General features: G+C 41.9%; 4 protein-coding genes and 1 pseudogene across 7 annotated transcripts; 2 read left to right on the top strand and 3 right to left on the bottom strand.

Moving 5' to 3' along the window:
• Positions 1 to 9,302: 9,302 nt before the first annotated feature.
• On the top strand, positions 9,303 to 73,281 carry LOC117511322 (phosphatidylinositol 3-kinase regulatory subunit alpha-like). Of its 2 annotated transcripts, XM_034171351.1 has the most exons (17): positions 9,303 to 9,458; positions 21,158 to 21,612; positions 22,533 to 22,662; positions 38,594 to 38,686; positions 39,338 to 39,409; positions 39,808 to 39,924; positions 40,904 to 41,102; positions 41,228 to 41,310; positions 52,451 to 52,556; positions 52,742 to 52,840; positions 54,794 to 54,974; positions 55,064 to 55,189; positions 67,310 to 67,452; positions 67,956 to 68,132; positions 68,207 to 68,281; positions 68,363 to 68,533; positions 71,141 to 73,281. In XM_034171351.1, exons 2-17 carry the CDS (start codon positions 21,421 to 21,423, stop codon positions 71,328 to 71,330), a joined length of 2,154 nt encoding a protein of 717 aa, XP_034027242.1. In that variant the 5' UTR covers positions 9,303 to 9,458; positions 21,158 to 21,420; the 3' UTR covers positions 71,331 to 73,281. The 2 variants fall into 2 exon arrangements, with proteins under 2 accessions (XP_034027242.1, XP_034027243.1); XM_034171352.1 differs by lacking the exons at positions 9,303 to 9,458; positions 21,158 to 21,612; positions 22,533 to 22,662; ... (3 more) ...; positions 40,904 to 41,102; positions 41,228 to 41,310 and adding an exon at positions 49,051 to 49,153.
• Positions 73,282 to 80,945: 7,664 nt separating this feature from the next.
• LOC117511321 (protein mono-ADP-ribosyltransferase PARP14-like) lies at positions 80,946 to 176,813 on the bottom strand. The gene is given in 26 exon segments (XM_034171350.1): positions 80,946 to 81,651; positions 81,837 to 82,011; positions 91,177 to 91,316; positions 99,661 to 99,932; positions 103,560 to 103,795; positions 114,569 to 114,687; positions 115,373 to 115,576; positions 126,047 to 126,232; positions 128,789 to 128,851; positions 129,161 to 129,310; positions 132,872 to 132,983; positions 138,188 to 138,270; positions 138,273 to 138,408; positions 138,768 to 138,776; positions 138,778 to 138,807; positions 138,809 to 139,009; positions 140,464 to 140,539; positions 147,349 to 147,531; positions 149,607 to 151,779; positions 152,418 to 152,519; positions 167,528 to 167,653; positions 169,758 to 169,958; positions 170,899 to 170,955; positions 174,967 to 174,994; positions 175,719 to 175,801; positions 176,550 to 176,813. Coding segments are annotated over 26 exon segments (5,616 nt in total). The 5' UTR covers positions 176,737 to 176,813; the 3' UTR covers positions 80,946 to 81,367.
• Positions 176,814 to 203,989: 27,176 nt separating this feature from the next.
• Positions 203,990 to 213,860, bottom strand: LOC117511319 (annotated as a pseudogene).
• A 9,202-nt stretch (positions 213,861 to 223,062) lies between these two features.
• On the bottom strand, positions 223,063 to 226,243 carry LOC117511320 (actin, non-muscle 6.2). The gene is made up of 8 exons (XM_034171349.1): positions 226,105 to 226,243; positions 225,895 to 226,023; positions 225,543 to 225,653; positions 225,345 to 225,429; positions 224,335 to 224,496; positions 224,067 to 224,258; positions 223,632 to 223,813; positions 223,063 to 223,238 (listed from the first exon to the last, which is right to left on the bottom strand). The coding sequence occupies exons 1-8, from the start codon at positions 226,225 to 226,227 to the stop codon at positions 223,095 to 223,097; spliced, it is 1,128 nt and encodes a 375-aa protein (XP_034027240.1). The 5' UTR covers positions 226,228 to 226,243; the 3' UTR covers positions 223,063 to 223,094.
• Positions 226,166 to 250,729, top strand: LOC117511318 (actin, non-muscle 6.2-like). 3 transcript variants are annotated; one of them, XM_034171345.1, is made up of 12 exons: positions 226,166 to 226,243; positions 234,731 to 234,736; positions 236,130 to 236,138; positions 244,532 to 244,589; positions 246,311 to 246,435; positions 246,513 to 246,641; positions 248,334 to 248,444; positions 248,558 to 248,642; positions 249,280 to 249,441; positions 249,516 to 249,707; positions 249,865 to 250,046; positions 250,500 to 250,729. In XM_034171345.1, exons 1-12 carry the CDS (start codon positions 226,181 to 226,183, stop codon positions 250,641 to 250,643), a joined length of 1,266 nt encoding a protein of 421 aa, XP_034027236.1. In that variant the 5' UTR covers positions 226,166 to 226,180; the 3' UTR covers positions 250,644 to 250,729. The 3 variants fall into 3 exon arrangements, with proteins under 3 accessions (XP_034027236.1, XP_034027238.1, XP_034027239.1); XM_034171347.1 differs by lacking the exons at positions 226,166 to 226,243; positions 234,731 to 234,736; positions 236,130 to 236,138 and adding an exon at positions 233,942 to 233,949; XM_034171348.1 differs by lacking the exons at positions 226,166 to 226,243; positions 234,731 to 234,736; positions 236,130 to 236,138 and having other exon boundaries at positions 244,530 to 244,577; positions 246,310 to 246,435.
• The last annotated feature ends 561 nt before the right edge of the window (positions 250,730 to 251,290 follow it).

Here is a 251,290-nt window from a genome sequence, read left to right as displayed (position 1 = left end):
TGTTTCAAACACTAATTTAAAAAAATAAAATTAAGTTTTATTTTGAAAGCTCTGTGGAGTGCTGAGGTTCGGTAATATTTTATCAAAACTAAACCAAGTAGGGGGACGTAAAAACATCATAAAATATAATACAGAGGTCTAATTAAATGAAAATAATACATGGATAGACTAGTGTTTTAATCTGCATCATATTACTTTACTTGTTACCTCCGCCAAGGAGGTTGTTTGTTTGTCTGTCTGTCAGCAGGATAACGCAAAAAGTTTTGAACGGCTTTGGATGAAATTTTGTGGAGTGGTTGGAAATGACAAGAGGAACAAGTGATTAAATTTTAGTGGTGATCCGGATCACGATGCTAATGCGTTAGCATGTCTATGTCATTTTCAATGTTAAAAGTTAGCATTAAGCAGTTGCAGCTGTCATCACGTTCGGGTGCATTTGTTTTCAAATTGTAATATTTCTTAAATGTATTTTTGTTTATATATTAATAATCTAATGATTATTATATACAATTTTAAAGAAAGAGACAAAAAGAAATAGATCACTGTGCCAAGGAGGGAATCTCTTTAGGGTCAGTGACCCTATGGCCTTGTTTAGAGAAGTGTTTCATAAATGTTAAAAAAAATTCATATATTTGCAGTTTAGTTGAATAATAAATTGAATTTTGTCTCATTTGTTTTTGTCTATAAGCACATGCAATATCAGTATCAGTGCTCAGATGACAGTAGCTTCTGGGAAAGGTGCAAGTTGCAATAAACTGTGATGCCAAGCGCTAAGGATACATGCTATCCAGTCACAGCAGATGAAACTTTTTTTACTACTGAGCAAACATCATTGTTAGACTTTTTTAGGTTCAATGATTCCACGGCGTGTAGATGTTATGGCGTCAGTGACCCCATGGCCTTGGCAGAGGTTTACACTCTGAGTGTTTCTAGTTTTTAATATATTATGTATATGTTTTAAAATAAGTGCATATATTGTTAATGTATATCAGTATTTAAACAAACATGTTGAGAACTTAAATCAGTAAAGGAACACGCACACATATATACCTAAATTCTAAAATGTAACCACCCTTTGACCCACATTTCAAAATAAGTCCTTTATTTTGCTTTTGCTTATACAACCCCTGGCAAAAATTATGGACTCACCGGCCTCGGAGGATGTTCATTCAGTTGTTTAATTTTATAGAAAAAAAGCAGATCACAGACATGACACAAAACTAAAGTCATTTCAAATGGCAACTTCCTGGCTTTAAGAAACACTATAAGAAATCAGGAAAAATAATTGTGGCAGTCAGTAACGGTTACTTTTTTAGACCAAGCAGAGGGAGAAAAATGTGGACTCACTCAATTCTGAGGAATAAATTATGGAATCGCCCTGTAAATTTTCATCGCCAAAACTAACACCTGCATCAAATCAGATCTGCTCGTTAGTCTGCATCTAAAAAGGAGTGAACACACCTTGGAGAACTGTAGCACCAAGTGGACTGACATGAATCATGGCTCCAACACGAGAGATGTCAATTGAAACAAAGGAGAGGATTATCAAACTCTTAAAAGAGGGTAAATCATCAGGCAATGTTGCAAAAGATGTTGGTTGTTCACAGTCAGCTGTGTCTAAACTCTGGACCAAATACAAACAACATGGGAAGGTTGTTAAAGGCAAACATACTGGTAGACCAAGGAAGACATCAAAGCGTCAAGACAGAAAACTTAAAGCAATATGTCTCAAAAATCGAAAATGCACAACAAAACGAACAAATGGGAGGAAACTGGAGTCAACGTCTGTGACTTAACTGTAAGAAACCGCCTAAAGGAAATGGGATTTACATACAGAAAAGTTAAACGAAAGGTATCATTAACACCTAAACAGAAAAAAACAAGGTTACAATGGGCTAAGGAAAAGCAATCATGGACTGTGGATGACTGGATGAAAGTCATATTCAGTGATGAATCTCAAATCTGCATTGGGCAAGGTGATGATGCTGGAACTTTGGTGCCGTTCCAATGAGATTTATAAAGATGACTGAAGAGAACATGTAAATTTCCACAATCATTGATGATATGGGGCTGCATGTCAGGTAAAGGCACTGGGGAGATGGCTGTCATTACATCATCAATAAATGCACAAGTTTACGTTGATATTTTGGACACTTTTCTTATCCCATCAATTGAAAGGATGTTTGGGGATGATGAAATCATTTTTCAAGATGATAATGCATCTTGCCATAGAGCAAAAACTGTGAAAACATTCCTTGCAAAAAGACACATAGGGTCAATGTCATGGCCTGCAAATAGTCCGGATCTTAATCCAATTGAAAACCTTTGGTGGAAGTTGAAGAAAATGGTCCATGACAAGGCTCCAACCTGCAAAGCTGATCTGGCAACAGCAATCAGAGAAAGTTGGAGCCAGATTGATGAAGAGTACTGTTTGTCACTCATTAAGTCCATGCCTCAGAGACTGCAAGCTGTTATAAAAGCCAGAGGTGGTGCAACAAAATACTAGTGATGTGTTCGAGCGTTCTTTTGTTTTTCATGATTCCATCACTTTTTCCTCAGAATTGAGTGAGTCCATATTTTTTCCCTCTGCTTGGTCTAAAAAAGTAACCGTTACTGACTGCCACAATCTTTTTTTTCCTGATTTCTTATAGTGTTTCTTAAAGCCAGAAAGTTGCCATTTGAAATGACTTTAGTTTTATGTCATGTCTGTGATCTGCTTTTATATATATATATATATCCCCTCATTACCCCATCCCCGTAGAGACGGTGCCTGCTCCCAGACCACCATTAACCAGTAAAAATCTATTTAAGCATAAAAATTCAAAAAGAAAAAAATATAGCACCTTCAACTGCACCACAGACTAAAACAGTTAAATGTGGTCTATTAAACATTAGGTCTCTCTTTTCTAAGTCCCTGTTAGTAAATGATATAATAATTGATCAACATATTGATTTATTCTGCCTAACAGAAACCTGGTTACAGCAGGATGAATATGTTAGTTTAAATGAGTCAACACCCCCGAGTCACACTAACTGTCAGAATGCTCGAAGCACGGGCCGAGGCGGAGGATTAGCAGCAATCTTCCATTCCAGCTTATTAATTAATCAAAAACCCAGACAGAGCTTTAATTCATTTGAAAGCTTGACTCTTAGTCTTGTCCATCCAAATTGGAAGTCCCAAAAACCAGTTTTATTTGTTATTATCTATCGTCCACCTGGTCGTTACTGTGAGTTTCTCTGTGATTTTCAGACCTTTTGTCTGACTTAGTGCTTAGCTCAGATAAGATAATTATAGTGGGCGATTTTAACATCCACACAGATGCTGAGAATGACAGCCTCAACACTGCATTTAATCTATTATTAGACTCTATTGGCTTTGCTCAAAAAGTAAATGAGTCCACCCACCACTTTAATCATATCTTAGATCTTGTTCTGACTTATGGTATGGAAATAGAAGACTTAACAGTATTCCCTGAAAACTCCCTTCTGTCTGATCATTTCTTAATAACATTTACTCTGATGGACTACCCAGCAGTGGGGAATAAGTTTCATTACACTAGAAGTCTTTCAGAAAGCACTGTAACTAGGTTTAAGGATATGATTCCTTCTTTATGTTCTCTAATGCCATATACCAACACAGTGCAGAGTAGCTACCTAAACTCTGTAAGTGAGATAGAGTATCTCGTCAATAGTTTTACATCCTCATTGAAGACAACTTTGGATGCTGTAGCTCCTCTGAAAAAGAGAGCTTTAAATCAGAAGTGCCTGACTCCATGGTATAACTCACAAACTCGCAGCTTAAAGCAGATAACCCGTAAGTTGGAGAGGAAATGGCGTCTCACTAATTTAGAAGATCTTCACTTAGCCTGGAAAAAGAGTCTGTTGCTCTATAAAAAAGCCCTCTGTAAAGCTAGGACATCTTACTACTCATCACTAATAGAAGAAAATAAGAACAACCCCAGGTTTCTTTTCAGCACTGTAGCCAGGCTGACAAAGAGTCAGAGCTCTATTGAGCCGAGTATTCCTTTAACTTTAACTAGTAATGACTTCATGACTTTCTTTGCTAATAAAATTTTAACCATTAGAGAAAAAATTACTCATAGCCATCCCAAAGACGTATCGTTATCTTTGGCTGCTTTCAGTGATGCCGGTATTTGGTTAGACTCTTTCTCTCTGACTGTTCTGAGTTATTTTCATTAGTTACTTCCTCCTTCCTTTTCTCTCAAAAATTCTTGAAAGGGTAGTTGTAAAACAGCTAACTGATCATCTGCAGAGGAATGGTCTATTTGAAGAGTTTCAGTCAGGTTTTAGAATTCATCATAGTACAGAAACAGCATTAGTGAAGGTTACAAATGATCTTCTTATGGCCTCAGACAGTGGACTCATCTCTGTGCTTGTCCTGTTAGACCTCAGTGCTGCTTTTGATACTGTTGACCATAAAATTTTATTACAGAGATTAGAGCACGCCATAGGTATTAAAGGCACTGCACTGCAGTGATTTGAATCATATTTATCTAATAGATTACAATTTGTTCATGTAAATGGGGAATCTTCTTCACAGACTAAGGTTAATTATGGAGTTCCACAAGGTTCTGTGCTAGGACCAATTTTATTCACTTTATATATGCTTCCCTTAGGCAGTATTATTAGACAGCATTGCTTAAATTTTCATTGTTACGCAGATGATACCCAGCTTTATCTATCCATGAAGCCAGAGGACACACACCAATTAGCTAAACTGCAGGATTGTCTTACAGACATAAAGACATGGATGACCTCTAATTTCTTGCTTTTAAACTCAGATAAAACTGAAGTTATTGTACTTGGCCCCACAAATCTTAGAAACATGGTGTCTAACCAGATCCTTACTCTGGATGGCATTACCCTGACCTCTAGTAATACTGTGAGAAATCTTGGAGTCATTTTTGATCAGGATATGTCATTCAATGCGCATATTAAGCAAATATGTAGGATTATTATCAGGTTGTCCTAAAAGTTCCCTGAAAAGCCTTCAGTTAATTCAAAATGCTGCAGCTAGAGTGCTAACAGGGACTAGAAGGAGAGAGCATATCTCACCCATATTGGCCTCTCTTCATTGGCTTCCTGTTAATTCTAGAACAGAATTTAAAATTTTTCTTCTTACTTATAAGGTTTTGAATAATCAGGTCCCATCTTATCTTAGGGACCTCATAGTACCATATCACCCCAATAGAGCGCTTCGCTCTCAGACTGCAGGCTTACTTGTAGTTCCTAGGGTTTGTAAGAGTAGAATGGGAGGCAGAGCCTTCAGCTTTCAGGCTCCTCTCCTGTGGAACCAGCTCCCAATTCAGATCAGGGAGACAGACACCCTCTCTAATTTTAAGATTAGGCTTAAAACTTTCCTTTTTGCTAAAGCTTATAGTTAGGGCTGGATCAGGTGACCCTGAACCATCCCTTAGTTATGCTGCTATAGACGTAGACTGCTGGGGGGTTCCCATGATGCACTGTTTCTTTCTCTTTTTGCTCTGTATGCACCACTCTGCATTTAATCATTAGTGATTGATCTCTGCTCCCCTCCACAGCATGTCTTTTTCCTGGTTCTCTCCCTCAGCCCCAACCAGTCCCAGCAGAAGACTGCCCCTCCCTGAGCCTGGTTCTGTTGGAGGTTTCTTCCTGTTAAAAGGGAGTTTTTCCTTCCCACTGTTGCCAAGTGCTTGCTCACAGGGGGTCGTTTTGACCGTTGGGGTTTTTCTGTAATTATTGTATGGCTTTTGCTTTACAATATAAAGCACCTTGGGGCAACTGTTTGTTGTGATTTGGCGCTATATAAATAAAATTGATTTGATATATATATATATATATATATATATTCCTTCACCAGACAACATTTGATACCCCAGAATGGGATTAATTTTTTGCAAATTCAATAAAAATATAAATAGAAGTGTCATAAATTACAACTAATTACGTAGTTCACTTTGACACTCAGAAATGAGTTTGTGTGCTTATTCCAAATTAATATTTGTGCATTGTATAGAACTGGAATTGTGTGAAGTTTAATGTGTGTTTTACTATAAGAAACATGTTTTATTAAGGATGAATGTAGCTGAATATAAACACATAAAGAAACTGTCAAACTGAAATACAAGTCAACTAGTTTTTATTCAGATCCAGTGGGTGTGGGGACGCACGCACCCCACCTTCATGGACCAAAGAACCTGCTGAATGCTGGTTCTGAACACGCAAGTCAGCAACAAGTGACCCAGGTAGATAAATTAGTACCAAATGAGTCAGGTATAGCAAGGTTGTTCAACATCATCTTCCAGACATTCTCCACAAAGAACTCTCCAGTCTCTCTGTGCCACCTCCCACCTGTAAGTGCATCTCCAACTTCCTGACGGACAGGACACAGCAGGTGAGCAGCACATCCAGCACACAGACAATTGGTACTGGCGCCCCTCAGGCGTGTGTGCTCTCCCCACTGCTCTTTTCCCTATACAATAACAATGCGCCTCAGGGAACCCTTCTGCTAAACTCCTGAAGTCTGCGGACGACACCACCATCACTGGACTCGTCCAGGATGGTGATAATGCTGCATATAGACAGGACGTGGAACAGTTGATACTCTGGTGTGGTCAGAACAACCTGGAACTGAACACGCTCAAGACTGTGGAGATGATAGTGGACTTCAGGAGAAACCCACCATCACTCCTCCCTCCATCCTCAACAACCCTGTGCCTATTGTGGACACTTTCCAGTTCCTGGGATTCACCAACTCCTGGGATCTGAAGTGGACCTCCCACATAGACTACACCAGGAAAAAGGCACAGCACAGGATGTGCTTCCTCAGACAACTCAGGAAGTTCAACCTGCCCCAGGAACTGCTCATCATCTTCTACACATCATCATCCAGTCTGTCCTGTGCATCTCCATCTCTGTTTGGTTTCCCTCTGCCTCCAAACATGACAGACACAGACTTCAACCAACTGTCAGGTCTGCAGAAAAAAATCATGGGAGCCAGCCTGCCCTCCATCCACCACTTATACCGGTCCAGGACCAGGAAGTGAGCTGGTAATAACTCTCTACACCCCTCCCACCCTGGACACACCCTGTTTAAACTCCTCCCCTCTGATCTACATTACAGACTTCTGTACAACAGAACAACCAGACACAGGAACAGTTTCTTTCCACCGATGAATAATTTAACCTGCAAAAAAAAAACCCAAAAACAATAAAAAACCTCACTTATTCATATACCTCATGTATATGAATAAGTGAGTCAAACTGTGTTTCTCTTTCTCCTTTGCACACATTTTATTTGCACATTTTCTGCTAATTATTCAGTGTTTAGTGTATATTTATACGTGCTCACTGAATTCAAATTCCTGGCATTTTTGTAGATATTTGGTGACAAAAGACTATTCTGGTTCTGATTCTTGTTCACCTTTTAAGCCAAAGACAGTTCAGATGTTCTCTGTAATTTGTCATCATAATGTCATATAATCACATTCAAGATTGTTCAATACAAATTCAAATGAATAAAAACAGGTTATAAAATATATTTTCTTTATGATTGCATTTTGTGATGAAATATGCACCAAAATGCAGGAAATGACACCTAAAAATGACAAATTTTCTTGGCAGGGTGGGTGGGGGGAGCATGCCCCTAGACTCCCCTAGGGAAGTGCCACCCCCCTTTTACAAAATCCTGGATCTGTCCCTGTTATTCTTAAAAATCAGAGCCGGCCCAAGGCATACGCCAACTACGCGGTTGCTTAGGGCCTCCACGCCACCAGGGGGCCCCGAGAGCACCGAGACGTTGTGATAAAAAAATGCCTCCTGTTGGCTGCTGCCACCGTTGGACAAATTTAGATGCACCGCTTGGATCAGGTGGTCGATGACTAATCGTGAGGAAAGAAGTGAGTGTAAGTCATGTCTCAGAAAAGAAATGATCCCTCTGGAGCGGAGAAAAGAAAAAAAAGAAGTTGGAAGACGAGAAAAAACAGCAAGACAAAAGTAGGTTTGCATGTCCAATATTACAATTTTTGTTGTCATTATTTGCGAAATGATCCGTTCGTAAGTCAGAAGCGACTTCAAGTGAAGCTCAGCTTCCCCTAAAATGTCACTCAAACCCGCAGCTTCAACAGTGTGGACGCTGATTTCAATAGCAACACGAAGCATGCAGCGAAACGAGACGAGTCATTGGATAAATGCTGGGCTTTGTCCCGCCCATCGGACGCTCAGTGTGTCTGGGGGTCTATGGGGCAGTGGGCGGGCCTCGGCTGGCCCGGACGCTCAGGTTCTGCATGATGATTGGATGATCTGTCTGAGGCTGAATCCCTTTTTGATTCACAGCGAAATGAGCGAATCAGCGATCTTTTGGTGTAAACATCCGTGGGAGACTTTCCTAATCCTCTTAGCGGCATTTTTTCTTTGTTAAAAACGACTATCGACAAATCGAGCTTCTATTTCTACTGTTTTTTTTGTAGCTGCTGTTCATTTTGGAGATTAAGTGTTGTATTTATTATTTAAGTATTTAATTTTGATTACAACTTTATTTTTCTGTAAGATAATGTGAATGTCATTTGATTCTATTTTGTATTTGGATATTGAACATTTTGCACACCATTGCACATCTGAAAGAAATTAAACTATTTAACATGTTTACTATAAATGCAGTCTCCTGCCTGCTGATGTTACTCTCAAATAGTTAAATTAATGAGCCATACTTATACATCACTCTGTATGTAGAAGTTCATTCAAACATATTTATGAGTTTGCTACCCCTTTAAGGTTAAAAACAAGAATGACACCAGTATGATTTAAGATAATTACAAATAATGCTAATGATTGTGGGTACATTACACACATAACAGCATAACAGTGTAGCCTATGGAATAATGAGGCATCTGGTGCTGAGGTGATGGTAGGGGGGCCCCCAAATGAAATTCTGCTTAAGGACCCATAAAGGCTTGGGCCGGCCCTGTTAAAAAATGGCATGAAGATATACTACCTTTGATGGCGCCCTCTGCTGGCAGTGTTTGGATTATTTTTATATGTCAGTGACTGTTTTCTGTTGCACTGTGCTGTGACTTCTGCGAGGAACAGAATGAGTAGAAATGAGGTAAAAGTTACACAAACGTTTTTTTAAAGAGCAGTAAGATCTATTGTTACATCTTTCCTCTCACCTCGTCGAAATTTCCACGACACACCACGGATACTTTTAATTTGACAGTCCACACCGGACATGGCATTGAAGCGTAATCTCTGCGTGACAGCGGCTGCTGCTAGCTTGACTGTCTCTGGTTGAAAAGAAGCTGCAGACGGGTGCTCCCTCTAGTCAGTTATCGACGGCGTCATCGACAAAATAATGAGAATTTTCTTTTTATAAGAGAGCCTTGGATGTGTTTGCTACTTCGCCATGATGTTCGTTGGCTGTTGCGGTGAACCGATTTACTGGACAGAAAAATAGAAACTAGGTAAGACGATGGAGCGACTGTCAGAAGCTAGCGTTAGCTTAGCACTGACGGGCTTTGTCGTGTCTTGTTCCATGAACACGTTCGGGCTGACTGTTTTACATTTCACGTTGAAAACTGGACTTTTCTGACTTATGTTAATAGCATTCCTCTTATTATTACCTTTGTTTCCTGTTTATTGCTGTTGTTCATTTGCGCCTTCGTGGTTTGGAGGCCCTTCTGTGCCAGTAAATAATTAAAGCCAAACCAAAATAACCTTTCGCCTTTATAAAGTCTTTCTCTTTCAAAATGTGATATTTGACTGAGCAAATTACGCCCTAAATTGAAATTGTTGCTGTATTAGGCTTTTCAACTAATAAGACAGAATTTTAATGTATGAAAACAATGGTTAAATCAGAAATCTAAAACGCCAATATAAAAGTAACACATTCATAATATTTGCCAAACAAGTCAATAAATCATAGTCATAAAGGCAGCAAGTCAGAAATTGTCAGGCAACAGGTCAACATTATTAAAAAAAATCAGATTCATAACTTTACAGATTCTTTATTTTTATTGTAACAGGTACAATGAAGTGTAAGGTGCAGCCTTTCAGTGCAAATGTAAATCACACAGACTTAAAAAGTCTGGAAAAGAAAATAAACATAAATTTAACAGAATGAAAAATGTATATCCAGAGCGCAAATTAAAAAGTAAAAGTTATAACATAGTAGCAACAAATCAAATCAATTTTATTTATATAGCGCCAAATCACAACAAACAGTTGCCCCAAGGCGCTTTATATTGTAAGGCAAAAGCCATACAATAATTACAGAAAAACCCCAACGGTCAAAACGACCCCCTGTGAGCAAGCACTTGGCGACAGTGGGAAGGGGGAAAAAAAGAGATTACATATAAAAAAAAAAGTATGGACGAAACTTGATATTTCAGTGGATATTGCACATAAAATATTGCACTCATTTCCAGTGTGTCATGTGACCTGGCTGTTTAGTTCCAGTGGCATTCAGAGCTCTAACAGCAGTTGGGTAGAAACTGTTTTTCAGTCTGTTTGTTCTTGCTTTAATGGCCCTGTACTGTCTGCTTGATGGCAGCAACTCAAACAGAGTGTCCAGGGTGGGATGAGAGCTTTAGGCTGGTGTTGGCTCTCCTGACACAGTAAGAACCGTGAAGGTCCCCCAGTGTGGGTAGAGGGCACCCAGTGATCTTCTCTGCCATTTTGGTAACCCTCTGGAGCTCTTTATTGTTTGCCCCCATGTAGCTGGTAAACCACTTACATAGGCCGTATGTGAGGATGCTTTCCATGGTAGAGTGGGAAAAAGACACCAGCAATCTCTGGTTTATGTTATTTTTCCTGAGGATTCTCAGAAAGTGAAATCTTTGCTGTGCCTTCTTTACCAATGGTGTAGTGTTCCTGTCCCAGGTCAGTTTCTCCTCTATATTCTCCTCAGTATCTTTCTTGCTTGCCTCTACTGGTGGTTGGCTCTCACTGCGGTATTGTATCACTTCCTGTTCCGGAGCACAGCAGTGTTTTTCTGTATCTGTTAGCTGTTTAATCTGCGCAGTTAGATTGATCTAGTTAACTAGATAACGCTTTGTTTCACAGTGTAATCTTCACGTGCCTTGACTAAAGCACTCCCTCTGCTGAATCACCTCTAAATTATTTACACATTATTCACTTTGTGTGTTTTTAGGAATCCGCTAGCTTAGCGCAGCTACTAGCTCTTAGCCGATTTAGCATGGCAGCTTCTCCTGTCTGTCCTGCACTTTTCTGCTCTGGGTGTGAAATGTTTAGTTATTCCTCGGCCTCCTTTAGCAGTAATGGTACTTGTAATAAGTGTAGCTTATTCGTAGCTTTGGAGGCCAGGCTGGGCGAATTGGAGACTCGGCTCCGCACCGTGGAAAATTCTACAGCTAGCCAGGCCCTTGTAGTCGGTGCGGACCAAGGTAGCTTAGCCGCCGTTAGTTCCCTTCCAGCAGATCCTGAGCAGCCGGGAAAGCAGGCTGACTGGGTGACTGTGAGGAGGAAGCGTAGCCCTAAACAGAAGCCCCGTGTACACCGCCAACCCGTTCACATTTCTAACCGTTTTTCCCCACTCGGCGACACACCCACCGAGGATCAAACTCTGGTTATTGGCGACTCTGTTTTGAAAAATGTGAAGTTAGCGACACCAGCAACCATAGTCAATTGTCTTCCGGGGGCCAGAGCAGGCGACATTGAAGGAAATTTGAAACTGCTGGCTAAGGCTAAGTGTAAATTTGGTAAGATTGTAATTCACGTCGGCAGTAATGACACCCGGTTACGCCAATCGGAGGTCACTAAAATTAACATTAAATCGGTGTGTAACTTTGCAAAAACAATGTCGGACTCTGTAGTTTTCTCTGGGCCCCTCCTCAATCGGACTGGGAGTGACATGTTTAGCCGCATGTTCTCCTTGAATTGCTGGCTGTCTGAGTGGTGTCCAAAAAATGAGGTGGGCTTCATAGATAATTGGCAAAGCTTCTGGGGAAAACCTGGTCTTGTTAGGAGAGACGGCATCCATCCCACTTTGGATGGAGCAGCTCTCATTTCTAGAAATCTGGCCAATTTTCTTAAATCCTCCAAACCGTGACTATCCAGGGTTGGGACCAGGAAGCAGAGTTGTAGTCTTACACACCTCTCTGCAGCTTTTCTCCCCCTGCCATCCCCCCAATACCCCATCCCCGTAGAGACGGTGCCTGCTCCCAGACCACCATTAACCAGTAAAAATCTATTTAAGCATAAAAATTCAAAAAGAAAAAATATAGCACCTTCAACTGCACCACAGACTAACAGTTAAATGTGGTCTATTAAACATTAGGTCTCTCTTTTCTAAGTCCCTGTTAGTAAATGATATAATAATTGATAAACATATTGATTTATTCTGCCTTACAGAAACCTGGTTACAGCAGGATGAATATGTTAGTTTAAATGAGTCAACACCCCCGAGTCACACTGTCAGAATGCTCGTAGCACGGGTCGAGGAGGAGCATTAGCAGCAATCTTCCACTCCAGCTTATTAATTAATCAAAAACCCAGACAGAGCTTTATATCTTAAATCTTGTTCTGACTTATGGTATGGAAATTGAAGACTTAACAGTATTCCCTGAAAACTCCCTTCTGTCTGATCATTTCTTAATAACATTTACATTTACTCTGATGGACTACCCAGCAGTGGGGAATAAGTTTCATTACACTAGAAGTCTTTCAGAAAGCGCTGTAACTAGGTTTAAGGATATGATTCCTTCTTTATGTTCTCTAATGCCATATACCAACACAGTGCAGAGTAGCTACCTAAACTCTGTGAGATAGAGTATCTCGTCAATAGTTTTACATCCTCATTGAAGACAACTTTGGATGCTGTAGCTCCTCTGAAGAAGAGAGCTTTAAATCAGAAGTACCTGACTCCGTGGTATAACTCACAAACTCGCAGCTTAAAGCAGATAACCCGTAAGTTGGAGAGGAAATGGCGTTAGAAGATCTTCACTTAGCCTGGAAAAAGAGTCTGTTGCTCTATAAAAAAGCCCTCCGTAAAGCTAGGACATCTTACTACTCATCACTAATTGAAGAAAATAAGAACAACCCCAGGTTTCTTTTTCAGCACTGTAGCCAGGCTGACAAAGAGTCAGAGTTCTATTGAGCCGAGTATTCCTTTAACTTTAACTAGTAATGACTTCATGACTTTCTTTGCTAATAAAATTTTAACTATTAGAGAAAAAATTACTCATAACCATCCCAAAGACGTATCGTTATCTTTGGCTGCTTTCAGTGATGCCGGTATTTGGTTAGACTCTTTCTCTCCGATTGTTCTGTCTGAGTTATTTTCATTAGTTACTTCATCCAAACCATCAACATGTCTATTCCTACCAGGCTGTTCAAGGAAGCCCTACCATTAATTAATGCTTCGATCTTAAATATGATCAATCTGTCTTTATTAGTTGGCTATGTTGGCTTTTAAGGTGGCAGTAATTAAACCATTACTTAAAACCATCACTTGACCCAGCTATCTTAGCTAATTATAGGCCAATCTCCAACCTTCCTTTTCTCTCAAGAATTCTTGAAAGGGTAGTTGTAAAACAGCTAACTGATCATCTGCAGAGGAATGGTCTATTTGAAGCGTTTCAGTCAGGTTTTAGAATTCATCATAGTACAGAAGCAGCATTAGTGAAGGTTACAAATGATCTTCTTATGGCCTCAGAGTGGACTCATCTCTGTGCTTGTTCTGTTAGACCTCAGTGCTGCTTTTGATACTGTTGACCATAAAATTTTATTACAGAGATTAGAGCATGCCATAGGTATTAAAGGCACTGCGCTGCAGTGGTTTGAATCATATTTATCTAATAGATTACAATTTGTTCATGTAAATGGGGAATCTTCTTCACAGACTAAGGTTAATTATGGAGTTCCACAAGGTTCTGTGCTAGGACCAATTTTATTCACTTTATACATGTTTTCCTTAGGCAGTATTATTAGACGGCATTGCTTAAATTTTCATTGTTACGCAGATGATACCCAGCTTTATCTATCCATGAAGCCAGAGGGGACACACCAAATAGCTAAACTGCAGGATTGTCTTACAGACATAAAGACATGGATGACCTCTAATTTCCTGCTTTTAAACTCAGATAAAACTGAAATTATTGTACTTGGCCCCACAAATCTTAGAAACATGGTGTCTAACCAGATCCTTACTCTGGATGGCATTACCCTGACCTCCAGTAATACTGTGAGAAATCTTGGAGTCATTTTTGATCAGGATATGTCCTTCAATGCGCATATTAAACAAATATGTAGGACTGCTTTTTTGCATTTGCACAATATCTCTAAAATTAGAAAGGTCTTGTCTCAGAGTGATGCTGAAAAACTAATTCATGCATTTATTTCCTCTAGGCTGGACTATTGTAATTCATTATTATCAGGTTGTCCTAAAAGTTCCCTGAAAAGCCTTCAGTTAATTCAAAATGCTGCAGCTAGAGTGCTAACAGGGACTAGAAGGAGAGAGCATATCTCACCCCTATTGGGCTCTCTTCATTGGCTTCCTGTTAATTCTAGAATAGAATTTAAAATTCTTCTTCTTACTTATAAGGTTTTGAATAATCAGGTCCCATCTTATCTTAAGGACCTCATAGTACCATATCACCCCAATAGAGCGCGTTGCTCTCAGACTGCAGGCTTACTTGTAGTTCCTAGGGTTTGTAAGAGTAGAATGGGAGGCAGAGCCTTCAGCTTTCAGGCTCCTCTCCTGTGGAACCAGCTCCCAATTCGGATCAAGGAGACAGACACCCTCTCTACTTTTAAGATTAGGCTTAAAACTTTCCTTTTTGCTAAAGCTTATCGTTAGGGCTGGATCAGGTGACCCTGAACCATCCCTTAGTTATGCTGCTATAGACTTAGACTGCTGGGGGGTTCCCATGATGCACTGAGTGTTTCTTTCTGTTTTTGCTCTTGTATGCACCACTCTGCATTTAATCATTAGTGATCGATCTCTGCTTCCCTCCACAGCATGTCTTTTTCCTGGTTCTCTCCCTCAGCCCCAACCAGTCCCAGCAGAAGACTGCCCCTCCCTGAGCCTGGTTCTGCTGGAGGTTTCTTCCTGTTAAAAGGAAGATTTTCCTTCCCACTGTCGCCAAGTGCTTGCTCACAGGGGGTCGTTTTGACCATTGGGGTTTTTCCGTAATTATTGTATGGCCTTGCCTTACAATATAAGGCGCCTTGGGGCAACTGTTTGTTGTGATTTTGCGCTATATAAATAAAATTGATTTGATATCGTCAGACTCTTAGTGAGCATTGAAATGTGCCATTTGTGCTCCAAATTAAGTTGTTTCCTATCATTAATAATTGTCAGATACAGGACTGTATCCTGTTAAACACCTTAATCATTGAACTAGGGCTTGGCGATATGAAAAAAAATCTTTTCACAATAATTTAATTATATATCCGTATTTGCCTGGTCTGCTTGAGATTTCTTCCTCAAATCATCAGAGGGGGTTTTTTCTTACCACTGTCACCTGTGTTCTTGCTCTGGGGGTTAGTAAGGTTAGACCGTACTTGTGTGAAGCACCTTGAGGCAACTTTGTTGTGATTTGGCGCTATATAAGAAAAAAGTTGATTGATTGATTGATATAAATGAAATAAATTCAACTGATATGATCTAATCACTGTTTGAGAGGCGAAGATATAAGATTAATTTTGTCTAAATCATTTTTTATTTTCTGTCAGAGAAGTCAAACAAGACAACTGTTTAAACATATATATATATATATATATATATATATATATATATATTAGGGGTGGGCAAACATAAAAAATCTTAATTGCATTAACTCAGTGACTTTCTGTGATTAATCATGATTAATCGCATGGTATATGTGAAACCCAAAAATGAATTCAAAAGCCGCTTAAAAGCACAGTTTTATTTGAAAATGTAAATCAACATTGCATAAATTTGAAAATGTAAATTTCAACTGAAACACACTATTGAAATCAAATACAAAACCACTGACAGGTCATTTGTTATCCTGTTTCATATCAAAATAACAATATTCATGTCCATGACTAAATGTACTAAAACAAATACGTCACAATTGTTCACATACCACAATTTGATGTGTACAATTGTGATGTATTTGTTTTAGTATATTTAGATTTTGTTGTGATTTGGCACTTTATAAGCTGATTAAATTGAAATGAAATTGAACATTTTATTGAGTCTTAAAATAAATATGAATTTAGTCACTGGATCCTTAAACTTTGTACATAATGAAGTCTACATGGTGAATCCTTGATCTCTGGACATAAATAGGTATAAACAAAATCTGTAGTTTTTGTCAAAAGCATTTCCTTTCAGACATTATTGGCATGAATGTGTTTCCATATATCTGAGCTGAGCTTACAGCTGCTGTGCTTCACTTCAGGATGTAATTTGAAAAGAAAATACAGCACGTTTCATTTTGGGAGGAAAAAAAAACGTTTTAGTCGATTGTAGTTTCTTGTCTGTATTACATTTGGAAAGAGGTGTCATTTTATTCATTTTGAAGTTATTAATTCTGACCGGACTCTGTCTCAGCCGCGCAGCGTTTCGAGCTGTGTGAACGGAACGAAGGACGATTCTCGTTTCTTGACAGCAACAAGACAAGAGTCCCAGTTAGTGACTTTAATCCACACAAAAGTGACTGACGATATTTTAATGGCTTTGCGAGGGGTTAAGAATCGGCTTGCCGTTTCTGAAGAGCAGTGAATCAAAGAACCAACGAGCTAGTGGATCGAAGCATTGCTTCAATGGTTCATGGCTTCAAAGTGGAGCCGCGCTGCAGAAATAGTTTATTACAGACCAAACCCTGAATATCCGACTTTATTTGTACGTCCGTATGACTCTGAAACTAGGAAAAATCCGTATAATTTACGGACTATAGGTTGACATGAAAACCACCGAAAAGCTGTGTTCACCGCGGGGACACATTCGGCTTTTCGAGATTATTCAAGATTTTTTTTTTTTTTTTTTACCGATGATGAACGATGCGTAAAAAAAAATGCATCGGTCCAAACCGGTCTGGATCCGGGCCTGATCCTGTAGAACTTTGTACCGAAAATGTCCATTCAAAAGTTCGGCGTCTTTCTGCATTTTGTTTTGTTGTGCATTGCATAGCCTGCACTTTTCTCGATCCTCGTGTCGTTTTCTGTGTGAAGTCAGCTATCAGCAGGAAGCAGCAGCATAAGCTCGCCCCCGACTGACGCTTTCAAAATAAAAGGCAACGAGCAACAGTCATAAAAGGCTAAAAAAAAAATAAACCGCAGCGTTAAGGGGAGGAACAAAATTGTCGGCGATAATGACCTCAATAATTAACGCAACGTTAGCGCGTTAACGTTGCCCAGCCCTAATATATATATATATATATATATATGTATATGTGTGTATATATATGTATATGTGTGTGTGTGTGTGTGTGTGTGTGTGTATGTATGTACCTCTGTTATACAATAAACTAAACTCTTAATTCAAAAGTTTCAAATGTTACATTTGAACATAAAATGGAAAACTAAGTTATTCGGTCAGATCAATTAAATAACAGCTTGTACAAAATGAAAGAATAAAGTCTAAATTATGTTTAATCACAACCTTTCAGATTTTACAGCAAAACACATTGAATTTGTTGGTCAACTCCAAATAAATAATGCAAAATTGAAAACTTTTCTTTGTCATTTTTAAAGTGACACACAAATCCTTTAAAAGGCTGTATGTGGAGCTGTAATGCTCTCTAATGCCCCAGTCACATGACATGCGACGATTCCTGAACGAAGGGGGAAAAAAATCACAAATCATTGAGAAAAGGTGGCCGAAAGAGCTTTATCACAGAATAGCCTGAGAAGCAAGAGCGCAAAAGGGACAAAAGAGGAACTAAATGAAATCGAAGCTATTGTTGATCTCGACGGTTTAAATGAAATACGCCTGGAGCCACAGCTGTAGCAGTGTGTGTCTGCATCTCTGATTTCCAGGACTCGGCATTGGGACGGAGCTCATAGCGCCTGAGTCCTGGAGAAACTGCGAACAGAAGCTGTGGAGATCTGTGCGCACGTTGGTGGGACCACCTGCTCTGGTTTCTCATCCAGAACAAAAGAGGGATCATCTCCTTCATCATCAGAATCCTCACTGTCTGATGACACGCTGTGCGCGCTGTCTTGCTCCAGTTAAAAAAAAAAAAAAACCCAACAAAAACTAAAAATTCTGGTGTTCCATGGTCACTGCTGTATCACTGTATTACGTTCTAAGCCATATATATGTAACAGAAAACTGTCAAAAGGGGGAATAATTAGTGTAAAGATGATTGAATATATCAGAGCAGTACATTGATCAGTGCGTGTGAGCGCCGTGCATTGACTCCCCATGTACGGTTATTTCCATGAGCTGCCACTGATCCACAATGTGAATTCTGCCTTCCAGAACAGCTCTTTATATAATCATTTGAATTATCTACCTGTAGCCACATGTACATAAGGGCTGGATTGTTATTCCTACACTCATATTGTTATATTTAATGAAAAATAATAAGCGCACGCAGGAGCTGCTGCTGCGTTCAAGTACCTTTGGAAATGACACAACTTTTTTGTTGTTTCAAATTTAGTAGGTGCTTGTGACAAAATAAGTAATTGTATCCACACACTCTGGCCTATAGAAGGTGCTTGAGCCCATTGAAGCTGACCCCCCCCCCCACCCAGATAAAAAAAAAAAAAAATCCAAGCAAACAGATTGAGTTTGCCCTGTAATTTCTGAAAGTACATGAACGCAGCGGCTGCCTCAGCGCTTACAAGCCGGCTTCTGCACTGTGTGAAAACATTCAGCTGGTTGAACGAAGTCAAACTAAATGCTAACGTTACAAAAACTAAACAAACGATTTAAAAAAAAAAATGTCAAGAACGACAGCAAAACAAAATACGGACGAATTGAGGTTTTCGTTGCCCTTCGTTCAAATTTTTTGACAGTTTAAAAATCCTGACGAAGTGCCAGCTACAGGAATAAAGCTGAGCGAAGGTTAAACAGTGCCAACGAAAGTCCAGATTTCTTGTTTCATTAGGGCTTCTTTGCCCTTCGTTAGGTGCCGTGTGACTGGGCTATAACCCTAACCCAGCACTGCAGCAGGTGAGTTGAGACGACGCCTCTCTGAATGTGTACGAGGTGTATTAGAAAACTAACCGGCAGTTTTATAAAAAAAAAAAACTATATGGATTTGAATCACATGCGATTACACTAGACATGCTTGAACCCTCGTGCGCATGCGTGAGTTTTTTCACGCGTGTCGGTGACGTCATTCGCCTGTGGGCAGGCTTTGAGTGAGCACTGGTCCAGCCCTCTCGGCTGAAATCCTTTGTCTGAGACGCTGCTGGAGACGACGAGCGTTGCTTTATCAAATTTTTTCGGGACCTGTGAGGGATATCCGAGTGGACACTATTCGAGAAATTCTGCTGGTTTTCGCTGAAAAGTTTAACGGCTGATGAGAGGTTGTGGAGTTTCTTTCGCTTTAAGGACAGCTCACAAAGCGGATTGGCGCGGCGCGGTCGGAGGTGGCGTCCGTCTGGCTGTTTCGAGCTGAAAACGTCCTAATTTAAGGCTCTGTTCACCCAGGACGTCGTCAGAGAACAGAGAAGTTTCAGAAGAAGTCGGCATGAGGAGTTTATGCGGACATTCCACTGTTAAAGGAGATTTTGTAATGAAAGAATGTGCGGGTAAATTCGCAGAGTCGGTTCCGTGACGACACCGCAAATCCGTCTGCGCCGCGACAGGAAAAACACCTCCATGTTGAAAACCATTTGTAAAATTCAGGCGGCTTTTGATGGCTTTCAACAAGTGAGTATCTGAGAAATTGTTTAACAGCTGGGCATGTTCCAACTTGTCCGTTAAGGTTTCCAATGGAGGTGTTGTTTTTCCTGTCGCGACCCCCCCCCGTGGTCGGGTCCGGCCGACATGCGAATCTGCCCGCACATTCTTTCATTACAAAATCTCCTTTAACAGTGGAATGTCCGCATAAACTCCTCATGCCGACCTCTTCTGAAACTTCTCTCTTCTCTGACGACGACCTGGGTGAACAGAGCCTGAAATGTGGAAGTTTACAGCTAGAAACAGCAAGACGCCGCCGCCTCGGAGCGCAGATCGCCGTCAGGCGCCATGGGCCGTCCTTAAAGCAATACTTACAGACCAAAATCTCTCATCAGCCGTTAAAATTTTTACCGAAAACCAGCTGAATTTATCGAATGGTGTCCACTCAGTTGTGCCTTACAGTTTTTGAAAAAAGTTTGATCAAACAAAGCAGCAGTCTCTGAGCCATTCCTAAACAATGAAAAAAACGAGGAGAGGGTGGACGACTCCTCACTCAAAGACTGCCCACAGGCGAATGATGTAACCGACAGGCGTGAAAAAACTCTCGCATGCCCACGAGGGTTCAAGCATGTCTGATGTAATCACACGTGATTCAAATCCATATGGTTTTTCAAAAAAATAATAAGGTCAGATACTTTTCTAAGAGACCTCGTATTTCAGTGTGGCTGATCCTGATCTGGATCTAAACAGTGTCACATGTCATGAAAGGTTTCTGTGGAGATCAGTGCTTTAATTTTTATTTTAAGTGAGCCACATCCCGGCTTGTTGATTGTTCCATTACGTTTCATGGTGATCAGCTAAAAACATTCTGAGAAATTGATTCAAAGATCAAAATGCCACATTTTTCTGCACAAAAAACAAACAAACAAAAAAAGTTTTAAATATAACTTTGGTTATTGCTTGTCGGAGTTCCGTTCATACATTTTGTTTGAAGCTCAGCTGGTTGTGTGTGTGATTGGCTGAGCTGTACGACAGGTCTGCTGAAACAGAGCGAGTGTCCACGGAGCTTAAGACGTGTGAGCACGGCCCACTGCTTCATGAATACTCACCCACTCATCCACATTCTGAGAAACAGCTCACACTCTAAATGTATGTAAGACTTTTGCCTACAGTTAACCTGAAAAAAAATTGAAAAAGGAGGAATAAAAACAGGGTGTGATATGTCAACATTGCCAATTAATTATATGACTGTTGGTGAACTACTGCTGTCCTGAAATGTCTGGAACAACTCCTGGAAAATGCTGTGGAAAAAGATGACTGAACCCTGCCTGTGTTCCCTGTTTGGTCATTAGGTCTTCCCTTCCTGTCGCCCTTCAGGTTGATTCGCCGCCTCCCCAGATGTGGCCGTTTCCTCTGCTGAGACTCCTGTTCATGAATGGCGAAGATGCTTTGATTGACAGGCTGTGGCTTGGCCAGAAGGGATGACAGGACATTAGCAGATATGGAGATGGGGGAGATGGAAAGGCAGTGGAGAACAACGCATTAGAGTAGATTCACCACATCAGAGTCTCAGGCAAAGACAAAATCTTATTTTTCTATTTCTGAACTGTGTTGAACGTAAAGCCATACTCGGTGTCAGGATGAGCTCTGAGGGCTTTCAGTATCGCGCGCTCTACGACTACAAGAAGGAGCGGGAGGAGGACATCGACCTGCACGTAGGTGATATGCTGCTTGTCACTAAGGGAGCGCTGCTGGCGCTCGGCTGCAGCGGCGGTGCCGAAGAACGGCCATCTGAGATCGGCTGGCTGCCAGGCTTCAACGAGACCACGCAGGTAGGACACTGCGCCGCTAACGTCTCCATGACTCTAACCCTTTTTTGAATTTTGGGTTCTTTTTTTTAGGTCCCCGTGAGTCTAACCCTTTTTTGAGTTTTATATATTGTAATAATTGTAATAATTGTGACAGCCCTAGTCTCAGTGACTCTAATCCTGTTTTGGGCTCTTCTTTTTTTTATGTTTCTGTGAATCAAACCCTTTTTTTTTTACTGTTGGGCTCTTTTTTTTTTTTTTTTTACATCTGTGAGTCAAACCCTTTTTTAACTTTTGGGCTCTTTTTTTTTTTAACGTCTGTGAGTCAAACCCTTTTTTGACTTTTGGGCTCTTTTTTTTACGTCTCTGAGTCAAACCCTTTTTTTGCGTTTTGGGCTCTTTTTTATGTTTCTGTGAATCTAACCCTTTTTTGACTTTTGGGCTCTTTTTTTTTACGTCTCTGAGTCAAACTCTTTTTTGACTTTTGGGCTCTTTTGTTTACATCTCGGAGTCAAACCCTTTTTTTGCGTTTTGGGCTCTTTTTTATGTTTCTGTGAATCTAACCCTTTTTTGACTTTTGGGCTCTTTTTTTTTTACGTCTCTGAGTCAAACCCTTTTTTGACTTTTGGGCTCTTTTTTTTTACGTCTCTGAGTCAAACTCTTTTTTTACTTTTGGGCTCTTTTGTTTACATCTCGGAGTCAAACCCTTTTTTGCGTTTTGGGCTCTTTTTTTATGTTTCTGTGAATCAAACCCTCTTTTGACTTTTGGGCTCTTTTTTTTACGTCTCTGAGAGTCAAACCCTTTTTTGAGTTTTGAGATCTGGATGTGGTCGGATTGTAACTCTATTTTGGCTGTTCACTCACAATTTTCAAATTGGGCAAACTATAACCCTTGTAGTCCAATTTATGCACCTCGAGTCCTCTCAATCCTCCAACTCTGACAGGAAAAAGGTGATTTCCCGGGAACCTATGTGGAGTTTGTTGGCAGGAAGAGGATGTCCCCACCAACACCAAAGCCCCGCCCACCCAGACCGCCTTCTGCTGCTTCGACAAGGGCTGACTCTGAATCAGAAGGTGAGTCAGAAAAGACAAAACGCAAATGTGACAGAATATTAGACCTGTCCACACCAGGAAGTCATGTGTAGGGATGGGTATTGATAAGATTTTATCAATATCGATGCCATTATTGATTCTGCTTATTGATCCTATTCCTTATCGATTCCCTTATCGATACCTCTTGTGAATTTTCTGTGTACTAAAAGTAGGTTTTAGAGGTTTTCTATGTTAACATTTTATTGAGTCTTAAAGTAAATAAATATGAAATTGATCACTGGATCCTTAAACTCCGGACATAAATAAAAATAAACAAAATCTGTAGTTTTTGTCAAAAGTATTTCCTTTCAGACATTTTGGCAGGAATTACTTCTGAGCTGAGCTCAGCCGGCTGCTGCACGTCAGCGCAGGATGTCTCGTTTTGGGAGGAGTAAAAAACATTTTGATCAATTGCAGTTTATTTGTATTACATTTGGAAAGAGGTGTCAATTGATTTAAACAGCATTTTGCTTTGAATTTATTAATTCCAACTGGACTCTATCATTACAACTTAACTCGGCAGAGAGCCACATAACGTTTGGAGCTGTGTGAATGGAATGGAGGACTGTTCTCATTTCTTTCTTGCAACAAGACAGGAGTCCCAGTTAGTGACTTTAATCCGCACAAAAGTGACTCACGATTGACATATTCAGGGATGAAAGCGGTGAAAAACAAAAAAAAGCTGTAACCCAAAATTACCCCCCAACACCACCCACACGAAAATGTTTGAATTCTAGAAGCTCTGAAATGCAATCTGGGACTATTCCAGACAATAAACTGCAGTGAGTGCAGCATCCATTTAGGTGATGAAAAAACCCAACTTTCCTTATTCAGATTCATTCCAGTAGTATTCTACTCTTACGAGGATGCAGCAGTTTTCTAGCTTGGCAGATAGTTCTGGAGGAAATCGCTGAAAAAATTAACACATTGAAAATATAGTTTAACCAAAACAAATTGTCATTAAACTTAAATAAAACAGGGATGAAGTGGAGGTGTAAGAGTCACTAGGTGTTCACAGGAAACACTTATTTATTTCTATATTCATTTATTTATGTTCATTGTTAGTTGGCTTTATATTTTCTGTGTTTTTAAACAGGCTCTTTTTGTCTCTTTCTATAAATTGTATTGTAGCATTATTAGTTATTATTACTATTGTTGTTGCTATTATTATTATTAATATATAAACAAAAATAAATAACAAAATTACAATCTGTAATACATTTGACTCTTTTACAACAACAAATGCTGAGCCATTAATTATTATACAGAAAACAAATGCACACAAACTTGCTGAGATGCGAACAGCTTAATGCTAACTATAACATTGAAAATGCCAGACATGCTAACGCGTTAGCATCGGTCCTGTTAAGATAAAGCGAAATATAACAAAGAACCAGGAAGCAGTGAGTCGGATCAGTGCTTCATTGCTTCAAGCTTCAAAGAAGAGCCACGCTGCAGAAAAGGTTGATTACAGACCCTGCAGGGGTTCTTTAATCAATGTAGAGAAATGATCATTTTCCCGACAAACACCCCCAAAAACAACGGCCACTCTGAAGGACTGATAAGGGAACCGTTACGCAAAAAGGCTGCTGATGTTGGTGGATCAAATCCTTTCTTAACGATACCCGAAAAGAACCGGTTCTCGATACCTAACCCTAGTCATGTGTTATATTTCCAAAGAGTTCTTGTTTAAAACCTTTGGTGCCTGAAATTTGTCAAGTTTAAGTAAAAGTCACACCAGCCAGTAGAATCTGTCCGTATTTCAACCATCACTCAGGGTAATCTCTGCACAAAGTGCGGCCATGTTTTCCTGAAGACAAATGCGTGTTTTTGTGAAACTCACAAAGCGTTTGTTTGAGACTGAAGTCAGCACACTGAACAGAGATTCATTTACGCCGCGTTCACACCGGACACCATGCGATGCCACAAATTCGCTTCCCTCGCCTGGCGATGGACGCGCCACCATGTGTCGCTCTGCTTTCGCTGCAAAAATTCGCCCCAGTGCGTCATCAAATAGGAGGAGCTTCCATTCTGCTCTCCGGCTCCTGTTGTCAGTCAAGTCAACATGGTGGACCTTGATCAAACGGAGCGAGTTGCTGTGCTCTATGTTGTGGAAAACTGACAAACATCGGCAGCGGCGCCGTCCCTGGGTTCACAACGTCTTCATGAGACGTTCCCAGTTCGGGGAGTTTCATTATTTGCTGCAGGAGCTGCGTCTGGATGACGGCCGCTTTCAGCGGTACTTCCACCTCTCCAGGACCCAGTTTGAGGGCCTCCTGTCCTGTTTGCGTGCGCACATGTGAACAATTAATCATGCAGATCATTGTATTCTGTTTTTATTTACATTTTACACAACGTCCCAACTTCACTGGAATTGGGGTTGTATAAGTTTCAGGGCTTCCCAAACTAAACAGGATAGACATCAAATAAATCAATATGTTGTTTATCCCCTCAAGGAAATTCAGGTATCCAGAAGCTCAAACACATCTGTAAAAATGAACAAATAAATAAACCATTAACTTGAATCAGCTACTAAAAAAGTGCTACTTGTATATAGAATTTTCTGCTACAACAGGCTTTTTTCAAATGACTTATGCCACGTTCACACCGGGCGCGAACAGACACCACAAATTCCATCCAGCCACCATCGCCCGATGTGTCGCTCTGCTTCCACTGCGAAAATTCGCCCCAGTGCGTCATCAAATAGGAGGAGCTTCCATTCTGCTCGCCGGCTCCGGTTGTCCGTCAAGTTAACATGATGGACCTTGATCACACGGAGCGAATTGTTGTGGAAAGCTGACAAACATCATGAGACGTTCCCAATTCGGGGAGTATCATTATTTGCTGCAGGAGCTGCGTCTGGATGACGGCCACTTTCAGCGGTCCTTCCGCCTCTGTAGGACCCAGTTTGAGGACCTCCTGTCCCGTTCACGCGCGCACGTGAACAATAAAAAAAAAAAGGCTGCCACTGCAGTTCCTCGCTCTCCTTTCCAAATCTGTCATAATTGTGTTATAAACTAGTTGCCATTTGTTTTATTATACATCTGTGTAGTTAATAATTATCTTCACGGACGATTCGTTTGCATGTGGGGGAAAAAAAAACCTGGCTGCTGCTGCGGTGCTGCTGCTGCGGTGCTGCTGCTGCGGTGCTGCTGCTGCGGTGCTGCTGCTGCGGTGCTGCTGCTCGCTCTCTCCTCAAACTCTGTCATAATTGTGAAATAAAGGACAAAAGGAACATAAGTCCTGCTCACAGGCTGGCTGCCAGAGACAGGACATGTCCACATCAAGTATAAACTCCAGACATCTCCACGTCACTACATATCCAGTCCCTGATTGGTCATCGCAACGCAACATGAAGAAAAAGTTCAGATTTTTCTACTTGAGGAGGGCAACGCGACGCGATATCGCGCCACAAATGCGCCAATCGCTCAAAATCACTTCACTCGCGTCCGTCGCATTACGTGGCTTGAACTTTTGTGGCGCCACAACGCGTCCTTCCATAGGGATTACATGGCAACCTGTCGCCGCCGTCGCTCTCTTCGTGTGCGGTGTGTACGCGGCTTTAGACCACGGCCCTCCTCCTCCTCATTCAGTTGTCACACTTGTAGCTACTGCCACTTTGTGGCTGTAGAAGATTTTGCAGTATATTTTTGATATACTGAAAACTAAGATAGTGTAGATGTGTGAAAAAAATGTTCTCTTCTGGCAGAAAGTGTGAAATTTTGCATACAGGTGTATTTTCAAATTCTGAATTCAAAAATTGCCAGATTCAAGAGGTTTAACCACTGGGTTGGCTGTCATCTTAACTTCCAATATGGCTGCTATGTTAAAACATTGATAGTCACCATCTTTGGACACAGGTTATTGAATTTTGGTACACAAGGGTATTTTGATATGCTGAATTAATAATACAATTATTAATGTCTAATTACTAAACATTAGTTCTTAATGCATAAAGCAGTTAATTTAATTCTACTCTATATTTCACCCTCCACTAGATACCATTACCACAAGTCCTGGGGAAAAAAAGAACATAAGTTAAGAAATTGTTGAAATGATAAGTTTCAGGCCTGTTGTTATCCAAAGCTTCTATTGTCTTCACAAATATTGTTGTATTATCAACAACCTGAAATAGACTCTTTAACTGGCCTTTCACATAGGAACAGCCACCTGAAAATTGATAAAAAATGACAGGTTAAGGTATGTCGGCCAGTCTTAAGTGTAAAATATCTGCCAGATTTACCTGTAAATGACTCAATAATATTCCACGCCACCAAAATACAGCTGCATATAATTTGAATTTCATCAAAACCAACAGAATAAAACCTATTTCACATTGTAGCATGTTTACCTAGGACTTCTGCTTCAGTTCATTTGAACTGGTCTCCCAGGAGAGTCTGCAACTTACCGAGATTAATGGACTAACAGTCTAACTACTCATAGTAGAGAAGCTTGAATCTTCGACCGGACTGGGTTGCTTGACGTGAGGACGTTTCGCTTCAAATCACAGAAGCTTCCTCAGCTAAAATTCTTGCTCTGGTAGTCTGACTTCTGTCTTGACTCTTGTAGAGAAGAATAAACCAGAAGCCAACAAAAGCTGGAGTTTTTTAACCTAACCAGACCCCACCTACCGAGAGGCTGACTGCTATAGGCTAGTGACTAAACAATAGCTCTAATTAGCACCTATTGTGCTCTAGTTAGCACTCTCCTAATGACAGGACAGAAGCCTCCCCTGATGGCTCCCTTGAAGACTCTCTCCTGATGACGTGACTGACTCAATACCATGAACAAAAAACTGAAACTGCTTTGAGTACCACATTGTAAACAGGGGACAAAGCGTGTCTGAGACCCGCTCCGCGGTTAAGGCTGGGTTTCAACTATTTTACAAAGAATGCTTCCTTGACACCTCTCTCAAACCATTTCTTCTCTCTGGCTAAGATTTTAACTTCCTTGTCCTCAAACGTGTGGTTAGTGTCTTTCAGGTGGAGACGAACTGCAGACTGAGGTCCACTGGCGACCTCTCTGCGGTGCTGGTGTAGCCTCTTGTTTAAAGGTTGCTTCATCTCACCTATGTAGTGTTCATTACAGTTTTCCTGACATCTGATATGATACACTACATTGCTCTGTTTGTAACTAGAGATCCTGTCCTTAGGGTGAACTAATTTCTGTCTCAAGGTGTTGACTGGTTTAAAGTAAACTGGGATTTTGTGCTGTCTGAAGATCCTCTGTAGTTTTTCCCCTACTCCTGCTAAATAAGGGAGAGACACTCCTCTTCTTCTTGTCTCCGTTTCCTGTCTATCTGGTCTCTTTGTTTTCTGGGACTTCTGCACTTTGTCCAGGGACCATCGTGGGTACCCACATACTGTGAGGGCTTTCCGTACAAGTTGTTGTTCTTTAGGCCTTCCCTCTGCAGTTGTGGGCACCTGTAGGGCTCTGTGTTGACTCCTGATCACCCCGAGCTTGTGTTCAAGGGGGTGGTTTGAGCCAAAGAGGAGATATTGGTCAGTGTGAGTGGGTTTTCTGTAAACCCCTCTCTGGAGCTGCCTGTTCTCTCCAATCGTAACATCACAGTCCAAGAAGGCTAAATGGTTGTTTCTGGCATCCTCACATGTGAACTTGATATTGGAGTCCACCGAATTGATGTGTTCTGTAAAGTCCTCGACCTCCTGTTGCTTGATTTTAACCCATGTGTCATCGACATATCTGAACCAGTGACTGGGAGAGATGCCCGTGAACGACGTCAAGGCTGTCTTCTCCACTCGCTCCATGTACAGATTGGCCACAATGGGGGATACCGGAGACCCCATCGCACAACCATGGATCTGCCTGTAGTAATTCCCCCTAAACAGGAAATATGTGGTGTTAAGACAGATCTCCAAGAGTTGGCAGATGTGGTCTGGTGTGAGTTTGGTCCTTTCAGGTAGAGACACATCTTCCAGCAGTCTCTGCCTCACAGCTGAGACGGCCTCAGCGGTGGGGATGCAGGTGAACAACGAAGTCACATCAAATGACACCATAGTTTCATCTGCCTCCAGCTGCAGGTCCTTGATTTTGTTCACAAAATCTTGTGTTCTCCACATGGTGGTCTGAGTTACCCACTAGAGGAGCCAAAATCCACTTGAGGTGCTTGGCCAAATTGTATGTGATGGAATCTGTGCTACATACAATAGGCCTAAGTGGCACGTCCTGTTTGTGGATTTTGGGCAGTCCATAGATGCATGGAGTGGCGTCCCCCGGGTACAGTCTGTAGTATGTCTACCTGTCGATGAGTCCCTCTTTCTCCAGGTTTTGGAGGCAGCTAATGATTTTCTTCGTATAGAATAGAATAATTCTTTATTGTCCACCGATGTGGAAAATTGTCTTTGGCTCACCAGCACAAAAAAGACAAAAAACCAGTCATAAAACATTCATACAAACACACGAATAAAACAAAAATAAGATACATAAAATACATGGAAGTAAAAGAAGAAATAGAATAAGACCTAGTAAGATAAATAAAACATACAGTAAGATCTAATAAAATCAAATAAAACAGAAGTAAAGCAGTTCAGGTTTAATTTGTGGAGTGGTCACTTTTTTGAGTTCATTATGGTGACGGCATTTGGTATAAAAGATTTTTTGAAAGAACCTTTGGCCAGAGGAGCTCTGTAGCGCCTCCCAGACTTCAAGAGCTCAAACTGACAGGACAGAGGATGAGAGCTGTCTGCCAGGACTCTCTCAGCTTTCCTCCTCATCCTGTCAGTGTAAATGTGGTTCAGAGTCTTTTGGGGTTTTCCCACAATTTTCCCCGCCATTTTTACAATTCTCTTTAATTTGTCCTTACATTTACAACTCAAGTGACCAAACCAAACACAAAGATGAAATGTTAAAATACTCTCAATATGTGCAGAATACACAAGCTCTAAAATCTGCGGATTGACACCAAGACAACTCAATCTTCTGAGAAGACTGAGTCGCTGTGAACATTTCTTAAAGATAAAATCAGTGTTTTCAAAGAAGCTCAAGTGACTATCAAGAACTGTACCAAGATATTTAAAAGTTTCAACCGTTTCAACAAGCTGGCCATTGAGTGAAACTGGCTGCACGGTCAGTTCTTGCTTTGTGTGAAAAAACAAGCTCCTTTGTCTTAGACACATTGATTTCCAGCTGGCTGTTGAGACACCAAGCTTCAAGAGCCTTAATGTGAGCGAGATAGGAGGCTTCACCAGAGGAGTCACACTTCTGTAGCAGGCCGACTAGGGCCATGTCATCCGCATATTTAATCAGTTTAAAGTTTGTGTCATTAACTGCAAATTCGTTTGTAAAAAGAGAGAAGAGCAGAGGTGAAAGAACGCTACCCTGTGGGCAGCCAGTGCTTATGATGAGCTCTCCTGACAGAATGTTGTTAGCACAAACTCTTTGAGGGCGACAAGACAGAAAGTCTCTGATCCAGAGCATCAGGCCCTTTTCAACATTTAAATCAGCCAGCCTTTTTAGAAGAATATGTAATTTCATAGAATTAAAAGCTGCACTGAAGTCTACAAACAAAACCCGAGCATATGCTTTAGCAAGTGAAAGCTGCTTTGAGATCATGTCCAGCAAGATCAATCCGGCATCATCAGTACCTCTGTCCCTCTTATAGGCAAACTGCAGAGGGTCTAGTTCACTGACCACTGTGGTGGTCAGGATGTCAACTAAAACTCTCTCCATAGTTTTACATAATATGGAGGTTATGGCAATGGGCCGAAAATCTTCAAGTTTGCTTGCCCCTGGCTTTTTTGGTATAGGCCTTATTATGGAGAATTTCCAAGATCTGGGCACTCCTGTGACAAGAAGGGAATTAAACAATCTGGAAAAGACTCCTTTTAATTGAGGAGCACAGTCTTTGAGTAGACGGGCTTTCAGGCCATCTGGGCCAGTGGCCTTGTTATAGCCACTCGTGGGGTCTCTCTTCAGACGTTCGTATGTACTGGAGTCATTGAGCAAGTTGTTGATCTTGGCCTTGTAGTCCGATGTGTTCAGGACCACCGTGCATCTGCCTTTATCTGCTGGCAGGATAAGGATGCTTTGGTCCTTCTGCAGTGCTGCCAAAGCTTTCTGTTCTTCTCCTGTGATGTTGGACGGAGGAGGCTTAGCACTGTTAAGCACTGCTGTGACTCTTAGTCGGAGGTCCCCAGCTTCTGACTCTGACAAACTGTTATGTTTAATGGCTGACTCTACTGCTTTTTGCAGTTTTCTGCAGTTTTTCCACGCCTGTCGGTTGTGTCATTCGCCTGTGAGCAGGCTTTGAGTGAGGAGTGGTCCACCCCTTCGGCGGATTTTCATTGTCAGGAAATGGTGGAATGATTTGGGCTTTTTTTCCATCAGAATTTTTTCAGAAACTGTTAGAGACAGGCAGCTGGAAACCATTAGAAAGATTTATCTGGCTTTCAGTGAAAATGTTACGGGCTTGGTAGAGAATAAGGAGTGTTACCGTCACTTTAAGGACGGTCCCCAGCGGCTGTGGGGCGCACCGCGCTCCAAAGCCTCCAGCGACAGGATGAACGACCATTTCATTTCTAAACGGATGTGAGGCTTCATCACGGCGTTGCTGTGCGCCATGTGGCACCGCCGCGACGTGCGAAGCCTCCGCTCCTCTTTCCATGACAAAAACTCCTGTAACAGTGGAATGTGCCGTTTATTTCCAAACTGGACGCTGTGTTTTATCCAGGACGTCGTCTGACTAGCACAGGAATTGTGAAAAGATGTGGACATCAGCACTTTTTCGGCATATTGAGACAGACTTGCGGAGGAATTCCGAGCGTCGCGGCGGTGCCGCATGGCGCACAGCAACGCCGTGATGAAGCCTCATGGGACATGTTCTGGCATGTCCAGGCACATCCACAATTTCTCGGATAATCACTCGATGGAAAAACCACCGACAGCTGTCTGAACGCCATCTCAAAGCCGTCCTGTGAGACCAAAACGGAGGTGGTTTTGTCTCGCTCCAGTAGCGAATCCATCGTGACGCGCGAAGCCTCCGCTCGGCTTTCCATGACAAAATCTCTTGTTAAAAGTGAAATCTGACGGAAAATGGTTGATGTCCAGCTCTTGTGATAACCAGAGAAATGGCACACGATGGTCACGGATCCAGACAGCCATCCGTGAACAAATTGTAATCTATTAGACAAATATGATTCAAACCACTGCAGCGCAGTGCCTTTAATACCTATGGCATGCTCTAATCTCTGTAATAAAATTTTATGGTCAACAGTATCAAAAGCAGCACTGAGGTCTAACAGAACAAGCACAGAGATGAGTCCACTGTCCGAGGCCATAAGAAGATCATTTGTAACCTTCACTAATGCTGTTTCTGTACTATGATGAATTCTAAAACCTGACTGAAACTCTTCAAATAGACCATTCCTCTGCAGATGATCAGTTAGCTGTTTTACAACTACCCTTTCAAGAATTTTTGAGAGAAAAGGAAGGTTGGAGATTGGCCTATAATTAGCTAAGATAGCTGGGTCAAGTGATGGCTTTTTAAGTAATGGTTTAATTACTGCCACCTTAAAAGCCTGTGGTACATAGCCAACTAACAAAGATACATTGATCATATTTAAGATCGAAGCATTAAATAATGGCAGGGCTTCCTTGAGCAGCCTGGTAGGAATGGGGTCTAATAAACATGTTGATGGTTTGGATGAAGTAACTAATGAAAATAACTCAGACAGAACAATCGGAGAGAAAGAGTCTAACCAAATACAGGCATCACTGAAAGCAGCCAAAGATAACGATACGTCTTTGGGATGGTTGAGTAATTTTTTCTCTAATAGTTAAAATTTTGTTGGCAAAGAAAGTCATGAAGTCATTACTAGTTAAAGTTAATGGAATACTCAGCTCAATAGAGCTCTGACTCTTTGTCAGCCTGGCTACAGTGCTGAAAAGAAACCTGGGGTTGTTCTTATTTTCTTCAATTAGTGATGAGTAGTAAGATGTCCTAGCTTTACGGAGGGCTTTTTTATAGAGCAACAGACTCTTTTTCCAGGCTAAGTGAAGATCTTCTAAATTAGTGAGACACCATTTCCTCTCCAACTTACGGGTTATCTGCTTTAAGCTACGAGTTTGTGAGTTATACCACGGAGTCAGGCACTTCTGATTTAAAGCTCTCTTTTTTAGAGGAGCTACAGCATCCAAAGTTGTCTTCAATGAGGATGTAAAACTATTGACGAGATACTCTGTCTCACTTACAGAGTTTAGGTAGCTACTCTGCACTGTGTTGGTATATGGCATTAGAGAACATAAAGAAGGAATCATATCCTTAAACCTAGTTACAGCGCTTTCTGAAAGACTTCTAGTGTAATGAAACTTATTCCCCACTGCTGGGTAGTCCATCAGAGTAAATGTAAATGTTATTAAGAAATGATCAGACAGAAGGGAGTTTTCAGGGAATACTGTTAAGTCTTCTATTTCCATACCATAAGTCAGAACAAGATCTAAGATATGATTAAAGTGGTGGGTGGACTCATTTACTTTTTGAGCAAAGCCAATAGAGTCTAATAATAGATTAAATGCAGTGTTGAGGCTGTCATTCTCAGCATCTGTGTGGATGTTAAAATCGCCCACTATAATTATGTTATCTGAGCTAAGTCAGGCAAAAGGTCTGAAAATTCACAGAAAAAAAAAAAAATGGATTTGATTCATATGTTTTTACATCAGACAAGCTTGAACCCTCATGCGCATGCGTAAGTTTTTTCACGCGTGTCGGTGACGTCATTCGCCTGTGGGCAGGCCTTGAGTGAGGAGTGCTCCACCCCGCCCGTCGGAATCTTTGTCTGAATAGCCGCTGCGGACGGCGCGCGTTGCTTTATCAACATTTTTTCTGGACCTGTGAGGGATATCCAAGTGGACACTATTCGAGAAATTAAGCTGGTTTTCTGTGAAAAGTTTAACGGCTGATGAGAGATTATGGGGTGTTTCTGTCGCTGTAAGGACTTCCCATGGAGCGGGACGTCACGCAACGCTTCCAGGCGCTGTCATCGGCCTGTTTCGACCTGAAAACATCCTAATTTAAGGCTTAATTCACCCAGGACGTCGTGAGAGAACAGAGAACATTCAGAACAGGCCGGCATGAGGACTTTACGCGGACATTCCACTGTTTAAGGACATTTTGTAATGAAAGACGTGCGCAAATTCGTCGAGTCGTTTCAGTGACGACTCTGCGAATCTGTGTGCGCCGCGACAAGAAAAACACCTCCATGTTGAAAACCATTTGTAAAATTCAGGCTGCTTTTGATGGCTTTCAACAAGTGAGTAACTGAGAAATTGTTTAACAGCTTGGGCATGTTCCAACTTTCCCGTTAAGGTTTCCAACGGAGATGTTTTTCCTGTCGCGACCCCCCGCGGTCGGGTCCGGCCCGACATGCGACTCTGCCCGCACGTTCTTTCATTACAAAATGTCCGTTAACAATGGAATGTCCGAATAAACTCCTCATGCCGACTTCTGAAAGTTCTCTGTTCTCTGATGACTTACTGGGTCAACAGAGCCTGAAATGTGGAAGTTTTCAATTTGAAACGGCGAGACGCTGCCGCCTCGAAGCGCAGATCTTTGTCAGGCACCGTGGGCCGTCCTTACGGCGACACTACCAGACCAAAATCTCTCATCAGCCGTTAAAATTTTTACCGAAAACCAGCTGAATTTATCGAATGGTGTCCACTCAGTTGTGCCTTACAGTTTTTGAAAAAATTTTTATCAAACAAAGCAGCAGTCTCTGAGCCATTCCTAAACAATGAAAAAACGACGAGAGGGTGGGCCACTCCTCACTCAAAGACTGCCCACAGGCGAATGACGTAACCGACAGGCGTGAAAAAACTCTCGCATGCCCACGAGGGTTCAAGCATGTCTGATATAATCACACGTGATTCAAATCCATATGATTTTTGAAAAAAATAGTAAGGTCGGATACTTTTCTAACAGACCTCGTATCACAGGTACAAACAGAAACAATCATTAGATGATTGCATTTTGCTGTTGTTCTGCCTTCAAAATCACTTTTTTAATCAAATTGTCCAACATGTGGCTGCGAGGCTTCTTACAAGGTTCTCCAAAACCTCCCATGTGCCACTCTTGATTTCCAGCGCTGGGTACAAAAACAAACAAACCAAAAAAAAAAACCCATTCAAAACAAAAGTTTGAAGACTTTTGTAATTTAGAGTTGTGATGGGCATCAAATAAGTCAATGTTGTTCAGGTATCCAGAAGCTCAAACACATCTGTAAAAATGAACAAATAAATGAACCTTCAATCACCTACTAAAAAGGTGCAACTTGTATATAGAATTTTTGCTACAAGAGGCTTTTTTCAAACAGGTGCAACTTCTAATCCAGAAAAGATGATATGCTTGGTGAAACAGAAAAGCGCAAAGTTTTCTTCTCAGTGCTCAGATTCTTAATTTTTTTTTTCCACACTTTTGACACTGAACCTGATTATAAAGACTCCTGGACAAGGCAACTTTTCGTTTGGATTTCTTTGGGACATTCCAAAGGAATTAAACTCATACAGTCACACATTTAGGAAAGCGCAGAGAGTTTGCACTTTTAATGGTGGCTGCACAGTGGCTTAGTGGTTAGCACTGGTGCCTCACAGCAAGAAGGCTGTGGGATTGCTTCCTGTCCTTTCTGTATGGAGTTTGCATGTTCTCCCCGTATCTGTGCGTGTTTCCTCCCACAATCATAAAACATGCTTATTTAGGGTCTGCTCCTTTCTCTGCCCCTGACCAAGGCAGCGTCTCTCCATCTGGAGTTGGTCCCTGGGTGCTGGATTGTGGCTGCACACTGCTCCTATTGGTTGGACTGTGTCTGACTGCAGTTAGGATAGTTAAATGCAGAGGACAAATTTCATTGTATGTGTATATGTACAATGACAGTAAAGCCTACGCTACTATTAGTAATGTATCTCAGTAGATAGAAGTTGATACAAATACCATGTTTTCTGAAGTATAATGCCACGTTCACACTGGGCGCGATGCGAGCAACAGCAGCGACAGGTTGCCATGTAATCCCTATGGAAGGACACATTGTGGCGCCAATCCACGCAGTGCAATGTGATCGACGCAAATGAAACGACGTGAGTGAAGCGATTTTGAGTGATTGGCATGTTTGTGGCGCGATATCGCGTCACGACGCGTTGTCCTCCTCCCCAAGTTGAAAAATCTGAACTTTTTTGTCTTGTCGCACCGCGATGACCAATCAGGGACTGGATATGTAGTGACATGGAGATGTCTGGAGTTTGACTGAGTTGGATGTGAACATGTCCTGTCTCTGGTAGCCAGCCTGTGAGCAGGACTTGTCCTTTTTGTCCTTTATTTCACAATTATGACAGAGTTTTTGGGGGGAAGAGCGAGGAGCAGCCCCACAGCAGGGGCAGCAGAGTGTTTTTTATTGTTTACATGTGCGCACGTAAACGGGACAAGAGGTCCTCAAACTGGGTCCTGCAGAGGTGGAAGGACCGCTGAAAGTGGCCGTCATCCAGATGCAGCTCTTGCAGCAAATAATGATACTCCCCAAATTGGGAATGTCTCATGACGTTTGTCAGCTTTCCACAACGACTCGCTCTGTGTGATCAAGGTCCGTCATGTTAACTTGACTGACAACCGGAGCCGGCGAGCAGAATGGAAGCTCCTCCTATTTGATGACGCACTGGGGCGAATTTTCGCAGTGAAAGCAGAGCGACACATCGGGCGATGGTGGCTGGATGGAATTTGTGACGTCTGTTCGCGCCCGGTGTGAACGCGGCCTAAGTCATTTGAAAAAAGCCTGTTGCAGCAGAAAATTCTATATACAAGTCGCTCCTTTTTTAGTAGCTGATTCAAGTTAATGGTTTATTTATTTGTTCATTTGTGTTTGAGCTTCTGGATACCTGAATTTCCTTGAGGGGATAAACAACATATTGATTTATTTGATGTCTGTCTTTTTTAGTTTGGGAAGCCCTGAAACTTATACAATTCCCATGAAGTTGGGACGTTGTGTAAAATGTAAATAAAAACAGAATACAATGATTTGCAAATCCTCTTCAACCTATATTCAATTGAATACACCACAGAGACAAGATATTTAATGTTCAAACTGATGAACTTTATTGTTTTTGTGCAAATATTTGCTCATTTTGAAATGGATGCCTGCAACACGTTTCAAAAAAGCTGGGACAGTGGTATGTTTACCACTGTGTTACATCACCTTTCCTTCTAACAACACTGTGTTTGGGAACTGAGGACACTAATTGTGAGTGTCATGATTGGATATAAAAGGAGCATCCCCAAAAGTCTCAGCCGTTCACAAGCAAAGATGGGGCGAGGATCGCCACTTTGTGAACAACTGCATGAAAAAATAGTCCAACAGTTTAAAAACAATGTAGGGATTCCATCATCTACAGTCCATAATATAATCAGAAAATTCAAAGAATCTGGGGAACTTTCTACACGTAAGCAGCAAGGCCGAAAACCATCACTGAATGCCTGTGACCTTCGATCCCTCAGGCGGAACTGCATTAAAAACCAACATCATTGTGTAAAGGATCTTACTGCGTAGGCTCAAGAACACTTTAGAAAACCATTGTCAGTTAACACAGTTCGTCACTACATCTACAAGTGCAAGTTAACAACATCCAGAAACACCGCCACCTTCTCTGGACCCGAGTTCATTTGAAATGGACAGATGCAAAGTGGAAAAGTGTGCTGTGGTCTGAGTCCACATTTCAAATTGTTTCTAGAAATCATGGATGTCGTGTCCTCTGGACAAAAGAGGAAAAAGAACATCCAGATTGTTACCAGCACAAAGTTCAAAAGCCAGTATGGGGGTGTGTTAGTGCCCATGGCATAGGCAGCTTATACATCTGTGATGGCACCATCAATGCTGAAAGGTACATCCAGGTTTTGGAGCAACACATGCTGCCATCCAAGCAACGTCTTTTTCAGGGACGTCCCTGTTTATTACAGCAAGGCAATGCCAAGACACATTCTGCACGTGTTACAACACCGTGGCTTCGTAGTAAAAGAGTGCGAATACTAGACTGGCCTGCCTGCAGTCCAGACCTGTCACCCATTGAAAATGTGTTGCACATTATGAAGCGCAAAATACGACAACGGAGACCCCGGACTGTTGAACAACTGAAATTGTACATCAAGTAAGAATGGGAAAGAATTCCACCTACAAAGCTTCAACAATTAGTGTCCTCAGTTCCCAAACGCTTATTGAGTGTTGTTAGAAGGAAAGGTGATGTAACACAGTGGGAAACATACCACTGTCCAACTTTTTTGAAATGTGTTGCAGGTATCCATTTCAAAATGAGCAAATATTTGCACAAAAACAATAAACTTTATTAGTTTGAACTTTAAATATCTTGTCTTTGTGGTGTATTCAATTGAATATAGGTTGAAGAGGATTTGCAAATCATTGTATTCTGTTTTTTACATTTTACACATCCCAACTTCACTGGAATTAGGGTTGTATATTGAACAATATAATCACACTTTTGTTTTTGCGTCCATTTTTTATGAGTTGAGATCTAAAATCAATCAGTTTATTTATATAGCCCTTTCCACAGCCCAAAGGGTGACCGAAGTGCTTCACAGTCAGATAAAAACACAGAGAATAACTTAAGACAATGAGACGGTAAACAAATTTGAACATTTTCAAACATTTTCTAAATACACAAAAGACCTATTTCTCTCAAATATTGTTCACAAATCTAAATCTGTGTTAGTGAGCACTTCTGCTTTGCCGAGATAATCCATCCCACCTCACAGGTGCTGATTAGACAGCATGATTATTGCACAGGTGTGCCTTAGGCTGGCCACAATAAATTGGCACAGGAAAAAAACGTGTGATTTTATTTTGATGCCATGGTTTGTGACTTTCTGACTTTCTGTTTTTAGTCATTTCAATTGGCTTGTCTGCAGGCTTCACGTTGCCAGATCTTCCAGAGCAGTTTGGACCGCCGGACACGGCCCCGCCCCTCCTGAGCCGAATGATGGAGGCCATAGAGACCAAAGGTCGGTCACACCAGCTGACTATTGTGTGTGTGTGTGTGTTTGTGTGTGTGTGTGTTTGGACTAGGATGTACATTTTAGACTTGAGGCTTCGAGGGGAGTGACTTCATGTGCTGGCAAAGCAAAAAGTTTTTTTTTTTTTTTTTTTTTTTTTTTTTTGGGTAGAAGCTCTGTTAATGAATGTGAACGTTACACCCCTGAAAAAGGGGAGAAATAATCACAAGAATGATTCGGCCATGTTTCCTCATCAACAGTGTTTAGTGGAATGAGGCAAACGCTGTCTTTTTCCCTGGTACATGGGCAGAGAGTAAAGCAGTCAATCCCAGATCATCAAGCTCAGGATACTCAGTAAATCACAGATAAACCCCCCTAAGTCTTGATCCCAATAGAGAATGAAATAAAATCCTGCATTTTTAACACTCAGACATTTAACCATCTCTTTTAAAATAGAACTAATTTTTAAGTGACTGCATTGGGAATTATAAACCCCATTTTATTCTAAATTACAAGGGTATAACCTTTCAGCCTGTCACAAACACACGTCATGTAAGCAACTGAAATGGGTCCGTCCTTAATGACCAGTCACAAAGGAGCTACTTGTTTATTTTTGATGTGTCTTCCTCCAGTGAATGTGGCTCCATTTTTAATCTGCAGGTCTGGACAGTCCTGGTGTCTATCGCAGTCTGGGTGGAGGAGGTCTGGACACTCGGCAGTTAGCAGACGCGGGTGAGGAACCGTAGGACAATTGGCAGCTAAAGTACCAGCAACTCCTGCGTGTCACGACATCGTGGCGTTCGTGCTCCTTTTCTCCCCGTTTTCATGCTCTGTCAGATCTGATGTTGTTCTGGTTTTTCTTCTGCACTTGTAAACTGTTGAAATACTTGTTCCCTAAAAACATGAAGCGCTCCTACAGAAGGGCTCAGCGAAGTCCCTGACTGAGTCAGCCTGAGGACGTGTTTCAGATCAGAACGTGCACCGGTCACGTGGTCCAGGACGTGCTGCTTAACAGCACTGACGGGGTTCCTTTGTGGTGTTGTCATGACGATCTGCTCTCCCGTGGGATGAGTTTGGATATTTCACAGACTTTGAGGTCATTGAGGTTATATATTTATTTCTTTTTTCAGACCTGGACCAGTTGGAGGTGTCGTCCCTCTGTGATGGAGTTGTTCGGTTCCTTCAGGATCTTCCTGGTCCTATTCTGCCCACCTCACTACAAGCTGACATGGTTCATGCCGTGCAAGGTAAGAGGAATCAAACCAGGTTACTTGGACAGGATGTTGTCAGTAATGTCGCCACCAGTATGTGTTGTGTGAATGAACACTGATAATAAAGTTCCCTTTACTCAGTGTTACCTCACTTTGACATGTTTTCAAATACACACATACTACACACCGGGATCTTACTCAGCAGCACAGTGATGGGCTATCTAGGGTCATCAGGGACACCCTCCCCAACCTACTGTGATTTTCCAAAGCATGGACAGCATTTTACACTGGGACCTCTCAGGATGCGTATCCCTGAGAGGGAGAACGGGCTCGGATACGCACCACGTCCTCCTGATCTGGAACCTGAAGTCATCAGCAGACCTTTGTTTTCTCTCTCTCGTGATTTTTCTGCTTCTGCTGAAACAGTCATCAGTTCCTCTTTCTTCTCTGGTCATTTTGTTGTCAGCATGATTTCTTGACTTCGGGTCAGGTGATTCGACTGTTGCTGAACATTCCAGATGTTTGAAAAAAATCTGGTGGTGATGTTGAAATTTTCTTTGGTCCGCCATCTCAGCTATGAGTGATTGTGGTGTGTGTGCTTTAGTTGTTTTTTTTTTTTAAATGTGAAGAAAGTAAAAAATGTGATAACCTCAGCGCCGCCCTGCTGGTTGGGATATGTGACAGAATAGCAAGAAGTCATATCGTACCAACATGAATTTTCCCAACAATAAGAATTTGTTGCCCCGTAATATCAATGATAGTTGGTAGCTGGCGGTTTTCCATATTTGCTTCATGTAGTAGCTCGTTCAGAACAGCAGGAAGTTTGGCAAAAGATGCAGTTTAGTATGAAGGTGATGAAGAAATGTTAAGCTAACCACACGACGTGCACTGCGATGACAGACAAGCAGCAGGAACTGAATCAGTAACTTGATTAATATTTGAATGCCCAGCAGACCCTGATCTCATTATGTCTCTATGTTGAATCTGTCACGTTTTGTCCTGTGTCACTTTGTAGAGGTCAGAGACCCAGAGGACTGTGCCCAGGTGCTGCGTGGTGTGGCCAGCTCCCCTGCCTACCCGGGTCAGTACGGCCTCACCCTGCTCAGCGTGGTGCGACACCTGGCCCGAGTCTGTCTTCACGCAACCCGAAACCAGCTGAGCCCCCGAACCCTGGCTGAAACCTTCAGTCCGCTGCTGTTCAGGCAGTCTGCGGGGTCAGTAACCGGGTCAGCAGATGCTCACAGACACAGAAGAAACAACTGACTTTGTGTGTTTGTGATGTACTTTAATCTGGTTTAAATTTTTTACTTTAATCACGTGTCTCCATGTGGGTTCACAGCTCTGAGTCCAGTCTGGATCCGCTGGTTCAGGTCCTGGAGGTTCTGATAACTAGTGAACTCAACATGAACCAGGCTGCACCAGGTAACTAACACACACACACACACACAAACTCTGAGCATTTGCATGAAGGGGAGTTTTGACTGTTAATGGAAAAAACCCACTGATAAAATACAGCTGGGAAGACACTCACTCTTACAACTGAAATGTCCGCTTCCAAAAATTGGCATTTAAGCAGAATTCGACGATTTCATAAATGCCGCCATTGACGCAATTTTAACCAATCAGAAAAACCCCTCGGATCACTTGTGGCACTGCTATGACGTAACATGAGCACAGAAAGCTACAAATGGTGAACACGCGCTGATGTACAAGTCCTCTCTGTCCCTCTTTCACTCACTCGCCATTTTCCTGCTGAGCAAACAAGAAGCCCTTCAATTGTAAAATAAACTAAATTTCTAAATGTACAACCCCTGGCAAAAATTATGGAATCACCGGCCTCAGAGGATGTTCATTCAGTTGTTTAATTTTATAGAAAAAAAGCAGATCACAGACATGACACAAAACTAAAGTCATTTCAAGTGGCAACTTTCTGGCTTTAAGAAACACTATAAGAAATCAAGAAAAAAAAGATTGTGGTAGTCAGTAACGGTTACTTTTTTAGACCAAGCAGAGGAAAAAAATATGGAATCACTCAATTCTGAGGAAAAAATTATGGAATCACCCTGTAAATTTTCATCCCCAAAACTAACACCTGCATCATATCAGATCTGCTCGTTAGTCTGTATCTAAAAAGGAGTGAACACACCTTGGAAAGCTGTTGCACCAAGTGGACTGACATGAATCATGGCTCCAACACGAGAGATGTCAATTGAAACAAAGGAGAGGATTATCAAACTCTTAAAAGAGAGTAAATCATCACGCAATGTTGCAGAAGATGTTGGTTGTTCACAGTCAGCTGTGTCTAGACTCTGGACCAAATACAAACAACATGGGAAGGTTGTTAAAGGCGAACATACTGGTAGACCAAGGAAGACATCAAAGCGTCAAGACAGAAAACTTAAAGCAATATGTCTCAAAAATCCAAAAATGTACAACAAAACAAATGAACGAATGGGAGGAAACTGGAGTCAACGTCTGTGACCGAACTGTAAGAAACTGCCTAAAGGAAATGGGATTTACATACAGAAAAGCTAAACGAAAGGCATCATTAACACCTAAACAGAAAAAAACAAGGTTACAAGGTTACAAAGGAAAAGCAATTGTGGACTGTGGATGACTGGATGAAAGTCATATTCAGTGATGAATCTCGAATCTGCATTGGGCAAGGTGATGATGCTGGAACTTTTGTTTGGTGCCTTTCCAATGAGATTTATAAAGATGACTGCCTGAAGAGAACATGTAAATTTCCAGAGTCATTGATGATATGGGGCTGCATGTCAGGTAAAGGCACTGGGGAGATGGCTGTCATTACATCATCAATAAATGCACAAGTTTATGTTGATATTTTGGACAATTGAAAGGATGTTTGGGGATGATGAAATCATTTTTCATGATGATAATGCATCTTACCATAGAGCACAAACATTCCTTGCAAAAAGACACATAGGGTCAATGTCATGGCATAGGGTCAATGTCAACGAGTAGATCTGATTTGATGCAGGTGTTAATTTGGGGGATGAAAATTTACAGGGTGATTCCATAATTTTTTCCTCAGAATTGAGTGATTCCATAATTTTTTCCTCTGCTTGGTCTAAAAAAGTAACCGTTACTGACTGCCACAATCTTTTTTTCTTGATTTCTTATAGTGTTTCTTAAAGCCAGAAAGTTGCCATTTGAAATGACTTTAGTTTTGTGCCATGTCTGTGATCTGCTTTTTTTTCTATAAAATTAAACAACTGAATGAATATTCTCTGAGGCCAGTGATTCCATAATTTTTGCCAGGGGTTGTATTATCAGCGGCACTCACGGGAGTAACTCTAGATAAACACTGAAGGATTTTGGTGGTTTTCCTGTTCAGAGGAGAGAAAGTGTATCTCTGTTCGGCTGTCCTGCTCAGCTGCACTCAGAGCTGCGGCTTCACAGCCTCGGGACATTGAAGCGGCTGATTTTTATTCACAATTCAGTTCATTTTTTGGAAAGTCCATGCTCTGCGGCACAGACCATTTGACCCAGAGAGCCGGGCGGACATTTGCTGTTACTGGTGGATTAAAACTCTTTTCTGGTGTAGTGTACAAAAGAAACAGCTCGCCTTCAGCGCAGAAACTTCCCGCTCCCCGTCCTCTCCTGCCACTTGGCAGTAAATGGCAGCGAGCAGGCAGCACGAGAGAGGTCACACAGACGTGGTTTCTCTCCAGTATCGGAAAATCACGTAGGTTGGATTGGGAAATTCCGATCCGCGAATTACATTGGTATTGGAACCCAATCTGCGATCCAGGATATTGATTACTGCTTACATGCTTTGGCCCTTCCATACTGAAGGGCGCCATTGGCAGAGTTGTTAACCTCTGTGCCCATGTGATGTCACACATCACTGTGTTATAGCAACCTGGCATGGCTGCCTGCTGGTGGCTTTAGACCAACCACACAGAAATGCTCTTAACTTTAACATAAATGATCACACATGCCTACAACTTTTCATATGGGCTCTCAATAGCATAATCTACCAATCCAATCGTAAATTATCAGTGGGTTTTCCTTTCCTTTAAAGTGCAGAATCGGACCTTGGAAGTGCTGCAGCTTTGAGATTCTAGCACAGTAGCAGACAGTCAAAAAGGGCTCTATTTTTCGAGATACCCCTCCCGGAGTTATAACAAAATGTATTTGGTATCAAAATTTCCGGTAGAACCTCTACTTTTCAGATCTGAGGTTGTACTTTGAGAAAGTTTATTACAACAGGGTCAATTAACCCCTTTTTTGCCGAATCACGCAAAGAATTGAGACCATCATAGGCCCACAAAATATTTTGCCCTATTGATATAAAAATGTGTTAAATGCCCACATCAGCAAGGGTCTGTAGACATCATTTTGACACATTCAGGGGTATCCAAGGTTCAGGGGGTGGTCTTCAGGCCCCCCAAAATAACATTTTAACCCCTTTTCTTCATTTTGGGGAGTTTGAGACCTAATTTAGCATGAATAAAGGGTATTCCATAATCATATGAAGGCAGAGGGGTCCCTTGCAAGCAAAAATTGATTTGTGTGCCACAGATAACAAATTCAGTCAGTTTAACCCTTTCACATTGGAACTAAAGCACCAGAATTTGTTTCTGGATGATGTTTTTTTTATATGAAGATCTTTCCTCGATCCTTTCCTTTGTCCAAAAGGCTTGTAATGAATAACCTACTGATTGGTTGATTGATTGTAAAGATATCCTCTGGGTGTAGGAGTGGGTGCCATTTTGGTGTCCAGGACTTTGATTAGGGTCATCCAGTAATCATTAAGTGGTCATGCCTCAGCCTCTAGGCCATTAGGCTTTTCAAGAATCTCTTAGGTTTGGAATCTTATCAAAAAGAAAAGTTGTTTTTCCAGACCATTTGTATTTATTTAAGTGCAAAATTTCAACAAGGAATGTAATATTTTTACATATATATGTATGCCCTTATTTGTAGTTTACTGGCCATAAGATAGTGGCTTACAAGATCATTGCCAAAAGAAGTTCAGCATGGCTGCTCAGTCGTCCGGCATAATGCTACTTCAATTTGACTGTATTTTGCACCTGATAATTTTACATTGTGTCAGTCTTGACAATACATGTATTTAGTGGTCATCGCCATCACCATCTGCACTATCCTGCTCAATGTGGAGATTATTCGGGCAGTCACTGCATTTGCATGCATCAATGCATGGAAGGCCAGCCTGGAGGCAGGGGCATTTAACCCCATCAATGCAGCTTGTGTCTTGGTAGTACAAGTGAGTTAGGTTTGGAGCATAAACACAGACCATTTTGTATATATTGTTCAAAATGTGCATTTGTTTATTGTTCGAACTTTTTTGCTGTACAGTCTTTCACACAAGACCTCAAATTACCTTTCTAAAGTGTCAAAACAGTTTTTATTATAGTTTGCTGTGTGTTTCGAATAAATGTGTGTGGAAAATTATTTTCCACTTTACTTTTTTCTTTATTTGTGATTGTAAACATTTATTACACTTATAAAACACAACAAAAGCATATATATTATGAAAAAACAGGTTGTCCTGAAAAAAGAGACATAAAACTTGTGGGATGCAGGGAGAGCTGTTAACAGCAATAATAAAACATTTATGCCAGGCGAGTGAACTGTCCAAAAAATGCCCCCGAACCCCAGAGGGTTAAGGTGGTGGTCATCTTTAAGAGTGAAAGGGTTAAAGTGACATGTTTTATTATCTACAGCTCTCAAATGACTTTTTTTTCCCCAGACTGGTCACCTCCGCCTTTACTAAATTGATGGCTGCCCCCTTTTCCAACAAAATTTGGGGCGGTAAGGGGTCCTTACCTGAAAGATACGTAGACGAAAAGGGTTAAAAAATTTTATTTTGGGGGGCTTTAAGACCACCCTCTGAACCTTGGATACCCCTGAATTTGTCAAAATGATGTCTACAGACCCTTGCTGATGTGGGCATTTAACACATTTTTATATCAATTGGGCGAAATATTTTGTGGGCCAATGACGGTCAATTCTTTGTGTGATTCGGCAAAAAAAGGCTTAATTCAGCATGTTGTAATGAACTTGCTCAAAGTACAACCTCAGATCTGAAAAGTAGAGGTTCTACCAGAAATTTTGATACCAAATACATCTTGTTATAACTCCGGGAGGGGTTTGGTGAATTTTCATCCCTCTCTCCTCTAGTCATTCAGTCTTTAATCGCTGGTTATTATTAATAATAATAATAGTAATAAGATCCCGGTTCTGTGGGTGTGTTTACGTCTGGGTTGCACAGACAGCTGGATGATGTGAAGAATACATTAACTGATGTATTTATATTTTCAGCTGCTGTTGCTGCATCATGTGGTGTGTTGCTGTACTTCATTTTAAAATTTTAACCACAAACAACATTGATATTTAAGAATTCTAAAGATTCCAAGTTGCTTTTGACAGTCACTTAGGTGATTAAAAAAAAAAAAAAAAGTCCAGTTATTTTTGTGGATCTTTTTATCAATTCTGCTTCAGATTACATCAGATACTTTGGATTAATCTTTTTAGTATTATTATTATTATTATTGTGGTTCCTGGTATGACGTGAAAGCTGCAGGTGTTACAGACAGGTTTGATAGCGACTTTATGTATGATGCATGATCAGTGTTACCAGTATTCCTTTACATGCACATTAATCAGCATTTTTATTGACACAGTGCTCAAAATAAACAGCAGATTATAACACGTCAGTGCACCAAAACAACAACAAAAAGAAAACGCTGAAAGATATTTTTGTGTTCTTGTGTGCCCTGCCTGTCTGAGTTTCACCACAGCTCAGTCACACAAACCAGGTACAGTCAAAATAACACGTTAGAAAGCTGGGGCGATATAGAAAATGCAACTTTTAAAAACCCGCAGTGATTCTTACTTTGACTTGTGTTTGATTGCAGACAGTATGAACTAGAGATATGTCATGTTTTCTGTGGTCATCTTAATTTCATTTGTTCACATGCATCAATTCCTGCATTAAGACATCCACTCATCTTCAACTGTTTGTCCGGGGTCGGGTTGTGGGGACAACAGCTCCGGCAGGGGACCCCGGACTTCCCTTTCCCGGGCCACATTGGCCACCTCTGACTGTGGGATCCTGAGGTGTTCCCAGGCCAGTGTGGAGATATATTCTCTCCACCTAGTCCTGGGTCTTCCCCAGGGTCTCATCCCAGATGCACGTGCCTGGAACACCTCCCTAGGGAGGCGCCCAGGAGGCATCCTTACCAGATGCTCGAACCATCAAACTGGCTCCTTTCACCATGAAGGAGCAGCGGCTCTACTCCGAGCTCCCCACAGGTGACTGAACTTCTCATCCTATCTCTAAGGGAGACACCAGCCACCGGAGCCCCATACAGGACTCCAGTCAGGGACTCCCAGAAGGCCAGAAATAATTTTGCTTGTTGACAGTGTAATTTCTGGGACATAATATGAACAAACCAATCAAAATGCTCTTTGTCACACTGATGGAAGGTTACTGATGACTTCAAACACATTTCTAATGGATTTGAGACCTCTGTGTGTGCGTGCACGTGTATGCGCTGGAGCTGAGTGAAGTAAAAATAAGAGAAGTATGGATTTAATGTGTGAAGGGCCTCCATGCCAACTCAGTAAGCTCATAGCATGTTGTGGCTGCAACTTGCTGTCTTCTTACAGGAAGTTGCCTCTTAATGTTATTAGTTCTGACTGGTCTCAGACTGAAATAACAGAGAGCAGCAAAACACCACACAAAAATTCAGATTACAACAAAAGCACCGAGTCGGCAGCCGTGGCCATCAAAGACAGACTGTGGTGGCGTGGTGATACTTCATGTGGAATGATTCCTCACCCGCTCATACAGCCTGGCTGTGCACACTGACACTCAGCTGTTCTGTGGGGTTTTTATTATTTTCATAACTCCTGTGAAGTCTTTCTTCAGCACCACTTTGAGTCCAAACATCTTCACTTCCTATTTCCAGTCTCACAGTCACAAGTCAAAGCTGTTGCTCAACTGGACGCTTTCTGTCAAGCTTCCATCATGTCCTGCTCACCATCTGAACATAAACAAAATAGAAGGATTAATAAATCTTAAAATCACTGTAGTTAAAACTCTAATCTTCTACGTAATGTTTTATTTTTCAGCCGCGAGTCTGGACTTTACAGAAGAGTTATAACCGTGTTCTTCATCAGCATTATAATCATTCACAGCTACGATGATTGATCGGACTGTTTGTGTATTAATTGATCAGCGGCTCCTTTGTTTCAATCTATCTGTATTGGTTGATCCTTGAGTTTAAATTGGTGTCTGTCATTACATCAGTAGGTCTTTAATTTTGACAATTGTTGATTACTGTCTGTTGCTGACATGTTCCTTCACTGTTGACAAGCAGGTCATGTGGTCCCCTTCTGTGTCAGCGGCACATTATAGCTGTTTGTGCATTGCCGTGTCACCCCGCCTGTGGTTTGTGCGTCGCCCCTTTGTCTGTCGCTGTCGTAGTTTGTGCGCCGCCCCTCCGTCTGTCGCTGCGGTAGTTTGTGCGCCCCCCCCCCCCCGTCTGTCGCTGCGGTAGTTTGTGCGCCCCCCCCCCCCCCCGTCTGTCGCTGCGGTAGTTTGTGCGCCCCCCCCCCCCCCCCGTCTGTCGCTGCGGTAGTTTGTGCGCGGCCCCTCCGTCTGTCAGCATGCTGGATTGGAATGAAGCAGCTGAAAACAATGACATCATCGGCTCAGCAAGTGAAGGATGCAGCAGTGAGGAAAAGAGGGAGGGAGGGAGGTGTTGCCCTGGTGATATCACTGCCATCATGGGATTGGCTGGGGGCAGCGGTGATGTCACACATCTCCAAGCTGTTCTCCTGAGCTTTGAACCGAGGCTGATTTTTCAGAGCGACACAGACTAGGAGGATGAAACTCTGCAATCACAGACTGAAGGGGTGAATGAGAGAAACTTCCTCGGCTCGTTTCTGTGGAAAAGTGAAAATGTACTGTTTTTTTCCTCTCACTGCAGGCGAACGTTTTTGGTGAATTCTGAGCTTAAGAGCGAGTGGGTTTGGAAAATGTAGCCCGAGCTGTTTTCTTGGAGATGACGTCAGGTTTTTTTTGTGATCTTTGTGGTCAGCAGTAGGCAGTAAAGCACAAAGACAATGACGGGTCCAGAAATAAAGACCCGACGGGGAAGCGTATGAACATTTAGAGCGAGGATGCAGCAAGAGGAGGTCGGGAAGTCCGAGGCGGATCTGGTGAGGAGACGAGAAAAGATCCTCTGCTACATTAACATGCAGAGTCCAGGTAGGTCTACTGAGTTCCTGGTGTGAACCAGGTCGGTCTGCCTTCAGACCACTAAGATGGCGGCTGCAGGTTTAATCTTCAGTTTCAGTTTATTTCATTTATATAGCACCAAATCACAACAAAGTTGCTTCAAGGTACTTCACACAAGTAAGGTCTAACCTTACTAACCCCCAGAGCTAAAACACAGACGACAGTGGTAAGAAAAAACTCCCTCTGATGACTTAAGAAACCTCAAGCAGACCAGTTTCAAAAGGGTGACCCTCTGCTTGGGCCATGCTACAAACATAATAGACAATACAGGAGATTTTTGAAGTCCATGCCAGTGCACAGGACAGGAGGCCTGCAGAAGAAAACACTACACCCATCTCTGGATGGAGCTGCACCTCAGAGAGAAAAAAACTGAATCAGGCATCAGAAAGACAAGAAATACAGTATAATTTATCAGCATTTAGCAAAAAGAAAAACAGAAGAAATACTAAGGTTTAAAGCTCAGGTTTTTCATTTATGCCATTCTTACTTATTTCATTGTGCCTACATTTAACATTCAACTTCTAGATCTGCTGGTAGTCATGGAAACCATTGTTTCACAGCTGTTTGATGGTTCTGTTGCTGTGCAGTCAAACCTGGACCCTCGCTGCCCTTTCATAGAGGCGATGCTGTCAAATCCCGTTTGGTTTGTACAAACATTTTCATGGAAAGCCAACCCAAGTCCCATGTTTATCTACCACCCAAAAACAAAAAAAACAATTAAAAGGTGATCAACACAAAAGGCTCCAGAGGTTATTGGATCTAAATCCCTGGGAAGGAAACTGAAATCAAACATGGTCTGAGCCGAAGACCTCCCTACAGATCTCCACGTCTCGGAGTTACCGATGTCTTGCTGCAGTTGTGGTCCTTGATACAGGGTTTATTATGAACAGGATTGACTTTGGTTAGTTGGTGCTCAATGACGAGTTACACACTCATTAAACTCCAGCGCTGATGTCATTACCACGCGTCTTTGTAGCTGATGTTGATTTTTGACTGTTTGAGTCTGTTGACTGGACTGGTCTCTGGGGAATCCTGAGAACTTGCTCTGAGTGCTGGCGTTCATCGACACTGTGATCTCTGAGGAATCGGTGGAAACCCTGATTGCAGCTGAGTGAGGAGCCTGAAAGTCTGGATTTGTGATGGTCCTGGATCCAGACTAAAATCCAGGTTTTTAGTGACTTCCTGGATTTGTCCATCAGAAGTGTCTCTATATGTGGTGGAAGTGTTGAATTTGGAGAGATGTTCACTGATCTCTGCACTGATGTTCATGTCTCTTGGTCCTGGGTCTTTAAGATCCAGAAACACCTCCTGGGAAAATCTTATGGAGTCATGAGGTCAAAGGTCAGTCAGAGGCATTTGATGATCCTGATATCTTTGCAGCAGAATGAAGATCCACATCTTCAGGGTCCTTCTGCTGCCTGTCTGGTTGTCAGACTTGGACTCTAACCAGTGACCGAAGGTGATGACTGGATGTCTTTGGCACCAGGTTTCTGTGGAAGATCTTTTGGGTCAGACATGTGGCTACTTATAATAATAATAATAATAATAATAAGTTTTATTTATAAAGCTCTTTACATTTGACAAGCAAATCTCAAAGCACGACCATAAAAGTACAAGGAACAGAACACAGTGCAAGAATAACACACATTAAAGAAAAAGCTTTTAAAAACAGATCAGTCTTTAATTGTTTTTTAAAAGTTCCAGCTGACTCTGGCGTTCTTAGGTGGTTGGGAAAAGCATTCCACAGTCGGGGTGCAGTTGTCTGGAAGGCCCTGTCTCCCATAGTGCGGAGTTTGGCCTTCGGGAGTTGGTTGCTGTCAGCAGAGCGGAGGTGGCGTGATGGGTTATAGGAACTGATCAGATCTTTGAGGTACATGGGTGCGCTGCCGTGGACACACTGATAGGTCAGGAGACAGATCTTATTATATTCAACCCTGAACCTAACAGGGAGCCAGTGGAGGTTTTTGAGGGTGGGCGTGATGTGCTGGGACTTCCGCACCCTCATCAGGATCCTGGCAGCACAGTTCTGAATATACTGCAGGCTCCTGTCAGGTGTCCCCATGAGGAGTGCATTTACAGTCCTCCAGCCTGGAGGAGACAAAAACATGGACTAGTTTCTCAGCATCAGGTAGGGAAAGGGAGGGACAGAATTTGGTGATGTTCCGGAGATGAAAGAATGCAGTTTTACAGAGGTGTTGGATGTGGGTGTCAGATGACAGGTGGGGATCAAACGGTACCCCGAGATTAGTGACAGAGGAATTGAAGGGAATGTTATGGCCGACAAATGAAAATATAGTCAGAGGAAAGGACTGGAGTTGGTGAGGAGTCCCAATGAGCAGACCTTTGGTTTGGTTACTGTTAAGCTGAAGAAAATTGTCATTCATCCACGCCACCGTCTCTTCCAGGCAGGCTGTAAGCGAGGTTATTGAAAGTGAGGGTGATGTGGGGTCCAATCAGTGGGACTGGGATGAAGAGGATCGCTGACACTATGAGGGAACATCAGCTACCACATTTAGTCCATGTGGTGTTTGTGTGCTCAAGATCCAGCACGTAGGTGAAGACACCAACAGCCAGAGAAGACCAGAAATACGCCCGTGTTTCACCGTGCTGCAGCAGGTAGAAGGTGACTTTGAAGAGGTGAGGATGGACCAGTTGTCTGTTTGGGTGTTTGCCATCCAGGACCCAAGGTGGTTCTGTGGTGTGGTGGGTACTTTGACACACGTTGACGGTAGGGACCTGAGAGATGGGAGCCGTGTGGTGTTCTTGGTAAGATGGGCGGTTTTGTTGATGGACATTGTTGGATTTTGGTCAGTCGGCAGTAAAAGCAATGATCCTCTGTGACGTCATCTCAAGTGGCCGCGCTGAGATGATGTCATGGTATAAACAGAACCTCTCCCAATGGTCTTCACGTCAAATTTTGGTCAGGTTGCCTTTGATGTTGCTGTGACCTTTGATCTCAGCTGTGGTGTTGCTGAGTTTCACTCAGTGTTGATTTTTAATTCATCAGTGTGACATAGTAAATGCTGATTGAGTCATTTTGAGTTTTTTTTTTTTTTTTTTTTTTTTTTTTGAGGTTCTGTACTTCAGTTTTGAGATCAGGTTGAAATGGTTCAGCCCAGATGAACAGAAACCGTTTAAGTTCATCACATTTGGTGAAGGTCTGGTGTCTTCTTCCTGTGATGTAAATATGTCCGTCTGAAGCTTTAGTTATTTATTTTTCCCGGTGAAACCGTCCTGTTGTGACACTTTGATGCATCTGTCTCTCAGCTTTGCCTCCCAAACCGGTGAAGTCTTCGGCTCCGGCGGCATCCGGCAGCTTCAATAACAGCATGGCTCTGCAGGACGCTGAGTGGTACTGGGGCGACATATCCAGGTAACGCAAAACTCCAGCCCCAAGTGTTTGGTCAGAAAGAGAATTTTAAAACTGTTTATGAACTGGTTTACTCAGACCTTTGTAACGTTTTTGATGTACATATGTTGTGTTGGGAAACACTCCGTGATGATGATGGTGACCACATCCTGTACCTTTTTTTTTTTTTTTCTTTTCTGTTTATGCAGAGAGGAGGTGAACGAAAAGCTGAGGGACACTGCTGATGGTACGTTTCTGGTTCGAGACGCCTCCACAAAGATGCATGGAGATTACACACTGACCCTGAGGTGAACAACAACAACAACACACCCTTAAGAGTACTTTGACATAAAAAGCACTATTCAGATTGCAAAAATTAAAGAGCTGTTGCCATATAAATGTTTGGTAAAAGATGGTGTTTTAAAAGGACAAATTCTAAGATTTTATAACTTTAGGCATGTTAAGAAAATTGTCGGGAAACATCTGAACACTCGGCTGTCCTCTGAGAGAAATCACGTTTTCCACAAATTCTTGAAGAATTAACCTGGGAGTAAAATTCTAAAGAATATAAACTGAAAACCGTCTTTTTCCAAACATTCATTTTGTGTGATTATCCATGTGTTCCTGTGTTCGGTCATGACTTGACACCTGTTAAATTGCTGGTGATATTGTTAAAATAGTTTTGGGATTATTTTGAGCCATGAGGAAGCTGATCAGGTCTGTGCTCTAAGGCAGTGTTTCTCAACCTTTTTTGAGTCGCGGCACCCTTTTTATATTTACAAAATCCTGCGGCACACCACCAACTAAAATAATATTATAATGCTATTACCTCTGGTTTTGCGCAAAACCCAATTATCGCAATAGAAAATCGATACAGAAAACATCGCATTTCGAAAATCCTCAAGCATTTTGCGTGCGCTCTGATCTCAAGTAGGGCTGTCACGATTAGAAATTTCTGGAGACGATTAATTGTCAGACAAATAATTGCGATTGACGAATATATTGTCTATTTTTTTTTTCTTTTTTTCCCCTTCTTTATATTCTACTATTGTAGTATAATTACACAACTCTGGAAGAACGTTTGGCTTCTGTGAGTGGAGAAACTGGGAATGGTGCAACATTTTTATTTTTATCTTCATTTTACATACAGTCCCAACTTTTTCTGATTTGTGGTTGTTTCTGTTGCATTTCTGAAATTGTTTCTCCTCATCAGTCACGTTTTGTGCTTAAACACTACATTAAGCTCAAGACTGAACAAATAAATACCTTTGGAAAATAACAGCTGTTAAAGTTCAGAGTTCTCACCTGCTTTTTGTGATCTGTGTGTCTGAACATTTTTTTTTGTGTATCTCAGTTCATTCATATATTCTCATTTTTTAAATATGTTTTTAAAGATATTTGACCATTTATTTCATCTCATGATCTCATAAATTCAGCATACGACGCGCACATGGTGTGAACAGGACGGTAACGGCAGAATCACACCTTTAGAGAAAGTTCAGAGAGAAGTAAAAGCTTCACGTTTTCGTTTTGTTAACATGTTCACTCCATTTAAAATCCTCTCTCTGCTCCGCGCTCGCTGCGCACTGAACGTGTCGCGCCTGCATTCAGGAATCTCCCTCACCCACCCCCTCCCCTCCCTGACCCACCCCCTCCCTCGCAGTCTGCAGCCTGTTAACTCCACACGCGTGCACACAGGCACAGACACACACACCGACAGCTCCGCATTTTAGACGGCTTTTGAAGGAGACGGCACTGTTTTAATCGGCCGTCAGCCTCCTTGTTATTGTCCCGCCTTAAGACGAGAGTGAGGCTGCAGCACAATGACGTCAGATTCTGAGTCGTTTTATGCTTTGTGGATAAAATAAATAATTCACGGTAATCGCGAATATGAAAAATAATCGCGAATATGAATACCCACGGCACCCCTGACGATCGATCACGGCACCCTAGGGTGCCGCGGCACCCCGGTTGAGAATCACTGCTCTAAGGGTCCGTCCCACCCCGCAGATTTCTTGTAAACAAAGTATCTGTAGTTCTGATGGTGAGTGGAGCCTTTTGGATAAGTTCTAGCTTTTTGTTTTGAGGTCAGTATGGCCGCTAAATATGCTGCAGTTTGAAATGGAGGTTTGTTGTTTTAGGTTTGACTGATCACTGAGGTCGAGTTGACTTTAGAACTGTTAAAAAGTAAAGTGCTAATGCATGAGAATTTACTATCGTGAAGCATCCTTGTTTAATGTGTTCTCTGACACCCCCTGCAGGAAAGGAGGCAACAACAAACTGATAAAGATTTTTCACCGGGAGGGGAAGTACGGCTTCTCAGACCCCTTAACGTTTAGTTCTGTGGTGGAGCTGATCAACCATTACCGCCATGAGTCCCTAGCCCAGTACAACCCCAAACTGGACGTCAAGCTGCTCTACCCAGTGTCCAAGCACCAGCAGGTCTGCAGCTGGCTCGTTTCCCGTGGCACTAGTGCACGTGTTGAGCTGTGGTCAGTGTGTGATTGTGGCGGTCTGGTTGTTGTGTTCAGGACCAGGTGGTGAAGGAGGACAGCATTGAGGCTGTGGGGAAGAAGCTCCACGAGTACCACCTGCAGTACCAGGAGAAGAACCGCGAATACGACCGGCTGTACGAGGAGTACACCAGAACCTCACAGGTACACTGAAGTACTCACAATGAACAATAAACCAAAGCGTTGGGTTTACTGAAAGTGTGCAATAATTCTTTAAACAAAATTAGGCAGGTGCATAAATGTGGGCACCACAACAGAAAAAAATACATCAGTATTTAGTAGATAGTCCTTTTGTAGAAATAACAGCCTCTAAACACTTCCCTATAGCTTCCAATGAGAGTCTGTATTTTGGACCATTCTTCTTTACAAAACATCTCAGGTTTGTCGTTTCTGAGCATGGACAGCCCGCTTAAAATCACACCACAGATTTTCAATAATATTCAGGTCTGGAGACTGAGATGGCCATTCCAGAACATTGTACTTGTTCCTCTTAGTAGATTTTGAGCAGTGTTTACGGTCGTCGTCTTGTTGAAAGATCCAGCTCCGGCGCAACTTCAACTTTGTCACTGATTCATGAACATTGTTCTCAATAATCTGCTGATATTGACTGGAATCCATGTGACCCTCACCTTTAACAAGATTCCCAGTACCTGCACTGGCCACACAGCCCCACAGCATGATGGAATCACCTCCAAATTTTACTGTAGGTAGCAAGTGTTTTTCTTGGAATGCTGTGTTCTTTTTCAACCATGCACACCACCCCTTATGTCCAAATCACTCCACAGCACCTTATTTCAAAATGAAACTGGCTTGTCCAAATGTGCTTTAGCATACCTCAAGCCACTCTGTTTGTGGCGTGTATGCAGAAGAGGCTTTCTCTGCATTACAGCATCATACAGCATCTCTTTGTGCAAAGTGCGCTGTATAGTTGAACGATGCACAGAGACTATCTGCAAGGTCATGTTGTAGGTCTGTGGAGCAGGTCTGTGGGTTGACTGACTGTTCTCACCATCCTTCTCTTCATCTTATCAGATTTCTCTTGGTCTGCCACTTCGGCCTTAAACTAGTACTGTGCCTGCGGTCTTCCATTTCCTCACTAAGTTCCTCACAGTGGAAACTGACAGCTGAAATCTCTGAGACAGCTTTTTGTATCCTTCCCCTAAACCATGATGTTGAACAATCTTTGTTTTTAGGTCATTTGAGAGTTGTTTAGAAGCTCCCATGTTGCCACTCAATAGAGGAGATGCAAAGAGATTGATTGATTGATTGGATTCACCTGTGTAAGGAGGTCAAGGGTCAGCAAGCTTACCAAACCAATTTTGTGTTCCAATAATTAGTGCTAAATGTATTCAAATCAACAAAAAGACAAGGTTGCCCAAATTTATGCACCTGCCCAATTTTGTTTAAATAATTATTGCATCTTCTTCGTCTTAAGGCTGTTCCCGTTAGGGGTCGCCACAGCAGATCAATCAAAATGCAGATATTGCTAGGGAAGCAAGACTACTACAAAAACAGAAACACATTGTTGCTACATGGGTCTGGAACTGTAAGGTGTGGATTAGAGTGAAAGAAGGAACAAATGGTATACAAATCAAAAACATAGATGACCTTACAATATACAGACCTGAATAGACAATCAACTGGCATCATACTTAATTATTTGACCAACAAAAATCTGATCAAACATGGAAACAGATGATAAAATATATGACATAGACACCAACATTGATGAAAGTATATTTGACTTAAAAACAATTGGTTGTGAGTATTATATGGAAGAACAGCTAAATAGTGAAAAAAGTACAGAAGATACCCTGTCACTCATACATATAAACAGCCGAAGCTTGTATTGTAAAATGTCAAAAATAAAAGATTATTTAAATCAGTTTAAAAATAGATTTAGCATTGTTGCAATCACAGAATCTTGGCTTAAAGATGACCTCATGGCTAATGTTCAAATGGAGGGATATGAGCTGTATTTTGTAAACAGAAGAGATAAAAAAGGCGGAGGTATTGCTCTGTACACAAAAACAGATCTGACATGTACAATTGTAGAAGAAATGACAATTATAGATGATGTCATAGAAATTGTAACAGTGGAAATTGTACATGAAACATCTAAGAATATTCTGATCAGTTGTGTATACAGAGCACCAGACTCTTGCATTGTGAAATTTACAGATAAAATAATAGTTATTCCATCAAATCAAAAACAAAACGCTTTTTATGTGTGGAGACTATAACATTAATATAGAAAGCTCCAGTTGCCAAAGAACAAGTGATTTTGTGAATTCAGTGTATACTTTGGGTTTATTCCCCTTGATAACAAAACCAACCAGAATTACACCGCAAAGTGCAACTGTAATTGACAATATATTCACAAACAGAACAGATGAAATTATTAAGAATGGGATCTTGATGACAGATCTTAGTGATCATTTACCAGTTTTTTCAATATTTAAATACAAAAATTGGTACAAAAAAAAGTTATAAATTTTAAAAGAGAAGTCAGTAAAAGCCTTGGAGGCATTAAATTATGACCTTAAAAATCAAAATTGTGAAGAAGTTTGTCGGCGACGTTAATGTAGCATATAATTCATTTATGAAAATACTGATGAAATCATATAATTAAAAACTAAATTAATAAAAAGTAGTAAGAAAAGAGTAAATAAACCATGGCTGACTAAGGGAATAAAAAATGCTTTTGTAAAGAAAAACTATTTATATAGGTGCTTTTTAAAAATGCAAACAAAGGAAACAGAACACAGATACAAAAAATATAAAAATAAACTATTGACAATAATTAGGAAGCAAAAAAAAGATTATTATAGTGAACAATTAAATAAGAGTAAAGATAATATAAAGGCAACATGGGGAATTATAAATAGTGTGATTGAAAGTGATGGAGCAAAATCAACTTTTCCAAATTACTTTGTCAAGGAAAATAAAGAGATATATGATATAAAAGAAGTTGCAAATGAGTTTAATGATTATTTTTCAAATGTGGGATCAAGTCTGGTGGGAAATAAACTAAAAGTAGAAGATAAATTAAATACACTTGTAAATACGGTCAATAGTATTTTCCTTGACAATGTGGAAAAAGATGAAATAAGAAATATTTTAAAAAACTGTGTAAGCAAAAGATCAACTGACTATGAAGATTTAGACATGACTGTAAAAAGTATAATAGAAACTGTTATTGAACCATTCACTTACATTTGTAATCTGTCTCTGTCAACAGGAACTTTCCCAGATGAAATGAAAATTGTCAAGGTAGTCCCATTATATACAAATGGAGACAAACATATTTTTTCAAATTACAGGCCAGTGTCATTGCTTCCGCAGTTTTCTAAAATTATGGAAAAAGTTTTTGTGACAAGGTTGGACAAATTCATTGAGAAACATATTTTAAATAATGCTCAGTATGGATTCTGAACAAAATATTCGACAGCTATGGCAATTATGGAATTAACAGAGAAAATAACAATAGATAAGGATTATTTTGTAAGTATTTTTATTGACTTGAAAAAAGCTTTTGATGTTATCGACCACTCAGGATTGCTTCATAAGTTACAATCAATCAATCAATCAATTTTTTTATATAGCGCCAAATCACAACAAACAGTTGCCCCAAGGCGCTTTATATTGTAAGGCAAGGCCATACAATAATTATGTAAAACCCCAACGGTCAAAACGACCCCCTGTGAGCAAGCACTTGGCTACAGTGGGAAGGAAAAACTCCCTTTTAACAGGAAGAAACCTCCAGCAGAACCAGGCTCAGGGAGGGGCAGTCTTCTGCTGGGACTGGTTGGGGCTGAGGGAGAGAACCAGGAAAAAGACATGCTGTGGAGGGGAGCAGAGATCGATCACTAATGATTAAATGCAGAGTGGTGCATACAGAGCAAAAAGAGAAAGAAACAGTGCATCATGGGAACCCCCCAGCAGTCTACGTCTATAGCAGCATAACTAAGGGATGGTTCAGGGTCACCTGATCCAGCCCTAACTATAAGCTTTAGCAAAAAGGAAAGTTTTAAGCCTAATCTTAAAAGTAGAGAGGGTGTCTGTCTCCCTGATCTGAATTGGGAGCTGGTTCCACAGGAGAGGAGCCTGAAAGCTGAAGGCTCTGCCTCCCATTCTACTCTTACAAACCCTAGGAACTACAAGTAAGCCTGCAGTCTGAGAGCGAAGCGCTCTATTGGGGTGATATGGTACTACGAGGTCCCTAAGATAAGATGGGACCTGATTATTCAAAACCTTATAAGTAAGAAGAAGAATTTTAAATTCTATTCTAGAATTAACAGGAAGCCAATGAAGAGAGGCCAATATGGGTGAGATATGCTCTCTCCTTCTAGTCCCCGTCAGTACTCTAGCTGCAGCATTTTGAATTAACTGAAGGCTTTTTAGGGAACTTTTAGGACAACCTGATAATAATGAATTACAATAGTCCAGCCTAGAGGAAATAAATGCATGAATTAGTTTTTCAGCATCACTCTGAGACAAGACCTTTCTGATTTTAGAGATATTGCGTAAATGCAAAAAAGCAGTCCTACATATTTGTTTAATATGCGCTTTGAATGACATATCCTGATCAAAAATGACTCCAAGATTTCTCACAGTATTACTAGAGGTCAGGGTAATGCCATCCACAGTAAGGATCTGGTTAGACACCATGTTTCTAAGATTTGTGGGGCCAAGTACAATAACTTCAGTTTTATCTGAGTTTAAAAGCAGGAAATTATGGAATAATGGAATAATTCCAACAATATGGAATTAGAAGTATTGTACATCAGTGGGTAAAAAGCTACTTAGAAAATAGAAAACAGTTTGTTCAGATAAATAATACTAAATCAGAATTGTGTAACATTATTTATGGAGTACCACAAGGGTTGTTACTTGGACCCAAACTGTTTGTTTTGTATATCAATGACTTTGGCAGTATATTATTTGCTGATGATACAACATTATTTTACTCTGGATCAGATATACAGGAAGTAGTACAAGTGATAAATACAGAGTTGGAAAAAGTTAAACAATGGTTTGATATAAACAGATTGTCACTAAATCTTAATAAGACAAATTTCATATTGTTTAATGACAGAGTGGGGAAAAAATGATGTGTCATTAAAAATAGATGGAATGGACATACAAAGGATAAAAGAAATGAAATTTCTAGGAGTCATGATTGCTGAAGATCTTACATGGAAGTCGCACATAAATTACACAGAAGGAAAAATAGCAAAAGCCATTGCTGTTTTGCATAAAGTAAAATTTTCATTAAATAGTTATGGTTTATTAACATTGTACAATTCATTGATTATCCCATATTTAACTTATTGTGTAGAAATCTGGGGATCAACATGTAAAACACAACTATTATTTATTCTGCAGAGAAGAGCTTTAAAAATGATTACCAATAGTCGTTTTAGAGATCCATCTAATCCATTATTCATTAAGTATAGGGTACTTAAGTTTCATGATTTAGTTGATTTGAAAATATTACAAACAATGCACCAAGCTAATAAAAATACCTTACCAATAAACATTCAAAATATGTTTGAAAAAAGAGTAAGTAGTTATAATTTAAAAGGAATAGAAGTCTTTAAAAAAACCAAGATTCAGAACCAAAGTAAAGGAACGGAGTATTGCAGTGAATGGTGTAAAATTATGGAACAACCTCAACAAAGAATCAAGGTCGCTTAAATTATTTAAAAAAACGTATTAAACTAGATGTATTAAGTATGTATGAAACTATGAAATAAGTCAGTGGGTTGTGACAAAGTCTAAAATGTAACCTGTTAAAAATGTAATCTTTTAAATAATGGCTAAATTATGAAATAAGTCAGTGGTATGTGACAGTCAAAAAATGTAATCTGTTAAATAATGTTGAAAAATGATGCTTAAAATTGAAAGATTGTATTGTAAAAAGGGGCAGAAAATATAAGACTTGTTCTTCCCTCTGCTCCTTTTCATTCAGTGTCTTGTAATATATTCATTTCTGTTTTTCTTTTAAATGAATGAAATAAATATTGAAAAAAAAAATCGTTTCCATCTCACCCTGTCCTCTGTATCTTCCTCTGTCACACCAACCACCTGCATGTCCTCTCTCAACACATCCATGAACCTCCTCTTTGGTCTCCCTCTTCTCCTCCTGCCTGGTGGCTCCAACCTCAGCATCCTTCTCCCTATATACCCTGGGTCCCTCCTCTGCACATGTCCAAACCATCTCAGTCTTTCCTCTCTGACTTTGTCTCCAAACCGTCCCACCTGACCTGTCCCTCTGATATGTTCATTCCTAATCTTGTCCATTCTCGTCACTCCCAAAGAGAATCTCAACATCTTCAGCTCTGCCACCTCCAACTCTAGCTCCTGTCTTTTTGTTAGTGCCACTGTCTCTAAACCATACAACATAGCTGGTCTCACTACTGTCTTGTAAACTTTCCCCTTCACTCTTGCTGATATTCTTCGGTCACAAATCACTCCTGCCACCTTTCTCCACCCACTCCACCCTGCCTGCACTCTCTTCTTCACCTCTCTACCACACTCTCCATTACTTTGAACAGTTGACCCCAAATATTTAAACTCATCTACTTTCACCACTTCTACTCCTTGTAACTGCACTATTCCACTGGGCTCCCTCTCATTCACACACATGTACTCAGTCTTGCTTCTCTCCAAAGCATATCTTCACCTCTCCAGACTAGATTCAACTTGCTCTCTACTCTCACTACAGATCACAATGTCATCTGCAAATATCATAGTCCAGGGGGACTCCTGTCTGATCTCAACCGTCCTGTCCATCACCACTGCAAACAAGAAAGAACTCAGAGCTGATCCTTGGTGTAATCCCACCTCCACCTTGAATGAGTCTGTCATTCCGACTGTGCATCTCACCGCTGTCACACTATTCTTGTACATGTCCTGCACTACCCTAACATACTTCTCTGCCACTCCAGACTTCCTCATACAATACCACAACTCTTCTCTTGGCACCCTATCATAAGCTTTTTCTAAGTCCACAAACACACAATGTAACTCTTTCTGTCCTTCTCTGTACTTTTCCAACAGTAATCTCAGAGCAAACATTGCATCTGTAGTGCTCTTTCTCGGCATGAAACCATATTGCTGCTCACAGATCTTCACCTATTTTCTAAGCCTAGCTTCTACTACTCTTTCCCATAACTTCATGCTGTGGCTGATCAACTTTATGCCTCTGTAGTTACTGCAGCTCTGCACATCACCCTTGTTCTTGAAAATAGGAACCAGCACACTTCGTCTCCACTCCTCAGGCATCCTCTCACTTTCCAAGATTTTATCAAACAATCTGGTTAGAAACTCTACTGCCATCTCTCCTAGACATTTCCATGCCTCCACTGGAATGTCATCTGGACCAACTGCCTTTCCACTCTTCATCCTCTTCATAGCAGCCCTCACTTCTTCCTTACTAATCTCTTGTACTTCCTGATTTACTCTCACCACATCATCCAGCCTTTTCTCTCGCTCATTTTCTTCATTCATTAGCTCCTCAAAATATTCCCTCCACCTTCTCAGCACACACTCCTCCTCACTTGTCAGCACATTACCATGTGCATCTTTTGCCACCCTAACCTGCTGCACATCCTTTACAGCTCTGTCCCTTTGTCTGGCCAATCAGTACAAGTCCTTTTCTCCTTCCTTACTATTCAACTTCTTGTACAGCTTGCAATATGCCTTTTCCTTCACTTTTGCCACTTCTCTTTTCGCCTTACGCTGCATCTCCTTGTACTCCTGTCTACTTTCTTCATCTCTCTGACTATCCCAAAATTTTTTCACCAACCTCTTTCTCCTTATGCTTTCCTGGACCTCTTCATTCCACCACCAAGTCTCCTTGTCTTCCTTCCACTGTCCAGATATCATACCCAGTACTGTCCTAGTTGTCTCTCTCACCACATCTGCAGTACTTTCCAGTTGTCCAAAATTGCTTCTCTCACCTGCTCGCTAAATTTCTCACAACAGTCTTCCTTCTTCAGCTTCCACCATCTGATCCTTTGTTGAGCTCTCACTCTTCTTCCTTTTTACCTCTAAAGTCATCCTACAAACAACCATCCTATGCTGTCTAACGACACTATCTCCTGCCACCACCTTACAGTCTGATTTTTTTTTTTTTTTTTTTTTTTTTTTTTTTAAGCTTGCATCTCCTATAAAGAATGTAGTCCACCTGTGTGCACCTTCCTCCACTCTGTTACCCTGTGCTCCTCCCTTCTTAAAGTAGGTATTCACCACATCCATTTCCATCCTTTTTGCAAAATCAACTACCATCTGTCCTTCCCCATTCCTATCCTTGATACCATATCTACCCATTACTTCCTCATCACCTCTGTTCCCTTCACCAACATGCCCATTGAAGTCTGCTCCTATCACCACTCTTTCATGCTTGGGCACACTCTCCACCACCTCATCTAACACACTCCAGAAATCTTCTTTCTCCTTCATCTCACAACCTACCTGTGGGGCATATGCACTGATGATATTCATCATCACCCCTTCAATTTCCAACTTTACACTCATCACCCTGTCAGTCGCTTAACCTCCAACACATTCTTAACATACTCTTCCTTTAAAATAACCCCAGCACCATTTCTCTTCCTGTCCTCACCATGGTACAACAACTTGTACCCACCGCCAATGCTCCTGCTCTTACTTCCCTTCCACTTGGTCTCTTGCACACACAATATGTCTACCTTTCTCCTCTCCATCATATCAGCCAGCTCTCTCCCTTTACCAGTCATACTACCAACATTCAAAGTCCCCACTCTCATTTCCACCCTTGTAGTTTTTTTCTTCTCCCGCCGTTTGTGGAAATGTTCTCCTCCTCTTCTCCGTCTTCACCCAGCAGTAGCCCAATTTTCACCGGCACCCTGTTGGGCAACAGCACCGGTGGTGGACATTGTTAACCCGGGCCGCGACCGATCCGGTATGGAAATTCGATTATTAGTCTGCATAGTTGGGTTGGCTCTTTCTTTGCTAATAAAATTTTAACTATTAGAGAAAAAATTACTCATAACCATCCCAAAGACGTATCGTTATCTTTGGCTGCTTTCAGTGATGCCGGTATTTGGTTAGACTCTTTCTCTCAGATTGTTCTGTCTGAGTTATTTTCATTAGTTACTTCATCCAAACCATCAACATGTCTATTAGACCCCATTCCTACCAGGCTGCTCAAGGAAGCCCTACCATTATTTAATGCTTCGATCTTAAATATGATCAATCTATCTTTATTAGTTGGCTATGTACCACAGTCTTTTAAGGTGGCAGTAATTAAACCATTACTTAAAAAGCCATCACTTGACCCAGCTATCTTAGCTAATTATAGGCCAATCTCCAACCTTCCTTTTCTCTCAAAAATTCTTGAAAGGGTAGTTGTTAAACAGCTAACTGATCATCTGCAGAGGAATGGTCTATGTGAAGAGTTTCAGTCAGGTTTTAGAATTCATCATAGTACAGAAACAGCATTAGTGAAGGTTACAAATGATCTTATGGCCTCAGACAGTGGACTCATCTCTGTGCTTGTTCTGTTAGACCTCAGTGCTGCTTTTGATACTGTTGACCATAAAATTTTATTACAGAGATTAGAGCATGCCATAGGTATTAAAGGCACTGCGCTGCGGTGGTTTGAATCATATTTATCTAATAGATTACAATTTGTTAATGTAAATGGGGAATCTTCTTCACAGACTAAGGTTAATTATGGAGTTCCACAAGGTTCTGTGCTAGGACCAATTTTATTCACTTTATACATGCTTCCCTTAGGCAGTATTATTAGACGGCATTGCTTAAATTTTCATTGTTACGCAGATGATACCCAGCTTTATCTATCCATGAAGCCAGAGGACACACACCAATTAGCTAAACTGCAGGATTGTCTTACAGACATAAGGACATGGATGACCTCTAATTTCCTGCTTTTAAACTCAGATAAAACTGAAGTTATTGTACTTGGCCCCACAAATCTTAGAAACATGGTGTCTAACCAGATCCTTACTCTGGATGGCATTACCCTGACCTCTAGTAATACTGTGAGAAATCTTGGAGTCATTTTTGATCAGGATATGTCATTCAAAGCGCATATTAAACAAATATGTAAGACTGCTTTTTTGCATTTACGCAATATCTCTAAAATTAGAAAGGTCTTGTCTCAGAGTGATGCTGAAAAACTAATTCATGCATTTATTTCCTCTAGGCTGGACTATTGTAATTCATTATTATCAGGTTGTCCTAAAAGTTCCCTGAAAAGCCTTCCGTTAATTCAAAATGCTGCAGCTAGAGTACTGACGGGGACTAGAAGGAGAGAGCATATCTCACCCATATTGGCCTCTCTTCACTGGCTTCCTGTTAATTCTAGAATAGAATTAAAAATTCTTCTTCTTACTTATAAGGTTTTGAATAGTCAGGTCCCATCTTATCTTAGGGACCTCATAGTACCATATCACCCCAATAGAGTGCTTCGCTCTCAGACTGCAGGCTTACTTGTAGTTCCTAGGGTTTGTAAGAGTAGAATTGGAGGCAGAGCCTTCAGCTTTCAGGCTCCTCTCCTGTGCAACCAGCTCCCAATTCAGATCAGGGAGACAGACACCCTCTCTACTTTTAAGATTAGGCTTAAAACTTTCCTTTTTGCTAAAGCTTATAGTTAGGGCTGGATCGGGTGACCCTGAACCATCCCTTAGTTATGCTGCTATAGACGTAGACTGCTGGGGGGTTCCCATGATGCACTGAGTGTTTCTTTCTCTTTTTGCTCTGTATGCACCACTCTGCATTTAATCATTAGTGATTGATCTCTGCTCCCCTCCACAGCATGTCTTTTTCCTGGTTCTCTCCCTCAGCCCCAACCAGTCCCAGCAGAAGACTGCCCCTCCCTGAGCCTGGTTCTGCTGGAGGTTTCTTCCTGTTAAAAGGGAGTTTTTCCTTCCCACTGTTGCCAAGTGCTTGCTCACAGGGGGTCGTTTTGACCGTTGGGGTTTTTCCGTAATTATTGTATGGCTTTGCCTTACAATATAAAGCGCCTTGGGGCAACTGTTTGTTGTGATTTGGCGCTATATAAATAAAATTGATTTGATTTGGCTTATTTTACGCTGGATGCCCATCCTGAGGCAACCCTCTTCATTTATCTGGGCTTGGGACCGGCACTCAGAATGTACTGGCTGCACACCCCATGTGGCTGAGTTAAATAATTATTGCATACTTTCTGTAAATACTAGAAACTTCATTTCACTTCTCAAATATGTGTTCGTCTGCTATGTGATATATTTAACTGAAATTTCTGATCCAGAAAGCCAATGATTTCTCAAGGAAAATCATGAAAATTATCAGGGGTGCCCAAACTTTTGCATACAACTGTATGACACCACGATCCCTGAGTGAGCTGGATTCTGTCCACATGTTCAGACCTCTTTGAATCCCTCTCAAATCCGGCTCCCTCAGCTCACATATCTTGAAACCAGGAAAATTGTTCTGTGAATGCCGCTGTTTGTGTTACCAGTAAAATCATGACCCCACCTGTCCATCAGAGCCTCAAATCCACAGGAGACTGACAGATAAGCGATAGTTTCCACCAGACAAATTATTTAAATCTGTCTGCAAATACAACTTTTAAAAACTGATATTTAAGATTGTCACCAAAATTACTAACAGCAGCACGAGGAATGCTTTAAAAACGCATTTTCAGCTCTGGATGTTTCTGTGCTTGTTGGGCTAAACGGAAATATTCTTCTGCTGCCACGACCCCATCTGAAGGGAGTAGGAGGAGCCATGTATTGTCTGCACAGACTGTGGGCGTGTCAGACTGGCACAGGTTCAGGTATTGTGTGGAAGGAGTCTAAAACTGGTTCAGGGACATTTTGCTTATAGCAGGTCAGTTTCTATGTTTACTGTGAAATCTGGTTTATATTGACGTGGAAACGGTGACGCTGAGCTGAAACACTGGATACTTTAATCACCTTTGCTTTTTCTTTTTTTAAAGTTAATTTGTTTTTGCGTTATTTTAATGTTGGTCAGAACAGAAACACAACAAAAATCAGTGCTTCATACCGTGAGTGTAACTGTGATTAAAACCACAAATAATCACATCATGTTGAAACATTTGATGTCTGACAAAGGAAATAAAAAAATGCCCATCTCACAAATGGGGGGGTGGTGGGGGTGGCTAATTCTTAAAACTTAAAAAAAAAATCTTAAAATTTGACTCATTTTGTTTAAAGCTGGATATTTAAATATTCTTCATCCGTCCATCAGGAGATCCAGATGAAGAGGACGGCCATCGAAGCCTTCAACGAGACCATAAAGATCTTCGAGGAGCAGTGTCAGACCCAGGAGCGCTTCAGCAAGGAGTACATCGAGAAATTCAGACGAGAGGGCAACGACAAGGAGATCCAGAGGTAGGCTGTTGCCACGGCAACTGCCTTATAGGTCCTGCAGTGCAAATCATCTCTGTTACCATGACACTGGTGGGAGCAGGTTGTGATGAGAGGCGAGCAAAATGCCACGTTTCTAATTTTTTTTAAAATCTTTGACCAGCTGGAAAACAAGAGTTGAGATAAAAAAAAGCGTTTTGACTCCAGGTAGCAACACCTTCAGGTCGGGTCATTTTTTGGCCCTCTTTCACTGTGTAAACATCCTGTTGTTGTAACTATTAATACCTGAATCTTAAATAAAGGAGCTTCGACTGCTTGTCACCACCATTTGTAGCTAACGCAGTGTAAGATGCAACACGCTGTGTGTGTTTCACTGTCCGCCGGGGGGGGATTGGCTGCTGTCTGTTGAACAGCAAACAGAAGCGTTGTGGCTGCCATATGCACAGACAGGGGGCACAATAATGAAAGATACATGTATAAAAACAAACCTGTAAATGTTAAATTTAATGGACTTTCTCATTTTTAAGGATCATGGAAAACTACGACAAGCTGAAATCTAGGATCTGCGAGATCGTGGACAGCAAGCGCCACCTAGAGGTTGACCTGAAGAAGCAGGCTGCTGACTACAGAGAGATTGACAAGAAGATGAACAGCATCAAGCCAGATCTGATCCAGCTCCGCAAGACCAGGGACCAGTACCTGATGTAGGTGATGCAGCAGGAAGTAAGAGCTGGACAGGGCGGCAGTTTGTCCTAACGAGTGTTTTTGTGTGCATCAGGTGGCTCACGCAGAAGGGAGTGCGACAGCGGAAACTGAACGAGTGGCTGGGGCTGAAGAATGAAACCACTGAGGAGTAAGTGTCGAAGACCTGCCCGCCATCAACTGCGCAGGTGTAATGCGGCTAACGTGCTCTGCTTGTGTCTCCGCCCCTCAGCGAGTACAGCATGGTGGAAGACGAGGAGGACCTGCCGCACCACGACGAGCGTCTGTGGCGTCTGGGAAACATCAACCGCAGCCAGGCCGAGTCGCTGCTCCGCGGCAAGAGAGACGGAACGTTCCTGGTCCGAGACAGCAGCAAGCCGGGCTGCTACGCCTGCAGCGTGGTGTACGTTTCCATGGTTACCTGCCAGTCAGTCTGCAACTCCGCCCACTCTATGATGTCACTGTGAATGTAGTTTACTTCTGTTCCACCAAACCCCGGCAGTGTCAGGATGAGGTTGGACGTTGAGATGTTTCAGATCAAAATGCACCCATGTTGAAATACCTCACCGCCATATGCTAATGACTAAAAATGACAAATTAGCCGTGAATATTTGCTGCCAAATGCACCGCCCCCTGAGATGACTGGTTTTAACCAAACAGATCACTCATCTTTTATCCGCTAATCATACGCCATCGGGGCAGGTTGGGAAAATGGGCGTGGCCATGCCAGCTGGGATGCTACATTGTAAATCTTAAACTGCAGTACGTAAAATACCTCGAAAATGTGACCAAAACCTGCTGCTGCAGCTCATTGCTCCTCCACCCCGTTACCCTGTCGCCACACAGCTGATCACATCAGCCAGTCGGTAACTAATCCATCCGGATGTGTTGTTATAGCCGCCAGTTATTTACAGTAGTGTTCAGAATAATAGTAGTGCTATGTGACTAAAAAGATTAATCCAGGTTTTGAGTATATTTCTTATTGTTACATGGGAAACAAGGTACCAGTAGATTCTCACAAATTCAACAAGACCAAGCATTCATGATATGCACACTCTTAAGGCTATGAAATTGGGCTATTAGTAAAAAAAAAAAAAAAAAAGTAGAAAAGGGGGTGTTCACAATAATAGTAGTGTGGCATTCAGTCAGTGAGTTCATCAGTTTTGAGGAACAAACAGGTGTGAATCAGGTGTCTCCTATTTAAGGATGAAGCCAGCACCTGTTGAACATGCTTTTCTCTTTGAAAGCCTGAGGAAAATGGGATGTTCAAGACATTGTTCAGAAGAACAGCGTAGTTTGATTAAAAAGTTGATTGGAGAGGGGAAAACTTATACACAGGTGCAAAAAATTAGACTGTTCATCTACAATGATCTCCAATGCTTTAAAATGGACAAAAAAAACAAAGAAAACAGAAAACAGCCATCAAAATGGATAGAAGAATAACCAGAATGGCAAAGGCTCACCCATTGATCAGCTCCAGGATGATCAAAGACAGTCTGGAGTTACCTGTAAGTGCTGTGACAGTTAGAAGACGCCTGTGTGAAGCTAATTTATTTGCAAGAATCCCCCGCAAAGTCCCTCTGTTAAATAAAAGACGTGCAGAAGAGGTTACAATTTGCCAAAGAACACATCAACTGGCCTAAAAAGAAATGGAGGAATATTTTGTGGAATGATGAGAGTAAAATTGTTCTTTTTGGGTCCAAGGGCCGCAGACAGTTTGTGAGACGACCCCCAAACTCTGAATTCAAGCCACAGTTCACAGTGAAGACAGTGAAGCATGGTGGTGCAAGTATCATGATATGGGCATGTTTCTCCTACTATGGTGTTGGGTCTATATATCACATACCAGGTATCATGGATCAGTTTGGATATGTCAAAATACTTGAAGAGGTCATGTTGCCTTATGCTGAAGAGGACATGCCCTTGAAATGGGTGTTTCAACAAGACAATGACCCCAAGATCACTAGTAAACCAGCAAAATCTTGGTTCCAAACCAACAAAATTAATGCCTTGCAGATGTGAAGAAATCATGAAAAACTGTGGTTATACAACTAAATACTACTTTAGTGATTCACAGGATTGATAAAAAAGCAGTTTGAACATAATAGTTTTGAGTTTGTAGCGTCGACAGAAGATGCTACTATTATTGTGAAAACCCCCTTTTCTACTTTTTTTTTACTAATAGCCCAATTTCATAGCCTTAAGAGTGTGCATATCATGAATGCTTGGTCTTGTTGTATTTGTGAGAATCTACTGAATCTACTGGTACCTTGTTTCCCATGTAACAATAAGAAATATACTCAAAACCTGGATTTATGTTTTTAGTCACATAGCACTACTGTTATTCTGAACACTATTATTGACATGTGGTCCCGACAACTAACGGACTGAACATGTCACGTTCAACTCTTATTAAAGTGTTAATTAACGCTGATATTTCATGATGAAACGCCACGTGATGACAACATACATTTTTGGCAGTTAAGTTCCCGATAGTAATGGGTTTTGTAAAAACAAACACCTGTGGACATTTTGACAGATTATCTGAACAACTGCTAACTAACCACCCTGTAAACACAAAGCAGGCACCACAGTCCCTGCTGCTTTACTGCTGCAGTCCAGTTAACTTTGTCATGAAACATGTTTCATTCATTCATTTCCTGCAGCTCATCCCACACTTTCCTATCCTCAGCCAAGTGCTGACTCTTCCTGGTGGATCCCAATTCAGCATGTTCAATAAAAAGAAAAAAAAAGTGATTAATCTCAAACTGAGAGATTATTAATAGCTTTGGGCCAAGTTTAAGTTTTGATGTCGTTGTGAGACAATAGGTTTTGATTCATGAGTCCCCTCGTGAGCTGACACGGGGTCGTCGTTTAAATGGAACTGGGATTTTACTTCCTACTTCCTGCCTGGGACTGAGGGCAGGAAGTGGTCTTTTTGTTGGCATCTACGCTCGCAGGCTTCGGGTGGTTAAACCATTGATCTGATGTTTGTCTCTGTCTCCTGCAGCGTGGACAGCGAGGTGAAGCACTGCGTCATCAACAAGACCAGCACCGGATACGGCTTCGCTGAACCATACAACCTGTACGGCTCCCTGAAGGAGCTGGTTCTGCACTACCAGCACACGTCGCTGGTCCAACACAACGACTCGCTCAACGTCACGCTCGCCTTCCCCGTCTACAGCCAGCAGAGGCGGTGACCACCCCACCCTGACTCCTCCCACCTCACGTCACTGCACCACATTTCCACACTCAACTCCGCCCACCTCACTCACGCACACATTTAACTGTGTGGATTTGGTTGCCAGGACAACGCTTCCCATTTTTACTGCAGCTCTGGTTTTGTTGACTCTCTGCAAGCGACAGTTGGGTCAGAGGTCACAGTTGTGTGGGCGGAGTCCACCCTGCACCCTCCACAATAGGCAGGAACGTGATGATGTCTTCAGATGCATATTGACAGACTTTTCTCGTGAACACTGTGAGCGACTCTGAACGATGAACCAAGCTTCATTCCAGAGGGAACTGAACCCTCATCCAAAGACTTGACACAGCTTTCATGTCTTCAGCTGATGGTTCCATGTGGATCTGAGTTGCAGCTTGAGTCCTTCCTGAGGTGGATCGGAACCATTAACGGAACCCTGATGTTGGGTTTCCAAAAGTTTCAGAACTGCTTGAAGGATTTTTTTTTTTTTTCCCGACAGCAGAACTGAGTCACGAGTTTGTATTGGAAAGAGCCTGAAACTGTCCACATTTGAATCAACACAATTATGTCTGTTGTCATAGTAACTATTTTCTTGCCTGTGCAGCTTTTTTAAATATTTTGTTCAGATTGAAAAATTTGTGTAAAATCTCCAGAAAACGCCTGATTATCCCCCCACCGTGCCGCTGTAAGTTAAAGTTCCAGATTTTTTTCAGAGGTCCTCATTTTTCATTTTAACGAGCTCAAACATGTTAAAATCATGACTGATCACCAACATGTCACGCGATTTCCCATCAGCTGCTTTATCTTTTACCTGAAGCTTTTTAAAGATCCATCGACTCTTCTGAACATTGTTTCCATTCCTGCGTCTCTTTGTCCCGAATGTTGCGTCCGTATCACATTTGAGATATTTGCACTGATTATAATGAATCTCTAAATCTTACACTAGGGGGCGATAGCACATTTTTAATGTCATAGAGCAGCAGCAGTTAGCATCGTCAGCTGCTGCGATATTTTTGTGGTAAAGCACGGATGCAGTTTAACATCAGTAGGGTGTTGATTTGTTGTGAAGTGGACGTGGCTCAACCATGCATCTAATACCACTCATTCAAATGGATGTTAGTGCCACCTAGTGGTCTCTTTTTTTTTTCAGCAATAGAAGTGCTACCTCTGGGCTGCAGTTTTTTTGTTGTTTTAAATTAGTACTTGGTTTGCTGGCATGTCTGGGACCCTGTGTTCTGTTTTCCAGTAGAACCCAGTGACTCCCACAAAGACGAAAGTTTTAAATGATCCAGATGAAGTGTTTAGCTCATTAATTAGCATCCAGTTGCCCCAAAGGCCAAGGACACACCCCCACGTGTCACCTGACTGCAGCAGCTAGACGTCGACTCTAAGGAGATCAGGATGGTCCGTCTGGATGGCCACCCTGCGGACTCGAACCAGGCCGCATGGTCGACCAGTGCTAACTGTCCCACAGTATTGTGGGAAATGAAAAGTCTGGATTAAGTTTTGGACACGCCCCCTAATGCTGTCTGATTTTTATAATCAATGCAAAGTTATCAGATCGATAAGTGTTTGTGATCCCAACTTCAGCTGTGACATTCCACTAAAAATTAACACCTGTTTTTATTCCCACCACATTTCATTCATCAGAACACTTTTATTCTGGTCCAAAGTTTAAAGCACATTATTGGTTTGTAAGGAAACAAACTCCAGGGGGCATCAACGATCCAGTGTGCTCGAGTTTGAAATATGGGGGGGGGGGGCAATTTTTACTCAAGCTGCTGATGTCAGTAACCTTGAACCAGTCAGCCCAAAGTCCTGCAGGATTCACTTTGGACGTTCTCATTTTTATATTTTTAATTAAACTGTGTTTTTGTTTCTTGTCTTTGCTTCACTCATAATGTTATTGACATTAATTATGGACAATAAAGCACCAGATTCTCAAAACTCAACTGTTGGCTGATCATTTTGAAGGTGATCAATGTGGCCGGTGGTGGAGTTTACCGCCATCCTCGCACTAGAAAATGTTAGCAGTTTTTAGTGGAAAGCCTTTAAACGTGCTTTGTCACATAGTCTGTGCCGGTGTCGCTGACTGAACTGTCCTGCCTAAAAAATTGGTCCACCCCGCCTTTACTGCGCATGCGTCATTAGCAGCGGTTCACTGATTATCACCTCGTTTCTGCTTAAAACTGACTTGATTTGAGGTTTTACTTTGTCATCTGATGGTTAATCCCATTCATCCATTTGATCACTTTGGGTGAAGAGACTCTGACGAGCGGCTGAGCTCTGAAATGATGCAGCACAGTGGAGGCAGGGCACACCAATTTTTAGGGGCGGGCCGTTCTGTCTGCGACACCGGACATGCATATGATTGAAAGGAAAAAATAAAATAATGAAAAATAGGCTATTTGTGCGTTTTCAGAAAGAAATGTGACAAGGCAACATTTCTTAGCATTGGCTTCCTCACAATGGCACCGCTACCTGCCGACATACAGAACATTTGTAAGAATTTTTCAGGTTTCCATTTATTATTATATGTATGAATGCAGGGAACATGGGATTCTGGGAACAGAAAAATGACCTCATAAGTAGTGCTCAGTTCTTTATTTGTGTTAAGTTGGTTTTTGTTACAGTTCTATTTCAGAGCAGAAAGGCAGTGATGCTGCTAGCTTTTTTTATTTTTTTAAATATTTTGTTTTCAATTTTACAAGTTAAGTTGAAACACGGACCACAAGGAACAAATCACAAAAGTTCAAAACTCCCTGCACCCCAAAAAGGAGTGGGGAAAAAAAGGTGGGGGGCATGCCAAAATTAAATCAAACTAAGACAGGCTTCACGATGGAATAAGAGGGCCATCAATATTTCATGTAGGGCTCCCAAATTTTGAGAAAGGTATTGTAAGATTTTCAAAGGTTATAAGTGATTTTCTTGAGGGACACAACGGTTTAATTCTAAAAACCACCTCGGGGGGGATCAGACTTCAGGTGGTTGCAACGCACTTCCTTGCGACGTCTATAAATTTAAATTGGTATTTAGTTGGGGATCCATGGACAATTGTTAAATTATCTAACAGGCAAAACTCAGGATCTTGAGGGAAGGTGACCCCAGTGATCTTGGTCAGTGCATCACATACATCATACCAAAATGGACTCACCTTTGTGCACAGCCACGTGCAGTGCAAAAAGGAGCCAACCTCTACACTACATCTAAAACACAATTTGGATACCTCAGGCTTAGAGTTATGTAGTTTTTGGGGGTGTGAGGTGCAGTTGATGGAGGAAATTATCATGAACTAACCTCTTGTGCACAAACAGCAGCTGAAAGACACTTGACAGGTTGGACCACAAATGTTCATCTATGGTTCTGTTCAAGTCTGACTCCCACCTCTCTGGATCTATGTAAACCAGGCTTAGGGGATCCGTTCACTTGTATAGAATACATTTTAGCAATAAATGTACATACATTCCCTTCATGAAGTAATTTTTCTACATCACTGAGAACAGGGAGCGTCATATCAGTATCCAATCCAGTTCTGAGGAGAGATCTCAACTGTAGATAAAGGTATTGTTGGGTAAATCATACGTCCTCTTCAGTTGTTCAAAAGACATGAGGTGTCCATTTTCAAAACAGTCCTCCAGATGTTGAATCCCTCTCTGATACCAAGTCTCCAAAATCCTGTTGCTCAGTCATGGGTATGAGTTCATTTTGTCTGAGGGGTGTTCTTGGAGACAGTCCCATTTTTAGTGCAAGATTTTTATGACTCACACACCATATTTTACCCAAATGTTTTAAAATGGGATTATCTGTTTTGTTGGATATATTTCTGGAGTCCCACTTATAAATGAAATCACTAAAAACCCTTTCCTTTAGTGGGTGTACACCAGTCTATATCCATGAGGGGACAACCTCACCCTCAAAAAAAGAAGAAACAAATTGCAATTGAGCAGCCAAATATTTTTTAAAGCTGGGGAGACGAAGGCCCCCAATTTATAGTCCCAGGTCATTTTTTCCATAGATAGTCTTGGTACTTTACAATTCCAAATAAATTCTCTTACATATCTGTTTAGGGATTTGAAAAATATGTGAGGCAATGGAATGGGCAAAGACTGGAAAAGGTAATGTAATCTCGGCATTACATTCATTTTCATTCGTTTTTGAAGCAGGGCTGGATTCAAACACCACCGATACAAATGACATGATTTTTCAGGCATTAAAGCAGACAGGACCAAAGGCAAGTGATCAGACAAGATCCTGGCCAAGTATTCAGATTCTAATGCTCTGTGGGTTAGAGGAGTGGATCACAGAAACAGATCAATCCTGCTATGGGAATTCAGAGGGCAAGAATAAAATGAATAGTCTCTAGTTTGGGGGTGCGTCTGTCGCCATATGTCCATCAAGTTTAAGTCTTTCATAAAAGTCAAGGTGGTTTTAACTGCTTTTGTTTTGGATGTTGTCTGAGCTGACTTATCTAGGACCAGACCTACAACCCCTGGCAAAAATTATGGAATCACCGGCCTCAGAGGATGTTCATTCAGTTGTTTAATTTTGTAGAAAAAAAGCAGATCACAGACATGACACAAAACTAAAGTCATTTTAAATGGCAACTTTCTGGCTTTAAGAAACACTATAACAAATCAAGAAAAAAAGATTGTGACAGTCAGTAACGGTTACTTTTTTAGACCAAGCAGAGGAAAAAAATATGGAATCACTCAATTCTGAGGAATAAATTATGGAATCACCCTGTAAATTTCCATCCCCCAAACTAAAACCTGCATCAAATCAGATCTGCTCGTTGACATTGACCCTATGTGTCTTTTTGCAAGGAACGTTTTCACAGTTTTTGCTCTATGGCAAGATGCATTATCATCTTGAAAAATGATTTCATCATCCCCAAACATCCTTTCAATTGTCCAAAATATCAACATAAACTTGTGCAGTAATGACAGCCATCTCCCCAGTGCCTTTACCTGACATGCAGCCCCATATCATCAATGACTCTGGAAATTTACATGTTCTCTTCAGGCAGTCATCTTTATAAATCTCACTGGAACGGCACCAAACAAAAGTTCCAGCATCATCACCTTGCCCAATGCAGATTTGAGATTCATCACTGAATATCACTTTCATCCAGTCATCCACAGTCCACGATTGCTTTTCCTTAGCCCATTGTAACCTTGTTTTTTTCTGTTTAGGTGTTAATGATGGCTTTTGTTTAGCTTTTCTGTATGTAAATCCCATTTCCTTCAGGCAGTTTCTTACAGTTCGGTCACAGACGTCGACTCCAGTTTCCTCCCATTCGTTCCTCATTTGTTTTGTTGTACATTTTTGGATTTTTGAGACTTATTGCTTTAAGTTTTCTGTCTTGACGCTTTGATGTCTTCCTTGGTCTACCAGTATGTTTGCCTTTAACAACCTTCCCATGTTTTTTGTATTTGGTCCAGAGTTTAGACACAGCTGACTGTGAACAACCAACATCTTTTGCAACATTGCATGATGATTTACTCTCTTTTAAGAGTTTGATAATCCTCTCCTTTGTTTCAACTGACATCTCTCGTGTTGGAGCCATGATTCATGTCAGTCCACTTGGTGCAACAGCTCTCCAAGGTGTGTTCACTCCTTTTTAGATGCAGACTAATGAGCAGATCTGATATGATGCAGGTGTTAGTTTTGGGAATGAAAATTTACAGGGTGATTCCATAATTTTTTCCTCAGAATTGAGTGATTCCATATTTTTTTCCTCTGCTTGGTCTAAAAAAGTAACCGTTACTGACTGCCACAATCTTTTTTTCTTGATTTCTTATAGTGTTTCTTAAAGCCAGAAAGTTGCCATTTGAAATGACTTTAGTTTTGTGTCATGTCTGTGATCTGCTTTTTTTCTACAAAATTAAACAACTGAATGAACATCCTCCGAGGCCAGTGATTCCATAATTTTTGCCAGGGGTTGTATACAGAACAAGTATGTTCTGATGTCCACCAGTTATTTTAAGGAATATGTCTTTCATAAATGATTCATCGTCGTAATTTGGTGCGTATAAATTTAAGTGTCAAAGGTTCTGAGTAAATCTGGCAATTAACTAGAACATATCTGCCCAGTGGGTCAATAGTGGTATCTCCTATGATGATCACAGGAGTATTTTTATTTATCAAAATGGCCACTCCCCTGGCTCCCGAATTAAAAGATGATGCCAATACCCGCCCAACCCGTTATCTTTGTAGTTTCTTATGTCCCAATGTAGTCAGGTGGGTTTCTTGTAGAAAAGCAATATCAATTTTTTTTTTTTTTAAAGGTATGACAGTAGTCTTTTTATGTTTACCGGTCCATTCAGCCCATTCACATTTAAACTAACAAACTAACTTCACCGCCCTGTCCATTTATTATTAGTGTAAATGTTAACTGAGGTCGATGACCCTTCCACAACAACACAATGAAAATCAAAATAAGGCCCATATAAGAAAAATAAAGCATTTGCGAAATATAGTGAAGATTTGTCCCATCCTGTCTATGGCTGATGCTGAGACTTTGATTCATGCATTTGTCTATTCTAGATTGGACTATTGTAATGCTCTATTTTCTGGTTTACTGCAGTCCAGGATTAGGGGTCTTCAACTGGTTCAAAACGCTGCTGCCAGACTTCTGACACAAAGCAGAAAGTTTGACCACATTACGCCCGTTTTGGCGTCCCTGCACTGGCTTCCAGTCGCTGCAAGATCAGATTTTAAGGTTCTGTTATTAGTTTATAAAATTGTTCATGGACTCCCTATCTGGCTGACCTGGTAAGCCCCTACGTACCAGCTCGGGCCCTGCGTTCCCAGGGTGAATAAAAAGTCTGCCGGTCACAGAGCTTTCTCCTACCGTGCCCCAGCTCTGTGGAACGATCTCCCGGCACACATTCGGCAGTCGGATACTGTGGAGACTTTTAAGTCACGTTTAAAGACTCGTTTGTTTTCCTTGTTTTATCATTAGTGTTATGATGTGTTTTTATTCTTGTATTCTTTTATGGTCGTCTTTTTATTGTGTTTTAAATTTTTAATTCAGTTTTTTTTTTATGTTGTGTGAAGCACCTTGAGGCAATTTCATCGTGAATTGGCGCTATATAAATTTATAAATTTGATTTGATTTGATTTGAAAGCATTGACCATAGAAAATCCCACCCAGCCCAAAATGCCAATTCTGGAACATTTGGCACCAACTACCCTTTTACTCTGGGACGTGCTTATTGCAACTAACACATTACCCTTAACTGATTCATTAACAACTAGTCCAGCCCAGGGCGTCATGTGAAAACATACACACCAAATCCAATTATACGAGGTCTGTGAGAAATGTATCCAACCTTTTTATTTTTTTCAAAAACTATATGGATTTGAATCATGTGTGCTTGCATCAGACAAGCTTGAACATTCGTGCGCATGCGTGAGTTTTTTCACGCCTGTCGGTTGCGTCATTCGCCTGTGGGAAGGCTTTGAGTGAGCACTGGTCCACCCCCCTCGTCGGATTTTTATTGTCAGTGAAATGGCGGAGCGACTGCCGCTTTGCTCCATGAATTCTTTTTCAGAAACTCTGCCAGACAGCCAGTTGGAAACCATTCAAAAGATTCAGATGGATTTCGGTGAAGATTCTGTCGGTATCACACGGATTAAGGACCATTAAAACTGGATTAAAAATGGCCCACGGCGGCGGCGGGCGCACCGCGCCCTGAGCGGCCATCGACAGGCTGGAACGAGCAGATCACTTCCAAATTTAAGGCTCTGTTGATGCAGGACGTCGTGTGACTAGCAGAGAAGTTTCAGAAGAGGTCGGGATCAGCACTTTATCGGCACATTCCACTGTTAAAGGAGATTTTGTAATGAAAGACGTGCGGACGGATTCGCGCATTGGGACGCAGCCACACAATTTCTCGGATGCTCACTCGACTGAAAAGCCATCAAAAGCCGTCTGAATCTTCTGAATGGTTTCCAACACGGAGGTGTTTTTTTTTTTTGTTGCACGCATTGAGCGGCTCCATGCCGGCGCGCGAAATCCTCCGCACGTCTTTCATTACAAAATCTCCTGTAACAGTGGAATGTGCCACAAAAGTGCTATGTCCAGCTCTCTTGCCATTTCTGTGGTAGTTACATGATGTCCCGGATCAACACAGCATTCAGTTTAGAAATGATCTGGTCGTTCCAGCCTGTCGATGGCCGCTCAGTGCGCCGCGCACCCTCTGCCGCTGTGGGCCGTCTTTAAAAAGGTTTTAACACTCCTTAATCTGTGTGACGCCGACAGAATCTTCACCGAAATCCATTTGAATCTTTCGAATGGTTTCCAACTGGCTGTCTCTAACAGTTTCCGAACTGTTGCGCACGAAGGTTCAAGCTTGTCTGATGCAAGCGCACATGATTCAAATGCATATAGTTTTTGAAAAAAATAAAAAGGTCAGATAGTTTTCTCACAGAACTTGTATATTTTGAGAAAATGAATTAAAGGTTACCAATTAGCATTTTAAAACTTAACCTCAGGATCAACTTAAAGAGCTGTTATCACTTAACACAGATATTTAGCACTGACGTGGTATAAAACAAGTTTAATGTCTGAAAACAGAAAAGGATATACTGCATTCTGGATTAAATCCACCTGTGATCACAGTTATGTTTGTCCCCAGGACTTGCGCAGAAAAGCCACCGCTTCCTTTGGTGTCTTGAAGAATCTTTCGCTGCCATCTGGAAGATTGATCCTCATCGTTGCAGGGTAAAGCAGGGCAAACTGGATCTCTCTGGTCCAAAGCTCCTTCATTTGGTCATACTCCTTCCTGCGTTTCACAATGTTGGCACTCATATCGGGGAAAAACGGCAGCGGTTTATTTTCGTGCATGGTCGGACCCTTCATCTCTCTGGTTCATTGTGAGGCGATGCAACGGATTTTGTCCCGGTCTTGAGATTTTAGCAGGTGCACCAGTACATGCCTGCGTCTCTGCTCTGCCGGGTGCCCTCTCTGGGATCAGAGTCTCTGTGAAGTGCTCCTGTTCCAGAATGGTTGGAATCCAGTCAGTGAATAACTTCAGAGGGTCGTTCCCGTCGCATCCCTCTTGGAGATTAACGATTCGTATATTATTACGACGGCTGTAGTTTTCTAACTGATCAACCTTTTCATTAAGAAGTCATTTTCTTTACTTAACTTGAGGAAACGGGAGTCGAGATCTGTTAGCTGGTCCTCCGCCGTGCCAATCTGCTCCTCAGCTTCGGTCATACGGGACGTCAACTTATCTAGCATCGAATTTAGTCCAGAGAGTTTGCAGGAGAGGGACTCATTACCATTTCGTATTTCCTGAAGAATGAGAGCGTAGCTTCCTTCAGTAGTCTCGTTAGCATGTGTCTGTGCAGTCGCTGCCATTTCAAGAGCCGCTTTGATGCTAGTCTCGGAAGAACTTTTCTCTATAGTTGTCAAGATATACTCGTTAGCTGGGTTTCATTGTTTGTTTCTGGGTCTCAGGTCCATAATAATGTCACCTGGCAAACTTAGAGGTGGGTTTGGGTGTTTTTATAAGTTTTAAAACGTTAATATCTGGAGAGCCTCTGGGATAGCGTCTACCTCGTCTCACAGCATCACATGATCCCCGACACTGCTAGCTTTATATCGCATATAGGCTAAGGAAGTGATGTAATGGCCTCATGCCCCTAAAACCAAAATTACTTTCAACAGCTCAAATTTGAATTCTATGTTTATTGTGAACAGGACTGTTTTGGGCGTGACGAGCAACAAATCAAGACAGATCGTAGGTCAGTGTCATGACTAAGCTAAGCTAGGATAAATGTGCCAAACACTGGTGCAGGTGCCAAATTTGAAATTCTCACCACAATTTTCAAATAAAAAAAAACATTGAGGGAATATTTCTCAAATAGCAAATCAAAAATAAAAAGATCAAAGAAACATGCAGCGTGAAAGACCAGTTTTTTGTTTTTTTGGACAAATGGTGTAATTACAGGTTTAGTAACTTACATAAACTGTAATTATAATATCTGCCTTTCCAGCAACAACAGAAATGATGCATCATGGGATCATTTCAATGTGATGAGGTATTCTGGATAGGCTTGATTGTCATTGAAGATAACAAACATCGCAGGATTTGAGACACTGTCAGTCACGCTGTCGTACAGATCGGCAGATATTCCGGTGGGTTTGGTGGGTGGTGTGATCATGTCTGGGTGTCCTCGTGTGTAGTCTCCCACCAGGACTCTGGCCAGATACATGCGTTTGTGACCATTACGGTCCCGTGTGGCGTAGCCCCTGGCAGAGTACACAGGATCGACAGCAAAGTATGACCCCTTCCCGTACATTGCCGCTAGAAGTGGGGGAAAAAAGTTTAGGTTTCAGTACGGATAAACAAGTTATATGTGAGAAAAAAAAGAAAGAAAAGATCAAGTACTGAACCTTGTGGTACACCAATATTTTAAACAGTAGAAACCAGTAATGTACAGGTTTTTTTTAACACATTGTAAGACTTCATAGCTTGGTGAATGTGTGTACCGTGAATTCCTGCGTAGCTGCGGTTGAAACCCTGTTTGTTGATTAAGTCGATGGCGCTAGCGCAGGTGCCGTGAAACAGTTTCATCTCGTTGTTTGTGTTCTGGTTTTTGTTATCCATCTGTTTCTTCATGAGCTGGTAGCTCTGCCACAGCGTCTCGTTTTGTACCCGTTCAATCTGCCAAAACAATCACAACTTGCGTTACTCCACCAGCAACTAAAAAATTAATCTGTTAAAACCGATAGTCTCTGCAACTTTAATGGCAAATGAAAATAAATGATACAAATGAAAGAGTTTCCTATTTATCATGACCAATACTGATCTGACATTTATCGTGTAATAAGTATTGCATCAAAGTATTTTATGTTTGTTCTGAAATTGTTATATACACATCATTTCAGAAACATGTTCTCAAAGGTAACGACTTGAAAATGTACCGGGTCATTCTTCAGAGGTCATTTCTGGCCTTTTCTGTACTTTAACAGTATTCTCAGAGCAAACATTGCATCTGTAGTGCTCTTTCTCAGCATGAAACCATATTGCTGCTCACAGATCTTCACCTGTTTTCTAAGCAAAGCTTCTACTACTCTTTCCCATAACTGCATGCTGTGGCTGATCAACTGTATGCCTCTGTAGTTACTGCAGCTCTGCACATCACCCTTGTTCTTAAAAATAGGAACCAGCACACTTTATCTCCGCTCCTCTCACTTTCCAAGATTTTATTAAACAATCTCAAGGGGTTTACCAATCCAGAATGGTAATCTCAATCTGGGAGTGCCAAGATGGCGCCGTTGTGTGTGGCTGCTCGTCTGCTGCTCTCCAGTCTGTTTGTTATTTTATTGTTTTTAATTTATGCTGTTTTTAAGTCAGAGGCACTGCGGGTGTATGATCGCCAAACTCTGCTGGATCTCCAGCCCCCGGTTCGTGGTGCGGTGTGGTTATCAGCGGGTGGACAAAACTTTCCGCCCCCATTTTTATCGGAGGTGCTGGCTTTTCTGTGCCGTGCTCCTGCGCTGCCTTTCGGCTGAAAGCACAGTCGTCGCCGCGGGAAACGAAGTGGACGTCTGGTGAAGCTGAAGCTCTGTTTGGCCTGCTGTTTGGCTTCCGGACGAGCTGTGCACAGAATTCTGGCAGGATCTGTGCTGCCCTGGCGCCTTGTGGATCCGGTTAGAGCCTGTGTGGTGCCGCTGGTCGGCTCTGAGGACTGTCGGTCCGGCCGTCCACGTCTTCGCCAGATTGATGTGCGCCAGTGGCGCTCTCGGAACCTGGGCTTGCTTCGCCGGGTTCCGAACAGTGAGACTGTCATCCCCACTGAGGTCCTTACCCTGGGTCTCCTGAACATCAGATCACTGTCCTCGAAATCACTGTTGATTAATGATCTAATCATGGATCATCATTTAGATATGATTGGCTTGTGTGAAACCTGGTTCAAACCCACAACTCTCCTTCCTCTGAATGAGGCCTGCCCACCAGCGTGCACATTTCGTCACGTGTCTCGTGGTGTGAAGCAAGGCTGGGGTGTGGCTTTTCTTTATAAATCTAGATTTTCTTTATTAGCTGTTGGGGTCACAAATATAATTCGTTTGAGCATCTGACTCTCCGTTCTACCCGTGATGCTAAGTACTGTCAGGATCATAAAACTGGAGCTCAGCTATGTTACTTTGTCACTGTTTATAGGCCCCCTGGCCCATACTCTGACTTCTTAGATGAATTTGGTGCGTTCATCTCTAGTTTGTCAACTAGTGCAGATAACATTTTGATTATTGGTGACTTTAACATTCATATAAATAAGCCCTCTGATCCCCTTAGCAAATCATTTATGCAAATTGTGGATGCTTTAGGATTCCAGCAATACATTCAGGACCCGACACACATTAGTGGAAATACCCTGGATCTGGTTCTTGCACGTGGGTTTGCTGTCACAAATATTGACATTTTGCCTCTCGCATCTATAGTCTCTGACCATTCACTTATCAGGTTTACATTTACGCTGCCACGTTTAGTGGAACAACAACCTTGTCTACAACTGCGGCGTCGTATTAAACCCTCAACTATGACTGAACTTGAGGCCAGACTACCTGATATTTTAGCTTTGAATCTGGAGAATGCTAAATCAGTGGACAGCCTCGCGGATAGTCTAAATGTAACGCTTAAAACTACACTTGATAAGACTGCACCTCCTCTTTTAAGGTCACGCCCTCCCAATGCACAGTCACCTTGGTTCAATGATTATTTGTGTGACCTCAGGCAGAAGGCTAGAGGTTTGGAACAGAAATGGCGTTGTTCCAAATTAGAGGTGTTCTGCCTTGTGTGGTGGGATGCTATTTTAGATTATAAGCATGCACTACTGTCCACAAAGCAGGCCTTTTACTCTGATTTGATCAGTAAAAACAAACATAACTCAAAGTTTTTGTTTAACGCGGTCGCATTTCTTAGTCACGGGCAGCCACCTGTTAGTCGTTCTCCCTTTTCAGCACAGGATTTCTTGGATTATTTTGAGAAGAAAATAGAAGATATTAGGCTGAACATATCTCAGCACGCCTCGGCCCAGCCATTGAAACCTGCTATGGAGGTGGGCGCTACCATTGAGGTGTTACCTATCCATCCATCCATCCATCCATCCATCCATCCATCCATTTTCTTCCACTTTATCCGGTGTCGGGTCGCAGGGGCAGCAGCTCAAGCAAAGCCGCCCAGACCTCCCGATCCACACACACCTCCCCCGGCTTCTCCGGGGGAACCCCAAGGCATTCCCAAGCCAGCCGAGAGATGTAGTCCCTCCAGTGTGTCCTGGGTCTTCCCCAGGGCCTCCTCCCAATTGACAGAATTTAATAGTATTTCATTGGGCGTGCTGACGAAACTTGTGGCATCTACAAAAAGCACAACCTGTTTATTTGATCCCATACCAACAAAATTGTTTAAGTACCTGTGGCCCACTCTTGGGCCGACTGTGCTGGAAATTATTAATCTTTCTTTAAGAAATCTAATCTTGACCCTAGTGTATTGAAAAATTACAGGCTGATATCAAATCTATCATTCTGTTCCAAAATTTTAGAAAAGGTGGTTTCACGGCAGCTCGTAGACCACCTCACTGAGAATGATCTTTTTGAGTCGCTGCAGTCTGCTTTTAGGAAATATCACTCCACAGAGACAGCGCTCACTAAAGTAGTGAATGATCTTCTGCGAGCAATGGATTCAGACCCCACTACGGTTTTGGTGTTGTTAGATCTCAGTGCTGCCTTTGATACCGTGGATCATCATATTTTGCTCAATAGGTTGGAGAATTTTTTGGGGATTACTGGAAGTGCCCATGCCTGGTTGACGTCATATCTGTACAGTCGTTCTCAATGTGTCTTGTATAATGGCACTACCTCTGACCTTGCTGACATGAGATTTGGGGTTCCACAGGGATCTGTTTTAGGCCCCTTGCTTTTCTCCCTGTATGTGGCACCCCTTGGGTGTATACTGCTGAGTTTTGGGATTGCCTTTCATTGTTATGCTGATGATACTCAGTTGTACATGCCGATAACTGCAGGAAATCTCACTCCCATTAAATCCCTGGAGGACTATCTTCTATCAGTGAGAAGTTGGATGTCTAGTAACTTCCTACTTTTAAACTTTGATAAGACTGAAATGATGGTTCTTGGTCCAGCGAGACATCGGCATCAGTTTGACCAGCTGGCGCTCAGCCTGGGTTCATGTGTCATACATCATACGGACAAAATGAGGAACCTTGGGGTAATTTTTGATCCCACGTTGTCTTTTGACCTCCACATCAGGGATGTTACGAAGACTGCTTTTTTTCCATCTGAGAAATATAGCGAGGATCCGCCCCATCCTGTCTATGGGTGATGCTGAGACCCTGATTCATGCTTTTGTTTCTTCTAGACTAGATTATTGTAATGTTCTATTTTCAGGGTTACCACAGTCCAGCATTAGGGGTCTTCAGCTGGTTCAGAACGCTGCCGCCAGACTTCTGACACGTAGCAGAAGGTCTGAACATATCACACCCATTTTGGCATCTTTGCACTGGCTCCCTGTCACTGTGAGAGCAGATTTTCAGGTTTAGCTATTGACTTATAGGGTTGTTCATGGACTGGCGCCATCTTATTTGGCTGATCTGGTGGAACTCTACGTGCCGGCCCAGGCTTTGCGGTCGCAAGATGCGGGACTTCTTTGTGTTCCCAGGATGAAGAAGAAGTCAGCAGGTCAAAGAGCCTTTTCGGATCGTGCACCCACCCTGTGGAACAGTCTTCCTGCGACCATGAGGAAGTCTGAGTCCGTGGACATTTTTAAGTCAAGACTTAAAACCTATTTTTATTCTCTTTCTTATGAATAGTTTTTATTTTTATTTCTTTTATTCTTTTACTTCTGTTTTTATTTATGTATTTGAATTTTTTTATTCATTTCTAATTATTTATTCAATTTTATGTTGAGTTGTTTTATGTAAGGTGCCTTGAGACGGCTTTTGCTGTGATTTGGCGCATTATAAGCTAATTAAATTAAATCTCGTTAGAAACTCCACTGCCATCTCTCCAAGACATTTCCATGCTTCCACTAACCCAGTTGCCTTTCCACTCTTCATCCTCTTCAGAGCTGCCCTCACTTCATCCTTACGAATCTCTTGTGCTTCCTGATTTACACTCTCAACATCATCCAGCCTTTTCTCTTTCTCATTTTCTTCATTCATCAGCTCCTCAAAATATTCCCTCCACCTGAACACACACACTCCTCGCTTGTCAGCACATTACCATTTGCATCTTTTACCACCCTAACCTCCTGCACATCCTTTCCAGCTCTGTCCCATTGTCTGCCCCTTTTCTCCTTCCTTACCATTCAATGTCTCTTACAGCTTGCTAAATGCCTTTTCTTTAGCTTTTGCCACTTCTCCCTTTCGCCTTACGCAGCATCTCCTTCTATGCCTGTGTACTTTTTGATCTCACCGACTATCCCAATTATTTTTGCCAACCTCTTTCTCCTTATGCTTTCCTGGACATTTTCATTCTACCACCAAGTCTCCTTGTCTTCCTTCCACTGTCCATCTCCTCCCTGTTCTATGTTAAAATAAAGTCTTCCAGAAGTGGACCTTTATTCTGATTGGGGGGCTTTTGACTCATGCCTGCACGTCTCTGTAAACAGCAGAGGTGTGTAACCCCGACTTCAGCAAATAAAAGTCCAACAACATATTTGTTCCATCTACATGCTAAACCAGCTGGCTCTAGTTCAACTCTTCAGGCAGACAGATGAGTTCATCATTCAAACTACCTGTTTTAGGTGCATTGGTAGAAGCAGCATATTGTCGGACTTTTACTTACCAACACCGGAGTTACACGTCTCTGGTTAACAGGAGGAAAACAGACTGGAGACAAAAAGTAGTTTTGTTTTGTGACATTGTTGATCTGCCAGAGGGAAAGTCTTATCACACTCACCATCCATCAGAAACAGACTTGGTGCACATTTGAAGTGATGTGAAACATGTTTTGAAGTTAATACTCTTCCTCCAGACCTATGTAATTGGCAAATGATCTGGTTAGTATTGACCAACCTGACCACTGACTGTGGGTGTTGTCTCATATTTTGTATCTGTTACACCTGTTATACATATCACGGTCCATCACTGGGCCGCACCGTTTATCACTGTTAATTATTATTATTTTATATGCAAAGAAATATGGAGCTAAATCAAGGCCAAAAGTTTTGTAATCTGAAAATAAAAAAAGATTGAAAAAATAAATGTTGAAACCGAAAATTAAAGTTTTGTAATCTGAAAATAAAAAAAGATTGAAAAAATAAATTTTGAAACTGGAAATTCAATGTTTGTTCTTGAATTTTATAATCATTTAAAAAGTATTATCAAAATAAAAATAAGTTTAAGATATATATTTTTCAGTTTAAATAAATTTTTGATTCAGCTTTGTCATTTTTTTTTTTGATCAAATAATTTTTTTCATTCATATTTCTTTTTTTTTTTCACCTTCAGATCTTTTTCACTTTCAGATCTTATTTTTTCAGTTTCAAACTTGGGAGGGCGTGGCTTCGATTGAGAGGGGTGTAGAATTGTGAATGACAGCAGAGCAATCAGTCCTCACATGATGTTGCTTTCAGGAAACGTGGGTACTTTGATAGATAATGACTCTGCTCCTGTCTCCATCGTATATTTTAGTGGACCAGCCAGGCGCATGAAAACCCTCTCTATAACTTTTTGCTGGAATGGAATGTTAATAGCAGGTATCCATACTGGGTATATTGTTAATAGTATGACAAAGCAAACTAGGGTGGATACCACCTAAAATCTTGCATATTAAGGTCATACTGAGGTCAGAAAGGTCAAGCACAATAGTGCAGCAATACCTGGCCAAAATTGTATATATTATCCCTACTTTAAAATAAATAATGTAATTTAAAATCAAATTTAATTCACATCAACTCAAAAAAAAAAAAAATGGCTTCAAATTTTGTGACAAACTGACATCTTCTTTAGTGCAATGTACTACATGTATATACAGTGTATGTCAGAGTTGATGGGGAATGGATTGATTATTGAATAAATTATCTGTGGTTTCAAGTTTTACAACATTCTGCTGCTAGATCTGACTGCTTGGAAGCTTGTTTGCAACCTTAATACTTAGGATATAATAAGGATAGTTTAGTTATAGTACATTCATTATTCAAGTTAGTCTAAGAATAGTTCTTCATTGCATACCTTATAACATGAATCCTGTGGCAGGTATCAAGCGCAAATGAGGAAGTGAAGATTTACATGGGTCTTGCTTTATATGTCACAACACAGAAGGTGTCATATAAAGCTACGGTGGAAGGAAAAGCTAAAGCGAGAGATGTTGCAGAACAAAGAAAAAAGCTTGGAGACAAATGTTTTGTGGATGTCATAGAAAGGATTGTCACAGGAAGATTTTGCTAAAGCAGAAATAAAATGGCATAAGACATGTTATGGCAGTTTCACAGCAGAAAGCAAGTTGACAAGAAAAGAAAGAAAAAAAAGAAATGTTGGAAACATTTTCTCAACAAACCACATCTCTTGGGGGCATTGGGCATGATGGGGATCTTGCTCCAGTTGAACAGTATGTTTGCCAGATGTATGGTATTCCCTCTCTTTCAAATGTTGACCAAGCAAGGCTACACTTATTTGCCAAAGGTAAGAAAAGCTTAGACATGGTGCCACCAACAAGGGATGCTCTTGAGCTACATGTCAGACGTGCAAATTACCAGGCCAAAATTTGGCTACAGGCAGACAAAGAGCATATTGCTGTACCAAAGCCTGTTGAGACTGATGCATGGAAACTGGATGGAAGTATCCTTACACCAGTTTGGATGAGATTGCCACCTATTCCAGATGCATGTCTTCAGCTGGTGACATGTGGATGCACATCAAAGTGTCGGACTGCTAGATGTTCATGTTTTACGAAAGACCTGAAGTGCACTGCTGCATGTGGGTGTGACGCTATAGACTGCTGCAATCCTGGTGGCCAGGATACATAAATAATTTAAATAAGGCAGACAATGATCATCATTTTGGACATTTGTGCTTGATGGATTCAGAAATTCAATTATAATATACAGTGCTTGAGCATACATCTATGCAGTTGGCCTTCCTGACCTTGAAATGACCTTATATCTCACAATTGACCTGTGGTGCCTAGACTGTCCACTTGAGAAATGCTACAATATTGTTTATTTATGTTTATTACAACATATTTTTGCAATACAAGTGAGAATATAGGCCAAAAACCCATAAATTTACAGGCGGTCTGCTTGGTTGTGGCCATATAAAAGCTTCCTTCGGATCTGCTGAGCCAGGTCTCTCTGTGTGTCACTTAGAAAGCTTGTAACACTTCACTGCAGCCTGTAAAATGAGTGACCTGCCTCATTTGCATGTGGCAATGCTGCGCTGCTTTCACGGTCTTGTGTGGATTTGGGACACATTGGTTTTTTAGGTATAGGTGTTAAACTTTACAATCTTGCTTATTTTCCAGTTTTTAAACATCAAAAATGACCAAGACTGGTCTAGAATTACTTGTAATAGACATCTTTAGCATCATTTTATTTACAGGTATCAAGACAACACAGTGGACAGAAAGTGTTCAGTCATTATCTATCAAAGTACCCACATTTCCTGAAAGCAACATCATGTGAGGACTGATTGCTCTGCTGTCATTCATAATTCCACGCCCCGCTCACTCGAAGCCACGCCCTCCCACGCCAGAACGGGACCAAAAGTTTGAAACTGAAAAAAAAAAAAAAAAAAAGATCTGAAAGTGAAAAAAAGATCTGAAGGTGAAAAAAGAAATATGAATGAAAAAAATTTGATCAAAAAAAATTAGAGCTGAATCAAAAAAATATTTAAACTGAAAAATATATATCTTACACAAACGATTATAAAATTCAAGAACAAGCATTGAATTTTCAGTTTCAAAATTTATTTTTTTAATCTTTTTTATTTTCAGATTACAAAACTTCTGGCCCTGATTTAACTCCATAAAGAAATGTGTAAAATCTCTTTGAAAGTGGACCTTTACTCTAAGGGCGTTGGGGTGGGGGTGGGGGGTGTTCTGTCCCCTCACCCCTCTGGCTGCATGCCTGCACAGTCTGAGCAGGAAGAAAACATAAGCAGAAGAAAAACTTGTGTATTTACGCAGAAAGCGCTGCCTGATTGACAGGTGAGAAGGCTTGGTCACATGCACCATCCTCAGACTTCGTGTGTATTTGAAAAAAGGAAAGCATAAATATGTTTTTAAAACTCATTGTGGGCACGCTGCTCTTTTTATCTGCATTGGCGCCATGTTGAAAACATGGGGATGGGAATAACGGTACACATCTTATACCGCTGCTTCAATAATACTGCAAACTGGTATAGACCCCTACCCAATACCTATGTTGATCCAAAATGACGCTGTGACTAACAAGCTGCTGGCAGTCATCATTTTGGAGTTACTGTGCCTGAAAGAATGTGGATTCACTCACTCACTCCAAGTACTGACCGACAAGCCATGCTAGACACACAGAATAATCATAAAATTTGGTTTTAAAGCATTTTAAGTCATCAGTAAACCAGCTACGTTTGAACACTAGCATAGTTGGCCAATAACCTTGAAACTGATTGGATTCTGAATATTGATGATGTCAGTGTTTGGCACAGTTAGACTGGACTGCATTCAAATAGCATTTTTCTGTCTATATCAAAGCTCAAAGTGCTTTACAGTAAGGCCTCACATTCACCCATCCACACACATGCACTGATGTCAGGGTAGTTCTGATTCTGAAACAGCGACAACTTAGAAAAAAATAAAATAAAATACACTGCTGGTTACGAACATCTCGACTTGCCTTCAGGATGTTTGCTCCCAGACCAGTTTTTTTAAGCTCCCATTCTATGTCTTTGTACTCGCTGGAGCCTGAAGTCAATGTAACCAGCTTGACGATGGAACCTTTCATGTCCTCCCAGTGACCAGGAAGCACAGCGTCATCTGCATAAAGTGACATCAGAGAAACATTGATTTTCTTTCATACAGTAATATTAAAGCAGCATGTCCAGGGTTAACCTGAACCCTGTCTCTCACCCACTGTGTTAGGATAGGCTCCAGCCTCCCTATATCTGTTAACCAGAATAAGCTGGTTCAAGAAATGAATAAACCCGAAAGAAACAATATTCCTTTATATCATAATCTGAACCCCACTTCTATGGCATTTTTTTTTCTGAGCAGTTACACATTACAGTCCCCAAAATTAGTATAATGGCAGTCGTTCTTGTTTGCAGTGGTGATGAACAGGATGATAGATGGCATCAGAGGGGAGTTTTCATGGATCATGATGTTTGCAGATGACATTGTGATCTGTAGTGACAGTAGAGAGCAGTGATGGGATGATGATACCTCAAGGAGTGACACACTACACAAACTGTGTCGGAACTGTGTTGGTCGCTCAATAGTGACCCCTGCAGCAGTTATAAAATCATTGCAGGTAAATAAGATGGAAAAGTTACCGGTGTTGCAAACACCTGTGAAATAGTTAATCGCCAGTCCTCTATTTAAAATATGATCTCATCATTGCATAATTTCATGTGCTCAATTTGTGTGTTGAATTAAGCTGTTCATGAGAAGAGTTTAAAATTTGCTTAAAACCTTGTGTAAATGCTAAACTGAGTTGGTTTGTAAAATATAGCACATTTGTCTGTATTAAAATTCAGAGTTAAAATTTGTAACTTATGTATGGAAATTTGTTAACTTAAGTGTTAAAGCATACGAAATAAAAGACTAAATATAGATTCATTTATGCATTTTTACTGAGGAACAAAGGTTTCTGAAGTGTCTTTGCTCCAAGGCGATTTCTCCTCTTACACACCAGTTCCCCTACCTTAGAAAAAACTCTTTCACAGGGTACAGATGAAGATGGTGAGCATAAACATTTCAGTGCAAATTGATAAAGGTGTGGATGTTTTCTGGTTATTCTTCCAGTATTGTAAAAGAATACAAACATATCTAATTGGAAAAATAACAGTAAACAATGCCGAAAGGAGAAAAATATTTCTTATTTGGCGTCAAAAGATCAAAATGATTCCAGACTGGAGAAATGTCTTTGAACGTGCCATGAAGTCAGTGGAACAAGGTGAGGGTAAGTAAAAATCCACCAGAAAAACTCCATCCAACAAATCTGCAACATGTCGATAGAGTTTGTTTCCTTATAAACATAATTTGGCACGGCGCAGCCGAACGACACAGTTCCTGTATCGGTCACATGATTTTTACTTAAAGCGATACACGCACCAATACGGGGTTTCACTCTTGTGTGCTCGGCACAGTGTTGACGCACCAGTGGTGTTCATCCCATCACTAGTAGAGAGCAGGTTGAGTCTAGCCAGGAGAGGTGGAGATATGCTCTGGAGAGAAGGGGAATGAAAGTCAGTAGGAGCCAGAATGAGAGTGTGAGTAAGAGGGAGCCCAGTGGAATAGTGCAGGCAGGATGGAGTGGGTGGAGAAAGGTGGCAGGATGGATGGGGTCATGTACTGTGAGATTTTGGCAAACAACCTGCTCCCCTCAGTAAGAGCATTGAAGATGGGTCATGGCTGGGTCTTCCAGATTCAAATCCCACCCCTGCCATGTAATGTGGAGTTGCAGCATCCGGTGTAAAACCTGTGCCTATTCAACATGCAGATCCACCTCGGATTTGCTGTGGCGACCCCGAGTGCAAACAAGGGAGCAGCCGAAGGACTTACTATTTGATAGAGTAGGGCCTATATTTGTTGATAACATTGAAATCTGGTTGGGGTCTTGATGGCGCAGAGGATTATGGGCCTTTAAATACAGCCAATTTTGCAAAATGACCAGACTTTGAGCGCCCCCTATAATCAGCACCATCGACCCCCCAACCAAATATGCATGTAAGATGAAAGAGTTTGCCTCCCTATGTGACAAAGTGACAAAGTTTTTATTCGGCACACAAAATATTCAGATAGAAAAAAATGAACAATTCCACAAACAAACACAGACAAAACTAGTGAGTCCGAAAGGGTGTGGGCTGAAGCAAAGCTTATTAGCGCCCACCCCTGCTAGTACAAGTCCAACAATTCTAATCAGTCTTATTTACATAAATATAAATTCACTACTACATGTCGACACACAGACATACACATCAATATACTATTCACTTATAATTATATTTATATAGTACCAGATCACAAGAAAGTCGAATCAAGGCACTTTACACCAGTAAGGACTAACCTTACCAACCCCCAGAGCAAGCACTAGGCAACTGTGGTGAGGAAAAACTCCCTATAAGGAAGAAACCTCAAGCAGACCAGGCTCTTGGGGGTGACCCTCTGCTTGGGCTGTGCCATATATACCTATATACATACGTATATACTTTACAAACATAAATATATACATACATATACACAGTCACTTATATACATATACACCTACCCATATCTATATATCTACATACGCATATACATACCCACACATTCAATATACAATAAGTCACACTTACAAATTGAACATTCCATATCAATCAATCAATCAATTTTTTTATATAGCGCCAAATCACAACAAACAGTTGCCCCAAGGCGCTTTATATTGTAAGGCAAGGCCATACAATAATTATGTAAAACCCCAACGGTCAAAACGACCCCCTGTGAGCAAGCACTTGGCTACAGTGGGAAGGAAAAACTCCCTTTTAACAGGAAGAAACCTCCAGCGGAACCAGGCTCAGGGAGGGGCAGTCTTCTGCTGGGACTGGTTGGGGCTGAGGGAGAGAACCAGGAAAAAGACATGCTGTGGAGGGGAGCAGAGATCGATCACTAATGATTAAATGCAGAGTGGTGCATACAAGAGCAAAAAGAGAAAGAAACAGTGCATCATGGGAACCCCCCAGCAGTCTACGTCTATAGCAGCATAACTAAGGGATGGTTCAGGGTCACCTGATCCAGCCCTAACTATAAGCTTTAGCAAAAAGGAAAGTTTTAAGCCTAATCTTAAAAGTAGAGAGGGTGTCTGTCTCCCTGATCTGAATTGGGAGCTGGTTCCACAGGAGAGGAGCCTGAAAGCTGAAGGCTCTGCCTCCCATTCTACTCTTACAAACCCTAGGAACTACAAGTAAGCCTGCAGTCTGAGAGCGAAGCGCTCTATTGGGGTGATATGGTACTACGAGGTCCCTAAGATAAGATGGGACCTGATTATTCAAAACCTTATAAGTAAGAAGAAGAATTTTAAATTCTATTCTAGAATTAACAGGAAGCCAATGAAGAGAGGCCAATATGGGTGAGATATGCTCTCTCCTTCTAGTCCCCGTCAGTACTCTAGCTGCAGCATTTTGAATTAACTGAAGGCTTTTTAGGGAACTTTTAGGACAACCTGATAATAATGAATTACAATAGTCCAGCCTAGAGGAAATAAATGCATGAATTAGTTTTTCAGCATCACTCTGAGACAAGACCTTTCTGATTTTAGAGATACTGCGTAAATGCAAAAAAGCAGTCCTACATATTTGTTTAATATGCGCTTTGAATGACATATCCTGATCAAAAATGACTCCAAGATTTCTCACAGTATTACTAGAGGTCAGGGTAATGCCATCCAGAGTAAGGATCTGGTTAGACACCATGTTTCTAAGATTTGTGGGGCCAAGTACAATAACTTCAGTTTTATCTGAGTTTAAAAGCAGGAAATTAGAGGTCATCCATGTCTTTATGTCTGTAAGACAATCCTGCAGTTTAGCTAATTGGTGTGTGTCCTCTGGCTTCATGGATAGATAAAGCTGGGTATCATCTGCGTAACAATGAAAATTTAAGCAATACCGTCTAATAATACTGCCTAAGGGAAGCATGTATAAAGTGAATAAAATTGGTCCTAGCACAGAACCTTGTGGAACTCCATAATTAACTTTAGTCTGTGAAGAAGATTCCCCATTTACATGAACAAATTGTAATCTATTAGACAAATATGATTCAAACCACCGCAGCGCAGTGCCTTTAATACCTATGGCATGCTCTAATCTCTGTAATAAAATTTTATGGTCAACAGTATCAAAAGCAGCACTGAGGTCTAACAGAACAAGCACAGAGATGAGTCCACTGTCCGAGGCCATAAGAAGATCATTTGTAACCTTCACTAATGCTGTTTCTGTACTATGATGAATTCTAAAACCTGACTGAAACTCTTCAAATAGACCATTCCTCTGCAGATGATCAGTTAGCTGTTTTACAACTACCCTTTCAAGAATTTTTGAGAGAAAAGGAAGGTTGGAGATTGGCCTATAATTAGCTAAGATAGCTGGGTCAAGTGATGGCTTTTAAGTAATGGTTTAATTACTGCCACCTTAAAAGCCTGTGGTACTTAGCCAACTAACAAAGATAGATTGATCATATTTAAGATCGAAGCATTAAATAATGGTAGGGCTTCCTTGAGCAGCCTGGTAGGAATGGGGTCTAATAAACATGTTGATGGTTTGGATGAAGTAACTAATGAAAATAACTCAGACAGAACAATCGGAGAGAAAGAGTCTAACCAAATACCGGCATCACTGAAAGCAGCCAAAGATAACGATACGTGTTTGGGATGGTTATGAGTAATTTTTTCTCTAATAGTTAAAATTTTGTTAGCAAAGAAAGTCATGAAGTCATTACTAGTTAAAGTTAATGGAATACTCAGCTCAATAGAGCTCTGACTCTTTGTCAGCCTGGCTACAGTGCTGAAAAGAAACCTGGGGTTGTTCTTATTTTCTTCAATTAGTGATGAGTAGAAAGATGTCCTAGCTTTACGGAGGGCTTATTTATAGAGCAACAGACTCTTTTTCCAGGCTAAGTGAAGATCTTCTAAATTAGTGAGACACCATTTCCTCTCCAACTTACGGGTTATCTGCTTTAAGCTACGAGTTTGTGAGTTATACCACGGAGTCAGGCACTTCTGATTTAAAGCTCTCTTTTTCAGAGGAGCTACAGCATCCAAAGTTGTCTTCAATGAGGATGTAAAACTATTGACGAGATACTCTATCTCACTTACAGAGTTTAGGTAGCTACTCTGCACTGTGTTGGTATATGGCATTAGAGAACATAAAGAAGGAATCATATCCTTAAACCTAGTTACAGCGCTTTCTGAAAGACTTCTAGTGTAATGAAACTTATTCCCCACTGCTGGGTAGTCCATCAGAGTAAATGTAAATGTTATTAAGAAATGATCAGACAGAAGGGAGTTTTCAGGGAATACTGTTAAGTCTTCTATTTCCATACCATAAGTCAGAACAAGATCTAAGATATGATTAAAGTGGTGGGTGGACTCATTTACTTTTTGAGCAAAGCCAATAGAGTCTAATAATAGATTAAATGCAGTGTTGAGGCTGTCATTCTCAGCATCTGTGTCGATGTTAAAAACGCCCACTATAATTATCTTATCTGAGCTAAGCACTAAGTCAGACAAAAGGTCTGAAAATTCACAGAGAAACTCACAGTAACGACCAGGTGGACGATAGATAATAACAAATAAAACTGGTTTTTGGGACTTCCAATTTGGATGGACAAGACTAAGAGTCAAGCTTTCAAATGAATTAAAGCTCTGTCTGGGTTTTTGATTAATTAATAAGCTGGAATGGAAGATTGCTGCTAATCCTTCGCCCCGGCCTGTGTTACGAGCATTCTGACAGTTAGTGTGACTCGGGGGTGTTGACTCATTTAAACTAACATATTCATCCTGCTGTAACCAGGTTTCTGTAAGGCAGAATAAATCAATATGTTGATCAATTATTATATCATTTACCAACAGGGACTTAGAAGAGAGAGACCTAATGTTTAATAGACCACATTTAACTGTTTTAGTCTGTGGTGCAGTTGAAGGTGCTATATTATTTTTTCTTTTTGAATTTTTATGCTTAAATAGATTTTTGCTGGTTATTGGTAGTCTGGGAGCAGGCACCGTCTCTACGGGGATGGGGTAATGAGGGGATGGCAGGGGGAGAGAAGCTGCAGAGAGGTGTGTAAGACTACAACTCTGCTTCCTGGTAAGAAAATTGGCCAGATTTCTAGAAATGAGAGCTGCTCCATCCAAAGTCGGATGGATGCCGTCTCTCCTAACAAGACCAGGTTTTCCCCAGAAGCTTTGCCAATTATCTATGAAGCCCACCTCATTTTTTGGACACCACTCAGACAGCCAGCAATTCAAGGAGAACATGCGGCTAAACATGTCACTCCCGGTCCGATTGGGGAGGGGCCCAGAGAAAACTACAGAGTCCGACATTGTTTTTGCAAAGTTACACACCGATTTAATGTTAATTTTAGTGACCTCCGATTGGCGTAACCGGGTGTCATTACTGCCGACGTGAATTACAATCTTACCAAATTTACGCTTAGCCTTAGCCAGCAGTTTCAAATTTCCTTCAATGTCGCCTGCTCTGGCCCCCGGAAGACAATTGACTATGATTGCTGGTGTCGCTAACTTCACATTTCTCAAAACAGAGTCGCCAATAACCAGAGTTTGATCCTCGGCGGGTGTGTCGTCGAGTGGGGAAAAACGGTTAGAAATGTGAACGGGTTGGCGGTGTACACGGGGCTTCTGTTTAGGGCTACGCTTCCTCCTCACAGTCACCCAGTCGGCCTGCTTTCCCGGCTGCTCGGGATCTGCCAGGGGGTAACTAACGGCGGCTAAGCTACCTTGGTCCGCACCGACTACAGGGGCCTGGCTAGCTGTAGAATTTTCCACGGTGCGGAGCTGAGTCTCCAATTCGCCCAGCCTGGCCTCCAAAGCTACGAATAAGCTACACTTATTACAAGTACCGTTACTGCTAAAGGAGGCCGAGGAATAACTAAACATTTCACACCCAGAGCAGAAAAGTGCGGGAGAGACAGGAGAAGCCGCCATGCTAAATCGGCTAAGAGCTAGTAGCTACGCTAAGCTAGCGGATTCCTAAAAACACGCAAAGTGAATAATGTGTAAATAATTTAGAGGTGATTCAGCAGAAGGAGTGCTTTAGTTAAGGCACGTAAAGATTACACTGGGAAACAAATCGTAATCTAGATAACTAGATCAATCTAACTGCGCAGATTAAACAGCTAACAGATACAGAAAAACACCGCTGTGCTCCGGAACAGGAACTGACACAATACCGCAGTGAGAGCCAACCACCAGTAGAGGCAAGCAAGAGCCAGTAGTCATCTGCATGCTCGTCGTCCTCATCGGGGTCTCGACCTGACTCCAGTTCGTCGTCGTAACCGACTTGAGTGGGCAAATGCTCACATTCGCTGGCGTTTGGCACGTTGGAGAGGTGTTCTCTTCACGGATGAATCCCGGTTCACACTGTTCAGGGCAGATGGCAGACAGCGTGTGTGGCGTCATGTGGGTGAGCGGTTTTCTGATGTCAATGTTGTGGATCGAGTGGCCCATGGTGGCGGTGGGGTTATGGTATGGGCAGGCGTCTGTTATGGACGAAGAACACAGGTGCATTTTATTGATGGCATTTTGAATGCACAGAGATACCGTGACGAGATCCTGAGGCCCATTGTTGTGCCATACATCCAAGAACATCACCTCATGTTGCAGCAGGATAATGCACGGCCCCATGTTGCAAGGATCTGTACACAATTCTTGGAAGCTGAAAATGTCCCAGTTCTTGCATGGCCGGCATACTCACCGGACATGTCACCCATTGAGCATGTTTGGGATGCTCTGGACCGGCGTATACGACAACGTGTACCAGTTCCTGCCAATATCCAGCAACTTCACACAGCCATTGAAGAGGAGTGGACCAACATTCCACAGGCCACAATTGACAACCTGATCAACTCTATGCGGAGATGTGTTGCACTGCATGAGGCAAATGGTGGTCACACCAGATACTGACTGGTATCCCCCCCCAATAAAACAAAACTGCACCTTTCAGAGTGGCCTTTTATTGTGGACAGTCTAAGGCACACCTGTGCACTAATCATGGTGTCTAATCAGCATCTTGGTATGGCACACCTGTGAGGTGGGATGGATTATCTCAGCAAAGGAGAAGTGCTCACTATCACAGATTTAGACTGGTTTGTGAACAATATTTGAGGGAAATGGTGATATTGTGTATTTGGAAAAAGTTTTAGATCTTTGAGTTCATCTCATACAAAATGGGAACAAAACCAAAAGTGTTGCGTTTATATTTTTGTTGAGTGTATATATATATATATATATATATATATATATATATATATATATATATAAACAAAAACAGAATCAAAGACATTAATCATTGATAAGTATCTTTAAAATTCTTCAACAACTGGTTAAATGGCTCCTCGGTCTGAAAATGTTTGAGAAACACTGATTTAAATCAGAGATCCTAAATCCACTCACCCTTTAACACTTTTCGATGAAGTTCCATCTCTTTCTTGCCTTGGTCAGCGAAGGCCCGTTCGTGAATCACTCTGGCGACATATGGGACATTGTTGATTTTGATCGTCACGTCTTGGTTCTTCCCCAGAGCCTCCTCCAGTTCCAGGTTGGTGTACATGTCAAAGGTCACCAAGGTTCCACTGGGATCCCTAAACTGCCATTCCACCTTCTCGGCCACCTGCAGCGCCTTCATCTTCTGGTTCTCCTTCCGCTCCACTTTTCGGATGATGTCCCTGTCGTCAGCAGGGACAAATGCGTCACACAAGTCAGCGGGTCCAGCTGTACTTCTTGTGTTGTAAATATGCAACTAAAACTCCGTTATCCAACACAACAACTTAACGAGCTGCAAAGACACATAAAACCAGTTTACTCCTCACACTGGTCAGCAGCACCAGTGCAAGTCTAAAGCCCCTTTCACGCCGGGCCACCGTAGAGTTGGTCGGGCGTACCGACTACTCCAGGCTTATGCATCCCTACGTGGCAATACGCTGAGGGACGCAAAAAATTATTATGTTTAATTTTTTCGCAGACTTTTGGTATAGAACACTGGATGTCTAATGTCATATACCAACACAGAGCAGAGAAGCTACCTAAACTCTGTAAGGGAGCTAGAGTATCTTGTCAATAGTTTTACATCCTCATTGAAGACAACTTTGGATGCTGTAGCTCCTCTGAAAAAGACAGCTTTAAATCAGAAGTGTCTGACTCCGTGGTATAACTCACAAACTCGTAGCTTAAAGCAGATAACCCGTAAGTTGGAGAGGAAATGGTGTCTCACTAATTTAGAAGATCTTCACTTAGCCTGGAAAAAGAGTTTGTTGCTCTATAAGAAAGCCCTCCGTGAAGCTAGGACATCTTTCTACTCATCACTAATTGAAGAAAATAAGAACAACCCCAGGTTTCTTTTCAGCACTGTAGCCAGGCTGACAAAGAGTCAGAGCTCTATTGAGCTGAGTATTCCATTAACTTTAACTAGTGATGACTTCATGACTTTCTTTGCTAACAAAATTTTGACTATTAGAGAAAAAATTACTCATAACCATCCCAAAGATGTATCGTTATCTTTGGCTGCTTTCAGTGATGCCGGTATTTGGTTAGACTCTTTCTCTCCGATTGTTCTGTCTGAGTTATTTTCATTAGTTACTTCATCCAAACCATCAACATGCTTATTAGACCCCATTCCTGCCAGGCTGCTCAAGGAAGTCCTACCATTATTAATGCTTCAATCTTAAATATGATCAATCTATCTTTGTTAGTTGGTTATGTACCACAGGCCTTTAAGGTGGCAGTAATTAAACCATTACTTAAAAAGCCATCACTTGACCCAGCTATCTTAGCTAATTATAGGCCAATCTCCAACCTTCCTTTTCTCTCAAAGATTCTTGAGAGGGTAGTTGTAAAACAGCTAACTGATCACCTGCAGAGGAATGGTCTATTTGAAGAGTTTCAGTCAGGTTTTAGAATTCATCATAGTACAGAAACAGCATTAGTGAAGGTTACAAATGATCTTCTTATGGCTTCGGACAGTGGACTTATCTCTGTGCTTGTTCTGTTGGACCTCAGTGCTGCTTTTGATACTGTTGACCATAAAATTTTATTACAGAGATTAGAGCATGTCATAGGTATTAAAGGCACTGCGCTGCGGTGGTTTGAATCATATTTGTCTAATAGATTACAGTTTGTTCATGTAAATGGGGAATCTTCTTCACAGACTAAAGTTAATTATGGAGTTCCACAAGGTTCTGTGCTAGGACCAATTTTATTCACTTTATACATGCTTCCCTTGGGCAGTATTATTAGACGGTATTGCTTAAATTTTCATTGTTACGCAGATGATACCCAGCTTTATCTATCCATGAAGCCAGAGGATACACACCAATTAGCTAAACTGCAGGATTGTCTTACAGACATAAAGACATGGATGACCTCTAATTTCCTGCTTTTAAACTCAGATAAAACTGAAGTTATTGTACTTGGCCCCACAAATCTTAGAAGCATGGTGTCTAACCAGATCGTTACTCTGGATGGCATTTCCCTGATCTCTAGTAATACTGTGAGAAATCTTGGAGTTATTTTTGATCAGGATATGTCATTCAAAGCGCATATTAAACAAATATGTAGGACTGCCTTTTTGCATTTACGCAATATCTCTAAAATCAGAAAGGTCTTGTCTCAGAGTGATGCTGAAAAACTAATTCATGCATTTATTTCCTCTAGGCTGGACTATTGTAATTCATTATTATCAGGTTGTCCTAAAAGTTCCCTAAAAAGCCTTCAGTTGGTTCAGAATGCTGCAGCTAGAGTACTGACGGGGACTAGCAGGAGAGAGCATATCTCACCCATATTGGCCTCTCTTCATTGGCTTCCTGTTAATTCTAGAATAGAATTTAAAATTCTTCTTCTTACTTATAAGGTTTTGAATAATCAGGTCCCATCTTATCTTAGGGACCTCGTAGTACCATATTACCCCATTAGAGCGCTTCGCTCTCAGACTGCGGGCTTACTTGTAGTTCCTAGGGTTTGTAAGAGTAGAATGGGAGGCAGAGCCTTCAGCTTTCAGGCTCCTCTCCTGTGGAACCAGCTCCCAATTCAGATCAGGGAGACAGATACCCTCTCTACTTTTAAGATTAGGCTTAAAACTTTCCTTTTCGCTAAGGCTTATAGTTAGGGCTGGATCGGGTGACCCTGGACCATCCCTTGGTTATGTTGCTTTAGACGTAGACTGTGGGGGGGTTCCCATGATGCACTGTTTCTTTCTTTTTTTGCTCCATATGCATCACTCTGCATTTAATCATTAGTGATCGATCTCTGCCCCCCTTCTCGGCATGTCTTTTTCCTGGTTCTTTCCCTCAGCCCCAACCAGTCTCAGCAGAAGACTGCCCCTCCCTGAGCCTGGTTCTGCTGGAGGTTTCTTCCTGTTAAAAGGGAGTTTTTCCTTCCCACTGTGGCCAAGTGCTTGCTCATAGGGGGTCGTTTTGACCGTTGGGGTTTTTCATGGTTATTGTATGGCCTTGCCTTGCAATATGGAGCGCCTTGGGGCAACTGTTTGTTGTGATTTGGCGCTATATAAGAAAAAAGTTGATTGATTGATTGATTGAAGTGTACACAACCCTACGCCAGTCCGGTGAAAAATCCTTTTCCTTTTTTTTTTTTATTTTATTTTTTTTAAATCAGTACACACCTGCATTGCTAGATTTTATTCATCCTGCGGAACGTTACTGGCAGTGAAGTTGCAAAACCATGGAAGAAGAAGAGGCAGATCAAGCTTCCATGTCCACTCCTCACAGATGCATCGGCAGAAAGAGGACGTGCACGTCCACTAACTCCTCACCAACAGATCGCGCGCACGATCGCCGGCTGTAGCTCCACTTTCACCTCCTCTTGTTCTCTCACGATTGTGGCACGTTAAATAAAGTCCATTTACTCCTGGAAATAATGCATTCTGACTTTTTCAAAGGTATCAAATCCATCTGTATGTCCAGGCAGTCTGTAAAAACATGGTACCAAGCTTCTCCCTCCGCCGCACAACTTTTTAATTTTCCCCTGCGCGCAACTTGCACAGCCATTCCTGCATATTAGATACACATCACAATGCAACTCTACGCAGGCCCAGTGTGAAAGGGGCTTAAGTGAGCATCAGCCTGAGTTTTTGTGTGAAAGTTCACCAAGTTTCAACTCAGAAGAATCTTTTTTTGTTTTGTTTTTTTGAGTCATTAGAGTCAATGCACCTGTCGTCATCCATGATTACGATAAACTTTTAAATCAACACATCCTGTGTACTTCAGACTTTACACTGCTATCTTTGTGAATGCGGTGTGAGCACACCGGAGGTTAGCGGCGCGGGAACAGCGTGTGCTCACCTTACTGCCGACTCTGCGGACAGGACGTCCCTGGTCAGTCCCTCCACGTGGATGGACGGTTCCTGGTCGTCCATGCCAGTCGTCAGCGAGATGCTGACCGTCAGCTTCCTCTGCAGCGCCTTCAGCTGCTCCATGTCGCCCGGAGACAGCTTGCTGATGAGCGGGTCGCTGATGGTTCTGTCCGCCTGCTCACCTAGGATGAGGTCCTCGATCCGCCTCTTGGCCAGGCTCACAGACTGCAGGGGGACTTGCATTTAATCACCTTTTTTTTCTTCTTCTTCATCAAAAACATCAGACTTTGAGCATCCAAACAAAAACCAAAAGAAGCTCAGACTGAAGAAATCAGAAACAGGCTGCTTTTAACCAGCCTTTATGACATCATCACTTTAAACTGGAATGAAATTTAAACTTTTGTTGTAGGACTTCCGGGTCAGGGTTGAACATGGCGACATTGTAGGAAAGCAGCTCCCCGATAAAAGCTGAGAAAATGCCCCAAATGCCCAAAACCTGAGATAAATGCAGAGGACTTGAAGATAATATCAGGGGCTTGTAATATGTCAGGAAGTAAATTGAAATCTAAAAAGGCTGGGAACGCCAAACTACGCAGAGATGAAGACCACGAGCAAGTTAAGCTAACGTCAGAGCTAATGCTAATGGGGGAGCTACCGCCTGAAACAGAGGAAGTACCAGAGAAAATGTCAGATTTGGACGCGATTCTGCGGGAGATAAGAGAGTTCAGACGTGAGACAACAGAGGGTCTTACCGGCATCAGGGAAGACCTTAAACTGATGAATGGCAGGATTGACGAAGCAGAAAGAAGAATTAAGGACACGGAGGAGCATATATTAAGTATTGAGGAAGTAACATGTGAGCTTATCAAACTTCACAGAAAGCTGGAGGAGAGACAAATCGATCAAGAAGGGAGGGCACGGAGGGATAATGTGCGCTTGCATGGAGTCAAAGAAGGGGCTGAAAATGGAGCAGAGTCAATGAGTGCGTTTGTGGAGCAGCTATTGAGAGAAAAGCTTGACCTGCCGCTCACATATCAGCTCAGTGTGGAGAGAGCCCACAGATCGCTGGGACCCCGCCCACCCAACGACACACCACCAAGATCGACAGTAGTGATATTTTCAAGCCACAAGTGCAAAGAGGACATCATCAAAAAGGCTTGGGAGAAGAAAGGTTTTCTCTTAGAAGGACAAAGAGTGTATGTTGATCACGATTACACACCTGAAGTGATGAAGAAAAGAAAGGAACATGCTGAGGCAAAGAGAGTTTTAAGAGACAATAAAATCAGGTTCCAGACACCCTTTCCGGCAAAGTTTTGTGTTTTCTACGAGGGAGAAACTCGCTTGTACAACTCTGCAGCAGAGGCGACCAAAGACATGGTGGATAGAGGTTTTTCGGTACGTGTTGTCAAACCAGCAGAAGACCCAATGGAGAAGATTCAGCGATGTATGTAGCACTCAGTTCAGAGAGCAGGCAGCCAGGACCAGACTCAGTCCTCCAGATGGGGATACAAGGAGAAGGAGAAGCTAAAGGCCTTTAGAAGAACCACAGAGGTACTCCAAGAATAAGCCTAAACTATCTCAGGTAACCAGCAGAAGATGAGTGCAGACAATGTCAAATTTTTACTTCTTTGAGACTACTCGGGGATTTGATTTCTTTAAGATGAGACTGAAGGACAGGGCCGAAAAAGGTCACAAAGGCCCCCTACTAGCCAGGGGCTATCCCTCAGAGCTGGTTTTTAGCTCAGAAAGGGTTAAAGACTTTATAACCTCAGGTTTGGAAGTCATCTTGTGTTCTTTTTGATTTTGGTTCTACTGATGGTTCACAAAGTACGTTTGTTTGTTGTAGCATATGGGGTGGAAATAATAGATAATACACAATATTCTAAGGTAAATGACATCACAAAGTAATCTATTGAAAGTAGCCTCTTACAACGTTAATGGGTTGCGTAGCCCAATCAAAAGGAGCAAAGTAATAAATAAAATGAAAAAAGAGGGCGTGGGACTACTTTTCTTGCAGGAGACCCATTTGACAGACAAAGAACATGAAAAGCTAAAGAGGAATGGGTACAATCAGGAGTTTTCATCATCATATAAATCAGGCCACAGAAGAGGGGTGTCTATATTGATTTTAAACAAAATTAGTTTTGACATGGCTAAGGTGATCAAAGATAAAGAGGGCTAGTATATCAGAACTCAGAACAAGTTTATTGCCATTGCCAATGAACAGGATTCACAGACTAGGAATTTGCTTTGGTATGATGGTGCAACATTAAACAGAGAGCAATATAAAATGCTAAGATAAAATATGAAACAGAAATATGAAATATGAAAGGCTATGTACAATGACACAAACAGAACAACAGTGCAGTGGGAGGAGTGCAATTAAAAACCAGAGTACATTGTCTAAAGTGACCCGTAATAAAATGATAAAGTGACAGAGTTAAGGTGACTGAGTTATGAAGTGTTCATGAGTCTAACGGCAGAGGGGAAGAAACTGTTCTTATGGCGGGAGGTTCTGGTCCGGATGGACCGTAGCCTCCTGCCCGAGGGGAGTGGTTTGAATAGACCGTGTGCAGGGTGAGAAGGGTCAGCTGTGATCCGACCTGCTCGGCCCAGAGTCCTGGAGACGTGCAGGTTGTGGAGAGATGGAAGGCTACAGCCAATCACCTTCTCAGCAGAGGCCACAATGCGCTGCAGTCTGTGTCTGTCTCTGGCTGTGGCCCCGGCGTACCACACCGTGATGGAGGAGCAGAGGATGGACTCGATGATGTTTTAGTGACTGGCAGATTGGAGGGTGAATTGGTGTCTCTTTTAAATGTCTACGCACCTCCAGGTTCAGATTGGGATTTCTTTAAACAGATTTTTGAGTTGGTAACAAGAGAAGGAGAGGGGATGTTGATTGGAGGAGGTGATCTCAACCAGAGGCTTAACCCACAACTGGACTCATCAGGGAAAGCGAAGAAGAAAAATAGTGTCAGCAAAAATATCAGAAAAATGATATCACAACTGGGAATTTTGGATATTTGGTTGGAAGTTAACCCCTCTATCAGAGATTATACATATTTCTCGGCGCCACACTCTATGTACTCTAGGATTGATTATTTTTTAATATATGCCAGGGATCGGTATAAAATAGAAAGCTGTGATTTTGGAGTGAGGGACTTGTCTGATCAATGTCCAGTATATACAGTGAGAAAAATAAGTATTTGAACACCCTGCAATTTTGCAAGTTCTCCCACTTAGAAATCATGGAGGGGTCTGAAATTTTCATCTTGGGTGCATGTCCACTGTGAGAAACATAATCTAAAAAAAATAAAATAAAATCCGGAAATCACAATACCATACCATCACATACCATTGATACCATATTTCAGTTTAACATCAAGAGTGGAAGTGATCAACATGAACATTTTACCCCGACTGTTACCCCGACTGATTTTCATTTTATTTTTTACCACTGTTGTCGTGTGTTACCTGTGCTGCTCCACAGCCTGTCCAGTGGATTTTGATTTTTATTTTTTTTAGCACTGTTGTCGTGCGTTACCTGTGCTGCTCCACAGCCTGTCTAGTGTCGGATTCCCTGTTTGGGAATCCGCTAGCTTAGCGTAGCTACTAGCTCTTAGCCGTTTTAGCATGGCGGCTTCTCCTGTCTCTCCCGTACTTTTCTACTCTGGGTGTGAAATGTTTAGTTATTCCTCGGCCTCTTTTAGCAGTAACGGTACTTGTAATAAGTGCAGCTTATTCGTAGCTTTGGAGGCCAGGCTGGGCGAATTGGAGGCTCGGCTCCGCACCGTGGAAAATTCTACAGCTAGCCAGGCCCCTGTAGTCGGTGCGGACCAAGGTAGCTTAGCCGCCGTTAGTTCCCCCCTGGCAGACCCCGTGCAGTCGGGAAGGCAGGCTGACTGGGTGACTGTGAGGAGGAAGCGTAGCCCTAAACAGAAGCCCCGTGTACACCGTCAACCCGTTCACATCTCTAACCGTTTTTCCCCACTCGACGACACACTCGCCGAGGATCAAACTCTGGTTATTGGCGACTCTGTTTTGAGAAATGTGAAGTTAGCGACACCAGCAACCATAGTCAATTGTCTTCCGGGGGCCAGAGCAGGCGACATCGAAGGACATTTGAAATTGCTGGCTAAGGCTAAGCGTAAATTTGGTAAGATTGTAATTCACGTCGGCAGTAATGACACCCGGTTACGCCAATCGGAGGTCACTAAAATTAACATTGAATCGGTGTGTAACTTTGCAAAAACAATGTCGGACTCTGTAGTTTTCTCTGGGCCCCTCCCCAATCAGACCGGGAGTGACATGTTTAGCCGCATGTTCTCCTTGAATTGCTGGCTGTCTGAATGGTGTCCAAAAAATGAGGTGGGCTTCATAGATAATTGGCAAAGCTTCTGGGGAAAACCTGGTCTTGTTAGGAGAGACGGCATCCATCCCACTTTAGAGGGAGCAGCTCTCATTTCTAGAAATCTGGCCAATTTTTTGGGATCCTCCAAACTGTGACTGTCTAGCGTTGGGACCAGGAGGCAGAGCTGTGGTCTTATACACCTCTCTGCAGCTTCTCTCCCCCTGCCATCCCCTTATTACCCCATCCCCGTAGAGACGGTGCCTGCTCCCAGACCACCAATAACTAGCAAAAATCTATTTAAGCATAAAATTCAAAAAGAAAAAATAATATAGCACCTTCAATTGCACCACAGACTAAAACAGTTAAATGTGGTCTATTAAACATTAGGTCTCTTTCTTCTAAGTCCCTGTTGGTAAATGATATAATAATTGATCAACGTATTGATTTATTCTGCCTAACAGAAACTTGGTTACAGCAGGATGAATATGTTAGTTTAAATGAGTCAACACCCCCGAGTCACACTAACTGTCAGAATGCTCGTAGCACGGGCCGGGGCGGAGGATTAGCAGCAATCTTCCATTCCAGCTTATTAATTAATCAAAAACCTAGACAGAGCTTTAATTCATTTGAAAGCTTGTCTCTTAGTCTTGTCCATCCAAATTGGAAGTCCCAAAAACCAGTTTTATTTGTTATTATCTATCGTCCACCTGGTCGTTACTGTGAGTTTCTCTGTGAATTTTCAGACCTTTTGTCTGACTTAGTGCTTAGCTCAGATAAGATAATTATAGTGGGCGATTTTAACATCCACACAGATGCTGAGAATGACAGCCTCAACACTGCATTTAATCTATTATTAGACTCTATTGGCTTTGCTCAAAAAGTAAATGAGTCCACCCACCACTTTAATCATATTTTAGATCTTGTTCTGACTTATGGTATGGAAATAGAAGACTTAACAGTATTCCCTGAAAACTCCCTTTTGTCTGATCATTTTTTAATAACATTTACATTTACCCTGATGGACTACCCTGCAGTGGGGAATAAGTTTCATTACACTAGAAGTCTTTCAGAAAGCGCTGTAACTAGGTTTAAGGATATGATTCCTTCTTTATGTTCTCTAATGTCATATACCAACATAGAGCAGAGTAGCTACCTAAACTCTGTAAGGGAGTTAGAGTATCTTGTCAATAGTTTTACATCCTCATTGAAGACAACTTTGGATGCTGTAGCTCCTCTGAAAAAGAGAGCTTTAAATCAGAAGTGTCTGACTCCGTGGTATAACTCACAAACTCGTAGCTTAAAGCAGATAACCCGTAAGTTGGAGAGGAAATGGCGTCTCACTAATTTAGAAGATCTTCACTTAGCCTGGAAAAAGAGTTTGTTGCTCTATAAGAAAGCCCTTCGTGAAGCTAGGACATCTTTCTACTCATCACTAATTGAAGAAAATAAGAACAACCCCAGGTTTCTTTTCAGCACTGTAGCCAGGCTGACAAAGAGTCAGAGCTCTATTGAGCTGAGTATTCCATTAACTTTAACTAGTAATGACTTCATGACTTTCTTTGCTAACAAAATTTTGACTATTAGAGAAAAAATTACTCATAACCATCCCAAAGATGTATCGTTATCTTTGGCTGCTTTCAGTGATGCCGGTATTTGGTTAGACTCTTTCTCTCCGATTGTTCTGTCTGAGTTATTTTCATTAGTTACTTCATCCAAACCATCAACATGCTTATTAGACCCCATTCCTACCAGGCTGCTCAAAGAAGTCCTACCATTATTTAATGCTTCAATCTTAAATATGATCAATCTATCTTTGTTAGTTGGTTATGTACCACAGGCCTTTAAGGTGGCAGTAATTAAACCATTACTTAAAAAGCCATCACTTGACCCAGCTATCTTAGCTAATTATAGGCCAATCTCCAACCTTCCTTTTCTCTCAAAGATTCTTGAGAGGGTAGTTGTAAAACAGCTAACTGATCACCTGCAGAGGAATGGTCTATTTGAAGAGTTTCAGTCAGGTTTTAGAATTCATCATAGTACAGAAACAGCATTAGTGAAGGTTACAAATGATCTTCTTATGGCTTCGGACAGTGGACTTATCTCTGTGCTTGTTCTGTTGGACCTCAGTGCTGCTTTTGATACTGTTGACCATAAAATTTTATTACAGAGATTAGAGCATGTCATAGGTATTAAAGGCATTGCGCTGCGGTGGTTTGAATCATATTTGTCTAATAGATTACAGTTTGTTCATGTAAATGGGGAATCTTCTTCACAGACTAAAGTTAATTATGGAGTTCCACAAGGTTCTGTGCTAGGACCAATTTTATTCACTTTATACATGCTTCCCTTGGGCAGTATTATTAGACGGTATTGCTTAAATTTTCATTGTTACACAGATGATACCCAGCTTTATCTATCCATGAAGCCAGAGGATACACACCAATTAGCTAAACTGCAGGATTGTCTTACAGACATAAAGACATGGATGACCTCTAATTTCCTGCTTTTAAACTCAGATAAAACTGAAGTTATTGTACTTGGCCCCACAAATCTTAGAAGCATGGTGTCTAACCAGATCGTTACTCTGGATGGCATTTCCCTGATCTCTAGTAATACTGTGAGAAATCTTGGAGTTATTTTTGATCAGGATATGTCATTCAAAGCGCATATTAAACAAATATGTAGGACTGCCTTTTTGCATTTACGCAATATCTCTAAAATCAGAAAGGTCTTGTCTCAGAGTGATGCTGAAAAACTAATTCATGCATTTATTTCCTCTAGGCTGGACTATTGTAATTCATTATTATCAGGTTGTCCTAAAAGTTCCCTAAAAAGCCTTCAGTTGGTTCAGAATGCTGCAGCTAGAGTACTGACGGGGACTAGCAGGAGAGAGCATATCTCACCCGTGTTGGCCTCCCTTCATTGGCTTCCTGTTAATGCTAGAATAGAATTTAAAATTCTTCTTCTTACTTATAAGGTTTTGAATAATCAGGTCCCATCTTATCTTAGGGACCTCGTAGTACCATATTACCCCATTAGAGCGCTTCGCTCTCAGACTGCGGGCTTACTTGTAGTTCCTAGGGTTTGTAAGAGTAGATTGGGAGGCAGAGCCTTCAGCTTTCAGGCTCCTCTCCTGTGGAACCAGCTCCCAATTCAGATCAGGGAGACAGATACCCTCTCTACTTTTAAGATTAGGCTTAAAACTTTCCTTTTCGCTAAGGCTTATAGTTAGGGCTGGATCGGGTGACCCTGGACCATCCCTTGGTTATGTTGCTTTAGACGTAGACTGTGGGGGGGTTCCCATGATGCACTGTTTCTTTCTCTTTTTGCTCCGTATGCATCACTCTGCATTTAATCATTAGTGATCGATCTCTTTTTCCTGGTTCTTTCCCTCAGCCCCAACCAGTCTCAGCAGAAGACTGCCCCTCCCTGAGCCTGGTTCTGCTGGAGGTTTCTTCCTGTTAAAAGGGAGTTTTTCCTTCCCACTGTGGCCAAGTGCTTGCTCATAGGGGGTCGTTTTGACCGTTGGGGTTTTTCATAATTATTGTATGGCCTTGCCTTGCAATGTGGAGCGCCTTGGGGCAACTGTTTGTTGTGATTTGGCGCTATATAAGAAAAAAGTTGATTGATTGATTGATTGACTGTTATACCTTTTTCAAAATCTGTCAATCGAGGTGACAGAAAAATAATTCAAAGAACGGGATAAACTTATATCTAGGTACATATGGCAGGGTGCAAAGCCAAGAATAAAATACAGAACAATGCAACTGCCAAAAGGGAGTGTTGGTCTACCATTACCATGTTTAAAAAGCTATTTTCAAGCTGCACAACTGAGGGTACTTCTTAATTTGTCTGACCCAGAATACATGGCACGATGGAAAGACATTGAGGAAGGACTAATAGAGGGGTGCCATTACAAGCTATTTTATTTGATGAAAATGTAATGGGTCAATGGAAAGGGAAGGTTAATCCATGATTGGAGGTGCCAATTAAAATTTGGACTAAAATTGTGAAGAAATATAACTTAACGGGTCACTGTAGATTTTTTAGATGGATCGCATATGATCTAGATTTTACACCCAATAAATTAGATTGTAGGTTTAAATTGTGGGGAAATGGTCCAAAGATGCATTGGAAGGTTATACAAAAACAAACAGTGATGAGTTTTCAGAAATTAAAGGAAGTATTTGGTCTCCAGAATCAAGACTTCCATCGATATTTACAGCTATGACATTATTTAGACCAAGAAAGTAAGAAGGTTAATTTGGAGGTACCAGATATCATAAAAATTATAATTAAAGCTTATAAATCACAGATAAAACAAAAAGCCATCTCAAGGCTGTACAAGAGCTTGGAGGACTTAAAGGCAGATAATACTGATTATGTAAAAGTGAAATGAGAGAAAGGATGTAGAGGGGGTCTGGTTTGGGAACCACAGAATCTCGTCTCTGCTGTTTGCGGATGATGTGGTTCTGTTGGCTTCGTCAAATCAGGACCTTCAGCGTGCACTGGGGCGGTTTGCAGCCGAGTGTGAAGCGTCCGGGATGAAAATCAGCACTTCCAAATCCGAGGCCATGGTTCTCGACCAGAAAAAGGTGCTTTGCCCTCTTCAGGTCGGTGGAGTGTCCTTGCCTCAAGTGGAGGAGTTTAAGTATCTCGGGGTCTTGTTCACGAGTGAGGGACGGATGGAGAGTGAGATCGATAGACGGATCGGTGCAGCATCTGCAGTGATGCGGTCGCTGTATCGGACCGTCATGGTGAAGAGAGAGCTGAGTAGGGGGGCAAAGCTCTCGATTTACCGATCGATCTACGTTCCGATCCTCACCTATGGTCATGAGATGTGGCTCATGACTGAAAGAATGAGATCGCGAGTACAAGCGGCCGAGATGTGTTTCCTCCGCAGGGTGGCTGGGCGCTCCCTTAAAGATAGGGTGAGGAGCTCGGTCACTCGGGAGGAGCTCGGAGTCGAGCCACTGCTCCTCCACGTCGAGAGGAGTCAGTTGAGGTGGCTTGGGCATCTTTTCCGGATGCCCCCTGGACGCCTCGCTGGAGAGGCGTTCCTCCCACTGGGAGGAGACCCCGGGGAAGACCCAGGACACGCTGGAGGGACTACATCTCTCGGCTGGCTTGGGAATGCCTTGGGGTTCCCCCGGAGGAGCTGGGGGAGGTGTGTGTGGATCGGGAGGTCTGGGCGGCTTTGCTTGAGCTGCTGCCCCCGCGACCCGACTGCGGATAAAGCAGAAGAAAATGGATGGATGGATGGATAAAAGTGAAATGGGAGAGGGAAGCAAATACTGAGGTATCAAGAGAGGATTGGGGAGATTTGAATAGCTACCAATGGAAAACCACTAACTCACTGTTCTGGAGGGAATATGGATGGAAGAATATAATTCATTTTTTCGCTACTCTAGCTCAGAGAAAGTATGGAGATACCAAGTGCTGGCGATCCTGTGGTGCTACTAACGCAGATCATTTTCATGTCTTCTGGGGATGCCCTTTAATGTCTCAGTATTGGACAGAAATTAAAAAAGCAATTGATGAGGTGATGAAAATTAAGTTACCAATTTAATTTGAAATGATCTTGGGAAAGTTGAAATTTTGAATTTAAAAAGAGGGGAGGATTATAAATTTATAAGAATTATGCTATTGGCTAGTAAAAAGTAATAACCAGAAGATGGCGAAGTGATCTGCTGCCTAAAGTGGAAGAATGGCTTGATGTAATGTTAAGCATTTATAATATGGAGAAATTAAGGGCGTCACTAAGATTGGAAGTTGAAAAATGTAACAGTATCTGGGAAGGACGGTTAAAATATATTAGACAACACAGAACTGATTTTGTTTATGATTGGTTGAGATGTCTGGAGGGTTAAATATCAGTATATGTAGATACAGATAGAAGTTCATGTATGTATGTATAGGTCTGTGTGTGTTGCTACATGTATGGGGCATAGAAGACTGTGCGTTGTGTATGAAAGTTGGGAAAGATAGCAATTTAGGATCATTACTTAGATCAACTGAAGTATCACACCCCGGTTTAAAGCTACAAGTTCGTTTGTTGTTAATATTTGTTGTTGTTGATTTTGTTTTCTTTACTTATTACTATTTTCAACAATGTTATTTTTGTCTTCTGTAATTGTACAAAGTGGAAAAGACAATAAGGAATAAATTACAAAAAAATAAACTTTTGTTGTAAAGAACGTAAAGCGGTTCCTGTGTTAAAGTTGATTCAGTATTTGTTTTTGAGAGTCAATGAGAAAATTAATTTCATAAACTAAAATAATAATAATATTAAATTTATTTATGCAGGATTTTAGGCAGAAAATTTGGAAAGTGCTTAACAAAATATAACAGGACAAAAACAGTTTATATAAAAATAAAACCGACAGCAAACAGTTCAGACCAACAATAAAACTAATGACAGAAATTATTAAGCGAAAACAGAGTTTAGAAAACAAATGTTGATGCTCTGACAAACGCTTGTTTTACATCAATTTCTAAAATCACAAAAGACATCTGGAGACGCCTTTACGTCCAGGTCCGGTTTAGAATACACACTGTATTTTAAACTTCAAATCAGAGACTTCCTGCGTCATGACATTACTCTTAAGGGTCGAGAGTCAGTAAAACAGAATAAAGGTTTTCCTCACCTTAGCGTTGTCGGAACAAAGCTGGAAGATCGCAGGCTCAAACTCCTCCTCCTCCAGATTGAAACTCTGAGTGCGGGGTTGCTGTTCGCTGGATCCCACAAACCAGGAAGTCACAGTGTCTACAAACAAGAACTTTCACAATAAAATGGAGCTCATTACTCATTTTTCTTTTCCTGCCACTTGTTCAGGTCCAGGTTCTGGTGGCAGTAGGCCAAACAGCTCATCCCACACTTCCCTATCCTCTGCCAAGTCCTGTAACGCTTCCCAGGGGATCCCAACATGTTCCCAAGCCAGCTGGGAAACTTAGTCTCTCCAGCTGTCTTCCCGGGGCCTTCTCCCAGTTGAATGTGCAAGGAAGATTTCCCTAGAGAGATAACCAGGGGCATCTCCACCAGGTACCTGAACCACATCAGCTGGCTCCTTACGAAGAAGCAGGGGCTCTACTCAGAGTCCCTGCCAGATAGATGAGCTTCTCACCCTGTCCTGGAATCTCTCACCATAGGTGAGGGCAGGGGTGTGAATAAACCGATAAATCTGGATCAGCTCCTTCTTCACCATGATGGTCCGGTACAGTGTCTGTAAAACATCAGACTCTGCCCCGATCCATCTACTGGTCTCACACTCCAACGTAGCCCCCCACTCATGACCAAGAACCCGAGCTACTTAAAATCTTCCCCTTGGGCAATAACTCTCATAAATGGGCTTAGTTCAGTTTTGACCAATGAAGCCACCTTAAAAACCAGAAGAAGTCCAGCTTGTGTTTGCCTGGACTTCACCGGGTGACGTGTTTCATAGCAGAAATACCTTTTAACCTGGAGAAGACGCCCTTCTCCTCGACATCTTGACCCTCCTGACGCTTCATGCTCTTGGTGAACTCCCCAATCATGGTCGTTTGGAAGATCAGGATCTTCACACTCCGTACAAACTTTGGTTGCTTCTTCCTCACAAAGTCCACCACGGCATCGATCATGGCGTCTGCCACCACGGTTGGGCTGGCTCCTCCCTGACCTGCCAGATGGTGAAGGACAAAGAAAATACTCAAACAACAAGGACTGGATGGTTGGTCACAAACATGCTGTATCTCTTTAAGGGACACTGGCCGCGGTCATGGATCCGACACACTTTTCTCACTTGGAAAGGGAAACTTTCTTCATGTTTCTCCTTTGTTCTTCTTCCTTTTCTTTGTGAACATGACACCAGTAAATGTTCACTACATTATTTCAGACATTATTCATACTGAGCATCACTCCATCAACCACATCACAAAGCTGCCCTGGGGCCTGGATGGCAACCACCCAGGCAGACAACAGTCCATCCCCACATCTCCAAAATAACTGTCTGTTGCAGCCAGGTGAAATCTGGGCATCCTTCTAAAGCCACTGGGGCCTTCAACAGTCAGGCACCTGGATCATGTCCAGAGAAAGTTCCCACATGGACTAAATGTGGTGTCTGATGTTCCCTCACAGTGTCAGTGATCCTCGTCATCTGATTCTCACTAAGTAACTGCTCATTGGAGACAAAGTCATTCCGGTGTAACGACCCAAAGATCAAAGAGACCTGGTACCTGGTTCCACGTCTTACAACCATATGGCAAGACAAGAAGCACCAGGACCCTAAAGACACAATGTTGTAATTCTGTAGATACCTACAGGGGTCAGTTTAGTTATGTTGCCAATATACATGGCAATGGTAATATTAGCGTTAGCAGCAGATGCTCCTGCAGCAAATGGACTGTATTTTCTACCATATAAGTTGCACTTTATTCTTTTTCTGTAAGTGGACTTCACCTTTTAACACAGTGCTTCCATGAAGGTGACTTTAACATTGGATAGGAACTCTGCAGCACATGTGCACACCACAGCATGCGTTGTTATTTAAGAGAAGGATTTTTAAATTCCATAATGAAACAAGATGGACAGATAGATGTGTGATGGACAATACACTGGATGTGATCTGATGCAGTTTGGAAAATAGAAAACATCAGATGGATGCAGATGCCAAAGTAAACAATGAATTTTTGCAGGAAGCCCTCAGCCGGCGGTGAGCAACATACTGACTTTTATATTTCAAAAATAATCAAGATACACAAATCAACATGCTGTAAATGTTATTTGATGCCGTTTGGACAACAGAAAGTATCACATGGACATAGACTGTCCATCACAGGCAGGCACTGACATTAAGCTTTTTAGTGTACTTGTCCATAAGACAAGTAACCCTGGCAGTTTACTTGTCCTATAGGAAAAACTGGTTGTCTGGTTAACCCGTGACTGAGATTCAAATTAAATATTTATCACATATACTTTGCTCTGACTTGTCACTTAATAAAAACCTGTCATACTTCTTTTGTTTGTAAGTACTTTATCTGAAATAGAAAAAATCATTACATTTCGTATGCATCTGCTTCTCTCCTGTGTGTTTTCTGAATTCATCACTGTTCAATGCATGATCATTTGCCAGTATGTATTTTATAAAGCAAATCAAATTCTTTTATTTCAACATTTAAAAATGACTTACTGGTCCACAATTGAAGGAAAATCCCCACAGACATGGCAGTATATTGTGTTGTCCTCTTCCTTGTGCCCCAGCCACGGATAATCCTGTGTCCAGCTACTCACAAACTTCCTCTCTCTTCCTTCCTCTTCATACCTCTTCTTTGAAGCTTCTACACTTGCAGGGGTTGATGTTTTGTGTTTGACTGGTGCTTTCCCTGGTATCTGGCCCGGTTTCGGAGGTTTTAGAAAAGACATTCTGTTCAATATATTCTTCAAAAGGCGTGTTAATCTATGCGATGTTCGCTATCTAATGTTTCCCGTCACACCATCTCACAAGAAGATGCTATGAACTAGAGGGTGACAAGGGAGTAGATTTTCACTCCTGTCCCGTCTCACTCCCCCAGAAAAATTCCTGTCCCATCCCAATCCCGGGCCACATTAAACAAAAAAAAAAAATTCCTGTTCCGTCCCACTCCTGGTAAAATGACTCCCACTCCCATCCCGCTCCCATTCACAATGACTCCCGCTCCTGTACTGCTCCCATTTTTTCCTTCTTTTAGTTTTTAGGCTTTAGTGTTCTGCAGTTTTATTTCAGAAGATGTGGCAACAGAAACAGTTCATCTGTGGTAATACAGGGGCCTCCCTGTATTACCACAGATGAACTTATTGCCTTAATCCAAATTTAAAAAAAAAAACCACTAAAAGACACAAAACATAAATAATGCATGGCCTGTGGTCTTATAGTTTTTCAAAATGTGATGGTGATGGACACGTAATGATCCTGACATTTACTCTGTCTTCTATTTCTGTAACTGCAGACTGTATGAAACAAACATATTTCATGTTTTGTGAGGTCAGCTTTATTTTTATTTATTTTTTTGTTAATATATATCCATTCCTATATTTGAGGCCTGCGGCATTTTCCAAGAAAAAAAGGTTGGAACAGGAAAGTTTATTGTTAATGGAAGAATTAATTAATAATATTTACAGCCAGTTTTCTTGGGAAATGTCAGAGGATGAATACATGAACATTTCCAACTCACTGAATATTTCTTAGACTTTACATCAATCATTCAGAAATACAAACAGTGTGGTACTTTATGGTAAATCTGTGTCAGGTAGGCAGTTCTCAAAAACTAAATGTCCATGCAGGAAGAAGGCAAGTGAGGGAAGCTGATCTACTTCTTGAAGTAGATCAGGAAATAGATGTGGCACACTGATGTGGGCGAACCAGACAATTCTGCCACATCAGTGTAATGTCACAACAGTGTTTCTGCACACACACACACACACACACACACACACACACACACACACACACACACACACACACACACACACACACACACACACACACACACACACACACACACACACACGGCTGCAGCGATCGGACCCAGTCTTAATTTTAGACGGCTTTAAGCAAAGCCGCCCGCTATTTTTTCGGCATCTTTTTCGAAGACTGATCGCTTAAATGACGGCAGGACGGCTCGCTGCCTAAAACCTTGGTTCTCGCTCCCGTCTGCTCCCGTGAATTTTTAATCCCGTATTGTCCTAATCACATGACAAATAGCAAAGTTGACTCCCATCCCGTGGGAATCCCACGGGAATCCCGTGACCCATAAGATTCCCAAAAAATGTCAGCCTCTACTACGAACACACACTCCATACAGTGGTCTTGCGCACACGTTGTTATCATGTTTTCTGATTGCCCGCTGCGTGGAGAGTGGCGGGAAAAACTGAAGATGCTTTCTCACGAGGTGAGAGACAAGACATAATGTAAATAAGAAAACAAAAATGCGGCGGTCAGGTATTTTGGTTCCAAGTGATGAAAATAAAGAATGTGAATGTTTTAAACCAAAAAAAATGGCACTTGTCCGGTCGGACAACGATTTAGAGCATACTGCTTGTCCGATCACATTTTACACTTGTCCCGGATAATCTGACAAGCGTTAATGTCGATGCCTGTCAGGGCCTGTAAAACAATAAAAATAAAAAATAAAAAAACAACCAAAGGAAAAAAAAGGCTGCAACTTCTACTCCGGAAAACACAGCTGTGAAAAAAGGGGCATCTGCATCAAACTGTCAGATTAGAACATTCTCCTCCAGACTTTGGCAGTGAAGGTCAAAGTTCACACCTGTCAATCAAGGTGTGAGCAGCTGTGAGGCACTATCACATGACCGCTGCGACTGTGTGTTTGAACTGAGCAGGAACACTCGAACCTGAACTTTGGCCCTAAAGTGAAAGTCATGGTTGCCTCCAAAACAGAGCACATTCCCATAGGACTCCATGTTAAAATGTCCAACGTTAGAGCAGAATAAACATGTTTACAGCCTGATACAAAAACGGTTTTGGTTTTTATAGATAGTTTCCTCCTTTGTGACGACTGCACGGGGTGAATGTTTTTCTAAGGTCTTAGGTTCAAGATGTATAATTCTGTGCGTGGCTACTTTGAGTGACAGCTATGAGTGACTCCTCCTCTTCCTCTCGTAACCTCTGATCGTAACTCAGAGTCCACTCGATGTGTTTGCTCGCTGTTGTGTCTGTTTGCTTGCAGTATTTTATTACACATACCTGGAATAATTTGTCTTCTTGTTGTGGTGAAACGTCCTAATGGATCATCTGAGTCGTCCCTGTTCCAGTATTCACGCTGAGTCAAACTCTCATCTTATTTGAGATGGCGCCTCTCAGCTTGAGCTGAGAGGCGCCTGTTTAGGCCTCTACTGGTGGTTGGCTCTCACTGCGGTATTGTATCACTTCCTGTTCCGGAGCACAGCGGTGTTTTTCTGTATCTGTTAGCTGTTTACTCTGCGCAGTTAGATTGATCTAGTTATCTAGATTACGATTTGTTTCCCAGTGTAATCTTTACGTGCCTTAACTAAAGCACTCCTTCTGCTGAATCACCTATAAATTATTTACACATTATTCACTTTGCGTGTTTTTAGGAATCCGCTAGCTTAGCGTAGCTACTAGCTCTTAGCCGATTTAGCATGGCGGCTTCTCCTGTCTCTCCCGCACTTTTCTGCTCTGGGTGTGAAATGTTTAGTTATTCCTCGGCCTCCTTTAGCAGTAACGGTACTTGTAATAAGTGTAGCTTATTCGTAGCTTTGGAGGCCAGGCTGGGCGAATTGGAGACTCGGCTCCGCACCGTGGAAAATTCTACAGTTAGCCAGGCCCCTGTAGTCGGTGCAGACCAAGGTAGCTTAACCGCCGTTAGTTCCCCCCTGGCAGATCCCGAGCAGCCGGGAAAGCAGGCTGACTGGGTGACTGTGAGGAGGAAGCGTAGCCCTAAACAGAAGCCCCGTGTACACCGTCAATCCGTTCACATCTCTAACCGTTTTTCCCCACTCGACGACACACCCGCCGAGGATCAAACTCTGGTTATTGGCGACTCTGTTTTGAGAAATGTGAAGTTAGCGACACCAGCAACCATAGTCAATTGTCTTCCGGGGGCCAGAGCAGGCGACATTGAAGGAAATTTGAAACTGCTGGCTAAGGCTAAGCGTAAATTTGGTAAGATTGTAATTCACGTCGGCAGTAATGACACCCGGTTACGCCAATCGGAGGTCACTAAAATTAACATTAAATCGGTGTGTAACTTTGCAAAAACAATGTCGGACTCTGTAGTTTTCTCTGGGCCCCTCCCCAATCGGACCGGGAGTGACATGTTTAGCCGCATGTTCTCCTTGAATTGCTGGCTGTCTGAGTGGTGTCCAAAAAATGAGGTGGGCTTCATAGATAATTGGCAAAGCTTCTGGGGAAAACCTGGTCTTGTTAGGAGAGACGGCATCCATCCCACTTTGGATGGAGCAGCTCTCATTTCTAGAAATCTGGCCAATTTTCTTAAATCCTCCAAACCGTGACTATCCAGGGTTGGGACCAGGAAGCAGAGTTGTAGTCTTACACACCTCTCTGCAGCTTCTCTCCCCCTGCCATCCCCTCATTACCCCATCCCCGTAGAGACGGTGCCTGCTCCCAGACTACCAATAACCAGCAAAAATCTATTTAATCATAAAAATTCAAAAAGAAAAAATAATATAGCACCTTCAACTGCACCACAGACTAAAACAGTTAAATGTGGTCTATTAAACATTAGGTCTCTCTCTTCTAAGTCCCTGTTGGTAAATGATATAATAATTGATCAACATATTGATTTATTCTGCCTAACAGAAACCTGGTTACAGCAGGATGAATATGTTAGTTTAAATGAGTCAACACCCCCGAGTCACACTAACTGTCAGAATGCTCGTAGCACGGGCTGGGGCAGAGGATTAGCAGCAATCTTCCATTCCAGCTTATTAATTAATCAAAAACCCAGACAGAGCTTTAATTCATTTGAAAGCTTGTCTCTTAGTCTTGTCCATCCAAATTGGAAGTCCCAAAAACCAGTTTTATTTGTTATTATCTATCGTCCACCTGGTCGTTACTGTGAGTTTCTCTGTGAATTTTCAGACCTTTTGTCTGACTTAGTGCTTAGCTCAGATAAGATAATTATAGTGGGCGATTTTAACATCCACACAGATGCTGAGAATGACAGCCTCAACACTGCATTTAATCTATTATTAGACTCTATTGGCTTTGCTCAAAAAGTAAACGAGTCCACCCACCACTTTAATCATATCTTAGATCTTGTTCTGACTTATGGTATGGAAATAGAAGACTTAACAGTATTCCCTGAAAACTCCCTTCTGTCTGATCATTTCTTAATAACATTTACATTTACTCTGATGGACTACCCAGCAGTACGGAATAAGTTTCATTACACTAGAAGTCTTTCAGAAAGCGCTGTAACTAGGTTTAAGGATATGATTCCTTCTTTATGTTCTCTAATGCCATATAACAACACAGTGCAGAGTAGCTACCTAAACTCTGTAAGGGAGATAGAGTATCTCGTCAATAGTTTTACATCCTCATTGAAGACAACTTTGGATGCTGTAGCTCCTCTGAAAAAGAGAGCTTTAAATCAGAAGTGTCTGACTCCGTGGTATAACTCACAAACTCGTAGCTTAAAGCAGATAACCCGTAAGTTGGAGAGGAAATGGCGTCTCACTAATTTAGAAGATCTTCACTTAGCCTGGAAAAAGAGTCTGTTGCTCTATAAAAAAGCCCTCCGTAAAGCTAGGACATCTTTCTACTCATCACTAATTGAAGAAAATAAGAACAACCCCAGGTTTCTTTTCAGCACTGTAGCCAGGCTGACAAAGAGTCAGAGCTCTATTGAGCTGAGTATTCCATTAACTTTAACTAGTAATGACTTCATGACTTTCTTTGCTAACAAAATTTTAACTATTAGAGAAAAAATTACTCATAACCATCCCAAAGACGTATCGTTATCTTTGGCTGCTTTCAGTGATGCCGGTATTTGGTTAGACTCTTTCTCTCCGATTGTTCTGTCTGAGTTATTTTCATTAGTTACTTCATCCAAACCATCAACATGTTTATTAGACCCCATTCCTACCAGGCTGCTCAAGGAAGCCCTACCATTATTTAATGCTTCGATCTTAAATATGATCAATCTATCTTTGTTAGTTGGCTATGTACCACAGGCTTTTAAGGTGGCAGTAATTAAACCATTACTTAAAAAGCCATCACTTGACCCAGCTATCTTAGCTAATTATAGGCCAATCTCCAACCTTCCTTTTCTCTCAAAAATTCTTGAAAGGGTAGTTGTAAAACAGCTAACTGATCATCTGCAGAGGAATGGTCTATTTGAAGAGTTTCAGTCAGGTTTTAGAATTCATCATAGTACAGAAACAGCATTAGTGAAGGTTACAAATGATCTTCTTATGGCCTTGGACAGTGGACTCATCTCTGTGCTTGTTCTGTTAGACCTCAGTGCTGCTTTTGATACTGCTGACCATAAAATTTTATTACAGAGATTAGAGCATGCCATAGGTATTAAAGGCACTGCGCTGCGGTGGTTTGAATCATATTTGTCTAATAGATTACAATTTGTTCATGTAAATGGGGAATCTTCTTCACAGACTAAAGTTAATTATGGAGTTCCACAAGGTTCTGTGCTAGGACCAATTTTATTCACTTTATATATGCTTCCCTTAGGCAGTATTATTAGACGGTATTGCTTAAATTTTCATTGTTACGCAGATGATACCCAGCTTTATCTATCCATGAAGCCAGAGGACACACACCAATTAGCTAAACTGCAGGATTGTCTTACAGACATAAAGACATGGATGACCTCTAATTTCCTGCTTTTAAACTCAGATAAACTGAAGTTATTGTACTTGGCCCCACAAATCTTAGAAACATGGTGTCTAACCAGATCCTTACTCTGGATGGCATTACCCTGACCTCTAGTAATACTGTGAGAAATCTTGGAGTCATTTTTGATCAGGATATGTCATTCAAAGCGCATATTAAACAAATATGTAGGACTGCTTTTTTGCATTTACGCAATATCTCTAAAATCAGAAAGGTCTTGTCTCAGAGTGATGCTGAAAAACTAATTCATGCATTTATTTCCTCTAGGCTGGACTATTGTAATTCATTATTATCAGGTTGTCCTAAAAGTTCCCTAAAAAGCCTTCAGTTAATTCAAAATGCTGCAGCTAGAGTACTGACGGGGACTAGAAGGAGAGAGCATATGTCACCTATATTGGCCTCTCTTCATTGGCTTCCTGTTAATTCTAGAATAGAATTTAAGATTCTTCTTCTTACTTATAAGGTTTGAATAATCAGGTCCCATCTTATCTTAGGGACCTCGTAGTACCATATCACCCCAATAGAGCGCTTCGCTCTCAGACTGCAGGCTTACTTGTAGTTCCTAGGGTTTGTAAGAGTAGAATGGGAGGCAGAGCCTTCAGCTTTCAGGCTCCTCTCCTGTGGAACCAGCTCCCAATTCAGATCAGGGAGACAGACACCCTCTCTACTTTTAAGATTAGGCTTAAAACTTTCCTTTTTGCTAAAGCTTATAGTTAGGGCTGGATCAGGTGACCCTGAACCATCCCTTAGTTATGCTGCTATAGACGTAGACTGCTGGGGGGTTCCCATGATGCACTGTTTCTTTCTCTTTTTGCTCTGTATGCACCACTCTGCATTTAATCATTAGTGATCGATCTCTGCTCCCCTCCACAGCATGTCTTTTTCCTGGTTCTCTCCCTCAGCCCCAACCAGTCCCAGCAGAAGACTGCCCCTCCCTGAGCCTGGTTCTGCTGGAGGTTTCTTCCTGTTAAAAGGGAGTTTTTCCTTCCCACTGTAGCCAAGTGCTTGCTCACAGGGGGTCGTTTTGACCGTTGGGGTTTTACATAATTATTGTATGGCCTTGCCTTACAATATAAAGCGCCTTGGGGCAACTGTTTGTTGTGATTTGGCGCTATATAAAAAAAATTGATTGATTGATTGATTATTTCATGTTGTATGCTAACAGTCTTAGCCCTTTTAGCAGTTGTTGGTTTGTCCACTTAATGCGTGATTACTGAGAAAACACACAGCTCATTTCTTTTTCTGTCCACCAAAGTAAGCAGTAATGAGAACCACTGTGTAGACCCCCAAAATATTAATGAATAAACACCTGAACCGAAGCTAGCCATTAGCTGGTGGATCAGACTCGGAGAGAGGGGCGTGTTCAGACTTTTTTCATTACACATGAAAATGCATTAATGAGTTCATTGTGAATCAGTGTGGGCAGGGCTCTCAACATGGTGACGCCCAGAAAAGAGGGTCATTTAGACTGTTCCAGGTCTCTGTAGAAAACCAAGGGTCTGTCCAGTACAGAGACCTTCCATGGTTAGAACCCACGAGTTCCAAAGAGCTGCACCATTGACTCGTCATTTTACAGAACCTCACCCCAAAGGGGTTCCTCAAAGTGGTTCCTGCCAAACATGAGTCTGTTCTTCTTGTTCATTAACTGTTGGCATTTGAGAATCTGATTTTCTTTCTAAAGGTGGAACCATAAAGTCTGACCTGAACAGGGGAGAGTAGTTCCTTTGGCCAGTGGTTCCCAACCTTTTTTCTTTAGAGCTTCACTTACTTGTACCTAAAAAAAAGCTGAGCATCATCCGACATCTTGAAGAAGTGATTTGTTCCATTTTTTTGGAGTGGGTGGGGATCCACATGACAAGTTCTCCCATTTTGGTTCATCCAAAGAAAATGATCTTTTTCATGAGTTTTAATTGTCAAGCGTCTTATTATGCCTTTATTTAATAAGTTTGATACCACAGAGCAGACAAACCCTCAGGCACCCCCTGTGACCTTTGGTACTCCCTAAAGGAGGAGTCAGACTACAGGTTGGGAACTAGACGTTCGTTGTGGTACTTGTTTGACTTCTTGGATAAATCACTGATTTTTCCTTGTTGGAACGTTGGTGGTTGTTATATATTTTGGAAATAATGGTTCTAGGTGTGGTTCTCACTTTAGTTCTCTTCCAAAGTAGGAGGAAGTCCTATCCAGGCCCTTCAGGCTGGTGCTCGTCTCTGGATACTGTGGCATGAAGTGGTTGAGAGTCTACGACTCCCACTAGATGGGACGCCAGTCCGTCACAAGCTTAGTCTCCAGCAGAGGCTGGTACCCACTGACGGACTGAAACCATGCTGATGAGGAGCATCAAGTCCAAGGATGCAGACAGGTAGAATCCAACCCTTGTTACTCCAACTCCTATCCCACAGATCCACCTGCTCCACTCAGTTCCAGAACCTTCTGAGAAATTTGAAGGATCTGTTTTATTCTGTTGAGAAGATTCTAATGATCAGTTAAATATGTTAACGTTTTGATGGGTAAGAGGACACGTGCCGTCTCCTCCGGGGTCATTTGGGGCTGATGAGTTTTCACTTCATTAAATCAAACGGTGTCTGAGTGTATTGGAACGGGAAGCGTTACGGACACACGATGAGCCGCCGGGAAGTCTGGCTTTGAACACTTTGTGGCGTAAACAAGGGGTTCCAGGGACATTATGGTCAACAGACCAGAATCTGTTTCACTGGTGGAAAAGGTTTTGATGGATGAGCAGAACGTGAGTGCACAGACCTGTTCCCAGAGCGGGGAAGGACACCGACTGGTACTTTTGGTCCTCGCAGGCTTTCAGCACCATATACACCAGGTCTTTGATTTTTTCAGGATCGTTATGTCCCACGATGTGAATTATGGACCTGCAGGGCAGCAGCCCGGCAGAGGTCTGGATCCACGGACGCTGCTGGAGACCTTGAGTGTTCACTGCAGACAATAAACCAAATACAACAAATTCAGCACACGTTTAACACTCAAGTCAAACCAAAAGTCTAGAGAGAGTATAAAAAAGACAGGCGTACATCCCCTGTAGGCCCACTGGAATGGACCAGGAACAAACAGATTTACTGACGTCACAAGGACATGACACGAATATCTAAGCCTGTCTGTGAGCCTGTGAGGAAGTCCACAATTTCAGCTCAGGATTCAACTTGGGACTCCGGCGAGGGCAGTCGCATCTCCTCCTCTCTCCTTTATCTCTGCTCCAACCTTCAAAGTCCCTACTTCACCAGACTGTGAATTCTTCAAACTACATTGGATTAACCATGGAATTGATCAGCTGGTCTCTGAACGCTATTGACACCATTTTTTCTACAAGAAGATCAGGCCCGGGGGACCCTGTGTGCCCAGATGGAATCTACCCTGAGGGCTACGCTCTCGATGCCTGGGAGACGTGGCGTGTCGCATGCTTTGCATCATTCTCTGTGGAGGACGTCAAGGATTTATTCATATTTGGTTTCATAGTAGGAGGGCTGGTACTTATTGGCTTATGTGCTGCCCTGACCAACCGGAAAATAGGCAAGACGGCTGCCGCCAAGCTACGACCCCTCACTTGTCCGTCATGATTAATGAGTTGGGCAAGGCGATGCATTCTCAGACTGCGTTAACCCTTGAACTCAGACGCAAATTGGAAAACATCTTGGAGCAAATGGCAAATGCGCACCTTGCAGGGGAAGGTGAAAGATTTCAGAGACTGGGAATAATTCATAAATTGGGATCTGGTTTGTCATGTGAAGCTGTAAAAGTGTTTTCACTGCTCAACCACAAACACGGCAGGCTTATCAGCCTCTGAAGGACAAATGCCCCGTTGTTTCCTCCAGAAGAATCTCTACAGCCTTGGTGAATATTGGCTGCCTCCTTATCTCTCTAACTCCAGACACAAGGACAGATACTGACTCACACATGGACAAAGACTGAAGCATGCTCCACCACCACCTCCCCTCTTGTCCCCATCACACACCCCATCCCGGCCACCGCTCATGCCACCCCTCCCCTCTGGGGGTTGCACGGTTTAAGCTGCGACAGGTCCCCGTTCTGTCCCAAGCTGATGGCGGCGCGACTGACGTTTGCTGTGGCCTTCACCCACTTTGCCTCAATTTGAATGACGGACTGCTTCAAGTTTAGAGCACATAAACAATGCCAAGTGTATATGTGTTGTCTTTAATTGTGATGTGTGCCATTATTACGGTAAACAAGTAATAATTGTGGATTAATTGCTGTATTCTGAGGTAACTGGAGTGTAAACGTAATCTCATTGCTGTTGCATTTGTAATGACAATGATAATAAATCTCATTCCATTCCATCCTGTTACAGGTGGAGGTGCTGAGCGTTCTAATCAGCTAAAAACATTTGGGGACAGTGTCCTGCTGCAAGTCTTTCAGGTACGTTCCACATGTTCCTAATGGGACTGAGGTTAGGGTTAAAGAGGCTAAACCATCATTTTAAATAACCCTGAAGGGAGATCTCGAAGCCAGATTCAAACTGAAGGTCATCTGTTGTTCTGCACATTAAACTCCCAGATACAAGAGAAGTCAGCCAGGTGTCAACTGGGGCCAAGGCTAACCCCATACCTTCCCCCCCAACCCTAACTCTAACCTGGGCCAAGGTCTCCCAGGGGCCAAGTTCTGCTGTTACCAATTAGTCTGTCTTCATGTCTCCCTGTGATAGACTGGTGTCCTGTCCAGGATGAACCCCGCCTCTTGCTCTGTGACTGCTGGGGTAGGGTCCACCCCCCCAATGACCTTGACTGAATTAAGCGGGTATAGAAAATGAATGAATGAATCTCAAGTCTGGAAACATGTTCATGGGCTGGCAGTTGAACTCACTCACACCTACGGACAATTTAAAGTTTCCAGTCCACCTAACCTGCACGTTTTTGTATGTGGGAGGAAGCCGGAGCACCCGGAGGGAACACACATAAACATGGGGAGAACACACAAACTCCAAATAAAAAGGACCAGGTGGGACTCGATCCCAGGACCGTCTTACTATGAGGCAACAGTACTAACTACTAAACAACTGCGCCACCCTAAGACTTGACATGTTTTATAAAATTTGTAAAAATTACTATAGTTTTGAGGAAGGACAGTGTGGTGGCCAAGCGGTTCAGTGTGCTTGTTTCCCGTGTGGAAGGTTCCCGGTGCAAACCCACACCTGCCACACTGTCCATGTAATGTGGAGTTGGGTTACAAAGGGCATCTGGTGTGAAACTGGTGCCAAATTAACATACAGATCCACCTCAAATCTGTTGTCCAACCCCGAGTGAAACAGAGGAGAAACCGAAAGAACTTACTCAGTATATTATATTGTTGAGGAAAACCAAACAACAGCCAGTAGAGATAAAAGCAGAGTGAGATCTGATCAGGATCTGGATCAAAAAGCTTCAAAGTTAAATGTGCAGTTAAAAGCTAAAGTTATAGATACAAAATAAAATAAAAACTAAACAGCATGCAAATGAATTCAGATTAAAATGGAGCACACACCAATAAGACGGCATTCATTCATGACCGTTGGTCCTGCGCCGTCTAGGATCGCCTTGGACACACCTGTTAAAAAAAAAAAAAAAAAAGGATCAATAAAAAAAAAAAAACAACTTGATTTCAGAGTGTAAAACTTTCCTCTTTTATGGATCTGAATCACAGCCAGTGTTTAGATCGACTGTCGTTCAGACAGCCGCCAAGTTCATGTCTATAAAAATCTATAAGCATGTTGGTCAACAGAAATATGATGATTACTGGTGAAGATTTTCATATTTTTATCACTGCAAGTTCATCAAGATGTCCAACTGCTCAATATTGATGACAGGAACTTCTAGACCTTGATGTGTGGCACTGACAGAAGAGACGGACAATCACCTGTCCTAAGAGTAAAGTCCGCATTGGAGGAGTTGACGATGGCGTCACTGGTCTCCTTGGTGATGTCGCCAGACGACACCTTGAGAGTTAGCTGACCCATCTGCATCTGGTACACACCAAGAGAGGGTGAGGACACCCATCCAAAAGAGGCTGAAACACAAAGATCAAGTTTTTAAATAGTTCACGCTGAGGAAACCATCTAGAAAATTATCAACCAGGCACATCAATACACCTCCAAAAAACCAACCGCCATCCCATTTCTAAAACTGCCCAAATCCTGTTTCAAGGAACCATCACAGGTTTCAAAATAAACAAACTCACCAGCTGTTCTAACAGGGATAACAACAGCTCTCTCGATTAAACTAATTCTGAGTTTGAACCAGCAGATTTCTCTTGCCTGTGTTTTCTTTACAGTTTTGTTGTTCCACTAAGAACAAATGTTCATGAACATAAAGGAAAGAGAAAAAGAAGTTTTACTGACTGTCCAAGCAGAAGGGACGAGCTGGAAAGGATGTGCAGGATGTGCCCTGAAAACTCCCTTCTGTCTGATCATTTCTTAATAACATTTACATTTACTCTGATGGACTACCCAGCAGTGGGGAATAAGTTTCTTTACACTAGAAGTCTTTCAGAAAGCGCTGTAACTAGGTTTAAGGATATGATTCCTTCTTTATGTTCTCTAATGCCATATACCAACACAGTGCAGAGTAGCTACCTAAACTCTGTAAGTGAGATAGAGTATCTCGTCAATAGTTTTACATCCTCATTGAAGACAACTTTGGATGCTGTAGCTCCTCTGAAAAAGAGAGCTTTAAATCAGAAGTGTCTGACTCCGTGGTATAACTCACAAACTCGTAGCTTAAAGCAGATAACCCGCAAGTTGGAGAGGAAATGGCGTCTCACTAATTTAGAAGATCTTCACTTAGCCTGGAAAAAGAGTCTGTTGCTCTATAAAAAAGCCCTCCATAAAGCTAGGACATCTTTCTACTCATCACTAATTGAAGAAAATAAGAACAACCCCAGGTTTCTTTTCAGCACTGTAGCCAGGCTGACAAAGAGTCAGAGCTCTATTGAGCTGAGTATTCCATTAACTTTAACTAGTAATGACTTCATGACTTTCTTTGCTAACAAATCTTAGCTAATTATAGGCCAATCTCCAACCTTCCTTTTCTCTCAAAAATTCTTGAAAGGGTAGTTGTAAAACAGCTAACTGATCATCTGCAGAGGAATGGTCTATTTGAAGAGTTTCAGTCAGGTTTTAGAATTCATCATAGTACAGAAACAGCATTAGTGAAGGTTACAAATGATCTTCTTATGGCCTCGGACAGTGGACTCATCTCTGTGCTTGTTCTGTTAGACCTCAGTGCTGCTTTTGATACTGTTGACCATAAAATTTTATTACAGAGATTAGAGCATGCCATAGGTATTAAAGGCACTGCGCTGCGGTGGTTTGAATCATATTTGTCTAATAGATTACAATTTGTTCATGTAAATGGGGAATCTTCTTCACAGACTAAAGTTAATTATGGAGTTCCACAAGGTTCTGTGCTAGGACCAATTTTATTCACTTTATACATGCTTCCCTTAGGCAGTATTATTAGACGGTATTGCTTAAATTTTCATTGTTACGCAGATGATACCCAGCTTTATCTATCCATGAAGCCAGAGGACACACACCAATTAGCTAAACTGCAGGATTGTCTTACAGACATAAAGACATGGATGACCTCTAATTTCCTGCTTTTAAACTCAGACAAAACTGAAGTTATTGTACTTGGCCCCACAAATCTTAGAAACATGGTGTCTAACCAGATCCTTACTCTGGATGGCATTACCCTGACCTCTAGTAATACTGTGAGAAATCTTGGAGTCATTTTTGATCAGGATATGTCATTCAAAGCGCATATTAAACAAATATGTAGGACTGCTTTTTTGCATTTACGCAATATCTCTAAAATCAGAAAGGTCTTGTCTCAGAGTGATGCTGAAAAACTAATTCATGCATTTATTTCCTCTAGGCTGGACTATTGTAATTCATTATTATCAGGTTGTCCTAAAAGTTCCCTAAAAAGCCTTCAGTTGGTTCAGAATGCTGCAGCTAGAGTACTGACGGGGACTAGCAGGAGAGAGCATATCTCACCCGTGTTGGCCTCTCTTCATTGGCTTCCTGTTAATTCTAGAATAGAATTTAAAATTCTTCTTCTTACTTATAAGGTTTTGAATAATCAGGTCCCATCTTATCTTAGGGACCTCGTAGTACCATATTACCCCATTAGAGTGCTTCGCTCTCAGACTGCGGGCTTACTTGTAGTTCCTAGGGTTTGTAAGAGTAGAATGGGAGGCAGAGCCTTCAGCTCTCAGGCTCCTCTCCTGTGGAACCAGCTCCCAATTCAGATCAGGGAGACAGATACCCTCTCTACTTTTAAGATTAGGCTTAAAACTTTCCTTTTCGCTAAGGTTTATAGTTAGGGCTGGATCGGGTGACCCTGGACCATCCCTTGGTTATGCTGCTTTAGACGTAGATTGTGGGGGGGTTCCCATGATGCACTGTTTCTTTCTCTTTTTGCTCCGTATGCATCACTCTGCATTTAATCATTAGTGATCGATCTCTGCCCCCCTTCACGGCATGTCTTTTTCCTGTTTTTTTCCCTCAGCCCCAACCAGTCTCAGCAGAAGACTGCCCCTCCCTGAGCCTGGTTCTGCTGGAGGTTTCTTCCTGTTAAAAGGGAGTTTTTCCTTCCCACTGTTGCCAAGTGCTTGCTCATAGGGGGTCGTTTTGACCGTTGGGGTTTTTCATAATTATTGTATGGCCTTGCCTTACAATATGGAGCACCTTGGGGCAACTGTTTGTTGTGAAATGGCGCTATATAAGAAAAAAGTTGATTGAGTTGATTGATTTTTGCTAAAGCTTATAGTTAGGGCTGGATCAGGTGACCCTGAACCATCCCTTAGTTATGCTGCTATAGACGTAGACTGCTGGGGGGTTCCCATGATGCATTGTTTCTTTCTCTTTTTGCTCTGTATGCACCACTCTGCATTTAATTATTAGTGATCGATCTCTGCTCCCCTCCACAGCATGTCTTTTTCCTGGTTCTCTCCCTCAGCCCCAACCAGTCCCAGCAGAAGACTGCCCCTCCCTGAGCCTGGTTCTGCTGGAGGTTTCTTCCTGTTAAAAGGGAGTTTTTCCTTCCCACTGTAGCCAAGTGCTTGCTCACAGGGGGTCGTTTTGACCGTTGGGGTTTTACATAATTATTGTATGGCCTTGCCTTACAATATAAAGCGCCTTGGGGCAACCGTTTGTTGTGATTTGGCGGTATATAAAAAAATTGATTGATTGATTGATTGCAGAAGGTTAGAGTGATAAAGGATGCAGAAGGAAATGTGCTGCCAAATGAGGAGAGTGTGTTAAGAAGGTGGAGGTACTATTTTGAGGTGCTGTTGACTGATGAAAATGAGAGAGAAAAAATGCTGGATGATGTGGAAAGAGTGAGTCAGGAAGGGATGCAGGGTATATAGAGAGGAGAATGCTGAAGATGGAGCCATCAGGCAGAAGGAGAAAAGGGAGGGAGGACAAAGAGGAGTTTTAAGGATGTGCAGAAGATGCAGAGGACAGATGGTCTGCTGTGGCGCCCCCTAATGGTGCCCTTCATAATAATAACAATACTGACTACGAAGAACGGCTATAAACCAAAAACGTTTAAGCTGTCTCACCTGAGGACTGCTGTGATTGGCTGGGTGATGGCTGCATCGGTGACTCGTGAACATTTTGCGGGACACGCTGGCCATTTCCCTGTGGCTGACCTTTGAACTCTCTGGTGAAACACTGGAAGAAAACAAAGAATTAAATGGAACAGTTAAGCAATTCTGACAAATTCTCTTCTAAGACTGTATGTGAAACTCTGTCCTCATCTTCACCATGAAGTCACAAATTTCTATAGTGTTTGGCCATGCTGGTCACAGTGAGAGTCCTCAGACAGACGGACCTGGGCACTTAGCACTGTGAGGTGGCACATTCTTAGACACACACACACACACACACACACACACACACACACACACACACACACACACACACACACACACACACACACACACACACACACACACACACACACACACACACACACACACACACACACACAACACACACACACACACACACACACACACACACACACACACACACAGAAATGAAATGCTGCTGTTCAAGACACTCAATTACACACCAGCGGACTGGAAGGGGAACAGCAGACACCCCAAAGCTGTCCGACTTGGCCCAGCGCATCAGGACCATAATCAGGGAGACGGCACTCTCTGGTAGGCTATGGGAAAAAATCTAAATCATTTTATATTTAATTTTCCCCAACCCTACGTTTTAGGAGTGTCTGAACACAGACCTGCTTCCATCCCCTCCCTGTGTGGCTGATACTCCACTTGATTGATGTTAGAGTGCTGGTACACTGTAAAAACTGAAGTTCACCAACTACCTTGAAAATGTGAATTAATTTAACTGAATATCAGTTAACTCACTGTAAAGATAAAATTTGTTTCAACTCACTATTAGTAAAGATGGTGTTGCGGCGTTTTGGGATTACCTTTCACTGCTATGCAGATGATAGTTATATATGCCGACAACTGCTGGTAATCTCGTTCACATAAAATCCTTAGAAGATTGCCTTGCAGCAGTGAGAAGTTGGATGTGTAGAAACTTCCTACTTTTAAACTCTGAAAAGACTGAAATGATGGTTCTTGGTCCAGTGAGACATTGGCATCAATTTGACCAGTTAACGCTCAGCCTCGGCTCGTGTGTCATACATCATACCGACAAAGTGAGGAACCTTGGGGTAATTTTTGATCCTTCATTGTCCTTTGGTCTCCATATTAGAAATATTACTAGGACTGCTTTCTTCCACCTGTGAAATATAGTGAAGATTCGTCCCATCCTGTCTATGGCTGATGCTGAGACCTTGATCCATGCGTTCATCTCTTCTAGATTGGACTACTGCAATGTTCTATTTTCTGGTTTACTGCAGTCTAGCATTAGGGCTCTCCAATTGGTTCGGAATGCTGCAGCCAGACTTTTGACATGAAGCAGAAAGTACAACTACATTACACCCATTTTGGCATCTCTTCACTGGCTTCCTGTCCCAGTGAGATCAGATTTTAAGGTTCTGCTACTAAGCTATAAAATTATTCATGGACTGGCACCTCCCTACCTAGCTGACCTAATTAAACCTTACGTACCGGCCCGGGCTTTACGTTCTCAGGGTGCAGGACTACTTTGTGTCCCTAAGGTGAATAAGAAGTCTGCGGGTCACAGAGCTTTCTCTTATCATGCCCCTGTTCTGCGGAATGATCTCCCTGCATCAATAAAACAGTCAGATTCTGTGGAGACTTTCAAGTCCAGACTTAAGACGCACTTATTTTCCCTTTCATATGGCTAGCATACTGGTACAGTTTTGTTTTACGCTTTTTCTCTTTTAATTCATGTTATTAGTAATTGGAGCGAGCTGCAGCCTCAACTTTACCTAAATTCTGGGTCTTTTAGTGAAGCTTAGGGCTAGTGGCCGGCGATCACCTTAGTATTTCTCTGTTTTTCTTGTTGATTAATACTGGCAAATTATACAGTATTTTTTGTCTTTCTGATGCCTGATTCTGTTTTTTCTCTGTTTAAGGTGCAGGTCCATCCAGAGATGGGAGTTGTTTGTGTTGGCGACCCTCCTGTCCTATGCGCCAACAGCAATTCTTGTATATTCGTCCGTGAATTGTTCTGTGAATTATTTCTGTAATTTATATTTGTAGCATGGCCCAAGCAGAGGGTCACCCCTTTGAGTCTGGTCTGCTTGAGGTTTCTTCCTCAGAGGGAGTTTTTCCTTACCACTGTTGCTCTGGGGGTTGGTAAGGTTAGACTTTACCTGTGTGAAGCGCCTTGAGGCAACTCTGTTGTGATTTGGCGCTATATAAAGGAAATCAATCAATCAATCAATCAACTTTTTTTTTATATAGCGCCAAATCACAACAAACAGTTGCCCCAAGGCGCTTTATATTGTAAGGCAAGCCATACACAATCATGAAAAACCCCAACGGTCAAAACGACCCCCTGTGAGCAAGCACTTGGCAACAGTGGGAAGGAAAAAAACTCCCTCTTAACAGGAGAAACCGCCAGCAGAACCAGGCTCAGGGAGGGGCAGTCTTCTGCTGAGACTGGTTGGGGCTGAGGGAAAGAACCAGGAAAAAGACATGCTGTGGAGGGGGGCAGAGATCGATCACTAATGATTAAATGCGGAGTAGTGATGCTACAGAGCAAAAAGAGAAAGAAACATGTGCATCATGGGAAAACCCCCCCACAGTCCACGTCTAAAGCAAAGCATAACTAAGGGATAGTCCAGGGTCAACCCGATCCAGCCCTAACTATAAGCCTTAGCGAAAAGGAAAGTTTTAAGCCTAATCTTAAAAAGTAGAGAGGGTATCTGTCTCCCTGATCTGAATTGGGAGCTGGTTTCCACAGGAGAGGAGCCTGAAAGCTGAAGGCTCTGCCTCCCATTCTACTCTTACAAACCCTAGGAACTACAAGTAAGCCTGCAGTCTGAGAGCGAAGCGCTCTATTAGGGTGATATGGTACTACGAGGTCCCTGAGATAAGATGGGACCTGATTATTCAAAACCTTATAAGTAAGAAGAAGAATTTTAAATTCTATTCTAGAATTAACAGGAAGCCAATGAAGAGAGGCCAAACACGGGTGAGATATGCTCTCTCCTGCTAGTCCCCGTCAGTACTCTAGCTGCAGCATTTTGAATTAACTGAAGGCTTTTTAGGGAACTTTTAGGACAACCTGATAATAAAGAATTACAATAGTCCAGCCTAGAGGAAATAAATGCATGAATTAGTTTTTCAGCATCACTCTGAGACAAGACCTTTCTGATTTTAGAGATATTGCGTAAATGCAAAAAAGCAGTCCTACATATTTGTTTAATATGCGCTTTGAATGACATATCCTGATCAAAAATGACTCCAAGATTTCTCACAGTATTACTAGAGGTCAGGGAAATGCCATCCAGAGTAAAGATCTGGTAGACACCATGCTTCTAAGATTTGTGGGGCCAAGTACAATAACTTCAGTTTTATCTGAGTTTAAAAGCAGGAAATAAATTGAAACTGAAATTGAAGACAATAGATACGTTTAAGTTCAGATTTTAAATAACATACAGTTGTATGCAAATGTTTGGGCACCCCTGATAATTTTCATGATTTTCCTTTATAAATCATTGGTTGTCTGGATCAGAAATCTCAGTTAAATATATCATATAGCAGACAATCACACTGATATTTCATTCATTCATTCATCTTCTACCACTTAGTCCAATTAAGGGTCGCGGGGGGCTGAAGCCTATCCCAGCAGTCATAGGGCACAAGGCGGGGTACACCCAGGACAGGACGCCAGTCTGTTGCAGGGCCACAAACAGACAAACACCACACACACACCCACCCACACACACACACACACCTAAGGACAATTTTTAAAGATTCCAATTCACCTAACCCGCATGTCTTTGGATGTGGGAGGAAACCGGAGCACCCGGAGGAAACCCACGTAAACACGGGGAGAACATGCAAACTCCACACAGAAAGGCCGCGGGAAGTGAACCCACGACCTTCTTGCTGTGAGGCAACAGTGCTAACCACTAAGCCACTGTGCTGCCCACACTGATATTTGAGAAGTGAAATGAAGTTCTAGTATTTACAGAAAATGTGCAATAATTATTTAAACAAAATTGGGCAGGTGCATAAATTTGGGCACCCTTGTCATTTTATTGATTTGAATACATTTAGCACTAATTATTGGAAGAGAAAATTGGTTTGGGAAGCTCACTGACATCAACAATCTTTGTTTTCAGGTCATTTGAGAGTTGTTTAGAGGCTCCCATGTTGCTACTCATTAGAAGAGATGCAAAGAGGAGAAACATTTGCAAATGGCCACCTTAAATACCCTTTCTCATGATTGGATTCACATGTGTATGGAGGTCAAGGGTCAGTGAGCTTACCAAACCAATTTTGTGTTCCAATAATTAGTGCTACATGTATTCAATCAATAAAATGACAAGGGTGCCCAATTTATGCACCTACCCAATTTTGTTTAAATAATTATTGCACACTTCTGTACATACTAGAAACTTCATTTTACTTCTCAAATATCACGTGTGTTTGTCCACTATATGATATATTTAACTGAAATTTCTGATCCAGACACCAATGATGTATAAAGGAAAGTCATGAAAATCATCAGGGGTGCCCAAACCTTTGCATACAACTGTATCACAGACATATCACTGCAATATCGTATTTTAAAGAACTGCACATAAGCAAACAACGTAACCAATGTGACAACATGCCGGCACTGAAATGTGCGTCAGAGTACTCCTGAATGTTCGTAGGATGTGTTCTTAGGTAAGAACAAGTCCTGGATAAGAAAACATTCATGAATGCCACAATCTTCGTAAAAACGTCATAAGCAGGACATGGAACAAATTTGTTCTTAAGAACAGTTCATGCTCGAGACCCAGTGTCTGATGATCGATTGATTCCCGGACAGGATATCTGCATCCAGGGTCGATCGAGACATGTCTGTGTTTGGCTTTGTTTAACATGGAAATGTCTCTGTATGCTAACAAACACATGGCCTTTGACAGACTGTTGACCTGGTCCACAGGTTTTACTGTCGCAAACCACCATCCAGTGACCTTGTGACACCATCACATTTTTCCAGGCCTCTCTTGAGCTCAAAGTTCGAGGCCCAAAAACAAGAACCGTCACCACCACAGGCACACCTTCTGGAAACCTGGATTGTAGTCTTAATCTAGGACAGCCATCAGGGACAGATAACCAAATACCACCCTCTCTGCAAAACGCATATTAAACCCGTAAAAACCACTTTTCCAGATAAAGCATCACATAGCTCCGCCCCTTTTTGTTCACTGGAGGAGGTGCTACAATCTAAATTAATTACTTTAGACAAATGTGGAGACTCACGTCCAACGTCTGGCTGTCACTGGGGTGGATGACTATGTCCACCTCCTTCAGGTATTGTTGGTCCTCTGCTGCTGAAAGGTGTGGATCTCCCTCAGCAGGAGTCTGGACACCAGGTCTTTGGGGAAGCCCAGGTTTCCTGTTCCAAGCGCGGGGAAGGACAGTGATCTCATCTGATGTCTCTCAGCCTCGTCCAGGCAAAACCTGATAATCGATTCCAACATCTACAGCAAAAACACAGGGATGATTTTATTCTGCTTAAGAAAATAATACAAAAAACGATCTGATTTAAGATCCCCCCCCAAAAAACAAAACAAATTAAGGCTACACCCACCCCAGCCACACCTACATGTGGCAGCTGTGTCCAATCACAACTCTGGGGGTGCAGACATGTACATACATATATATTTATGTATTTATGAGTACGTACATGTATAGTGTACATACACATGTACATTTGTAAGTGATACAAATTTTAAAAAGACAAAAAAGTTCATTCTAAGTTTTTTTTTTTTTTTTAAGTATGATGTCATTAAACAAACTGACCAATCATAACTGAGCTGTGGTCAGTGTGGCCGCTCACCTTCTCAGCCGGACCCCGATCCTTTGTCCCAATAGGGACAAAACAGTATGAAAAACCTTCTGGCATTTCAGCTTGAAGCCGTCGGTGATGACGACTTGACCGTACTTCAGCATGGCCGCGCTGAGGCACTGGCACGAACCGGCTAACTGCAGTTTGGACCCAGCCGCCTGCAGGATGGCCTTTGAAATGGCTCCCTGGTCCAGGTCCAGGTTCTCTGAGATGGTGTTGATGATGACGTCAGTCTGAGGATCAATATGATGGAAACGTCCATCAGATTATAAAATCAGCCAAAATAATTCACAAACTGAAAAAAAAAACCCAAAAAAAAACTTGAATAAACTCTTGAATTATCTTGAATAAACTCATCACAGTGACGCTACAGGTACTTTTAACGGCCGTCCTTTTTGCTCAAATTAAATCAGCAGTTTAAGTCCTTCTCTTCTGTAAATTTCTAAGTTTTAAACACAACAAGAAAGATATGAAGAAAATAACAGTCGTGCAAACAGGGGGCGCTACAATAAAAAAACACTACAAAACAGTCTATATGTATTTGGACAGAGAGTTTCTGTAACGCGGCCTCTTTAAAGCACCGTGAGAGTTCAAAGAAAACCAATCACAGTGTTCTTGAGGTGTCAATTTTCAGCTTAATTCAACAAATTTTAAAAAAACATTGAAACTTTTATACACAGACAATGTGTGTACAATGTGCGTCATGTGGGATTTATGTCTGTTCATGATGTGGTCTGCTTGGTGTTTGTTTACTGCACACTCTTGTCTGGTGTTGGGATCTGGGTGTGTCTTGTCTCTTGGTTGTCACGCCCTTTTCCTGTTTGCTCTCCCACACCTGCATCTCATCTGCTTTAATCATTTGTTATTTAAACCCTCTGCTTGCACTCATGCTTTGCCAGTTCATTGTTCCCTTTGTGTCTTCGTTCCAGCGTTCTTGATCTTGTTTTGTCTTGCCGTTCTGAACCTTTTGCCCGTTTTTGACCTCGACTTTGTCTCATGTTTTGGATACCATTACCAATTCTGGCCTACTTATCTGCGTACCGACCTTATTCTGGCTCTCCATTAAAACCCTTTACACTATGCTCTGGTGTGAGTCTCACATTTGTGTCCAGCCTTTTTGGGTCCAGGCCTGTGACAATGTGACCAAATTGTAATTCACACTCAGTGTCCTGTAGCCAGTGTTCTGTATGGTAAATCTGTCTGCAGGAAGCAGGTCTCAAAAACTGAGTGAGTTTACAAGATGGAGACAAGTGAGGGAAGCCACCAAGACATCCAGGCAACTATGAAGGAGATACAGATTTCTGGAGAACCTTTGAAGGATTTTTTTCCTCTCCTCTGCTCCACCAAGAAGCTGGACAGAAACCACCACTTCCTGCTGTCATCATGAGACGTCACCAGGGTCAGAGACCTGATCCTTCGACACTTCCATTTCTCACCCAGTTCCTCGGATATGGTCATTAATTCAGATAGTGACCTTTGATTTGACCTTAGACCTATGACCTTTACATGACCTGTGTTGGGGAAGACGGTCCACTGAGTTCGACTTGAATTGCTCTTTGTGTTTAAAAGATATCACCACAGACACACAGACAGCGACACATACACAGACAGACAGAGACACACAGACAGACAGAAAGAGAGATGCAGACAGACAGAAACACACAGACAGAGACACTCTCTGACTCACAGTCTGGTCCTGAATGTTGCCCGAACACAAAATGATCTTCAGACCCTCAGCAGTGGTTTGCTCCGCCCTCCCCAGCCTGCAGCCAATCAGAGAACAGGAGCGATCAGGCTCAGCATGAACATTCTGATTTATTGGTTCTAATCTAGAGGCCATGCTGTAAAATGTGTATATATAAGATAAGATAAGATAGATAAGATGCCTTTTATTGTCATTGAATAAAATTCAACAAAATTTAAATTGCAGCTTCACCTTGTCTAACATACGACATCGTAACATCGTAAAACCTCATACAACAATTTAAGACAAAGGACAAAAATACACATTCAACTACAGTATATACACAGAGAATACAGTAGGCAAAGAAATGCAGCAGGGAATATCAAAAAGTGCTGTACGCATAGCAGCTCTATAGATAAAAGTGCTGTGTGCATGACAGTTCTATAAATAAAGTGTAATGTGCCAGGAGTTGCAGACCCTGTAAATAAATAAATAAAACAGGCCAGATATACTGAATGCATGATTACAGTCCCTAAAAAGGTGTGTGTGTGTGTGTGCATATGTGTCTATGTGTCGATAACTATAGAATGATGGGGTGTATATGAAAAAACTACAAGGGAGGGGGGCAAGGGCTAATAGCTCTGACAGCCCTAGGAAAAAACTGTCTCTCAGTCTGTTTGTAGTAACCCTTATATTTCTGTACCGCTTGCCTGATGGAAGCGGTACAAACAGTCTGTGGCCCGGGTGACTGGGGTCCGCAGCAATAGATTTGGCCCTTTTCTTGACACGACCCTCATAAATGGAGTCCAAGTCTGGGAGGGGGCAGCCAACAATGCCCTGTGCTGTCCTCACCACCTGCGCCAGACTCTTCTTCTCCTGGGCCGTACAGCTGCCATAACACACAGTCACATTAAGGCAGAGGATGCTCTCTATTGTGACCCTGTAAAAGTTTGCCAGCAGTCGGGAGGATAATCCAGCCCATTTCAGTTTCCTGGGGAAGAAGAGCCCTTTGTTGCTTCTTCTTCACCAGATGGGAGGTGTTCTAGACCAAGACAGATCAGATGTAATATGAGGCCCAGAAATGTGATGTTATCCACACGCTCCACCACTTCTTCGCCTATCAGGAGGGGGACGTGGTCTGTTTTCTTAGCCTTCCTAAAATCCACAATGACCTCCTTGGTCTTCCGCGTGTTAGTGTCAGATTGTTAACTGAACACCACTGAATAAGCTGCTGGACCTCCTCTCTGTAGTGGGTCTCATTATTATCTGAAATGAGACCCACTACTATAATTATTTACACATTATTCACTTTGCGTGTTTTTAGGAATCCGCTAGCTTAGCGTAGCTACTAGCTCTTAGCCGATTTAGCATGGCGGCTTCTCCTGTCTCTCCCGCACTTTCTGCTCTGGTGTGAAATGTTTAGTTATTCCTCGGCCTCCTTAGCAGTAACGGTACTTGTAATAAGTGTAGCTTATTCGTAGCTTTGGAGGCCAGGCTGGGTGAATTGGAGACTCGGCTCCGCACCGTGGAAAATTCTACAGCTAGCCAGGCCCCTGTAGTCGGTGCGGACCAAGGTAGCTTAGCCGCCGTTAGTTACGCCCTGGCAGATCCCGAGCAGCCGGGAGAGCAGGCTGACTGGGTGACTGTGAGGAGGAAGCGTAGCCCTAAACAGAATCCCCGTGTACACCGCCAACCCGTTCACATCTCTAACCTTTTTTCCCCACTCGACGACACACCCGCCGAGGATCAAACTCTGGTTATTGGCGACTCTGTTTTGCGAAATGTGAAGTTAGCGACACCAGCAACCATAGTCAATTGTCTTCCGGGGGCCAGAGCAGGCGACATTGAAGGAAATTTGAAACTGCTGGCTAAGGCTAAGCGTAAATTTGGTAAGATTGTAATTCACGTCGGCAGTAATGACACCCGGTTATGCCAATCGGAGGTCACTAAAATTAACATTAAATCGGTGTGTAACTTTGCAAAAACAATGTCGGACTCTGTAGTTTTCTCTGGGCCCCTCCCCAATCAGACCGGGAGTGACATGTTTAGCCGCATGTTCTCCTTGAATTGCTGGCTGTCTGAGTGGTGTCAAAAAAAATGAGGTGGGTTTCATAGATAATTGGCAAAGCTTCTGGGGAAAACCTGGTCTTGTTAGGAGAGACGGCATCCATCCCACTTTGGATGGAGCAGCTCTCATTTCTAGAAATCTGGCCAATTTTCTTAAATCCTCCAAACCGTGACTATCCAGGGTTGGGACCAGGAAGCAGAGTTGTAGTCTTACACACCTCTCTGCAGCTTCTCTCCCCCTGCCATCCCCTCATTACCCCATCCCCGTAGAGACGGTGCCTGCTCCCAGACTACCAATAACCAGCAAAAATCTATTTAAGCATAAAAATTCAAAAAGAAAAAATAATATAGCACCTTCAACTGCACCACAGACTAAAACAGTTAAATGTGGTCTATTAAACATTAGGTCTCTCTCTTCTAAGTCCCTGTTGGTAAATGATATAATAATTGATCAACATATTGATTTATTCTGCCTTACAGAAACCTGGTTACAGCAGGATGAATATGTTAGTTTAAATGAGTCAACACCCCCGAGTCACACTAACTGTCAGAATGCTCGTAGCACGGGCCGGGGCGAAGGATTAGCAGCAATCTTCCATTCCAGCTTATTAATTAATCAAAAACCCAGACAGAGCTTTAATTCATTTGAAAGCTTGACTCTTAGTCTTGTCCATCCAAATTGGAAGTCCCAAAAACCAGTTTTATTTGTTATTATCTATCGTCCACCTGGTCGTTACTGTGAGTTTCTCTGTGAATTTTCAGACCTTTTGTCTGACTTAGTGCTTAGCTTAGATAAGATAATTATAGTGGGCGATTTTAACATCCACACAGATGCTGAGAATGACAGCCTCAACACTGCATTTAATCTATTATTAGACTCTATTGGCTTTGCTCAAAAAGTAAATGAGTCCACCCACCACTTTAATCATATCTTAGATCTTGTTCTGACTTATGGTATGGAAATAGAAGACTTAACAGTATTCCCTGAAAACTCCCTTCTGTCTGATCATTTCTTAATAACATTACATTTACTCTGATGGACTACCCAGCAGTGGGGAATAAGTTTCATTACACTAGAAGTCTTTCAGAAAGCGCTGTAACTAGGTTTAAGGATATGATTCCTTCTTTATGTTCTCTAATGCCATATACCAACACAGTGCAGAGTAGCTACCTAAACTCTGTAAGTGAGATAGAGTATCTCGTCAATAGTTTTACATTCTCATTGAAGACAACTTTGGATGCTGTAGCTCCTCTAAAAAAAGAGAGCTTTAAATCAGAAGTGTCTGACTCCGTGGTATAACTCACAAACTCGTAGCTTAAAGCAGATAACCCGTAAGTTGGAGAGGAAATGGCGTCTCACTAATTTAGAAGATCTTCACTTAGCCTGGAAAAAGAGTCTGTTGCTCTATAAAAAAGCCCTCCGTAAAGCTAGGACATCTTTCTACTCATCACTAATTGAAGAAAATAAGAACAACCCCAGGTTTCTTTTCAGCACTGTAGCCAGGCTGACAAAGAGTCAGAGCTCTATTGAGCTGAGTATTCCATTAACTTTAACTAGTAATGACTTCATGACTTTCTTTGCTAACAAAATTTTAACTATTAGAGAAAAAATTACTCATAACCATCCCAAAGACGTATCGTTATCTTTGGCCGCTTTCAGTGATGCCGGTATTTGGTTAGACTCTTTCTCTCCGATTGTTCTGTCTGAGTTATTTTCATTAGTTACTTCATCCAAACCATCAACATGTTTATTAGACCCCATTCCTACCAGGCTGCTCAAGGAAGCCGTACCATTATTTAATGCTTCGATCTTAAATATGATCAATCTATCTTTGTTAGTTGGCTATGTACCACAGGCTTTTAAGGTGGCAGTAATTAAACCATACTTAAAAAGCCATCACTTGACCCAGCTATCTTAGCTAATTATAGGCCAATCTCCAACCTTCCTTTTCTCTCAAAAATTCTTGAAAGGGTAGTTGTAAAACAGCTAACTGATCATCTGCAGAGGAATGGTCTATTTGAAGAGTTTCAGTCAGGTTTTAGAATTCATCATAGTACAGAAACAGCATTAGTGAAGGTTACAAATGATCTTCTTATGGCCTCGGACAGTGGACTCATCTCTGTGCTTGTTCTGTTAGACCTCAGTGCTGCTTTTGATACTGTTGACCATAAAATTTATTACAGAGATTAGAGCATGCCATAGGTATTAAAGGCACTGCGCTGCGGTGGTTTGAATCATATTTGTCTAATAGATTACAATTTGTTCATGTAAATGGGGAATCTTCTTCACAGACTAAAGTTAATTATGGAGTTCCACAAGGTTCTGTGCTAGGACCAATTTTATTCACTTTATACATGCTTCCCTTAGGCAGTATTATTAGACGGTATTGCTTAAATTTCATTGTTACGCAGATGATACCCAGCTTTATCTATCCATGAAGCCAGAGGACACACACCAATTAGCTAAACTGCAGGATTGTCTTACAGACATAAAGACATGGATGACCTCTAATTTCCTGCTTTTAAACTCAGATAAAACTGAAGTTATTGTACTTGGCCCCACAAATCTTAGAAACATGGTGTCTAACCAGATCCTTACTCTGGATGGCATTACCCTGACCTCTAGTAATACTGTGAGAAATCTTGGAGTCATTTTTGATCAGGATATGTCATTCAAAGCGCATATTAAACAAATATGTAGGACTGCTTTTTTGCATTTACGCAATATCTCTAAAATCAGAAAGGTCTTGTCTCAGAGTGATGCTGAAAAACTAATTCATGCATTTATTTCCTCTAGGCTGGACTATTGTAATTCATTATTATCAGGTTGTCCTAAAAGTTCCCTAAAAAGCCTTCAGTTAATTCAAAATGCTGCAGCTAGAGTACTGACGGGGACTAGAAAGAGAGAGCATATCTCACCCATATTGGCCTCTCTTCATTGGCTTCCTGTTAATTCTAGAATAGAATTTAAAATTCTTCTTCTTACTTATAAGGTTTTGAATAATCAGGTCCCATCTTATCTTAGGGACCTCGTAGTACCATATCACCCCAATAGAGCGCTTCGCTCTCAGACTGCAGGCTTACTTGTAGTTCCTAGGGTTTGTAAGAGTAGAATGGGAGGCAGAGCCTTCAGCTTTCAGGCTCCTCTCCTGTGGAACCAGCTCCCAATTCAGATCAGGGAGACAGACACCCTCTCTACTTTTAAGATTAGGCTTAAAACTTTCCTTTTGCTAAAGCTTATAGTTAGGGCTGGATCAGATCAGGGAGACAGACACCCTCTCTACTTTTAAGATTAGGCTTAAAACTTTCCTTTTTGCTAAAGCTTATAGTTAGGGCTGGATCAGGTGACCCTGAACCATCCCTTAGTTATGCTGCTATAGACGTAGACTGCTGGGGGGTTCCCATGATGCACTGTTTCTTTCTCTTTTTGCTCTGTATGCACCACTCTGCATTTAATCATTAGTGATCGATCTCTGCTCCCCTCCACAGCATGTCTTTTTCCTGGTTCTCTCCCTCAGCCCCAACCAGTCCCAGCAGAAGACTGCCCCTCCCTGAGCCTGGTTCTGCTGGAGGTTTCTTCCTGTTAAAAGGGAGTTTTTCCTTCCTACTGTAGCCAAGTGCTTGCTCACAGGGGGTCGTTTTGACCGTTGGGGTTTTACATAATTATTGTATGGCCTTGCCTTACAATATAAAGCGCCTTGGGGCAATTGTTTGTTGTGATTTGGCGCTATATAAAAAAATTGATTGATTGATTGATTGACTACTGTGGTGTCATCTGCAAACTTCACAACTGTGTTTGTGGGGTGGATGGCAGTACAATCGTGTGTACAAGGAGTGAAGAGGGCTGGGCTAAGCACACAGCCTTGCGGAGTGCCTGTGTTAAGGACCAGAGAAGACGATGTAAGGTCACCTATTCTCACCACCTGAGACCTATTGGTAAGAAAGTCTCTGATCCAAGAGCACAGCAGCACAGGCAAACCCAACTGGTGTCTTCAGTGTCAGCTTGTCTGGGATGACTGTGTTAAAAGCTGATCTGAAGTTTACAAATAGCATCCTAACATATGTGTTAGGGTGCTGCAGATGAGTCAGGTCTGTGTGCAGAGTGATGGAAACAGCATCCTCTGTTGAACGGTTCCCTGTGTAGGCGAACTGAAGGCTGTCCAGGTCCGCAGGAATGAAGTCTCTGATGTGCCTTAGAAGAATCCGCTCAAAGCATTTCATGATTACCGGGGTCAGAGCAACAGGCCGGTAATCATTCAGGCAGATGATGGATGTTTTCTTTGATATATATATATATATATATATATATATATATATATATATATATATATATATATATCTGCACTCTGTCCTGCTTCCATCTCGGACACAGGATGTGATCCACCTGTGTGGACCTTCCTCCACTCTTATAGGTCACCCTCTGCTCCTCCCCTTTTTTTCCTCACATTAATAATAAGTTATTCACATTAAAATTTCATCAGATCATCACTGGAACTTGGCATCTTAAAGGATGAATCTGCACCATTTGGGACTTCTCCCCATTGGGGCGATGCTCAGAGCCACGCTGCTTTATTAAAGATATGCGCGTTGGGCCTGATGGGATTTTATCATCAGAGAATTAATATTTTTTATATAAACCGCCATCATATAGTCACATAATCATAATCCTTTATGACAGAACAAACTCCACCTCCTGATGTGGAATTCTGGCGTGCGGTCAGTGCGGTGCATAAAAAAGCCCAAAAATAAGACAAAATACAAGCAAAAACGATGGAGGACAGTGTTGAGACGGGGACATAGTCCCTCCATCCAGATACTTACTCTGCGGGCCTGTTATGAAGGCCTCCAAGACTCTGCCCACCTTTCTGAGGTCCTCGGTAACTCTGCCCACCCCCCTGGGGTCCAGCTGCAGGCCCCCCAGCATCTCGTCCGCGTCCCTTTTCACCAAACTCGTTATGTCTTGGAGACTGGCTCTGATGTCCACCTCGAACTGGATGGGACTGACTGGGATCAGAACCACGAGGATCACAGACACAAACACAGCGTTGTTAAGCACCGGGTTAAATAAAGTTAGAATGTAAATCAGCAAAAGTGTCAGAAACATCAGTTTGAACCACATGTTGGAATCACTGATTCATCAACGACATGATTAATGTTGCTTAGCAACAAGACTGAAGCACAACTGAGACACAGACTTCCATCCTCCAGTAATTAACATCACAGTGAACTTCAGACAATGAAAAAAAATGAACACTCCACACCAGTAGGTGGTGCCAAGTGGTCCTGACACCTCCATGAAAAAAAAAACAATGTTCAATTTACATCTATGTGCTAATGTTGCTAACGCAGGAAGTTTACAGCTAGCAGAGGACATCGGCAACGGCTCCGCAGCATTTAGCAAAACCAGTGGTGGGCACAGTTCGGCTAATCCGCTAACCTCTAATTATCAAAGCTAATATTTTCATTAGCGGATTAGCTTTTCAGATAACTTTGAAAACCATCAACGGACCAATTAGCTTTTGATAATTTTTAGACCACTAACATATTTTTGCGAGCATAGTCCATCCATCCATCCATTTTCTTCCGCTTTATCCGGAGTCGGGTCGCGGGGGCAGCAGCTCAAGCAAAGCCGCCCAGACCTCCCGATCCACACACACCTCCCCAGCTCCTCCGGGGGAACCCCAAGGCGTTCCCAAGCCAGCCGAGAGATGTAGTCCCTCCAGCGTGTCCTGGGTCTTCCCCGGGGCCTCCTCCCAATGGGACGTGCCCGGAACACCTTGCCAGCGAGGCATCCGGGCATAGTGAAAAAAGCTTAATAATTAAAAACATTTGTGAAGTCTGAAATTAAAAGATTTTAGTGCCTGCCTGTTACATGTTTTGTAGCAGACAGACAGCTATGAGAAGTGCACCTCTATCCTCTGCAGGCAGAGCAGAGCTGACTACTAGAGAAAAAGGAAGAGAGAAAAAAGATAATTTCTCTTCACACCATACAGACTTGCTGGCATACCCCACAAGTCATACCCAGGCAGACAGTTTTGACTTATGGCAATGTGTGGCAGGCGGCAAATACTGTTCAGACTATAGGCTATAAACTTTCCTCTGAATACTTTAAGAGCGTCCCACACTGTGGATAATCTCTCTGTTGTTCCTTTATTTAATTCCTAAAATATTCTTATATCTTCCCCAAGTTTTAAGGCAAATTGATCATCCTGTAATAAACTTATGTTCATTCTCCATTGTCCACCCTTTTAGCCAAAGGCCAATGCCACTGGCTACTGCCACCTACTGGCCAGTAGATGGCAGTGTTTGTGGCAGTATAAACGGCATTTGCCACCCGCCACACATTGGCTAAAAGTGCTGAATCCACTTAAACAGAATTTTCAGTTTTCAAATGGCCTTTTTCTTTACAAATGAAAAAAAAAAGACATATTTACAAATACAGATTTATTTGTAAAACCCACCACACGTTTCAGTATGTTGTGTGTTCAGCCAACCACTCATGTCAGGAAACTAATTTACCCATAATGCACTGCAGCGTGTGTCTAAACACTAAAACCTTCTAAGTAAGTGCATTACTTTAAAACTTAAACATATAGCTGATATTTTCACTTTATAAAACAACAGATGTGATGCTAATTTTAATAACGTGTGGAATTAGTTTGTTTAAAATTTTAACCATAAGTCAAAACTGTCTGCCTGTGAATGACTTGGGTGATATGCCGGTGAGTCTGTATGGTATGAAGAGAAATTGTCTTTATTTTCCCCGCTTTCTTCCTTTTGCTTTTTGCCTCCTTTCACTCTGGTTGTCAGGTCTCTTTTGCTGAGAGAAGGCTGATCGGACACAGAAGCACTTTCTCATTGTTGTGTCAGTAGCTGCTAGTGTACTGAAGTCAATACTGAAAGTTATCGGTTTAGCTTTTATCTGTAACAATTTTTTTTTTTTAGGGTTTATCGGTCTCACTTTATAAAAGTTAACTTTTCAGTTAGCGGATTAACTGTTATCAAAGCTAACGTTTTGGTAAGCTGTGCCCACCACTGAGCAAAACACAAACTGATATTTAATACATTGTGATTTTTACCGTGAAGTCATTCCAGTGGCATGCTGTGGTGTCGTCGTCGTCGGCCCGAGGTCTTTGAACTCGTTGTCTACAGCCCTGGCCATGTCCCTCACAGTTTGAGCCTTGTTGTCCACCAAGTGAACCTCCGTCAGTGATCCTGGGCATCCCAAACTGTCACAATACTCGCGCACTGCCTGAGCGATGGTCTCACAGCAAAGGTCAGTGGGAAAGCCAAACATCCCGGAGCTGATCGCTGGCAGCGCCACAGTGTGGCATCCGACCTTCTCCGCTTGGCTGAGACTTTCTTTTACAGCAAACTTGAGATGTGCCACTGCCGTCTTCTTTTCAAAATCAGTGAACCGTGGACCAACTGCATGTACGACGTACTTGGCTGGCAGTTTGAAGGAATCTGTTAAGATGGCATCACCCGGCCGTAGACGACCATTTCTGGCGATAAGATCATTGCAGACTTTCTGCAGCTGTGGTCCAGCAGCTGTCAGGAGGGCAAGCGCCAGACCGCCAATGTGCTGCAAGTCCTCATTTGCTGCGTTGACCACAGCATCAACCCGGAGGCTACAGATATCAGCCTTGCTGACTGAAACCAGAACTCCACTGGCAGTCTTCACTTTGCAATAACAAACTCCGGAATCTCCCCCACCGGCCTCTTTCTCCTCCTCATCCTCCTCCTCTTCATTCTCTGGACGCAGCACCATCACACACCTCAACTCTGTCAAGGCTGAAGACAGGAGTAGATGTCCTTGAGACAGAAAATATTTCTTTGCTCCAGGCTTGTTCACTGTGAAGTTGTCGGTGCAGAGAGTAACAGTCAGGTTCTGTAAGCAGGCTTTGGCCTTCTGGACATGAAGGTTGGCCCCAGCGAGGGTAATTCTTGGCCTCCCAGGATTAAACTGAATGGTCACTTCATTAGTTTTGGCAATATTGAACCACTCATCTTGTTTTTTCTTCTCAATAAACTCAGCAACAGCACAGGACTCAACACGAATGGTTTTCTGAACTCTTGAGAAGTCCACAATAAAGCCCTTCAGAGTGCGGCTGACCTCTTTGACAGGATTCTCAAAGCCGACCACTGTTATCTTGTCTACGTTGAGCTGAATGAGTACTGTTACCTTCTTTGCGGAATTATAGGTTTCTAAGAGTGTCTTGTTCAGGTCCATCAACTTGGTAAGTTTCAGTACTTCCTGGTCTTTCACATATAGAATCTCCTGCCACAAAACTATATTCAATCTTTTCTCGGCATCTGCGAGGGCCCTGTCAGAACTTCCTGTGAGAAGGACTCCTCCTGTCACAATGCTGTAGAAGGCACTTATACCGTGGGATGTGAACAGGTCCTGTGACATGTCCATGGGAGCTGCTGTCTTCAGAAAGTCTAAGACACATGGCTTCACATCCACTTGTTTTCTACTCATGTTGATATTTGTCTGCAACATCCAGGACTTAGTCGCAACAACCTCTGTGGGAAGTCCTGAAATGGTTAACTTCTTGGCACTGTCATTGTAGGAAAGGTTTATCTCGGGGGAGATGTCCTGGACTGCCCTCTGCAAACCCTCCTGCTTCAGGATGTAGAATACTACCGGTGACAAATCCATGACCTCAGAAACACCGTTTGTCTGCCGTTCAATCTGATGCGTGGCTTTAAGAACAATGCTCTCTATGGAACCCCTGATCTGGTTTACATGGTCCTCCTGACAAGCTACAATCACACTTCCCCTGGAGACATCGAGCATCAGGTGAGCATCTTCTTTCACTAATGAACGGAGATCCTTCTCTGTTGCTTTCCAAACAGCAGCATTTGCTGGACATTCAAACACTGTGTACCCAGCCATAAGTCGACGGAATGCCTCTTGAGCGTTACTCTTCCAGTTATCCACAAGTTGGGCAGTCAGACCTTTCTGCCTCAAAAAACTTGGGAGAGGTTTTAGTTTCACTTCTGGTTTATCAAAATCCACAGTGCAGAAATACGGCTGCATGTGTTCATTGATGGTTTTTAGTTGGTTCTTCATCACGAGGAATTTCCAGACTGCGTGGTGAACACCCTCTGTGAAGGGTTTAGGCATCTTAAATGCCGGCCGTTTTTTCCCGTACAAGGCTGTGCCCAGGGATTTGTAGTATGGATAGATGCTGATTGGGGTCGAACGCATCACGTGGTTTTCTGTTGAGCATATGCTTCCCACAACTACAACAAATACAAGGACCAGGAAAGGAGATTAGTCATGACTGTAAGAGGACCTTTGGTTTCTCAATCATTATAACTAGAGCCTGACCGATATATGGGTTGGCCAATAACATCGGCCAAAATGGCTGGGACCATCACCCTTTGGTCACATTAGCTATGAGTGTTAGCAAAGTGATTAACTGCCATTCATTTTCAAAGACAAGCAGTCGTTACGCAGCCAGCTTGACAAGAGGTCTGTTTTATGAAAATGCAGACTGTTGTGACACGGCAACTGCCAATTGGAGTGATAGCAGCGTGATGTACGTTGGGACATTGTTGTTTATATTTACAATTATTTATAGCAAATAAGCTGTAAAACATCAAAATGCAATCACATTTCTTTGTCATAAGGGTTTAAAAACAAAATGTTAGGAATCATCAACATTTTTTACATGTATATCGGGTTCATAAGTTTTTACTCTCCCATATATCGATATTGGTATCAGCCCCCAGAAAATCAATATCGGTCTGGCTCTAATTCTAAGTACCAAGTCAAAACCTAACTGGATCTCTCAGTCCAGTTTGATTTAATACTTCAGACATCCAGTTTTCACTTTCATGGCACATAAGCAGGTCAACCAGCAGTAAAACTAACAGACCTTTGGGGTCAGCGAACGTGATGAGAGCAGCCTGCTCCTCAGGGATCATGACGACTTTTACTGGCGCAGCCCAGCTCTTCTCAAAATACAGCTCCAGCATGTCTGGGGGGGTGCAAACAACAATTTAAAGTAACAATTTGATTCCACAGTGATCCTACAACTAAAGTGTTTTAACCTCTCCCATAAAGAAACAAGCAAGCAAGCAAGCAAGCAAACAAATAAACAAACAAACAAAGGAGAGACAGGGGCTGAAGTGGGACAAACAAAATTTTTCAGTGCATTCCAGTTTTCAATTTAAAGACATTTAGCCGGTTCAATAAATTTTTAACTGATTTCTGAAAGTCATCAATGACTGATGGCAGCACAATAGCTTAGTGGTTAGCACTGGTGTCTCACAGCAAGAAGGTGTGGCCTATCTTTTTTTTTTTTAATTTTTATTTTGGAACATTGAGAAAATTGCAGGACATACATCGGTGTTCCTTCATAGTCACAGAATTAGAATGTGACCAGTAACCAATTCCATTCCCAACGTTTCATTAATTTTTTCTTTTTTGGTTATTAATAAAACAACTATAAAACATTGGATGCATTATAACAAAACACAAACATCACCAAGAGACTTAATCTTCAAGACTGATCTCGATAACCTTAGTTAAACTGACAAAAAAAGAAAGAGAAGGAGAACAAAAAACAAAAAAACAGAAGTACTAATTCTCACTTTTCCAAGTACCTTTTCATTATACTGACATATCTTGTACGTTCAAAGTTTCTGCATATTGATTTTGGTTTGCCTGAACATAAAATGACCATTTTGACCATAATTCTAAAAATTTACTAATTTGTAATTGGAGTGAAAAAGTAATTCCTTCCATCTGGGATATTTTGTTCACGAACTCTATCCATTTTTCAAGATTTGGTGGTTCAGAGAGGAGCCAGTGCCTGGTCATAGCTTTTTTGCCGACAGTTATTAAAATTCTATATAAATATACATTGTTTGATTGCATTTCGGTCCTACCCATAATTAAAGATGTAAATTCAAAGGGTATTGTAACCTTGAATATGGATTCCATACTTTTGTGTACATCCTTCCAAAATTGTTTTATTATTGGGCAGCCCCAAAATATGTGCCAATGATTGGCATCTTGGCTTCCACACTGTCTCCAGCACTCCTCCCCGTTATAATAGGTTTTTTGCTTTGGAGTGATAAAAAAATAAAAAAAAATTAAGCATTTCCAATTGAATTCTCTTCAAGAGTGTGAATTTGTGCATTTCCACACAGATGTACGGTAACCCCGCCACTCTTCATCAGTCATTATAATGGAGCCATCCTTTTCATTTATACATATTGTGTTGAATATGTTTTTTTACTCATAAACCCTTTATATAATCTAGATATTACACCTTTTTTTGATTTTGCGCTGTATGAATTTAGTATTTCCTTGAGCACCGGTTCCTGCACATCTAGAGGGAAACTTATTTCTTTATTAATATAATGGCGCACTTGCAAATATCTATAAAAATCTTGTTTTCTCATGTTATGACTGTTCATGAGAGTCTGAAAATCCTTTAATATCCCTTTATCTGTTAAAGAGTAGTATGTTGTTATGCCTTTAAGTATCCAATTGTGAAATCCAGTGTCTATTTGGTTGGGTTTAAAGTCAGGATCGTATGCACACCATCTCACGATCTTCAAATTATTATGTAATTTATATTCCTCTTTCATTTTCGACCAAGATTTTAATGACGACTCCAGCCATGGATTTTCAACTCCATTAAGGATTCTTCCTAAATCTTTGTTCCCTAATATTGCCTGCAGTGGGGGGTCTGACAAAACACGAGACTCAATATCCTTCCATCAAGCCTGATACTCAGGGTTGCACAAATTTAATAAGGGTTTGATTTGCGCTGAGTAATAATAGTCTTTCAAATTAGGTACTGCCATTCCTCCATTCTCTTTAGAACGTTGTAATGTCTTGAATCTCACTCGTGTTTTTTTCCCCAGCCATATGAACCTAGAGATTATTTTTTCCCATTCCACGAACTTCTTTTTAGTAACTTCAACAGGGAGAGCTTGAAAAGAAATCTTGGCAATATGTTCATTTTTACTGACTCAATTCTTTGAGTTAAACTCATAAAGGGAACAGCAGACCATCTCTGAATGTCTTATTTGATTTTTGCAACAAGTTCATCATAGTTATGTTTAGCTATAGTCATAATTTCAGTGAGAATTACAACTCCTAAGTATCAAAGTATTTAAGTCCCATTTTAGTTTTAGCTCTTTGCGTAAATTTGTTGGAGGATCGTAATTTAATGTGATTATCTGTGTTTTATTCACATTCAGTTTATATCCAGCATAGTTGCCAAATGTTTTTAGACAATTAAATAATATGGGCAATGATTTAGTTGGTTCCTTTAGATATATAAAGACACTGTCGGCATATAGTGCCACCTTGTGTATGTCTCCAGAGATGTCTATTCCCATTATTTAATTTGTTTGTCTTGTCATCTGAGCAAGAGGTTCTATGTAAAGGGAGAACAAAAGAGGTGAGAGTCCACAACCTTGCCTAGTCCTACATTCCAGTTCAAAAGAATTTGTTAAATGTCCATTTATCTTTATCCGAGCAATTGGTTTTGTATATAGTGCTCTAATTGTTTTTATAAAATTACTATGAAAACCAAATCTCTCTAGTACTTATATATATATATATATATATATATATATATATATATATATAAAAAAAACTCCAGCTCACAGAGTCAAAGGCATTCTCTGCATCAAGGCTGACCAAAGCTGCCTGAATCTTCCTATTTTTAAGGTGGTTCATTATGTGCAGAGCAAGTCTTATATTATCATATGTTTGTCTCTGTGAGATGAAGCCTGTTTGATCAGCATTAATAAGGGTCGGTAAGATTCCCTCTAATCTTTTTGCCAGAATTGATGTAAATAATTTATAATCAATATTGAGAACAGAAATGGGTCTAAATGAGCTACAATTAAGTGGATCCTTTCCTTCTTTTGGAATTATAGAAATAATTGCTTCTTTCCACGAAGGTGGCATCTTTCCATCTTTTAGAGCTAAATTTAATATTTTTTAGAAGAAATGGTAATATCTCCACTTTAAATTTTTTATACCATTCAGCAGGAAAGCCGTCTGGACCAGGTGATTTGTTTGCGTTCAGACTTGATATCGCACAGGACAGCTCTCTTTCCGTTATTTCAGCCATAAGTATTCTATTTTGATTTTCAGACAGAGTAGGTACAGTGAGCTGTTTCAAAAAAATGTTTATCTGTTGAACATTTTGTATATTTGGTTGTGTGTATAAGTGCTTATAGTAATTTTGAAAAACACCTTGAATTTTGGATTGTTTATATACCTTCATTTTCTAAATTGGATCTTTTATTTTGTATATTGTATTGTCTGCTTGTTGTTTTTGTAATTTGCTTGCAAGTAATTTGGCGAATCTGGAAACTGACTCATAATATTTTTGTTTAGTGATGACCATCTTCTTTCGTATTTCCTGTTGGTACATTGCATTTATTCTATTTCTTACAAGTTTTAGTTTTATATCAAGCTCTGGATTCAGTTCTCTCTTGTGTTTTATCATAGTAAGTCCCTTCGGCTGCTCCCTTGTTTGCACTCGGGGTCGCCACAGCAAATCCAAGGTGGATCTGCATGGTGAATTGGCACAAATTTTACGCCGGATGCCCTTCCTGATGCAACTCCACATTACATGGAGAAATGTGGCAGGGGTGGGATTTGAACCCGGAACCTTCTGCACTGAAACCAAGTGCATTAACCACTTGGCCACCACCCCTACACCCCTACCCTCTCTTGTGTTTTGTCATGAGCTCTTTTAATTCTTTGTTTATCTCCTTCAATTTGGCTTGTCTTTTTCTCTTTTTATATACTCAACAAAAATATAAACGCAACACTTTTGGTTTTGCTCCCATTTTGTATGAGATGAACTCAAAGACCTAAAACTTTCTTCACATACACAATATCACCATTTCCCTCAAATATTGTTCACAAACCAGTCTAAATCTGTGATAGTGAGCACTTCTCCTTTGCTGAGATAATCCATCCCACCTCACAGGTGTGCCATATCAAGATGCTGATTAGACACCATGATTAGTGCACAGGTGTGCCTTAGACTGCCCACAATAAAAGGCCACTCTGAAAGGTGCAGTTTTATCACACAGCACAATGCCACAGATGTCGCAAGATTTGAGGGAGCGTGCAATTGACATGCTGACAGCAGGAATGTCAACCAGAGCTGTTGCTCGTGTATTGAATGTTCATTTCTCTACCATAAGCCGTCTCCAAAGGCGTTTCAGAGAATTTGGCAGTACATCCAACCAGCCTCACAACCGCAGACCACGTGTAACCACACCAGCCCAGGACCTCCACATCCAGCATGTTCACCTCCAAGATCGTCTGAGACCAGCCACTCGGACAGCTGCTGAAACAATCGGTTTGCATAACCAAAGAATTTCTGCACAAACTGTCAGAAACCGTCTCAGGGAAGCTCATCTGCATGCTCGTCGTCCTCATCGGGGTCTCGACCTGACTCCAGTTCATCGTCGCAACTTCGCACAGCCATTGAAGAGGAGTGGACCAACATTCCACAGGCCACAATTGACAACTTGATCAACTCTATGCGAAGGAGATGTGTTGCACTGCATGAGGCAAATGGTGGTCACACCAGATACTGACTGGTATCCCCCCCCCCAATAAAACAAAACTGCACCTTTGAGAGTGGCCTTTTATTGTGGACAGTCTAAGGCACACCTGTGCACTAATCATGGTGTCTAATCAGCATCTTGATATGGCACACCTTTGAGGTGGGATGGATTATCTCAGCAAAGGAGAAGTGCTCACTATCACAGATTTAGACTGGTTTGTGACCAATATTTGAGGGAAATGGTGATATTGTGTATGTGGAAAAAGTTTTAGATCTTTGAGTTCATCTCATACAAAATCGGAATAAACCAAAAGTGTTGCGTTTATATTTTTGTTGAGTGTATGAACAAAAAGATATAATTTTACCTCTCATGAATGCTTTCAGTGAGTCCCAGACAATTTCTGGCCGTACTTCTCCATTCTGGTTTTCATTTAAAAAAAATTGTGATGTCCATTTTAGTTAATTCGGTGAATTGCAAATCATTTAACACATTTGATCTAATTTTCCATAGCGTATTCTTGGGTTCACTGTTAATTTCTAAAGTCAAAAAATGGGGGCATGATCTGACAGATCAATATTTCCTACGTCAGCCTTTTGTATCCGATGGCAATCCTGTTTAAAAATAAAGAACTAATCAATCCTGGAGTATACCGTGTGTGAGTGAGAGTAGTGGGTATAATCACGACTTGTTGGAAAAAGATTCCTCCAAGTATCTATTATAACATGGTCTGACATTAGTATTTTAATTTTCTTTTGTAGGGAGGTTTGACGAGTCAAGCCTTGAGTTGAGTCTCATGTTCCAGTCCCCCCCACAGATAGCAATGCCATTTGCTTGTATCATTACCTCAAAAAGTTTTCTGTAGAATATAAAGTCACTACTGGGGGGGAGCGTATACATTAAGCAGCGTTACAATAACACCATCTATTTTTCCTGATATTAATGAATATTTCCTTCCTTGTCCTTCCTTTCAGAAATCAGTTCAAATGGAATCTTGTGAGATATTAGAGTGGCAACCCCCCTTCTGTGACCGGTTTTATAGGATGAATAGTATACTTTAGTAAAGCCCATTCTTCTCAATTTCTCATGTTCAGTAGAATTAAGATGGGTTTCTTGAAGCATGGCAATTTCAACTTTCTCCTTTTTTAGTTTAGAGAGTATCTTATTTCATTTTATCAGGTTCAGAACCCCATTGACATGATACGAAGCAAATTTTATACCATTAGTCATAGCTTTGTTATAAGAAACAGTCTCTCAGTATAGTGTTCATAAACTCGTTGCATCCACAAAACTTTGAACAATAACGCGTGAACAAATTAAAAAATTAAAACCAAAAACTCAGTGTGGGAGGTGTTCTTCCAGTGCAGAGGCTCGCGAAAATTGAACCTTCAGTGGGCTCGCCATGTTATTAGAGCTCCAGTCTGGAGAAAGCCTGCCACTAAGAGCAGGGCCTGCGTAGGTGGCTCTACTACGTCAGTACTCATAACAGTTAGTGTCCATGTCCGGCGTATTATATTACAATCAGAATCAGGAATAAAAGGGGGACACTTTTTTCCTCTCTCTCTGTCTCTCTCTCTTCCAGAACAGATAGACAGCTTTTGCCTTGAGGTAGACAACCATCTAAATTAGTATCACTGATAGCTACTCATTTGTAGCGGTCTGCTGCCTGAATTCTTGTAGTTTTTCCTACAACCCGCAGCCGGGTATCTTCACTTGCTTGGGGGGTTGCATTCCTCCGTGCTGCCGTGTCCTTGTCCCTGGCCCTCTGCCATGATGAAAGCTGCTGTAGCTCGCGCTGAAATGAGTTGACGAGGGGCGAGATGACGTGACTGGGAATCCACGTGATGACATACAGTAGTGTTCAGAATAATAGTAGTGCTATGTGACTAGAAAGATTAATCGACTAGAAAGATTAATCCAGGTTTTGAGTATATTTCTTATTGTTACATGGAAAACAAGGTACCAGTAGATTCAGTAGATTCTCACAAATCCAACAAGACCAAGCATTCATGATATGCACACTCTTAAGGCTATGAAATTGGGCTATCAGTAAAAAAAAAAAAAAAGGAGAAAAGGGGGTGTTCACAATAATAGTAGCATCTGCTGTTGATGCTACAAACTCAAAACTATTATGTTCAAACTGTTTTTTTAGCAATCTACTGAATCTACTAGTACCTTGTTTCCCATGTAATAATAAGAAATATACTCAAAACCTGGATTAATCTTTTTAGTAACATAGCACTACTATTATTCTGAACACTACTGTATCCGCTGTCGCCTCGGCTGCGTTTTGGTACAGCCGGGTCCCTTCATCAAAAAACACTCACATTTTGGCAGGATATGGAGTCTGAAACTTGATTTTCCTCTCTTTGAGCACAGTCTTTACTTGTCTGTACTCAGCGCGTTTCTTAAGGATAACCGACCGGTAGTCATGATCCACGTAGAATCGTTTGTTGTCGTAGAAGACTTTCTTCTTCTGCCAAGCTCTCCTGATAACCTCCTCTTTGACTCTGGAGCTAGCAAACTTAGCAATGATGGAGTGAGGCTTTGACGGGTCAGTGGGCTTGGATCCCAGTGCTCTGTGGGCTCTTTCAATCTTTACTTCAGCCTCACATGAAAAGGCCAAAGAGTCTCGTAGCATTTTTTCCAAAAAGGAAACCATGTTGTTGCCCTCCGCTTGCTCGGGGATATTGTAGATTCTTATGTTATCTCTCCGAGCCTGGGCCTCTTGTTCTGTTAGCTTAGCTTAATCAATCAATCAATCAATCAATTTTTTTATATAGCGCCAAATCACAACAAACAGTTGCCCCAAGGCGCTTTATATTGTAAGGCAAGGCCATACAATAATTATGTAAAACCCCAACGGTCAAAACGACCCCCTGTGAGCAAGCACTTGGCTACAGTGGGAAGGAAAAACTCCCTTTTAACAGGAAGAAACCTCCAGCAGAACCAGGCTCAGGGAGGGGCAGTCTTCTGCTGGGACTGGTTGGGGCTGAGGGAGAGAACCAGGAAAAAGACATGCTGTGGAGGGGAGCAGAGATCGATCACTAATGATTAAATGCAGAGTGGTGCGTACAGAGCAAAAAGAGAAAGAAACAGTGCATCATGGGAACCCCCCAGCAGTCTACGTCTATAGCAGCATAACTAAGGGATGGTTCAGGGTCACCTGATCCAGCCCTAACTATAAGCTTTAGCAAAAAGGAAAGTTTTAAGCCTAATCTTAAAAGTAGAGAGGGTGTCTGTCTCCCTGATCTGAATTGGGAGACACAGGAGAGGAGCCTGAAAGCTGAAGGCTCTGCCTCCCATTCTACTCTTACAAACCCTAGGAACTACAAGTAAGCCTGCAGTCTGAGAGCGAAGCGCTCTATTGGGGTGATATGGTACTACGAGGTCCCTAAGATAAGATGGGACCTGATTATTCAAAACCTTATAAGTAAGAAGAAGAATTTTAAATTCTATTCTAGAATTAACAGGAAGCCAATGAAGAGAGGCCAATATGGGTGAGATATGCTCTCTCCTTCTAGTCCCCGTCAGTACTCTAGCTGCAGCATTTTGAATTAACTGAAGGCTTTTTAGGGAACTTTTAGGACAACCTGATAATAATGAATTACAATAGTCCAGCCTAGAGGAAATAAATGCATGAATTAGTTTTTCAGCATCACTCTGAGACAAGACCTTTCTGATTTTAGAGATATTGCGTAAATGCAAAAAAGCAGTCCTACATATTTGTTTAATATGCGCTCTGAATGACATATCCTGATCAAAAATGACTCCAAGATTTCTCACAGTATTACTAGAGGTCAGGGTAATGCCATCCAGAGTAAGGATCTGGTTAGACACCATGTTTCTAAGATTTGTGGGGCCAAGTACAATAACTTCAGTTTTATCTGAGTTTAAAAGCAGGAAATTAGAGGTCATCCATGTCTTTATGTCTGTAAGACAATCCTGCAGTTTAGCTAATTGGTGTGTGTCCTCTGGCTTCATGGATAGATAAAGCTGGGTATCATCTGCGTAACAATGAAAATTTAAGCAATACTGTCTAATAATACTGCCTAAGGGAAGCATGTATAAAGTGAATAAAATTGGTCCTAGCACAGAACCTTGTGGAACTCCATAATTAACTTTAGTCTGTGAAGAAGATTCCCCATTTACATGAACAAATTGTAATCTATTAGACAAATATGATTCAAACCACCGCAGCGCAGTGCCTTTAATACCTATGGCATGCTCTAATCTCTGTAATAAAATTTTATGGTCAACAGTATCAAAAGCAGCACTGAGGTCTAACAGAACAAGCACAGAGATGAGTCCACTGTCTGAGGCCATAAGAAGATCATTTGTAACCTTCACTAATGCTGTTTCTGTACTATGATGAATTCTAAAACCTGACTGAAACTCTTCAAGTAGACCATTCCTCTGCAGATGATCAGTTAGCTGTTTAACAACTACCCTTTCAAGAATTTTTGAGAGAAAAGGAAGGTTGGAGATTGGCCTATAATTAGCTAAGATAGCTGGGTCAAGTGATGGCTTTTTAAGTAATGGTTTAATTACTGCCACCTTAAAAGCCTGTGGTACATAGCCAACTAACAAAGATAGATTGATCATATTTAAGATCGAAGCATTAAATAATGGTAGGGCTTCCTTGAGCAGCCTGGTAGGAATGGGGTCTAATAAACATGTTGATGGTTTGGATGAAGTAACTAATGAAAATAACTCAGACAGAACAATCGGAGAGAAAGAGTCTAACCAAATACCGGCATCACTGAAAGCAGCCAAAGATAACGATACGTCTTTGGGATGGTTATGAGTAATTTTTTCTCTAATAGTTAAAATTTTGTTAGCAAAGAAAGTCATGAAGTCATTACTAGTTAAAGTTAATGGAATACTGAGCTCAACAGAGCTTTGTGTTCTGAGCCTTTAGCAGTGCAGGTGGCTGCATGCATCGTTTCTCTCTGTGGCTGGGCTGCAAGGTAAGAGAACTGTTTTGTCCATGAATAACGAGCATGGGTTTGATTTGTTTTGGATTCATATATGTCCAGTGGATTTTGATTTAGCACTGTTGTCCTGCGTTGCCTGTGCTGCTCCACAGCCTGTCCAGTGGATTTTTATTTTTATTTTATTTTTTAGCACTGTTGTCGTGCGTTGCCTGTGCTGCTCCACAGCCTGTCCTGTGGATTTTTATTTTTATTTTATTTTATTTTTTAGCACTGTGTCGTGCGTTACCTGTGCTGCTCCACAGCCTGTCTAGTGTCGGATTCCCTGTTTGGGAATCCGCTAGCTTAGCGTAGCTACTAGCTCTTAGCCGTTTTAGCATGGCGGCTTCTCCTGTCTCTCCCGTACTTTTCTGCTCTGGGTGTGAAATGTTTAGTTATTCCTCGGCCTCTTTTAGCAGTAACGGTACTTGTAATAAGTGCAGCTTATTCGTAGCTTTGGAGGCCAGGCTGGGCGAATTGGAGGCTCGGCTCCGCACCGTGGAAAATTCTACAGCTAGCCAGGCCCCTGTAGTCGGTGCGGACCAAGGTAGCTTAGCCGCCGTTAGTTCCCCCCTGGCAGACCCCGTGCAGTCGGGAGGCAGGCTGACTGGGTGACTGTGAGGAGGAAGCGTAGCCCTAAACAGAAGCCCCGTGTACACCGTCAACCCGTTCACATCTCTAACCGTTTTTCCCCACTCGACGATACACTCGCCGAGGATCAAACTCTGGTTATTGGCGACTCTGTTTTGAGAAATGTGAAGTTAGCGACACCAGCAACCATTGTCAATTGTCTTCCGGGGGCCAGAGCAGGCGACATCGAAGGACATTTGAAATTGCTGGCTAAGGCTAAGCGTAAATTTGGTAAGATTGTAATTCACGTCGGCAGTAATGACACCCGGTTACGCCAATCGGAGGTCACTAAAATTAACATTGAATCGGTGTGTAACTTTGCAAAAACAATGTCGGACTCTGTTGTTTTCTCTGGGCCCCTCCCCAATCAGACCGGGAGTGACATGTTTAGCCGCATGTTCTCCTTGAATTGCTGTCTGTCTGAGTGGTGTCCAAAAAATGAGGTGGGCTTCATTGATAATTGGCAAAGCTTCTGGGGAAAACCTGGTCTTGTTAGGAGAGACGGCATCCATCCCACTTTAGAGGGAGCAGCTCTCATTTCTAGAAATCTGGCCAATTTTTTGGGATCCTCCAAACTGTGACTGTCTAGCGTTGGGACCAGGAGGCAGAGCTGTGGTCTTATACACCTCTCTGCAGCTTCTCTCCCCCTGCCATCCCCCTATTACCCCATCCCCGTAGAGACGGTGCCTGCTCCCAGACCACCAATAACTAGCAAAAATCTATTTAAGCATAAAAATTCAAAAAGAAAAAATAATATAGCACCTTCAACTGCACCACAGACTAAAACAGTTAAATGTGGTCTATTAAACATTAGGTCTCTTTCTTCTAAGTCCCTGTTGGTAAATGATATAATAATTGATCAACGTATTGATTTATTCTGCCTAACAGAAACTTGGTTACAGCAGGATGAATATGTTAGTTAAATGAGTCAACACCCCCGAGTCACACTAACTGTCAGAATGCTCGTAGCACGGGCCGGGGCGGAGGATTAGCAGCAATCTTCCATTCCAGCTTATTAATTAATCAAAAACCTAGACAGAGCTTTAATTCATTTGAAAGCTTGTCTCTTAGTCTTGTCCATCCAAATTGGAAGTCCCAAAAACCAGTTTTATTTGTTATTATCTATCGTCCACCTGGTCGTTACTGTGCGTTTCTCTGTGAATTTTCAGACCTTTTGTCTGACTTAGTGCTTAGCTCAGATAAGATAATTATAGTGGGCGATTTTAACATCCACACAGATGCTGAGAATGACAGCCTCAACACTGCATTTAATCTATTATTAGACTCTATCGGCTTTGCTCAAAAAGTAAATGAGTCCACCCACCACTTTAATCATATTTTAGATCTTGTTCTGACTTATGGTATGGAAATAGAAGACTTAACAGTATTCCCTGAAAACTCCCTTTTGTCTGATCATTTTTTAATAACATTTACATTTACCCTGATGGACTACCCTGCAGTGGGGAATAAGTTTCATTACACTAGAAGTCTTTCAGAAAGCGCTGTAACTAGGTTTAAGGATATGATTCCTTCTTTATGTTCTCTAATGTCATATACCAACACAGAGCAGAGTAGCTACCTAAACTCTGTAAGGGAGTTAGAGTATCTTGTCAATAGTTTTACATCCTCATTGAAGACAACTTTGGATGCTGTAGCTCCTCTGAAAAAGAGAGCTTTAAATCAGAAGTGTCTGACTCCGTGGTATAACTCACAAACTCGTAGCTTAAAGCTGATAACCCGTAAGTTGGAGAGGAAATGGCGTCTCACTAATTTAGAAGATCTTCACTTAGCCTGGAAAAAGAGTTTGTTGCTCTATAAGAAAGCCCTTCGTGAAGCTAGGACATCTTTCTACTCATCACTAATTGAAGAAAATAAGAACAACCCCAGGTTTCTTTTCAGCACTGTAGCCAGGCTGACAAAGAGTCAGAGCTCTATTGAGCTGAGTATTCCATTAACTTTAACTAGTAATGACTTCATGACTTTCTTTGCTAACAAAATTTTGACTATTAGAGAAAAAATTACTCATAACCATCCCAAAGATGTATCGTTATCTTTGGCTGCTTTCAGTGATGCCGGTATTGGTTAGACTCTTTCTCTCCGATTGTTCTGTCTGAGTTATTTTCATTAGTTACTTCATCCAAACCATCAACATGCTTATTAGACCCCATTCCTGCCAGGCTGCTCAAGGAAGTCGTACCATTATTTAATGCTTCAATCTTAAATATGATCAATCTATCTTTGTTAGTTGGTTATGTACCACAGGCCTTTTAGGTGGCAGTAATTAAACCATTACTTAAAAAGCCATCACTTGACCCAGCTATCTTAGCTAATTATAGGCCAATCTCCAACCTTCCTTTTCTCTCAAAGATTCTTGAGAGGGTAGTTGTAAAACAGCTAACTGATCACCTGCAGAGGAATGGTCTATTTGAAGAGTTTCAGTCAGGTTTTAGAATTCATCATAGTACAGAAACAGCATTAGTGAAGGTTACAAATGATCTTCTTATGGCTTCGGACAGTGGACTTATCTCTGTGCTTGTTCTGTTGGACCTCAGTGCTGCTTTTGATACTGTTGACCATAAAATTTTATTACAGAGATTAGAGCATGTCATAGGTATTAAAGGCATTGCGCTGCGGTGGTTTGAATCATATTTGTCTAATAGATTACAGTTGTTCATGTAAATGGGGAATCTTCTTCACAGACTAAAGTTAATTATGGAGTTCCACAAGGTTCTGTGCTAGGACCAATTTTATTCACTTATACATGCTTCCCTTGGGCAGTATTATTAGACGGTATTGCTTAAATTTTCATTGTTACGCAGATGATACCCAGCTTTATCTATCCATGAAGCCAGAGGATACGCACCAATTAGCTAAACTGCAGGATTGTCTTACAGACATAAAGACATGGATGACCTCTAATTTCCTGCTTTTAAACTCAGATAAAACTGAAGTTATTGTACTTGGCCCCACAAATCTTAGAAGCATGGTGTCTAACCAGATCGTTACTCTGGATGGCATTTCCCTGATCTCTAGTAATACTGTGAGAAATCTTGGAGTTATTTTTGATCAGGATATGTCATTCAAAGCGCATATTAAACAAATATGTAGGACTGCCTTTTTGCATTTACGCAATATCTCTAAAATCAGAAAGGTCTTGTCTCAGAGTGATGCTGAAAAACTAATTCATGCATTTATTTCCTCTAGGCTGGACTATTGTAATTCATTATTATCAGGTTGTCCTAAAAGTTCCCTAAAAAGCCTTCAGTTGGTTCAGAATGCTGCAGCTAGAGTACTGACGGGGACTAGCAGGAGAGAGCATATCTCACCCGTGTTGGCCTCCCTTCATTGGCTTCCTGTTAATGCTAGAATAGAATTTAAAATTCTTCTTCTTACTTATAAGGTTTTGAATAATCAGGTCCCATCTTATCTTAGGGACCTCGTAGTACCATATTACCCCATTAGAGCGCTTCGCTCTCAGACTGCGGGCTTACTTGTAGTTCCTAGGGTTTGTAAGAGTAGAATGGGAGGCAGAGCCTTCAGCTTTCAGGCTCCTCTCCTGTGGAACCAGCTCCCAATTCAGATCAGGGAGACAGATACCCTCTCTACTTTTAAGATTAGGCTTAAAACTTTCCTTTTCGCTAAGGCTTATAGTTAGGGCTGGATCGGGTGACCCTGGACCATCCCTTGGTTATGTTGCTTTAGACGTAGACTGTGTTTCATAATTATTGTATGGCCTTGCCTTGCAATGTGGAGCGCCTTGGGGCAACTGTTTGTTGTGATTTGGCGCTATACAAGAAAAAAGTTGATTGATTGATTGATTGATTGATTGAATAGAGCTCTGACTCTTTGTCAGCCTGGCTACAGTGCTGAAAAGAAACCTGGGGTTGTTCTTATTTTCTTCAATTAGTGATGAGTAGAAAGATGTCCTAGCTTTACGGAGGGCTTTTTTATAGAGCAACAGACTCTTTTTCCAGGTTAAGTGAAGATCTTCACTTAGCTTACATACCGATCTGCCGTGGTAACAGCCGTTCCAATAAAGTCGATGTTGCCTGCATCGCCGTTTCCATCTCGTCAATATGGTCTTCTGCTTCATCTAGTCGATCATTTGTTTTATACAGATTCTGTTCAATGTCTGAGAGTTGTTTCTTATTGTCGCGTCTAAAATCTTTCAGTTCTTTGAGTATGCTATCCAAGCTAGCTCTCTCGTGTTCGTCTTCCTCGGAGGAGCCGCTCCGGCTACGCTGTATTTCCTCGTAATTTAGCTCAGTGCCCTTAACTTTTTCCTTTCCTTTACCTCCCCTAGTCTCCATTTTGATAAAAATGTTTAAGTTTTAAAATTCATTGGCTTTTCAGGGAGGTTTTCTGGCAATACCGTTGGAGAGCACCAAAGTTATGTGGCCATCTTCGGCATGACCCGGAAGCAACCCCCCCCCCCCAATGGCCTTTCTGTGTGGAGTTTGCATGGTCTCTCCGTGTTTGTGTGGGTTCTCTCCAGGAGCTCCGACTTGCTCCCACATCCAAAGACATGCAGGTTAGGTGGACTGGAATCTTTAAATTGTCTGTAGGTGTGAATGTGTTTGTCTATATGTGGTCCTGCAACAGACTGGTGTCCTGTCCAGGGTGAACCCGCCTCACGCCCTGTGACTGCTGGGATAGGCTCCAGCCCCCGTGACCCTTAATTGAAGTAAGCGGTTACAGAAAATGGCTGGAGGAATCAATGGCAGGTGTCTTTTTGTTCTGGTGTCACCGTGTCCTGTTGGACCCCTAGAATCTCTCCAGCAGTCTGATTAGCTGGTTGTGGAACAGAACTTGATGAGTATGTGTACCTTTAACCACAGCAGGAGAAAGTCCCTCCACCCGGACACTGTCTGCTGGTTTGAGCGGTTGAGCACTCAGGCCGAGATTCTGGAACTTCGAGCTCTTTGTGCTCATAGTGAGGAACCTCTCAGCGTCTGGAAAACAGTCCAGGTTAAGTCACAGGTTGGACTGAAAAATGCCATTCACTGTAAATACTCAAAAAGTGGGTGGAGCCTCTAAAGCCAGGAGGAAGAGGTTTTGATGACGTCCTGTTCAAACATGGAAGCTGGAACATTTCAGGGATCTTCTTCCTGTTTGATGTCTGACTGTCTGTCAGATGGACACACACACACACACACACACACACACACACACACACACACACACACACACACACACACACACACACACACACACACACTAAACTCCAAATACTTGAGCAGATCTTTGACTGGTTGGGAGCCAGATTCAAATGATCATAAAAGTACTAAAAATTATGAAAAGCTGATAAATATTTATAAATAAATTACATGTGTGATGAATTTATACTTTGATGATAATCAATATGAAAATTGGGTTCAATTTACATGTGATATTTCAGTATGTGTGTCGCACCAGAACTATTTCAAGCATAATGCAACTTAAAGTGAGAGTAACTGTGTTTTACAATCAATCTTTTGAAACTGTGTTTGTGTGGTATTCTACTGGCCAGTACACATACAAAGAAATGAATAATATTATTATCGAATAAAACATTATATCTCACGTATTCACCTTTGTTGGAACTGATTTTCTGTGGACATGCAAATAAAAAGGGGCGAGGCACATGTATGTGCAGGTATGCATACAACTTACTTGCATGTGTAAGCTGCCCTCATAGACAACTTAAGTCTGATTTATGCTTCTACAACTCCGTAACTCTGTAGCCACACAATCACATCGACGTGGGTGTGACCCTTTCAAAGTTCTCCATCACGTTGGGGGTGTAGTAATGCAATTTAACCGCTGAAATAGTAGGCTGTGTGACATGGAGAACAAGGCAGGGCTGTCTTTCCACCTGCACCGCCACTGTCCCTGGTCATTTTCCACCCCTCCTTTTTCTGGATTAATCTGTCCCTCAACAAGCTCCACTTCTTTATTCAATCATCAACCTCCAAGCCAACATTACGGTGTGTACAATTTCCTTCCATGAACTGCGGGTCATTTGAACATCTTTGTAGTTTTAAGTCGATCATATATGTGGACTTTTCTGCTAAACGTTCCTCTGTGTGATTCATGATCGACATATAATTGCCGTGCGCACTGCAAAAATGTTTAAATATGACGGGAGAGGAAGGAGTGAAACCAGAAAAGTGACAAATCACAGGCCGCACGGTCGCTGTCGTTCTGACGTGTAGCTTCAAATTTTTGGAGGTGCACGTCAGGCAAGAAGAGGGTTCACTACAATGCAGAGGGATCTACGTGGCTACGGAGTCAGAGAAATGTAAATCAGACTTTACACATACAAGTGTTGTCCATAATGTCAGGGACACACCTGTAAGTTGACTTTTGGCTCTCAGCTGTCTTATTTTTGGCAGAAGTGAACTTTTCAAATGGATAAACATTTCAGACCTTGCCACACATTTGAGCAGCTTTTGTCACCATCTAGTGGGTGACAAGAGCATTTCAGGGCTTCTGGTCCATTTCTTATTTGAAAACTAAAATTCAAGATTTTTTGGCATGCAGCGCTTTAACCGCACAGTATTAAGTGGTAAATGGACTACATTTATATAGCGCTTTTCCATCTGCATCAGATGCTCAAAGCTCTTTACAATTATGCCTCATATTCACCCCGATGTCAGGGGTGAATGTGAGCTATACATTCACCCCTGGAATTAAAGAATACAAATTTTGATTTTGACCATTTCACTTTTTTTTTTTGTTTTAACATATAAATGTTTGCCGGGAGGATGGAATTTCTCCTGACAAGCAGAGTTGACAGTTGTGAATATACAGACTATGAATATACACTACCTGTTTGGACACACCTTCTCATTTAACTGAACAGGAAAGTGTGTTTACAGCACATGTGAGTACTTTATTTTATTTTTTAAATAATTCTCGTCTACTGAACCCTCCATCACTCTGACAGTATTTAACGTTCACTTACAGAAACACGTCTTTAAAAACCCTTTTAGCCTCTACGGTTGGTCTTTCTTGGGAATCCGGGACCCGGTTTTGGTGTGGCTCAGTCTATTTCCTGCAGACAGATATTTGTACCTTTGTGGCTAAAGAACGAGACCACGGCTCTGTTGTCTTCCCAGATCAACTCCAGACTGTAAGCATTCTCGTCCTTCAGCCCAGAAATGTTCTCCACCAGCATGGACAGCAGGTCTGGGGACATTTTGTCTGAGACGTTGTCCATCACCACGGCAATGCTCTGATCTGAGACCACGGCAACAGTCTCATCAGGCGTCGGTTCTGAGAGGAAGTAAAACAAAACAAACAGACATTCTCAAATTACAGTTTGATTTTTTTTTTTTTTTTTGCTTTTATAATGGACAGATTCGCCAAACTAACAGGCGCCGCTGTCCCAGAAGCTGAATACAGCAACTGATGAAGGGTGGGGTCAGAGGTCACCCGAGCGATCAGTCAGATCAGGATTTAAGATCTACTTTGTGTGTCTTCAAACAACAAATATCATCACAGCTGAAGTGTGGAATCAGGGAAATTAATTTTCAAAATAATCAGTCACTTTGTTCTTTTTGACTCTATCAAAGTAAACAAGCTTCCAAATGTCACAAAGGGGCGGAGCAAAACAAACACAATCTGTATTAAACGAGTTTTCCTGTCTGCTCTGTGTTCTGTTGGTGAAAAATAATGATGATGATGTCACAGCTAGAAAAACTAACAAAAGAAAAACATGCATGCACTGTTTGACCAATCACTGCAGTGTTGCTGTGCATGCTCCGCCCCTTTACATCCAGCTCCACAAACAGTCTGACTCTGGAGGAGGATCGAAAAAGGTTACAGATGCATCGCCCTGGTCTCTGCAGCACACAGCACCAGTCCGGGTCTGGTAGCAGGATCTTAGTACAGTACTGGTCCCTGCAGTGGAAAAGTACTGATCCTGTTCCCTTCATTAATATGCAAATTTATGCACAAAACTTCATCAGCTGATCGACTTATTGAAGTAGATCATGAAATAGATGTGGCACACTGATGTGGGAAAACCAGACGGTTCTCCCACATCAGTGTGATGTCACAAGAGTGTTTCTGCACACACACACACACACACACACACACACACACACACACACACACACACACACACACACACACACACACACACACACACACAGCAGAAAATATGAACTGGTTGAATGTATTTTCATTTGAAGTTATCTTTTTGTGTTTGTACCTTGTTCAGCTGCTGCTGAGGCTCCACATTCTGATTTGACCTTTGACCTCTGGATCTCTAAATCAGACAATGATTCTGTGAATGTGATATAATAATTGATCAACATATTGATTTATTCTGCCTTACAGAAACCTGGTTACAGCAGGATGAATATTTTAGTTTAAATGAGTCAACACCCCTCGAGTCACACTAACTGTCAGAATACTCGTAGCACGGGTCGAGGGGGAGGATTAGCAGCAATCTTCCACTCCAGCTTATTAATTAATCAAAAACCCAGACAGAGCTTTAATTAATTTGAAAGCTTGACTCTTAGTCTTGTCCATCCAAATTGGAAGTCCCAAAAAACAGTTTTATTTGTTGTTATCTATCGTCCACCTGGTCGTTACTGTGAGTTTCTTTGTGAATTTTCAGACCTTTTATCTGACGTAGTGCTTAGCTCAGATAAGATAATTATAGTGGGCGATTTTAACATCCACACAGATGCTGAGAATGACAGCCTCAACACCGCATTTAATCTATTATTAGACTCAATTGGCTTCACTCAAAATGTAAATGAGTCCACCCACCACTTTAACCATACTTTAGATCTTGTTCTGACTTATGGTATGGAAATTGAAGACTTAGCAGTATTCCCTGAAAACCCCCTTCTGTCCATTTCTTAATAACATTTACATTTACTTTAATGGACTACCCAGCAGTGGGGAATAAGTTAATTCTAGAATAGAACTTAAAATTCTTCTTCTTACTTATAAGGTTTTGAATAATCAGGTCCCATCTTAGGGCTGGATCAGGTGACCCTGAACCATCCCTTAGTTATGCTGCTATAGACGTAGACTGCTGGGGGGTTCCCATGATGCACTGTTTCTTTCTCTTTTTGCTCTGTATGCACCACTCTGCATTTAATCATTAGTAATCGATCTCTGCTCCCCTCCACAGCATGTCTTTTTCCTGGTTCTCTCCCTCAGCCCCAACCAGTCCCAGCAGAGGACTGCCCCTCCCTGAGCCTGGTTCTGCTGGAGGTTTCTTCCTGTTAAAAGGGAGTTTTTCCTTCCCACTGTAGCCAAGTGCTTGCTCACAGGGGGTCGTTTTGACCGTTGGGGTTTTACATAATTATTGTATGGCCTTGCCTTACAATATAAAGCGCCTTGGGGCAACTGTTTGTTGTGATTTGGTGCTATATAAAAAAATTGATTGATTGATTGATTGATTACAGTAGAAGTCTTTCGGAAAGCGCTGTAACTAGGTTTAAGGATATGATTCCTTCTTTGTTATGTTCTCCAATGCCATATACCAACACAGTGCAGAGTAGCTACCTAAACTCTGAGAGTGAGATTGATTATCTCGTCAATAGTTTTACATCCTCATTGGGCACAACTTTGGATGCTGTAGCTCCTCTGAAAAAGAGAGCCTTAAATCAGAAGTGCCTGACTCCGTGGTATAACTCACAAACTTGCAGATTAAAGATAGATAACCCGTAAGTTGGACAGGAAATGGTGTCTCACTAATTTAGAAGATCTTCACTTAGCTTGGAAAAAGAGTCTGTTGCTCTATAAAAAAGCCCTCCGTAAAGCTAGGACAACTTACTACTCATCACTAATTGAAGAAAATAAGAACCCCAGGTTTCTTTTCAGCACTGTAGCCAGGCTGACAAAGTTATTTTCATTAGTTACTTCCTCCAAACCATCAACATGTCTATTAGACCCCATTCCTACCAGGCTGCTCAAAGAAGCCCTACCATTAATTAATGCTTCAATCTTAAATATGATCAATCTATCTTTATTAGTTGGCTATGTACCACAGGCTTTTAAGGTGGCAGTAATTAAACCATTACTTAAAAAGCCATCACTTGACCCAGCTATCTTAGCTAATTATAGGCCAATCTCCAACCTTCCTTTTCTCTCAAAAATTCTTGAAAGGGTAGTTGTAAAACAGCTAACTGATCATCTGCAGAGGAATGGTCTATTTGAAGCGATTCAGTCAGGTTTTAGAATTCATCATAGTACAGAAACAGCATTAGTGAAGGTTACAAATGATCTTCTTATGGCCTCAGACAGTGGACTCATCTCTGTGCTTGTCCTGTTAGACCTCAGTGCTGCTTTTGATACTGTTGACCATAAAATTTTATTACAGAGATTAGAGCATGCCATAGGTATTAAAGGCACTGCGCTGCGGTGGTTTGAATCATATTTTTCTAATAGATTACAATTTGTTCATGTAAATGGGGAGTCTTCTTCATAGACTAAGGTTAATTATGGAGTTCCACAAGGTTCTGTGCTAGGACCAGTTTTATTCACTTTATACATGCTTCCCTTAGGCAGTATTATTAGACAGCATAGCTTAAATTTTCATTGTTACGCAGATGATACCCAGCTTTATCTATCCATGAAGCCAGAGGACACACACCAATTAGTTAAACTGCAGGATTGTCTTACAGACAAACACATGAATGACCTCTAATTTCCTGCTTTTAAATTCAGATAAAACTGAAGTTATTGTACTTGGCCCCACAAATCTTAGAAACATGGTGTCTAACCAGATCCTTACTCTGGATGGCATTACCCTGATCTCTAGTAATACTGTGAGAAATCTTGGAGTCATTTTTGATCAGGATATGTCCTTCAATGCGCATATTAAACAAATATGTAGGACTGCTTTTTTGCATTTGCGCAATATCTCTAAAATTAGAAAGGTCTTGTCTCAGAGTGATGCTGAAAAGCTAATTCATGCATTTATTTCCTCTAGGCTGGACTATTGTAATTCATTATTATCAGGTTGTCCTAAAAGTTCCCTGAAAAGCCTTCAGTTAATTCAAAATGCTAGAAGGAGAGAGCATATCTCACCCATATTGGCCTCTCTTCATTGGCTTCCTGTTAATTCTAGAATAGAATTTAAAATTCTTCTTCTTACTTATAAGGTTTTGAATAATCAGGTCCCATCTTATCTTAGGGACCTCATAGTACCATATCACCCCAATAGAGCGCTTCGCTCTCAGACTGCAGGCTTACTTGTAGTTCCTAGGGTTTGTAAGAGTAGAATGGGAGGCAGAGCCTTCAGCTTTCAGGCTCCTCTCCTCTGGAACCAGCTCCCAATTCGGATCAGGGAGACAGACACCCTCTCTACTTTTAAGATTAGGCTTAAAACTTTCCTTTTTGCTAAAGCTTATAGTTAGGGCTGGATCAGGTGACCCTGAACCATCCCTTAGTTATGCTGCTATAGACGTAGACTGCTGGGGGGTTCCCATGATGCACTGAGTGTTTCTTTCTCTTTTTGCTCTGTATGCACCACTCTGCTTTTAATCATTGGTGATTGATCTCTGCTCTCTTCTTTATCCTGATTCTCTCCCCTCAGCCCCAACCAGTCCCAGCAGAAGACTGCCCCTCCCTGAGCCTGGTTCTGCTGGAGGTTTCTTCCTGTTAAAAGGGAGTTTTCCTTCCCACTGTCGCCAAGTGCTTGCTCACAGGGGGTCGTTTTGACCGTTGGGGTTTTTCCGTAATTATTGTATGGCTTTTGCCTTACAATATAAAGCGCCTTGGGGCAACTGTTTGTTGTGATTTGGTGCTATATAAATAAAATTGATTTGATTTGAATAATCAGAAACACTTTAGTCTGGATGTTTTTAATGATTTATGTGCACACTTGAATTCTCAGGAATTTTTAAATGAACAAATAATCTGTTTAATTCCATTTCAAACTCTCCTCAGTGATCCATTTAATTGATAATAGCTCTTCAGTGACTTGGAAACTCACACGTTCAACACTTTTCTGTCACTTTTTCACAGACTTTTATTTACGTTCAGAACAGACTCAACACCACATTTACATTTCTGACATAAATCAATTTAATGATGATTTTTGTTGTTCTGTATAAAATGTGGAAAGTAATTATGCAATGCATTCTTTAGTTTTTAATGTTTTATTTCATTTATATAATTTGTAGTTTTTTGTTTTTACACTGATTACTGGACATAAAAAGTCAAACGTTTGAAAATTACAACTTATTGTAAAATATTTTTTATTCTCTAATATCTGATCAGAAAAACATGACTTTAAGAGGAGACACTGGTTTACCTGAGACGATGTCGACATCTGTCGGGCTCTGAAGAGAAAATAAATATAAAATATACAGAAATATGTAAATCCCACAGAATCAGAGTAATTATATGTACATGAAGAAAATGTCTTTATATAAAATATGTCTGTAATGTCAGAAGTACTGACTGTATTTACAGGCAGAAAGTGTGGAGCTTCATGGAAATGCTGTAAATAGTTATGTACATGTGATTTCTTTTTTTTTTTAATAAATTTGCAAAAATAAAAAAACACATTGTCATTATGGGGTACTGTAGCAGGGGTGGTGGCCAAGTGGTTTGCAGGGGTGGTGGCCAAGTGGTTAATGCGCTTGGTTTCAGTTCAGAAGGCTCCGGGTTCAAATCCCACCCAGCCACATTTCTCCATGTAATGTGGAGTTGCGTCAGGAAGGGCATCCGGTGTAAAACCTGTGCCAATTCAACATGCAGATCCACCTTGGATTTGCTGTGGCGACCCCAAGTGCAAACAAGGGAGCAGCCGAAGGGACTTTACTTTTGTCATTATGGGGTACTGTGTCAAATTTTGAGGAAAAAAAATTTTCATCCATTTTGGAATAAGGCTGTAACATAATAAAATGTGGAAAAAGTGAAGTGCTGTGAATACTTTCCAGATGCACTTTTGTAAAACTTCACCCTGATCGTCAAAGTTAATTTTTTTAACTGGTTAATCTTGTCTGGCCTTTCCTGAACACACAGGTTTTAGGTTTTAATAAACTGTGTCAGAGGACTTACAGCCAGACGAAGCAGCTGCAGCTTCACAGTCTGATTGTCCACAACGATTTCATGTGATTCCTTTGCCAGCACGCGATCTCTCACTGCAATAACACAAACCAGCAGGTTATTAGGTTAGATATATCTGTGCTAATTCAAGTTAAGTTTTACGTCATCGTTATGTCCCAGTTTCAGACTCAGGGAGAGCTCCCCCTGTTGGTGAGAGCCAGTAACATTAGAAATGTGAAACCACACCCATTGTTAACACCCACAACAGTATGTGTCTGCAGAGCCGGAGGCTGTTCATTTACAGCTGCACGTTCAGGCCACAGTCGATTCAGAGCAAGATGGACACTGTCTGTCTGTGAGGGTCACAGTCCTGGTTTTTGTCGTGACCTTTAATAAACTAAAAATGAGGAATAAAATGGTTTAGTTCTTGATAAGGGGCAGTAAATTACATGAAAGAAGCGGGTAGAAATAACAACGCCAAAGTTAACGCCAAACGCCAGCAAAGACATTTCATCTGCTTGACATGCCGTGACGCTCTTCTTCCACCACCAGGAGGCGATGAAGAGCAGAAAACTGAAATCAGTTCACTGTTGTAAACTTTAAGAAATAAAAGTTGATAAATGTTTGTTTTTGTCGTTTGAAAGTTAGAAATAAAATTCCCTGGAGTTCGAAACAGCTTTTAAACATCTACAAAGGACCGGAAACAGCTTTTAAACGCCTACAAAGGACCGGAAACAGCTTTTAAACACGCTGAAGCTGGTTTAAACCGGTTTGTTATAGTTTCAGTCACTTTGTTTCTTCTCGGTAAAGTCTGCTGAATGTCCACACGGTTCTGGTTCTCACCGGCCTGTGAGTAGAAGACGACCCGGGCTCTGGGGGCCCGGTCCTCCACCTCCACCTCCACCCGACACTCTCCGCCCTCCGACTTTCTCTTGTTCTGGAAATAAACCTGAAGTTTGCTCCGCACGGTTCGGTTCTGTTCGGGGCTCCAGAACCCCTCCACCGTCAGCGGGAACTCCGAACCGTCCATACTGCCGCCCAGAACCAGTTGACACCGACGGCGAGTCTGAGAGCATTGAGCGGGTTTCACTTTTTACTTTTAACTTTCGATTTCAATCAGAGGAGAACAACAAAAAAAAACCGACAGCACCAACCTCAGGGGCGCAGACTGCCACTAGGGGGAGCACGAGACAAAGTTTCACCCTTGCATGCATTTGGTCTAAGTGGGCATTTTCTTTATTATTAATTTATTGTTTTGGCTGATACGGGGCTCAGTGGACAGAACCTCTCTGAATGTTGAACTTTTTCTTTTTTGGAGCGAGCGATGAGTAATTTCACAGCCGTCCAAAGGGAAACACATTCATCTGCTGCATCAACACAAAACTGATGATGTTTCATCTTGGACCCGTAGACAGAGAGCGGCCCAGTCACCTGTTTTTAATCAGGTACATTATTAAAATTACTGACCACTTCTGTTCTTCTCTACTGGCAGTCATACTGGACCATGGCTAAATTTGATTCAGATCAGTCTGTTTGATCCGGACCAGCTGGTACCAGGCAGTTTTCACACCTGCTATTATAGTAGAATGTTGCTTTTGTTTGAAGGGTGTTCTGCATTTTTAGTAGTTTCCCTCCTGAGTTGATGGACGTACGTATGCATATTAGTCCATGAGCCAGTAGATAGTTTTGCTCTCATCAGCACCACTTAAGGGGACCAAAACAGGACTTGCATTCCAGCCTCAGTGTACCATGACCTACAAATGTATGGTGGTCATCCAGGGTGGTAGTTGTTGTCAAGTAGGCGTCACACAGGGCTGATCATAAAGATTCCTAAAAGGTATAGTTTGGACTATCTCTGACTAAATGTTCCAGAGTTATGGGGTAAAAACAGCAAAAATGGTGACAAAGATCAATTTCAGTTTATACAGGGGTCAAAACGTAAAATTGCTCCAGTTTTGATAAAAGTGATGCAAATTATGGGTTGCACTAATCTGTCTATAAAGCAAGAAACGTCTGTGTGTTGGGTATCGAGAACTGGCTCTTTTTGGGTATCTTAAATGATTCAAGCCACCGATATCATATCAATAGCCTTTTTGCTTAACGATTTCCTTATCTGTCCTTAAGAGCGGCCGTTGTTTTTGAGGGTGTTTGTTGGGAAAATGATCATTTCTCTGCGTTGATTACAGACCCTGCAGCAATTCTGTAATCAACTGCTTCTGCAGCACGACTCTACTTTGAAGCGTGAACCAATGAAACAGTGCTTCGACCTGCTGGCTTGTTGGTTCTTTGCTTCGCTCCTCTTCAGAAGCGGAAAGTCCTCTTCTTAACCCCTCTCAAAGCCATTAAAATATGTCAATCATGAGTCACTTTTGTGTGGATTAAAGTCACTAACTGGGACGCTTGTCTTGTTGCAGTCAAGAAACGAGAATCACTCTCCGTTCTGTTCACACAGCTCCAAACGCTGCGCCGCTCTCTGCTGAAACAGAGTCCAGTCAGAATTAATAACTTCAAAACGAATCGGCGTTCTTTATGAATTACATCCTGACATGCAGCACAGCCAGCTGTAAGAGCTCAGCTCAGATGTATGGAAAGATATTCATGCCAGTAATATCTGAAAGGAAATGCTTTTGACAAAAACTACAGATTTTGTTTATTTCTGTTTATGTCCAGAGATCAAGGATCCACCGTGTAGAGTTTATTATGTCCAGAGTTTAAGGATCCAGTGACCAATTTCATATTTATTTACTTTAAGACTCAATAAAATGTTGTTGACATAGAAAACCTGTAAAGCCTACTTTTAGTACACAGAAAATTCACAGGAGGTATTGATGAGGGAATCGATAAGGAATCAGATCGATAAGCGGAATCGATAATGGTATCGATATCGATAAAATCTTATCAATACCCATCCCTATAGTGTGTGTGTGTGTGTGTGTGTGTGTGTGTGCGTAGCTCACATGTCTCTCAGACTGTTTGTCAGATGGGCCTCAGCTTTCAGATATGGCTTGCTCATGGCACAATGATGTGCATCCTTTATTATGAAAATTTGAGGGATTCATTTTCAAAACCTTTATTTTGATTAACATTGCAACATTCATACTTCCAACATGGTGTGGCTTGCTGGTAGCAAATGTAAACAACATCAGATAGTTCATGTTGCTTGCACCTGTTTCACAATAAAACATTTAACGCCAGCATCCCAGCAAATAATTTTACTGTGAAAGGTATGCTGTCCATGTTCCTTGTGACTGAGTTGAACTTGACAACACTAAGAAGCCGTTAGCTAAAATCCATTTTTTGATAACACCAAAAAAATTTGCCACTATTTGTACAGCAGTTCAGTAAATACTAAGCTGAGGTATCAAGGTGTCTTCTTTTTTTTATCCCCGATGAGGCAATTTGTTGTGCATCCTGCAGATAGCACACATTCATACATACATAGACTTTAGACTTAACATGATCTTAAATATGGCATGAAAACTCACCAGACAGTGGGCATAATAATACAACATAAAATAATAAGAAAAACCTAGTTAAAGCTCACTCATGTGATAGTGTTTAAACAACTAGTGACAGAGGGTATAAAGGAGTTCTTGTACCTATTGGTCTGACAGCTCTTCGACACAAATCTACGACCAGATGGTAATAGTTTGAACTCTGGGTACAACGGTGTGATGGGGATCATTCAGGATCGACTGTGCCTTCTTTGTGGCTCTGTTTTTAGATATCAACAGTGGTGGGCACAGATAACCAAAAAATTAACTTTGATAACAGATAATCAGATAACTGAAAAGTTATCTTCGATAAAGCTAAAATGATAAACCACCCAAAAATATATCGGAAGTTACAGATAACCGATAACTTCCAGTATTGTCTCCGGTACACTTGCAACTACTAACAAGCTGACTTTTTTAGTTTTAACACCATGATTGCATTTGGAAGCAGACCCAAACACTGAGTCAGCACTTCTGTCTTTGAGTGGTCCTGCCCCCTGCTGGAAGCTCCAGTTTATTACACAGTTTCTAACACAGACGCAACTAAGAGGAGCCACAAAGCTCAACTCTCTACTCAATCACAACACTGCTGTCAGGCCGAGGTCTTGGAAAATAAAGCAGTGCTGAGTTATGGTTTGGTGTATAAATAAAATGAATACTGATAGAATAACTCCATTAATGTCAATTCTGTCATTTGTGCAAAGTTAAGATATAACATATATCTTTTAATGTAGAATAATGCACTAATTCTGAAGTTTTGTAACAAACACAGACATATGGCATTCTGGGTAAAATGTGCCTCTGCTAACACTGATTGGTTGACTCATTCATTCTATGTAAACCAACACAATGTGAGGTGTGTCATGTGTTGGTGTTTACAGATAAATGTGCTTTTGTAAAATATGCCATTTTTTCTTTGTAAAAAAAAAAAAAAGGCAATTTCAAAAAAAAAAAAACAGTTCTCCTTTGCCTGCAGAGGATAGAGCAGTTTCGTCTAGAAGCAGTTCTCCTCTGTTTGCAGAGGGTAGAACTACACATCTGCTCACCTTTGTTTACCACGTTAACGGTCTAAAAGTTATCGGACAAAAATTTAACAGAAGATAATTAGTCCAATAATGGTTTTCAAAGTTATCTGAAAAGATAATCTGATAATGAAAACTTTATCTTCGATAATTATCAGTTATCGGATTATCAGAACTGTGCCCACCACTGGGTATCAACAGCAGGTAATTTAAGGAAGCATCAGCAATCTTGCTACACTCATTAATAATCCAATGCAGACGTTTTTTTTTTTCTTCAAAGTTAAAAACCAATACTAACAGATAACAGAAAAGTAACAACAGATTCAATAAAACAGTAAAACATCTTCATAAAAGTGCTGTCCATATTAAAGTGCCTGGGTTTACGGTAAAAATGCATGCCTTGGTGAGCTTTCTTACATATCTGGTCAATCTGATGCTCAGTAGTGCAGCAGATAACTGAACCAATCATGAAAATGGTGATAAAAGCATCAAATTCAGCACAAATCGGTGGTCAGGTCGGGGTCAAAATTAAAAGATGCCCCCATCATATTGAAAACTATACCACATTATTTGCCTGATCATAATTCTTTGGACTGAATTCTATGGAGTTATGGGATAAAAACAGCAAGAATGGTGACAAAGGTCAGTGTCAGTTTGAACAGGGGTCAAAAGGGGCCATTACTCCAATTTTCGTAAAAAGTGCTGCAAATTATTAGTTGAGTTAACAGGGTTTCAAAAAGGAATAGTTTTGGACCATGTATCATGCTTAGTTATTACATTACAGGGTAACATATGTTTGACCTTTACTTTGGAGACCAAACATTCAACACTGTCAAAACTATTCCATTTATTAATCCTATTAGCTCAACCAATAATTTCCATCACTTTTGCCAAAAAACTTTAACTTTTGTCCCCTGTACAAACTGAAACTGACCTTTGTCACCATTCTTGATGTTTTTATCCCATAACTCCATAGAATTCAGTCACAGATAGTCCAAACTATACCTTTTTGGCATCTTTATGATCAGACAAATAATGTGGTATAGTTTTCAATATGATTGGAGCATCTTTTAATTTCGACCCCTGTGTAGTACTTTAATTAACCCCTACCTGACCGCCAACTGAAAAGTCAAGTGGCCAATCGGTTTTTGCAAAAGAGGAATGTCTAAGGAGTATTTGTGCTGAATTTGATGCTTTTATCTCCATTTGCAGGATTCCACTCTAAATATTCTCTTATCTGCTGCTCTACAAAGGCTAATCCATTGTCAATAAAGGTCCCAAGGTATTTATAATTCTGTACAATTTTCACAGCCAGACCATTAATAACTACACGGGAAATGGAATCCTGTTTTTTTTTTTCCTTAAATCAATTATTATCGCTTTGGTTTTGTTCATGTTGACATCTAAAAAGCACAAATTACACCAGCTGATAACATCTGACATCACAGTGCCACGGTCTTGATCATCTGCATTTAAAAGAGACACAATGACAGAATCATCAGCAAATTTAACAATAAATTGTCCTTGGTGTTGACTTTGGCACATGTTGGTATATAGAACAAATAAAAGAGGTGAAAGGACACAACCTTGTGGTGAACCAGTGGAGGAGATAAGAGCATCAGATAAAACATCACTGACTCCAACACACTGAGATCTGTCAGTTAAGAAATCGATAAGCCAGCAGCGTAAAATTCCTGGGTCAATGTTGTGTTTGTTTTTTAACCTCTGCTAAAATGTGTGGCTGAATACAGTTAAAATCAGGAGAAAAATCAGTAAATAAAATGAATAAAATATTATATTTTCCTACAATTTGTAAAACGTTTCATTAAGTAGGTAAACTGAGTAAAATCTTACATTTGCTGTGAGTTCAAGTTTAAATAAACTGTGTTTAGGAGGTGGGACACGGATTTGCTGATTCAGATATTCTACATGTGTCATGATCTGGCCCGTTTGAGCCAGCTGTTCTGATTCTGGACATTGTTTTCTTCCTCTTTCATGTTCTGAGCCTTTTGTCTTTTAGTCATGTATAGTCCCGCTTGGGTTATGTCTGGTCTTGTTTCATGTTCATGTCAGGTTGTCCTGCTTATGTTGTATTTGATTTTGTTTCTATTTCATCCTCTTTGTATTTGTTCACACTTAGTCACTTTAGACTTAGTTTATTCTGCTTATCACATTTATTGTATTATGTGTTAGTCACAGGTTTTTGTTATTATTTACCTTCAGTTATCTTGTTTTCTTTACTGCACTATTCTATAGTCACCGGTTGTGTTATTCTCTGTTTGATTTTGCATTGCCACTTTGTTTCTTTGTTACTTTCACACTTTTGCCATTGTTCAGTTCTGTTCTAGTTTTGTTCAGCCAGTTTGTGTTTTTGATCATTAGTTTTTCACTTGTTTATTTTGCTCATTTCATTTGTGAGTTCAGTTATGCTATAATGTTGGGTTTTGTTTTCAGTTCTCATGTTCATGCTCTGTCCTGGTTATAGTTGCATTGTATTCTGTCCATGGTTTCTGTTATTGCCTCTTCTTTGATTACCCCTGCACCAGCACTTGTGTCTTCCCCTCTCACTGACTCTTTCTGCTCTGTGTTTCCATCCACTTCCGCTCTTGCACCTGCTCATGTGTCTTTGTCTCTTTCATCAGTCCACTCTGTTTTCTTGCCTTCACTCTTGCACCATGCATAAGCTTTGTTCACTTGTCATGCCCCCTTCCAGAACTTTCACTGACACCTGTGTCTTGTTTCACTAATTACCCACCAGTTATTTAAGCCCTCACAGTCTCATTGCCAGATTGTTGAATGTATTTCACTTTCCAGCTCTCACGTACTGTCTCTTTTTGCTTTTTGATCAGCCTGCTGGTATTTGACCTTGTTTTGCCTTTGACCACATTTTTTTTTCTGTGCCTCCGATTGCCACCACGCTGTGTATTTTAACCTCAACCTGTTTGTTTGACCAAGCTTCAGCCTTACGCCTGTCTGTGCCTTTGCTTCGCTGCTGGACTGCCTGTGTACCGAATTCCTGCTTGTTTATTCCATTAAACCCTATAAGCGAAGTGCGCATCTCAGGCCGCGCGGTGCGTTATGGGCAGGCTAAAATTTTCAGCTACCAACCAAGCTGTGCCGGTGGAAAGCAGCGAAGAGTGCTGTGATTTGGATCATTTCAACCGCTGGAAAGTTGACGATTTAAAGCGTTTTTGTAAGCTCCGCGGATTGCCTGTTACAACCAGGACTACATACGGCAGTGGACAGAAATGGAAAGAACAGCTGGTTGTGCTTGCGTGTGCTGCATCTGTTAAAGATTTTATATATATGTTATCACTGTTAAACATTTGTACCTTTTGTCTTCTTTCTGATGAGAACGGTGTTGTGCTGTTTGCACCTGACCCCGAGAATGTACGTGTTATTCAACCTTGTTTTAGCATGCTGGGGTCAATCTGAACTGGGAATGAGGAGCTGGATGTACTTATTATTATTATTATACAACTTGTTTTTGTAGCCGCTAACGACTGGGAGTGAAGCATGACGGGGTCAGTCATGAACTGGGAGTAATAGACCTGAAGGTTGTTTTGACTGTTGTGATGTGATGCTTAGCGTGAAGACCAGGACACTCCAGGCAGTTGCACAACAGCTGATAACTGCAACAGACGAACGAGATGTGCTGACCTCCGACGATAAGAGTAAAAGAAAGAAACTGTTTTTCCTTACAGCTGCGCTTATTGACGTATGTGTTTATGTTACGGGAAGAAACTTGTCTCGCGTTGTCCCCCCCCCCCCCCCTTAGGACAAGTTTTATGATGTAATGAGGGCATCTCTAATAAAAAGAGCGGGAGCACAGGCCAGACTTTAGTGTAGCCTTGGTGTACAGCCTGGCCGCACTCCGCGCGTGATTAATTTGACTTTCTGTCTCACTGGTGTTTCTTGACTCTGTTTGTCTTATCAAAGGTTTTAAGAATGTTTGGAGGAGAAAATACCCAACATTGACTGGGGGCTACGTCCGGGATCTCAACAACACCGGAGGTGTCCGGCGGGGGTCGTCAAGTCCAGACGTAAATCCTTGGCCAAGGTCCGATCGATTGATCGTGTCTGCAATTGTCGACCACCGTTGGCATCGTCTGGTTGACGAGATTTTCCCGAAGAAGACAGACAGGAAGTCGAGTCAGTGAGTAAAATTTCTTTGTAAATAGTACTGAGTGAGTGGTGATCAGATCACATAAAACAGTTAAATTCCGCAAGCGATGATACAGAATCGTCTGTTAATGAAACACAGTTAAACTCTGTAAGGAGGGTGCGGACTCCTCTGTTTATATACGCGTACCGGTAGGGGATAAAAGTGATCACATAAAACAGTTAAACTCCGTAAGCGATGGCGTGGAATCGTCTGTTAATGCAAAGCAGTTAAAATCCGCGAGGAGGGCGGACTCCTCTACGGTTGCGAGGGACGCCCGTAGTTAAATTCCGGAAGGAGGATACGGACTCCTCTGTTTAATACGTAAAGGAAATCCCGGGTAGAAATACGTGCACTGTAAAAAAGCAGTTAAATTTGGCAGGGACGGCGGAGTCCCCTAATGCAGGACATTAGTTAAATTTCACGGGAGGGCGAGCTCCCCTGGCATAAGAATACGCGTACGATTATTAAAAGTGTTTCTATGTGTAAATAGTGTTTTGTGTAAGTGTAAATAACTGTGTGAAAGTGTAATACTTTGGACAACGTTAGTGACAACCGTGTGTGGATGCGAAGGCAAGTGATTCCGCTTCCTACGGGGAGGTGAAAGGAATCAACCACACGACGGCAAATTAATTGTCACGTCCAAAGAAAGTGTGAAAACTTCAGATTTAGAACACCCTAGGTGTGCCCCCGTCTGAAGTCCAAATTATAACAAGGGATAATAAAAATGGGGGGTAAGACGTCTAAAAATAAGGAAAATTTATCAACTGACGACTGGAAATTTATGGAAGCAAAAAATCCAAAAGCAACAAAGAAATTGGAGACCTGGATTAATAAACATGACTTTGACGGACGACTGAACCTGATCAGCATACAGAAGCTAAAGAAGGAGTTAGAAGAGAAACATAAAGGTGATGAGAAAAAGATGCAGAAAGTAGGGGCAGATTTAGTGGCATTTTGGGAGGAGGAAGCAGAGAACAGACAGAAGGGAGCAGAGAAGCGACGATTAGAGAAAGCAAGGAAAAAGAAAGCTGTAGGTAAGGCAGAAGAAGATGTGATAATTCAGCACAGAGAACCAGAACAGCCTCAACAACCACTGCCGGCTGGATCGTCGGTGACAACAACACCCTTATCTCCTCTACCAGAGGATGACGATGTACCGCCACCACAGTATGATTTGGCAGTAAAACCTAAGGTAAAAGTGAAAAACCAGAAAAACCACAAACACGCAGTCAAGCGAAAGTGCCTACAGCCCCTCCCATGGTGGAACACAGTGACCAGGGAGATGCCTATCCTATGATAGAAGTACCAAATCCTCGTGCAGGAACAGCAGGACAGCGATCAACCATGCTCGTATATCGAACATGGAATGCTGATGATATCAAAGCAGCAGTCGACATGATACCATCGCCACATGTCGATATTGAGGGATTTATGCAGGATATAGAAAACATTAGAAATTCTTACCACCTTAATGGACCTGAAGTCCAACAGGTGTGGATGAAAGCATGTGGCCCTAAATGGAGTCAGATACGCGGAGACTGGAATCCTGCAGACCAGGATGGCGTACCGTTGCCACATGATGATCTAGTCTTGAAAACAAGAGTGGAAGCTATGATTACACGAGCAAAAGGTGTGTTAGGACCAAAGATAAATTATACTGAAATTACCAGGACAACACAGAAAGAAGGAGAACCATGGACAGAGTTTAGATGCAGATTTGAGAGTGTATTTAGGGTCCATAGTGGCATATTGCCAGGAACACCAGTGTATGAACAACAATTGAAAAAACGCTCTGATCCAACATTCCAATAAGGATATAAAAGCTTGGATACAGAAACATTGGATTGGATTGCCAACAGGCACATTGGAAGAAACACATACACACTGCTGTCATGCAGAAGGAGTCTTAAAGCAGAAAAAGACAGGAAACAGCAACAAAGGAGTGTATGTAGCACACGGAGATGATGAAATATATTACCAACAGAGTAACTTAAGACAGCAGAAGCAGTGCAAACGCCCCCAAAAGCCATGGCAAAACAGACAAGGTGGACAGCCACAACGTCAAGGACCATGGCAACCACAACAGCAGCACAGACAGGGAGGGCCACCACGTGGTCCCCTGATTTGTTGGAACTGTGGGAGAGAGGGACATATGTATAGAAATTGTCCGAATCCACCTACTGAGGGAGCAGCAGGAGGAATTCCACAACGGAATAATCCTCCGCAGCCACAGTATCCACAATGACTAGAATCCATAATCCATGATTCCACATCAGATAGGCAGTCTGATTGTGATATGGATCTGTGTGCCTTACTGGGAAATCCGGTACCAAAACCAGAAGTGACTTTGTTGGTAAATGGACGACCAGTGACATTCCTTTGTGATACAGGAGCATGTAGAACCACATGTAATGACAACATACCTGTCCATCAATTAAGCAACGAAATCTTTAGGGTTCGCTCTGCAAATGGACAAACATCAGACGTCCCTATCACTAAACCCATAACGTTGACAGATCCATTTGGCCTGACATGTACTATGTCAGTGTTGAACATGCCACAATGTCCAGTTAACCTTTTAGGACGAGACGGATTGACTGCATTGGGCTTGTCCATAATTGTGGAACAAGGGAAATTAGTTGTTGAACGCACAGGAGGCGTTAACATGGTAAGAGAAGAAAGCGATGACCCCACATTCCACTATTACTATACATTTGACATTTCAGAAGAAGATGCTGCAGGATGGGGTAAAGATGTCGTCTTGCAAGCGACAGCCCTACTAAAAAATCCTGAACAAAAGATGTCACCACCTGACCTGCATGTCACAATGTGGCATAAAGATCCTCCAGGTCCGGATGGTGACTATGAAAACAAATTGAAAAACGTTAATCACGCGCGGAGTGCGGCCAGGCTGTACACCAAGGCTACACTAAAGTCTGGCCTGTGCTCCCGCTCTTTTTATTAGAGATGCCCTCATTACATCATAAAACTTGTCCTAAGGGGGGGGGGGGGACAACGCGAGACAAGTTTCTTCCCGTAACATAAACACATACGTCAATAAGCGCAGCTGTAAGGAAAAACAGTTTCTTTCTTTTACTCTTATCGTCGGAGGTCAGCACATCTCGTTCGTCTGTTGCAGTTATCAGCTGTTGTGCATCTGCCTGGAGTGTCCTGGTCTTCACGCTAAGCATCACATCACAACAGTCAAAACAACCTTCAGGTCTATTACTCCCAGTTCATGACTGACCCCGTCATGCTTCACTCCCAGTCGTTAGCAGCTACAAAAACAAGTTGTATAATAATAATAATAAGTACATCCAGCTCCTCATTCCCAGTTCAGATTGACCCCAGCATGCTAAAACAAGGTTGAATAACACGTACATTCTCGGGGTCAGGTGCAAACAGCACAACACCTTTTTCATCAGAAAGAAGACAAAAGGTACAAATGTTTAACAGTGATAACATATATATAAAATCTTTAACATTCCCCTCCTGTTTATCACCTGTTAAACATACAGTAGTAGTTATCACCTAGCTTAGCACTTCTTTTTGAGATTTTCACTAAGAGGTTCATCATGGTATGTTCTATAGGCTTACACCCCAGAGGTGATGTCATCATTGTCACCATCATCGGTGTCTGGGTCATCATACTTCCATTGGTCTGGGTACAGGTCATGGGAGTCATCGTCCTCCTCGGTGTCGTCTTGCCCCAGGAGTGGATATGATGCTGGTCCCCCTCCTGGTCCTGGACTTATTGCTGTGGTTATCATTCTATTTACAAGGCCTCGGAGACATGGAATACAACAACATCCACACAATGTTAGAATTGCAGCAAATACTGCTATAGACACTAATAGTGAAGAAATCAAAGACCTCCATCTTCCCATCCCTTCCAGCCACCAATCCCAGCCTTCGGTGTTTACTCCACTGTGCTCTTTCATCTTCCTGTTCAACGTTCTCAGCCCGTCAATGGCTTGAGTGAGACTGCCGTCTGCAGCCGTGTTGTTGGGAATGAATGTGCAGCATTGTTCTCCGAACATGGCACAAACACCTCCTTTCTCCGCCAACAACATATCCAGAGCAATACGATTCTGGAAGGCCATAAGGGACGTGGCTTCTAACTGTGAATGGACAGCCTTAAATCCTTCCTCAGTCCAATTTCCTAATTTCTGTACATTGTAGTGGATGTAGTTTATTCTGTCCACGTTTTTATTAATTGAACACCACCAACAGATGGAAGATTCGAATCCAGCTGCTATTTGATCAACCAGTTTATACTCGTCAGGCACTCCTCTGGGGACTCCTATTGCGTCAATATATGTTGGATTTCCTACTCCTTTCCACTCTCTTTTTACTCTATGTCTGGCTATGCCTTTCTGCCAATCTTCAGGAATAAGAGAGGCTGCATATGTCGTAACGTCTTCAGGGGTCATGGGTATGGCTTTAACTGGTAACAATAATATTAATGCACAATAACCTGACACATTTCGTGGCAGTCTGTCAAAGATTCTGTTATCACCACACCACCACCATACATCACTCCTACCGACAGGTTTGAATGTGGGAGTACTATGGACCACATTCTTACACCAGGCAGTGTGGCTACGTATTGCACTATTGTATTAACAAAATGCGCTCCATTATCTGAATAGACTGTTTCTGGTATTCCAAATCGTGGAATGATGTCTTTGCACAATGCCTTAGCCACTGTAAGTGCATCTGCATGTTTTGTAGGGAACAATTCTACCCATTTTGAGAAGGCATCAATTATGACTAAACAAAATTCCTTCCCTTCATGTTTACTCAGCTGTATATAATCCATATGAATCACTTGAAAGGGATATTGTGGTGTTGGAAATTTGCCTCTTTGGGGTCTCAAATTGCCTTGTGAGTTGTGTTTTGCACATATCATGCATGCTCTACAATGCTGTTTTGCATATGCATCGAACCCATAAAGACAAAAAATAGATTGCAATTGCGATATCATACCCCCTGATGAGACATGCGTCACACCATGGCTCATAATAGCTGCCCATTTAAACATATTTTTTGGCAATATGGGTTTCTTTTGTGGTCATACGTACAAATCATTTGCATACGTAGCCCCTTTAGCTATCCACATTTGTTTTTCTCTGTCAGTTGCCTGCTGTTGCATGTCAGCAAGCAGTGTATGACCTAAATGCAAATCTGGAGTAGTGTCCTGTACAACAAAAATAGAAGAAGCTGCTGCTGCCTCTTTTGCTGCTCTGTCAGCAAAATCATTTCCTTTTGAAATACTGTCAGAGCCTTTGGTGTGAGCCGCACATTTGCATATAGCAATTTGTTTAGGCAATTTCACAGCCTTCAGTAGTGCAGTTAGGAGTGTGGCATGAGTCACTGGCTTTCCAGATGATGTCACCATTCCACGCTCTTCCCACAGTTTTGCAAACACATGCACTGTGCTGAAAGCGTACTGGCTGTCTGTATAAATTGTTACAGCCGTACCTTTAAACAGATAGCAAGCTGCAGTTAAAGCAACTAATTCAGCTGCTTGTGCTGAAAATGAGGATGGCAATGAAGCAGAATCCAATACTTCTGAATTTGTGACAACAGCATATCCAGATTGTGTTTGTCCGTAAGCGTTTTTAGTGGAAGAACCATCCACATACACAATTGTACTGTTTGGGATGGGTGTGTCCTGGAGGTCTGGGCGTGCTTTCGTACAGACCGTAGCTACATCAAGACAATTGTGCGGCTCACCATCCTCAGGTAAAGGTAAATACCCAACAGCATCTGTACAAAAAGTACCGTTAGTGCCAACAAAGGAGGAAGAGCGCGCTGCTGTCGAAAATGACCCGTGCTTGTTGATAGTTGGAGAAAAACAAATTTCTGACCCCTTGAAGGCAACTGACGGATGGTTAGACGAAGTCCAGAGACTGAAACTGTGGATATTGCAGAATATTTGCTAAGCAGGGATGAGAAATCGCTAGGCTTCATAATGACGACAATGACGGTGAGTCTCACATATAATTTCTTTGGTGTCATGTTTGTTTTGATAAGTTGACAGACATACAATATGTGCATGCATGCAGTTTGTTTATAGAACATGTCAATTTTACAATATTACGCGCCACGTCATTCATGGCGCGACATTAGTCATACGCCGATGCACGAAAACGGCAGCACGGTTTCAGGATATTGACAAAATAAATGTGCAAGAATCTTACAATTTTAGTCCGTCTTTTATGTCCATCTGGATCTTTCTTTTCTGTGGCGAAATTGTGTACATTTCTTCTTCTTACCGTCTTTGTTTGGACTCGGCGGAGGTTTGCAATCGTGTGTTTTCAGCCAACTTTCAAGCCTATAAATTCCGTTCGAGCATTTGAAAACAGCACAATGCGCCCCTGTCATTATTGTATGTATCGCTTAAGGCTTAAAGCCTTTGAAACAATCCCTGTAAAAGCTTTAATGTTTACACTCAATCAATCAATCAATCAACTTTTTTCTTGTATAGCGCCAAATCACAACAAACAGTTGCCCCAAGGCGCTCCACATTGCAAGGCAAGGCCATACAATAATTATGAAACACAGTCTACGTCTAAAGCAACATAACCAAGGGATGGTCCAGAGTCACCCGATCCAGCCCTAACTATAAGCCTTAGCGAAAAGGAAAGTTTTAAGCCTAATCTTAAAAGTAGAGAGGGTATCTGTCTCCCTGATCTGAATTGGGAGCTGGTTCCACAGGAGAGGAGCCTGAAAGCTGAAGGCTCTGCCTCCCATTCTACTCTTACAAACCCTAGGAACTACAAGTAAGCCCGCAGTCTGAGAGCGAAGCGCTCTAATGGGGTAATATGGTACTACGAGGTCCCTAAGATAAGATGGGACCTGATTATTCAAAACCTTATAAGTAAGAAGAAGAATTTTAAATTCTATTCTAGCATTAACAGGAAGCCAATGAAGGGAGGCCAACACGGGTGAGATATGCTCTCTCCTGCTAGTCCCCGTCAGTACTCTAGCTGCAGCATTCTGAACCAACTGAAGGCTTTTTAGGGAACTTTTAGGACAACCTGATAATAATGAATTACAATAGTCCAGCCTAGAGGAAACAAATGCATGAATTAGTTTTTCAGCATCACTCTGAGACAAGACCTTTCTGATTTTAGAGATATTGCGTAAATGCAAAAAGGCAGTCCTACATATTTGTTTAATATGCGCTTTGAATGACATATCCTGATCAAAAATAACTCCAAGATTTCTCACAGTATTACTAGAGATCAGGGAAATGCCATCCAGAGTAACGATCTGGTTAGACACCATGCTTCTAAGATTTGTGGGGCCAAGTACAATAACTTCAGTTTTATCTGAGTTTAAAAGCAGGAAATTAGAGGTCATCCATGTCTTTATGTCTGTAAGACAATCCTGCAGTTTAGCTAATTGGTGCGTATCCTCTGGCTTCATGGATAGATAAAGCTGGGTATCATCTGCGTAACAATGAAAATTTAAGCAATACCGTCTAATAATACTGCCCAAGGGAAGCATGTATAAAGTGAATAAAATTGGTCCTAGCACAGAACCTTGTGGAACTCCATAATTAACTTTAGTCTGTGAAGAAGATTCCCCATTTACATGAACAAACTGTAATCTATTAGACAATATGATTCAAACCACCGCAGCGCAATGCCTTTAATACCTATGACATGCTCTAATCTCTGTAATAAAATTTTATGGTCAACAGTATCAAAAGCAGCACTGAGGTCCAACAGAACAAGCACAGAGATAAGTCCACTGTCCGAAGCCATAAGAAGATCATTTGTAACCTTCACTAATGCTGTTTCTGTACTATGATGAATTCTAAAACCTGACTGAAACTCTTCAAATAGACCATTCCTCTGCAGGTGATCAGTTAGCTGTTTTACAACTACCCTCTCAAGAATCTTTGAGAGAAAAGGAAGGTTGGAGATTGGCCTATAATTAGCTAAGATAGCTGGGTCAAGTGATGGCTTTTTAAGTAATGGTTTAATTACTGCCACCTTAAAGGCCTGTGGTACATAACCAACTAACAAAGATAGATTGATCATATTTAAGATTGAAGCATTAAATAATGGTAGGACTTCCTTGAGCAGCCTGGCAGGAATGGGGTCTAATAAGCATGTTGATGGTTTGGATGAAGTAACTAATGAAAATAACTCAGACAGAACAATCGGAGAGAAAGAGTCTAACCAAATACCGGCATCACTGAAAGCAGCCAAAGATAACGATACATCTTTGGGATGGTTATGAGTAATTTTTTTCTCTAATAGTCAAAATTTTGTTAGCAAAGAAAGTCATGAAGTCATTACTAGTTAAAGTTAATGGAATACTCAGCTCAATAGAGCTCTGACTCTTTGTCAGCCTGGCTACAGTGCTGAAAAGAAACCTGGGGTTGTTCTTATTTTCTTCAATTAGTGATGAGTAGAAAGATGTCCTAGCTTCACGAAGGGCTTTCTTATAGAGCAACAAACTCTTTTTCCAGGCTAAGTGAAGATCTTCTAAATTAGTGAGACGCCATTTCCTCTCCAACTTACGGGTTATCTGCTTTAAGCTACGAGTTTGTGAGTTATACCACGGAGTCAGACACTTCTGATTTAAAGCTCTCTTTTTCAGAGGAGCTACAGCATCCAAAGTTGTCTTCAATGAGGATGTAAAACTATTGACAAGATACTCTAACTCCCTTACAGAGTTTAGGTAGCTACTCTGCTCTGTGTTGGTATATGACATTAGAGAACATAAAGAAGGAATCATATCCTTAAACCTAGTTACAGCGCTTTCTGAAAGACTTCTAGTGTAATGAAACTTATTCCCCACTGCAGGGTAGTCCATCAGAGTAAATGTAAATGTTATTAAGAAATGATCAGACAAAAGGGAGTTTTCAGGGAATACTGTTAAGTCTTCTATTTCCATACCATAAGTCACTCCGCTAATGCTACTGTATACAGAATTCAGTGTGAGTGTGGTAGCTGGGATTTTTGCCCCTGTTTGACCCACGCATGCGCAGATGCGATGCGCACTTCGCTTATTCTAACTGCATTCCTTGTGAGAGTTTGCTTTTGTGTCCACCCAGTTTGTGCCACGTCCTGATAACATGTTCTGTTCAGTATGGCCTGACTCTCTTCCAATAACCTGTTTAATAGGAATCCTTTTATATAAGTGATAATAAAACTGTTTTTTTTAAATGATATGAAATACTATATTCATATAATACAACTCCAATTCCAATGACGTTGGGACATTGTGTGAAATGTAAATAAAAACAGAATACAATAATTTGCAAATCCTCTTCAACCTATATTTAATTGAATACACCACAAAGACAAGATATTTAATGTTCAAACTGATAAACTTTATTGTTTTTGTGCAAATATTTGCTCATTTTGAAATGGATGCCTGCAACACATTTCAAAAAAGTTGGGACGGAGCAACAAAAGACTGGGAAAGTTGATGAATGCTCAAAGAACATCTAATTGGAAACAGGTGTGTGTCATGATTGGGTATAAGAGGAGCATCCCCAAAAGTCTCAGCTGTTCACAAGCAAAGATGGGGTGGGGATCACCACTTTGTGAACAACTGCGTGAAAAAATAGTCCAGCAGTTTAAGAACAATGTTTCTCAGCATTCAGTTGTAAGGAATTTAGGGATTCCATCATCTACAGTCCATAATATAATCAGAAGATTCATAGAATATGGAGAACTTTTTACATGTAAGCGGCAAGGCCGAAAACAAACATTGAATGCCCGTGACCTTCGATCCCTCAGGTGGCACTGCATTAAAAACCAACATCATTGTGTAAAGGATCTTACCGCGTGGGCTCAGGAACGCTTCAGAAAACCATTGTCAGTTAACACAGTTCGTCGCTACAGCTACAAGGGCAAGTTAAAACTCTGCCATGCAAAGCAAAAGCCATACATCAACAACATCCAGAAATGCCACCGCCTTCTCTGGGCCCCATCTCATTTGAAATGGACAGACGCAAAGTGGAAAAGTGTGCTGTGGGCTGAGTCCACATTTCAAATTGTTTTTGGAAATAATGGAAATCCTGTCCTCTGGACAAAAGAGGAAAAAGACCATCCAGATTGTTACCAGCACAAAGTTCAAAAGCCAGCATCTGTGATGGTATGGGGGTGTGTTAATGCCCATGGCATGGACAACTTACACATCTGTGATGGCACCATCAATGCTGAAAGGTACATCCAGGTTTTGGAGCAGCACATGTTGCCATCCAAGCAACGTCTTTTTCAGGGACGTCCGTGCTTATTTCAGCAAGACAATGATAAGCCACATTCTGCACGTGTTACAACAGCGTGGCTTCGTAGTAAAAGAGTGCGGGTACTAGACTGGCCTGCCTGCAGTCCAGACCTGTCGCCCATTGAAAATGTGTCGCGCATTATGAAGCGCAAAATACAACAACGGAGACCCCGGACTGTTGAACAACTGAAGTCGTACCTCAAGCAAGAATGGGAAAGAATTCCACCTCCAAAGCTTCAACAATTAGTGTCCTCAGTTCCCAAATGCTTATTGAGTGTTGTTAGAAGGAAAGGTGATGTAACACAGTGGTAAACATACCACTGTCCAACTTTTTTGAAACGTGTTACAGGCATCCATTTCAAAATTAGCAAATATTTGAACAAAAACAATAAAGTTAATCAGTTTGAACATTAAATATCTTGTCTTTGTGGTGTGTTCAATTGAATATAGGTTGAAGAGGATTTGCAAATCATTGTATTATGTTTTTATTTACATTTCACACAATGTCCCAACGTCACTGGAATTGGGGTTGTAATATAATATAAGTACACCTCTGTACATCCCACCTTCAAACACAGCCTCATACCACCGTCCATGAGAAACCTACTGAAGCACCTCATTTTCTGTAGGAATACAAACTTCCTACGGCCACTGCACTGGTAGGTTAATAATTGGAATGGTTTTGCCCATGTTGAATGTTTGGTCTCCAAAGTAAAGGTCAAACAAGGTCAACGTTCATTGGATTCTCTGACATGTGACATATGTTACCCTGTAACCTGATAACTGAGCATGACACATAGTACAAACTATTCCTTTATAAACCCTATTAACTCTGTGTTCTATGTTCAAAGTGATTTGATCCTTTTATATTTTGACCCCTGTGTAATTCTTCACTGACCTCCTACCTGGCCCTGGATGACCATCATACATTTCTGGAGGTCATGGTACACTAGCTCTTGATTCTAAGTGTTGTTTAGTCCCCTGAAGTGGTACAGAAATCCTGTATTTTTATTTTTTTTTTTTATATGGCCACTCTTTCAAAAAAAAGATTAAATATACTGATGGCAAACTAGTTAAAAATTAAAATGGTGAATTACTGATGTGAATTTATTAATTTTTGTCCATGTGAACTGAACTTTGAAGTCCTTCTTGCACAACACTAATTATTGTTGTTGGGGGAGGAGGGATGGCAGCGAGGGGTACATGACCTCAAAACTTTGGGAACCACTGAATTGGTCCTCTAGCGCCCTCAGTGCCCACTCACAGCACCCATCAGATTTTTTTCAAACGTGCTACACTGAGATCATCTGAGTACGTTTACACTGGAAAGTGTATATTTCTCATTATCACATTACTGTGTAGGTTTTCTGTTGTTCTGTTTTAAGTTTAACCAAATTGCCTTTTTTGTATGTTATGAGGTTTAAGCAAAATTGTTACTGTTAATTCTATTTTGTATTCTGTATGCAAATTAACATGAATGTAGCAAACAGTTATTAAATTTTAAATCGATATTTCTGCATTTACTACCAATTCAACCACTTCCAGAATCAAATAGCCCACCAAAAGAAGCCACCACCAACAAAATCATCTGGAGCCGCCGCTGTGTTTAATCGTGGAAAAAGGGTTGATTAACAGGCTGTTAAATATTTATTCATTAATGGGCTACTGGTTCCACTTGTACAATTAAAGCTAAAATCCAAAACTCTGTGAAGGTGTTTTGAATTTCAGACTCTCAAATCTGAAAGAAATGATCACTTTCACAGAAAAACATTATCGGTAAAAAAAACCAAAACCCTGCTCACATGGAGGCGCCATCAGAATGAGCAGGAGGATTCGCTGTACTTTTATTTATTCATTTCTTTATTTTTAGTGGCGCCAAAACATTTGCAGAGGACCAAGAAAACTTTTTCATCCACACAGTTGTCAAACTACTCCCTCTGGCGGTGAACCCGTGCCATGTTTGTAAAACAAAAACAAAAAAGTTTTTGTTTCCATTCACATTTTTCAACACAATCAGTTTCTTTTCCTACAAAATAAAAGCTGAACATTCTGAAGATCTGATGTTATGTTTTAATCAGGAAACGTCACAAACTGAAATATTTTGAATCTTTAATGTGTTGCTTTGCGTTTTCTGAACCTGATGACCTTTTTGACCCCGCCGTGAGAAACAAACTGAATGAAGGTTTTAATTTTTTTTTTTTTTTTTTAACAGTTTCTTTTCTTTGAAGCTGATAAACTTTGTGTTGCGAATGAATGATTCTTTCAGGCTGAAGGTCTGTGATCAGTTTTTTGAAAGCAGGGACTCTTTTTTTTTTTTTTTTTTTTTTTTTTTATGAAAAGATATTTTTAGGGTATGTTTGGTTTGGAGACATTGTGCAGCAAAGATCCATCTGGGATTCAAACCAGTAACTCTGTGACTGCATGATACTCTAGAAAATGTATATTTTTCTGGTTGGAGATCCACCCCGGACCAGAATGAGTCCAAAACCAACTTTTAAGTCAAAACCTACAAACTCATCACCCAAATTTTGGAGGCTGAAGTTCTGCAAGGAGGCGGGTTCCGACCCAAAAACCTCCTCAGGAAATCCTCCAAAATACCACCAAAGAAATAGACAAAAACAAAAATCCCAGTAATTTTTATTCGACCTTTACCTTAAATACGACCTGACTTAGTGCCCAAATACACATCTTTTGCCATGTTTAAAGGTCAAATTTTGTTTCATGTGAGGTACTTAAGCGAACAGATGGTTTTGTTCACTGTCGAAGACTTCATCACTTTTTTTAAAGATCTCATAGTAGGGCGATGTTTTCCTCAAATGCTGACCTTTGACTTTAGGAAAGGTCATTGTTAAACATTCCTGGATGTTTCCTTTGTGCCCACAACCCACGGCAAAGGTCAGAGGTTAAATATGTTTAGGCATTATATGTTTGACTCTATGCCGATATAGTTAATGAGATATTTTGTTCAGTGGGCAAATAAATACAAGGATACATAAATAATCACAACGGCACCCTCTGGTGGCATCAGCATCTCACTGCATAATAACTAGGGTTGTGTCAGGACAAAGACTCAGATTCTGAGGTTGGGATCAGATGTGAGGTTGAATGTGTGTGCACGTACACAGAGGTTTAGGTGATGGAGGAGTTGGGATAGGGGGTGTGGCACAGCCCCAGGTACCTGGTCTGCTCCTCACAGGGGTATTCTCCTAAAACCCTCCCAGTCAGCAGCATCCTGCTATCACTACCGCCAAGTAATCAGTGAGGTCAAACAGGTGGGACTAAAACCTGATTTATCAATAAACGTGATCCAAATCGTCAATCAGCTGCAGAGAACAGCTCAGGACACTTTAACCAAGCTAACTAGTTAGCAGCACTAACTTACATCATTTAAGCCAGTCAGTAGCATCGAGGAGGTCGTCGGACGTCACGGGAACGATGTGACGCCACATTTGTAATAAACAGCAAAAATTAAAAGTGACACAAAGCCTTTAATTCTGACTTCACAGACGACGAAACGTAAGATGTTGCATATTTTATTTATGACTTCAGTTACAAAACATGCAGATGTTCCGACAATCTGGAACATGTTCAGAAATGCGTTTGAAGAAGCTACTGAGGCCAAAACAGCCACAAGTCATCAAGACAAACCAGAGAGTGCCCCCTCCTGGTGTGGAGCAGGATGGTGTACCTAGAAGCACTTTTAGTGGACGATCGAAGGACCGGAATTGTCGTATTCCTGTTTACTGATCCACATCTTCTGGAACGTAGTCAGAGAGGCCAGAATGGAGCCACTGAACCAGGACGAGTACTTCCTGTCAGGGGGCGCAATGACCTGGAGAAGGAGGAAACTATTTTAACAATAAAAACGACTCAGCATTTGTTCTAGTCAACATGCACGAGTTAAGTCTGCCAGTGACCTGTTTGGGAAAGGGTCAAAGTTCAGAACATTAACCATTTCACATCTTCTTCTTCTTTGTCTTTCGGCTGTTCCCGTTAGGGGTCGCCACAGCAGATCAATCGTTTTCCATCTCACCCTGTCTCCTATATCTTCCTCTGTCACACCAACCACCTGCATGTCCTCTCTCAGCACATCCATGAACCTCCTCTTTGGTCTCCCTCTTCTCCTCCTGCCTGGTGGCTCCATCCTCAGCATCCTTCTCCCTATATACCCTGGGTCCTCCTCTGCACATGTTCAAACCATCTCAATCTCGCTTCTCTGACTTTGTCTCCAAACCGTCCCACCTGAGCTGTCCCTCTATGTTCATTCCTAATCTTGTCCATTCTTGTCACTCCCAAAGAGAATCTCAACATCTTCAGCTCTGCCACCTCCAGCTCTGCCTCCTGTCTTTTTGTTAGTGCCACTGTCTCTAAACCATACAACATAGCTGGTCTCACTACTGTCTTGTAAACTTTCCCCTTCACTCTTGCTGATATTCTTCGGTCACAAATCACTCCTGCCACCTTTCTCCACCCACTCCACCCTGCCTGCACGCTGTTCTTCACCTCTCTACCACACTCTCCATTACTTTGAACAGTTGACCCAAATATTTAAACTCATCTACTTTCACCACTTCTGCTCCTTGTAACTGCACTATTCCACTGGGCTCCCTCTCGTTCACACACACGTACTCAGTCTTGCTTCTACTGACTTTCATTCCCCTTCTCTCCAAAGCATATCTCCACCTCTTCAGACGAGACTCAACTTGCTCTCTACTCTCACTACAGATCACAATGTCATCTGCAAACATCATAGTCCATGGGGACTCCTGTCTGATCTCATCCGTCAACCTGTCCATCACCACTGCAAACAAGAAAGGACTCAGAGCTGATCCTTGGTGTAATCCCACCTCCACCGTGAATGAATCTCATTCCGACTGCGCATCTCACCGCTGTCACACTATTCTTGTACATGTCCTGCACTACCCTAACATACTTCCTGACTTACTCTCACCACATCATCCAGCCTTTTCTCTCGCTCATTTTCTTTATTCATCAGCTCTTCAAAATATTCCCTCCACCTTCTCAGCACACACTCCTCACTTGTCAGCACATCACCATGTGCATTTTTTTACCACCCTAACCTGCTGCACATCCTTTCCAGCACTGTCCCTTTGTCTGGCCAGTCGGTACAAGTCCTTTTTTCCTTCCTTACTATTCAACTTCTTGTACAGCTCACAATATGCCTTTTCCTTCACTTTTGCCACTTCTCTTTTTGCTTCTGTGAAGGCTCTCAGTTGTCCAGGTGGTTTCCATAGTAGAGAAGCTTGAATCTTCGACTGGACTGGGTTGCTTGACGCGAGGACGTTTTGCTTCATTCCTATCCTTGATACCATATCTACCCATTACTTCCTCATCACCTCTGTTCCCTTCACCAACATGCCCATTGACGTCTGCTCCTATCACCACTCTTTCATGCTTGGGTTCACTCTCCACCACCTCATCTAACACACTCCAGAAATCTTCTTTCTCCTTCATCTCACAACCTACCTGTGGGGCATACGTATGCACAGATGATATTCATCATCACCCCTTCAGTTTCCAACTTCGCACTCATCGCCCTGTCAGACACTCGCTTACCCTCCAACACACTTTTAACATACTCTTCCTTTAAAATGACCCCAACACCATTTCTCTTCCTGTCCTCACCATGGTACAATAACTTGTACCCACCGCCGATGCTCCTGCTCTTACGTCCCTTCCACATGGTCTCTTGCACACACAATATGTCGACCTTTCTCCTCTCCATCATATCGGCCAGCTCTCTCCCTTTACCAGTCATACTACCAACATTCAAAGTCCCCACTCTCATTTCCACCCTTCTAGTTTTCTTCTTCTCCCGTTGTTTGTGGAAACGTTCTTCTCCTTCTTGGTCGTCTTCGCCCAGCAGTAGCCCAATTTCCACCGGCACCCTGTTGGGCAACAGCACCGGTGGCGGACGTTGTTAACCCGGGCCACGACCGATCCAGTATGGAAATTCGATTCTTAGTCTGCATAGTTGTGTTGGCTTGTTTTATGCCGGATGCCCTTCCTCACGCCACCCTCCTCATTTATCCAGGCTTAGGACCGGCACTCGGAATGTACTGGCTGCACAGCCCATGTGGCTGAGTTACATTAACCATTTCACATAGTTTACTGAAATGTTTGACCACACACGTCCATTACGATATCGATGAGACAGTTGAACCAGATTTTTATGATTTTTGTCAGTTAAAGTAAGTGGTTGTGGGGGTGTTTTCTTAACAAAAAGAAGACGGTGGGGGGCATTTTGTGGTCTCTTCCCCCATTAAAGAATTGAGTTTTCATCACATTACACCATCTGTATACATAAAGGGCTACATCTGTCTGTCTGTCCGGGATAACCTCCCAAACTATAATATGTAGCCCTAAAAACTATATATATTCTGAATCCTCATGACATGGGGAACAAACTGGTACCATTGTTTTAAAAGTTGAACTGAAAATTACCCCCAGAATAGGCCGACTATGGGTATGACCAGGCAGATTCAAATTTCCAGCCCTGTATATATGTGTTGGCCATCTCTGTTTATTTAATCGCTTTCTACATTTGGATTCTTCATATATTTATGAAGATGTTTGTGATTGTTTTTGAAAAGCCTTCTACAATTAGGGAATAACATGTTAGCGGAGCTGATAAAACTCAATTTGTGACCCTAATCCAACATGAACATCCGCAAATCATCAGACACAACGGGGTTATTCCCATTCTAATCCAATTCTATCGTTGGCATGGTTTATTCTGAGTAATTTGGTTGGCTTGTCTCTTCCCTACACGAGCCTCACTGCAGCAGTTTAGAGTTTTGTTTTTTTTTCCCAGGATTTCAAAGAATTATTGGCTGGCATCAATCATGAAGATCCTGATATTGTTCCAGAAGAACCACATTCTTTTGCTGAACAACAAAACTCATTAAGAACAATTCACATTTTATTTTCAGTCATAAATTATTTTGATATCACTGAGCCATCACACAGTCAATATGATGAAATATGCATCATTTATTTCAGTCCACACAAATCAAAGAAAATATGAGAGGCATCATGAAGGACCTGACACCTATCTTCAGTTTCTATCAAGCTGCTATTAAAACTGTGGAAAAAATCACCAGCGAGCCCAGTGGGTTTGTACATTACAAAACTACATGAAAGTTTTGTAGTTTCAGAACTGTGCATTGTTAGTTCTTGCATTCAAGACATCCAGGATATCTGGGATCAACCATGAGGCCTCACAGGCGGCATTCTACCAGACGGTGACTGACAGGATGATACAGGTGACCGGAGACCACCAGCTGACCATGTGGCCGACACTGTGGGTGTTCAAACTGTTAGACGCTGAGTCGAGCAGGTCTGGCAACGTGGACAGCCTTGTTCCCTCAGATAAAATAGTATTTAGAGTAAAACAGAAATCATCAGTATTTACAGAATTGAGTTAATTTTGTAAAATCAATATAAACACAGAAAGGTTAATATATCAATGATACACAGATGACACAATAAAACACACGCTTACTTCCATTGTGGTCCATGTGAGGCTAAAACTTAACACTGAGGAGCTCGATTCAACATGTACCGAGTGCAAAGACAATCTCATCAATTAATGTAAGTAGCAACAAGTGTGTAGTTTATACACACAATATATACACAATTTACACTGGGATATCAAAATAAGTACAAGTTGAACAGAGAACAATAAGATCTTAATAAATTAAAATAAATAGAAACTGTGTCCCTGTAGAAGTGTAGACAAATTTAGCACCATATTTTGGACAAGAAAATAATGGACTAGAAGATGAGCTCATCTTCTCAGAAATCACAAAATTAAAAAGGTGGCGTGATCCTCTTCCCTTAACTGACTGAATAAACTTAAACTGTCTTTTAAAACTTGCCTTGTTGCTAATCGACTGCAAGATCTTTATTTTATATAAGATATATTTTATTTGAATAGTTCCCGACGTGTGGGTTACAATCTTGATCTTTCAACCTAATCGGTTGTTTCCAAACCTTCACAGCAGTAACAATTTGACACCGGCAAAACTTTATTTTGAGAGCAGTGTGACTGAGTGATAACTGGGGCAGCTACAAAAGTAAGATACTGTAAATTATTCAGATTAACCCCTTCTAAGCCTGTGTAGCCTATTGATGGGAAATTTCAGTTTTTATTTGTGAGATACTGACAAGCCAAAATGTGGTGGGTGGTAATTGATCAAAACCTTTTAACCTTATTTTGTCATGTTTGATATCATCGATTCCCAATAGAATATTGGAAAATGTGAATGAAGTGCTGACTGCAGAGCAAAAGACCAGAAATGAACCCAAACTCCTCGAGCGTGATCAACAACCTCAGGCCCCGAGACCAGGAGCTGGTGTTCCATCTCTCTATGACTGGACTAAGTAAAAGTGTCCCAACCAGTACAGTCCATGTCCTCTCTTTAGAGCAGTTTAGTATTTGGGTAGTAGATGCACACAACTGTGGTCAGAAGATCCCAGAGGAGGAAGAGATTTATAGGCATCTAACTGACCCATAACAACAATCCAATGTCTTCTCCTGTCTGGTTGGACAGGAGACATTATCTGTAAGTTTAAGTGTCGCTTTAAGGGAGACGTGGTTAAAAATCACCAATAATGAAGTTTGGTGCATCAGGTGAAATCAAATGCAGTTTCTGCACCACCTCAAACACTGCTGCTGGCGAAGGCGGCATCTGCCTTCACGTGAATATATTAACGAGGAGAGAGAAGGGGGGGAACCCTACAGTATCGTTCCTTATCTTACAAACATACTACTCCTCCCTGAGTTTTACTTGTCCTCTCTGTCGAGACAGAGGGGGCATCGAACCCATCAATGGGCAGATCGGTATCTTGGTCACGTTCTGTCAACCACATTTCGGTGGAAGCCAAGATGCAGCAGTTGCTAAACTTCTGGAAACAAACATTTCCCTGTAGTTCATCCACTGTACATTACCCATGATCACCATGGGCAGAGGAATCCGACGCCTCCACGGTTACCTTCAGACACTCAGGTTTGAACCAACGAGCAAGAACCATAGGAATTCACATGAACAGGTTACACCTCAAAATGCTACATTTTGACAGCAGGTAAAAAATTTTGCACTTTAGTTCAGAGCAAATTTATTTTTGACAGACAGAATCTAGTCCAGTGCAGATTTAAGTGATAAAGTGCATGAAATGTCCCGATTAGCAGACGCTGCTGAGGTGTAGACAGTTGGATTTTCCTTTTTCCCCCCATATTCAGTCCATTTAGGAACAAGCTAAATCAGATCTTTGAGGAGCCTGAGGCTCCCACTACTGGTGAGGAGCAGGATAGTCCTTCTAGAAGCACTTGCGATGGACAATCGCCGGACCGGACTCGTCGTACTCCTGCTTGCTGATCCACATCTGCTGGAACGTGGACAAACGCCAAAATAGAGCCGCCAATCCAGACAGAGTACTTCCTCTCAGGGGGCGCGATGATCTGGAGACAAGTGTAAAGTTAGTTACATCCTTGTGTCACCTTAATGTTTGAAATATGTTTTAGTGGCAGTAAACTGGATCTTCAGACTTGGACATTTAAAGAGTCTGCTTTGGTTCCAACACCACAGAGCGATGTTTTTCACCATTTTAAGTGGACCCAACTAAATATAGAAAATAGATTTGAATCACGATGGTATCAGACCATTGTGGTGAAGAGAGAGCTGAGCAGGGGGGCAAAGCTCTCGATTTACATTACGATCCTCACCTATGGTCATGAGATTTGGCTCATGACCCAAAGAACAAGATCGCGAGTACAAGCGGCCGAGATGAGTTTCCTCCGCAGGGTGGCTGGGCGCTCCTTTAGAGATAAGGTGAGGAGCTCGGTCACTCAGGAGGAGGTTGGAGTCGAGCCGCTGCTCCTCCACGTCAAAGGGAGCCAGCTGATGTGGCTTGGGCATCTTTTCTGGGTGCCCCCTGGACGTGTGTTCTGGGCACGTCCCATCGGGAGGAGGCCCTGGGGAAGACCCAGGACACACTGGAGGGACTACGTCTCTCGGCTGGCTTGGGAATGCCTCGGGGTTCCCCCAGCTCCTCTGGGGGAGGTGTGTGGGGATCGGGAGGTCTGGGCAGCTTTGCTTGAGCTGCTGCCCCCGCGACCCGATTCTGGATAAAGCGGAAGAAAATGGATGGATTTGAAACATTGATTGCTGCAGCCAAACAATGTGTGTGATTCAAGTGGCACCGGCAGTTAGGTTGGTCAGTACAAGTCATGTAGTGGTGCAGTTTAGGTCAAATTTCCATGACAATCGTTCAGTTTGTGATAAAAGCATGAAATTTTCGCACACATTCTAAATTAACGGTTTATTTTCAGATAGGGAGACATCCTGGAGCTGACCTCTAATGAGCTACAGGGGTCAAAATTTAAAAATGCTCCAATCATGTTGAAAACTATACCACATTTGTCTGTTCATAACGATTCCAAAAAGGTATAGTTTGGACTATGACTGAATTCCATGGAGTTAAAAGTGCCAAAGGTCAGTCTCAGTTTGTACAGGGGTCAAAAGTTAAAGTTGCTTCAATTTTGGTAAAAAGTGATGAAAATTGAGTGAATAGCATTTTAAAAAGGAATAGTTTGCACCATCTGTTATCCTTAGTTATGTTACAGGGTAACATTTCATGTCATAGAAGCCAATGGACGACGACCTTTGACCTTTACTTTGGAGGCCAAACATTCAACATGGTTAAAACTATTCCATTTATTAATACCATTTGCTCAACCAATAATTTGCATCACTTTTTACCAAAATTGAAGGAACTTTAACTTTTCACCCCTGTACAAACTGAAACAGACCTTTGGCACCATTTTTACCCCATAACATTCAGTGAGATAGTCCAAACTACAACCTCTGGCAAAAATTATGGAATCACCGGCCTTGGAGGATGTTCATTCAGTTGTTTAATTTTGTAGAGAGAGAGAGAAAAAAAAAAGCAGATCAGACATGATACAAAACTAAAGTAATTTCAAATGGCAACTCTCTGGCTTTAAGAAACATTACAACCCCTGGCAAAAATTATGGAATCACCGGCCTCGGAGAATGTTCATTCAATTGTTTAATTTTGTGGAAAAAAAGCAGATCACAGACACGACACAACTAAAGTCATTTCAAATGGCAACTTTCTGGCTTTAAGAAACACTATAAGAAATCAAGAAAAAAGATTGTGACAGTCAGTAACAGTTACTTTTTTAGACCAAGCAGAGGAAAAAAAAATATGGAATCACTCAATTCTGAGGAATACATTATGGAATCACCCTGTAAATTTCCATCCCCCAAACTAAAACCTGCATCAAATCAGATCTGCTCGTTGACATTGACCCTATGTGTCTTTTTGCAAGGAATGTTTTCAGTTTTTGCTCTATGGCAAGATGCATTATCATCTTGAAAAATGATTTCATCATCCCCAAACATCCTTTCAATTGTCCAAAATATCAACATAAACTTGTGCATTTATTGATGATGTAATGACAGCCATCTCCCCAGTGCCTTTACCTGACATGCAGCCCCATATCATCAATGACTGTGGAAATTTACATGTTCTCTTCAGGCAGTCATCTTTATAAATCTCATTGGAACGGCACCAAACAAAAGTTCCAGCATCATCACCTTGCCCAATGCAGATTCGAGATTCATCACTGAATATGAGTTTCATCCAGTCATCCACAGTCCACGATTGCTTTTCCTTAGCCCATTGTAACCTTGTTTTTTTTCTGTTTAGGTGTTAATGATGACTTTCGTTTAGCTTTTCTGTATGTAAATCCCATTTCCTTTAAGCGGTTTCTTACAGTTCGGTCACAGACGTTGACTCCAGTTTCCTCCCATTCGTTCCTCATTTGTTTAGTTGTGCATTTTCGATTTTTGAGACATACTGCTTTAAGTTTTCTGTCTTGACGCTTTGATGTCTTCCTTGGTCTACCAGTATGTTTGCCTTTAACAACCTTCCCATGTTGTTTGTATTTGGTCCAGAGTTTAGACACAGCTGACTGTGAACAACCAACATCTTTTGCAACATTGCATGATGATTTACTCTCTTTAAGAGTTTGATAATCCTCTCCTTTGTTTCAACTGACATCTCTTGTGTTGGAGTCATGATTCATGACAGCTCTCCAAGGTGTGATCACTCCTTTTTAGATGCAGACTAATGAGCAGATCTGATATGATGCAGGTGTTAGTTTTGGGAATGAAAATTTACAGGGTGATTCCATAATTTTTTCCTCAGAATTGAGTGATTCCATATTTTTTTTCCTCTGCTTGGTCTAAAAAAGTAACAGTTACTGACTGCCACAATCTTTTTTTTCTTGATTTCTTATAGTGTTTCTTAAAGCCAGAAAGTTGCCATTTGAAATGACTTTAGTTTTGTGTCATGTGTGTGATCTGCTTTTTTTCTCTACAAAATTAAACAACTGAATGAACATCCTCCGAGGCCGGTGATTCCATAATTTTTGCCAGGGGTTGTATAAGAAATCAAGAAAAAAAAAAATTGTGGTAGTCAGTAATGGTTACTTTTTTAGACCAAGCAGAGGGGAAAAAAATATGGACTCACTCAATTCTGAGGAATAAATTATGGAATCGCCCTGTAAATTTTCATCGCCAAAACTAACACCTGCATCAAATCAGATCTTCTCGTTAGTCTGCATCTAAAAAAAGGAGTGATCACACCTTGGAGAGCTGTTGCACCAAGTGGACTGACATGAATCATGGCTCCAACATGAGAGATGTCAATTGAAACAAAGGAGAGGATTATCAAACTCTTAAAAGGGTAAATCATCACACAATGTTGCAAAAGATGTTGGTTGTTCACAGTCAGCTGTGTCTAAACTCTGGACCAAATACAAACAACATGGGAAGGTTGTTAAAGGCAAACATACTGGTAGACCAAGGAAGACATCAAAGCGTCAAGACAGAAAACTTAAAGCAGTATGTCTCAAAAATCGAAAATGCACAACTAAACAAATGAGGAACGAATGGGAGGAAACTGGAGTCAACGTCTGTGACCGAACTGTAAGAAACCGCTTAAAGGAAATGGGATTTACATACAGAAAAGCTAAACGAAAGCCATCATTAACACCTAAACAGAAAAAAAACAAGGTTACAATGGGCTAAGGAAAAGCACTCGTGGACTGTGGATGAAAGTCATATTCAGTGATGAATCTCGAATCTGCATTGGGCAAGGTGGTGATGCTGGAACTTTTGTTTGGTGCCGTTCCAATGAGATTTATAAAGATGACTGCCTGAAGAGAACATGTAAATTTCCACAGTCATTGATGATATGGGGCTGCATGTCAGGTAAAGGCACTGGGGAGATGGCTGTCATTACATCATCAATAAATGCACAAGTTTACGTTGATATTTTGGACACTTTTCTTATCCCATCAATTGAAAGGATGTTTGGGGATGATATCATTTTTCAAGATGATTATGCATCTTGCCATAGAGCAAAAATTGTGAAAACATTCCTTGCAAAAAGACACATAAGGTCAATGTCATGGCCTGCAAATAGTCCGGATCTTAATCCAATTGAAAATCTTTCGTGGAAGTTGAAGAAAATGGTCCATGACAAGGCTCCAACCTGCAAAGCTGATCTGGCAACAGCAATCAGAGAAAGTTGGAGCCAGATTGATGAAGAGTACTGTTTGTCACTCATTAAGTCCATGCCTCAGAGACTGCAAACTGTTATAAAAGCCAGAGGTGGTGCAACAAAATACTAGTGATGCGTTGGAGCGTTCTTTTGTTTTTCATGATTCCATAATTTATTCCTCAGAATTAAGTGATTCCATATTTTTTCCCTCTGCTTGGTCTATAAAAGTAACCGTTACTGACTGCCACAATTTTTTTTCCTGATTTCTTATAGTGTTTCTTAAAGCCAGAAAGTTGCCATTTGAAATGACTTTAGTTTTGTGTCATGTCTGTGATCTGCTTTTTTTCTACAAAATTAAACTGAATGAACATCCTCCGAGGCCGGTGATTCCATAATTTTTGCCAGGGGTTGTATACCTTGGAATCTTTATGATCAGACAAATGTGGTATAGCTTTCAACATGATTGGAGCCTTTTCAAATTTTGTCCCCTGTAGTTCATTAGAGGTCAGCTCCATATCTGAAAATAAACAGTTCATTTAGAACACGTGTGGCAAATTTGATGCTTTTACCACAAACTGAATGATTGTTTTGGTTATCTGCTGCTCTAATGTTAAATTTTTGAGGGGGTCAGATTTTACACTTTGCAAATTGAATTACTTGCTCCTCACAGTTTCTGACTGAATACCAAACCTTAGATTTTTCAGCCACCAGTACAGTTGCATCATTCAGGTTGGAAATGAGTACAATGATTTAGTAAAAGCAGAGTCTTTAAAGTGCTGTTATGCTCTAACGGCAAATAAAAATCCAGGTAATTTGACAGGAAGTGGAGTACCTTGATTTTCATGGTGGGTGGGGCAAGGGCCATGACCTCCTTCTGCATGCGGTCGGCGATTCCGGGGAACATGGTGGTGCCACCAGACAGCACTGTGTTGGCATAAAGGTCCTTACGGATGTCCACATCACACTTCATGATGCTGTTGTAGGTCGTCTCGTGGATTCCAACGGATTCCATCCCTGAGGGAAATGAAGGTCACTACACCACTGCTCAAACATCTACACACAGCATGTCAACATTCTAGATGACCAGTTTATACAGTAGTGTTCAGAATAATAGTGCTATGTGACTAAAAAGATTAATCCAGGTTTTGAGTATATTTCTTATTGTTACATGGGAAACAAGGTACCAGTAGATTCAGATTCTCACAAATCCAACAAGACCAAGCATTCATGATATGCACACTCTTAAGGCTATGAAATTGGGCTATTAGTAAAAGTTCACAATAATAGTAGTGTGTCATTCAGTCAGTGAGTTCGTCAAATTTGTGGAACAAACAGGTGTGAATCAGGTGTCCCCTATTTAAGGATGAAGCCAGCACCTGTTGAACATGCTTTTCTCTTTGAAAGCCTGAGGAAAATGGGACATTCAAGACATTGTTCAGAAGAACAGCGTAGTTTGATTAAAAAGTTGACTGGAGAGGGGAAAACTTATACACAGGTGCAAAAAATTATAGGCTGTTCATCTACAGTGATCTCAAATGCTTTAAAATGGACAAAAAAAAAAAGACGTGTGGAAGAAAATGGAAAACCATCAAAATGGATAGAAGAATAACCAGAATGGCAAAGGCTCACCCATTGATCAGCTCCAGGATGATCAAAGACAGTCTGGAGTTACCTGTAAGTGCTGTGACAGTTAGAAGACGCCTGTCCCTCTGTTAAATAAGACGTGCAGAAGAGGTTACAATTTGCCAAAGAACACATCAACTGGCCTAAAGAAAAATGGAGGAATATTTTGTGGACTGATGAGTAAAATTGTTCTTTTTGGGTCCAAGGGCCGCAGACAGTTTGTGAGACGACCCCCAAACTCTGAATTCAAGCCACAGTTCAGTGAAGACAGTGAAGCATGGTGGTGCAAGCATCATGATATGGGCATGTTTCTCCTACTATGGTGTTGGGCCTATATATCACATACCAGGTATCATGGATCAGTTTGGATATGTCAAAATACGTGAAGAGGTCATGTTGCCTTATGCTGAAGAGGACATGCCCTTGAAATAGGTGTTTCAACAAGACAATGACCCCAAGCACACTAGTAAACCAGCAAAATCTTGGTTCCAAACCAACAAAATGAATCCCTCGCAGATGTGAAGAAATCATGAAAAACTGGTTATACAACTAAATACTAGATTAGTGATTCACAGGATTGCTAAAAAAAAAAAAGCAGTTTGAACATAATAGTTTTGAGTTTGTAGCATCAACAGCAGATGCTACTATTATTGTGAACACCCCCTTTTCTACTTTTTTTTTTTTTTTACTAATAGCCCAATTTCATAGCCTTAAGAGCGTGCATATCATGAATGCTTGGTCTTGTTGGATTTGTGAGAATCTACTGAATCTACTGGTACCTTGTTTCCCATGTAACAATAAGAAATATACTCAAAACCTGGATTAATCTTTTAGTCACATGGCACTACTATTATTCTGAACACTACTGTATCTTGGCAACCTATTTTCAACACACTTTTAGAAGCCAGGGAAACACTTTGTACTTATTGATCTACAGATCAAGTCCCTTCAGCTGCTCCCTTATTTTCACTCTGGGTCACCACAGCAGATCCAAGGTGGGTCTGCATGTCGATTTGGCACACGTTTTACACTGGATATCCTTTGACGCAACTCCATATTACATGGAGAATGTGGCAGGTGTAGGGTTTGAACTGGGACTCTTTCACACTGAAACCAATTGCACCAACCACGTGGCTACCACCCCCGCCTTAATGGCACTACAGGTACTCAGTGAACGTTACCGATGAATGACGGCTGGAAGAGAGTCTCGGGGCAGCGGAACCTCTCATTGCCGACTGTGATGACCTGACCATCAGGAAGCTCGTAGCTCTTCTCAAGCGATGAAGACGAAGCTGCCGTTTGCATTTCCTGCTCAAAGTCCAGAGCCACGTAGGAGAGCTTCTCCTTGATGTCACGGACAATCTCACGTTCAGCTGGAGGACAAGAGGTCAAAGGTTAAACCATTTACTTGACTTTGACACTCTTATCTTGAGTTGGGAGGTTTTGTACCAGTGGTGGTGAAGCTGTAGCCCCTCTGTTAGGATCTTCATCATGTAGTCCGTCAGGTCTCTGCCGGCCAGGTCCAGACGCAGGATTGTGTGAGGCAGAGCGTAACCCTCGTAGATGGGCACCGTGTGGCTGACACCGTCACCGGAGTCCAACACAATACCTACAGAACCAGAGACGGGACTGAGGATTTACCACGTTGAATATTCAGCTGTTGAGATGTTTGATATTGTTGGTCTGTTAAGTTTTAATTCTACAGCAGCTTTCACAGAGTAAGAGGTAAAACGTGATGTTCAACTATGAGTTGTTTTTTTCTGTGACGCACACTTATTACGTCCACCAAGGATGTAATAAAAGTGGCATTTATTTGTCCGATTATGTCAAAACTACTGCACAGATTTTTACTAAATTTGCACCAGAGATTATTAGGTCCAGGAAGACACCAATAAATCTTGGAGATTATCCAGAATGGCAGATGTCAGAAATCTTAGATTGCTCTTGTTCTCTCTTTAATTGGGCAGAAGACATGATATGAAAGAATATACATACAAGGATAGCACAAAAAAAAAGGCAGACTTATTTCCATCGTGGTCACCATGACAACACAGAAAATAGAAAAAACAGCTACAAAGCCATCTATATACACAAATTAATAAAATATTAAATTCCGACTTCTCTCTCAACTGCTGCAGCATGTTGTGACAATATGTACTAATGTTCACGGCACATATTGGCACTGGTGCAGTGGACTGTATGTAGTAACACCAGGCACATCTTGTGCCGTAACAGAAGGCACTGCTGAACCAAGGAGAAAAGAACTAGACCACTGCTCAGTGGTCTAAAGTCAATTTTACAGATGGAATAAATTTTGTATTACTTGGAAATCAAGGTCTCAGAGTCTGGAGGAAGAGGCACAGAGTCCAAGTGGCTTAAAGTCCAGTGTGACGGCTCCAGTCGGTGATGCATCAAGTCATCACAGACTGATCAAGTCCAAAGCCAACCCAGTTATCTAGCAGGGGACTTTAGAGCACTTCATGCTGCTGTCTGCTGACAAACGTTATGGAGATGCCGATTTACTTTTCCACCAGGACCAGACGCCTGCCCACAGCCCCCAAACTACTGGCAACTGGTTTTGATTGCAGTGTATCATCAAGAGGAAGAGGAGATCCAACAGCACAAATGAGATGGACGTCCCTGTCCAAGCAGGCCGAGTGTCCCGAACACCTCAGCAGGCTGGTCACCTCCACACAACACTAATCTGCTTCTTTGTGCAAGAGGAGCCCCAAATAATTTTTAGTGAGTTTAATACTTCAGTGTTCTGCTCATTGTAGGCTAAAATTTCTACTTCCTGAGATACCTGACGAAGTGGCATCAGTCCAATAATAAGCCAGCTCAGGGATTAATCACTTTTCTAACATTTAGTTTGATGTGACGGTGCTAAGCAGTTAGCTTTATTCATTCCAACAGGAAGGAGCACTAAAGTCACTGTACTGCTCATTTTCTGGTCCCTCACCAAATCCTGGAGATCATGAAATGGGAGAATTCTACAGTTAACGGCAAAATCTGAGCACATTTCATTTTACCAGTCAGAGGGTTTGTGGTGCTGCTCAGTTCTCACCTGTGGTACGACCGGAAGCGTACAGAGACAGGACGGCCTGGATGGCCACGTACATGGCAGGAGAGTTGAAGGTCTCGAACATTATCTGGACCAGAGAAGAAGCATCACAGTGACAACATGAACTGACAGTAAACCTGAGCAGAGGAATCTGGATTTATTGCTCAGTAACCAACAGCACCAATAAGCCATGTGACACACCTGGGTCATCTTCTCCCTGTTTGCTTTGGGGTTGAGGGGCGCCTCGGTCAGCAGCACTGGATGCTCCTCAGGGGCGACTCGGAGCTCATTGTAGAAGGTGTGATGCCAAATCTGAAGGATGCATAAATGTGTGCTTTCATAAGTATGTGAAAGGAAATTCTGAATTCTGGTTCCAGAAGCAGGTGAAGACTTTTATCTGATGAACATTATATGTCTAAAGACTTTCTTTATGTGACAATTAGCTCTAGTGTGTTCTGATGATTGACCTGAAGGTCCTAAACATGCATCAGTGCTGCTCAACCAGATGGTTTCTCCATCTGATCAGGTTGGATTCATCACAGATCAGAGTCTCACCTTCTCCATATCGTCCCAGTTGGTGATGATGCCGTGCTCGATGGGGTACTTCAGGGTCAGGATGCCCCTCTTGCTCTGGGCTTCGTCTCCCACGTAGCTGTCCTTCTGTCCCATTCCCACCATCACACCCTGCACACAGACACATTACATCTCTCTCTCTCACACACACACAACTCTGCCCCCTACTGGTGGCTCCTCCATATTTGTGTTCTCTACCTGGTGTCTGGGGCGACCGACAATTGATGGGAAAACTGCACGAGGGGCGTCGTCTCCGGCAAAACCGGCCTTACACATGCCAGAGCCGTTGTCAACAACCAGAGCGGCGATGTCGTTGTCGTCCATTTCTGAAGGAATCAAACCGTAGAATTATGACCTGATGTGTTTGAGTGCATTAGGAAAGAGTCAGACACATAACAGTTTGTCACTAAATTAGACCTTAAGATGTCTAACACCACTGCAGACTTATGGATAATTTAATGATTGGGAACCCTGCCCATTTTGTAATTAATGCAGTTTTGAAGTGAAGTCCCTCCATTTTTAAAGGCCATAAATAATTTGACAGTTTTAAGTATGGACGGTCTAATGGTTAAAGCAGTGCGCTTGAAACCAAGGGTGCCCCCCCCCCCGACACACACACACACACACACACACACGACCTTAAGACTGGATTGCCCCCCGGTGTGCAGTTGAAGTTTTTTGTGGCATTAATGTGAAACACTGAGCTTCTGATTCAGATGGAGATGTGTTATCAGTGCAGTAAGAGGCTGATGGTTAATGGCTCTACTGGGGACTTCTGGAGAAGGTTCTCTCTTGATTACAGACTATTATGGTCAGTTTACTGGGACTCTGCTCTTTGCCATGTGGCGATCACTGCACTCTGGGTGAACAGTTGCTTAGCTGTAACATTTGTTAGTTTGTCCAGAGCACATGGCCACCCCTCTGAGTCCGGTCTGCTTTGGGTTACTCCCTGTAACCAACAGCCACAGTCCAGAGTGTGCTTGTTCTGGGACTGGGTGCAAAGCAGCTCAGGGCAGCTGGGGTTGGGCGCCGTATACAAGCACAGACAGACTGTTGTCCAATTAAGTTTAGATTCTGAAAAATTGAGACTATATATATAAATAAAATTCAAAGCTGTTGTGACATTTTGTAAAATCAGCAGATGTTTGCTACAGTCACACCTTGAATGACTCCCTTCACGTCTGTTGTGGTGTAAGAAGGTGAGGTTACCAAGTGTTTACCGGATCAGCAGCTTAACCTGATCACCAAGTTTTTCATATCACACATTGCATTATGGGAATTTGAGTCTTTGGCAGTGTGCCTCTGGAGTTACAGTTTTTGGCGAGCAGGTTGGCCTACAGATTGTTCTGCAGCTTGACTCAGGAACCGGACCAAGCACTTCTGCTTTTAGACGCAGATATCCAAAGAGGAAAAATCCTCACGGCAGACAGCGTTTGGAGAAGAGTCTGGAATCACATGAACAGCTGTACAGGGGTTCAAAGACTCCACCAGCAAGAAAGACTCAGGTCTACAGTCCACAAACCAGCTGTTCCAGTAATAATGTGGATCATGTGTGTGTTGAAGCTTTGACGAGGAGCCTGTAATCCAGCGTCATGATCAGGACGACCCTGTCTGGTAACTGGGTGAACTCAAAAGGCTGGAACACTTTAAAATGAATAAAACTGATGTTTAGGACAAGGTTCAAAGTTTGAGTCACAGCTTTGTGAGTCAAAATTTACTTCCACTTCTTCCTAATGGAAAATTGTTTGTACTGTCAGATGGTAACAATTACAAAGTTCTATTATTTGATCTTATGTTGAATTTTGAGTCTTTTCTTGCCCCCCCCCCCCAAAAAAAAAAACAGGCAAAAATGGCTGATATTGGTGGGCAAAAATTTTTTCATGTCACATGTTTGATTGTAACTGTTCATCAGATGTTTCATGTGTACAATTAAAATTTGCTATAGATAGTGGGTTTGTGATTTCCTCTTTCGAAAAAAAAAAAAAAGTATACTAAAGTTTTTACAGGATGTCATTGTCACAGTGCAGAAGAATCCCCAGGAGTCAGCAGGGAATTTTTTTTTAAATATTTTTTTTCTACATCACAGGGTGATAATTGTAATTTCAGTTCCTCCTGTAGTCATAATTTTCAAGATAACGATGTGTAATACATCATTCTGGAGGTTTTAATGAAGAAAATGATACCAAAAACATCTATATTGCTAATGTTAGATAAGAAATAACTACTTATCCCACCCCCTTATTTTTTGCAAATGTGTCAAAAATACATGATTGTTTAAAATAAAATCCCACACACAAGGCTTCATTTTTTTTTTTTTTTTTTTTTTTTTTTAATCAGTCTCCAAATTTGAACTGGATAAACCCAACTAGATTGTTTACAACAAGTTTACTTTGAATTATTTATTAAAGCGTCCAAATTGTAGTGCAAGTGTTTTTTTGTTTGTTTTTTTTTTTGTTTTTTTTAAATAGCAGAATTTACTAATTATAGTGTTGATCTTATCTGTATATTTTAGGAGTTATTTGAATTTTAAAAGCAGAAGAGATGCAGAGGTGCTTATTTTAAAGTTTCCACACTGAAAAAAGTGAAACAGTGCACTTCATTCAAAGTACTTATTTACATTGGTCTAATGGAAAATTGTGGTTTCCAGTTTAAATCTGCTGGAATCACTTTACAAAATCATAAATGTACATTGTGAGAAACTAAAAAAAAATTAGCTGTAACAAATTACATCAATTTTTTAAAGTTGATCCAAAGTAGTAGTTTTCAGTGCAGTTTCATATTTAAGGCCACAAAAAGTAAACAGTTAAAGTATAAGATATAATTTTAGAGTGACTGAAGACAGACACCATGTCAAGACAAACAGGTACACGCCTGAAAATGTGTCAAAAAAAAAAAAATACTGTTAGCAAGTCATGTCACACATAAGCAGTTTACATGATACAAAACTGTTAATACTGTCTTAAATCAGAGAGGGCAAGCTGATAATAAAGACTACTGTTAGGGTTAAGCCTGTTGAAATGAGACAACCCCACAGAGAAAAGACCCCCCAAGACTGTGATAACATTTACACTCAACAAAAATATAAACACAACACTTTTGGTTTTGCTCCCATTTTGTATGAGATGAACTCAAAGATCTAAAACTTTTTCCACATACACAATATCACCATTTCCCTCAAATATTGTTCACAAACCAGTCTAAATCTGTGATAGTTGTTGTGGGCAGTCTAAGGCACACCTGTGCACTAATCATGGTGTCTAATCAGCATCTTGATATGGCACACCTGTGAGGTGGGATGGATTATCTCAGCAAAGGAGAAGTGCTCACTATCACAGATTTAGACTGGTTTGTGAACAATATTTGAGGGAATGGTGATATTGTGTATGTGGAAAAAGTTTTAGATCTTTGAGTTCATCTCATACAAAATGGGAGCAAAACCAAAAGTGTTGCATTTATATTTTTGTTGTATATGTACATTTTCTCCAACAACCTATTTGAAGATTGATACCATATTAAACGGCTTGTAACATTATAATGGTTGGAGATTTTGCATTTTTAACTTCATCTAATTCCTCAAACTTTTACCAGAGAGAAACATTTTTAATAATTTAGTTGAAGGTGATTTGGTTTAAAAAAAAAAGTCACAATGTTGAGACTGAGACTCTGAACCCTGTTTTTGATGTTTGGGGTGGCGCTCACCAAGCAGACAGATTAATGCTGTAAAATGGATCACTTCAGCCAGTCTAGTTTTCTGGGACTGGAATTAACTGACAAGCAGAAAGGTCAGGTCAGAGGTCCCCAGGACGTTTGTGCAGGCCCCTTTTTGTAAATAAAAACTACATATCAATAAAATGTGCCTTAATCTGCCTGATTATAGACACCTGGCAAAGCCAGGGGCCACACCCCCCACCTTGGGAACCATCAGATCAGGCATGTCCATCAGGTGTGAAAAGGTTACAACCCACCAAGTGCACATAGAACCCCCCCATTAAATACTTTGAAATAAAGTGATAGTCACTCCAGCAGATGGTGGGACGGTGACCACCAGCATGACTGAAGGTTTCAACAAGCAAAGCTTCATAACTGAACCTAAACACCCCAGTAACAGGAGCTGAACCAACAACCCAAACAAGACGTCCCCAGACAAAGTTCACATTCTCAGGATTGCCTGAGGTTTAAAAAAAAAAAAAAAAAAAAATCAGAGTTGATGCTTCTGAAAAATCTGTTTTTTTTTTTGTTTTTTTTAATTAGGACAAAAACAAAACGAAAAAACTGTCACTTTTTCATAAGCACAGTAAGTTCTCCTCTTACCTGTGCAGGTGTGTCTTCCAGGTGGTTATCAGACCCAGCTGTTGATCTGATTGGAAGACAAGAACTCATCTCACCAGTTTTATTGGTTATTGGGTCTGTCTCTGTTGCCCATAAAAGGCAGCGTTCTGTTAGCGGCTGATCTGATTGGTCCAGGTGAGAAGGTATCTGTCAAGGTGGAGCAGGTTGAAGCATTCCATCTTTCATGTCATCCACAGCAGGAAACATGCCACAAAAGAAAAAATTAATTCAATGAGTCACATGAAGATCTTCAGTGTTTTCCAGACATTTGTCATTTCTGTCACCCCACAGTGTGTAAGTTCCTCCTGGTCACATGACCAACCATCACTCCACACCAGAGTAAAATTTATCAACGGGCATCCAGGTGATCGACCCCAGAATAAACGCCAGGCAACAGCTGTGAAGTCAACATGATTTTTATTTATCATTCACTGTTACTCAGATTTATCCAGTAAAACACTCCAATTAAATAAAAGCAGTGACTCCAGTTATTCCAGCAGTTACAGGGCCAGAGGCGGGATTCACCCTGGACACACCCAGTCCACCTAACCTGCATGTCGTTGGAAGTGGGAGGATTAGCCACACGGGAAGGACCAGACAGGAATCAATCCCACGACCTTTCTTGCTGTGAGGCTGCAGTGCTAATCGCTAAGTCACCATCCTGGCCGCTCGAGCTTGTGTGTACTTAAAATACCACAACTACCACATGCAGCTGATGTAGGTGCAAGTGTGACTGCATTAGAGTTCAAATACCTCGTGGCCTCAGGATTTCTGAGATGTTCCACACCAAAAACTCTGAAATCTTCCTGAAGAAACGCGTCTACAAATGGCTGATTTTCATTTAGGTGTCCCAGTGAACAGATTAAACCTCGCAGACGAACAGCAGACGTGTGTTGTGTCCATAGACTGTATATATACGGGACAAAGTCTACATGACGTCACCCGTAGGTTTTCTACAGACACCTGGAAAAGCCCGTATCCAGGCGGCATCATGTTAATTCACAATGAACTCTTTAACGCATTAAAGGGGCAGAGTGTGGGAAAGGAAGTTTGATCACGCTCGAGTCTGACCAGCTAAGCTAACAGGCTAACATCCATTTGGGTGTTCATTAAATCATATTTTTGGGGACTGCTATGGTTCTCCAAACCATTTACTTTGGTGTGGACATTAAAAGTTATGAGCTGCTTATTTTCTCAGTAATTGTGCACTAACGGGGCTTAATGGATGAGGCTACCAACAGCTGTTAAAAGTGCTAATTCTTTTAGCATACAACATTAACTCTGACGAGAATTTAATTCAGCGCTAATATAGTAGCAGAGACGTCTCAGATGATCCGTTAGGACGTTTCACCACAACAAGACAGATTATTCCAGGTGCTTGTAATACAATACTCCAAACAAACACAACAACACAATAGCTAGCAAACGGCTTAAAGTAGACCTGCATTGAAATAAATGTGGTCAGATTTCAGAAAGAAATCGCTGATATGTATTTATAAGACCCTTATGAATGCAGTAAAGTAAATCTGTAAGCCAAAATTTGTAATTCAGCAGAGAAATCGTCATTTAAAAATGACAAATTTGCAGCTAAAAGTTGGCCATCAGCGAAAACTGGGTACATCCAGGTCATTGCAGTGACGTCCGGCAGAAGACGGAGCGCTCCCGCCTTCAGTCTGATCCCGCATTGAAATTGATTTTATCTGTTAGTAATGTTACTGTTATACACATCCTGGTTTCAGCATCCAAAAGTAAGCTGCAGTGAATGTGAGATGCATGCTCGGATCAGCGGCGACATCGACAGCGGGCGATGTTCTTCCTCGACGCCTCGCTCTCTGCCTCCACTGCGCTTACTGAGTCTGTGTGCTCGATAAACGCTGCAGCGGGCCACTCACATCGCCCCTGTGTCTGCTGTGCAGCCGGCACCACCTCCCTGTCTACTGAATGGAGGTGCAGCCAACTTGGCAACAAGTCCAGAGACTACGCTCGCTGTTTTGATGCGGAGCAGCCGGTGACACCTGTTGCTGCAAGGATAGACTTTCTGCAGCACCGCACGTCTCGGTAATCGGAGCCGCAGAGCTCCGTGGCCGCTGAGAGAGGTTTATATCTTTTTAATGACTTGGATTCTTTGCGGGTCCCGCCTCCGTACCCCGCGACGGTAACACTGGAGGTGAAAGACAGTAGATTTTCAATGCGACACCACTCAATCAAACAGGCGTATGAAAAAGTCCCCCAAAATAATTTTCAAGCACAAATAAAAGAAATGTGTACTCACCAAACGTGCTGCAAGACAATATGAAGTTTTAAAAAGTAGATCCTTCCGTATAAGACAAGAAAAAGGTGCAGATGCAAACTGACATAAATCCACAAATTGCAGTTGGCGCGCGGAATGCATGCTGGGAGAGAGTCTTGTCCGTGACGTCTCGGCAGTGTCCCGGATGTGCTGACAGTTTTGCGGAGGGTTAAATTTTAGTTGCAAATTCTTCATTTTTAAATGAAGATTTCTCCGTTGAATGACAGATCTGGACTTGCAGATTTACTTTACTACATTCAGAAGGATCTTACGTGTAAATATGTCATTTTTTGGTCCAAAGATCTTACTGCCTTTATTTCAATGCAGGTCTACTTTAAGTGAACTACTATCACAGTGAGAGGCGGAGACATTCAGCTGGGCCGCTGTCACTCAAAGTCACCACGCTCACAATTATACACAACTTTATGGTTTAAAACATCTTAAACTAAGAATTTTTGCCATACATGCATCCCATACATTCACCATGGAGAAGGAAACTATTAAGACCCAAACTATTTTTTGTACCAGCCTGTAAACATGATTTCTGCTCTAAAGTTGGACATTTTAAAATGGGCTTCTATGGGAATATGCTATTTGTGGCCAGTCAAGGAACTGCAACTTCTTGTATTTCTGGTAGAGCTTCATCTGACGCCGTCAGTTTACTGGCTCCCAAAGACAAAATTCACCCAATGCTTATTTGTTTCCACGTGCGCTGTGAGCCGCACACGGCTAAACAGACAGAAAAAAGACTGGACTTTCTATGACTGGGACAGAAGTCACAGCCATTAAAAAATATGCAGAAATAAAATCCCAACTACTGTCTGTTCACACTTTCTGCTCAATCTAACACCTCTTCAAATACCCCCCCCCCCCCCAACACACAGACCAAACTAAGTTCTCACTGTAAAATTGTCACAGAAGACGCAAGTCTGAAATAAGTCATTAGCAAACAGATATGGTGAGATTAATCAGATCGAGAAGCTCAAACGCTGTCTGGTGTAAATACACATGCATGACATTTGCATGAAACACGCGTGTCCGACCTGCTGCACTCCTGCAGTTTGCAGTGTGTTCATCAGTCCATGTTTCCATCATGGCAAATCTTGCCTGCTGGAAGTTGTGATCATGTGACTTCAGCTTGACCTCTGCTGGCCATGGCACCACACGGTGGTGGTATTGGTTAATGTTGGGGTAGGCCTCATCTACATTAAAAAAATAAATAACAAATGTCAAGGACATTCACACTCTGGAGGATCCAAACAGCTGCTGGACGTGACTCAGGACGGGATGGCCTCAGTGATGAGGACACACCCACATTTCACCTGGATGGATGCTTAGTTTTTGAGACTGCTTGTGTTGTGTGATTGCCGTTGCAGAAAAGTAGGATTCTGACATCCAGGATAAGAAACAAATCCAAAAAAGGAGCACCCAGGTTTAAATCAGCTGCTCAGAGGCCGAGTCAGGATGAGCATACCCGGATTCATCAAGCTGGGATGAGCAGATACGGATTCACCAAATTGGGATGAGCAGACGCGGATTCATCAAGCCGGGATGAGTAGATACCTTGGGATAAATAAATCTTGTTTGCTCCTCTGCTGTGTCATTAGACTCTATCCTTCACAAGCGCACTGTACCCAGAAGGCGCCCATCAGGTGGATTTTGTGATCCTTCGACAGCATTAATGTTCAGGTGAACACGGCTTTTTGTTCTCGTCACTTGGTGAACGCTGTGCTCCGTTTGGTTTAATCATCTCCATCTTATGCAGAAGGTCTGCAGCACTGACTGACTGATCAGCAGGGTTGTGGTCCGGCTCAGTCTGTAACCTCCCCCCCCCCCCCCCCCCCCCCCCCCCCCCGACTCTTTCGGACCTCTGGAATCTGCCACACAGCCTCTTAAAAACCACTTCTTACTTCGTGGCTGTGGACAGTATCCCTCTGTTCATGAGGCTCTGATGACATTCTGACAGGTGAATTCTCTGGGGGTGTTGCCTGCCAACCTTTTCTCCTGACACACCACACACACCCCCAGCAAGCACAGCAGACCTACAGTCCTGCCCACACAGGACCGAACTGACCTTTGGCCTCCTGAAAGCACACCTGCACCATCTTGACTGAAGGGTCAGTCCTTTGACATCACTGTGACTTCCTCCACAGTGCGGCCTGCCTGAGGAAGGACACGCCCCCAGAGTGGACTGGGACAGTCCTGCCCTCTTCTCTGGTGACAGCAGCGCTCAGCTGGTCAGGAATCCATGTGTGTCAGATTATTTTAGTCACCATGCACGCTTTAAAGTTGCAGTGATTATTCAGACCTTGGATTCTGCATTTGTCTTGCAGAGTCACTGTGTGACTTCAGCTGATGGTTCATCTGCTTTGATGAGCTACATCATGTTGCCCTGTGATGTGTTTTATGGTCTAAGGGAAACTGGAAATTAATAACAGGTGTTTAATGGAATGTGATTACTGTGTGTTGTGGAATAACTACTGGTTTCCGTTCATGGTGACTGCTGACTTTCCTTTCTGCCATATGAAGATACGTCACGTTGACCATCTACAGTTCAGCAGCTGAGGAATCGTTTGATCTACATCAGCTCATACATTTAATGCAGCATTATGTCTCAAGACACCTTTAACCAGCACTAGTTTCATAAGTTCAAAGCAGTAAGAACTCCAGCCAGCAGATTACAACTCCAAATGTTACTTTTATTTATGACTGTTGCAAAATTCTTCCAGGACAGAGTTCAGAGCAAGTTTGTCAGACAGAAGCTGGTCCTGTGAAAATTCAAGACAACCTGCACAAAAACCCCACCCTGTTTTCTAGAGCTCAGATCTTTTAACATGTTCAGAGATGAGATCGTACAAGCTGCTGAGATGTTTGTCTCTTCAATCCATTTCAGTAGGAGCTAAACTATGAGGACACTGAGGCTTCCCCTACTGGTGTGGAGCAGGATGGTCTTTCTAGAAGCACTTGCGGTGGACGATGGATGGACCGGACTCGTCGTATTCCTGTTTGCTGATCCACATCTGCTGGAACGTGGACAGAGAGGCCAGAATGGAGCCGCCAATCCAGACGGAGTATTTCCTCTCAGGGGGCGCGATGATCTGGAGACAAGAACCACAAAAACCATAACAAGAACTGAACCTGTACAAGTCAGGACAGACTGACCGTTAAAGTTAACCATGTCAAGTTAAATACCCACCACGAGATCTGTAATCAGTGAGTTAAGGTAGTGATCTTGCAGTTTGTTACATTGCTGTGAGGATTTAAAATTACTGAATATCATGTAGTGAAAAACTGACTTGATGTCCTCACGTGGACTGAGACGACCCAACATTAGATTTATTCCAAACTGTCAAGTTTATTCAGCCACCAGCACAGTCTGACCATCCAGGTTGGAAACAAGTCCAGGGATTAATAAGAGCCAGATCTCTAGAGTCCTGTGACACTCCACAGGCAAAGACGAATCCAGTTTATTCTGACAGGAAGTGGAGTACCTTGATTTTCATGGTGGGTGGGGCAAGGGCCGTGATCTCTTTCTGCATGCGGTCGGCGATTCCGGGGAACATGGTGGTGCCACCAGACAGCACTGTGTTGGCATAAAGGTCCTTGCGGATGTCCACGTCGCACTTCATGATGCTGTTGTATGTCGTCTCGTGGATTCCAGCAGATTCCATTCCTGAGGACACAGATGGTCACTACATCACTGCTCACAGATGTCCTCAAGTTTGACTCGAGGACCTTATACCTTGGCTACTGAATGGCAGTCAGCGTAGAGTGGTGTCCAAAGTATTTCAGAAAGGGCAAAGAGGATGCAGGCACCTGCTGCTGCAAAGAAAGCATAAACCCTCTTGGTCCGTTCTAGAATACTTTGGACACCACTGAGTTAGACACTTTACACTCACTGGTACATCAGACACTCTGAACGTTACCGATGAATGACGGCTGGAAGAGAGTCTCGGGGCAGCGGAACCTCTCATTGCCGACTGTGATGACCTGACCATCAGGAAGCTCGTAGCTCTTCTCAAGCGATGAAGACGAAGCTGCCGTTTGCATTTCCTGCTCAAAGTCCAGAGCCACGTAGGCGAGCTTCTCCTTGATGTCACGGACAATCTCACGCTCAGCTGGAGGACAAGAGGTCAAAGGTTAAACCATTTACTTGAATTTGACACTCTTATCTTGAGTTGGGAGGTTTTGTACCAGTGGTGGTGAAGCTGTAGCCCCTCTCAGTTAGGATCTTCATCATGTAGTCCGTCAGGTCTCTGCCGGCCAGGTCCAGACGCAGGATGGCGTGAGGCAGAGCGTAGCCCTCGTAGATGGGCACCGTGTGGCTGACACCATCACCGGAGTCCAACACAATACCTACAGAACCAGAGACAGGACTGAGGATCTACTGAGTGATCAGATTAAACTCAGTTCTAGAGGACATTCAGTTGTCAACTGCATTTGATCAGTTTTGCACTTTTGTTCCAACAGGAAGCCGCCTGAATTTTGTTGACAGACTCATTGAGGAAGCTAAGGGTGTTTTGTTTTTTTTTTTGTTTTTTTCTTTTTATATCGTTGTGCACAATTCAGACTCATGCTGTCTCATGAGCACACGAGAGGAGGATGAGCTTTACAACATCTATGACACCATGGAACTTTTGGGTCCTAGATGTAAAGCTCAAGCCCCCGCATCTCCAAAATAGCCATCCATCTGTTGCAGCGGGGTCACACATAGGGGTCCACTTTGCCTTCTCCACCCACTGGGTCTTCACTCAGGCACCCATGTGCTTGATCATGAAAGCAGAAGTTCCCTCACAATGTGAGACCTGTCCTGAAGTGACAGACTGATTCACAAGGACATTCCTGTGGTACTCAAGAATTCTCACTGAAGGTCTAGTGATGAAGACATCCAGTTATCACCTTAGGATATAGGCCATCCTGTTTTTGAACAGGACAGCCATGTCCCCAGTTACAGTCAGAACTGGCGGGTCAGCAGTGTCCAAGTGCAACAGTCACCTGGGTTACAGAGTACCATTCAGCGTACTGAGGAAGTCAGATTAAAAGAGGTTTGTCTTCATGATTTATTTACACTTTGTTTCATAAGCCTGTGTGATACCAGCTGTTGGTCACAGCACTGACACATGTCATCACCCTGGAGGCTGACAAAAGTCTGGACATCAACACTGATGATAGATTGGCCAGTTTCACTGTTGCTCAGTTCTCACCTGTGGTACGACCGGAAGCGTACAGAGACAGGACGGCCTGGATGGCCACGTACATGGCAGGAGAGTTGAAGGTCTCGAACATTATCTGGACCAGAGAAGAAGCATCACAGTGACAACATGAACTGACAGTAAACCTGAGCAGAGGAATCTGGATTTATTGCTCAGTAACCAACAGCACCAATAAGCCATGTGACACACCTGGGTCATCTTCTCCCTGTTTGCTTTGGGGTTGAGGGGCGCCTCGGTCAGCAGCACTGGATGCTCCTCAGGGGCGACTCGGAGCTCATTGTAGAAGGTGTGATGCCAAATCTGAAGGATGCATAAATGTGTGCTTTCATAAGTATGTGAAAGGAAATTCTGAATTCTGGTTCCAGAAGCAGGTGAAGACTTTTATCTGATGAACATTATATGTCTAAAGACTCTTTATGTGACAATTAGCTCTAGTGTGTTCTGATGATTGACCTGAAGGTCCTAAACATGCATCAGTGCTGCTCAACCAGATGGTTTCTCCATCTGATCAGGTTGGATTCATCACAGATCAGAGTCTCACCTTCTCCATATCGTCCCAGTTGGTGACGATGCCGTGCTCGATGGGGTACTTCAGGGTCAGGATGCCCCTCTTGCTCTGGGCCTCGTCTCCCACGTAGCTGTCCTTCTGTCCCATTCCCACCATCACACCCTGCACACAGACACATTACATCACACACACACTGACTCTGCCCCCTACTGGTGGCTCCTCCTTCATATTTGTGTTCTCTACCTGGTGTCTTGGGCGACCGACAATTGATGGGAAAACTGCACGAGGGGCGTCGTCTCCGGCAAAACCGGCCTTACACATGCCGGAGCCGTTGTCAACAACCAGAGCGGCGATATCGTCCTCCATTTCTGAAACAGGTGAGCCGTTACGCCACGATGCATGAGATGTTTCTGAGAGTCACAAATGTAAATGTTGCACTTTTCTCAGGCCACACACACACACACACACGTCTTCTTCTACAGTCAGTGTGGGACTCACAAATCGAACCCCCCACACTTTCGACCTTGCATCGTGACCCCGCCCTTTTTTACACCAGATGTGCAACACCACATTACATGGGACTTTGTGTTGAACCTGGGACCTTCTGATTTACTATATATATATATATATATATATATATATATATATATATATATATATATATATATACACTCAACAAAAATATAAACGCAACACTTTTGGTTTTGCTCCCATTTTGTATGAGATGAACTCAAAGATCTAAAACTTTTTCCACATACACAATATCACCATTTCCCTCAAATATTGTTCACAAACCAGTCTAAATCTGTGATAGTGAGCACTTCTCCTTTGCTGAGATAATCCATCCCACCTCACAGGTGTGCCATACCAAGATGCTGATTAGACACCATGATTAGTGCACAGGTGTGCCTTAGACTGCCCACAATAAAAGGCCACTCTGAAAGGTGCAGTTTTATCACACAGCACAATGCCACAGATGTCGCAAGATCTGAGGGAGCGTGCAATTGGCATGCTGACAGCAGGAATGTCAACCAGAGCTGTTGCTCGTGTATTGAATGTTCATTTCTCTACCATAAGCCGTCTCCAAAGGCGTTTCAGAGAATTTGGCAGTACATCCAACCAGCCTCACAACTGCAGACCACGTGTAACCACACCAGCCCAGGATCTCCACATCCAGCATGTTCACCTCCAAGATCATCTGAGACCAGCCACTCGGACAGCTGCTGGAACAATCGGTTGCATAACCAAAGAATTTCTGCACAAACTGTCAGAAACCGTCTCAGGGAAGCTCATCTGCATGCTCGTCGTCCTCATCGGGGTCTCGACCTGACTCCAGTTCGTCGTCGTAACCGACTGAGTGGGCAAATGCTCACATTCGCTGGCGTTTGGCACGTTGGAGAGGTGTTCTCTTCACGGATGATGCGAAGGAGATGTGTTGCACTGCATGAGGCAAATGGTGGTCACACCAGATACTGACTGGTATCCCCCCCCCCAGTAAAAACAAACTGCACCTTTCAGAGTGGCCTTTTATTGTGGGCAGTCTAAGGCACACCTGTGCACTAATCATGGTGTCTAATCAGCATCTTGATATGGCACACCTGTGAGGTGGGATGGATTATCTCAGCAAAGGAGAAGTGCTCACTATCACAGATTTCGACTGGTTTGTGAACAATGTTTGAGGGAAATGGTGATATTGTGTATGTGGAAAAAGTTTTAGATCTTTGAGTTCATCTCATACAAAATGGGAGCAAAACCAAAAGTGTTGCGTTTATATTTTTGTTGATATATATATATATAATAAATAAAAACGCCTGACTGCTTGGCCACAATGTACTTTACTAAATTTTATGCAACAGAGTTTCCTGCTTAAAATGTTTTATTTCTTGTCTTACTTTAAGTCTTTCTATACAATAAAGTGTATTTAGTTGTTTGAAGGACCACAATTCAGACAGATTTAAATACTTTGTGCCTGATCTCACCTTATAAACATCTGCACAACTAAAATAAAAATTTAATCCAGTAATGTCAGTCATATTTTCTATTTGTCATTAACTTAAAGAGATTTTTTTTTTTTTCCATTAAAGCTTCCAGATAAATCCGGACAGGTTTACGTGAGTTTACCTGAACAATGATTTATGAACTAGACTTAGATCAAGCCTCCCCCCCCCCATAGTAAATTTAAATAAATAAATGCACCTGCAGACTGAACCTCTCACATCATCTAAGTCATCAGAAGATAAAGTTGTAGGAATAACATATTTTCTGCTTTGTCTTCAGAGCTGTAAGTTGGCCGGTTAAAGTTGCCCTCTTACCTGTGCAGGTGAACCTCAGCTATGACTTCCGGCGATGATCAGCCAGATGTTGATGTGACTGTTGGAACTGACCCCCAGGCACCGGATTTATTGCTACCTGCAGGTTGTCCGTAAAAGGCAACCATCTGATAACACCTGATCTGATTGGTCCAGGTGAGCAGGCCTGTCAACTCTGCTCCTGATTGGCTGAAACAACAAATCTGTCAAGGTGGGACACGTGGAGGCTTTCAGTGCTGCATTCAAAGGCAGCGGGAAGCTCCACATGTCACATGGTCACCTGGAAAATGGTTCTCGACCCCGATTTCACATTTTGTCATATTCCCCAAATGATGCTGTTTAATAACGGATTAAAATGATTATCAAAGTTAGCTTTTTTTTTTTATATATAGATTATTGGTGACATTACACAACACACAGTGGTAGATAGATGTTAGAACAGCTGAAAGAATGTAAAAGAAAGAGGAAAGTTGCGACCTCCAGTGTGTGCACGGTGCACACTTGTGATTAAAACCTTAAACAGGGCATCACGATCGCTGGCGACGGTGATGAGGTGTCTCACATGATGCACGTTTGTCTCTGTGCAAATACAATCTGTCCTATGCTCAGTAAGTCTGTGATTTTGTTCTTGATTTTTTTTTTTTAGGATCCAATAATAGTATCAATCATTGGGGGGGGGCGCAATTTTCTATCTCAGTCATCTGCGCACACTTGGCCATTTTTGGTGCTTTGTAAAACGTGGAGACTTTACATGTTTAATTCTGTCCCAGCTTGACCTCAGCCACAGATAGTGCAGCAGATATATTTGCAGAGGAATCCTTCAAATCTGGTTAAAAGCACCAAGGTTTGACTGTGTATACCTTTTGGTACATATTTTAGAAAAATAACGTTAGCTGCGTAGGGTTAAAAAAAAATGTTCCAATCATATTGAAAGCTATATGACATTGTGTCTCATCACAAAGATTCCAAAAAAAGTATAGTTTGGACTATCTATGTCTGACTGTTATGGCGTTATGGGGTAAAAACAGCAAGAATAGTGACAAAGGTCACTTTCAGTTTGTACAGGGGTCAAAAGATAAAGTTGCTCCAATTATGGTAAAACATGATGCAAATTATTGGTTGAGTTAGTAGGATTTTAAAAAGGATTAGTTTGCACCATGTGTCATGCTTAGTTATGTTACGGGGTAACATATGTCACATGTCATAGAATCCAATGGATGTCGACATTGTTTGACCTTTTACTTTGGAGACCAAACATTCAACACAGTCAGAACTATTCCATTTGTTAATCCTATTAGTTCAACCAATATTTTGCACCATGTTTTACCAAAACTGGAGCAACTTTAACTTCTGACCCCTGTACAAACTGAAACTGACCTTTGTCACCATTCTTACTGTTTTTACCCCATAACTCCAGAGCATTCAGTTATAAATAGTCCAAACTATACCTTTTTGGAATCATTGTCATCAGATACATAATGTGATATCACTTTCAATATGATTGGAACATTTTTTTTAATTTTGACCCTGTGCAGTTCTTCAGTTGACCCCTACTTGGCCCCCTATTGAAAATTCAAACGGCTAAAGATATTTTTCTACAGTATGTACCAAAAGATATACACAGTCAAATTTTGGTGCTTGTAACTGGATCTTACAGTTATCTGCTGTACTAAGAGGGGAAAACCTGAGCCGCTCACAGTGCGTGGCTCCTTGTGCTTCTCTGCGCCGTTAAAGGTGCAGGCTGCGACTCTTCTGAAGTACTTTCCTACAATACATTGATATGATACTGCGTTAAGTTGACAGGTCAAGAGCTCATCGTGTCATTGTATAGTGAGTGGCCGGTGTTATGTCAAGCTGTACCAAGATCTGCTACGTTGAAGATGTGCTACAATAGAATAGAATAGACTGGACGATGCCAGTCACCCTCTGCACACTGTCATCAGCAACTAGAGGAGCCTCTTCAGCCACAGACTGCTCCTTCCAAATTTAATTTAATTTATTTCATCCATATCACACCAATTCACAACAAAGTTTCCTCAAGGGGCTCACACAGGTAAGGTCTAACCTCACCAACCCCCAGAGTAAGAACACAGGCAACAGTGGGAAAGAAAAACTCCCTCTGATGATTTGAGGAGGAAACCTCAAGCAGACCAGACTCAAAGGGGTGACCCTCTGCTTTGGACATGCTACAGACACAAATTACAAAACAATTCACAAAAACAAATATACAGGAAATCTTGCCGGTGCACAGAACAGGAGAGTTGCAGAAACAGACACCACACCCATCTCTGGATGGAGCCACGGTGATAAATAAGGATGTTGTTCCACTAAACACGTCAGCAAAACTGTAAACTTAATAAGTGAGTGATCAGAGACCACTGATGTAAGAAGCATGATGTCAACATTTGTGACAGCAATACCACATGCGAGAACCAAATCCAGGGTATTTCCACTAATGTGCGTAGAGTCCTGAATGTATTGCTGAAATCCTAATGCATCCACAATTTCCATAAATGATTTGCAGAGGGGATCAGAAGGCTTATTTATATGAATGTTGAAGTCACCAATAATCAGAATGTTATCTGCACTTGTCAACAAGTTAGAGAGGTCTGAAGTGCAGGACCAAAACACTGAAAAAAATCTTTGTCCCTCTGGCCATCAGACTGTACAACCCCTCACTCGGGGGGGGCTAACAGGAAGACAGAGGACAGGAATGAAAGGAACAGTAGGAGCCAGTAAATCAGAATTGATCAGTATGTTTGGTATTTTTGTATTTATATTTGCAAACTGTTTTTAACTCAGCCACATGGGGTGTGCAGCCAGTACATTCTGAGTACCAGTCCCAAGCCCGGATAAATGAGGAGGGTTGCGTCAGGAACAAACAAGCCAACCAAACTATGCAGACTAAGAATCGAATTTCCATACCGGATCGGTCGCGGCCCGAGTTAACAATGTCCGCCACCGGTGCTGTTGCCCAACAGGGTGCCGGTGGAAATTGGGCTACTGCTGGGCGAAGATGACGAAGAAGAGGAGGAGAACGTTTCCACAAACAGCGGGAGAAGAAAAAAACTAGAAGGGTGGAAATGAGAGTGGGGACTTTGAATGTTGGTAGTAAGACTGGTAAAGGGAGAGAGCTGGCTGATATGATGGAGAGGAGGAAGGTAGACATATTTGGCCTCATTTATCAACATTGCGTAAAAACAGGCGCAGGATCTGAGCGCATAATTGGTGTTACGACAAGACACACGTGTGATTTATGAAACATTTGTATCTGACCAATCCCAGCGTACGAATGATCGGCTCTTGATAAATGCGGCGGCTGAATGTAATCATCATTAGCATGTTACGCCCTTAAATATTCATGGTTCGGAAGCCTCGCCCACTGAGCTCAACATGGAGAGAAGAAGCACTGGGAAGAAGAAAAACTTTTCGGAGATGGAAATCGGCATCCTAACATCGGAGGTGGAGAAAAACAAACTTGTACTTTTTGACAGTCTGAAAAGTGGAGTCAAAGGCGCTCATAAAAATGCCGTGTGGACGAGTGTAACGGAGGCGGTCAACAGCGCTGCCGCAGAGGAATGGACTCTGGCTGAGGTTTGAAGAATTCTTTGACTTAACCTATGCCTAATGATTTTGAATCAATCTTTTATGCACCCACAGTTAAAAGCTTATGCCTGCTAATTGATTAAGAATTCTTTGCATTTAGGTCAAGAAAAAGTGGTCCGATTTAAAACTGGCCACCAAAAAACGTGTTGTGGCACTTAAGCGCAGCATTAGGCAGACTGGGGGAGGCCAACGAGACCCCAGCCTGACTGACTGTACACAAATAACTAGGCTTACACATGTTTCATGTTTTTTTTATCAGTTTCAGAGCCAGGCCCCAGCAGTAGGCCTATATTGGCCAGGTCTCAACCCCAGAGCGGTCCCACTGAGCCAGACCCACCAAGCCATGCTGCCGAGAGCGAGCGCATGCCCTCTGCCCCCCGTGCTGCGCTGCCAAGAACCAACATCATCACGGCAGAGGTCCTGGAGAGGCAAACAGAAATATGCCGTTTATTGCCTCAGTAGTAGGCACACTTGAGGCAATAAACAATACTTTGAAAGAAATTAATGAAACTTTGAAGAATATAAAACGTTTTAAATGACCAAATGTTCGTGTTTATATGCCTTTAGCCAATTTCACCTAGGATACTTCATCACATTACTGATTACTGCAGTGCATTTGCAAAAGTTTGAGGTACGATCTATGAGGTCCTGTCTCCTCCGTATAGCCCCTGGTGGAGGCTGTTCTGGACACTGTTCCCTGGGCGTTGGCTCCTCATCCTGCGCCGGCACATTGAAAGGCACCCCATCGGCTAGTGCGATATTATCCAAAACTGCGCAAGCCAAAATGATTTCGCACACTTCCTCAGGGGTGTATAGTAGCGCTCCCCCCGCTGGTCCAAGACAAAGCCACCTGCCCTTTATCAGCCCGAAGCAGCGCTCCACAGTGCTGTGGAGGGCGCGTGTGAGCACTGTTAAATCTGCGCTCCTGTTCAGTTGAAGGGTTTGCCAGTGGAGTTATCAAATACTCTGTCAAAGCATAACCCTTGTCACCTAGAAGAACCATACCAACATGTTAATAATCTGATAACCTGTTTAGATTAACGCAATTTGAGTACTTACCGAGGAGATGGCTCTGGACCCGCAGTGCGCCTTCACACAGACATGCGCCCACACAACTGTTCTGGAAAATAAAAGAATCGTGTGTGCCCCCCCCCCCGGCCACTTGGCCACCACGTTTAGAAGTGATAGCTTGGCATCGCAAGTCACTTGCACGTTGATGGAGTGGTAGTTTTTGCAATTGTTGAATGCGTAATCATTCATGGATGGTGCCTTCAGACGCACATGAGTGCAATCAAACGCTCCAACTACATTAGGAAACCCAACAATCTCATAAAATTGCCTTTTAATCATAGATTGCTGGGCATCATTGTTTGGAAATTGAATGTAATTACGTGAGAGGGACTTTATTGCAGCCAACACAGCTGGCATCGTCCTGCTGATGGTTGGCTGGGAGACTCCAGCCCTGTCCCCGATCTCCCGCTGAAAGGTCCCGGTGGCAAAAAACCCCAGCGTGGCAAGGACCTGCACAGGATGTCTGGTTTCCCTCTTTAAAGTAGGCTCTATCCTGTTAATCAAATTAATAAGGACATGCCTTGGGAGCCGAAAGCGACTTATCAGCCATTCATCGCTCTCCATGAGGAGATCCCTGCGGTGTCTGAAAATGCGCTCACGTCTGACACACGCGTGCTGTTCCTCCAAAACGAGTAGGTCTGCCATTGTCGACATTAGATAACTGGCAAAACATCAGTTTAAATAGGGGAGTGAGTAAACATCTGACCAATTACAGGACAAAAATGATGTTGTTCTAATTGTCACACCCATCGGAAAACCGAGGCTATTTTGAGTTTGTTTGCAAACACAGATTTCATCTTATTTATGATTATTTCACATTTTAATGTGCAATGATTGTCATGTTTAGGCTATTTAGCATATGTATTTTTTAATTTTACAAAGAAAGCAGTATCATTAAAAACGTGGGCTTTTTTTAAATTAATTTTGTTTAATCCATTTTAAGAATCCATTTTGATCTGTTCTGAATATGTGGCTGCTTATGCTTGGATGACAGCTGAGGTTTGCTTCATAATTATTTTCAGACTTAGACAGATTTTGTAGTGCTGCGCTGCAAATCCACAGACTCAGATTTGTGTACACGAGCTGACTAGACGTGAGCTCTGTCGTGAGATTTGTCTTAGCCTCTGCTCATGTCCAAATTGATAAATACTGAAGTTTGCGTAAAAATGGTCGAACGCACGTTTTCTGCCGTACGTTCGTTTGATAAATGAGGCCCATTGTGTGTACAAGAGACCAAGTGGAAGGGAAGTTAAGAGCAGGAGCATCGGCGGTGGGTACAAGTTGTTGTACCATGGTGAGGACAGGAAGGAGAAATGGTGTTGGGGTCATTTAAAGGAAGAGTATGTTAAAAGTGTGTTGGAGGTTAAGCGAGTGTCTGACAGGGTGATGAGTGCGAAGTTGGAAATTGAAGGGGTGATGATGAATATCATCAGTGCATATGCCCCACAGGTAGGTTGTGAGATGAAGGAGAAAAAAAGGTTTCTGGAGTGTGTTAGATGAGGTGGTGGAGAGTGAACCCAAGCATGAAAGAGTGGTGATAGGAGCAGACTTCAATGGGCATGTTGGTGAAGGGAACAGAGGTGATGAGGAAGTAATGGGTAGATATGGTATCAAGGATAGGAATGGGGAAGGACAGATGGTAGTTTGATTTTACAAAAAGGATGGAAATGGCTGTGGTGAATACCTACTTTAATAAAAGGGAGGAGCACAGGGTAACATACGAGGGCTGTCCATAAAGTATAGGTCCTTTTTATTTTTTTCAAGAATTATATGGATTTCATTCATATGTTTTTACGTCAGACATGCATGAACCCTCGTGCGCATGCGTGAGTTTTTCCGCGCCTGTCGGTGACGTCATTCGCCTGTGAGCACTCCTTGTGGGAGGAGTCGTCCAGCCCCTCGTCGGAATTCCTTTGTCTGAGAAGTTGCTGAGAGACTGGCGCTTTGTTTGATCAAAATTTTTTCTAAACCTGTGAGACACATCGAAGTGGACATGGTTCGAAAAATTAAGCTGGTTTTCAGTGAAAATTTTAACGGCTGATGAGATTTTGAGGTGACACTGTCGCTTTAAGGACTTCCCACGGTGCGAGACGTCGCGCTGCGCTCTCAGGCGGCGTCATCAGCCTGTTTCAAGCTGAAAACCTCCACATTTCAGGCTCTATTGATCCAGGACGTCTTGAGAGAACAGAGAAGTTTCAGAAGAAGTCGGTTTCAGCATTTTATCCGGATATTCCACTGTTAAATGAGATTTTTTTTAATGAAAGACACCCGTCTCATCGGATTTTTATTGCGAATAAATGTCTGAACGATTTGGAGCTTTGCTGCATCAATTTTTTTCCAGAAACGATTTTATGGGGATTATACAGATTAAGGAGTGTTACTGCCGCTTTAAGGACGGCCCACAACTGCTGAGAGCGCGCCGCGCTCCGAGCGCCGATCGACAGGCTCAAACAACCAGATCATTTCCAACGTGAAGGCTTTGTTGATCCGGGACCTCGTCTGACTTTCACAAAAAGGTAGAAGGCGTGGACATCAGCACTTTTTCTGCACATTCCACTGTTACAAGAGTTTTTTTCATGGAAAGAGAAGCGGAGGGACGTGCCACGGAGCCGCTCATTACGCAGCACAAAACCACCTCGGTGTTGGTCTCACAGGACGGCTTTGAGATGGCTTTCAGATGGATTCCGGTTGCTTTTCAGTCGTGTGATTACCCGATTGTGATTGTGCATGAGCTGGACATGCCCCAACATGTCCTGGAAGGCTTCATCACGGCGTTGCTTTGCGCCATGCGGCTCCACCGCGACGTGCGGAACTCCTCTGCACGTCTGTCTTAATGTGCTGAAAAAGTGCTGATGTCCACGTCTTTTCACAATTCCTGTGCTAGTCAGACGACATACCAGATCAAGACAGCGTCCAGTTTAGAAATGAATGGCACATTCCACTGTTACAGGAGTTTTGTGGTGGAAAGAGGAGCGGCTCCACCGTGCGTCGTGGTGGAGCCGCACGGCGCAAAGCAACGCCGTGATGAAGCCTTCCAGGACATGTTGGGGCATGTCCAGCTCATTCACAATCGGATAATCACACGACTGAAAAGCAACAGGAATTCATCTGAAAGCCATCTCAAAGCCATCCTGTGAGACCAACACGGAGGTGGTTTTGTCCCGCGTAATGAACAGCTCCGTGGCGCGTCCCTCTGCTTTTCTTTCCATGAAAAAAACTCCTGTAACAGTGGAATGTGCAGAAAAAATGCTGATGTCTACGCCTTCTGCCTTTTTGTGAAAGTCAGATGAGGTCCCGGATCAACAAAGCCTTCACGTTGGAATGATCTGGTTTTTTTGAGCATGTCGATCGGCGCTGGAGCGCGGCGCGCTCTCAGCAGTTGTGGGCCGTCCTTAAAGTGGCAGTAACACTCCTTAATCTGTGTAATCCCCATAAAATTGTCCCTGAAAGCCATATTAATTTTCCGAACGGTGTCTACTTGGAGGTCTCTGAGTTTCTGGAAAAAAATTGATGCAGCAAAGCTCCAAATCGTTCAGACATTTATTCGCAATAAAAAAAAACGATGAGAGGGGTGGACCAGTGCTCACACAAAGCCTGCTCACAGGTGAATGACGCAACCGACAGGCGTGAAAAAACTCATGCATGCGCACGAAGGTTCAAGCTTGGCTGACGCAATCACACGTGATTCAAATCCATATGGTTTTTGAAAAAAATAAAAAGGTCGGATACTTTTCTAACAGACCTCGTAAGGTGGTGGCAGAAGAGAGTGTCGTTAGACAGCATAGGATGGTTGTTTGTAGGATGACTTTAGAGGTAAAGAAGAAGAAGAAGAGAGTGAGAGCTCAACAAAGGATCAGATGGTGGAAGCTGAAGGAGGAAGACTGTTCTGTGAAATTTAGCGAGCAGGTGAGAGAAGCACTAGTTGGAGGGGAAGCAATTTTGGACAACTGGAAAAGTACTGCAGATGTGGTGAGGGAGACAGCTAGGACAGTACTGGGTATGACATCTGGACAGTGGAAGGAAGACAAGGAGACTTGGTGGAATGAAGAGGTCCAGGAAAGCATAAGGAGAAAGAGGTTGTGAAAGATATGCTTGAAGTCACACAAGTACTCAAGCGGCTGAGGAGTCAAGGACACGCCCACCTCTCACCTGGCTGCAGCAGGTAGATGGTGACTTTGGTGGGTTGTGGATGGACTGGTTGTCTGACTGGGTGGTTGCCATCCAGAAACCCGGGCAGTTTGGTGTACCCTCCCAGACCTGAAGTGTCTTAATCAAATAGAAATGTACATACTTCGTGTCGGGTTTGACAGAACGATGTCTTCTGTTTTCTTCTTCCGCTGGTTGTCCTTCATGTTTTCCCCTTTTATTCATCTCTCTCTCTCTCTCTCTCTCTCTCTCTGTCTGTCTCTCATTCTGTTTTTTTCCATGTTATTTGTCATCTCTTCTTTTCCTCTCTGTAGTTCAGGATGTGGATCGGTCTCAGGTTTCAGTCTGCAGACGTGTTTCTATTATTTTGTCCACACCCCAAACCTGCTCCAACACGTCTGTGAGGTCAAATAATTTACCTGATTAATCCTCCAAACGCACCCTTTCTGAACAATAACGTCTTCAAATATAATTTTGAAACATTCACTTGATTGGGATTCTGGGCATTACCTGAGTTTGTCCGAGGAGGCAGGGCTTATGTATCAGAACGAAGCATCTTCTTTCCTTTTATGGATTTAAATACAGCTGAAATTTCACAGGTGACACACCTGCTGTGGAGGCGGGGCTTCCTGCAGTGGATGTGTGGCTTCCTCCTGGGGCAGGGCTTCCTGGTGTGGGGGCAGAGCTTCTTGCTGTGGAAATGGAGTTTCCTGCTGTAGAGGCGGAGTTTCCTGCTGTGGAGGCGGGACTTCCTGTTGCAGTTTCGCACTTAATTTTTTCAGTCTGCACTGGTAACTGAAGTAATGCAGAAATAAATCAATTTATGGAACAAAAAGAGATTCAGAATCAAAATTAAGCAGTTTGTACTTTATTTCAAGTTTTCAGAGAAAGAAAACAAAACAAGCTAAAAGGGGAAAAACAGGTAAAAATGAATTCAAAAATCTAAGTTTTAATAAAATACTGAGTTTTGGGCCAAGAAAAATCAAATGAACAGTGTGATAACACCCCCACTTGTTAAAACAATAACTTGAAAACAATAAATGTCCTCATCTTGTAACTCGCTACATTAAATAAGCACATAATGAGGACAAAGTGATTAAAATGTGTTAACTTTGATGCACTTGATCAATCATGAAAACACACTTTTGCTTATGTAATGTATGGTATGTTATCTGTCTGCCACCATCTTTGACACCAAAGCTGAGGTCTGGTGGTTAATGTAATCTCATAAACTATTCATTAGAATGAGTAAAGCCTCTATGGCCTGCTGACTTCTTCTTCACCCTAGGAACACTGCTGCAGTGATGATGATGGTAAATTCCCTCTAAAAATACGTGCTGCAGTAAGCAGGCGGTTGCAGCAACTGTGAACCGGGGTTGCAGGTTTTCCGCTGGTCTGCTATGATCCTTGTAGCGGGTTAGCTGCGTCAGCAGTGATGTCACACAGCCGCGTTCTTGTGAAGATGAGTGCATAAATGGAATAATAAATGGACTGCATTTATATAGCACTTTTCCATCTGCATCAGACGCTCAAAGCGCTTTACAATAATACCTCACATTCACCCCAATGTCAGGGTGCTGCCATACAAGGCGCTCACTACACATCAGGAGCAATAGGGGATTAAAGGCCTTGCCTGAGGGCCCTTAGTGATTTTCCAGTCAGGCAGACCAAGGATCTTCTGTACTCAAGCCCAGAAGATCATGGGTTCAAAAACTTAAATAATCCCTCATTCAGGTCGGGTGGTTGTTTGGAGTCAGTAGTTTACTGTCTAGAGAGAAGGCGTTAGCTAACAGGGCACCGCAGTCTTGTTTGAACGTTGCGTGATATCGTGGGATTTGACCACTTATGGGGACAGCTGGTCCCGTTGTGCAACATAAACACAGCATAACATCATGCAGGAAAACGGTGTACTATTTTCTTTTTGGCTGCAGTCACCAAAGCACAAAAAGCACAAAAAGTGTTTTTTTTCTTTCGGTTCCCAGTGGAGAAGGGAGGACGAGGCAGATGGGAGAGGTTGTGTTGGTGTTAGCCTACACAGCTAACTAGAGTAGCTCTGTTCTGTCACCTGCAAAACTGCCTCGACACGTTTGTGCTCCAGCTCATAAAAACCACAACATGTGTCCACTTTCCACTGCATTGTCACTTTATCTTTACATTTTCACTTTGTTTGCATGTAATTTGCCAAAAACATTTTTTCCCCAGGAAGTAGAGAAATTACATCATATGCGTCATATTGTACCCCTTTAGCGCCCACCCCCAAACGAGACTGCAGTGTTCAATTGGACGGACGGGCTCGGCGGACACCTCGGACGCCGGTGTTTGTGGCGTTGTGCTGGTTTTTCTGACAGCAGGTTCTTGGTAGATTGTGGATTTTTCCTGTGGTTCTGTAATGAAGCGGAAAGAAGCGTCTTACAATCGTAGCTCAGACGGCTTTTCTTCTAGGCTCATGTTGGATTTTCTTTGTTGTTTTTTAGTCTGCAGGTGAACAGAAGTCAACAAAAACAAAAATGAAATCTGGATCACAATGATGAGGAAACTGTCATATTTGTCCTTTTCGTGAGGACACGTGTTGTTGTTGTCTGAAGATGTAAACACACACATGTTCTGATTACGACTGTTTCCCCTGTTTGTGTCCTCCGTGTCTGTGCGTGCCTTCTGGGTGTGGCTTCCTGGTTCTTCTTCCTGCCAGCTGGTACCCCTCATCACAAACCTGCGTCCACCCTGCAGATGTCACAGTGGCACAGAGAAGGATTTTCGTCATTAAAACACAAACGGTGACGACACAACAAAGACTCTCCGGTCACAGAGGCTCATGCCTCCTTCAGGGATGTTTGAATGTCTTGGAGGCTTCCCTCACTAAGAGAACCTCCTCCTCCGCAGACATTCACTAAACAGCACTGAACAGGATCGATCTCAAAATGATGGAAGTCCAACAAAGTGTTCATGAATTCAAATCACACACACATGCACACACGCATGTATACATACACACACACACACACACATGCACACACGCATGTATACATACACACATGCACACACGCGCACACACGCATATATCTTAATCAGCAGCAAAATTCCACATGAAAACATACGTTTTGTAGACAGACACACACAGACAGACAGACAGACTGTGGTCATGTGATCTCCCTGTCAGATGTCTCCTGGTTCGTTGATGTGAAGACGACTTTCAGTCTCACGTGTTTTTGGCGTTTTATTTTGAAAGCGGTGCTGGTGATCAGTCACTTCCTGTGCTTTGTCCCAGCACGCTGTCCTATGATCTTCACCCTGCAGCCACACACATTGTCCACATTCTCTGGCTGGTTTGGGCCTGTACAGGCAGGAGGAGACGCAGGAGGAGCGTCCGTGTGCGTGTGAGGGCTCAAACTCGGCGCCATCGCTGAGAAACCGTTTAACCTGCAAAAAAGCCTCAAAATGAAGAAAACCGCATTTCCTGTTGGGGCTGAGATCACGTCCTCTGCGCTGTAAAGGGACACGCTGCTGTTTGTGACACCAAACTCACCGCTCACACCAATGTCTCACCACATAAAAACCACAGTTTTGACAAAAGGATCTGTCCTCGTCGCTGTTTGACTGCTGCCTCCTGAGTGTTCACTATCTTAACACCGTGCGTCGCCACAAAACACCAACAATTTAAAAAGAACATTTACAGTTTTTACCAACTGGAAATTAAAGGAACCTGTCATTCATAAGATTAGGTGGAGCGTTTTGGATTTTTATTGTCCACATAACTACAGTTATTAAGCAGAGAAGTTCATGTCTGTGGGTCCTCAGCCTTTAAGATCCAGAGACGTCTGACAAGATGTAATGGAGTCAGGGGTCAAAGGTCAGGGGTGTTTGATGATGCTGATGTCTTTGCAAAAGAATGATGGTCCAAGTCTTTAGGGTCCTGGTGCTTCCTGTCTTACTGACTTGGACTCTAACCAGTGACCTGAGGTGACGACTGGATGTTTTTTTTTTTACCAGGTCTCTTTGATCTTTGGGTCCCGCTGGAATGACTTTGTATCAAATGAACAGTTCCATACTGAGACTCAAATGAGGAGGATCACTGACACTGTGAGGGAATGTCAGCTACCACATTTTGCCCACGTGGTGTGTTTCTCTGGACGTGGTCCAGGACACAGGTGGCTCAGTGTGGAGGACCCCAGAGGCTGGAGAAGGTCAAGGACACGCCCATATCTCACCTGGCTGCAGCAGATGGATGGTTATTTCAGAGATGTGGGGATGGACTGGATGGCTGGACCCATGGTGGTTCCAAGGTGGAGTCAGGGTGGTTCCATGGTGTTATGGAAGCACTGATGCTCAGCATCGGTGCAGAGTTTAGGCCGACTTTGAATACAATCTATCCAGCAGAAGACAAGAGACTGGAACTGTTACTCAAAAACTTCATTTTTAAGTCAAAATGTAAAAAGCTGATCTTCATCCAAATGAAGTGAACGTTTGAGTGGCGTCCAGGAAAACACAACATTACATTGATATCATCCTAGTAGATAAAGGGGTGGAGCCAGCAAGCCTTGTTGTTATCCATCCTTCCATCCACTTTCTTGCAATCAGTCTCACTCAGCATTATCTGCCTTTATCTTTGGTAGAATCTCTTTCTGTTTCAACTGGAGGAATCCATGTGGGAGGTGATGGTCTAGTGGTTAAGTGGTGAACTTGACACCAGATGATCCTTGGTTCAAACTTCCGTCAGGCTGGAAAATCACTTTGGAAAATCACTAAGGGCCCTTGGGCTGGGTCCTTAATCCCCAATCCTGGTGTGTAGTGAGGGCCTTGAGTGGCAGCACCCTGACATTGGTGTGTAAATGGGTGAATGTGAGGCATCATTGTAAAGCACTCTGAGCTTCTGATTCAGATGGAGGACAATATAAATACAGTCTATTCAATCAGTCCTAATGAACACATGATGACTGATGTGGATTAAATGACTCATGAAGGTTCAAGTCTCTGCAAGATATTTTATGTGGAAAAAGAACTGAAAAAGCTGCCTGGAAAAAAATAAAGTAGATTTAGAGTTCTTAGTTTACAGACAAGCAGCAATAGAATTTCTAAACACAGGTTTTAGATTTGATCTTAAAGACCACTCCCTCCCATTATCCACATAACGGATTGATCAGAAATAGAATCCAGATGTTGCCCTGGGAGGTGGAGATCAACAAGGAGAGGACAGACATTTGAAGCCTCTCAGCCAACAGCTTCAACAAAAGCTTCATTACTGGAAGAAACATTTAACAGCTCAATTGTGATTACTGACATCTCCTGGACAAATAATTTATAGCACACTTACAATGATGTGACGAGCTGGATTCCACATCGCAAAATTTCTTTGCCTGGTTGCAACATTGTGTTTGTGTTCTGATTTTTTTCACAGTATGTGCAACCTTAAATATTCCCAAACTGGAAACATTCAGTTTTCATAGTTTGGTCATGTGAAATAACATGAAATTATTTTGCTGGACAACAATTTTTTTTTTTTCAGGGAAAAGTAATATATAGACCTCAGCTTCAGGTTGGTGCATTGAACTCACGGCCGAGAGGGTCTTTAGGTGAATCCTTTTACACTTTCATTTTTGTTATTATTATCTGTAGAGGTGTTTCCAGCTGTGACGTACTTATGCAGTATAACGTGCTAAATACAGTAAATTGACACCATTATTCTATAAGGCTAAAAAAAAAAGTCTAAAACTGCACATACTGAAGGCAGACTGTCTTTTCTTTTTCAGGCAAAATGTAAAATCACCATAAAACACAAAGTAAGATTTTTCTCAGCAAAACTGTGAATGTAAGTAAAAGAACAAAGCTCACACATTATAAATCCTGTTGCTCACAATGGAAGCACTAAACTAATTTTAATGTTAGCCAGTTAGCTTAATGCTAATGTGACGCTCGTGGGCTTTCATGCTAATATTAGCTAGATAGCAAGATTTCATGCTAATGTTAGGTTACTGGTGAGTTTTTGTTCTGACATTAACCCGTTTGCATCATGTTATGTGAAGTAGTGAGTTGTCATGCTAAGGTTAGCCGGGTGTCATCTCATTATGTGATGCTAGTGAGGTTTCAAGATTTAAAGGACTGAATGATTAAATCCATGGTGAATCACTGCTTTAAGGCGGATGCCTCGCTCAAGTCCTCAGCCATCACAAGTATGGATTTTTTTAAAGGACATTATAAACCGCGTTACTCACAGTGGAGGCACTTAGCACATGCTAACATCAAACTACAACCAAGCCAATTATATATTATATATCTATCAATATAAACAGCAGGTTCATTGTGTCCCACAGCAGCCTGTACTCAAGGTTCTTGAAATGGAGCAATATCTCCACCTGGTGGACATTTGCCACTCATGCAGGTACAACAGGACTTTACCAGTAACTCTAATATTAAACAAAGACTGTAACATTAATAAAATAATGAAGCAGTACTGCAACACAAAGTAGTTAGTTCTTGTTATTTGGTAGATTTGATGTACATTAAATTAATTGAGTACATTTATTGAAATAGTTATTTGAAGTATTTTTTATTGTAGGGAATTTATGCCAGATTAGAGTGGATTTATCCACGGGGCTTATGCTGGTAAAATATAATACCAAACAGGTGTATTGTGGCTGATGTGGAGGGCCATGTCATGAACGAGGAGGTTCCTGTGGAAACTCTGCAGAAACAAACGTGTTTCACAAAGTAAATTTCCATTTTAGGTCAGCTGAGATTGTGGTTAACAACAACCACCATCGGTACGGTCGGTGTGCTACTGCTGGCTGAAGGGGGGGGGGGACGTCCAGAGACAGCAGGTTTTCATAAAAAAAAAAAAAAAAAGACAAAATTTCTGCTAGTTTGCCAGAATGCACATGGGAGACTCAAGCAGAGATCTGATCTGAAAATCTGTCTCTGTTCCACCATGAATCTGTGTAACTGGTGATGCAGCAGGCAAAAGTTGCACGATGCAAAGTTTCTCCAATCACAGCCACAGAAGCCTGGAACTCTGTGTTGTTTGGTGGCTTCCCTCACATTTTCACCTGTTCAGTGGTCTTCAGGTTTTCAGCTTCCTGCACCCGATCACATTAAGTAAGTTAGCCCGCAGTGGTGTTTGTGTTCTAAATCAATAGCTCAATGATTTTTTTTTTTTCACTGAGTGAGAAAATGATCCTCAAAGTAGAGCCCAGAGTGTAAAATCCTGCCGTTACCCTTTAAACAGCAGGGAGAGTGCTGGTGAAAGTTTGGCTCTATTTAAGAGTCTACTTGATTTTTATTTTATTTTATTCTATTAGAAAAAAAGATTTAAGCCAAAACTTCCTCCACAAAACGGCTGAGTCAAAGTGTAGAAAAATACAGAAGCTCGGACCCGCACAGACTTCCTGTCACCGAGGACCAATCAGGAGCCGAGCTGTGAGGAACTGCACGAGCCTGCTCACCTGGACCAATCAGATCAGACTTTGACTGAACGTTGCCTTTTATGGACACGAGGCGCGGACCCGCGAAGAGCAAGAAAACCGGTGTGATGGGTTCGAATGTTTCAGTCAGACCAACATCTGGGGCCGAACACCACCGACACTCACCTGAGACTCACCTGCTGCGGTAAGAACACAACTTTAAACCGAAAGCAACACATGAAATATTTGGGGAACTTTTACTGATAACTTAGTCTTGTTGTTTTTTGGTGAAGTTTGTTACAAGAAACCGCTTTTATTTTCTGGAGGAGGAACTTCTTTTTTTTCTCTTTTAGTTTTCTTATGAAAGTGGAACAAAGTTTGAAGTCTTGAACAGAAAGTTTACGTGCTCTAATCTTTTTAAACTTAAAGGTTTGTTGTTGTTTTTTTTCTCCCTCATTCTTTTAAGATTGGGGTGAATATGAGGCATTATTGTAAAGAGCTTTGAGTGTCTGATGCAGATGGAAAAGTGCTGTATAAATGCAGACCATTTACCATTTAAGCTCTTTGAACAAAAGTGTGACGTTTGTGTAAAAAGTTTAAACCAGGCAAAAACCTAAAAGTGGAACATCAGGTGAAGTTCCTGATGAACAGGAACCATCAGCTCGGTAACTTTATGATGTGTCAAAGCTTCAGTTCCAAGTAAAAGTTTATCTACCGTACTTTTTATGAGTGAAATTACTGCAACAGTTCTGCTTTCTGAACTCTAAAGTTGCTCTTCTATTGCTGACTTGAGGTCTTTTTTTTTTTTTTTTTTCTCGAGGAAGGGGCTGGGTGGTGGTTGGGGTGGGGTGCGCTAAGTCTTTAAACTCACATTGTGCTTTCTGTGATTAGACTTTTCTACAAACACGGTTCGGACTCTGCCCGCTGTAGAGGTTTTTTTTTTTTTTTTTTTTTTAAAACATGTTCAGATAGCTGCATCAAAAAGCAGAAGTTCTCAGTCCGGTTCCGGGGTCAAGCTGCTCCTGATTAATCTGCTGTGACGATGACAGTTTGCCTCTTAGAACTCAAACTATCTTTAGTCCAACCTGCTCACTAAAAACTGTCAAACTCTGCAGAGGGACACGAGCATTTTAAACCTGCCTTCTGCAGAAGACTCAAATTCCCACAATGCAGTTTGAGAGTGTGGCTGTCTTTTAAGAGCTTGGTGACATCAGAGTTATGACAGTTTTCATGAAAGGATCAGGTGACGTGTGGCATCAGGAAGTCAGTGTCTCCTAAAAAGGTGTGGTTTGGTTCTGTCTCAGCTTGTTCAACAAACTTCCTGAAAGAACTCGAGCAGATCAGTGGTTTGACAGCTTCCTGCCACACCCACTCTCTGCTGCCTCCTGCTGGAGGGAAACTCGCTTGAGAGCCAAAAGCGAAGAAGCTTCTGTCTGCGCAGATAAAAGTGGCTTTAAATTCCACTTTAAAGGGTGACAAAAAGCCACTTTCATATTTTGAAACCCGAGACGTCCGCTATGTGAAGTACAGAAACGTCTTTTTTTTTTTTTTTTAGTGCCTAGAAAATGTGTTGACTGACCCAGTTTAACAGTTTCTGATCTGCTTTAGTCAGGTTATTTATTTTTTTTTTTAGTTCACAGAACACAATCTGACTTCGAGGTTCAGTCCAAACTAAACTCCATCTCTCAGCTTGTGACGTCTCGTGTCCTACTTCAGTGGCGTCTGTCCCTGGATGGGTCCAGACTTTAACTAGTCTTGATGTAATAATGACAATAATAATTCTGTAAGCAGTGGACGTTTACCTCACGGTTGCCTGCCAGTGCTCACTGGCTGGTACACGAGACATCTAGTAGCTGTAATTGTATCTCAGGGTTTTTGCACTGAAACGCATCGTGTCCTAACGCTCTAACTCGTTAAATGTTTCAGAAATGGAAGAAGAAATCGCCGCCCTGGTTGTTGACAACGGCTCTGGCATGTGTAAGGCCGGTTTTGCCGGAGACGACGCTCCTCGTGCAGTCTTCCCATCAATCGTCGGTCGCCCCAGACACCAGGTATAGAAGGAAACTGTGGGCCAGGAGCCACCAGTAGGGGGCGGAGTCAGTGTATGATGTAATGTGTCTGTGCGCAGGGTGTGATGGTGGGAATGGGACAGAAGGATAGCTACGTGGGAGACGAGGCCCAGAGCAAGAGGGGCATCCTGACCCTGAAGTACCCCATCGAGCACGGCATCGTCACCAACTGGGACGACATGGAGAAGGTGAGACTTCATGACTTTTCTCTTCTAGAACTGAGAACTACATTGAGTCTGACTTAACATCAAAATGATACAAAGAGACTTTGAGAGTCAGAATTTTACTTTCCTGTACCTGTTTAATCAAAACCATACTTGCTGTTTTTTTATTATAAAACTGACCCTTACCTGCCACCGTACATTTTTGTGTCGGCTGTGATGTACTGAGACTCGATCCTCTGAGGCCAACAACCTGCTTAGTCCATAGAGACCCACTCGGCGGGTGGTCGCGCCTCGGACCATTTGCCTGCTGTTGACCTGCAGAAATTAAACTAACACATTTGAAGAGTTAAAGTTCAGGCTTCAAATGTTTGACTTATTGGTTCTAGTTTATCTGGTGTATTGAGTTTTGTCTCGTTCCTGTGTGGATTTATTTTTGCGTAGATAACATTCAGGTTAAGTTGGCTCTTTACTAAAAAAATAACAAATCCTCAACTCAGAGGACACGTGTGTAGACATGTCCAAGCTGCTGAAGACACTTGAGACTTGAGTTGGTCCTTGGAGGAGCGACCTTTAAAACCTGCTTAACAAAACAAATCACAGCTTCTTGGAGGTGAAGAGAACTTTAAATATCTCAAACTGGAGCTTGAGTCTTCTGGTTTCTCTGCTCCAACAGTTGAGTCACAACCATGGAAGCTTCTAACTCCAAAGTTGGCTTCCTTCACTGGTCTCCTTCTGCTACTTTTTAAAAATGAGTTAAATCTGTACTCAGGACTGCAATACTATTCCTCTGATTTATTAAATGATTCATCTTGTTTGTATTAAGCCTTGGTCTAAATGTGGTTGTAAAATCAGTAAGTGGACAGTAACGCCTCCCAGTCAGTGATGGAACTTCCACCTGCTCTTGCTTAACAGGGTACTGAACAATGGACCTTGTGGGTACAAGCCTGTTTTAAAGCTAAGTTACTGATGGTTACTGAAAGCTAAGTTACTGATGGCCTCCTGTGTGTGGAAATGGTTAATGAAATCTTGTTAAAACCTTAAGTTACTCAACTGTTTCACTTCCTCTCCTGTGGTGGAGCACAGAAGTGAAACCTCTGTGTCCTAAAACTTGCAGACTTTACTCGGTGGGACGTCTTTCTGATGAGTTACTGTTTTCCAGACGTGCTAGAAATCACATTTGTATTTTGAAGTTTAGTTGTACTGATTTATGACTTAGTCTTATAAAGCACTTGTGTTCTTGTCTTGTGCCAACAAGTAGCCTTAATGTGAAGGTTAGTCCCTCCTTAAATTTCAGTGTTTCTCAGTTTGAGAGCATGATTTATAATCACTTGAGTACAAAATCTCTTATGGCAGTTTGCATTCAGCTTATTGGTGTCTTACTGCCCCCTTCTGTTCTGGAGTGTGAATCACAGCTTCTGCTTGGAGACTGTGTGTGTCAGAATAAAAGTTTGAAGCTGCAAACTTCAGTCTAATGTGACTAAAGTTTTTAATAACTTGATAGTTTTTAAAAGTTTCTTTCCTCATAACTCAGAGGAGGAGGTCCAACAAGTGAAAGATTTGGTCCGATTGGAATGTGACTAAATGGACCCTGTTGAACTTACGCTCCCTGTAGAACGTTGTGCATCTGAATTCCTGTTAATTCTTAGAATCTCTGATCACGTCCTGGACTGAATCTTGTTGCTGGAACAGTAGATGACTGTTCTCTGCATCCTTCAGATTTGGCATCACACCTTCTACAATGAGCTCCGAGTCGCCCCTGAAGAGCATCCAGTGCTGCTGACCGAGGCGCCGCTCAACCCCAAAGCAAACAGGGAGAAGATGACCCAGGTGTGTCACATGGCTTATTGGTGCTGTTGGTTACTGAGCAATAAATCCAGATTCCTCTGCTCAGGTTTACTGTCAGTTCATGTTGTCACCGTGATGCTTCTTTTCTGGTCCAGATAATGTTCGAGACCTTCAACTCTCCTGCCATGTACGTGGCCATCCAGGCCGTCCTGTCTCTGTACGCTTCTGGTCGTACCACAGGTGAGAACTGAGCAGCACCACAAACCCTCTGACTGGTAAAATGAAATGTGCTCAGATTTTGCTGTTAAGTGTAGAATTGCCCCATTTCCTGATCTTCAGGATTTTGTGTTGATCAGGAAATGAGCAGTATGCAGCACCCTGAGGCATCTATAAATCATACATATCTCAAGATAACAAAACAAGTTTGTGTTGCATAGTTTTTTTTTTTTTTAAATTCCACTCGAGTCAATAAGTGCTTGGACACTCATCAATACTCTGCTTATTAGGTGAATTGCTGATAGTTTTGTCTTCAGTGCTTTTAATCTAAGTCACATCTAAGTTTTCTTAGTGACTTGGATCTTGACTGATCAATACTTCTTAAAATTCAATGCAAGTGTTCTCTAAGACTTTGAATATTAACTTGAAAGTGTGACAGTGGGGTTGTCGAGGTTATTGTTGCTAAGCAACAGGCTAGTCATAGGCAGGAGTACATGCACACCCACATCTGATGCTTGTAGACAAAACCTAATGTTTCATTTTCACACATGGAGTTAAGAGCTGAACTACCTACTTTAACAGACCTGCAGCTGAATATCCTTCAGTGGGGTTCGAACAAACATTCATCAGTAAATCCTCAGTCCTGTCTCTGGTTCTGTAGGTATTGTGTTGGACTCCGGTGATGGTGTCAGCCACACGGTGCCCATCTACGAGGGTTACGCTCTGCCTCACGCCATCCTGCGTCTGGACCTGGCCGGCAGAGACCTGACGGACTACATGATGAAGATCCTCACTGAGAGGGGCTACAGCTTCACCACCACTGGTACAAAACCTCCCAACTCAAGATAAGTGTCAAATTCAAGTAAATTGTTTGACCTTTAATCTCTTGTCCTCCAGCTGAGCGTGAGATTGTCCGTGACATCAAGGAGAAGCTCGCCTACGTGGCTCTGGACTTTGAGCAGGAAATGCAAACGGCAGCTTCGTCTTCATCGCTTGAGAAGAGCTACGAGCTTCCTGATGGTCAGGTCATCACAATCGGCAATGAGAGGTTCCGCTGCCCCGAGACTCTCTTCCAGCCGTCATTCATCGGTAACTTTCACTGAGCACCTGTAGGTTCCACAAAGTGTAAAATCTCTAATAGTGTAGCGTTGGATGGCCCTCAGGCAGCTCCAGCCCAAATAACTGATATTCAAAGTCCACTCTGTAGATGTTTGAGCAGTGGTGTAGTGGCCTTCTGTGTCCTCAGGAATGGAATCTGCTGGAATCCATGAGACAACCTTCAACAGCATCATGAAGTGTGACGTGGACATCCGCAAGGACCTTTATGCCAACACAGTGCTGTCTGGTGGCACCACCATGTTCCCTGGAATTGCCGACCGCATGCAGAAGGAGATCACGGCCCTTGCCCCACCCACCATGAAAATCAAGGTACTTCCTGTCACATGAAACTGGGTTCTTATTTTGCCATTTAGTCGGTGCTAATTTGAAACCACGACTCTGGACTCTACCCACCTGGACGGTCTAGGTTCTTGACCTGTGTGTTTAGTAGTGTGTCATATCTGAGATCTTGGACTGGGCAGTCACAGGACACAAAGTAACGAGCTTCTTAGGAGACTGGCTTAGTTTTCTTGACTTTAATGTGGTGACTTGAACTCTGCAGAGGAAAATCCTTGGAATGTCAAATTTTCATAAGATGCAAAACTGCTGCTTTAGTTCATTGTTGTTCCTCTGACATGTTTAAGTCCAACACTTCAGTAAACTCTGAAATGGTTTGTCGAGTTCCTCCCCAACCTGGATCAGTTCTAGTCCTAGTTATGGAAACTACACCGGGTTAATATCAGAATTCTTTGGCTGCCATTTCATCTCCACCCTTGTCTCCAGATCATCGCGCCCCCTGAGAGGAAGTACTCCGTCTGGATCGGCGGTTCCATTCTGGCCTCTCTGTCCACGTTCCAGCAGATGTGGATCAGCAAACAGGAGTACGACGAGTCTGGTCCATCTATCGTCCACCGCAAGTGCTTCTAGAAAGACCATCCTGCTCCACACCAGTAGGGGGAGCCTCAGGCTTCTCAGATTATAAACATGTGAATAATGAGCAGTGTGTCTGAATATGTATTATTGTTACAGTTCCCCCCTCAAACAGTTCATCTTTGAGTTTAAGCGTCCTCAGTCTTCACATACAAGATTTCTCAGATAATTTGAGCTGAACTTTCCACTGTTGTCATAAATAAAGTGTTACACATTTTCAAAGTATCATGTTCATGTCTGATCTTTAAAACATGTTTTTCAAGCTGGTCAAATGTGAGAATGTTTTCACTTGGTAACCTGCAGAACTTGATGTAATGTTGCCGCCTGACACCAGTAACAATATATTCTTCAGAACGGCTAGTTGGCCGGTGTTAAGGTTGCTCTGACGTCAGAGGTATCTGGTGCTTTTAGTTCCTGTGAAGTTTGGCTGCAGCTTGCAGGAAGGTGTTCCATGTTCAACCTGCTGATGTCATAAATGTTAGTCTGCAAAACAAACAAATCATCCATTTACTCTGTGGAACCCACACATTTATGCCAAAAGGAAGGTTCAAACATGAATAATGTGGAGACCAATTACGGTTTTCAGTTTATCTGGGTTGGGTTGCAGCAGTAGACAAACCATAGTTTCTCTTGTGGCATCCACC

The sequence above is a fragment of the Thalassophryne amazonica genome, chromosome 5, assembly GCF_902500255.1.
Source record: "Thalassophryne amazonica chromosome 5, fThaAma1.1, whole genome shotgun sequence".
NCBI classification, from domain to species: Eukaryota; Metazoa; Chordata; class Actinopteri; order Batrachoidiformes; family Batrachoididae; genus Thalassophryne; species Thalassophryne amazonica.
The sequence above is the reverse complement of the archived record's forward strand: the minus strand, read 5'-3'. Positions and strand labels throughout refer to the sequence as shown.

Excerpts from the sequence above, each read along its gene's own strand:
- LOC117511320 (XM_034171349.1), bottom strand. The coding sequence starts at position 226,227 with ATGGAGGACGATATCGCCGCTCTGGTTGTTGACAACGGCTCCGGCATG. Across the intron at positions 224,259-224,334 it reads CTACAGCTTCACCACCACTG|CTGAGCGTGAGATTGTCCGT; the intron begins GTACAAAACCTC and ends CTTGTCCTCCAG. Across the intron at positions 223,239-223,631 it reads CACCCACCATGAAAATCAAG|ATCATCGCGCCCCCTGAGAG; the intron begins GTACTCCACTTC and ends TCTTGTCTCCAG.
- LOC117511322 (XM_034171351.1), top strand. The coding sequence starts at position 21,421 with ATGAGCTCTGAGGGCTTTCAGTATCGCGCGCTCTACGACTACAAGAAG. Across the intron at positions 39,410-39,807 it reads TCGGCAGTTAGCAGACGCGG|ACCTGGACCAGTTGGAGGTG; the intron begins GTGAGGAACCGT and ends TTCTTTTTTCAG. Across the intron at positions 54,975-55,063 it reads CAGTGTCCAAGCACCAGCAG|GACCAGGTGGTGAAGGAGGA; the intron begins GTCTGCAGCTGG and ends TGTTGTGTTCAG.
- LOC117511318 (XM_034171345.1), top strand. The coding sequence starts at position 226,181 with ATGCCGGAGCCGTTGTCAACAACCAGAGCGGCGATATCGTCCTCCATT. Across the intron at positions 246,642-248,333 it reads ACTGGGACGACATGGAGAAG|ATTTGGCATCACACCTTCTA; the intron begins GTGAGACTTCAT and ends TGCATCCTTCAG. Across the intron at positions 249,708-249,864 it reads CTTCCAGCCGTCATTCATCG|GAATGGAATCTGCTGGAATC; the intron begins GTAACTTTCACT and ends CTGTGTCCTCAG.